The sequence below is a fragment of the Pleurodeles waltl genome, chromosome 10 (assembly GCF_031143425.1).
Source record: "Pleurodeles waltl isolate 20211129_DDA chromosome 10, aPleWal1.hap1.20221129, whole genome shotgun sequence".
In the NCBI taxonomy this organism is placed as follows: domain Eukaryota; kingdom Metazoa; phylum Chordata; class Amphibia; order Caudata; family Salamandridae; genus Pleurodeles; species Pleurodeles waltl.
The window spans coordinates 465553146-465841503 of record NC_090449.1 but is presented as its reverse complement, the minus strand read 5'-3'; the positions used below and the strand labels follow the sequence as shown (position 1 = coordinate 465841503).

At 46.8% G+C, this 288358-nt stretch overlaps 1 long non-coding RNA gene across 1 annotated transcript; it reads left to right on the top strand.

Moving 5' to 3' along the window:
- Nucleotides 1–60162: 60162 nt before the first annotated feature.
- Nucleotides 60163–256266, top strand: LOC138260772 (uncharacterized). The gene is made up of 4 exons (XR_011198979.1): nucleotides 60163–60253; nucleotides 61101–61153; nucleotides 201748–201840; nucleotides 255277–256266. It is a non-coding gene; the product is annotated as an uncharacterized lncRNA (long non-coding RNA).
- Nucleotides 256267–288358: the final 32092 nt, after the last annotated feature.

Below are 288358 nucleotides of genomic sequence, written 5' to 3'. Positions count from 1 at the left end.
AAAAAAAATTCCCTGGAGTCTTGTGGTTTCTGCTCCCGGGGGGTCAGAAATGGCCTAATAATAATTGCCCCCCCCCCCCGGGGGAGCAACCCTTGCCTAAGGGGTCGCTCCCCAAACCTAAAAAAATAACAGTAAACAAAAAAAATTATCCCTGGTGTCTAGTGGTTTTCTGCCCCCCCTGGGGGGGGGCAGAAATGGCCTAGAAATAATTTGCCCCCCCCGAGGAGCGGCCCTTGCCCAAGGGGGCACTCCCCTTACTTGAAATAGCCAACAACAAAAAAATATTCCCTGGTGTCTAGTGGTTTCTGCCCCCCCGGGGGCAGATCGCAAGACCGACCTGCCCCCAGGGGGTGCAGAAATGGCCTAATAATGATTCCCCCCCCCTCAGGAGCGACCCTTGCCCAAGGGGTCGCTCCCCTAACATCAAAAAATTAAAAAAACAATAAAAATAAATATCCCTGGTGTCTAGTGGATTTCTGGCCCTGTGGGCAGATCGGCCTAATAATATTAGGCCGATCTGCCCCCGTGGGGCGGAAATGGCCTAGAAATAATTTCCCCCCCGAGGAACAGCCCTTGCCGAAGGGGCTACTCCCCTTACTTCAAATAGCCCACAGAAATATATATTCCCTGTTGTCTAGTGGTTTCTGCCCCCCCCCCCGGAGGCAGATCGCAAAGCCGATCTGCCCCCAGGGGTGGCAGAAATGGCCTAATAACCTGGAGCAAACCTTGCCCAAGGGGTCGCTCCCCAAACATAATAAAAACAAAAAAACAATAAAGAACATTTTCCATGGTGTCTAGTGGATTTCTGTCTAATAATTTTAGGCCGATCTGCCCCAAGGGGGGGCAGAAACAGCCGTAAAATTATTTCCCCCCCCTGGGGAGTGGCCCTTGCCCAAGGGGCCACTCCCCTTATGTGTACATTAAAAAAAAATCTCCTTGGGGGGAGATTGGCCTAATAAAAATAGGCTAATCTGCCCCCAAGGGTGCCAGAAATGGCCTCGGAAAAATGTTGCCCCCAGGGGAGCAACCCTTGCCTAAGGGATCGCTCCCCACAAATAAAACAAAAAAAACAAACAAAAAAAAACAATCCCTGGTGTCTAGGGGGGGTTTCACCTAACTGTATTAAGCCAAAAAATAAATTGCCCCCCTAGAGAGCGGCCCTTGCCCAAGGGGCCGCTCTCCTTATTTAGTAAATACATTTTTTAAAGAATCCCTGGTGTCTAGTGGCATTTCTGCTGCCCGATCGCAGAAAAATGCTCAGAGAAGCCTGAAAGGAGAGGAAAGGCCTTTCCTCTCCTTCCAGGCTTCTCTGACCCCCTCCACGTGATCGGAGGAGAAATGCAAAGCATTTCTCCTCCGATCCGGCGCTGGAAGCTGAGCTTCCAGCGCTGGAGGGAAGGCCTCCGTCATCAGACGCCACAGGGGGGTTATGGGGGGTCAGGAGTGGAAGGGGAAGCAATTCCCCTTCCATCCCTGCCTAGGGGAGGGGTGTGCCTGGACATCGGGGGGAGCGTTAGCGCTTCCCTGGGGGCCCCTAGCAGGACAAGGTGATCTCGTCCAAGGCGCCGGTTCCCCAGTGAGATTATCTCGTCTTGGGCACACTAGGGGTTAATTCTCTTTATTATAATCCAAGAGAATCAGTAATATATATATAATGATGATCACCACTGTGACCAAGGAGGAGGTTAAAAGCGGGAGCTGTTAATTCTAACCCCAGTCAAGTGTAGAAAATCGAAGTAGAGCGTGGAGGGAGCACTTGACCAGCTCTAGGCAAAGCCTTGTTAAGATTTTACAACCCTGGAAATCATATTGTCAGGGCTTTCAAGGTAGCACAGGGGTTATGAGGCCCCGTAATCACAATGCAGTTTCCAGGTGCTTAGAGGGCACAAGGGCACAACGTGGAAAAGACGCGCTAAACAGAGCCGGGACGCGCAAGCTGGGAAAATCCCTTAATGAAAGGGAACACGTTCGATGGCTCGCCTGCACCCGGGGCGCGTCATAAACATAAAAATAGGACTGTGCTGCGCGGTCCACGCTCCCAGTGACACCTTCCACTCCACAATGACGCGAGCGTCAGGCCGCCCGGTGTGTCTAAAGCCCGGAAAAGCCAAAAGTAAATACTTAAATAAAACAGCAATAGAAGAACAAAGAAATAAACGGCGCGCGAACAGCGCGCAAGGTAAAACAACACTTTAAGCAACAATGAAAATCGATGATCGCGCTAAAGAAGTATAATAAGACTTAACTGGCTGCGGAGCAGCAAAGAAAGAGGAAGAGACTTTGGCCCTCATTCTGACCTTGGCGGGCGGCGGAGGCCGCCCGCCAAAGTCCCGCCGTCAGGTTACCGTTCCGCGGTCGAAAGACCGCGGCGGTAATTCTGACTTTCCCCCTGGGCTGGCGGGCGGTCGCCTTCAGACCGCCAGCCAGCCCAGCGGGAAAGAGGCTTCCACGATGAAGCCGGCTCGGAATCGAGCCGGCGGAGTGGAAGCTGTGCGACAGGTGCAGTTGCACCCGTCGCGTATTTCACTGTCTGCGCAGCAGACAGTGAAATACATGTAGGGGCCCTATTACGGGGGCCCCTGCAATGCCCATGCCAGTGGCATGGGCACTGCAGGGGCCCCCAGGGGCCCCGCGACCCCCCCTACCGCCATCCGGATCTCGGCGGTCCGACCGCCGGGATCTGGATGGCGGTAGGGGGGGTCGGAATCCCCGCGGCGGTGCAGCAAGCTGCGCCGCCGCGGAGGATTCAATGGGGCCGCGGTACACTGGCGGGACCCCGCCAGTGGTGCCGGTCCGACCGCGGCTTTACCGCCGCGGTCGGAATCCCCATTGGAGCACCGCCGGCCTGTCGGCGGTGCTCCCGCGGTCCTCCGCCCTGGCGGTCAAAGACCGCCAGGGTCAGAATGACCACCTTTGTGTCAGGAAGGTTTTATAGGGTTGGACTCTATGGTTATTCAGGTGTTATGATGGGTTCATGGGATTTGTAGTTTTTTGTGAAAAGTCTTTGTTATTGGCTGCTGAAGTTATTAAAGCATAGAAAGAGAAGCATAATCAGAGCCTCCGGTCCTGACATAGATTTTTTTTTTTTAAACACACTTATTTATGGGAAACCACCAGATGGTGTGTGGTGTGTATTTTTAAGCAGCACTCATTCGTGAAGACTAGCTATTTGATATATGTTGAAAAAAAAAAACGTTAACTTGATCTTGCAGTTTAAAGTGACATAGGTTGTGCCAGCTGCAGTGACCACTAAGTAATAACTTGGGACTTGGCACTTGATACAAATTAGGCATGAAACGACTTAACAGCTCCCCTCCCGGTGTTGGAAATAGGGCTGGCTTCCCTGATTGCAGGCTCTTCCATGATGTTTTCTATCAGGAAGTGAATTATTTGACATTGGTAATTCCATTATCTCTGGTTCTCTGTGAGTTCCCCTATCCCCCAGAGTCTGGAAGCTGTCATCTGAATATCCTGCTGGCCCTCTAACAGCTATATGCAACCAGTCATTGGAGACAGCCATTGTCCTACCAGAATGGAAAGAGGCATTAGTACTTCCTCCGTTAAAGAAGCCTTCTGCAGATAGGTGAGAGCTTAGTAGACCCATCTTTCATTGCTTTATCCAAGCAAAATCTTGAGAATTCTCCTAATGAACAACTCACCAGATGCTTGGAGGAAAACACCTCATTAGTCAGGGTTTCACCCTTTGTACTACTCGACTTGTCCACAGCATTTGACACTGTCAACCATGAGATTTTGATCACCAGGTTGGCTACGTTAGGGGTGACGGGATCAGCTTTGCAACGGCTGGCCTTGTTTCTAGAAGGAAGATTGCAAGAGATTAATTTACCAACTTTTCAATCCTATTTTAGAGTAGTTAACTAGGGAGTTCTTCAGAGCTAAGCTTTTAGCCCAACGCGATTTAATGTGTATCTCAGACCGCTAGCAAATCTAAATAAAACACATAACATAAATTGTGTGAACTATGCCGACAATAGACATTTCACGCTGGATTGTGCTTCAAACTCTCCACTGGTCTCTTTTCATGACTGCATGAGAGACATCTCGAAGTGGCTCCAAGCTAACTCCCTCAAATTCAACAGAGATAAGACTGAGGTAATGAGCTTCTTTTCAGGCTCCTCTTTGCAGCATCTACCTGTGGATTTCTGGTCTCCAGTAGACAACTCAACCCTGATAACTGCGACATCTATTAGAAATCTCAGAGTCTACTTGGACTACGATAAATCTTTTTTTACCCATGTCAATAAATTGTCTTCTACTTGCTTTGGACTAATGAGGGCACTTCTGAAAATACTACCTATTAGTGTTTGCGCGTCTGACCATAATAAGTGAACTTACAAGGGGACTCAAGTGGGTCGATTAACCTTTTGACTCGCAATTAAGATGTTCTTACCATAGCTCCAGAACGTGCACATCAATGCCCAATACACAATATCAATAATCAACAACAATCAAAAACAATAATAATCGATAGTCAGTAATTGTCACGCACCATGACCTTTCAGCCATGAATAACTACACCTTTTAGTAAATGTTAGAATATTTATTTCCCTATATTAACAATGCTAAGGTCATGTAGATTAATCTCAAAATCAAATGGAACACATACAGAAACAATACTGGCTGTCCAAAGCGGCTGAAGAAACTTAATCTAATCAAAGCTTGAACTATGACACATTCCAAGGTTATGGTGCAAATTAATAACAAAATCAACTGCGTCAAAGTGATTACATACATTCGAGTTCAGCAGAGAAATTCATCAAGCATTATTCCCTATTAGGATAATTTCATTAGTGAAGATCCTTAACTAACCTCAGATTAGCATCAGCATGTTGGGCTTCATGCAAAACAATGTAGTAACACAAATTTGGAAAAACATCTAACTATGGTTCTATCAAAGAAGTGCAGTTGGTACCTAGAAAGGAAAAACAAATATGCATGATAATCAATATTCTAATTCATATTAGAACATTGGAATGCTGGGGGCTCCATTGAAAACAATGGAGTGCTGCAGGCTTTTACTGGCTGGTAAAAGCCCGCAGCGCCAACATTCCAATGTTCGCTTTGTTCACAGCAACAGCTGTGAACAAAGCCTCACGGAGCCCGAGGGGATTTTAATCCGCTCGGGCTCTGTGAATTTTTTTTTTTTTGATAGAACATTCTGCCCTGAGTGGCAGAATGTTCTAATAGCCTTAGAACCCGCCGTAGCGGGCTCTACCGGCTATTAAAGTCCCTCTTCCTTGTTAAATGCCCTCGCCTTCGGCTCGGGCATTTAACGCGGGGAGCGGGCCTTTAATAGCCGGTAGAGCCTGCTACGGCGGGTCCTAAGGCTATAATACCTACCCTCAGTGTGGATCAGCAAGCAGAGTCAGTCTTCATCCTCAGGTCATCAGTCAATCAGCAAGGTATCAGGATTCAGCATCAAAGTTCAGAAAACGTTAAGTTTTTAAACATTAAAGATGAACACTTCTCTTGTCAGGACGCACAAGAAAATATTGACCTTTCGGCCAGCAAGAAAATGGGCAATGAATCTGTCTTTTCTCAGTGCAGTGTTGTTAAATCAAAACCAGTAAAACTATTTCCCAAATCCCTATTGGTCAATTAATTGCATGTTCACACTTTGTCCAATAAAACTAAAACTCCAAATCTATGACTTCTACTATTACTCCATTTGTATGTCGTTGATTGGTTGTCCTGCAATATCCTCGTCATCCGGCTTGTCAGGTACCAGTATTGTTGCAGCTTCTACTCCAATCAGTATCTCCATTGTACTCCTCCTGAGAAAGTCAGTCTCACACACATTACCCACAAAATGTTACATTAGCAAGAACAGCATCTTCTAGCAGTCGGTTCTCATGAGACACTTTCAGTTTTGAGCACATTTAAACAATGCAAATGGAAAATTACAGTTTAACTCTCCAGGACAGCCATTTATTAAACGTTAAGAAATACTGCTTTGACATGAGGCCTGGCAAGTAGGCCAAGACCTTTGCTGAGTTAAGGCCTACAATTAATAAAAGTAGGACATAATGCATAACCCTTAATACGACACATTACTACATTAATCAAAACATACATTCAACATTTCACAGTATTAGACTATTTATAAGTACTCTTGGTGAACTTTGGCAGCCACTCACGGTAATCACATTTTCAAATGTGTGCATTATTTTTCTACATTATTATAATTTCTACACAAACCCATTATTCAGAATACACGAACAATCATTAATATTTTTTATTAATACACCTGCTCTAGCATTACCAAAGCATCTTCGCCCACTTGTAATGCAGAGTACCATTCTGAATAGACTCCATTATGGCAATGCTCAGGTTTAGGGTCACCATGATATCTTCTCCAGTGCTTGCGGCTTATACAGAAAGCAGCTAGCACTTTTACTTGCCTTGTTACTCTTTGATATAAAGGGCTAAGGACTGTCTTGACTGGCACCTGGTAGCCAAGCAAATCAAGTGCAAATCGCTTTGCGTAGTGTACAGAGCTTTCCATTTCAATGGACCGCATCTGCTGCATCATAAACTGCAATGTTATACACCTCTAAGATTGCTACGCTCTGTCAATACCAATTTATTGAAGGTTCCTAAATTCAGAAAAGCTAAAACTGGCAGTAGAGCGGTTTATGTGCAGGGGTCCAGTCTTATTAATAACAATAATATTAATAAAAATAATAATGGCAGTGAGGTGGAACTGAAACTGTAACGTCGCAAGCAGTGAGTTGTCAGTCAGAAAAAAATTGTAACAAAGTTTTGCAAGCTGGAAGACATCATGGCCATGGGTCAGGGCCTTGAACAGAGCCAAGGTTCAGGTGGACATCAGTGGTGCGAGTACTGCTCTCCTCCTTGTCGAGGACACACTAGAATCTGACTATCTAGATCGGAGACAGTGGCATTATGGTGGTGACAGTCTCCACTGTGAATGCTGGCATGGCAAATGACAAGTGCCTTGCTGTGTAAAATCACATTTTCAGAAGGCAAGCAAGTGTTCGAGTGTATGCAAATCTTGCAATTCATACTAACCACCACAGCTGTCTCCATCGTTAGCTGCCTCATCTTCTCTCTTACCTGCTGCTTGGAGGTGATGTCAATTGGGTGAAAGTACAGTTGCTGCTAGACTCAGTCGCCAACATCAGAGCTGTGACCTGTGAAGAGTTTGTTTGCATGCCTGACGACATTCAGCTACTACCAGGAAACGTACAAATCTATGCCAGTGATCCCAAACCGACCTTACTCTGCACAGGTTATATTTTACCCATACTCTTTGTTACGGATACTCTCCTGGTGAGTCTGTTGTTTGCCATTGAAGCTGCTGCAGACATAGGCAACTTGTTGAGTTTCAGATTTGTTTTTAAGATGGGTCTCCTTCAAACATTCTGAATTGCAAGAGCTAAATTTGTTAGAAAAACAGACACAGGGGAGCTGCTCTCACAACTATTTCAGGGCGTGAGGAAGCTGAAAGAATAACAAATCAGAGTACAGATTGATGACTCCCTTGGCCCCATAGTCCAGCATTTCTGTGCCATTCCCTTCAATATTCAGGTCACAGACTTAACATTTCATGCAGTGCACCCTAGGGCTCCTACTTATTCCCTTTCTGTTTAACATACACTTCAGTTCATTAAAGGGTATGGCTATTCCACTCAAATGCATGCCAGTGATACCCAATTCATAGTTCGACTTGATGACAAAGCGCAGTCTTCCCTTGTCCATGTCAACAACTGGCTGGTTGACATTCAAAAGTGGCTGAGTAGCAAGTTTCTTCAGCTGAATGGGGGAAACTGGGTTTCTAGGCAGAATAAATCCTATTGGCCAGACTGCATGTGGCCGTCATCACTAGGCACACCTCCCAAACCTGCGCTAAACTTAAATTCCTCGAGGTATGGACTGATGAATACCTCACCGGAAGTCCCAGTCAATCCTTCTTGCTCATCTTGCTTCTATACCTTGGGGACGCTGGGGAATGCCCTCCAATTCATCTCGAAAGAAACACGGTAAATCCCCTGTACATATGTAATTTCGTGAATTGATTAACGTAACAATGGTATTTAGGTGTTCCAGAGAATGCTGATACCAAACCCCAATGTCTGCAAAACTTTGCAGTTCGGAAGGTCGCGAGGCTTAGAAAGTTTCACCATATTACATAAGCCAGACGAAAACTTCATTGACTCCCCTTCAAGCAGATTTCTGATTAAGGCCCTATAATACACAAGCTATATTATAGCCTGGAAAAATCCTTTGTCAAGGAAAGATTTATGAGATACGAGACAGCCCGTCCCTTATGTTTCAACTCCTTCATACTCTTTCAGGCTTGTGTGAGCAGAGGGGGCGATCTCTCTTTGATTCTAAGCTCTGGAACAGTCTCTTATTAGCACCCCCAGCTTGAAGAACCACCTAGCATTTAGAAGGAATCTCAAAATGTCCCTGTTCTGTTGTTTGTCTGTATATTATTTTGCTTTGTATTGTCATGATTGGATTCCTGTAGTGCTGCAATGCTCTTGAATTGGCGAGTGCTTTATATATAAATAAATTACATGGAAACATCAAGAAACAAGTTGAGAATGTAGTCGACAGTTTCTTAGAACAAGATATACTTTTGTGGAAAGCCCACCCCACTGTTGCCCAGGGTTGTTCCCATTCCCAAAGGACAACTGTGTGGGACAGGTCTGTGTCAGCCAAATCATGCCATACAAAGAGAGAGGCAGCTTGCTCACTGCATACAAGACACGATTCACCATTGATGCAATTCTTTAACCAGATTGACCTCAGCATGGGCTATCATCAGCTGCAGCTGGAAGAATGAATTCACTACATTACCATTTTTGCAACTCACACAGGCCTATTTAGGTGCAGACACCATAGCTCTGGTGTGCCTTCTGCCACAGAAGTCTTAAAAGAATACATAAGAAAAGTAATCTGATGTCTCCCTGGCTGTCTATTGATCAGTTCATGGATACATTTCCGCTCATTCCTCTATATCAGTGGTTCTCAACTTGTGGTCAGGGGAACCCTGGGGGTCTCCGAAGCCTCCTCAGGGGGTCCGTGACTGCTTAGAAAATTAAATAATATTAACATATTAGGTCCCCAGCTTTCAGTAATGGCTCAGTGGGGTGGTTCCCGGATTCCAATAGTGATTCAGTGGGGGTCCCCAAGTTCCAGTAATGATAAAGTGGCGGTCCACAGAAGTCAAAAGGTTGGGAACCACTGCCCTATATAAAGAAATGCAGTTGTCACTGACCTTCCAGTACACGTATCAGTATTTGGAAATCCCTTAAGGCAGAATGCCACATGCACCAATAGATGGAGGGGCTGAGCTGGGGTCTATCATTATGCCTCAGAAGGACCCCAACGCTACTGAAATTTTCACACACTTGCCACTGTCAAACAGTACCTCGACAAAATCAGTTAAAGGGAAATACGTATACTGCGTCATAAGACAAGCCTCCAAGAGCTCTGTAAAAGGCTGACAACATCAGGACTTATCAAGAACAATGCATCAAGCAGGATCAGGGATGATTGAAAATCTGTGATGGCATGATCTGAGCAGTACCAAGAGGGTGCATCATCATAGCAGTCAAAAAACTTCAGATGTTCCAAGATGTCTACACTGCGCTTGCTTGTAACCTCAAAGGTCACATTCTCAAATGTAGTTGCTGAGTCATTCCCAAGCCACTGCAAGGTCAAGGCATTTGCCTTGCTCATGATGGTTATAATAACATTCTAGCACTAAAGGATTGTAAAGACAGAATCTATGGTTCCCTTTTCTGTTTGACTGAGTAAAGAAAACACTGGGCTTATGCAACATTTGCCAAAGTCTCAAAAAGAACTGTTTGAGGTTCATCAGTACAGTACCGTGATCCAACATCAGTCCTTCATGAAATTGTTGATGTTCCACAACACACAGATCCACAAGGCAGAGCATAAAAATGGAGCAGAGCACATCCCATCTGTTTATAGTGCCATATGAGTGGTGTTCCCTCCATGCATTTTCAATCCTCCATTGTTTACCCATGGTCCACTGGCACATGGTCCTAGTTGGATCCCCCTGTATTCCTCCCAATCCTTCCAGAACCAGGGAAAGGATGTGGTATAATGGCCTGAGTTGCTTACTTCGGAGCTGGGGGACCCAAGTTCTAATATCCACATTGGCTCAACAGCCTGTGTTTCTAAGCAACTCACTTGTCTCCCTGATCCTACAATTCGGGGCCTTAAGACCCTCACGGGTGATTTGCTGCACTTTAAAAAATCCTGGATTTTTTTTATTTATCTTGAAATGTTTCTGTGGGCCCCCCCATCGGACAAGTATTTCAGATGTTCCAGACCCATGCAGTGGTCCATGCATTTGACTCAAGCCTCCACCAGGGGATCCTCAGATGCCTTCCAGCCCCTAACAATATCCCTCTTAGCTACCACCAGTCCCAACCAGAGAAGCACCTTCTGGTAGCTTGTTCCCCCCCAGATTGCCCGTGATATAGAGAAGTACGAACTTGAGGTCTCAGGCAATGGCCCAACCTAGCACCCTCTTGAGTTGACCCAACACTCCCTTCCAAAAGCGGCTCAATCTTCGGCAGTGCCAAAATGTATGTAGTAAGTCACCCTGTGGATTGTCACACTGCAAGCAGTTCCCCCCAGGGATCAGCCCCATGTGATACAGCCAGGCTCTAGTGAGGTACGTTCTGTGGAGTATCTTCAGTTGTATTAAACAAAATTGGGAGGCTATGACCGCCTCCCTTGGGGCCTCCATTGCCTCCCTCCAGACCTCATCCTCAAGGGGGCCCAGTTTCCCTTCCTATGCCCTTCTAACCCCCCTCCATTGGGTCAGGAAGGTTCCGTAGTAGCATTCTGTATATGTCAGATAGTTTGTGTTGTTTTAGATTCGTAAGGAGGATCTTAGCCTCCATCAAGGAAAATTCAGGAATGTCAACCATTGCCTGCAAGTGAGAAGAAGAGCATGACGAAGCTGCACGTACTGGGAGAATTGAGTACGATGTAGGCTTGACCTCCTCTTGCATGTTTTGAAAGGACTTAAGCATCCCCGTGAGGAGCACATTCCCCAACTTAGAGATGCCTATGACGTACCAGGGCAGAGAAGCCCCGGAGGGCAGTACCCTGTGGAAGGTGAGCACCCTGCCACAATGGGGTCTCCGAGGTGAGGCAATCCATCCATCCTATTCTTTTCATGGCTATACTCCAGATCTCGAAACCACCTGTGTGGTCTGCAGTAGCATCATAGGGATCTTCCCTCCATACAGCAAATGAGGAAGGTACCAGTCTCCCAGTATCCAACTCTCAGCCTTGTAACCTGCCAAACCACTACTCATTCTTGATGAGTCAGTGAGCTGTCCAGTAGTAGAGGAGTATGTCTGGGGTAGCAATCCCTCCTCAATTATTGGTTTACAACACTTCGCAAAGCAATGCAGGACGTGCCCCCTCCCTAAAGCAATGATCTGATCAGTGTGTTAATTTTAGTGAAGAAAGTTTTAGCAATCAGGTAGGGGTGATTCTGTACTTGGACCAGGAGGTGTGGTAGGGTGCCCCAACAGGTACAAAGAGCGTGCAGACCAGAACTTTATGTCCCATTCAAGACCCACCAGCTGAGGTGCCAACATTTCAGTTGAAGGAGAGAGTCACATTGTTCGTAAGGTAGACCCCCAAGCATTTTAAGCCAAGAGGGTGTAACGGAATCCCCGCTGCCTAAGTCAATTCCGTTCGGCAGGAAGCAATGGGACAAACTGTAGGTTTACAGTCATTCATCGGTAGACCAGAGTAGATTCCGAAGATGTCCAAGATCTGGAGAGCCCTGGGGCCCGAAGTCGCTGGGTCATCCTGAAACATTGCATTGTCTGCATAAAACGCAATTCTATCTCCAACCTCTGTCGACAACTGAAAGCCCTGATAAAGTGTGTCAACCCTCACCCAGACTGCCAACGATTCAATCACCAATGCAAAAATCAAGAGTGACAAAGGACAACCCTGGCTGGTACCTGCTCCACCAGAAATAACTCTGAAACTGCCCCTCCATCTAGCACCCTGGCCATCACACCTATATAGAGAAGGCAAACATAACTTAGAAATTTTGGGCCAAATCTAACCCAGGCTGAACGCCTAGTCTACAGAGTCAAAAGCCTCGATGGAAAGGAGGGCTGTGTGGCCTTGATAGATTTTGCTCAAGGCAATCGCTTAGTGAACTTTTCGGAGATTATGCTGGGTCGCCCGGTGTGGCATGAACCCAGACTGATCGGGGTGCACCAGATGGGTGATAACTCCCAGCAGACAGGTGACAAGCGTTTTAGCCCATATTTTCATCTCCACATTGAGGAGCGATATCATTCTGAAATCCTCCACATTGAGGAGCGATATCAGTCTGAAATCCTCACAATGTGTACTCTCTATGCCCGGCTTCAACAACACTACAATCTCAGGTGTCCGGAGATTGAGGGGTAGTACACCTTCCTCCACGACCTCACGGGAGTGGGCTGATCTGGCCACACTAAGCCCCAGAATTCGGCTGGAAAGCCATTAGGGCCTGGCACCTTACCCTCATGAAGCTGAGCCAGGGCCGCTCGCAGCTCCTCATCCATGACGTCAGCCTCCAGGGCCTCACTCTCCTCCAGAGACAGTCCTGGCATCGGTAAGTCTCATATGAACTGGAGTAGATCTACGCGGGGTCTCTTGGGGTCCGTGCTGTACAGCAAGTGGTAATATTTGGTGAATGCCTCCATGTTGGGTTGACTCCCGGTAACCTGGGATCTGTCATCCACCAACAAGTAGGCCACCGGGGGTCCCGCCTCTCTCAGAGTGCACAACCAGTGCAATGTTTTGCTGGCCTTGTTGGAGGCTGGCCTGGTTTGTACTGGGTACCTAAAGTACTTACACCTCATATCAGGGTCCATTTATCCCTTAATATGAGCAGCCATGGCCTAACTAGGAGACATGCAAAGCTCATGCAATACTACTGTAATCACACAGTACTCACACACATGAAAGAAAATACTAATTGTTACAAAAATAAAGGTAATTTATTTTGGTGACTGTAGGAAAGTACCATCTTGCCTGGCATGTTACCCCCATTTTTCACTGTATATATGTTGTTTTAGTTGTATGTGTCACTGGGACCCTGGTAACCCAGGGCCCCAGTGCTCATAAGTGTGCCTGAATGTGTTACCTGTGTAGTGACTAACTGTCTCACTGAGGCTCTGCTAATCAGAACCTCAGTGGTTATGCTCTCTCATTTCTTTCCAAATTGTCACTAACAGGCTAGTGACCATTTTTACCAATTTACATTGGCTTACTGGAACACCCTTATAATTCCCTAGTATATGGTACTGAGGTACCCAGGGTATTGGGGTTCCAGGAGATCCCTATGGGCTGCAGCATTGCTTTTGCCACCCATAGGGAGCTCTGACAATTCTTACACAGGCCTGCCACTGCAGCCTGAGTGAAATAACGTCCACGTTATTTCACAGCCATTTTACACTGCACTTAAGTAACTTATAAGTCACCTATATGTCTAACCTTTACCTGGTAAAGGTTAGGTGCAAAGTTACTTAGTGTGAGGGCACCCTGGCACTAGCCAAGGTGCCCCCACATTGTTCAGGGCCAATTTCCCTGACTTTGTGAGTGCGGGGACACCATTACACGCGTGCACTACATATAGGTCACTACCTATATGTAGCTTCACAATGGTAACTCCGAATATGGCCATGTAACATGTCTATGATCATGGAATTGCCCCCTCTATGCCATCCTGGCATAGTTGGCACAATCCCATGATCCCAGTGGTCTGTAGCACAGACCCTGGTACTGCCAAATTGCCCTTCCTGGGGTTTCACTGCAGCTGCTGCTGCTGCCAACCCCTCAGACAGGCATCTGCCCTCCTGGGGTCCAGCCAGGCCTGGCCCAGGATGGCAGAACAAAGAACTTCCTCTGAGAGAGGGTGTGACACCCTCTCCCTTTGGAAAATGGTGTGAAGGCAGGGGAGGAGTAGCCTCCCCCAGCCTCTGGAAATGCTTTCTTGGGCACAGATGTGCCCAATTCTGCATAAGCCAGTCTACACCGGTTCAGGGGACCCCTTAGCCCTGCTCTGGCGCGAAACTGGACAAAGGAAAGGGGAGTGACCACTCCCCTGACCTGCACCTTCCCTGGGAGGTGTCCAGAGCTCCTCCAGTGTGCTCCAGACCTCTGCCATCTTGGAAACAGAGGTGCTGCTGGCACACTGGACTGCTCTGAGTGGCCAGTGCCACCAGGTGACGTCAGAGACTCCTTGTGATAGGCTCCTTCAGGTGTTGCTAGCCTATCCTCTCTCCTAGGTAGCCAAACCCTCTTTTCTGGCTATTTAGGGTCTCTGTCTCTGGGGAAACTTTAGATAACGAATGCAAGAGCTCATCCGAGTTCCTCTGCATCTCTCTCTTCACCTTCTGCCAAGGAATCGACTGCTGACCGCGCTGGAAGCCTGCAACACTGCAACAAAGTAGCAAAGACGACTACTGCAACTCTGTAACGCTGATCCTGCCGCCTTCTCGACTGTTTTCCTGGTGGTGCATGCTGTGGGGGTAGCCTGCCTCCTCTCTGCACTAGAAGCTCCGAAGAAATCTCCCGTGGGTCGACGGAATCTTCCCCCTGCAACCGCAGGCACCAAAAAGCTGCATTACCGGTCCCTTGGGTCTCCTCTCAGCACGACGAGCGAGGTCCCTCGAATCCAGCAACTCTGTCCAAGTGACTCCCACAGTCCAGTGACTCTTCAGTCCAAGTTTGGTGGAGGTAAGTCCTTGTCTCACCTCGCTAGACTGCATTGCTGGGAACCGCGACTTTTGCAGCTACTCCGGCCTCCGTGCACTTCCGGCGGAAATCCTTTGTGCACAGTCCAGCCTGGGTCCACGGCACTCTAACCTGCATTGAACGACCTCCTAAGTTGTTCTCCGGCGACGTGGGACTTCTTTGTGCGACTTCGGGTGAGCACCGTTTCACGCATCCTCGTAGTGCCTGTTTCTGGCACTTCTCCGGGTGCTACCTGCTGCTAAGAGGGCTCCTTGTCTTGCTCGACGTCCCCTCTACCTCCTGGTCCAATTTGCGACCTCCTGGTCCCTCCTGGGCCACAGCAGCATCCAAAAACGCTAACTGCACGATTTGCAGCTAGCAAGGCTTGTTGGCATTCTTTCGGCGGGAAAACACTTCTGCACGACTCTACAAGGCGAGAGGGATCCGTCCTCCAAAGGGGAAGTCTCTAGCCCTTTGCGTTCCTGCAGAAACCACAGCTTCTTCTGTCCAGTAGAAGCTTCTTTGCACCCGCAGCTGGCATTTCCAGGGCATCTGCCAATCTCCGACTTGCTTGTGACTTTTGGACTTGGTCCCCTTGTTCCACAGGTACCCCAGATTGGAAATCCAGCGTTGTTGCATTGTTGGTTTGTGTCTTTCCTGCATTATTCCTCTAACACGACTTCTTTATCCTTAGGGGAACTTTAGTGCACTTTGCACTCACTTTTCAGGGTCTTGGGGAGGGTTATTTTTCTAACTCTCACTATTTTCTAATAGTCCCAGCGACCCTCTACAAGGTCACATAGGTTTGGGGTCCATTCGTGGTTCGCATTCCACTTTTGGAGTATATGGTTTGTGTTGCCCCTATCCCTATGTTTCCCCATTGCATCCTATTGTAACTATACATTGTTTGCACTGTTTTCTAAGACTATACTGCATATTTTTGCTCTTGTGTATATATATCTTGTGTATATTTCCTATCCTCTCACTGAGGGTACACTCTAAGATACTTTGGCATATTGTCATAAAAATAAAGTACCTTTATTTTTAGTATAACTGTGTATTGTGTTTTCTTATGATATTGTGCATATGACACTAAGTGGTACTGTAGTAGCTTTACACGTCTCCTAGTTCAGCCTAAGCTGCTCTGCTAAGCTACCATTATCTATCAGCCTAAGCTGCTAGACACCCTATACACTAATAAGGGATAACTGTGCCTGGTGGAAGGTGCAAGTACCCCTTGGTACTCACTACAAGCCAGTCCAGCCTCCTACATTGGTTGTGCAGTGGTGGGATAATTGCTTTGAGACTACTTACCACTCTTGTCATTGTACTTTTCATAAGAGAAAAATATACAAAACAAGGTCAGTGTATATACACATAGCCAAAAAGTTTTGCATTTCCTCTTTCCACTCTTTTCTAAGTGCTGAAAAGTACTTCTAAACTTTCTAAAAAGTTCTAAAAAGTTTTAAAAGTTTTTTTTCTCTGTCTTTCTAAAAGCTCTGACAAACTTTTTTCTCTTTTTCTTTTTCTATCACTTTAACTCTCTCTAAAAATGTCTGGCACAGGCCAAAATGTTGATCTGTCCAAACTTGCATATGATCACCTTAGCTGGAAAGGAGCAAGGAGTCTCTGCATAGAGAGAGGTTTGAGTGTAGGGAAGAATCCTTACTTGGAACTGTTACTTAATATGCTTAGAGAACAGGATAAGGCTAAAAGTGCCCCATCTGTTGAAAAAGTAGCTAATGGTTCTCAATCTGATCCAGGGACTCCCCCAGGTAAAGGTTCAGGAAAGAAACTTCTTAGCCTTCCCATTACAAGACAGTCTAGCATAGTTGGTAATGATGAAGAGCCACACCATACAAATAGTGTTGTCTCACATCATAGCAAAAGCATTTATTCACACCACAGTGGTACTGATGTTTCTGTTAGCCAAGCTGTTAGGGTGCCCTCTGTAAGGGACAGGTCTCCTTCTGTTCATTCCCATCATACCTCTGTATCTAGAAATGTCCCTCCCACCAACCCTGATGACAGATTGTTAGAAAGGGAACTCAATAAGTTGAGGGTGGAACAAACCAGACTGAAGCTTAAAAAGCAACAGCTGGATTTGGATAGACAGTCTTTAGAATTAGAGAAGGAAAGACAGAAGTTGGGTTTAGAAACCCATGGTGGCAGCAGCAGTATTCCCCATAGTCATCCTGCAAAAGAGCATGATTCCAGGAATCTGCACAAGATAGTTCCCCCTTATAAGGAGGGGGATGACATTAACAAGTGGTTTGCTGCACTTGAGAGGGCCTGTGTTGTACAGGATGTCCCTCAAAGGCAGTGGGCTGCTATCCTATGGCTATCATTTAGTGGAAAAGGTAGGGATAGGCTCCTTACTGTGAAAGAAAGTGATGGCAATAATTTTACAGTACTTAAGAATGCACTCCTGGATGGTTATGGCTTAACCACTGAACAATACAGGATAAAGTTCAGAGAGACCAAAAAGGAGTCTTCACAAGACTGGGTTGATTTCATTGACCATTCAGTGAAGGCCTTGGAGGGGTGGCTACATGGCAGTAAAGTTACTGATTATGACAGCCTGTATAACTTGATCCTGAGAGAGCATATTCTTAATAATTGTGTGTCTGATTTGTTGCACCAGTACTTGGTGGACTCTGATCTGACCTCTCCCCAAGAATTGGGAAAGAAGGCAGACAAATGGGTCAGAACAAGGGTGAACAGAAAAGTTCATACAGGGGGTGACAAAGATGGCAACAAAAAGAAGGATGGTAAGTCTTCTGACAAGGGTGGGGATAAATCTAAAAATGAGTCTTCATCAGGCCCACAAAAACACTCTGGTGGGGGTGGTGGGTCCAAATCCTCCTTTAATCAAAACAAAGAAAAGAAACCATGGTGCTATTTATGTAAAGTAAAAGGCCATTGGACAACAGATCCCTGTTGTCCAAAGAAAAGCACCAAGCCTCCTACCACTACAACCCCTACTGCTACCCCTAGTGTCCCTACTAATAGCAGTGGTGGTGGGAGCAAACCTACTAATAGCCAATCCAAGGGAGTAGCTGGGCTCACTATTGGTAACTTAGTTGGGGTTGGCCTTGTTAGGGAGGCCACAGAGGCTGTGTTAGTCTCTGAGGGGGCTATTGATTTAGCCACCTTAGTTGCTTGTCCCCTTAATATGGATAAGTACAAGCAGCTACCCCTAATAAATGGTGTTGAGGTTCAGGCCTACAGGGACACTGGAGCCAGTGTGACTATGGTCATAGAGAAACTGGTCCACCCTGAACAACACCTACTTGGTCACCAGTACCAAGTAACCGATGCTCACAACAACACACTTAGCCACCCCATGGCTGTTGTTAATCTCAACTTGGGGGGGGGTTACTGGTCCAAAGAAAGTTGTGGTAGCCACAGATTTACCTGTAGACTGTCTACTAGGAAATGATTTGGAGACATCAGCTTGGTCAGATGTGGAGTTGGAAGCCCATGCAACAATGCTGGGCATCCCAGGGCATATTTTTGCTTTGACAAGGGCTCAGGCCAAAAAGCAAAAAGGACAGGGAAGCTTGGATCCTGGAACAATGGACCAAGTGCTCCCTAAAGCTAGGGCTAGTAGAAGCAAACCATTTCCTATCCCTCCCTCTACAGTGGATTCAACTTCTGAGGAAGAAGAATTCCCTCCCTGTGCAGAACCTACACCAGAGGAGCTGGAAGCAGACACTGCTGAGCTTTTGGGTGAAGGGGGGCCTGCCAGGGAAGTGCTGAGTGTGGCACAGCAAACCTGTCCCACATTAGAGGGTCTAAGACAGCAAGCTGTCAAACAGGCTAATGGGGATGTCAGTGACTCTCACAGAGTTTACTGGGAGGACAACCTCTTGTACACTGAGCATAGGGATCCTAAACCTGGAGCTGCCAGGAGATTAGTGATTCCTCAGGAGTACAGAAAGTTCCTCCTAACTCTTGCCCACGACATTCCCCTAGCTGGGCACCTGGGTCAAATGAAAACTTGGGACAGACTTGTTCCCTTGTTTCATTGGCCTAGGATGTCTGAGGACACAAAAGATTTTTGTAAGTTCTGTGAAACCTGTCAAGCCAGTGGCAAGACAGGTGGCACCCCAAAGGCACCCCTTATTCCACTGCCTGTGGTTGGGGTTCCCTTTGAAAGGGTAGGGGTTGACATAGTTGGCCCCCTTGACCCTCCTACTGCTTCAGGCAATAGGTTTATCTTGGTGGTAGTGGACCATGCCACAAGATACCCTGAAGCAATTCCTTTAAGGACCACTACAGCACCTGCAGTGGCAAAGGCCCTCCTGGGAATATTTTCCAGAGTGGGCTACCCAAAGGAAGTAGTATCAGACAGGGGAAGCAATTTCATGTCTGCATACTTAAAGGCCATGTGGAAGGAGTGTGGTGTAACTTACAAGTTCACTACACCCTATCATCCACAAACAAATGGACTGGTGGAGAGATTTAATAAAACTCTCAAAGGCATGATTATGGGTCTCCCTGAAAAACTCCGCAGGAGATGGGATATCCTTCTACCATGCCTCCTTTTTGCCTACAGGGAGGTACCCCAGAAAGGAGTGGGCTTCAGCCCCTTTGAACTTCTTTTTGGACACCCTGTTAGGGGTCCACTCACACTTGTAAAGGAGGGTTGGGAACAACCTTTAAAAGCTCCTAAGCAGGATATTGTGGATTATGTACTTGGCCTCAGATCAAGGATGGCTGAGTACATGAAAAAGGCCAGCAAAAACCTTCAGGCCAGCCAAGAGCTCCAGAAGCAATGGCATGATCAGAAGGCTGTTTTGGTTCAGTACCAACCAGGGCAGAAAGTGTGGGTCTTGGAGCCTGTGGCCCCAAGAGCACTCCAAGATAAATGGAGTGGACCCCACACAATTGTTGAAAAGAAGGGAGAAGTCACCTATTTAGTTGACTTAGGCACTGCCAGGAGTCCATTTCGGGTGCTCCATGTCAACCGCCTGAAACCCTACTATGACAGGGCTGATCTCACCCTGCTCATGGCAACTGATGAGGGACAGGAAGAAGACAGTGATCCTCTACCTGATCTCTTCTCTTCCACAGAACAAGATGCTCTTGTGGAAGGTGTAGTTTTGGCGGATTGTCTTACTGCTGAGCAGAAAGACCATTGCATAAATCTCCTAGATCAATTCTCTGAACTCTTCTCTACTGTGCCAGGTACCACTTCTTGGTGTGAGCACACTATAGATACTGGAGACAGTTTACCTGTCAAAAGTAAGATCTATAGGCAGCCTGACCATGTCAGGGACTGCATAAAGCAAGAGGTCCAGAAAATGTTAGAACTAGGAGTGGTTGAGCACTCTGAAAGTCCATGGGCTTCTCCTGTGGTACTTGTACCAAAACCTCATTCCAAAGATGGAAAGAAGGAAATGCGGTTTTGTGTAGACTATAAAGGTCTCAACTTGGTAACCAAAACTGATGCTCACCCTATACCCAGGGCAGATGAGCTCATAGATACACTGGCATCTGCCAAGTATCTAAGCACTTTTGATTTGACTGCATGGTATTGGCAGATCAAATTGTCAGAAGATGCTAAACCTAAAACTGCATTTTCAACCATTGGAGGACATTACCAGTTTACTGTAATGCCTTTTGGTTTGAAAAATGCACCTGCCACTTTTCAAAGGTTGGTGAACACAGTCCTGCAAGGGCTGGAAGCTTTCAGTGCAGCATATTTGGACGATATAGCTGTCTTTAGCTCCAGCTGGGATGATCACCTGGTCCACCTATGGAAAGTTTTGGAGGCCCTGCAGAAGGCAGGCCTCACTATCAAGGCTTCAAAGTGCCAGATAGGGCAGGGGAAGGTGGTTTATCTGGGACACCTTGTTGGTGGGGAACAGATTGCACCACTTCAGGGGAAAATCCAAACAATTATTGATTGGCTTCCCCCTACCACTCAGACTCAGGTGAGAGCCTTCCTAGGCCTCACTGGGTATTACAGGAGGTTCATTAAGAACTATGGCTCCATTGCAGCCCCTCTTAATGACCTCACATCCAAGAAAATGCCTAAAAAGGTATTATGGACAGCAAACTGTCAGAAAGCTTTTGAGGAGCTGAAGCAGGCCATGTGCTCTGCACCTGTCCTGAAAAGCCCTTGTTACTCTAAAAAATTCTATGTCCAAACTGATGCATCTGAATTAGGAGTAGGGGCAGTCCTATCACAACTTAATTCTGAGGGCCAGGATCAACCTGTTGCTTTTATTAGTAGGAGGTTGACCCATAGAGAAAAGCGTTGGTCTGCCATAGAGAGGGAGGCCTTTGCTGTGGTCTGGGCTCTGAAGAAGTTGAGGCCATACCTGTTTGGCACTCACTTCATTGTTCAGACAGACCACAAACCTCTACTTTGGCTAAAACAAATGAAAGGTGAAAATCCTAAATTGTTGAGGTGGTCCATATCCCTACAGGGAATGGACTATACAGTGGAACATAGACCTGGGAGTAGCCACTCCAATGCAGATGCACTCTCCAGATATTTCCACTTAGACAATGAAGACTCATCAGGTCATGGCTAGTCTTATTGTCCTTCGTTTGGGGGTGGGGTGTAGGAAAGTACCATCTTGCCTGGCATGTTACCCCCATTTTTCACTGTATATATGTTGTTTTAGTTGTATGTGTCACTGGGACCCTGGTAACCCAGGGCCCCAGTGCTCATAAGTGTGCCTGAATGTGTTACCTGTGTAGTGACTAACTGTCTCACTGAGGCTCTGCTAATCAGAACCTCAGTGGTTATGCTCTCTCATTTCTTTCCAAATTGTCACTAACAGGCTAGTGACCATTTTTACCAATTTACATTGGCTTACTGGAACACCCTTATAATTCCCTAGTATATGGTACTGAGGTACCCAGGGTATTGGGGTTCCAGGAGATCCCTATGGGCTGCAGCATTGCTTTTGCCACCCATAGGGAGCTCTGACAATTCTTACTCAGGCCTGCCACTGCAGCCTGAGTGAAATAACGTCCACGTTATTTCACAGCCATTTTATACTGCACTTAAGTAACTTATAAGTCACCTATATGTCTAACCTTTATCTGGTAAAGGTTAGGTGCAAAGTTACTTAGTGTGAGGGCACCCTGGCACTAGCCAAGGTGCCCCCACATTGTTCAGGGCCAATTTCCCTGACTTTGTGAGTGCGGGGACACCATTACACGCGTGCACTACATATAGGTCACTACCTATATGTAGCTTCACAATGGTAACTCCGAATATGGCCATGTAACATGTCTATGATCATGGAATTGCCCCCTCTATGCCATCCTGGCATAGTTGGCACAATCCCATGATCCCAGTGGTCTGTAGCACAGACCCTGGTACTGCCAAACTGCCCTTCCTGGGGTTTCACTGCAGCTGCTGCCAACCCCTCAGACAGGCATCTGCCCTCCTGGGGTCCAGCCAGGCCTGGCCCAGGATGGCAGAACAAAGAACTTCCTCTGAGAGAGGGTGTGACACCCTCTCCCTTTGGAAAATGGTGTGAAGGCAGGGGAGGAGTAGCCTCCCCCAGCCTCTGGAAATGCTTTCTTGGGCACAGATGTGCCCAATTCTGCATAAGCCAGTCTACACCGGTTCAGGGGACCCCTTAGCCCTGCTCTGGCACGAAACTGGACAAAGGAAAGGGGAGTGACCACTCCCCTGACCTGCACCTCCCCTGGGAGGTGTCCAGAGCTCCTCCAGTGTGCTCCAGACCTCTGCCATCTTGGAAACAGAGGTGCTGCTGGCACACTGGACTGCTCTGAGTGGCCAGTGCCACCAGGTGACGTCAGAGACTCCTTGTGATAGGCTCCTTCAGGTGTTGCTAGCCTATCCTCTCTCCTAGGTAGCCAAACCCTCTTTTCTGGCTATTTAGGGTCTCTGTCTCTGGGGAAACTTTAGATAACGAATGCAAGAGCTCATCCGAGTTCCTCTGCATCTCTCTCTTCACCTTCTGCCAAGGAATCGACTGCTGACCGCGCTGGAAGCCTGCAACACTGCAACAAAGTAGCAAAGACGACTACTGCAACTCTGTAACGCTGATCCTGCCGCCTTCTCGACTGTTTTCCTGGTGGTGCATGCTGTGGGGGTAGCCTGCCTCCTCTCTGCACTAGAAGCTCCGAAGAAATCTCCCGTGGGTCGACGGAATCTTCCCCCTGCAACCGCAGGCACCAAAAAGCTGCATTACCGGTCCATTGGGTCTCCTCTCAGCACGACGAGCGAGGTCCCTCGAATCCAGCAACTCTGTCCAAGAGACTCCCACAGTCCAGTGACTCTTCAGTCCAAGTTTGGTGGAGGTAAGTCCTTGCCTCACCTCGCTAGACTGCATTGCTGGGAACCGCGACTTTTGCAGCTACTCCGGCCTCCGTGCACTTCCGGCGGAAATCCTTTGTGCACAGTCCAGCCTGGGTCCACGGCACTCTAACCTGCATTGCACGACCTCCTAAGTTGTTCTCCGGCGACGTGGGACTTCTTTGTGCGACTTCGGGTGAGCACCGTTTCACGCATCCTCGTAGTGCCTGTTTCTGGCACTTCTCCGGGTGCTACCTGCTGCTAAGAGGGCTCCTTGTCTTGCTCGACGTCCCCTCTACCTCCTGGTCCAATTTGCGACCTCCTGGTCCCTCCTGGGCCACAGCAGCATCCAAAAACGCTAACCGCACGATTTGCAGCTAGCAAGGCTTGTTGGCGTTCTTTCGGCGGGAAAACACTTCTGCACGACTCTACAAGGCGAGAGGGATCCGTCCTCCAAAGGGGAAGTCTCTAGCCCTTTGTGTTCCTGCAGAAACCACAGCTTCTTCTGTCCAGTAGAAGCTTCTTTGCACCCGCAGCTGGCATTTCCTGGGCATCTGCCCATCTCCGACTTGCTTGTGACTTTTGGACTTGGTCCCCTTGTTCCACAGGTACCCCAGATTGGAAATCCAGCGTTGTTGCATTGTTGGTTTGTGTCTTTCCTGCATTATTCCTCTAACACGACTTCTTTATCCTTAGGGGAACTTTAGTGCACTTTGCACTCACTTTTCAGGGTCTTGGGGAGGGTTATTTTTCTAACTCTCACTATTTTCTAATAGTCCCAGCGACCTTCTACAAGGTCACATAGGTTTGGGGTCCATTCGTGGTTCGCATTCCACTTTTGGAGTATATGGTTTGTGTTGCCCCTATCCCTATGTTTCCCCATTGCATCCTATTGTAACTATACATTGTTTGCACTGTTTTCTAAGACTATACTGCATATTTTTGCTATTGTGTATATATATCTTGTGTATATTTCCTATCCTCTCACTGAGGGTACACTCTAAGATACTTTGGCATATTGTCTTAAAAAATAAAGTACCTTTATTTTTAGTATAACTGTGTATTGTGTTTTCTTATGATATTGAGCATATGACACTAAGTGGTACTGTAGTAGCTTCACACGTCTCCTAGTTCAGCCTAAGCTGCTCTGCTAAGCTACCATTATCTATCAGCCTAAGCTGCTAGACACCCTATACACTAATAAGGGATAACTGGGCCTGGTGCAAGGTGCAAGTACTCCTTGGTACTCACTATAAGCCAGTCCAGCCTCCTACAGTGACACAAATGACAAAAATACCTTAGAGACTATACTCCCTTAGGAGGTAAGCAATACACAAATTATATAAACTAGTATGCAAAAATAGCTGTAATAACAGTTAGAAAACAGTGTAAATAGTGAAGATCACAATAGTTAGGAATTGACTTAGGGGGAACACAAACCATATACTAAGAAAGTGGAATGCGAAAGTCGGTTTTCCACCTAGGCAAATGTATTGTGTGGAGGGCCACTGAGAGTAGTAGAAAACACCAAAGATAATTAAGAGAACGCACCCCAGAGCCCAGGAAAGCAGGAGTAAATCACTGTAACTTTCCTAGAACACACCAGAACACAAGAAAGAAGATTATGCGAGAACCACAAGAGACTGCAAGACACCAACAATGGATTCCTGGACTTGAAGACCTGTGGAAGAAGCGGACCAAGTCCAAGAAGCACTTAAGAGTCCAGGGAGAACAGGAGCCACTGCTAACCTGGATGAAGGTGCAAAAGAGGAACCACCTGTGAGGAACACCAGTCAGTATTGCACCCAAGAAGACAGATACGAGTTTCTGGTTGGTGCAGAAGATGTCCCATGCCGGATGGATGAATGCGGTCTGGTTTGCGATGCTGGATTCTGCCACAAAGCCTTGGCACATGCAAAGCATGCAGTAAGCGGGAAATGGCACTGCCCGGACTGGGAGGGTCCTGGTGGACTCTACCCAGGAGAGGAAGTCAGAGGGGGTTCTTAGCAACTCAGAGAGCTCTCAGAAGATCAGGCTGCTTGTACAGGAGTCCCACAGCACAGGGACAACGAAGGTGCAAAAGGAGGCCCATGCAGCACTATACAAAGGGATTCCATGCTGCTGGAAAACCACACAGGAGGGTGTGCATCACAGGAAGGAGTGCTGGGGAGGCAGAGCTGCATGGTGCATGAAGACCTTTGTGGAGGAATGCCATCAAGCCTTGGGAACTGTGAAACACATGTGATGCACAGGAGTACTGTCTTGTATGGGGAGGCAAGCTCTTACCTCCACCAAAGTTGGACAGTTGGACGTCAGGACCGTCTGGACCACTTTAGTCCACCCCTCATGTTGCTGGATCCACTCACCTCTTCAGGAGAGGGGACCAAGTTTGCAGTCATCGCTGCAGAGGGGTGCCTGCTGAGGCAGGGAAGTGGTTCTTTCACTTCAAGGGAGATTTCTTCATTCTTCTGGAGTAGACTGAAGACAGGCAGTCCTCAGAGGATGCACAAACTGGAAACAGTTGCAGTTGCTGGCAGGAGCTGAAGATGCAATGTTGCAGAAGTCGTCTTTGCTTCTTTGTTGCAGTTTGTAGAGTTCCTGGAGGGTCCAAATGCAGTTTCTTTGGTAAGAAGGTGAAGTAAAGGATGCAGAGGATTACTCCTGGAGACTTGCAATCCGAATCTGAAGAACCACCCAAGAGAGAGACCCTAAATAGCCCTGAAAGGGGGATTGGTCAGCTAAACAGGTAAGCACTTATCAGGGGAGGGCTCTAACATCACCTGCTGGCACTGGCCACTCAGATGCTCCCAGAGTGCTCTGCCAACTTGGAATCCAAGATGGCAAAACCCAGAGACACTCTGGAGGAGCTCCGAGCACCACCCCTGGGGTGGTGGTGGACAGGGGAGTGATGACTCCCCTTTCCTTTGTCCAGTTTCATGCCAGAGCAGTGACTGGGGGTCCCAGAACTGGTGTAGACCGGATTATGCAAGGAAGGCTCCATCTGTGCCCTTCAAAGCATTTCCAGAGGCTCTCAGAGGCTACCCCTCCCATGCCTGTAACACCTATTTCCAAAGGGAGAGGGTGTAACACCTCTCTCCCAAAGGAAATTCTTTGTTCTGCCTTCCTGGGCTTGAGCTGCTTGAACAACAGGAGATCAGAAACCTGTCTGTGAGGTGGCAGCAGCTAGGGCTTCCTGGAAAACCTCAAAAGGCTGTAATGGACTACTGCGGGTCCTCCAAGGAGCCCCCAGAGTGCATGAAATCATACAACCAATGCTTGCAAAAGCCTTGCAGGTATGATTCTAACATGTTTGATATCAAACATGGCCATATTCGGAGTTACCATTGTGAAGCTGGACATAGGTGGTGACCTATGTCCAGTGTATGTGTAAAATGGCGTCCCCACACTCACGAAGTCCGGCTAATTGGTCCTGGAGGTCATGGGGACACCTCTGCTACTGCAGGGGTGTCCTCACACACAGGTACTCTCTGCACACAGCCTTCAGGGCTAGAAGGCCTACAATATGAGTGACTTATAAGTGACCCATTGCAGTGTAAATGGCAGTGAAAGGGTGCAGGCACCATTTCACACAGGCTGCAATGGCAGTCCTGTGGAAGCCTTTGCATGGGCTCCCTATGGGTGACAAAAGAAATGCTGCAGCCCATAGGGATCCCCTGGAGCCATGATGCCCTGGGTACCTAGGTACCATATACTAGGTACTTATAAGGGGTGACCAGTATGCCAATTTTGGATGAAATACTTGGTTACCAGTATGCAGTGACAACATTTAGGGGAGAGAGAGAGCATAATCACTGGGGTCCTGGTTAGCAGGATCCCAGAGAACACAGTCAAACACACTGACATCAGGCAGAAATTGGGGGTAAAATGCCAAAAAGAGGGTACTTTCATACAGGCCTTGTCGCCCGTTGGTAGATTCTAATGCGGATGGTTAGCCACGCTGCCATTGCCTCCTGTGTGAGTTCCTGGCTCAGCACCGTTTCAGTATGCAGTGAGTCTCATAAAAGAGATTCCTGCTGTGTGCGCAAGTGCTGACTCTCCAAGGTCATTGTATGGTCTTCAAGGTCCGCACCCCTCTGTCTGGCCCTGTCTCTCTGGCCTTTAAAGTAGCTAATAAGGCACCTCTGCACCATGGCCTTCTGAGCTTCTCACAGGGTACTCCTAGAGGTCACTGAACCCCTGTTATCCTCCTGGAATTGCTGGCAAGCCTGCTAGCACAACTCCCTAAAGTCTTCCTCACATGAACACCAGCTGTCTAAGCACCATCCCAGTCCCTTTCTCTCCGCGTCCCATGCCAGCTCCACCACCACCGGCAAGTGATCCGAGAGGTCCCGGGCCATCAATCATACCTCACAGACACGGCAGCTCACCATGGCAGACATGAAGAAGTAGTCCAAGCGGAAAAAGGAGCGATATGCTCCTGAGTAAAAGGTGCATCTCCTCTCCCCTGAGTGGTGTGCCCTCCACATATCTGTCGCGTTCAATTTTGGGGCAAAAGCCATCAACAGCATACATCCTCCATCAATCATCCCGCAGTCGAGGACCGATCCAGGCCCATATCCCGCACCCCATTAAAGTCTCCTCCCATTACCCATGGCGCCTTGGGGATGTCCCTGATAAGATCCCTAAGCTTGACTACGAAGTTGGAGGTGGGGGGGGCATAATGCTAGGCAGAGGAAGGGGGCTTCCATCGAAAGTGCGAGACACCACCACGTATGCGGCCCGTTCATCGTGCCACCCCTAGAGACCATGAAGGTAACCCGGCTCCGAATAAGAATCGCCATGCCCCAAGAGCCTCTATGTAAGCCAGAGTGGTATACCTGGCTGTATCCCCTGCTGGCCAGGAATGGACATCTGTTGCCAAGAAGGTGGGTCTCCTGGAGCAGCACTATGCCTTCATTGTTCCACCGGACTGCCATGTTCACCACACCTCTTTCAAATTTGTCTAGCATCCCATTAACATTCCAGGATAGGAAATGTAGTGTATTCACTGGTATGTGTCCCTCCCCTGTGTTCAATGGAATAGTGGTGTACATCATGACCCCGGTGTGTCTGTGTTTCGTGTCTGAGGGCTATTTGTTGCCTGTGTGTGAATGTGCTCCTCTTCTACACCTGAAAAGGAAATACAACCAACAAAAAATCCACAACTCCCCCCACCCATAACTCCCTCCCCATACTTTCCAAACTAGAAGTACCTGTTGTGGTTCATGTATGTGTATGTGTCTCCTATTCCAACCATGTCCCCCATCCCAATCATAACCAACCCCAACCAAAATAAAGTCTGAGGGTACTGACTAATGGACAGTGAAGGCCCAGGCAGTGTAGCCCAAATAAGCATCACCCATTAACAGGACCAACCCTGCAAGTTACAGAACAGTCACTTAGCCCTGTGGAAGATCTACCAGGCCGGATACTGCTGAGTGTTCCTTCGTCAGCACAGGCAAGCCCCAGCCAGAGGCCACCCAGTCAGTGTCCAAAGTTCGGGCCCTCCTTCCCCTGCATCCTGGATGCTCCTGAGAGCTGTACTCCTTTCTCAAGGGTCTCTGAGAGTTCCCTTTATTGTTCTCCCTCGTCTCCCCAGGAACCAAAGGATTCACCAGCACCGCAGTGGCCTCTCCTTAACCCACTCCCAGACTCTCTCCGGCGGATCCAAAAATATGGAATTACCCTGAAACATGACCTTCAGGTGACCCGAGACTGGAAGCATATAGTTGATCCCCATAGCCCTCAGTGTTTGTTTAGCTTCCTGGAAGGAACAGCACTGTTGATGCACTTTCAAATTGTAGTCCCCGAATATCATCACTGGGTAAGAGTGATAGGTCAATTGGCCAGTTTTGCATGCAGCCATAAGAACTGCATCCCTGTCGGCATAATCTAGGACTTGAGCAATGAATGGTTGGGGTGGAGCACCTACTGGGACTCGAGCTAGTAAGGCTCTGTGGGCCTGTTCCACTGTGAAGCATATAAAACATCCTCCTTTGAGACTCAGCTGGATAGTCAGTCTCATACGAATGTTGTTGGCTTGGAGCCCTCGCCCCCTCCGGTATGCCCACCATGCAAAGGTTATTCCTCTGGGATCTCCCCTCCGCATCTTTGGCCTGGGCCTCCATCTGCCCCACCAGGCATTGCAAGGTGGCCAGGCGGTCACTATGGGGCATATTTATTTTAAAAGGCGCTGCACCTAGTGCAGCTCCACTTTTCTTTCGCCCCTTAGCACCCCCCTAACGCCACCATGTGTGTGTCATATTTAAAATACAGCGCACCATGGCGGTAGTTGGGGAACTAGCATCAGAATATTTTATGCTAGTTCGACGCTTTGCAAGATTAGCGTAAAAAATGTTGACGCTAATCCTGCAAAACACCCATATGCCCATTGTAACCAACAGGAGCCACCTTTTAACGTCTGCTCATAGCAGGCGTTAAAAGTGCCGAACAAAATGACGCATTTTTTCGCCCCTCCTCTCCAAGGGGGGAATGCCCCCTTTGCATACATCATGCCTGGTGCAGACATATTGTAGCGCAGTGGGTTACAAAGTGGTGCAGTGCATGCATTGCTCCTCTTTGTAAATGTGCAGCGCTTTTGGCCCTCTAACTCCACATTAGCGTTAACAATATGATGCTAACGTGTCGTTAGAATGGCGCTAGGCCCTCTTAAACCTGGGCCTATGTGACTTGACCATGTCCTCAGCCTCTGACACCCTGGCCTCCACCTCCATGACTCGATGAGTTGTGTTGCAGAGGTCCTGGCGGATGAGTGCAAGGTCCACCTTTAGTTCTCCCATCTTGAGCTCCAAAATAGACTCAAGTCCTGGATCATTAGTAGAACCGATGAGGGCTGTGGGTCTGTATCCATTGGGGGACTTCCCACGTCACACCCTTCTCTGTAGTGTGGGTCATCTGCTTGGTATATTTGTTGATTTTCAGTTGGGAGGCCGGGGCCGTTTGTTTATCCCTAGCCATGTCGAAGTCTCCGTGAGGGCAGGGGCGCTGGGGATCAAGGCCAGTCCGTGTTTCAACCCGTGTTCCCGGTCAGGTTGCAGAGACAGGCGGGTCCCTCGCAGGCCCCCAACACACCCACAGGCCGACCCAGTAGGCCCCACCTTCTCAGGAGCACACAGTCCAGTCAGGGGGCCCTGCCGCAACCAGCCCCAGCAAAGCTCAGGTGGATCCAGTATATGGATGGCCCACCTCTTGCTGTTAGTCATCACTTCAGTGTGAGGGTGGGAGGAATCCCCAGCCCACATCCGGCCACAAGCTAGGCTCTCAGGAGGCCACCAGGCCCATTGGTAATTAGGAGGCTGGAGGGTGGTGATCGCCTGATTCATCCCTCGCTCTCTTATCCAGCTATGAGGCCGTTATTAGTAGGGTAGCCCCCAACCAGCCATAGAGCACAGTACTTCTGGGGAACCCCCCCATCACTCACTGGGTTCCAGCACAGGGTGAGAAGCTCCAGAAGCCCCTCGAACTTCCACCGCCATTGGTAATAGGAGGCCGGGGTTGATAATCCCAAATACATCCCCACTCTACTATGCGACCGTTATTTGTAGAGTAGCTCCCCCAACCAACCACGGAGCACAGTACTTCCAGAGGGGGGCCCCGTCACTCACCAGGTTCCAGCGCGGGGGGAAGCTAAAGCTGCCCCCAAACAGCCATTAGCTAGTGCCTTGGCCACACCGGTCATCTCCTCTTGCAGGGTCATGGAGCCACCCCAGCAGATCCCAGGGGGCTTCTCACAGGTGTGCAGGCTCAGCTTATCACTATGCTGCTGTGCCCGCCTTTCCTTCTGCTGCACCAGCTCCTCTCCGTCACCTCCCGACTAGTTAGGGTCACCCATGCTGTTTACACCCCCAGAGGGGCCCCTGGCCCCCTCGCTCCTTCTACTTGTTCTGGGGCATCTCCACCGCAAAGGCTGCCACTGTGGCCTACTCCTTCTCACACCTTCCAAGACACACAGTCCGCGCCAGAGTCTTCCCTCAGGCTGCCCATGCCAAAAATTACCCCTGGCAATGTCGCTGCGGATCAGAGCCGCCCTGAGGCTCAATCTGGGATGAATGACCCCAGGGAGCAGCAGCAAAAGGCGGATTCACTGCTGGATGAGCGGAACTCCTGTTCGCCATTTTCACCATACACCTCCAATTATGCTGATTTTGAAAGTCATTGCAGTTCCCAACATTGTGGCTAATCTTGTAATTCTTCCTGGAACTAAATACTTATGGCATAGCAGCATTTGTGGAGTATAACAATAATTGTACTGCTCCGACTGCAACCCAAAGGTATTGTGGAAAGCTCCATGGTCAGTTTAAAGAAAGCGATGCAAGCAACTAAACTCACAGAGTCATCTAACTCCAGTTTACTGTGTTATTTTCAGAGGGATTAGAATGGCATGCCCACAGTATCACCCACAGTATCACCAGTATCACCAGTAGCAACTAAATTCACAGAGTCATCTAACTCCAGTTTACTGTGTTATTTTGAGAGGGATTAGAATGGCATGCTCACAGTATCACCAAAAGGTTATTTGGGGTGTTGTTTGACAGAAGGCTGAAGACCACATGCTCCATGATGACCCCCAACAGTCAAAAAGGAAGGGCTAGAGAACTCCCATAAGAACATGAGGATTAGGAGTAATGCAGATAGTACTAGAATTGCACAATTGTCTGGATTCAGTCTGGCAAGTAGATCTAATGTTGACACAACCCAAAGGTACAGACGAGGAGGATTTGTAACTGAATCACCAGCTGTGCCTGCTCACAGATCTAAATGGCTCTATCCTCACATTGTGGCAGTATGGACACACTGTGGTAATGGGCTCATACTTCTGCATTTTAAACAGTTGATGGGCACACCAACAATTAAGAAATACATGAGGACATTCCCCTCCAGGCAACATTAAAGTCAGTTCTCCTAGTACATCTTCTTCGCCATGAAATTATCAAAGTAATGGACTAAAAGCCGTAAGCTGTTATATAGTTGGGAAAAATGTGACGTCACCAACCCACTGCACATCTTCCAAAGCTTCTGAGCAGACATTTATCGTACACACATTATGGGGCATGTGGAAAGGGAACATGGGCTGGGGAGAGCTGGTCACTGCACCAGTAAGCTGGCAGCTGGACGTCTTGGATGACAGGCTTCTAACGCTCGTAGATGTTCCAGAATGCTGCCATTACACTGCATTTACTAGTAATCAGTGCCTAATTTGAGCTGGTGATTGCAGGTGGGTCCAACGGGCAGCACCCACCAGCACTCACTTCTGGAAAACTGCACTTTTTTTCCTCATCGGTCTTTCATTTGCAGAAAGAGAGAGAATAAAACAAAGAGGTAAAAAAGAGATAGACAAAGATAGAAACATAGTTAACATAGAGGAAGGCAAAGATGAAAAATAACCTGCAAGCATGAAAGCACAGGGAGTGTCTGGTGATGGAAGAAAGAGGCATGAGAGGGAAAGTCAAAACTATGCAGCCTTGACATTCAGCAACCTGATATTCATAGCCCGCCACGGGCGTTAGAGCAAAACTTTGAGCCCCAGCACTTATGGTTTTGCAAATGAAGCCCAGGTCCTAATGCTAAAGTATGCTGCTGGTGTGACATGCAAGTGTCAGTGATACACTGATTATTCTCAACACAAACCTAGCAATGTTTGGTTGGTTTTAGAAGTTGCTTACTGTGAGGTTGTGTGGCAAAACTTTTAGACATAACTTGAAGCGACAAGTTATTAGGTCATCTATGTATTGTGAGTAGGTCTTGAGGCCATAGGTGAAGCAGTGATAAAGAATGTCTTACTCTATAAGAAAGTTTCAGTCAGTAGAAAGCAAAACCAGGGGAATAGCCTCCAAAATGTCCCAGTAGCTGCCTCCACACATATCTATTTTTTAAATTTATTTTTAGTTTTGATGATCCAGTAGTACAAATAAAAACTATGCTTTTAAAGAAAACTTGCAGGTCATCACCCATATGTAGAACAGGAGGCAGTAACAGCAACAACCAGTCTCATTTGAACAGTTCCTTATCCCCCCACCACACCCCATTCCCAACACCTAGACTATGACCAGACAGTTTTCACAGGTGTTCACAAGCGAGTTTAGAGTCCATCACAGTCCCACACATTGCCACATATCAGCAGTAATTAGCCCAATACCACCTATTTTGGACTCCACAACACATCTGGGATATCCAGGAAATAGTATTGTAGTCAACTACCCTATATTTGCTTAAACTTCTGGGAGCAACCCCCTACTCACATGTGTAACTTTTTCTGCTACCATGTAGATTTGTCAGGTTGTCACCACATTAATAAAAAAGGAAAATCAAAGATTTATATCATAATAAACCAATATAAAATAAATGAATTCACTGGGGAATGGTAGAATCTTTCAATGACATTCATTAAAACATATAACCTTGTCAATAGTATTGTCAATAAAGTATTATACATTCAATAAAGTGTGTGCAAAGTCTCTCTTTTACTTTTACTATCCCACCGCACTTTTAGGACAAACCAACAAGGATTCCCACACTCTAACATCCATGTGTACCAACTCCAGGAGTGCTTGAATCAATACAAAAAGCCACCCGTTAGCATCAATGTAACTCCCTGGGAGACTAAGGTCAGTCTTCCTGGTAAAACTATGGGGGATCTGCTGTGGGCTGCTGCACTCCTGGCAGCTCCCAGAACACATTTGAGTTTCTTGGTTTGGTGTATCTGCCCTTCCTATAGCTCTTGCATTTGATTGGGACTTGGGATAATGAGTGGCTTCGATCTGTGCCTTTTCCCACTGCCGCTGACTCCCCCGGGGAAATTTCCACTGGGGGCTAAGGTGACACCACAAAGTACCCTGCAGCCCCTTCCAGCTCTTTGCATGTGCACAACATTCCTCCATTCTGCTACATGGCAGCTGGCTCACCGTCAGTGCTCTTATTGGAGCAGGATCCTTTGTGCCTCCCAGCTGTACTAGCTGTGGGCAATAACCCTAGTGTGGGCTGCGGCCACCCCCCTTAGACACAGGCAAGGGGACATTTGGAGAAACCCATAGATTTTGCAACCCTCATTTTTTTGTGGCAGTGGGGCCCCCTGAGACAGTTTTCAAGCTCCCATTTTTGTAATACATATTGTCCGTGTCTTTTGTTGTGATCTCACCTTCACAAGCACTGCACAGTTTTCATCTTGTGGAACACCTTTGTGATGCATTCTTTATCTTGCATTTCATATTTCATGCATTTCATGTTTTGGTTTAGTGGTGTGTTGTTTTAAGTCAATATATATCTTGTTGTAGGGATTCTTTGGACCCCTAACCAAGCACAAAAATGTTCCTGTTTAAACTCATCCCTAGCAGAATCACTTGTTATTTCTATATGCAATGTGGCAGTTCAGAGTACAGCTCCAGCCCTCCAAGAGCTGATGGAGCCTTTGAGTGTGGATGCAGTTTAGCCCCGTAAGAAACAGGGCAAGGCTTGGGGAGGATGATGCAGGGTCGGCCTTAGCCCTGGCAGCGCCCGGTGTGACAATGTTTGTTGACATCCCCAATGACCACCTCTGCCACGGATTTCCCTCACTCCCACCATTTAACAATGCCCCTCAAGCCTCCATAACCACTCTCTCACAGATGCATTTAATTCGTTATGAGGCAGCACTCATTTCAGTGTAGGGTGTCAGAGAACTTTATATCGCACACACATTACAAAGAGACAATCAATCATAAGTTTGTAAACTAGTGTATAAGAAATGTTACATAAGACAGAGTACTAAAAGATGTAGAAGACACATGTCATCCATACTGGTAGGCTGTATAATTTGAGTGCTTAGTCTGGAGAAGAACAAACTCAGAACTTAAAATGTAACGCTGTGGTTGGGGTTTCTTTTTAATAATATGATTTATTTATACCCAAACGAACTCTTTTTCCAACATCAGGATAAAGAAACCCTGGGGAAATAATAATAACCCTCTGATCTATGCCTTGACGAATGCATGCAGTTCTTTGATGACAGTCAATTGCTTACTGATCTATATCAGGATTTTAACTTAGAAACTGTAAGTAGCAAAACAACCTGTCTGACAAAAACACTAACCCACTGACCTATTTGCGTTATATGCACTTTGTGATCTGCATTTTACATGTTCTTTGCAGGAGGCATATTAACCCCCCTGTGCTACCTTAAGACTTCCACTACAGAGCACTCCAATCTCTCTCCTGGAAGAACATTAATCACTGGAGTTATCCTGACATTTTAATTGTTGCCTGAAAATTGCTGGAGGCAAGAAACGCCGCTGCAGGGGCTTTTAAAACAATATACTTGAAAACACAGTGTTACCTACCTAAGTCATCAACCGGTGTAGGGGCACTGGTCGCAGAACAGGCCCTGGGCAGATGGGCCAATACGGCCAGCAGCAGAACGTAAAATAGAAGCCGTGGAAAGCGAGCAGAGGTAGCTTTCCACAGCCCAAGCTGAACACAGGAGGGGCGACAGATAAACTGTAATCCAATGCCACCGCTAAATGCTTGCGCAAGTATCCCTACTGAACCAGATATTATGCCAAAATATTACCAATTCAGAAACATGAAGCAGATGGTACTTTCGTCATGCTGCCATGCAGCAAATAAGAGGACATCAGCTTGGCTATAATGACATTGTGTGTTATAGGTACTAATTGGTTATAAGGCTGCATGGGTTTTGTAGCTCTTTGCTGGTAGTTTTAGCACTTGTGATTTTTTTTATAACTTGTTTTCTTTAGTGTCATTTGCTGCTGTTTTATAATAAAGAAAGAAAGGAATCCTCAGGTCATAGAATGTATTTCTCCATAAGAAAGTAACATCCATGTCCAGGCAGTCGTCTGTTTTTGAACACACACTTTCCACGCGCACCTCTCATTTATCTTGCCCACGTCACACACTACGTATTCCACTCGCCTGCACTGTCTGTGCTCTCCCAATACATTATCTCACTATAGGCCAAATTTACTATTTTTTCACAGAGTGCAGCAACCAGAGTTGCTACCAGTGCAGCAACCAAAGTGGTTGTGTTGCATTGATTGAATAGGAGGGAGCAGGGCAGCTGTGTATTTACTAAGGTATGGTGCTGAGCTGCTACTGTCATCCCTGTATTGGCGCACTTTCTTGCTGCCTAGTGCCATGCACATACCTTTCCAGGATTGAGTCTAGCATAGGTTTTGTACTGGACAGACATCCTTCTAGTACAAAATACTATGTCCAACATAGTTTAAAACATATCCCTCTTTATGCAAATGCAAAATTAGAAAGGCTTGCCAAAAAAAAAAAGGTTTTCTTGTTTTCATCCTTGTGCCTGTCTAGAGGAGGCATACATTTTTGGTGCCAAACCATATCTACAAATATTAGTAGATAGGGCTTTGCATTAAAAACCATGGGTGGTTGCATGGGAACACCAAGGTTGCACCCATGTGAGGTCCCCTTTATCACATAGTAATTTGTGTTTGTTCACTGTTTATCAGTTGAAAACACATTTTGTGCTAGAAAGTAAATCTCAAACCATAACTTTGTGATGTGAGTGTCACTCTTGGTGCCATATTTACTAAGATCTCATGCAACTAAGCGTTGCAAGGGAAAGTGCTGTGCTGCATTGTGTAAAAGGAAGAGAGCAGAAATGAACCATATCTTCTAAGATATCACACACTTCTGCTCTCGCGTAGTGCTGGTACACTGTGTGCTGCCTAGCACCAATGTAGGCACCCTCCCACTATGGTGCGAGGGTGACTATGTTAATGGGAAGGTTTGTTTTGTATAGTAATGGATACCTTCCTACACAAAAACAATCCTTAGGGGAATATTCCTCTTTTTAAAAGTATTGCAGAATGCAACACACATGAAAAGAGGAAGTAAAAGGGGAAATAAAGGTATTTCTCCTTGTTACGCTTCTGCTGTGTAGAAACGCCATTTTGGTGCAAACCCAAGTCTTTGTAAACCCATGTTTGCGTCAGAAAACATGGTTGGAGGCATAGGAACATCTATGCTCCACCCATGTAACACCTGCTTATTTCAAAGTAATGCAAGGCAGGACTATGCGCACCATTGCTTACTCTGTTTTTAGTAAAGTACACAAAGTCATGCAAATCAACTTGGCGTGGCTTAGTAAGTGGCAAGAAGGATTAGCGTTGGGGATGCGCTACAAAAGTGATGCAACCCTAGTGAAAAATCTTTTTAAGCCTGGGCAACTTAGGACCTGCACGTTTTTTTATAAATTTGGTCTTATGTATGTTTACTACTACACAGCAACTCTCCCAAATTATGCCAGCAACTCCTGATTTTTAAGTCAAAAGTTACTATAGTTAGCAGCCTTCTGCTTAAAAATTAATGTACATCAATGCAAGTTCCTAGGTGATGGCATGGATGCAAAAGTGATCGATGATGCTGCTAATTCCTAAAGTCAGCATTCGTTTTTCTCCCCTTCCACGACGCAATAAAGGTTTATGTGCTTCAATTTATACTGAAAACGTACAGCCAGATCCGCAGGTGTGTGTCAGTGCATGCGAGTGAGAGGTACAAAAGCGTGTGGGTTCAATTGATCGTTGTGCATCCATGCCTGTGGTACTGCATTCAACAGTGGAGTGCTGGAACAACATCATTTACTAAGCTGCATTAAGGGTGCTTTACCTCAAGTGGCCAATAGAGGTCCCTTTAAAACTCCAGAGGGACACCTAGTAACAACCTGTGGTACTGCACCCTTCCCTTGGATTTTGTGTTATTGCTTATGGTCTGCTGCCATCGCCTTCTTGAAATACTTTTTTAAGGTTTTCGTCTTCGGGTTTCTGTGGTCTTGCTGAATCGGCCACCGTAACATTCTAAAAATAAAAACATTTCGTTTAGCGTCGCTGCTGCGGGGAGGGCAGACACCGCGATACTTTGTTACTGTCACATAGTTGAAAGGACGCAGACGCAAATGATAAGGTGTTCTCTCTAACTGCCTTCACCGTTGTTAGCCTGTGCAATAGGAGGCCCAGCAGCTTCCACTGTGCGTTTTACTCTTGCCACAATGCTCCCAGGTCCCTCCCCTTGCCTAGTGTTTCCCCCTTGCTAAGAGAAAAATATCAGCTGTTTTAAGAGTCTGCAAAGGCCGGGCATGATACAAAATAGGATCTCAAACAAAATCCAATGTATTCGTTTGTAACATGACTTTTCCGGCTTTGTTTACTTTAATTATTAGTCAGGGTTCGACGGCTCCTCTAAAGAACACATTTAAAAGTGTTTTCCGTTTATATTTGCTGTTTGAAGTATGTACAGAAAAGGGGTAAAAATAACGGTTTTAAGACATTTTGCTCATTTTATGTGTGCTGACTGGGACATTAACATACTGGTGGTGCTGGTAGAAAACCAGTAAGGTGGTTGTTTTACGCCTTGCCAGCCAAAGGGACATGAGCAAAAGAATATTTCGAAATATTGCAAGGCTAGGGTGCTGGCATCCTGGCCTTTCTGTGTTCCTGGGGTGCTTTCGCTATGGATGGCTGCCCGCTGAATACTTTAGTGGCTGGTGCTTCCTGTCAAGTATTCAGTGTTCCCCCTTGCAGCATGACCACTACAAGTGCTAGCTTGTTGGGAGCGAGTTAGGGTTCGGTTACGAGTATAGGTGATATTTATCACCGATGATCGATAGGATACCACAGGGTATGTCATTCATCGAGTTTAATAAATACCACCTATTACGAGTTGTTGAGGAGTAACATGCAGATTTTGGTGTTTAACGCACCAAAATCTTCATGCTATGGTAAATATTGTTTGTTTTTTCCCATTACAGGCATGGTTACGAGTTCCTCATTATGTTCCAACCAATTCATAAACTTGTGTTTACGCATGGGTTGGAATTATGACATTGAAGGTATTTATCCCATCCGATAATTATCAGATACATTAAAGAACTCAATCTTCGTTACATTTTGACTAGTTTAGAGTTTGTTAAACACCAAGATCCAGATGTTATTCCCCACGAACTCGTAATAGATGTTATTTATCTCACCCAATAAATAATGTACCCAGTGGTATCATTATTTATCAGGCTGATAAATAACACCCTAGCTCCTAATCAGGCTCTAAATTTCGGCAGGTTTGACCTGACAACATTTAATGAAGATTGAGTTATTTAACACATCCAATGATTATTGGATGCACTAAATACCTAACAATTTGTGATTTCAACTTGTGCATAAGCAACAAGAACCTCATAGAGTGTTGGCGTAGGGAGGATAGGGAACAATGACACAATACACAGGGCATGTATTCATGTGAGATTTTGAAAGAATCAGGAGATCGTACTTGATTACAAATTTGTCCACAAACATCTATATTCGTTTGAATCTTTTCTGTTTTTTCTCTTTTTGCGTTAATAATCATTCAGGAATCGTTTCAAAGTACTATTAAATTGATTTCTTAAATTTGCTGTTACATGTTTACATTTCATGGGAGAAAAATACCGGGTTATGCTGACTTTCATGGGCCAGGACATAAGACTACTGGCCTTACCAGTATCATACTGGTAAAGTGGAAATCCTAGAAGCGAAGAACGGTCTGTTTTATACATAGCTCGACAGATTAGAATTCCATTCCTTGAAACGAGTCCGGGGTATAAGCCCCGTTTTCGGTCAGGGGTATAACCTCATTAGTTCGGTCCCTGTTGCCTTCTAAGGGCCTTTGACTCCTGAATGACTAGTTATTTCCTTCACACAATTAAATGTATATCTGAAAATGTGACTTTTTATGAGGACAATCATGTATTTTTTAAAATATGTATTATTATATTTTGTTTTCAAGACATAGGGTTTTTTATTATTCTAACAATTAACCCAATCTTTATGGGAGTGGGTGTGCCTAATCCTTCAAACCACCCTGGCCTTAGAATTTTTATTTTCAAGGAAGGTCAGAACCATTCCCCGAGTCTGTAATGGTTTACAGGACCAACTCTAACAGCCCAGTATTGCTCTTCGGAACTCAAATACCTATCAAACAAAAATTGTTCTAAAAGTATCAATACATTTTAGGAAATTTGCTTTTTGATTATCGCCTAGTTTCTCATCCATTCGGAAAGCATATAAATATAGTGCTAGCCTACATTATGTCAGTGAAAGAGCAGTTCTTTTGGTTAAGATGTCATGCCCCTCTCAACCTTACCAACAACATCCAAGATTAAATCTCTTCCAGTTGATCACTCTTTGAGCATAATTCATAACACAACTACCGCAACTCCACGACTTGATAAAAAACATATTCACTGAAGGCTCTGCACATCTTTACTAGCTTCTTATGGCACAACAAACACATTAAGGGACTTATTTACAAGGCCTTTGTGCTAATGTTGAGTCACTTTTTATTTTTTTACACAACGGTGGCGCAAGCAGCGCTGTACACTGCTCCACATTTACAAACTGATGCATTGGGCCCAATGCATCAGTTAGTAAAGCCTTGCGTCACATTATACCTGTGCCATGAATAATGTGTGCAAGGTGGGCATTTGCACGGGAAAAGCCACGCAGAACTGATGCCGTGAAATTTATATTTCACTGCGTCATTCTGTGACTTCACTGTGTCAGAATTTTACCGACTGCTCAGAGCAGGCGTAAAACTGAAGCAGGACTTTTCTCAATGGGAGCTTCCTAGCATTGCTGGAGTGGCATCATTTTTTAGACGCTAGTTCAACAATGCATGCGTTTAGCAAAACAGATGTGTCGGAATGTCTGGCGCCTCTGTGAAAACGTGACCCATGGAGTTCTGTATTGTAAAAACAGTGCATCCATGGCGTCGATAGGGGGTGGTAAGGCAGCGATATGCCAGTTTCTTGTAAGTGAGGTTGTAAATGTGAAGCCCATACAATCTACTGGGAAGACTGGTTAAACAATGGTATTAATTAAGGATGTAGACTCTACAGACAACCCTAAAACTTTCTCTGAGCTTCAGACTACATGTAGGAGGCTGGACTGGCTTGTAGTGAGTACCAAGGGGTACTTGCACCTTGCACCAGGCCCAGTTATCCCTTATTAGTGTATAGGGTGTCTAGCAGCATAGGCTGATAGATAATGGTAGCTTAGCAGAGCAGCTTAGGCTGAACTAGGAGACGAGTGAAGCTCCTACAGTACCACTTAGTGTCATATGCACAATATCATAAGAAAACACAATACACAGATATACTAAAAATAAAGGTACTTTATTTTTATGACAATATGCCAAAGTATCTCAGAGTGTACCCTCAGTAGGAGGATAGCAAATATACACAAGATATATATACACAATACCAAAATATGCAGTAATAGTCTTAGAAAACAGTGCAAACAATGTATAGTTACAATAGGATGCAATGGGGACAGATAGGGATAGGGGCAACACAAACCATATACTCCAAAAGTGGAATGCGAACCACAAATGGACCCCAAACCTATGTGACCTTGTAGAGGGTCGCTGGGACTATTAGAAAATATTAAGGGTTAGAAAAATAGCCCACCCCAAGACCCTGAAAAGTGAGTGCAAAGTGCACTAAAGTTCCCCAAAGGACATAGAAGTCGTGATAGGGGAATTCTGCAGGAAAGACACAAACCAGCAATGCAACAACGATGGATTTCCAGTCGAGGGTACCTGTGGAACAAGGGGACCAAGTCCAAAAGTCACAAGCAAGTCGGAGATGGGCAGATGCCCAGGAAATGCTAGCTGTGGGTGCAAAGAAGCTTCTACTGGACAGAAGAAGCTAAGGTTTCTGCAGGAATGACAAGGGCTAGAGACTTGCCCTTTGGAGGACAGATCCCTCACGCCGTGGAGAGTCGTACAGAAGTATTTTCCCGCCGAAAGACCGCCAACAAGCCTTGCTAGCTGCAAATCGTGCGGTTAGTGTTTTTGGATGCTGCTGTGGTCCAGGAGGGACCAGGATGTCGCAAATTGCGTCAGGAGGAAGAGGGGACGTCGAGCAAGACAAGGAGCCCTCTCAGCAGCAGGTAGCACCCGGAGAAGTGCCAGAAACAGGCACTACGAGGATGCGTGAAACGGTGCTCACCCGAAGTTGCACAAAGGAGTCCCACGTCGCCGGAGACCAACTTAGAAAGTCGTGCAATGCAGGTTAGAGTGCCGTGGACCCAGGCTTGGCTATGCACAAAGGATTTCCGCCGAAAGTGCACAGAGGCCGGAGTAGCTGCAAAAGTCGCGGTTCCCAGCAATGCAGTCTGGCGTGGGGAGGCAAGGACTTACGTCCACCAAACTTGGACTGAAGAGTCACTGGACTGTGGGGGTCACTTGGACACAGTTGCTGGATTCGAGAGACCTCGCTCGTCGTGCTGAGAGGAGACCCAAGGGACTGGTAATGCAGTTCTTTGGTGCCTGCGGTTGCAGGGGGAAGATTCCGTCGACCCACGGGAGATTTCTTCGGAGCTTCTAGTGCAGAGAGGAGGCAGACTACCCCCACAGCATGCACCACCAGGAAAACAGTCGAGAAGGCGGCAGGATCAGCGTTACAGAGTTGCAGTAGTCGTCTTTGCTACTATGTTGCAGTTTTGCAGGCTTCCAGCGCGGTCAGCAGTCGATTCCTTGGCAGAAGGTGAAGAGAGAGATGCAGAGGAACTCGGATGAGCTCTTGCATTCGTTATCTAAAGTTTCCCCAGAGACAGAGACCCTAAATAGCCAGAAAAGAGGGTTTGGCTACCTAGGAGAGAGGATAGGCTAGCAACACCTGAAGGAGCCTATCAGAAGGAGTCTCTGACGTCACCTGGTGGCACTGGCCACTCAGAGCAGTCCAGTGTGCCAGCAGCACCTCTGTTTCCAAGATGGCAGAGGTCTGGAGCACACTGGAGGAGCTCTGGACACCTCCCAGGGGAGGTGCAGGTCAGGGGAGTGGTCACTCCCCTTTCCTTTGTCCAGTTTCGCGCCAGAGCAGGGCTAAGGGGTCCCCTGAACCGGTGTAGACTGGCTTATGCAGAATTGGGCACATCTGTGCCCAAGAAAGCATTTCCAGAGGCTGGGGGAGGCTACTCCTCCCCTGCCTTCACACCATTTTCCAAAGGGAGAGGGTGTAACACCCTCTCTCAGAGGAAGTCCTTTGTTCTGCCATCCTGGGCCAGGCCTGGCTGGACCCCAGGAGGGCAGAAGCCTGTCTGAGGGGTTGGCAGCAGCAGCAGCTGCAGTGAAACCCCAGAAAAGGCAGTTTGGCAGTACCACAGTCTGTGCTACAGACCACTGGGATCATGGGATTGTGCCAACTATGCCAGGATGGCATAGAGGGGGCAATTCCATGATCATAGACATGTTACATGGCCATATTCGGAGTTACCATTGTGAAGCTACATATAGGTAGTGACCTATATGTAGTGCACGCGTGTAATGGGGTCCCCGCACTCACAAAGCCCGGGGAATTGGCCCTGAACAATGTGGGGGCACCTTAGCTAGTGCCAGGGTGCCCTCACACTAAGTAACTTTGCACCTAACCTTTACCAGGTAAAGGTTAGACATATAGGTGACTTATAAGTTACTTAAGTGCAGTGTAAAATGGCTGTGAAATAACGTGTGCGTTATTTCACTCAGGCTGCAGTGGCAGGCCTGTGTAAGAATTGTCAGAGCTCCCTATGGGTGGCAAAAGAAATGCTGCAGCCCACAGGGATCTCCTGGAACCCCAATACCCTGGGTACCTCAGTACCATATACTAGGGAATTATAAGGGTGTTCCAGTAAGCCAATGTAAATTGGTAAAATTGGTCACTAGCCTGTTAGTGACAATTTGGAAAGAAATGAGAGAGCATAACCACTGAGGTTCTGGTTAGCAGAGCCTCAGTGAGGCAGTTAGTCACTACACAGGTAACACATTCAGGCACACTTATGAGCACTGGGGCCCTGGATGACAGGGTCCCAGTGACACATACAACTAAAACAACATATATACAGTGAAAAATGGCTGTAACATGCCAGGCAAGATGGTACTTTCCTACACAACCCCCCCCCCCCAAATGAAGGACAATAAGGCTAGCCATGACCTGATGAGTCTTCATTGTCTAAGTGGAAATATCTGGAGAGACCATCTGCATTGGAGTGGCTACTCCCAGGTCTATGTTCCACTGTATAGTCCATTCCCTGTAGGGATATGGACCACCTCAACAATTTAGGATTTTCACCTTTCATTTGTTTTAGCCAAAGTAGAGGTTTGTGGTCTGTCTGAACAATGAAGTGAGTGCCAAACAGGTATGAGCCCAGACCACAGCAAAGGCCTCCCTCTCTATGGCAGACCAACGCTTTTCTCTAGGGGTCAACCTCCTACTAATAAAAGCAACAGGTTGATCCTGGCCCTCAGAATTAAGTTGTGATAGGACTGCCCCTACTCCTAATTCAGATGCATCAGTTTGGACATAGAATTTCTTAGAGTAACAAGGGCTTTTCAGGACAGGTGCAGAGCACATGGCCTGCTTCAGCTCCTCAAAAGCTTTCTGACAGTTTGCTGTCCATAATACCTTTTTAGGCATTTTCTTGGATGTGAGGTCATTAAGAGGGGCTGCAATGGAGCCATAGTTCTTAATGAACCTCCTGTAATACCCAGTGAGGCCTAGGAAGGCTCTCACCTGAGTCTGAGTGGTAGGGGGAACCCAATCAATAATTGTTTGGATTTTCCCCTGAAGTGGTGCAATCTGTTCCCCACCAACAAGGTGTCCCAGATAAACCACCTTACCCTGCCCTATCTGGCACTTTGAAGCCTTGATAGTGAGGCCTGCCTTTTGCAGGGCCTCCAAAACTTTCCATAGGTGGACCAGGTGATCATCCCAGCTGGAGCTAAAGACAGCTATATCGTCCAAATATGCTGCACTGAAAGCCTCCAGCCCTTGCAGGACTGTGTTCACCAACCTCTGAAAAGTGGCAGGTGCATTTTTCCAACCAAAAGGCATTACAGTAAATTGGTAATGGCCTCCAATGGTTGAAAATGCAGTTTTAGGTTTATCATCTTCTGACAATTTGATCTGCCAATACCCTGCAGTCAAATCAAAAGTGCTTAGATACTTGGCAGATGCCAGTGTATCTATGAGCTCATCTGCCCTGGGTATAGGGTGAGCATCAGTTTTGGTTACCAGGTTGAGACCTCTGTAGTCTACACAAAACCGCATTTCCTTCTTTCCATCTTTGGAATGGGGTTTTGGTACAAGTACCACAGGAGAAGCCCATGGACTTTCAGAGTGCTCAACCACTCCTAGTTCTAGCATTTTCTGCACCTCTTGCTTTATGCAGTCCCTGACATGGTCAGGCTGCCTATAGATCTTACTTTTGACAGGTAAACTGTCTCCAGTATCTATAGTGTGCTCACACCAAGAAGTGGTACCTGGCACAGTAGAGAAGAGTTCAAAAAACTGACCCAGGAGATTTATGCAATGGTCTTTCTGCTCAGCAGTAAGACAATCAGCCAAAACTACACCTTCCACTAGAGCATCTTGTTCTGTGGAAGAGAAGAGATCAGGTAGAGGATCACTGTCTTCTTCCTGTCCCTCATCAGTTGCCATGAGCAGGGTGAGATCAGCCCTGTCATAGTAGGGTTTCAGGCGGTTGACATGGAGCACCCTAAGGGGACTCCTGGCAGTGCCTAAGTCAACTAAGTAGGTGACTTCACCCTTTTTCTCAACAATTGTGTGGGGTCCACTCCATTTATCTTGGAGTGCTCTTGGGGCCACAGGCTCCAAGACCCACACTTTCTGCCCTGGTTTGTACTGAACCAAAACAGCCTTCTGATCATGCCATTGCTTCTGGAGCTCTTGGCTGGCCTGAAGGTTTTTACTGGCCTTTTTCATATACTTAGCCATCCTTGATCTGAGGCCAAGTACATAATCCACAATATCTTGTTTTGGAGCTTTTAAAGGTTGTTCCCAACCCTCCTTGACAAGTGTTAGTGGACCCCTAACAGGGTGACCAAAGAGGAGTTCAAATGGGCTGAAGCCCACTCCTTTCTGGGGTACCTCCCTGTAGGCAAAAAGGAGGCATGGTAACAGGATATCCCATCTCCTGCGGAGTTTTTCAGGGAGACCCATAATCATGCCTTTGAGAGTTTTGTTAAATCTCTCCACCAGTCCATTTGTTTGTGGATGATAGGGTGTAGTGAACTTGTAAGTCACACCACACTCCTTCCACATGGCCTTTAAGTATGCAGACATGAAATTGCTTCCCCTGTCTGATACTACTTCCTTTGGGAAGCCCACCCTAGAAAATATTCCTAGGAGGGCCTTTGCCACTGCAAGTGCTGTAGTGGTCCTTAAAGGAATAGCTTCAGGATATCTTGTGGCATGGTCCACTACCACCAAGATAAACCTATTGCCTGAAGCAGTAGGAGGGTCAAGGGGGCCAACTATGTCAACCCCTACCCTTTCAAAGGGAACCCCAACCACAGGCAGTGGAATAAGGGGTGCCTTTGGGGTGCCACCTGTCTTGCCACTGGCTTGACAGGTTTCACAGGACTTACAAAATTCCTTTGTGTCCTCAGACATCCTAGGCCAATGAAACAAGGGAACCAGTCTGTCCCAAGTTTTCATTTGTCCTAGATGTCCAGCTAGGGGAATGTCTTGGGCTAGAGTTAGGAGGAACTTTCTGTACTCCTGTGGAATCACTAACCTCCTGGCAGTTCCAGGTTTAGGATCCCTTGCTTCAGTGTACAAGAGGTTGTCCTCCCGTAAACTCTGTGAGAGTCACTGACATCCCCATTAGCCTGTTTGACAGCTTGCTGTCTTAGACCCTCTAGTGTGGGACAGGTTTGCTGTGCCACACTCAGCTCCTCCCTGGCAGGCCCCCCTTCACCCAAAAGCTCAGCAGTGTCTGCTTCCAGCTCCTCTGGTGTAGGTTCTGCACAGGGTGGAAATTCTTCTTCCTCAGAAGTTGAATCCACTGTAGAGGGAGGGATAGTAGGAAGTGGTTTGCTTCTACTAGCCCTAGCTTTAGGGAGCACTCGGTCCATTGTTCCAGGATCCAAGCTTCCCTGTCCTTTTTGCTTTTTGGCCTGAGCCCTGGTTAAAGCAAAAATATGCCCTGGGATGCCCAGCATTGCTGCATGGGCCTCCAACTCCACATCTGACCAAGCTGATGTCTCCAAATCATTTCCTAGTAGACAGTCTACAGGTAAATCTGTGGCTACCACAACTTTCTTTGGACCAGTAACCCCCCCCCAGTTGAGATTTACAACAGCCATGGGGTGGCTAAGTGTGTTGTTGTGAGCATCGGTTACTTGGTACTGGTGACCAAGTAGGTGTTGTTCAGGGTGGACCAGTTTCTCTATGACCATAGTCACACTGGCCCCAGTGTCCCTGTAGGCCTGAACCTCAACACCATTTATTAGGGGTAGCTGCTTGTACTTATCCATATTAAGGGGACAAGCAACTAAGGTGGCTAAATCAATAGCCCCCTCAGAGACTAATATAGCCTCTGTGGTCTCCCTAACAAGACCAACCCCAACTAAGTTACCAATAGTGAGCCCAGCTACTCCCTTGGATTGGCTATTAGTAGGTTTGCTCCCACCACCACTGCTATTAGTAGGGACACTAGGTGTAGCAGTAGGGGTTGTAGTGGTAAGAGGCTTGGTGCTTTTCTTTGGACAACTGGGATCTGTTGTCCAATGGCCTTTTACTTTACATAAATAGCACCATGGTTTCTTTTCTTTGTTTTGATTAAAAGAGGATTTGGGCCCACCACCCCCACCAGAGTGTTTTTGTGGGCCTGATGAAGACTCATTTTTAGATTTGTCCTCACCCTTGTCAGAAGACTTACCATCCTTCTTTTTGTTGCCATCTTTGTCACCCCCTGTATGAACTTTTCTGTTCACCCTTGTTCTGACCCATTTGTCTGCCTTCTTTCCCAATTCTTGGGGAGAGGTCAGATCAGAGTCCACCAAGTACTGGTGCAACAAATCAGACACACAATTATTAAGAATATGCTCTCTCAGGATCAAGTTATACAGGCTGTCATAATCAGTAACTTTACTGCCATGTAACCACCCCTCCAAGGCCTTCACTGAATGGTCAATGAAATCAACCCAGTCTTGTGAAGACTCCTTTTTGGTCTCTCTGAACTTTATTCTGTATTGTTCAGTGGTTAAGCCATAACCATCCAGGAGTGCATTCTAAAGAACTGTAAAATTATTGGCATCACTTTCTTTCACAGTAAGGAGCCTATCCCTACCTTTTCCACTAAATGATAGCCATAGGATAGCAGCCCACTGCCTTTGAGGGACATCCTGTACAACACAGGCCCTCTCAAGTGCAGCAAACCACTTGTTAATGTCATCCCCCTCCTTATAAGGGGGAACTATCTTGTGCAGATTCCTGGAATCATGCTCTTTTGCAGGATGACTATGGGGAATACTGCTGCTGCCACCATGGGTTTCTAAACCCAGTTTCTGTCTCTCCTTCTCTACTTCTAAAGTCTGTCTATCCAAATCCAGCTGTTGCTTCTTGAGCTTCAGTCTGGTTTCTTCCACTCTCAATCTATTGAGCTCCCTTTCTAACAATCTGTCATCAGGGTGGGTGGGAGGGACATGTCTTGAAACAGAAGTATTATGAGAATGGACAGAAGGAGACCTGTCCCTTACAGAGGGCACCCTAACAGCTTGGCTAACAGAAACATCATTTCTACTGTGATGAGAATGAATGTTCTTACTATGATGTGAGACAACACTATCTGTATGGTGTGACTCAACATCAGTACCAACTATGCTAGACTGTCTAGTAATGGGCAGGCTTGGAAGTTTCTTTCCTGAATCTTTTCCTGGGGGAGTCCCTGGATCAGATTGGGAACCATTAGCTACTTTTTCAACAGATGGGGCACTTTTAGCCTTATCTTGTTCTCTAAGCATGTTAAGTAACAATTCCAAGGAAGGATTCTTCCCTACACTCAAACCTCTCTCTATGCAGAGACTCCTTGCTCTTTTCCAGCTAAGGTGATCATATGCAAGTTTGGACAGATCAACATTTTGGCCTGTGCCAGACATTTTTAGAGAGAGTTAAAGTGATAGAAAAAGAGAAAAAAGTTTTCAGAACTTTAAGAAAGACAGAAAAAAACTTTAAAAACTTTTTTAGAACTTTTTAGAAAGTTTGAAGTACTTTTCAGCACTTAGAAAAGAGTGAAAAGAGGAAATGCAAAACTTTTTGGTTATGTGTATATACACTGAACTTGTTTTGTATATTTTTGTCTTATGAAAAGTACAATGACAAGAGTGGTAAGTAGTCTCAAAGCACTTATCCCACCGCTGCACAACCAATGTAGGAAGCTGGACTGGCTTGTAGTGAGTACCAAGGGGTACTTGCACCTTGCACCAGGCCCAGTTATCCCTTATTAGTGTATAGGGTGTCTAGCAGCATAGGCTGATAGATAATGGTAGCTTAGCAGAGCAGCTTAGGCTGAACTAGGAGACGAGTGAAGCTCCTACAGTACCACTTAGTGTCATATGCTCAATATCATAAGAAAACACAATACACAGATATACTAAAAATAAAGGTACTTTATTTTTATGACAATATGCCAAAGTATCTCAGAGTGTACCCTCAGTAGGAGGATAGGAAATATACACAAGATATATATACACAATACCAAAATATGCAGTAATAGTCTTAGAAAACAGTGCAAACAATGTATAGTTACAATAGGATGCAATGGGGACAGATAGGGATAGGTGCAACACAAACCATATACTCCAAAAGTGGAATGCGAACCACGAATGGACCCCAAACCTATGTGACCTTGTAGAGGGTCGCTGGGACTATTAGAAAATAGTAAGGGTTAGAAAAATAGCCCACCCCAAGACCCTGAAAAGTGAGTGCAAAGTGCACTAAAGTTCCCCAAAGGACATAGAAGTCGTGATAGGGGAATTCTGCAGGAAAGACACAAACCAGCAATGCAACAATGATGGATTTCCAGTCGAGGGTACCTGTGGAACAAGGGGACCAAGTCCAAAAGTCACAAGCAAGTCGGAGATGGGCAGATGCCCAGGAAATGCCAGCTGTGGGTGCAAAGAAGCTTCTACTGGACAGAAGAAGCTAAGGTTTCTGCAGGGACGACAAGGGCTAGAGACTTCTCCTTTGGAGGACGGATCCCTCACGCCGTGGAGAGTCGTGCAGAAGTGTTTTCCCGCCATAAAACCGCCAACAAGCCTTGCTAGCTTCAAATCGTGCGGTTAGTGTTTTTGGATGCTGCTGTGGCCCAGGAGGGACCAGGATGTCGCAAATTGCGTCAGGAGGAAGAGGGGACGTCGAGCAAGACAAGGAGCCCTCTCAGCAGCAGGTAGCACCCAGAGAAGTGCCAGAAACAGGTACTACGAGGATGCGTGAAACGGTGCTCACCCGAAGTTGCACAAAGGAGTCCCACGTCGCCGGAGACCAACTTAGAAAGTTGTGCAATGCAGGTTAGAGTGCTGTGGACCCAGGCTTGGCTGTGCACAAAGGATTTCCGGCGAAAGTGCACAGAGGCCGGAGTAGCTGCAAAAGTCGCGGTTCCCAGCAATGCAGTCTGGCGTGGGGAGGCAAGGACTTACCTCCACCAAACTTGGACTGAAGAGTCACTGGACTGTGTGGGTCACTTGGACACAGTTGCAGGATCAGCGTTACAGAGTTGCAGTAGTCGTCTTTGCTACTATGTTGCAGTTTTGCAGGCTTCTAGCGCGGTCAGCAGTCGATTCCTTGGTAGAAGGTGAAGAGAGAGATGCAGAGGAACTCGGATGAGCTCTTGCATTCGTTATCTAAAGTTTCCCCAGAGACAGAGACCCTAAATAGCCAGAAAAGAGGGTTTGGGTACCTAGGAGAGAGGATAGGCTAGCAACACCTGAAGGAGCCTATCAGAAGGAGTCTCTGACGTCACCTGGTGGCACTGGCCACTCAGAGCAGTCCAGTGTGCCAGCAGCACCTTTGTTTCCAAGATGGCAGAGGTCTGGAGCACACTGGAGGAGCTCTGGACACCTCCCAGGGGAGGTGCAGGTCAGGGGAGTGGTCACTCCCCTTTCCTTTGTCCAGTTTCGCGCCAGAGCAGGGCTAAGGGGTCCCCTGAACCGGTGTAGACTGGCTTATGCAGAATTGGGCACATCTGTGCCCAAGAAAGCATTTCCAGAGGCTGGGGGAGGCTACTCCTCCGCTGCCTTCACACCATTTTCCAAAGGGAGAGGGTGTAACACCCTCTCTCAGAGGAAGTCCTTTGTTCTGCCATCCTGGGCCAGGCCTGGCTGGACCCCAGGAGGGCAGAAGCCTGTCTGAGGGGTTGGCAGCAGCAGCAGCTGCAGTGAAACCCCAGAAAAGACAGTTTGGCAGTACCAGGGTCTGTGCTACAGACCACTGGGATCATGGGATTGTGCCAACTATGCCAGGATGGCATAGATGGGGCAATTCCATGATCATAGACATGTTACATGGCCATATTCGGAGTTACCATTGTGAAGCTACATATAGATAGTGACCTATATGTAGTGCACGCGTGTAATGGTGTCCCCGCACTCACAAAGTCCGGGGAATTGGCCCTGAACAATGTGGGGGCACCTTGGCTAGTGCCAGGGCGCCCTCACACTAAGTAACTTTGCACCTAACCTTTACCAGGTAAAGGTTAGACATATAGGTGACTTATAAGTTACTTAAGTGCAGTGTAAAATGGCTGTGAAATAACGTGTGTGTTATTTCACTCAGGCTGCAGTGGCAGGCCTGTGTAAGAATTGTCAGAGCTCCCTATGGGTGGCAAAAGAAATGCTGCAGCCCACAGGGATCTCCTGGAACCCCAATACCCTGGGTACCTCAGTACCATATACTAGGGAATTATAAGGGTGTTCCAGTAAGCCAATGTAAATTGGTAAAATTGGTCACTAGCCTGTTAGTGACAATTTGGAAAGAAATGAGAGAGCATAACCACTGAGGTTCTGGTTAGCAGAGCCTCAGTGAGACAGTTAGTCACTACACAGGTAACACATTCAGGCACACTTATGAGCACTGGGGCCCTGGATGACAGGGTCCCAGTGACACATACAACTAAAACAACATATATACAGTGAAAAATGGGGGTAACATGTCAGGCAAGATGGTACTTTCCTACACTACACACAACCTTACAAATATGGATATCTACAAGACTTTAAGACTGGAGTCTGAAACTCACAAACTAGGCAGCCCACACAACCCTAACCTCTAGATGTTGCTAGAGAAGCAAAGTCACATTGCATCTAAAACATATAACCTACTATCTTCCCCCACACAACATCTGACAAAACACATGGTCAAAAATTGAACTATTTTGTCATGGACTGAACTGTTCCAGTCCCATGCAGTGGTCAATGCATTTGGTCCACCAGTGGAGCCTCAGACACTTTCCAGGCCCTAGCAATTTCCCTCTTAGCTACCACCAGTCCCAACCAGATAAGCACCTACCGGCTTGTGGCCCCCAGATTGTCCATGATATGGAGAAGTATCAACTTGAGGTCTTGGGGAATGGCCCAATCCAGAACCCTCTCGAGGTGACCCAACACTCCCTCCCAAAAGCGGCTCAATCTTGGGCAGTACCAAAATGTGTGTGGTAAGTCACTGTGCGGATCATCACACCGCAAGCAGTTCCCCGCAGGGATCAGCCCTATGCGATGTAGCCGGGCCCTCGTGAGGTAAGTTCTGTGGAGTATCTTCAGATGTATTTAAAAAAAATTGTTAGGTATGACCACCTCCTTCCAGTCCTCATCCTCAAGGGGGCCTAACTCCCCTTCCCATGCCCTTCCAACCCCCTCCATCATCTCAGGGAGGTTCCCTAGCAGCATTTTGTATATGTCAGATACTTTGTGTTCTTTGAGATTTATAAGAAGGATCTTAGCCTCCATCAAGGAGAACTCAGGGAAGTCCACTGTTGCCTGCAAGGTGGGAAGAAGAGCATGACGAAGCTGCAGGTACTAGAAGAATTGAGTACGATGTAGGTTGTACTCCTCCGGCATGACTTAAGCGTCCCTGTATGGAGCACATCCAACAACTTAGAGATGCCTATGATATCCCAAGCAGAGAAGCTCTTCAGGGACGTAACCTGTGGGGGTCTGTGGGAGTCAAGCACCCTTCCACAACAGGGTCTCCAGTTTAAGGCAATCCATCCATCCATCCTATTCTTTTCATGGCCATACTCCAGACCTCGAGAACCACCAACATGGCTGGCGGACGTGTCCTAGGGATCTTCCCTCCATACAGCAAGAGAGGAAGGTCCCGGTCTCCCAGTATCCCTCAGCCACATACGCCAGGTCCTGGAAGCTGTTAAACCCCCACTCATTCATGATGATTCAGTGGGCTTCCCAGTAGTAGAGGACTATATCATTCAAAGAAGCGAGTTGCTTTGTCTGTAAGGTGTACCTCCAAGCATTTCAAGCCTACAGGGAGCAAAGGATTCCCCGTTTCCCAAGGCAATTCCATCGGGCAGGGATGTAGGAGGCTGGCCTGGTTTGCAGTGGGTACCAAAGGTACTTACACCTTATACCAGGTCCAGTTATCTCTTATTAGTGAAATGTAGTCAGTGTTTAGAAGCCAGGCTGTCTAGAGGTAGCTGTAGGCAGAGCAGCCAAGGCTGAACTAGGAGACATGCAAAGCTCTTGCAATACCACTGTAGTCACACAGTACTCACACACAAGTAAGACAGTACTCAGTGTTACAAAAATAAAGGTACTTTATTTTGGTGACACAAATGCCAAAAGTACCTTAGAGACTATACTCCCTTAGGAGGTAACTAATATACACAAGATATACACTAATAACCCAAAACAGGTAAGTACACAGTCAGAAAACAGTGCAAATAGTGAAAATCAAAATAGGTTGCAATGGGCCTAGGGGGAACAAACCATATACTAAAATAGTGGAATGCAAAAGTCGGGTTCCCACCTAGGCAAGTGTAGTTTGTAGAGGGGCGCTGGGAGTGTAAGAAAATACCAAAGGTAAGTAATAGACCCCACCCCAGAGCCCAGGAAAACAGGAGTAAATCACAGTAAGTTTCCTGAAACACACAAGAAGTTGTGATAGAAGATTATGCAAGATCCAGAAGAGACTAAAAGACACTAATGATGGATTCCTGGACCTGAAGACCTGTGGAAGAAGGGGACCAAGTCCAAGAAGCACTGAAGAGTCCAGGGAAAACAGGAGCCCCTGATGAAGGTGCAAAAGAAGAACCACCATTGAGAAGACAAAGTCAGTTATGCACCAAAGAAGAGAGATGCGGGCTCCTGGTTGGTGCAGAAGATGTCCCATGCTGGATAGATGATTGCAGTCTGGTTTGCATTGCTGTATTCTGCCAACATGCCTTGGCACACGCAGAGTTCGCGGTTAGCGGAAAATGGCGCTGCCTGGGACCAAGAGGGACCTGGTGGCCTCTACCCAGGAGGGGGAGGCAGAGGGGGCTCTCACCAACTCAGAGAGCCCCCAGAAGACCAGGCAGCGCGCACAGGAATCCCACAGCCTGGGGACAAAGGAGCTGCAAGTGGAGGCCCATGCAGCATGACACAAAGGATTCCCACGCAGCCGGAGAAACACTCAGGAAGCTCTGCATCACAGGATTGGGTGCTGAGGGCCTACGCTATGCTGTGCATGAAGAACTTCTTGGAAGGTTGCACACAAGCCTTGGCAACTGCAAGTCACGCGGTGCAAGGGGGCACTGTCTTGCATGGGGAGGCAAGCTCTTACCTCCACCAAAGTTGGACAGCTGGACGTTGGGACTGGCAGGGTCACTTTAGTCCACCACTCGTGATGCTGGATCCAGCCTGTTGTCTGGAGAGGGGACCAAAGCCACTGGTCGTCGCTGCAGAGAGGTGCCGGCTGAAGCAGGGAAGTGACTCCGTCACTCCACAGGAGATTCCTTTGGTTCTTCTGGTGCAGGCAGAAGACAGGCAGTACCCTAAGGAGGCACCACCTGGAAACTGTTGCTGTTGCTGGCAGGAGCTGAAGTTATAATGTTGCAGAAGTTGACTTTGCTTCTTTGTTGCAGTTTGTAGAGTTCCTGGAGGGTTCAGATGTGGTTCCATCAGTAGAAGATGAATTAAAGGATTCAGAGGAGTCCTGCTGGATTCTTGCAATCCAAGTCTGAAGAAACACCCAGAGAGGAGACCCTAAATAGCCCTGAAATGGGAATTGGTCACCTAACCAGGTAAGCACCTATCAGGGAGGTCTCTGACATCACCTGCTGGCACTGGCCACTCAGGTGCTCCCAGAGTGCCCCATCACATTGGAATCCAAGATGGCAAAACCCAGGGACACTCTGGAAGAGCTCTGGACACCACCCCTGGGGGACATACTGACACGTAGGCCACAAACCATAAGCACTGGGGTCCTGGCTGGTAGGATCCCAGTGACACAGTCAAACACACTGACAAACAGGCCAAAAATGGTGGTTACCATGCTAGAAAGAGGCTACTTTCTCACAGGGGGAGCAATTGTTGATTTGCAGGCATGTATCTGTAGGCCAAAGCAGGTTCCGAAAATGTCCAAGATCTGGAAAGCCCTGGGTCCAAAAGTCGCTGGGTCATCCAGAAACAGGAGGATATTGTCAGCATAAAGCTCAATTATATCCCCAACATCTGTCGATCACTCAAAGCCCCGCTAAAGTGTGTCAACCCTTACCCAGGCTGCCACCAATTCAATTACCAATGCAAAAATCCAGTGTGTCAAAGGACAACCCTAGCGGGTGCCTCGCTCTGCCGGAAACCACTCCAACACCATGCCTCAATCTTGTACTGAGGCCATCAGACCAGTATAGAGATGGCGCACTTAACTCAGAAATTTTCGGCCAAATCCAACCAATCAGTGGAAAGGAAGGCTGTATGGCATTAATAGGTTTTGCTCAAGGCGATAGCGTTGTGAGCTCTTTGGAGGTTATGCTGGGTCACCCAGTGGGGCATGAACCCGGGTTGATCAGGGTGCACCAGATGGAGGATAACTCCAAGTAGAGAAGTGGCAAGCATTTTAGCCTTTATATTCGCCTCCACATTGAGGAGCGATATTGGTCTGAAATCCTCAAAATGTGTACCCTCCGTGCCACTCTTTGGCAACACTACAGTTTCAGTGGTATGGAGATTGAGGGATAGTACACCTTCCTCCATGGCCTCATAGAAAGTCTCCAGCAGGAGTAGGCCGGTCTTGCCACACTAGGCACCAGAGTTCAGCTGGCAAAGCCATTAGGGCCCAGTACCTTACCTCCATTAAGATGAGCCATGGCTGCCTGCAGCTCCTCATCTCTGACATCAGCCTCCAGTGGCTCACTCTCCTCCAGAGTCAGTCGTGGCATTGATAAGTCCGATCCGAATTGGAGTAGATCTTCACAGGGGCTCTCGGGTCCGTGCTGTCCAAAAAGTGGTAATATTTGCCGAATGCCTCCACAATGGGTTTGCCCCCGATCACCTGGGATTTGTGATCCACCAATACGTAGGCCACTGGGCCCCCGCCTCTCTCAGAGTACACAACCAGTGCAATGTTTTGCTGGCCATGTCGTCCCATTGGTAGATTCTACTATGGGTGGCTAGCCACACTGCTATCGCCTCCTGTGTGAGTTCCTGGCAGAGCACTATTTGCGTGAGTTTCGTAAAACAGATTCTTGCTGTGTGAGCAAGTGCTGACTCTCCAAGGGCAGTATACGGTCTTCAAGGTCCGCGACGCTCTGTCTGGCCCTGTCTCTCTGGCCTTTAGAGTTGCTAATAAGGCACCCCTCCACCGTGGCCTTCTGAGCTTCCCACAGGGTACCCCTGGAGGTCATTGAACCCCTGTTATCCTCCTGGAATTGCTGGCAGGCCTGCTGGCACAACTCCCTAACGTCTTCCTCCCATAAATACCAGCTGTCTTTACGCATCTCATTCCCTTTCTCTCTGTGTTCCATGCCAGCTCCATCACCTCCGGTGGGTGATCTGAGAGGCCCCGGGCCATCAATTGTACCTCACGGAGTCGGTGGCTTACCCGGGCAGGCACAAAGAAGTAGTGCAAACTGGAAAAGGAGCGATGTGCTCCTGTTTAAAAGGTGTATCTCCTCTCCCTGGATGGTGTGCCCTCCACATATCTGTCAGGTTCAATTTTTATAGAAGGCTATAAATATTGGTTGAAGTCTATTCACTTGAAAAGTGTGTGGAAAAAAAATGGACAAATATGGGGGAAGGAAGCTTTATTTTGAGCATGCCTGATTCCTGTTCAAATTATTTTTTTTAATGAAACTGTACAACAGACAAGTTGTTTAGGCTTAGCAAAGATTAAGGAATTGAATGCGCCCAGTATTCCTGCCCCTGCAAAATGTTTTAAATGGTAAAAGTTTAAAAATGCAATGGAAGATCAGCTCGATGAATGGGTCCAAAATGGCACGTTTAATGCTTCACTGTCACGGCCTGGTGGGTGGCTGTTGTGGCCAATAGATACCAACGGGTGTCATAAATGTTTTATAAACTCCACAGGGGTTTTAGAACAAGTAGGCAAGACCCTTGCTATGTGTCATCTGAACATGGGAAACTATGCCAGCAATGGTTGAAAAGTTCCTCACCAGATGCTGTTAGAAAACACCTCAGTCTCCTGTCCAATAACGCTGACTTACAGGATTTCCTGTTAGGCCCCAGAAAACAATGCAGAAAGCGCTTCTTATATGAGTCTATAATGAAATTTGGAAGCTTTCTCAACAAGAAGCTGCTGCACGGTTACAAAAAATTGATCAGGAAAATTTACAGAAGGCATTAGCTGTTGTAGATAGCAGGATTAAAACCCTCTCTGACCGGAAATACACCTTAAACAACATAGTCCCATATTTATACTTTTTTAGTGCCATATTTGTGCTGCTTTTTGATGCAAAAGCGGCACAAACGTACAAAATACAATGATATTTTGTAAGTTTGCACCACTTTTGTGTCAAAAAATGACACAAATGCTGTGCTAAAAAAGTAATAATATGGGCCGTAGTTTCTTCTGCAATAGACATATTACAAAGTAATATGTTGTCTTTACACCATGGACAGAGTCAACTAAGATCCATTATGCAGTTGGGATGGACACTACAAACACTAAAGGCAGGTCGCCTTCCCTGGCAACACGTTAGCACAAGGGATATATTTTCCACATTTAATTTAACGCAATAACAACAACTAATGGCTAAGAAGGAAGCGACTTATGTCATGTTAAAGAATGAAAGGTTAGAAAGTTGACTTTTACTATGGCTGAAATACCATCTGCTGAGTGGTTAATACACAGGTTCATTAATCTGCCTATTTCAGCACTTCAATTCAAGTGCTTCTTAAAACACATTCCAGTAGGCAGATATGAAAGGCTAGGAGATAGTTACATCCATGAGGTGTGGGAGCTAACCTTCTCGTACAAATGTCTCAGTGGCATGAAGGAGGTCTTTCTTAGCGGTAGTGAATGCAAGACTTCTGAAAGCCCTTCAGTTGTTTGTAAACAGCTGTCCTTGCACGGGACGTGTAACGCTTTGGCAGCGAACTTGGCTTGTTATCTGAAGGGAGTTCCAGTCCCCTTGATGAGACCTGCGTTCCAGGTGCTCTCAAATGACAGCTATGTCCTCCTCAATAGTGAAAACTGTTGTGGGATGCGAGCTGGAATAGTCTATATTGTTTCGTCTCTAAGATTGTTACATGCTGCGGGAACGTACTTTTTCCTCCCACAAGACTGAGATTTGGCCCCATATCGCTACTTCAAGTGTTAATTTTGACAAGCTGAGCAGACTGAAGGCTTTATTGTTTTGAAAATCATTTGGCGCTGACATCTGCACGCGAGACCTATGCGCTTCGGGTGACAAGGTCATCAGCAGAGATGCAGTCCCTTTTAAGTACTAACTTTCCGGTACACTTTGGTGAGCTCATGGGATGAATATTTAAAGCGTCCAGTACTACTGGAATTGCAAATTTCTTTAAGGCTGTTGGTTCATCGTTTTCATTCACACGTTCTCCTCTATATTCTGTTTAATACCATCAGCCATCCACTCAATATTCTCCAGTATTTCAGGGGATTTCTGATATCTTTGGCTATAATAGGTGGCATCTTGCTATTGCTACTTTTTCTGCGCAATGCCTGTCCCGCCGCAACAAGGAGGACTGAAAGTGCTCCCACTAGCGCAGCTGTGTCGTGAACGCATGATGCAGTACTTTGGAGCAACACTCCTGGAGCAATTGGAGTGTGACTGGTCTCTGTCATTCAGACCAGTTTTGCATTGTGTGCAGCCCGTGTTTCAGTGCCTCTGGTGCTTGTTCGAACATGCACTGAAAGTTTGTCTTTCAAAGCAGCGCTTGCTTTCATTGGATGCTGATCTGTTGATGTTCTCGCTGAGGGCTCATTACCAGACATGCGTGTTGAGGGTGCGTTTGCTACGGGAAGCTGCTTATGAGTTGCTCTTTGTGGATGATGCAGCTCTAAACATATTGTTGGGCACATCACGGAATGCCACTGCCTTGGCTGGAGCTCAGGCTTTGGAACACAAATGCTCCTTGGTTTTCCTTGGCGATGAACTTCCTACTTTACCACCTGCCGAAGTGGAACATTTCCTGTCCTCAATTATCCTGTATTCGATTGGCAACTTCCAAAATCACTTTGCCTCTTGAAATTTGGCCCTTTGTTACGCCACAGTTGCCATTTCAAATGATCCTTTTTACACATGCTCAAGTGTCTTTTTAGCTTGTCATTATTGACATTCTTATATATGTTCACACACAAGCTTTATTCGGTCTAGTTTAACCATCAAAGCACTAATTTACAACAATAAAACCACAATCTGTGCATAATAAATATAATATCAAGGATTAAAAAGTTAAAAAAACAGCGATTATACAATAAAATAATAATGTAAATCTCACATGTATCTCCCCTCCTATATGTGAGGAAGAATCATCAATCTTTAGCTTCCTCATTGTTGATTTGATAAAAGTCACATTGAACTTAAAACTATTATATAAAATAATAGTTAAATTAAATAAGTTAAGATCGATGTTCAATTAAGAGCAAGTCACTGTGATTAGGGTCGAGCCTGCGTCGCATGCGCTTGCGCATGCATATCGCTAACAAGACGCTTTAGGCATTAGAAAAGGGCTCGGAGCCCCGTCTACGTCACGTCAGTGTGTTTCATTGGTTTGTGGGCTTGCAGGTTAGAATCTGCTTGCTTTCATTGGAGGAAGGCAGGCATAAGTCATGCCTTTTCCGGTGGTTATCCCTCCTCGAGCGCAGCAACCAAGTACAGAAAACATGCGAGGCTTGCTGTTTCCCGTCAGGTTTGTGGACTCCTTTTATTCTATTTTCGAGGCCGATCTCGCTTGGCAGAAGTCGAGCGCTTTGCATAATATCGACCCTATTACACAGTTAATTGCACTTTTGCCAGTTACGTACATAATTTCCACTTTTGCCAATAGCTTTCATTATGAGTGAACTGTAGCAGCGCTATCACGCTATTTTTTTCTTTTAAGGTGGCAAGAAAAATCCGGTTGGGATTTTACAACTGGTAATAGCTGTAACTCGTTTTTCTTGGAAACTATGCTTAAATATTATCCCATTCATTTTTTTTCCCCTTCATGTTTTTTCGCTGCCTTCACTGGAACTGTTTGGTACATACCGGATTTGTTCCTGTATCCGTGTGTGCAGGCATGCATTCAGTAACGCAATCCTTCAACATTCAACAGGAGTGCATCATAAACGGAAAGTGCGGAGCTGGGAGGATTGAGTTAGAGACGCATAAATATTTAGATTTTTTTTTTCTGTTTCCATCCCGGATCAGAGCAGGAGGGGAGAACAGGCTATTTTGCCAAGATTTGGCCGTAGCTAATCTGCATATGAATTGAACAGGGGGCACAGAGGGATGAAAGAGGGTGTAAACAACCATCGAGACCTCACAGTCTCCAGGGGGCCTTTCGCCTCAGTCTCTCCGTTTGGCTGTTTTTCCGGGCACCAACGCTTGCTCCTCACCGCTGTCTACATTCTGTTCCTTTTTCGTTGCTGTGCAACATTTTTTAGGGAAAATGACTTCGTCCGTAGATCCGTCTCTATTTTTTTTTATTTACCTACCAAGATCCTCCCCCGCTTCTACGTCCCTGCACATTTATATTTATTCAATTTTCCTTGCAGATTACAACCACAGCAATTTTGCATGAAAAAGGCAACTCACAGCACAATTTAAGGTGAGTCAGCTTTGGCGTAGTTCGAGCAGGACGACTAGTATATGCTAATACACGCCTTTCTATCTGCAAACCTTACACATGGTTGGCGACAGGTTAAGGGGCGGGGTGAGTATGGATGTGGGGAAAGGAGCTTGATATTTTTCTACAAGTAGGTTCCATTGTTTCCTAGCAGGGGGGCTGAAATCGACGTAATTCACAGTTGCTGACACACTGTGATAGTTATTGCGAGGCAATTAGGTTAAATTAAGGTATGTTACCGGGTATTTGCACGGCCACTGGAATTATGCGGTAGTGCAGAACCAAATTATGCGGTAGGATTGCCTTAATTATGTGGCAAGAAAAAACAAATTTTGCAGCATCGTGTACTACATTTTGTGATAGTATTGCTTCATTATTTTGTTATTTTTATATGTTAGCACCAGCTGGGCAAGGGTTTACATTTTTTGGTATCAGTTTGGTGCCGAAATACGCCATTAAGCAATAGAAAGTTGACCAGTCAAGTGTTCCACTGTGTTGCTGTGTTTTTAGTAACTTTTGAGCCATATGGTCTGGAAATCTGTTTTGTTAACATCTGTAGATTTTGCACTAAATTATGGATTATGTGACAAATGAGGCAAATCCATAATTATGTGGATATCACAGCAGCGCAAAATCGCATATTTCCAGTGCCCTGGATATTTTTTACAATGCAAAATTAACCAAATAATAGCCTTTTGGGCATTTCCTTTGTGAGCAGTTCATTCCTGAACCACCTTTCGGCCCCTAGCTACAAGTAGCCTGGGAAATGGGCCAGAGTTTCCCCACAATGGTGTTACAAAAATGGGAAACTCAGGGTGAAAGTAATTCTGAAGGGGCTACCAACCCAGTCAAAATTAAAAAGGCACTTAAAAAAAAAATAGCTCTAACTCGAACAAATGCAAGACCCGTTGCATTGAAAATGCTTGTTTTTCAAAAGGCGTATGTGCCATGCGGACGCAAGGAACTTGCTGACCGCACAAATTAAAAAGGAGGAACAATCTCTCAGCATCAACCTTAGGGCATCTTTACACGTTCTCAACCCCATATTCCTGCAGGCGGGGCAGAGCCATTTCCGCTGAGCAAGCCCATAAGCAGGACAAATAAACATAAAGTGCACTACACTTGGGTATTGGTCGGTTAGCAAAGTGGAACTCCATGGGCTAGGAAAAGACTTCAAGGGTAGACATCCATACCTGAACCGGACATACAAACTTTTGCTTAGTTGATCGGAAATTAAATCTAGAGAGGGTTCGAAGTGAGGATACCACTTGAAATCGAGAAATTGGGATGTCAACCTACCATATGAAGTGCATAACAGATAGAAAATCGCCGTTTGCGAGTCGCAAACGTGTGTTTGCTATGCAGAAATGCATTTTGCAAGTCGGAACCGACTCGCAAAATGCATTTCCGACTCGCAAATAGGAAGGGGTGTTCCCTTCCTATTTGCGAGTCGCAGTGGTATGCAATTCCATTTGCGACCGCGTACGCGGTCACAAATGGAGTCGCAGTTACCATCCACTTGAAGTGGATGGTAACCCACTCGCAAACTGGAAGGGGTCCCCATGGGACCCCTTCCCCTTTGTGAGTGGACCCACAAATATTTTTTCAGAGCAGGCAGTGGTCCAAGGGACCACTACCTGCCCTGAAAAAATCCGAAACTAAAGGTTTAGTTTTTTTTTTCTAAGTGCAGCTCGTTTTCCTTTAAGGAAAACGGGCTACACTTGCAAAAAAAAAAACTGCTTTATTTAAAAGCAGTCACGGACATGGAGGTCTGCTGTTCCCAGCAGGCCTCCATCCCCGTGAGTGCCCAGAGTCGCTATGGGGGCGCAAATTACGACCCACCTCATTAATATTAATGAGGTGGGTCTTTGCGACACCATAGCGACTCACAGAAGGTGTCTGAGACACCTTTCTGCATAGCAAATTGCGACTTGCAATTTGCGAGTCGCAGGGACTCGCAAATTGCAAGTTGCAATTTGCTTTGTTCCTACATCTGGTCCTCAGTCCCAAAGTATGGAACCAATCCGAAATATATTTGAGCCAAGGGATAGAGAGTACATTCGGTCTATCCAGTAAATCTTGTAGAGACTCCTTGTTTTCAACTAATTTGGGGGTGGTCCAGATACGAACTCAAAAAATATAAGGCCTTAGAGCTAATACATCAGAAATGTGGGAGAACCCTAAGTGCAGAAACACTGGAACCAAGGGAGTACTGCGAGGACATGCCAAAAGAGATCTTACAAAGTTATTTTCCCCCACAGATAATTTCCTAGTTTTAATACAGCCCCAAACCTCTGCGCCGTGGGCCTTCGTTAGGTAAATTTTAATGGCTGAGGAAACATTCTTATATATATGTCTTAGGTTGAGTTTTGGTAGCTTTTATTTGTAATTAGGCTTTGAACCACCTTTGAACCTGCAAAGGGAGGTTGTTGTGTAGCCAGTTTAGTTATAACTTCATACACGTTATTTTAGCGAACTAGACCTGCGGCTGTGCACTTTGGGCTCATCATACGTCTGCATGTTAAAGAGTTTTGCATAAAATTGTAATGCCTGGATCTGACCAGGCGTTAAAATGAGGCACATACAGCACTATATAAGGAAAATTCGCAGAAGGAACATTTGCTACCTCCAGGACAACATGGAAGTTGTACTGCTCCAACTAGGCATATGCCACAGATGTCCGCAACAACAGCTGCTCCCTCAACCTCCACAACAGTTACCCCAAACACCACAACGGCACCCACAAAGGCAACGCAGGAGGCAGGAGAGGATATTTCGACAGAGGGCAACCCTCCATGGCCTCAGGGAGCAAGACATTATCAGGACTTACCGTCTCAACCGGGAGTCCATTCTACGCCTGCTGAACCAGATTGCTCCAGACAACACAGCATGGCTGCAAACTCCCTACAACATACCACCTATCATAAAGCTCCTCACTGTTTTGCATATGCTGGCTTCTGGATCATTTCAGACAATAGGGGCACTAGTGGCTGGTGTCTCCCAGCCATCAATATCTGTTTACCTGCCTAATGCCCCTAGATGCCATCATCTGCCTTACACGCCACCACATCTGCTTCCCAAACACCCAGCAACTACAGCAGGAGACCAAGCAAGGACTCTATCTGATTGCTGGGTTTCCGCTTGCGCTAGGTGCAATGGACTGCACCTATGTGTTACTGGTGCCACCTGCAGCTACGGAACACCTATACAGGAACCACAAACACACACATTCAATAAATGTGCAGGCCATTGTGAACCACCATGGGCTCTTCACCATCAACTCAGCCAAGTACCCCGGCAGCGTCCATGATGCTTACATATTCCGGCACTCCACCATAAATGGGCGGTTCCAGACGGAGAATATGGCATTGGCCTACATGTCGGTAAGTCAACCAACCAAGCAATACATACAGAACACACCAACCCTGTAGGACAAACAACATATACACCACAACAAAGATGCATGGGCATGGGACCACAGACTTACTGGCAACAACACATATGCAACATGCCGCACTACATCACAATGATTGGACATCACAAACGCAGGCACCCGCATGTACTTAACACAGCCACAAACTAACAGCCACACCACGTGAGGGACAGGAAGAGCTATGTACACTTTGCATACAGAATAAGACCACAAACCACTACAAGTGTCCACTGGTTGACTACTAAATATACTTCACACACATTAGACCAAACCATCAATAGCTCCGTCATGTCAGTGGCCTATTGCATGAGCATGTAAAGAAAGTCACACCTAGGCACATCCCCACCTCATTCATGGTGTGCAAGACTCAGGCAAAATCCACATCAAATGACACCCAAGTGGTGCCAACCACAACTACATCTCATTTACATATGCCTGACATACCTGTAGGCTGCACATACATCTGTCCAATGTATCAAATTGCACACATCAGAAGACTTTTGTACCTGTCATTATAGAAAATGAGGCAGAATCATGAGAAATGGTGACATAACTACTCAACTGACACTTCACATGCCCCACTTAGCGCCCCATAACACCATCATGCCTACACTGTAGGCTAATAATAGTACACCAGGGCGCAGATTCACTGCTAAATTGGAATGTAAATGAATGCCATAGTAGACCCCTGTAGGTGTATGGGGGACATGACTGGCCATACATGCACTGTACTACGTAACCATACAGAAATATAGCAGGGCCCCCTCCTAAAGTCTGCACTGTGCATGTGTAGTAAGTCTGGCAGAAAATCCAATTACTAAGAAGATAGGACATACACTGGTACCAAATGTGATCATCATGCTAAAATTTGATACACACCCTTGGACACCTGGGCACTCATCATGAGTTTGTTGTCCGGCAGAGGCCGCTTGTTAAACTTCCACCACAGTTAGACCCACAGTTAGACCGCCATTGTGGTCTAAACCCTGCTGGCCCAATCAGGAGTTCACTGCTGGGCCTGTCAGTGGAAACATAATTTTCTGTAAGCCAACCCAGCTCGGAAGCAGCCCAAAACATTGCAGCCAATTTGTAAGTGATCGGGCTGCAATGTGGTGCTGTGGTGGGTGCAGCAGCACTGGTAGCGGTTATTACTCCATCTAATTTGTGCATTGGAAAGAGCTATGTGGGACTTGGCACTGCTCATGTCAAGGGACTTGGCACTGCTCATGTCAAGGGCATGGCCAGTGCAGGAACCTCCGTGGGGCACCTGACACCCCCATTCCGCCAGGCCTTGCATGGCAGTGGAACCGCCATGCAAAGGCTGGCAGATTTGGGAGTCCAAATCCCGAGGCCTACACTGCTTGCAGTGCTGCCCTGGCAGATTAAGACTGCTGGGACTGCCAGGCAGCAGGATATTGGCAACCTGGCAATGTTGGTGGTCCAAACGTGGTGGGCCCACTATGTTCATTATGCGGGGGTTATACTGCCTCGACTGCAGCAGTCCAGCTGCCACTGTGAGTCTGGCATACTTGAGAACACCAGATATGTAATGAGGGCCATGATAGTTGACTAAACCACCATCTGCCACTAAGGCCCGCTATGAGTTCCACTGCATGAGTAATGCCATATGCCTACATCAATGGAATAGGCTGGCTTTGTAGGGCAACTATGCTGACCACACATCTGACACATCATTGTGCTGCAAGGAGGTGGTAGCCTTCATCTAATATGTGGACCCTGCTACTAAAATGGACTACACATAACATGTTATATAAGTGATGAGCACACGTATTGGAATCCTGATGGTCACATACAGGTCCTTGAGTCAGTACCCAAGAATGACATGTACATCAACACAGTCAAATTGAACCATATTACAAGCCCTGGAACATACACAACACCATAAACACCTCTGAGTCACCACTCAAACTGCAACCAACTACTGCCATGGAATGTTCATGGTCCCTCTCAACTCTTCGCTAAATTTCTCCCTCTTATCTTAGCAGCTGACCAAGGTTATGGCATACAGCCGTGGGTCGTGACCCCATTTGCAAATCCAGATATCAATGAACAGCGTGCCTACCATGAAACCCAACGAAAGATACACAATGTGGTGGAGAGGAGCTTTGCCTTTCTCAAATCCCGGTTCAGGTGCTTAGACATGACAGGAGGAAGCCTCATGTATGCACCCTGCTGGTATGCAAGATCATACTGATAGGTGCTATCCTGCACAACATGTGTGTCAGAAACAATATCCCCTGGGATGGACAAGTAAATATCCACAATGAGGAGGAGGATGATGGGGATGAGGACCTTGAGGTGGACCTACCAAATACAGCGGCAGGAGTCCACAGGAGACAGACAATTGTTGAAAATTTTTATACATAGTCAACCAAAAAAGTACTCTGTAAACATCTCAAATAAATTTTGTTCAGCAACACTATTCTTGGTCTCCTCATTGTCAAATACATATATTTTTGGAATGTGAATCTAACCTCGGAGAGTGTGTCAGAAACACAGAAACAACAAGTATGGTACACACATCTTTGGTGATGTAGGGGGTTCTACAGACTCCATCTTACATATCAGTGACGCCCAAATCCCTGGCATGTGACTTCTGAAGGCCAAGATCCATGCACCACTACATATATTGTTACATCATGTGGGCAAAGTGCAATTTTATGAGCCATTCACCAACACAATACCATCTCTAACAGGTAGCATGCAAGGGGGCCACACATAAGGTTGGGGCTGTCAAGAAATAGAGGTAAAGTAATGTCACAACTGAACACTGTCACAGCACTGTGTGAGAGTAGCTTGGCCTCCACCATACATGTGTGTCGGGGGGACACATCATAGGTAACGGTGCTTGTACAGTAATTGCCCTTGGTAATTTGTCAATGTTGGAAGCTGAGCATGCACAATGTGCCCATCGGAACATGAAGGACTGTAAATTATGTATGGCACATACACATTGGCTGGGGAACGGTCAACGGCTTGGCAGTGACAGGAAGCAGCTAGGGGTGTTGAATCCATATACAAACACATCACCGAATGTATGATCTATGATTTACAATGGGAGAATGCATCTGCCAAATAATAGTCTGGCTAGAATGTAGCCAGAGTGTGTGACACCCATCTACATAGGATGCACATCGGTCACACAAATAGGCTTGATTCATACATGCCCACTGCTAATAATGAGAAATACATGTCCACTAATGTATGGGTGTCCATCCTAGCTAGCAACGGATATGCCATTGTCCACAATGATTGACCTGTGTCTGAATGCCTACACAGTATGCCCTATATAACAACATAACACAGCACATAGCAATACAAACCACTCATTGTCACTTATATGACAGATCCATTGCATGGTACCAAACATAACTAACTTGCTTATAAATGTAATGGCCTCCAATATCACAATCATGTGTGTCATGTGTGAACGTGCAGCATTCTCCTATACAGTCAGGGACCACATCACACTGAGTGGGAGTAGACATAGCCATATCATCAGCACCTGGCAAAGGGTGAATACACCACTAAGGAGATTATACACCTCAATATCAGTCAGTCATGGTAAGAGTCAGCTAGGCTGTGGCGTGCTGGGAGAGTTGCTTTGGCATGTTCAATGGTGGATGTGGATGTACAGCTCTGTGATACCCACAAATGAGTGTTGATACTACATGCCATGTCACATGAAGACTACTCAAGTGCTGTGGCATGTGCAATGTCATGTCTGTCTGACACTTATTCCATCTCACTAATATTGCCAAAGGGACATTGACAACTGAGTTGATTGTTGTAGGAGAATAGAATACATCCATATTACACAAGTCACATGTAGTATACTATCCCAGTATCACCTTGCAGTGTTGCTGTAGAAGATGGGTACAAGGTGCTAGCAGACAAAAGACCTAAAGCAATAAAGGACACAAACATACCTCACCAGTCATGGCAGAAGAAAAGGGATAATGACACCAATGTCTACATGTCAAACTGTAACTGATGCAGAGAGGGTGGGCATGTTAGTACATGACCCAGACATTTTTGCCACCACCATACAATGGTAATTGCTCTTTGCATGGTACCAGAACAGAAGACAGTCACATACAATTCAATTTTAACCATATTATTTGTCCAACCTTACGTCACAGCAGCCAGGCAACCCCTAAGCAGGGTGAATATGGACACAACTTTGGACTTCTAAACATCCATACATGTCTGACATGTGTAAGCACACGATCTCTGTACCTGAGAGGGGAAGACTGACATCTCGTACTGCACTGGAATTAATCACAACCAGGTCTGTATGTCCACATTTGTGCCTATCTCCATCCACTTGGGAGTGTGCACAGGCTGGAAATTAGCTATTGTAAATGGTAGAGATACCAGCTCAATAAACCCACGCACCACTGCTCTGACAACATCAACGTATGAGAGTGTCAGATGCTTGATGCACGTGCAGAGGGGGCAGAGTGAAGTGGACCACCATCAACCTCCACTTCCACATGCAACCATGGGTTTGTGTTGCCGCACACAGCAACCATGGGTTTGTGTTGCCTCACACACTCACATAGTGATGTAGATGGGTAGGCCTGCTATCTGTGCTACACTGCAACACAGTAGTACGGCATTGTATGTGACAGTCATGACTGACATGATCGTGACAGATCTGAAAACACAAATGGAGGCAGCCACACATATCCCAAAGATCTCAGCACACACGTACCACCATAATGGGCCAGCCATGGTAATGTAAATGGGTTCACTACAAAAACTGGCCTAGCAGCAACATAATGGCATAGGTGTCACAAAACCTGTGAGAGTATGAATGTACCCATTAAATGTGTGATGTGACTACACAGGCAATAGTTAAAAGGACAACTTCTGTCTATGCGGGGAGATGTTAATGTGAGCTTGCACATCCCCCTGACACAGCAATGTTGTGACATATGACACAAACCACACAATACATGTACATACAAACACATGGCATATAGCATTCTTCACTAACACACATGACCATTGACTTATCCAGGTGACTGGTTGACACCTGTTCGGTATAAGTCAATAAGGACGCTCAATGAAGGACCACACGCCAATTATAAATTCAATGTAGCTTTACTAGAATTGCAGATAAATGTAGGCATTTAGCACATTAACAATAGTAGAATAAGAATAGCAATGAAAAGCATCTATTTATATATAAGTACACTACAAAGAGCATCTATGCATATATATATATATATAATATATATATATATATATATATATATATATATATATATATATATATATATATATAAGCAGAGAGTTCATTGACAGATATAAGTTTTGATTAACTGTATACCAAAATGCATCACACTACGATATTCAGGAAGCAGAATATAAATGAGTTGAATACTTCAGATAAGCTTTGATTTACTGCACACCAAAATGCATGTTTCAATTACTGCAGCAGGCTCTCACTACGATGTTCAGGAGGCAAAATATAAAGGAACTGAATACTTCAGATAAGCTTTGATTTACTGCACACCAAAATGCATGTTTCAGTTACAGTAGCAGGTTCATACTACGAGGTTTAGAAAGCAAAATATGAACGAGCTGAATACTTCAGGTTATAAACACAGTGCAAGCATAAATAATCAGTCATAATAATAGAGCAGAGAAATAAAGGCCTTTCATCCCTGTGTGGAACTTAACTTAGTCCACGAAAATGCTGGGAAGCCCTCTACCACCTGCTTGGACCTCTCTCCCCCTCAAGCATCACGGTCAGCAAACAGGGAGGCAGCGCTGGGCCATGGCAGCTTCCACAATTCCATCTGCGAGCTTCCAATCCCTCACCCACACTTCAGTGCTTAAATAACTCGAAGCTTGGATTCTATCTCATTTCTGGCATTTTCTAGCTATGTTATCAGTACTTGGCTGCTCTGCCCTTCTCCAGCCTTTGTTTTCATTCCATCTTCTCCCTGTACTCTCGTTCTCAAGGTTGAGACGGAGTCTTCTACACAAACAAGCTGGAAAATAATATCATGAACTTTTCCACGTTGTTTGGTGGGGGTTTCAACAGGCATCACACCCATCTACACTGCTCAAGCTAATTAACCCTTCGCGTCACAATGTCTTCCGCACCTTTCCCTATACTGATCAACCATAATGTATGCTTCAACTAAGATGCATAGGAAAATGCATGGCACCATGTGTAGCTGTCCTATAACTAGGTAATTCCGATAAGTAACCAGTGAGTAGACACACACTCAACTTGACAGGGGATACGTGATGTCAATGCAGTCTCAGTCCACTGCATACGCTGAGTACATAATGTAATAGTTGACACATGCCTTAGCATGTGTATGGCACAGGGCCAATATAAAAATATGTTTGCAGGTATGTAGACATATATTGCCCACAGACATAACTATGTACTCTACCTGCTACTCACTAGTCATACACATATGTGAACACATAACACAAATGTGCCAACATACATGTGGACACAATGTAGGACACATGAACATATGTACAAATTATGAGTGAGTGCCTACAGCTGCATCATGAAAACACGTATTGGTTACACATACCAATGACAGCTCAATGACATTCATGCATAGGCTTACACATGTAGCCAAAAAACATATACCACATAATATTACAGCCTATGTAACATGTGAAATTAGTCAGGGTGCGTTCAAGGGCTACAATGGAAAAAATGACGCTCTTCCGATATACGTTAAAAAAACTATTGCGCTAATGCATCAATACCACACCGCAACATTGCAAAAATTATGCCTGGGCCCTGCTTGGCAATTCAACATTACCACTACTCTCAGTGCACCATGAAGAAAAATTCACGCATGACTCCTGTGTGTCAAAAAATATAGGCGTAATGCAAAAAATGTGGTGCACATGTCTAGGAAGTGATGTCCAAGGATATCCTCTCTGCAGGCATGGTACAGTAAGTGTAGTTTCACTTTCACTTCACAGTCCGTTTCCCTATGACTGTGTGTGGTTGTGTTTTGGAGGTGCTGGTAGATTTGTGGTGTGGTTGGAGGTCTTGTTGTTTCCCTTCTACTGTGTCCTGTGTTTTTGTTGTATACATTGTCTATTTACTTGTCATTTGTAATAGTGATGTACTGTTTTTTGTCATTGTATTGTGGGGAAGTTCATCTGGTTGGTGGCCCATTACCTGCCCTTCATGCTGCAATTGGGTGGCTGGGTGATCCCGGCCAACCCCACAGAGACAAGGTGTGTGCGGTGGGGCAAGGTCTTGTACCATCTGTGGAGGATCCTCAAGACCGGACGCAATGAGTACCAGCTCAAGCATTGGTGGGCAGATCTGGTGGCAAGGGAGCAGGATCTGCTGGATCATTTGGGAATTGAAATCGGCGGAACTGTTGGTAAGTCCCCCATTGCATACAATCGGCTGCATGTAGCATTTGACTGACAGTTGCAGATAAGTCTGAGTGCTGCTTGTAATGGTTGTGAACATGTCGTATGCAACCTGTATGAGGAGTCTCTGCCTCACTTGAGGCATCCAGACCGCAGTGTCACAACAAATGTTCCAAAGTATGAATTCTAAACACTCTGTATGGCTGCTGAGTGAAGGTGTGAAATCTGTGCATAGAAATGCTTGAGAAGGGCCCCTATGTACTCAGCAGGAGGTTCTCTGATCTCTAGCATCTCCTGCTGAGCGCATCATTGGCCTTCACATGTAAACATGATGTTGGCCCACACTGCCAGCATGCTGCGACTTAATAATGACTACGCACATACATGGATGTGGGTAAGGGGTGGACAAAGACAGTATAGATGCAATAGGTGCTGCAATACTGTAGTCCTATCTGCCTCTTGGTGTAATTTTTCAAGGCCATGTTATGGAGCCTGACCATGCACTGGGTCCAGACTACTGGCAGTTCCATTTGACCTGTGCATTGTGTATCAGAGTCAGCATAATACACTGAACTATGTTGTCCATATACATTAAGTAGGATTTACACTAAGCAGTGTTCTACATTCATGTCTTACAGGTGGGCATGCCCCTTACACCAATGGAGAGGTGGTGAGATTTGAAGACCCCGGTGCATCCAGTAAGTGCCATTTTGTGGCTCCTGTTAGCTACTCAAGGGTTTGGTGCGAGTCAGTCAGAAGAGTGGAATGCAATGAGCGATGTAGTTTTCTGGACCAATGATAAGAAATCATAGGAGGATGGATGGTGACATCATGGGGCATGTGTAAGAGGCCCAATCACCACTGGAGCCTCTATAGTTGAACGGCTGCGGTGACGCTATGCCCTGCAACGTGTATACATGGTGGGCTTAGTACACATTTAGTGGCTTCACATCAACTTCTCAATACGGCACTGCCACATGCAGTACTTTGCGTGGAAGGAGTGTGCAATGGGTGTTGCAGTGGCTGTGCCATAGCAACACCCATACCAATTAGACGGTGTCCCATACCTACACTTTTCCTTACACTAGAGGCTGTAGCACATCCTGCAAACACACCAAGGGGTAGCTTTAGCAAGACACAACAGGCTAACATATATGTTAGTGTGCCTTCCATACTTTGCTCTTTCAATGGGTGCTGCATTTGAATGCACACGGCAAAAGTGCAGAGTCCTTTTGTAGAATTTGTTTGTGTTGGAAGGTGTCCCTCCATGCACAAAGACAATCTCCCCCTCAATGCAAACAGCTAAGCACCATGGGGAAAGGGTGGCTGGGTCGAATACTGGAAGCAAGATTATCGCCGGCGTAGGTGACAACACAGTGATGTGCCCTCTCCTATTCAATACTGCACATCCCTGCATTGTGAATTTGTGTGCTGCGCTGCCAATTGTCCGTCAGCATGGTGCTCCGTCACAGTCCCATCATATATGTTGTGGGGTTGTGCAATGAGACTGGCAACCATGGAGTTCTAGGGGCAACATGTGCTGGCATGGAATTGTGTGTAAAAGGATTAGTTATGGCTGACCACATATTTATGGATGTCTGCAATCATAGGTCACAGGCATGATGTATATGTACATAGCATGCCTGTTGTTAACTTTGTCAAAGTACCATAATCTGTATTGTGTGCCACACATAGCTCACACTTGATGACAAGATGGTTCAGATTGTGGGTTCCAACTGCACTACTCTCCAGGGGGATTCTGTGGGAGACATACACACACCACAGGTGCTCAGTACCCTCCAGGGATGATGAGGTAGTGGTACAGCAAGGAGCCATAATGTCCTGAACTGCAATAATCTGTGTACACAATGTGTGGTGGACAACTCCATTCAAGATATCTAAGGTCAAAGTCTATTAATCTTCTACCACCAGATGTCAGCAGTGTAACCAATATGGTGCAGCCACAATGTAAATTGTGCGTGATATAGGTCACATCACAGGTGCATTAGAAGGCAATGCTGTGTGTGCAGCTGGTGCTGTGTAGATATCTGACATGCATCTGCTGATGATGTGAGACGCTCCCGGATACAGTTGCAGCTCACAAAGCTGTGACACGAATAATGTGGTCTTCAGGGCATCCATACAGCAACCACGTGCTTGCAGTTGAACACATGTAGCACTACATGGCACAGGTAGGGGCTCCAGTACTGTAATGTCTTGACAACAGTGAATGTGCAGGTCAGGGTTTGCCTTTCTCATATCAAGGTGACATCAGTTGTACATGTGGCCACAGCATGGGAAATGCTGCTGAGCCCCAATTATGTAGGCTTAGACCAGGTTTTACATCTGGGCACAGGAATGTAACTGTACTACAACCTAGAATACCAGCTTTGTAGTTGGCAGCCCCCCTAACAGTTGGCCCACTCCTACACTCCATGATAGGTGCTCAGTCCTTGGGGTATCACTCAGGCCTTGGGGTATCACCAGGGGTGTTGAGCTAATGGATTGAATACCCAACCCCCCTTCAGCTCAGGGAGACAGGAAATCCATACTTGTTGAGACATCTGCTCAAAGTGTAGATGAGAGTGATGTTTAGCGGTCCATTGTTAGTTCCTATCAGCTGTGGACCATCATTATTTCCAATGGATTGACGTCATCCCACTGACGTGTACAAGATACTGGTGTTGTATGTTAGATATAGAGGCAGATAAGGTGCAATACACATTTTATGCAGCATGTGTGTAGAACTGTATGTGTAATCAGATGTAGCAGTGCAAGTTACAAAGCTGTACATCCTCCACCCAATGCTGATATTGATGCAGCTGCCATCATGACTAATGAGGAACGGCGTCAGTTCGACCGCAGGTCAGAAGGGTACCGCCACATCCTGGAGGTGTACACAGGTTACCACCGCATGGCACACCGTTTTCGTCAGGAGAAAGCATTTGGGGAATGGCGGGCATTCCCACGCGGGGGACCTAGCCATCCAAAACAAAGGATGGAGCAAGGACATCTTCAATGCAGGGGCTCCCAGCTGCACCCACCCCATCCACCTCCACAGCACCAGTCGTCACCCCGCACCAGTGTTGCTACCACCAGCTGCTGGTCCATCAAAATTGGAAATGGACTTACGTCGGGACGTGACCCTGGTACTCCAGCATTTGGACAGGTTGGAAGAGGCACTGGCAGAGAACCGCAAAGTCCTCAAATACATTAAGAATCAATCAATGACACTTATAAAGCGCGCTACATACCCGTAGGGTCTCAAGGCGCTGGGGGGGGGGGGGTGCCGCTACTGCTCGAATAGCCAGGTCTTCAGCTTCTTCCTGAAGGAGAGGTGGTCTTGGGTCAGGCGCAGGTCGGTCGGGAGGGAGTTCCAGTTCTTGGCGGCCAGGTAGGAGAAGGACCTTCCTCCTGTAGTCGCTCTTCGGATGCGGGGGACGGCGGCGAGGGCGTGGTTGGCTGATCGGAGGTGGCGCGTGGGAGCGTAGAAGTTGACTCGGCTGTTGAGGTAGCTCGGGCCTTGGTCGTGTAGGGCTTTGTGTGCGTGGGTGAGGAGGCGGAAGGTGATTCTCTTGTTGACAGGGAGCCAGTGCAGGTCTCTCAGATGTCCGGAGATGTGGCTGGATCGTGGGATGTCGAGGATGAGTCTGGCTGAGGCGTTCTGGATCCGCTGGAGTCTCTTCTGGAGCTTGGCGGTGGTACCGGCGTAGAGGGCGTTACCGTAGTCCAGTCGGCTGGTGACGAGGGCCTGGGTGACGGTCCTCCTGGTCTCGGTGGGGATCCACCAGAAGATCTTCCGAAGTGTGCGTAGGATGTTGAAGCACGCCGAGGAGACGTTGTTGACCTGCCTGGTCATGGAGAGGGAGGAGTCCAGGATGAAGCCCAGGTTGCGTGCATGGTCTGTCGGTTTGGGTGCGGTGCCCAGGGCGGGAGGCCACCAGGAGTCGTCCCAGGCGGAGGGTGAAGAGCCCAGGATGAGAACCTCCGTCTTGTCCGAGTTCAGTTTCAGGCAGCTGGTCGTCATCCACTCGGCTACCTCTTTCATCCCTTCGTGCAGGTTGGCTCTGGCGGCGGCGGGGTCGTTGGTCAGGGAGAGGATCAGCTGGGTGTCGTCGGCGTAGGAGATTATGCTGAGGTTGTGTTTGCGTACGATGGCCGCGAGGGGGCTCATGTAGACGTTGAAGAGGGTGGGGCTCAGAGATGATCCTTGTGGGACGCCGCAGATGACTTCGGAGGCCTCTGACTTGTACGGTGGTAGGCGGACTCTCTGTGTTCTTCCGTCGAGGAAGGAGATGATCCATTCCAGCGCCTTGTCCTTGATTCCGATGTTGCTGAGGCGCCGTACTAGGGTGCGGTGGCAGACCGTGTCGAATGCCGCGGAGAGGTCTAGGAGGATGAGGGCCGCTGTTTCTCCATTGTCCATCAGGGCTCGGATGTCATCGGTGGCGGCGATGAGGGCGGTCTCGGTGCTGTGGTTGGCTCGGAAGCCGGACTGTGAGGGGTCGAGGGATCCGTTCGTCTCGAGGAAGGCGGCCATCTGCTTGTTGACGGTCTTCTCGATGACTTTGGCTGGAAACGGGAGAAGCGAGATGGGGCGGTGATTCTTGAGGTCGGTGGGGTCCGCTGTTGGTTTCTTGAGTAGAGCGCTGAGTTCGGCGTGTTTCCAGCTCTCGGGGAAGATGGTGGTGTCGAAGGATGTGTTGATGATGTCTCGCAGGTGGGGTGCGATGACAGCGTCGGCCTTGTTGAAGACGTGGTGAGGGCAGGGGTCGGTCGGTGATCCGGAGTGGATGGAGTTCATCGTGCGGATGGTGTCTTCGGTGCTGATCGGGGTCCAGGCGTGGAGGGTGGTGGTGGGGGGTGGTTGTTCGGTCATGGTGTGCGTTGGTTGGTTGTTGAAGCTGTTGTGTATGTCCGCGATCTTGTTGTGGAAGTATGAAGCGAGGGAGTTGCAGAGGTCTTGTGATGGGGTGATTTCGTTGTTTCCTGCGCTGGGGTTGGAGAGCTCATTCACGATGTTGAAGAGTTCCTTGCTGTTGTGTGCGTTGTTGTCCAACCGGTCCTTGAATGCTGTTTTCTTGGCGGCGCGGATCAGCTGGTGGTGTTTCCGGGTGGCAAGTTTGTAGGAGGTCCTGTTGTCCGGTGTTGGTTCCCTTTTCCAGACTTTCTCGAGGGCTCGGAGGTTCTTCTTGGAGCACTTGAGTTCGTCGGTGAACCATGGGGCCTTCTTGCTGCCGGGTCTGCTAGGCGGGGTCCTCAGCGGGGCGAGCTCGTCCGCGCAGTTGCTGATCCACTTCGTGAGGTTGTCGGCGGCCTGGCTGGGGTTCGCTGAGCTGGCAGGAGGGTGCTGGCTCAGGGAGGTGGCGAGCTGGTCTGCTGTGATCTTGTTCCAGCTTCTGTGGGCGGCTTGTTGCTGGTGTTGGTGGGTCGTCGTTCTCTTGAAGGTGAAGTGGACGCAGCTGTGGTCCGTCCATTGAAGCTCTGTGGCGTGGCTGAAGAGGATGTCTGTGCTGGATGAGAAGACGGCGTCGAGTGTGTGTCCGGCGAGGTGGGTGGGGGTGGACACCAGTTGCTTGAGTCCCAGGTTGGCGAGGTTGTCGAGCAGGGTGCTGGTGTTGTGGTCGTTGTTGTTCTCCAGATGGTAGTTGAGGTCTCCCAGGAGGATGTAGTCAGCGGAGGGGAGGGCATGCGGGCTGACGAAGTCGGCGATGTCCTCGCTGAATTGCGTGCGTGGACCAGGGGGTCGGTAGATCAGGGTACCTCTGAGGGTGGTGTTCGGGTTGGTGTGGATCTGGAAGTGCAGGTGTTCGGCGCTGGTCAGGGTGATGTCGGTGCTGGTCGTGATCCGGATGGTGTTTCTGTGGATGATGGCGATGCCTCCTCCCATCTGGTTGGCGTTTCGGTCCCTCCGGACGATCTTGTAGCCCTCTGGGATAGCGATGGCGATGTCGGGAGCTGAAGAGGCTTAAGAAGAAGCTCAAGAAGTCACACAAATGATCTAAGACTGTGATGGATCATTTTCCAGCTCCTTACCCTCCCTTTTAGAGTTGTACCATATTTTATTTTAAGTTTTATGTAGTTACTGGTAGGTTAGTGTAGAGAAGCCATTAGTTAGGATAAGTGTTTATATTCTTAGGTTTTTATTGGTGGGTGTTGAGTGGGGGGAGGGTCATGTTGGGGTTTATATGTGTTTTTATGAAAAATAAAAAAATAACATGAACAATATATATATATATTTGTTTAGGTCATAGGATTAGTTAGTAGATGTGTAGTAATAATAATTGTTGTCCTAGTGGTTTCTTGTTTGTTTCTTAATGGGGATGGGGGACCAAGGTTTAGAGTGTGGTGTTTTATGTGTAAGTTAAGTTTAGCATAGGTTAGATAGTTTAGTTGTATGATAAGTATAGTTAGTATAGGTTAGTTTAGGATAGGGCATTTTTTTCAGTAGATCCTTTTTATAATAAATGTACTGTTATCATTGTAAACAGTTTGTGTAATTAGTGTGTGTCTCAGGGTTCTCCCCATGTGTGTACTGGCTACCTTGGGGACATGGCCTTTGGAATCCGTCCTTCCTACAAAAGCCTCATTTACCATGTGTAATCCCTATTGACAACGGAGTTGTCACGTTGACTGTAATATCACATCTACTAGTCCATGCATCTACCATCCATTGTACCTACCACTCATAATGACTATGTATACTTTGTATTGGACAGGTAGGTCTGGTACTTCAGCTTCACTGTTGGAGTCCTGTAGTAGGACTGTTAGGAACTGTGGGACATCTGACAACAGCCACAAATGGAACTCTATCCTGCAAAACTGACCGGTGGCCATCACTAATGAGGTTAGTTACCTCTGTACCTCTGTACCACGCCAATGAGTTCTTCTGGTACTCGCAGCTGACGATATTGGCCTAGACTTACTTTTCAGCCAAACCTGCCATATATGTGTCCTTCATTTGTGACATACTTAGTAAATTGCTTGTAGGTGATGAGACCAGCATACACAATTTTCATGTTAGGAGCCTTGTGTGTAGCTTTGTGTACAAACAATCCTGCAATCTTGCAATCTTGTACTGAAATTCTGGGACCAATGACATGGATTCACACATTAGAATCATTTAGCTGAATTGATGGATCACAATAGACGTAGACATGCTAATTGTGTACAAGGTGTTTATTTACAAGTAGAAGTGTTGTAGTGTACAATGACCAGGTTAGTGACCCCATTTGTGAAATTCGTACATTTGTGACACAGTACAAGTCCAGGGTTGAGGGACATGTCATGGAACATGCTTCGGAGTAGTGTCCATAAGTGCGGAGGAACAATAATTGCCAATTGGTAAGTGAGAGACAACGACAGTTGATAGCAGACAGGTCAGCAGTCAGTAGGTGAAGAGTGCACATATCCTACTGTGATAACACTGGCATGATTGTTAGCACAGAACTAAGGAGAACACTGCCCACGTGGCATGGGCTGGTGCTACCGGGTACTCTTCTGAGTGAAGGGTATCTGTTCCACATCTTCCTCCTCCAATGTGTGTGGTGTTTCCTGTGCAATTGGTGGTGGTGGTGGGGAGGTAGAGGGGGCCACATACACTTCAGTGGTTGAAGATGTGGAGTCCCAATTCCGGGCAGCTGTCATTTGTGGAATAACATATGGCATCACTGCAGCAAGGAGGAACTGCTGATTTTTCAGGATAGGAGCAAACTCCCAGTGGTAGGCAGCTGTGTCTGCCCTGAGGGAGGCCACCTCATGCTGAATGTAGTCCAGCTTGTTATCAATCATGCTACTGCCAATTTGGGAAGGCAGTTGTCGTGGCCTCTCCTTCTTGGCTGCAGCTATGTCCATCAGGCACTGCTGGACTCCACACAGTGGGGAATGTGGGTCTCAGTTGGCAGGTGTGTGTTCATTATCTGTCACGAGGCAAGTGCGCATTCCTTCTAGGCTGGCTACCACGGTCTCCATCCCCACCCGCACCTGCTTGGCCAGCTCACACAGCTCACACTGTCCTCTGGAAGCTTGTCCCTGGGTCCTCGGAGTCCTGAGCTGTGTTGGTGCTGGCAGGTTATAATATTTGGGTGTTGGGTGAGTCATCTGGGATGGCTGCTGCATTAGTTGTTCTCCTTACAACTGGAAGTGGTGTTTGGAGGGATAACAGGACAACCTGGAGAGTCTGTTGGCTGAGGATTGTCATCTGGTCATCCAGGTCATCGGAGAACTCCAGGACAGGCAGATCAGCAGGAGAGCCATCATCCTCTGCAATGAGATGGTGTAAAATCAATCTTTCTATGTTGTGGCAGTTGACATGTCACATCACTGAATTGCTATTGGAGGCTCAGTGACAACTTACAGCCCAAACATTGTTCTTGTACATTATAGGTGCAATTTATCAGCCCTTTGACCCATCTGAGTCTCATGTAAAGGGAGGCTCAGGTGGCACAATAGGCTGTGTCATATTTACAAGGTGTGATGCATTTCCATTTGGTGGCTTGACAGCATCTTGTTATTGTGGCCCCTTCCTATGCATCCATTTGCATGGTAGGGCCTTGCAATGGCTGTTGCAGTGGTCAAGCCACACCAACACACATTGCAATTTGCCCCTGTCACAGTTTTATGTATTTTTCATACACCAGGGTGGCACCAAAAGCTTACACCATCCCAGGGATGGCATTACCAAGGCGCTATATTGTTGTTTACTTTGATTGCCCCTCATGCTGGTGTATGTGTATGTGTGCTACATTGCACAGCACACATGGACCTAGCAGACTGCCATTTCAGTTTCAGGTTGTGCTGGAAGGTGCTCCTTCCTACACAACTATGATCTCCCCCTCAATGCAGCCATCCTTGCACTATGGTGCAAGAGATGTAGCTTTGTGGCAGTGCAGCTAATTTGAAACTGGCACAGGGATGGACCCAGGGATGGCCAGCATGGATACTATTTGTTGATGTGAACATCATTTTCTACATGACAACGCCTGATGCCACAATATCATGGACACAGTCAGTTGACTGATGTTGAACTTAGATCAGGGCCTCAAGCTAGTTTGATGGAGATTTTGCAGATAGCTGTACTGGTGCATACCATGGACCCACAATACAGGTCTGGCAGTCCTATGACCACCAGACTGCCATTGGCAATACGACCACTGCCAAAAGCACAGGTGGAAGTGGCACATGTTGTCCATGGGGAATGCCCCAGGGGCCAATGGCCTAGCACTGCCAGGTTGCCAGTAGTTTACAGACTGGCAATGACACCTGTCTTGTGACACCAGACCAGTATTACGATCAGCTCTACCCTCCAGGTATGTTTCTGCTTTTCCGCCAGCTTTTGCATGGCGGTCAAACCTCCATGCAAAGATTGGTGGTAATGTGGTGTGGTGTGCCCCTGGGTGCCCCAGCACAGCCCATGCACCTGGCATGGGCAGTGCAGGGGGCCCCATGCCCAGGCCCTTTGCACTTTCCACTGCCAGATTTGCAGTGATAAGAGCAGCGTGTGCTGTCACACCCAATGCACCCCAAGACTGGCACTGCCCCAATTTGATCCAGCAACAATGTAGTGGTAACTGCCCCACAGAGCTGACATGAGGAGACATATTTCCACCTCCCATTCTAGCTAGTTACTCATACTGCCAACTGCGGAGGGTGTACTGCACTATCAGTCTTACCAACACCAGTCTTGCCCATGCACCATCCCCCGCCCGTCAATGTGATATAGTACACCATGATGTTCACAAACATACACCATATGTTGTGTTTGTGTGATTGTTTCCCCATTCCTATGTGGCTCACATGGTTGTGTTAGAGTAGTTGTGACCTACAGATTGCAATCTGTAGTGCATTTTTCCTCTAGTGGCACAGTTCTGATCAGCGTCAATATGTGTGGCTCCACACTGCATCAGGTTAGTTACACTGGATAGTGCCATGTTTCCTGTGATACTGGACCACCCTGCAATTCCCCCAGATTACTTTTCCCTGCACCCAGACAGGCATCCTTCCTGCATGATGGAGAAGTGGCTGCCTTATGCGGATGTGTTGTTTATGTGCGGGGTGGTGGTGCTTCCTGCATATGTCTAACTAATGTTAGCTAAGGTACCATTTTAGTGTGTGCTGTAATGTGCAGCACACATATGTTTCGGTAATGGGTCAAGGCAGTTGCAAAGTGTTTCTGCAAAAAACACCACCATGACGTCACCCCAGGAATGGTATTGATTGACTTCCTTGTCTCTGATGTCTTAGTTGTGTTGGTAGGGTTTGTTTCACTATATGCAAGGTATGTTGTGATGACACAACCACAGGCACAGTAATTAGACATGGCTTCCATGCTATGTGCTACATATGTACATGATGGTGTGTAGCCCTGCTGATTAACATATGTCCAGGTTGTGTGTGTGTTGTGGTGTGTGGCACAACCAAAACGTGTGTACGTGTTGCTTCTGTTTGAATGGTGCAACTTGATTCATGACCAATGTGTCCCTCTGCACTCCTTTCACATGCATTGAGTGTGTCCTGTGTGCCTCCCCCTTCTTGCATTTGTTAATTATGCGTTTATTTAGCCCATGCAACTTAACCTACATTTGTGGTGGTTCCTGGTAGTCTGCGCTGTCCTGAGATTCCAGTGACCAGTTCCTCCAGGATGACACCTGAAACCATCTCCTCCATCTTATCCAGGTCCTCCCGTGGTGCTGGTCTTCCACCTCCAGTCTGCAGTGCTGCCTTTCTGATCCGTGCCATTTTCTCCTGAGATCTTTGCTTACAATCATGTCAGCGTTTCTTGCACTCAGTTACAGTTCTCCTCACTTCTGCCACACTGTTAATTTTGTCCATTATCTGCTGCCATATTGCCTCTATCTTGCCAGTTTGCAAATTGGAGCTGATAAATAGTTGATGTTGGTGCTCTGTCACCTTTCTCCCAAGGATTTCATGCTCCTCCACACTAGACCAACATTTCTGTTTTTATTCTTCTTCCCGTGGGACTTCTGTGTGTCCTCCTGGCTGGTTCCTGGTTGTATGGGGTCACCCTGGGATCTCTCCTGGCCTGCTGGTTCCATTTTCCCTCTGCTTTGCAAACTTTCATGCATTAGCATCTAAAGTTGACACAAATGCAGGGTTAAAATGGTGCATATCCGTTTGCGCCATATTTACGTGCCGTAAAATGGGTTAGAGTAAATTTTTGCAGCATTAACATCATTTTGCCTTAGGACAGGGGCAAGGGTTAACGTCAAAATATTTGACTCTAACCAGTTTTTAGCACCATCCTGCGTCATAGTATAAATTTGACGCCCGGGGGCGCTAAAAAATGGTGCAAGCCAGTGCTAAAGTTTTTGATGCAAAACTGTGTTTGCGCAGTTTTGCGTCAAAAAGTATAAATATGCCCCTAAATGCCATAAGCTGATATATAGTTGGGGGAAATGTGATGTCACCAATCCACTGCACGTCTTCCAAAGCTTGTGAGCAGACATTTATCATACACGCATTTTGAGGCATGTGAAAAGAAGGAAACAAGGGCTGGGGAGAGCTAGTCACTGCACCAGTAAGCTGGCAGCGGAATGTGTTGAATGATAGCCTCTAACGCTCGTAGAAGTTCAGAATGCTGCCATTACACTGCTTTTACTAGTAATCAGTGCTTAATTTGAGCTGGTGATTACAAATTGGGCCACTGGGCAGTACCCACCAGCACTCACTTCTGGGATACTGCACCTTTTTTTCCTCATCGGACTTTCACTTACAGCAAGAAAGAGAAGTATACAAAGGGGGAAAAAAGAGATAGACAAAGACAAAAATATAGTGAACATCGAGGAAGGGAAGGATGAAAAAGAACTTTCAAACATGACAGCACAGGGAGTGTCTGGTGATGGTAGAAAGAGCCATGAGCAGCAGCGGCCGCCACAAATCTCAAGGGGAGGGATGGGCAGGGGGAGGACAGGGGAGGGGGTAATAAATAATAGTACAAAAATAACATACCTGTTCCCGTCGCCGCCTGCTGTGTTGCTCATCTGCTCTTCTTCTGGTGTCCCATCATTCACTGGGACACCAACACAGGCTCCCCAGCATTTCTGGTGCTGCTCTCATGCTAAACCTACCATGAAAGCAGTGCCAGTATTGGTCTGAGCGGCTTGTTCTGCCGCTCAGACACTACGTGGGAGTCTGTGGAGTTTCTCCAGTGTTAACGCAGTTTTGCAGCAAAAAGCATAAATATGGGCCTCAGTGCACAGATTCCACACCTCTCTTCCCCCTTCCATAGACCACCCCCCCACTCCCTCCCCGCACCTGCTGTTGTCTGAGCCAGCAGCTGAAAGATAAAATGATACTGAAATATTGTTTTATCTTTCAGCTCCATTGCGAAGGAGCCACCCCTGGGCAAGGGGTGGAAAATCAAAACCATGCATCCTTGCTATTCAGCCACCTGATACTCATAGCCCCTTTGCGGGCTTTAGAGCAAAACTTTGAGCCACAGCACTTATTGTAGGAGAAGTAGTGATGAAGAATTTATTACTCTATAAGAAATTTCAGTCAGTAGAAAACAAAACCACTGGAACAGCCTCCAAAATGTCCCGATAACTGCCTCCACACATATATATTTTTAAAATTTATTTTGATCTTTGATGAACCAGTATTACAAATAAAAACGATGCATTTGAAGAAAACTTGCAGGGCATCACTCATATGTAGAACAGGAGACAGTAACATCAACAACCAGTCTTGTTCCTTATATCCCCACCCCGCCCCATTCCCAGCATCCAGACCATGACCAGGCAGTTTTCACAGGTGTTCACAAGTGTGCATAGAGTCCATGACTGTCCCACACATCACCCCATATCAGCAGCAATTATCCCCGTACCACCTATTATGATCTCCCCAACACATCCGTGATATCTAGGGAATAGTATTGTAGTCAACTGCCCTATATTTCCTTAAAAGTTCCAGGGACACCCCCTACTCACGTATGTGACTTTTTTTTGCTACGATATACTTTTGTCAGGTTGTCACCACATCAATAAAAAAGCAAAGATATAGCATAATAAACCAACATAACAACATTTAAATCACTGGGGAGGTACCATCTTTCAATGATATTAATTAAAACATATAACCTTTCATTTGTCAATAATACTGTCAATAAAGTATTATACATTCAATAAAGCATGTGCAAAAGTCTCTCTTTTACTTTTAAGATCCAACTGTACTTTCAGGACCAACCACCAACAATGATTCATACACAATAACACCCATGTGCACCAACTCCAGGAGTGCTTCAAGCAATAAAAAAATCACTTGTTAGCATCAATGTAACTCCCTTCAAGACTAAGCTCAGTCTTCCAGGTAAAACTATGGGGGGGTCTGCTGTGGGCTGCTGTGCTCCTGGTAGCCCCCAGAACACATTTTAGCTTCTTTGTGTGGTGCCCTTGCCCTTCCTGGGGCTTTTGCATTTATTTGGGCCCTGGAATAGTGAGTGGCTTCAAGCTGTGCCTGTTCGTACTGCCTCTGATTCCCCAGGGAAAAATTCAATTGGGGGCTATAGTGACAGCACAAAATATTCTGCAGCCCTCTTTGCATGTGCGCAACATTTTTCCACTGTGCCGCGTCACAGCCGGCTCATCTTCTCTGCTTCTATTGGAGCAGGATCCATTGTGCCTCCCACCGGTGCTAGCCGTGGGCAATAACCCTAGTGTGGGGTGTGCCCGCCCCTTTAGACACAGGCAAGGGGATATTTGGAAAACCCCACAGATTCTGCAGCACTCATCTTTTTTGTCTCAGTGGGATCCCCTGGAACAGTGTTTTTGGTGCTTGGCCCGGTGGATGGGGTCCCTAGTGCCTTGGATGATTCTGGGAAGTGGGCTCCTCACATTCACCCTTCCCATTAAAACTATTAGTTAAGGTTGCACTGAACCCCCTCCCTCAAACTGGGGGGACTTGGCTGTCATCAGGGGATATGACCAATTTGTAGGAGGCCTCCTGGCATCTACATTTAATGCTTGGTCTGCAGCTTGATTTTTAAGGATCCTGTTGCTGAACCTGCCCTTTTGTCTAGACTCTTGGTATCTTCCTTAGCCCAGGGCAGTCCTGCCACAGCCATCCAGCAGGGTACCCCATACCACACTCTGCAGGCTTTGGCCATCTTCCAGGGTACCTACGTGAGCAGCGGAGTCAGTGAACACCGTCCTGACATATTAGCTGCAGAAAACAGTCCACAATGTTCAGCATTCCGTTCATCACTTGTTGTTTTTGCTTTGTCGCCCTAAGTGGGAAGGGTATGCCCAGACGTGGGTCCCATGCTTCCCATGCCACTGGATTCAAGCTAGCCTGGCTGAAGAAGGGTGATACCCTGAAACTGGTCCCAGGATGCTTGTTTCCGGTCCAGGGAGGACCTGGCCTGGCAGTTCGGGCTGGACTGTTCTCATGAGGAACAGGGTCAAGACTGATTTGCATATGGCTAGGTCCGAACTGGGGTGGCATGGTGAGCAAAGGTGAGCAAAAGAACGATGGATTAAACCCAGATCTGTGACTGGGGGTGAGTGTTTGCATTGTCAGCACTCCGTCCACCATCCTTTTGTGTTACTAATGTTGCCCTATGTGGGAAGGGTATGCCCAGACGTGGGTCCCTTGCTCACTGTTCCACTGGAATCAAGCTAGCCTGGCTGAAGAAGGGTGACACCCTGAAACCGGTCCCAGGATGCTTGTTTCCGGTCCTGGGAGGACCTGGCCTGGCAGTTCGGGCTGGACTGTTCCCATGAGGAACAGGGTCAAGACTGATTTGCATATGGCTAGGTCCGAACTGGGGTGGCACTCCGTCCATCATCCTTTTGTGCGTGGGTCCCTTGCTCACTGTGCCACTGGAATCAAGCTAGCATGGCTGAAGAAGGGTGATACCCTGAAACCAGTCCCAGGATGCTTGTTTCCGGTCCAGGGAGGACCTGGCCTGGCAGTTCGGGCTGGACTGTTCCCATGGGGAACAGGGTCAAGACTGATTTGCATATGGCTAGGTTCGAAATGGGGTGGCATGGTGAGCAAAAGAACAATGGATTAAACCCAGATCTGTGACAGGGGGTGAGTGTTTGCATTGTCAGCACTCCGCTTGTAAACTATTATATCAAGTACCTCAGCGGTACCAGTCCAATGACCCATGACCCAGATACCATTATCAGAAGATGGTAAGTAGCTACCACCGCTCTCTCTCATTAATACATTGGAGACAATTAAAAATAACACTTGAAGCTTTTCCTGAACATTACATTTCTGTTTCTTCACCCAATAATAATTAATCTTGCGGTAAGAAGTACACTTGACAAGGTACTTTCTTTAGAATAGCACACCGTTACTTACATACACTTACCAACATATTTTTTTTTTCTGATGAATACCTAGCTCCAAAGTGTACTGACACAGGTCGATTGTCAATTTATAAATGAATCATGAGCTTGATGTAGATTGACCGCTATGGGGCAGAATAAGGAGTTGACTGTTTGCCCTATTAATTGTCTATATAGTAATTTACAAGCTCCCATTTTTGTAATACATATTGTCCATGTCTTTTGTTGTGATCTCACCTTCACAAGCACTGCACAGTTTTCATCGTGTGGAATACTTTTGTGATGCATTCTTTGTCTTCCATGTCATAAAACAGTTTGTTTTGGTTTAGTGGTGTGTTGTTTTAAGTCAATACATATCTTGTTGAGGGGATTCTTTTGTCCCCTAACCAGCACAAAAATGTTCCTGTTTAAACTCATCCCTAGCAGAATCACTTGTTATTTCTATATGCAATGTGGCAGTTCAGATCACAGCTCCAGCTCTCCAACAGCTGATGGAGCCTTTGAGTGTGGATGCAGTTTAGCCCCGTAAGAAACAGGGCAAGGCTTGGGGAGGATGATGCAGGGTCGGCCTTAGCCCTGGCAGCGCCCGGTGTGACAATGTTTGTTGACATCCCCAATGACCACCTCCGCCATGGATTTCCCTCACTCCCACCATTTAACAATGCCCCTCAAGCCTCCATAACCACTCTCTCTCAGATGTGTTTGATTAGTTTTGTAGCACCACTCATTTCAATATTGGGCATCAGAGAGCTTTACATCGCACACACATTACACAGAGACAATCAATTATAAGTGTGTAAACCAGTGTATAAGAAAGGTTACATAAGACAGAGGACTACAAGGTATAGGAGTCGCATGTCATCCATACTGGTAGGCTGTATAGTTTGAGTGCTTAGTCTGGAGAAGCACAAACTCAGAATTTGAAATGTAACACCATGGTTGGGGGTTCTTTTCATTAATAAGAATTGATTTATACCCAAATGAATCATTTTTACAACATAATTAAAGACCGTGGAAAAAATAATAACCCTCTAATCTACAACTTGACAAATGCATGAAGTTCTTTGATGAGAGTTAATTGCTTACTGTTCTATTTCAGGATTTTTACTTATAAACTATAAGTAGCAAAAGAACCTGTCTGACAAAAGCAGTAACCCGCTGACCTATTTGCATTATACGCACTTTGTGATCTGCATTTTACATGTTCTTTGCAGGAGGCATATTAACCCCTAGTGCTACCCTAAAACTTCCACTAGAGAAAACTCCGAACTCTCTCTAGGAAGAACGTTATTCACTGGAGTTATCTTGACATTTTTATTGTTGCCTTAAAATTGTGTGAAGCAAGGAATGCTGCAGCAGGGGCTTCTAAAACTATAATATACTTGAAAACATGGCGTCCCCTCACAAAGTCAGCACCCAGTGCAGTGGAACCGGTCACAGCATCCTAGAGCAGGCCCTGGGCAGCTAGACCAATATGGCCAGCACCAGAACATAAAATGGAACCTGTGCAATGCGAGCATACAGCCCAAGCTGACCACCGGAGGAGGACAAATACATTGTAATCCAATGTTGCCGCTAAATGCTTGCGCCAGCGTTACTCGTGAACCAGATATAATACCAAAATGTTTACAATTCAGAAACATGAAACAGAGGGTACTTTTCATCATTTTGCCAAGCAGCAAAAAAGAGGACATCAGCAGGACTATAATGATATTGCATATTACAGGTGCTAACTAGTTACAAGGCTGCATGGGTTTTGTAGTTTTTGCTGCTAGTTTTTGCACTTGCACTTTTTTAATAACTTTTTAATAACTTGTTTCCTTTAGTGTTATTTGCTGCTGTTATAAAATAAAGAAAGAAAGAAAGGAAACCCCAGGTCGTAGAATGTATTCCTCCATAGGAAAGTTACACCCATGTCCAGGCAATCATCTGTTTTTGAACGCACACGTTCCACGCACACCTCTCATTTATCTTGCCCACGTCACACACTCCATATTCCACTCGCCTGCACTTACATTCAACACAACCCACTACATCCTGTTACCACAGTCTGCACTCTCCCGATTGTCCAACTATAGGCCACATTTAGGGCCATATTTATACTTTTTGACGCAAAACTGCGCTAACGCAGTTTTGTGCCAAAAAAATTAGCGCCGGCTAACGCCATTCTGAAGCGCCATGCGGGCGCCGTACTTATTGAATGGCGTTAGCCGGCGTTAGCCGGCGTTAGCCGACCGGCGCTGCCAGGTGTGCGTGAAAAAAAACGACGTACACCAGGCAGCGCCGGCGTAGGGAAAAATGGCGTTTGGGCGTCCCAAAATGGGGCAAGTCAGGCTGAGGCAAAAAAATCATCTTAACCCGATTTGCGCCATTTTTTTTGGGCGCCCAGACACCATTAACATGACTCCTGTCTTAGCAAAGACAGGAGTCATGCCCCCTTGCCCAATGGCCATGCCCAAGTGACTTCTGTCCCCTGGGCATGGTCATTGGGCATAGTGGCATGTAGCGGGGCACAAATCAGGCCCCCCTGTGCCACAATTTTTTTTTACAAAAATACTTACCACAACTTACCTTTTCTTCCCTGGGATGGGTCCCTCCATCCTTGGGTGTCCTCCTGGGGTGGGCAAGGGTGGCAGGGGGTGTCCCTGGGGGCAGGGGAGGGCACCTCTGGGCTCATTCTGAGCCCACAGGTCCCTTAACGCCTGCCCTGACCCAGGCGTTAAAAAGAGGCGCAAATGCGGGGTTTTTTGCCCCGCCCACTCCCGGGCGTCATTTTTGCCCAGGAGTATAAATACCACGCACATGCCTGGGAGTCATTTTTTAAGACGGGAACGCCTACCTTGCATCTCATTAACGCAAGGAAGGTGTTCACGCCAAAAAATGACGCTGACTCCATGAACTTTGGCGCTAGACGCGTCTAACGCCAAAGTATAAATATGGAGTTAGTTTTGCGTCGAATTTGCGTCGAAAAAAACGACGCAAATTCAGCGCAAACGGAGTATAAATATGCCCCTTACTATTTTTTCACGCAGTGCAGCAACCAGAGTTGCTACCAGTGCAGCAACCAAAGTGGTTGTGTTGCATTGATTGAATAGGAGGGAGCAGGGCAGCTGTGTATTTACTAAGGTATGGTGCTGAGCTGCTACTGTCATCCCTGCACTGGCACACTTTCTTGCTGCCTAGTGCCATGCACAAACCTTTCCAGGATGAGTCTAGCATAGGTTTTGTACTGGAGAGACATCCTTCCTGTACAAAATACTATGCTCAACATAGACTTGCAGAAAATAAAACTTTTCTTTTCTCCATCTGTGTGCCTGTCTAGAGGAGGCATACATTTCTGGTTCCAAAACCATATCCACAAATATTAGTAGATAGGGCTTTGGGTTGAAAACCATGGGTTGTTGCATGGGAATTCCCATGTATCACCCATGTGGGGTCACCTTTATCACAAATTAATTTGTGTTAGTTTACTGTTAACCAGTGCAAAAACACATTTTATGCTAGAAATTCAATCCCAAACCATCACTTTCTGACATGTGTGTCACTCTTGGGGGCATATTTACTAAGATCTCATGCAATTCAGCATTGCAAGGGAAGATGCTGTGCTGCATTGCCTGAAAGGGAGAGAGCGGAAATTAGCAAAATCTCCTAAGGTATCACACACACCTGCTCTTGCTTAGCGCTGGTGCACTGTGTGCTGCCTAGCACCAATGTAGGCACCCTTCCACTATGGTGCTAGGGTGACTATGTCAATGGGCAGGTTTGTTTTTGTATTATGGGAAGGGATACCTCCCAACACAAAAACAAGCCTTAGTGGAATATTCCTCTTTTTAAAAGTATTGCAGAATGCAACACACATGAAAAGGGGAAGTAACAAGGGGAAATAAAGGTATCCTTGTCACGCATCTGCTGCCTAGGCACACCGTTTTGGTGAAAACCCAAGTTTATAAGTCCTTGTAAATCTGTGTTTACATCAGAAAACATGGGTGGATGCACAGGAACACCCATGCTCCACTTATGTAATGCCTACTTAATGCAAAGTAATGAAAGGCAGCGCTAAGTACACCGTTGGTTTCTCTGTATTCAGTAAACTCCTCAAAGTCATGCATGGCTTAGTAAATGGCAAGAAGAATTAGCTTTGGGGCTGCGCCACAAAAGAGATGCAACCCTAGTGCGAAATCATAGTAAATCTGGGCCTGGACAACTTAGGACCTGCTGGTTGTTGATAAATTTGGTCTTACGTCTGTTTAATGCTGCACAGCAACACTCCCAAATTATGCCAGCAACCCCTGATTTTTAAGTGAAAAGTTACTTTATTTAGCGCCTCCTGCTTAAAAATTCCTATACATCAAGTTCCCAAGTGTTGGCGTGTATGCAAAAATGATTGATGATGCTGCTAATTCCTAGTCAAGACTCGTTTTTTCCTCTTCCAGTATGCAATACAGGTTTATATGCTTTCAAAATATTGAAAACATACAGCCTGATTCGCAGATGTGTGTCAGTCCATGCGAGTGAGAGGTACAAAAGCGTGTGAAGTCAATTGTCCTTTGTGCAGCCATGCCTGTGGTACTGCATTCAACAAAAGTGCGGTAAGAACATCCTTTACTAAGCTGCATTAAGGGTGCAGTTGCTTATGTAGCCAATAGAGGTCCCTTTAAAACTCCAGAGGGACACCTAGTAACAACCTGTGGTACTGCACCCTTTTCTTCTTTGGATTTTGCGTTACTGCTTCTGGTCTGCTGCGATCGCCTTCTTGAAATACTTTTTTAAGGTTTCCTTCTTCGGGTTTCCGTGGTCTTGCTGAATAAGCCACCGCACCATTCTAAAAATAAAAACATTTCGTTCAGTGCCCGCTGCTGGGTAGAGGGCAGACACTGCGAGACTTTGTTACTGTCACATAGTTGAAAGGACACAGACTAAAATGACACCGTGTTTCTCTCACTGACTTTACCATTGTTAGCCTGTACAACAGGAGACACAGCAGCTTCCACTGTGCGTTTTTTTGGGCGAGCGGAAAGCGCCCTGTCCATTCTGTAATCTCTCTTTGGCTTCAAAGCGCCCAAGTCAGTCAGTCACTTACATTGGTTCGTGGGCTTGCTTTTTAAAATTCGCTTGCTTTCATTTGTGAAAGGTATGCATAAGTCATGCTTTTTCCGGTGTTTAGCCCGCCTTCACAGCACAGGTAAACTACTAAAAACATACGAGGCTCGATGTGTTCAGCCTGGGGTCCGGACTACTTTATCTGTTTATTTTTTGGGCTACATTTTACATAGTGCGATTGCGCTGCATTTTTTTTCTTTACAAGGATAATCATGGGCGTAGGAAGTGTGGGGGACCAAGGGGATGTATCCCCCCCAGATTTTGGAGGGTGGGGGACACGGGGGACAAAGGTGGGGGGGACAAGGGGACAAAATAATTTCCCCTTTTACATCTATTATTCAGCGGACCATTAGCGCACAAAAGCGCTACTTATAATAGCCCTGTACCGACCATCCTCCAATCTGATGGGAACAGAATGAAGGTGAGTCAGGAGGCCCCCTGCGCCCTCTGCCCTTTTCTTTGCCCTTTTCACAGTTGTGGGCATTAAGGGTGCTCATAAGAACAAAGGGCAAGAGGAGGAGAAAAGAGTTTTGGATGATTACTGTCTGCATCACCTGCCACCGCCTTGAAGAGGAGCACTGTAGGATGCCTTCAAGAGGAGCTGCAGGACAATGAGGAAGATCTATAGAGGAAACAGAGTCCCACTCAGCCTGATACCTGCAGGCTAGAAAGGAGACTCTGCGAAACACAATATTTGTATTTGCCTAAGATCACACCAGTTGGTGGAACAGTGAAGTCGAGATTGAGCCCCGATTTTACCTTTTCACACAACAATTTAGGTATTAGAAGGGTATATTTTTCTAACATTTATGTTTAATGTTTTGTTATCTAGGTAATGAAGGGCTTAATTACAGCTTGGCTAACAGGGAGAAGCCATATTTCATTTTGGGCTGTTATGCCTAGCATTATAATTTATGTTGTTATCGTTACATACTTAAGCATATTGAAGTATATTATCTTTTCTCCACTCTACTCTGAAACAATTTACCCTATGCCACTGCACCCTACACCACTTTTCTCCACTCTGTGCTACTCTACGCCACTGCAATCTATTCTGTACTGCTCCACTCTACACCACGCCACTGCAATCTATGCTATTCTACTCTAACCATTGTACACTACACCCCTGCACTCTGCCAGTGCACTCTTCACCACTTTACTCAAAACCAATGCACTCTATCCCACTGCACTCTATGCCAATCTACTCTGCACCACAGCACTCTATTCCACTGCTTTCAATGCCACTGTACTCTGTACCACAGCACTCTATGCCACTCTACAATACACCACTGTACTCTGCGACCCTCCAATCTGCAACATTGCACTCTCTGCCACTGAACTCCACGCCACTCTACTCTGCACACTGCACTCAATGCCACTGTACTCTGTCCCACTGCACTCTTTTCTGCACCACTGCACTCTAATCTACTCTACATCACTCCACTGTAGGGCACTTCATTCTACTTTCAAATCATCTCCTCCATGCCACTGCAATCTACGCAACTCAACTCTATGCTATGCCAGTCTAACCTATCCTGCACCACTCCAATGTACCCTGCGGCACTCCAATCTGCTCTGCACCGCTCTATGCTACTGCACTCTACATCATTATGCTCCACTCTGCAAAAATCCACCCTTCACCACTATACTGTACTCTGCAGCAATCTACTCTATGCCACGGCACTCTATGCAACTCTATTCTACTCTGCACCACTGTACTCTACGCCACTCTTCTCTACTCTGCATCACTCTATATCACTGCACTCTACACCAATGCATTCTATGCCACTCTACTCAACAGCACTGCCCTTTATGACGCTCTACTCTGCAACACTGCACTCTGCCACTGAACTATACTCCTCTCTACTCTGCACCACAGCACTCTACTCTGCACCGCTCAACTATATGCCACTCTACACCAATGTACTATATGCCACTACACTCTATGTCACTCTACTCTGCATCACTGCACTCCACCACTCTACTCCACCAGTCTACTCTACCTTGCACCACTCCACTCTACCATGCAACGCATCACTCTATGACACAGCACTCTGAACCACTGCAATCTATGCTGTGCCACTCTGCTCCCCTCTACTCTTCACCACTCTACACTACTGCACTGTACGCTAAACCAGTGCAGTATTCGCCAATGCACTCTACACCACTTTACTCAAAACCAATGCACTCTATACCACTACACTCTACACCAATCTACTTTGCACCACTGTACTCTATGCCATTTCACTCTAGATCACCCAACTCCACTCTATGACACTTCAGTTTGACATTATACTCCATGATACTAGACTCTGACACTCAATTCCATTAAACTCTAACACTTTCTCCAATCTGTAACTCCCTACACAACTCCCTATACGCCACTCCATTCCACTTTACTCCACTCTATGCCACTCCACACCACTCTATGCCACTTCAATCTACAATACTCTACTCAACGCCACTGCACAATCCTCTATGCCATTCCACTATACAACAATGTACTATGCTCAACAACACTCTACCTAACTTTCTCTGTGCCAGTTCACGTTACTTTACTTCACTCTACTCCAGTTCACTCTTATTTATGCCTTTCCACTCTACGACACTCTGCCACTTCACTCTATGACACTCTATTACACTGTGACACTACTCCACTCTACTACTACTTTATGGCATTGGCGTTTGATTAGAGATTCAGATCTCCATTGATTGCCTTCTTGCTCATATGACACGTGGGTCAGATTTATCTTCGCCATTTTGGTTACAAGCACTCTGTAACCCTTTTAACTCAAGCTTAACGGAGGCTTAGGATGATACTGATACTTGTCTAGGGGATTGAAATATCATCGGCCAAAGTACCTTGACTTGAATTTGTGATATTGTACATAAGTTGGCATAAGCATAGGTACTATGAGCTAATGACTTTTTGATTCACTATTTGAGTCATTCACGTAAAAGTCGGTGTATAAAAGCTTGTAAAACATTATTGTGGATGCTAACCTTGTAGGAAAGTAGCCTCTTTCTAGCTTGGTTACCCTCCACATTTGGCCTGTTTGCCAGTGTGTTTGAGTGTGTCTACTGGGATCCTGCTAATCAGGACCCCAGTAGTTATGCTCTCTCCCTTAAAGTATGGTTGTTGCATACTGGTAATCCAGTATTTCACCCAAAATTGGCATACTGATGCCCCCTTAAAAGACCCTAGTATATGGTACTTAGGTACCCAGGGCATTGGGGTTCCAGGAGATCCCTATGGGCTGCAGCATTTCTTTTGCAACCCATAGGGAGCCCATGTAAAGGCTTCTGCAGGACTGCCATTGCAGCCTGTGTGAAAAGGTGTATGCACCCTTTCACTGCCAGTTACACTGCACCTGGTCACTTAGAAGTCACCCCTATAGCAGTCCCTCCAGCCCTAAGTGCAGGGTGCAAAGTACCTGTGTGTGAGTGCACCCCTGCCCCAGCAGAGGTGCCCACGACTTCCAGGGCCATTTCCCCCCACTTCATGAGTGCGGGGATGCCATTTTACATGTGTACTGGAAATAGGTCACTACCTATTCCCAGCTACATAATGGTACCTCCGAACATAGGTATGTTTGGTATCAAACATGTTGGAATCATACCCAAGGCTTTTGCAAGCATTGGTTGTATGATTTCATGCGCTCTGGGGGCTCCTTAGAGGACCCCCAGTATTGCCATTCCAGCCTTCTGCGGTTTTCCAGGCAGCCCCAGCTGCTGCCACCTCTTAGACAGGTTTCTGCCCTCCTGTTGCTTGAGAAGCTCAAGTCCAGGAAGGCAGAACAAATGATTTCCTTTGGGAGAGAAGAGTTGCACTCTCTCCCTTTGGAAATAGGTGTTACAGGCTTGGGAGGGGTAGCGTCCTTCCCCAGGCCACTGGAAAGGCTTTGAAGGGCACATTTGGTGCCCTCCTTGCATAATCCAGTCTACACCGGTTCAGGTACCCCCAGTCCCTGCTCTAGCACGAAACTGGACAAAGGAAAGAGGAGTGACCACTCCCCTGTCCATCACCACCCCAGTTGTGGTGCTCAGAGCTCCCCCAGAGGGTTGGTGGGTTTTCACATCTTGGATTCCAAGTTGGCAGCGAACTCTGGGAGCATCTGAGTGGCCAGTGCCAGCAGGTGGTGTCAGAGCTGTCCCCTGATAGGTGCTTACATGTTTAGCTGACCAATCCCCCTTTTGGGGATATTTAGGGTCTCTCCTTTGGGAGGTTCTTCAGATTCAGATTGCAAGACTCCAGCAGGAATCCTTTGCATCCTTTACTTCACCTTCTCACCGAAGAAACTGCATCTGGACCGTCCAGGAACTCCACAAACTGCAACAACGAAGCAAAGACAACTTCTACAACATTGTATCTTCAGCTCTTGCCAGCAAATGCTGTTTCCCGGTCTTGCATCCTCAGAAGACAGCATGTCTTCAGCCTGCACCAGAAGAATGAACGAATCTCCCTTGGATTGAAGGAGTCACTCCCCTGCTTCAGCAGGCACCTCTCTGCAACAACGACCATCTGCGTGGGTCCCCTCTTCTGAAGAGTTGCATGGATCCTGCATCACAGGTGGTGGACTGAAGTGGTCCTGATGGTCCTGATGTCCTACTGTTGAACTTTGGTGGAGGTAAGAGCTTGCCTTCCCACACAAGACAGTACCCCTGTGCACCACATGTTTTTCAGCTGCAAAGGCTTGTTGGCATCCTTCTATGAAATTCTTTGTCCACAATGTAGCTCTGGCCCCCAGCACTCCTTCCTGCGATGCACAGCATCCTGAGTGGTTCTCTGGCGGCATGGGATCCTTTGTTTTTGTGCTGCATGGGCCTGCTTTTGCAACTCCTTTGCCCCGTGCTGGGGGACTCCTGTGTGCACTGGCTGGTCTTCTGTGGGCTCTCTGAACTGCTGAGAGCCCCCTCTGACTCCTCCTCCTGGGTAGAGTCCACCAGGCCCCTCCTGGTCCCGGGCAGTGCCATTTTCCGCTAACCGTGAGCTTTGCGTGTGCCAAGGCTTGTTGGCGGAATCCAGCAATGCAAAGCAGACTGCAATCATCCATCCGGTGTGGGATATCATCTGCACCAACCAGGAACCCGCATTCATCTTCTTGGGTGCAGTACTGACTGTTGTTCTTCACCAGTGGTTCTTCTTTTGCACCTTGATTCGGGTTTGCAGGGGCTACTGTCCTCCCTGGACTCTTTTGTTCTTCTTGGACTTAGTCCCATTCTTCCACAGGTCTTTAGGTCCAGGAATCCACCCTTTGTGTCTTGAAGTATCTTCTGGTTCTTGCATTATCTTCTTTCTCGTGTTCTTGTGTGTTCTAGGAAAGTTATTGTGATTTACTCCTGCTTTCCTGGGCTCTGAGGTGGGTTCTGTTACTTAACTTTGGTGTTTTCTAATACTCCCAGTGCCCCTCTATACTCCACACTTGCCTAGGTGGGAAACCGACATTCGCATTCCACTTTCCAAACAGCTGCATTAATTATGCTCTGTGACCCGATCTGCCTTTTACCTTGGCTGCTAGCTGTGGCAGAAGGCATTGTAATGTCAGAACTCGACTGTAATAACCCTATCCTAGTCATTTTCTGATGTATTTTCTTTAAAATCAGTGAATGTCTTTTCTTTATACGCAGGGACTTGGTGCATCACAAACAGCCATTTCTAAATAAATTAGTGACTGCAATTTATACAGAGATTAGAGAATCCATGTTTATATAGCCTGTAACTCCAAGAGCTTCTTCAGTTGAAATGTTTCTAGTTATAACTGATGTGGAGCTGAGCATCCCAAGATCACACACAGGAGTAGAAGTGTTATTAGAACTATGGTTTCTGAGCACAGTTTACAACTGTTGTACCTAATCGCTTTTGATATCTCCAGTGTGGTTCCAACTGGCATGAGGCGAAGGGCATGATGGGTATGGGGCACAAAGGGTATGTTCTTACTTTTTACCCTCCTACCTTTATTTGCTTGGTGCATGAAGATACAAGGTTAATCAACATGTTATTTTCACATTTGAGCTAATTACTTTGTGAATGTAAATAACAATAAAAGATACTTTCAGACTGTGAAAACATGCCTTCCTTTCTCCCTATTACACTTCCAATATATATGATTGTGTATATTTATCGGAGCCTGCAGTTCGTAAACAACAAGCTATTTCTATAGGGTTGATTGAAAGTCCCCAAGGCTGTCCCTGTCCCCCCAGAAATGTATTGGCTCCTACGCCCCTGAGGATAATAGCTCTAACGTGAGCAAATTCAAGACCCGTTGCATTGAAAATGCTTGTTACTCTTGCTTTTTTTATTTTGATGTTACACATGTCTAACGTCAAAATATAAATACGGAGTTAAGCTTGTGCCGCATTTGGGTAAAAAAATGACGCAAATGTGGCACAAAAAAGTATAAATATGGGCCTTTGTTTTCAAGGCATAGGATGTTTTTATTATTCTAACAATTAACCCAATCATTATGGGAGCGGGGTGTGCCTAATCCTCCCCACCAGCCTGGCCATAGAATTTTTATTTTCAAGGAAGCTCAAAACCATTTCTCAAGTCTGTAATGGTTTACAGGACAAACTCTGAGTAGCCCAGTTTTGCTGAAATACGTATAAAATAAAAACTGTTCTAAAAGTATCAACACATTTTGGGAAATGCGTTTTTTGATTATCTCCTGGTTTCTAATACATCAGGAAAGCATACAAAAATAGTGCTAGTCTACACTATGTCAGTGAAAGAGGAGTTTTGTTTTGGTTAAGATGTCATGCCCCTCTCAACCTTACCAACAACATCCAATATTAAATCTGTTCCAGTTGATCGCTCTTTCAGCATAATCCAGAACACGACTACGGCAATTCACAGACTTGATAAAAAACATACTCACTGATGACTCTGCAAATCCTTACTAGCTTCTTATGGCACAAGAAACACATTAAGCGCCTTATTTACAAGGCGTATGTGCAAACGTTATGTCTTTTTTTTTGTTGACACAACAGTGGCGCAAGCAGTGCTCTACACTGCTCCACATTTACAAACTGATGCATTAGGCCCAATACATCAGTTTGTAAAGCCTTGCATCACATTATACCTTCGCCATGAATAATGTTTGCAAGGTAGGCGTTCCCATGGGAAAAGCCACGCAGAACTGATGCAGTGAAATTTATATTTTACTGCATCATTCTGCGACTTCACTGTGTCAGAATTTTACTGACTGCTCAGATCAAGCGTAAAACTGATGCAGAGCTTTTCTCAATGGGGGCTTCCTCGCATTGCTAGAGTGTCATCATGTTTTTGATGCTAGTTCATCCATGCTTGAGTTTAGCACCACAGAAGCGCCAGAATGTCCGATGCCTCTGTGAAAACCACGGAGCTCTGTATTGTAAATACAGTGCATCCATGTCGTCATTAGGGGTTAGTAGGGCAGCTCAAGAAATCCGACACATCGGAGCCGATACGATTCTTGTAAGTGAGGTCGTAAATGTGAAGCCCATACAATCTACTGGAAGACTGGTGTAGGAAGGTGGCTGTCTTCTAGCATGGTTACCCCCATTTTGGGCTTGTTTGTCAGTGTTTGTCAGTGTGTTTTTACTGTCTCACTGGGATCCTGCTAGTCAGGACCCCAGTGCTCATAGTTTGTGGCCTATATGTGAGTGTGCTTTACTGTGTTGCCAGTATGCTTGACTGTGTCACTGGAGTTCTGCTAACCGGAACTCCAATACTTATGCTCTCTCTGTTTACCAAATTTGTCACTATAGTCTAGTGACTCAATATTCCAATTCAGATTGGTATACTGGAACCCCCTTATAAGTCCCTAGTATATCATACCTAGGTACCCAGGGCATTGGGGTTCCAGGAGATCCTTATGGGCTGCAGCATTTGTTTTGGGGGTAGGTCGCTTCCCCCGCCCCTGCAGCTCCACCTGCCCAGGCCCTTGCCACCTCCAGCAGACCGTAAGTGCTCCATTGCGCTCCCCCCTGTCCAGCCTCTCGTTTCTCTCTTCTGTCTTCTGTGCTCTGCTCTCTGTGTCCAAACTCCTTTGTTTTTCTTCTGCTCTGCTCTCTGTGTCAAAACTCCTTCGTTTTTCTTCTGCTCTGCTCTCTGTTTCCAAACTCCTTTGTTTTTCTTCTGCTCTCTCTCTCTCTCTCTGTCCAAACTCCTTCGTTTTTCTTCTGCTCTGCTCTGCTCTCTGTGTCCAAACTCCTTCGTTTTTCTTCTGCTCTGCTCTTTCTCTGTGTCCAAACTCCTTCGTTTTTCCTCTACCCTCTCTCTTTGTCCTAGCTGCGTGTTTTTTCTTCTATCTTCTGTGAATTTCCCCTTTTTCTCCAACTACTCTTCTTTTTCGGCCTCCCGCCCCGCCGTCTGCTTTACCCACGGCTGCCACCCGTGCGGCCCCGCCCCCCCTGCTCCCATTCGTCGCCCTCCCTCCGGCCTCCCGCCCCCAGCTGACCCCTCCTCCCCCCCACCTCCCTCTTATGGCGCCCGCTGCGCCAAAGCCAAGCCCTTCTGCGCCCGTCCGCACCTGGACCGCGCCCAGAGCCAGAACCCCTGGCCCCCAGCGCTCCCAAAACCCACAGCACTGCTACGACGCCGCCTCCCTCCAAGCACTCAACCCGGGACGTACCACAACCTGCTACCAAGCCAGCCCGAAACGCACTCATGGACCCTTTGCATGTCAAACCTGCAAGCATACCTTCCACCGCGACTGCACCCCGTCCACCAGCCCACGCGCCAACAACCACCTCAAGTGCATCCTCATCAATGCACGCTCCGTCCACAAACACGCCATTGAACTATGGGACCTCCTGGACTCCACCGCACCGGACGTCGCCTTCATCACTGAGACCTGGATGAACGCCTCATCGGCCCCCCGACATCGCCATAGCCATCCCTGACGGCTACAAGATCGCCAGGAAAGACCGCACCAACCAAGTCGGAGGAGGAATTGCCATCATATACAAGAGCTCCATCAACGTCACTACCTCCACTGAAGACACTCCCCTCGCCGATGAACACATGCACTTCCAGATCCACACCGACCCCAGGACCACCCTCAGAGGAACTCTCGTCTACAGGCCCCCTGGACCACGCGCCCTTTTCAGCGAATCCATCACAGACTTCATCTCCCCGCACGCCCTAGCCTCGCCAGACTACATCCTCCTCAGAGACCTGAACTTCCACCTGGAGCAGAACAACGACACCAACACCACCACCCTGCTCGACAACCTCGCCAACCTCGGCCTCAAGCAACTGGTGAACACCCCCACCCACATCGCTGGACACACGCCCGACCCCATCTTCTCTGCCAGCAACCACGTATCCTTCAGCCACTCCTCCAAAATACACTGGACCGACCACAGATGTGTCCACTTCACCTTCAGACGCAAGACTCTCCACCTTCGCACACAACCTATCTCACGCAGACCTTGGAGCAAAATCTCCACAGAACAGCTACTCTCCACCCTCAACCACAACCAACCTACCCCCACCTCTGACGTCAACAACACAGCCCTCAGATTCACACAGTGGATCACCAACTGCGCTGACAACCTCGCCACCCTCAGAAGCCTCCCAAGACAGACCAACAGCAGGAAACCTCAATGGTTCACAGTCGCCCTCAAAGAATCCAAGAAAACCTGCCGTACCCTCGAGAAAACCTGGCGCAAAGATCACACTGCAGAAAACATGTCAGCCCTCAAAACCGCCACCCGCGAACACCACCATCTGATCCGCGCCACCAAAAGAGCATCCTTCAAAGAGAGACTGGATAAGAACACCCACAACAGCAAAGAACTCTTCAACATCGTCAAAGAGCTCTCCAATCCCAACGCCAGCTCCAACTCCATCATGCACTCACAAGAACTCTGCAACTCCCTGGCTACCTTCTTCCATTGAAAGATCACCGACCTACACGACAGCTTCGGACCACAGATCCCACCGACCACCACAGAACCCACAGCCCCAGCCGTCACCCTCAACACCTGGACACCCATCAGCGCCCAAGAGACCAAAACTACCATGAACACCATCCACTCCGGTGCCCCCTCGGACCCTTGCCCACATTACATCTTCAACAAAGCCGACTCCAGCATCGCCCCCTATCTCCAGACCATCATCAACAGCTCGTTTGCATCTGCCACCTTCCCCGAGAGCTGGAAACACGCGAAAGTCAACGCTCTCCTGAAGAAACCCACGGCGGACCCCAGCGACCTGAAGAACTTCCGCCCCATCTCGCTCCTCCCCTTCCCGGCCAAAGTCATCGAGAAGGCCGTCAACAAACAACTGACTAACTTCCTCGAAGACAACAACCTGCTCGACTCCTCCCAATCCGGATTTCGGGCCAACCACAGCACGGAAACCGCCCTCATTGCAGTCACCGACGACATCCGAACCCTGCTGGACAACGGAGAAACAGCCGCCCTCATCCTCCTCGACCTCTCGGATGCCTTCGACACCGTCTGCCACCGCACCCTAATAACCCACCTCCGCTCCACCGGTATCCAAGGACAGGCCCAGGACTGGATCGCCTCTTTTCTCTCTGACCGCTCCCAAAGAGTCTACCTCCTGCCTTTCCGCTCGGATCCCACCGAGATCATCTGCGGCGTCCCTCAAGGCTCCTCGCTCAGCCCTACTCCCTTCAATGTCTACATGAGCCCCCTCGCCGACATTGCACGCAAACACAACATCAACATCATCTCCTACGCCGACGACACCCAGCTGATACTCTCCCTCACCAAAGACCCAGCCACCGCCAAAACCAACCTGCAGGATGGAATGAAAGACGTCACAGAATGGATGAAACTCAGCCGCCTGAAGCTGAACTCAGACAAGACGGAAGTCCTCATCCTCGGAAACTCCACGTCCGCCTTGGACGACTCCTGGTGGCCCACGGCCCTGGGCACCGCACCTACCCCCTCAGACCACGCACGCAACCTCGGATTCATCCTGGACCCCCTTCTCACCATGACCAAGCAAGTCAACGCCGTCTCGTCCTCTTGTTTCCTCACACTCCGCATGCTCCGAAAGATCTTCCGCTGGATCCCCACAGACACCAGAAAAACTGTGACCCACGCCCTCGTCACAAGCCGCCTGGACTACGGAAACACCCTATACGCAGGAATCACCGCAAAACTTCAGCAACGTCTCCAGCGAATACAAAACGCCTCTGCACGCCTCATCCTCGACGTACCCCGCCACAGCCACATCTCCGCCCACCCGAGACACCTACACTGTCTACCCGTCAACAAAAGGATCACCTTCAGGCTCCTCACCCACGCACACAAAGCCCTCCACAACAAGGGCCCTGAATACCTCAACCGTCACCTCACCTTCTACACGCCCACCCGTCAACTTCGATCCACCAGCCTCGCTCTCGCCGCCGTCCCTCGCATCCGCCGAACCACTGCAGGTGGAAAATCCTTCTCCTACCTGGCAGCCAAGACGTGGAATTCCCTCCCTGCCCACCTCAAGACCACCCAGGACCACCTCGCCTTCCGGAGGCAGCTCAAGACCTGGCTCTTTGAGCAGCAGTGACCCCCCCCGCGCCTTGAGACCCTCACAGGTGAGTAGCGCGCTGTATAAATATGATTGATTGATTGATTTTGCCACCCATAAAGAGCTCATACAAACACTCCTTCAGGACTGCCACTGCAGCCTGAGTGAAATAGTGCACACTCTATTTCACAGCCATTTACACTGCACCAGGTCACTTATGAGTCACCTATATGTCTAACCTTCAGTTACTGAAGGCTAGGTGCAAAGTTACTGTGTATGAGGGCACCCTTGCACTAGCAAAGGTGCCCCCACATTGTCCAGGTCCCCAGCACTCTATCCTGTGACGCACAGCTCCCCGAGTTGTTCTCCAGTGGCGTGGGATCCCCTTGTGTAGTGCTGCGATGACCACACTTTGCAACTCCTTTGTCCCCATGTCCTGGGACTCCTGTGGGTGCTGCCTGGTTTTCTGTGGGCTCTCTGAGTTGCTGAGAGCCACCTCTGTCTACTCAGTATGAGTTGAGACCCCCTGGTCCCTCCTGGGCCTGGCAGCGCCTCTTTGATGCAAAATGCGTTCTTGTTTGAACCAAAGCTTGTTTGTAGAATCCAGTGACGAAAACAGCCTGCATCCAACGACTCGACGTGGGACATCTCTTGCACCAAGCAGGAACTTGCAGCTGTCTTCTTTGGTGCATTTCTGTACTTTTCTTCTAACCGGAGAATCCACTTTTGCACCTTCATCCAGGTTGGCAAGGGCTCCTGTTCTTCTTGGCCTCTTCATCGACTTCTGGACTTGGTCTCCTCTCTCCTCGGGTCTTCAGGTCCAGGAATCCATCATTGATTTCTTTCAGTCTTGCTTGGTTTTTGCATAATCCTTTACCACAACTTCTAGTGTGTTCTGAGGAAATGTGCTGTATTTTCTCCTGTTTTCCTGGGCTCTGAGGTGGGGTATTTTACTTACCTTTGGTGTTCTCTTACACTCCCAGCACCCCTCTACATACTACACTTGTCTTGGGGGGAAACCGACATTCACATTCCACTATTTTATTATATGGTTTGTGTTGCCCCTAGGTCCATTGCAATCTATTGTGTTTTTCACTGTTTGCACTATTCTACGTCTATTTACTTACCTGGTTTTGGTTACTAGTGTATATATTGTTTATAATACTTACCTCCAGGAGGAGTATTGCCTCTAAGATATTTGTGGCCTTGTGTCACTGAATTAAAGTACCTTTATTTTTGTTGACACTGAGTATTGTCTTTCATGTGTGTGTGTGTGTACTGTGTGACTAGAGTGGTACTGCAAGAGCTTTGCATGTCTCCTAGTGCAGCCTTGGCTACTCTGCCTAGAGCTACCTCTAAACAGCCTGGCTTCTAGACACTGACTGCATTTTACTAATAAGGGATAACTGGACCTGGTGTAAGGTGTAAGTACCTCTGGTACCCACTACAAACCAGGCCAGCCTCCTACAGAGAGCAAATACATTACATGCAGTGAAGTTATTCCCAGCAATCATGCAGGAAAGTGATGGAAGTATTAAGCCTAAAGCCAAAAAGAAATGTGAAGAACATTCAGAACAGAAATCAGATAAGAATAAAAGGATAGCAGATGATGAGAGTGATTCAGATGATGAATTTACAACTCATTTGTTGCAGAATCGTTCCTCACCATATAATGCAGTTGAATCAATGAATCAGAATGTGGTCTCGAGTGTTGCCACAGCTCCAGTTGTTCAAAGCCAGACTCAGATAGTTCCAAATGTGGCACAGGTTAACGCAGTTCAGAATGTACCAGTTCCAGTTCTGCCACAGCCAATTCGGAATGCAGGAAGGACTCCGTTTGAGTCCACACCTAGGGGCATATTTATACTTGTTTTGCACCGAATTTGCGTCATTTTTTTAAACTCAAAATCAGTACAAAACTAACTGCATGTTTATACTTTGGTGCTAGACACGTCTAACACCAGATTTATGGAGTTAAAGTCCTTTTTTGGATGTGGAAACTTACCTTGCGTTAATGAGGCGCAAGGTAGACATTCCCGTGCAAAAAATTACTCTATGGCCTTAGTGCCGTATTTATCCCCCTGGTGCTAAAATCAGGCACGGGGGAGGAGGGGTCAAATAATGGTGCAAAGCTTGCTTTGCACCATTATTTAACGCCTGGGTGAGGACTTGTGTTAGGGGACCTGTGGGCCTATTTTCATGGTGGAACCCAATGAAAATAGCCCACAGGTGCCCTCCCCAGGGACACCCTCCCCCACACCAGAGAGACATTGGAGGATGGGGGATCCCATCCCAGGTAAGTATAGGTAAGTAAAGGTAAGTAATTTCGGTCCAAATGTATCAAAGCTTTTTGCATTCACAAACGGTGCGAATGCCCATTTGCGAATGCAGAAAGCCCTTTCAGAATGTATCTGTAAGAAGTTGGCTCAGTATATACTATTTCAAAGTAAGAAATAGTGTGCACAGAGTCCAATGGTTCCCCTTAGAGGTAAGATAGTGGCAAAAAGAGATAATTCCAGTGCTCTGTTTTGTGGTAGTGTGGTCGAGCAGTAGGCTTATCAGAGGGTAGTGTTAAGCATTTTTTGTACACACACAGGCAATAAATGAGGAACACACACTCAAAGACTTTCTCCAGGCCAATAGGTTTTTATATAGAAAAATATAATTTCTTAGTTTATTTTAAGAACCACAGGTTCACGATTTACAAGGAATACTTCAAATGAAAGGTATTTCACTCAGGTATTCTAGGAACTTTGAATAATCACAATATCATGTACAGTTTTGATAAAAATGGCAATAAGCTATTTTAAAAGTGGACACTGCAAAAATCAGTTCCTGGGGGAGGTAAGTAAATGTTAAGTTCACAGGTAAGTAAAACACTTACAGGGTTCAAAGTTGGGTCCAAGGTAGACCATTGTTGGGGGTTCAAGGCAACCCCAAAGTTACCACACCAGCAGCTCAGGGCAGGTCAGGTGCAGAGGTCAAAGAGGTGCTCAAAACACAAAGGCTTCAATGGAGAACAGGGGTGCCCCCGATCCAGTCTGCCACCAGGTAAGTACCTGCGTCTTCGGGGGCAGACCAGGGGGGCAGGGGAGTTTTGTAGGGCACCGGGGGACACAAAAGCAGGCACAGAAAGTACACCCTCAGCGGCACAGGGGCGGCCGGGTGTAGAATGCAAACAGGCGTCGGGTTTTGTATAGAAAGCAATGAGGAGACCCGGGGGTCTTCTTCAACGATGCAGGCAGGCATGGGGGGCTCCTCGGGGTAGCCACCACCTGGGCTAGGCAGAGGGTCGCCTGGGGGTCGCTCCTGCACTGGAGTTCGGTTCCTTCAGGTCCTGGGGGCTGCGGGTGCAGTGTTGGTTCCAGGCGTCGGGTCCCTTGTTACAGGCAGTCGAGGTCAGGGGGAGCCTCTAGATTTCCTCTGCAGGCGTCACTGTGGGGGCTCAGGGGGGTAATCTCTGGCTACTCACTGGCTCACAGTCGCCGGGGAGTCCTCCCTCTGGTGTTGTTTTTCCGCAGGTCAAGCCGGGGGCATTGGGTGCAGAGTGGAAAGTCTCACGCTTCCGGCAGGAAACGTGAATGCTTTAAAGTTGTTTCCTTGTTGCAAGAAAGTTTCAGATTGTTGAACAGGGCCACTGTTCATGGGAGTTTCTTGGTCCTTGGTTGCCGTGCAGTCCTCTGAGGCTTCAGAGGTCGCTGGTCCCTGTTGGATGCGTCGCTGTTGCAGTTTTCTTCGAAGTTGGGAGACAGGCCGGTAGGGCTGGGGCCAAAGCAGTTGTCGTCTCCGTCTTCACTGCAGGGCTTCAGGTCAGCAGTCCTTCTTCTTGTTAAGGTTGCAGGAATCTAGTTTCCTAGGTTCTGGGGGCCCCTAAATACTGAATTTAGGGGTGTGTTTAGGTCTGGGAGGGCAGTAGCCAATGGCTACTGTCCTTGAGGGTGGCTACACCCTCTTTGTGCCTCCTCCCTGTGGGGAGGGGGGCACATCCCTAATCCTATTGGGGGAATCCTCCATCCACAAGTTGAGGATTTCTAAAAGTAAGGGTCACATCAGCTAAGGACACCTTAGGGGCTGTCCTGACTGGTGGGTGACTCCTCTTTGTTTTCCTAATTATCTCCTCCAGCCTTGCTGCCAAAAGTGGGGGCAGTGGCGGAGGGGCGGGCATCTCCACTAGCTGGGATCCTCTGTGGCACTGTAACAAAGGGGGTCAGCCTTTGAGGCTCACCGCTAGGTGTTACAGTGCCTGCAAAGGGAGGTGAGAAGCACCTCCACCCAGTACATGCTTTGTTCCTTGCCACAGAGTGACAAAGGCACTCTCCCCTTGTGGCCAGCAACATGTCTGGTGTGTGGCAGGCTGGCAAAAACTAGTCAGCCTACACTGGAAGTCGGGTATGTTTTCAGGAGGCATCTCTAAGATGCCCTCTGGGTGTATTTTACAATAAATTGCACACTGGCATCAGTGTGCATTTATTGTGCTGAGTAGTTTGATACCAAACTTCTCAGTTTTCAGTGTAGCCGTTATGGTGCTGTGGAGTTCGTGTTTGACAGACTCCCAGACCATATACTCTTATGGCTACCCTGTACTTACAATGTCTAAGGTTTTGCTTAGACACTGTAGGGGCACAGTGCTCATGCACATATGCCCTCACCTGTGGTATAGTGCACCCTGCCTTAGGGCTGTAAGGCCTGCTAGAGGGGTGACTTACCTATGCCACAGGCAGTATGACGTTGGCATGGCACTCTGAGAGGAGTGCCATGTCGACTTAGTAATTTTCTCCCCACCAGCACACACAAGCTGTGAAGCAGTGTGCATGTGCCGAATGAGGGGTCTCCAGGGTGGCATAAGACATGCTGCAGCCCTTAGAGACCTTCCCTGGCATCAGGGCCCTTGGTACCGGGGTACCAGTTACAAGAGACTTACCTGGGTGCCAGGGTTGTGCCAATTGAGGAGACAAAGGTACAGTTTAGGGAAAGAACACTGGTGCTGGGGCCTGGTTAGCAGGGTCCCAGCAAACTTTCAAGTCATAACTTAGCATCAGCAAAGGCAAAAAGTCAGGGGGTAACCATGCTAAGGAGGCATTTCCTTACAGTATCAAAGGCATTCTGAATGTAATTTTAAGGAATCGTTAAAATAGCGATTCTTTAAAATTGCGACCCTGTTTAGAGAGTCGCAAATTGCGACTCTCTAAATAAGAAATCGCAAATAAGGAATCCTTCTTTGCGATTTCTAAAGCACATGTATGAAGCAATTCTTTAATGCGAATTGGGCATTAAGGAATCCCTATTACCACCAAGTTGAACTTGGGGCCAGATGTATGAAAAAAGCCTTTTGCAAATCGGAAATAGCGATTTTTAAGAAATCGCTATTTCTGATTCGCAAAATGCAATGTATCATATTTGCGGTTCAGTAATAGCGATTTCTTACAAATCGCAAATGCTATTACCGAATCGCAAATTGTGATACCGGCCCCCATTCGCATCTATGGGCCTGTCGGCCCTTATTTGCGAATATTTTGCATGTCCCAAATTGCGAATTCCTAACTTGAATTCACAATTTTGGGAAATGCAAAGTCCAGGGTGCTGGGGGCAAATGCATTTTTAAAATTTGCACATGGTTGCCACCAAGTTCAACTTGGTGGTAATAGCGATTCCTTAATGCCCAATTCGCATTAAGGAATTGCTTCATACATGTGGTTTAGAAATCGAAAATAAGGATTCCTTATTTGCAATTTCTTATTTAGAGAGTCGCAATTTGCGACTCTCTAAACAGGTTCACAATTTTAAGGAATCGCTATTTTAGCGATTCCTTAAAATTGCATTCAGAATGCCTTTGATACATACTGAAAGGGCTTTTTGCATTCGCAAATGGGCATTCGCACTGTTTGAGAATGCAAAAAGCTTTGATACATCTGGCCCTTGGTGGTAACCATGTGAAAATTTAAAAAATGCAATTGAAATGCATTTATAAAATGTACATGTAAAGCACACATGCCCTTTTGGCATGTGTGCACCTTACATGTTGTTAAAAAATGTTTTGCAATGCAATGTTCTGCAGTTTGTGCCCCGAAACAATGGTAATGATAGGAGCTGACAAGGTTTGACAGCTCAACAATTGACTGAAATGTTAGACAATTTGAACAGAACTTCAGTTACAAGAAACACATTTCAGAGAGAAAGGACATTAAACATGGCTAGATTAAAATTGGATTTAAATGAAACGATTGAGCGAGCCCTTGAATTAGACAGATTCCATTCTTACAATGAGAATGAATTGTGCTTCATGTGCAAGGATGTTACTATTAGAGCAAAATTGGATGTGAAATATGAAATTGAGCTGGACAAATCCAAACGGTTAAATAGGAGATACAGATTAGAATTTGTGTCGAGAGATATTGCAAACATGAGAAAATCTGGAGTGAATGAGAAGCCAGTGGTGTGATACCAGCAGGTCAGTCAGGTGCGTGTGGGAAGATTTGAACACTTTATTTGAGAATGTGGTTCCAGCAGATTTGTGTGTTGAATGTAAAAGGAGTGTAGATTGGCCCACGTGTAAACCACAGAGAGATCCGGTAACAGGTGCGCCGTCTGAAGAGGCGATGAAAAACTGTTACAAAGTGATTGAGTTTCTGAAAAACAAGCGTTTCCATAAAGATATTGATTGCCAAAGAATTGACAGAACATTTCAGGAAGTGAAGGAGTCTGTTCATCCTTACTATGAGAGGGTGCTGAAAGCATTCAGACAATACAGTGGCACAGAAATTATTGAACCGAGAGACATGATTAATTTTCTGTTCAGATTTGTTCAAGGGCTGAAGCCTGAAATTAGCAATATTATTAAGAGTCATTTGATTTGCTAGCAAGGGAAGCTGATTGATGAAGTGCTGCAATACGCTAAATATTGTAGTGGTGAGATTGATATGAACAAGAAAAGATTGAAGGAAAAGGTAACGGTGATGCAGATTAAGTCAGCCCAAGCAGCAGGAATGCAGAAATCAAAGGGTATGGTGACTGCAGGAGGAATGCAAGGGATGCAACAGCAGGGCAATATGGTGCCTCAGTTCAGAGGAAGAGGTCGTGGAGTTTGAACAGATCCAAATGCGAATGTGGCTGATGTTCAGAACATGAAGAAAATGCTGCCTTGCCATGCGTGCGGCTGCGTCAGACATTGGAAATGGGAGTATCCCTATAGTAATGTAAATATCTTGGTGCAAGGTGGTGGTGTTGTGCAAAGAGTTGACAACGGTAAATTTCAAAATCATAGAGTCCAAAGGCCCTGAATTCCAAATATGAATGTCCCTAATGGAGTAGTCCAAGTACAAGTTCCCAAGCAGCAAGTAAAATTTCCCAAACGGCAAATTCATGTCCCCCAGCAGATGCAGATACCATTCCATAGTTTCCTGCCATGACAGTTGAAGATTTGCCTGAAGAATTACAAGAGACTCTAGGAGTTTGGGATCTTTGTGGAAAAGATATTGGACTTATTCGCAGTCTTGATCCTGTCAAAGTAACACAAAAGCCAAATGCAGTTTTCCCCAGAACATCACAGTATCACATGACTCCAGAAGTGATTGAAGGAATTACCCGAGTAATTGCAGCTTTTGTTGAGCAGGGACTTTTAAAGGAAGTGAGGAGCAGCCTGTGTCATCCTCCGATTATGGGTTTGCGAAAGCCAAATGGGAAATATCGCATAGTTCAGGATTTGAGAAAAGTAAACAAAATTGTAGTATCCTGTTGTCTCATAGCACCAAATCCAGCAGTGATTTTATTTCAGATTCCATGTGAAGCAGAGTGGTTTTCAGTAATTGATTTGTCACAAGCATGTTTCTCAATCCCATTGCATGAGGATAGCCAGTTCCCCTTTTGTTTCCAATTCAGCAACTGTGTGTAATTATGGCGTCATTATCCACAGGGTTTTCAGAATCACCGTCCATTTCAATCAGATCCTGAAGAAGAATTTAGGCCTGTAGTTATACTTTTTTAGCGCTGCATTTGCGCCTATTTTTGACGCAAAAACAGCGCAGACTTACAAAATACAGTGTATTTTGCAAGTTTGCGCCGCTTTTGCGTCAAAAAATGATGCAAGTGCAGTGCTAAAAAAATATAAATATGGGCTTTAGAGTCTTTGAACATGCCATTTCAGTCAGCTTTAGTGCAGTACATTGATGACCTGATGGTGGCGTCCAATGCACGAGAAGGTTGCAGACAAGATACCATAGCGTTATTGAATCATTTGGGTGAGTACAGACACAAGGTTTCCCCTGTGAGATTACAGCATTGCCAAAAAGGAGTGAAGTATTTGGGTCACTAAATTGAGAAAGGTGCGAGAAAATTGACACAAGAAAGAGTTGCAGCAATAATGCAAATTAATCCCCCAGTTACATAGAGAGATGTGAGAATGTTTTTGGGAATGGTGAGCTACTGTCGCCAATGGATCCCAAATGTTTCAGTAATTTCCAAACTGTTGCAGAGGTTGACACGCAAATAAGTCACAGATCCAGTCCCCTTCAATGATGAGTGCATGGAAGCTTTTTCTGAGTTAAGAGAGAGTTTGTGCAGAGCTCTAGCTTTGGGAATGCCTGATTACACAAAAGGTTTTGCACTATTTTGCCATGAACATGATCGTTGTGCTCTTTCTGTTTTAACACAGTCTCGTGGAAGAACAAACATGCCAGTTGTTAGAAATGGGGTCTCTAGTTGGCAAAGGTATACACCCTAGTCCAAGTGGGGACCACCATCCTAGTCAGTGTAAGTCATACACAATCTAAATTACCCTGTGCCCACCCTCTGGTAGCTTGCTACTGAGTAGTCAGGCTTAACTTAGAAGGCAATGTGTAAAGTATTTGTGAAATAAATCATGCAATAACACAGTGAAAACACCACAAAAATACACCAGGCAGGTTTAGAAAAATATAAGATTTTTATCTGAGTAGACTAAGGTCAAAATGGTCAAGATTTGATAATCACACGTTGAAATATCACTTTTGCAATGATAAGAAGAGTCTTAAATCTTTAAGAATCAACAATTGTCTCTTGTGTGCACAAAGTACCTGGTATGCGTCACAATTACACGCACGAAGATTGCAGAGGACGAGATGCGTGGAAAAAGGAAGGTGTGCGTTGGATTTCCAGATGCACACAGATGATGCGTCAATTCTTCCCACGCTGTAAGGGCTTTACGTCGATTTCCCTCATGCAGTCTTGGATCCCCACTGTGAAGCGTGGTCTTTTGACCTACAGGCAGGATGCATGGAAATCCTGGGTGTGCTGGAGGAAATCACAGGTGCTGCATTGACCTGGTGTGGGGATTGTAGGAAAGTAACATCTTGCCTGGCATGTTACCCCCATATTTCACTGTATATATGTTGTTTTAGTTGTATGTGTCACTGGGACCCTGCCAGCCAGGGCCCCAGTGCTCATAAGTGTGCCCTGTATGCGTTAACTGTGTTATGACTAACTGTCTCACTGAGGCTCTGCTATCCAGAACCTCAGTGGTTATGCTCTCTCATTTCTTTCCAAATTGTCACTAACAGGCTAGTGACCAATTTCACCAATTTGCATTGGCATACTGGAACACCCTTATAATCCCCTAGTATATGGTACTGAGGTACCCAGGGTATTGGGGTTCCAGGAGATCCCTATGGGGTGCAGCATTTCTTTTACCACCCATAGGGAGCGCTGATAATTCTTACACAGGCCTGCCACTGCAGCCTGAGTGAAATAACGTCCACGTTATTTCACAGCCATTTACCACTGCACTTAAGTAACTTATAAGTCACCTATATGTCTAACCTTTACCTGGTAAAGGTTGGGTGCTAAGTTACTTAGTGTGTGGGCACCCTGGCACTAGCCAAGGTGCCCCCACATTGTTCAGGGCAAATTGCCCGGACTTTGTGAGTGCGGGGACACCATTACACGCGTGCACTATACATAGGTCACTACCTATGTATAGCTTCACAATGGTAACTCCGAATATGGCCATGTAACATGTCTATGATCATGGAATTGACCCCTCAATGCCATCCTGGCATTGTTGGCACAATCCCATGATCCCACAGGTCTCTAGCACAGACCCGGGTACTGCCAAACTGCCTTTTCAGGGGTTTCACTGCAGGTGCTGCTACTGCCAACCCCTCAGACAGGTTTCTGCCCTCCTGGGGTCCAGCCAGGCTTGGCCCAGGAAGGCAGAACAAAGGACTTCCTCAGAGAGAGGGTGTTACACCCTCTCCCTTTGGAAAAAGGTGTTAAGGCAGGGGAGGAGTAGCCTCCCCCAGCCTCGGGAAATGCTTTCAGGGGCCCAGATGGTGCCCATTTCTGCATAAGCCAGTCTACACCGGTTCAGGAACCCCTCAGCCCTGCTCTGGCGCGAAACTGGACAAAGAAAAGGGGAGTGACCACTCCCCTGACCTGCACCTCCCCTGGGAGGTGCCCAGAGCTCCTCCAGTGTGCTCCAGACCTCTGCCATCTTGGAAACAGAGGTGCTGCTGGCACACTGGACTGCTCTGAGTGGCCAGGGCCAACAGGTGACGTCAGAGACTCCTTCTGATAGGCTCCTTCAGGTGTTGCTAGCCTATCCTCTCTCCTAAGTAGCCAAACCCTCTTTTCTGGCTATTTAGGGTCTCTGCTTTGGGGAATTCCTTAGATAACGAATGCAAGAGCTCATCAGAGTTCCTCTGCATCTCTCTCTTCACCTTCTGCCAAGGAATTGACTGCTGACCGCGCTGGAAGCCTGCAAAACTGCAACAAAGTAGCAAAGACGACTACTGCGACCTTGTAACGCTGATCCTGCCGCCTTCTCGACTGTTTTCCTGGTGGTGCATGCTGTGGGGGTAGTTTGCCTCCTCTCTGCAGTAGAAGCTCCGAAGAAATCTCCTGTGGGTCGACGGAATCTTCCCCCTGCAACCGCAGGCACCAAAGAACTGCATCACCGGTCCTCTGGGTCTCCTCTCAGTACGACGAGCGAGGTCCCTTGAACTCAGCAACTCTGTCCAAGTGACTCCCACAGTCCAGTGACTCTTCAGTCCAAGTTTGGTGGAGGTAAGTCCTTGCCTCCCCACGCTAGACTGCATTGCTGGGAACCGCGTGTTTTGCAGCTACTCCGGCTCCTGTGCACTTTTCCAGGATTTGCTTTGTGCACAGCCAAGCCTGGGTCCACAGCACTCTAACCTGCATTGCACGACCTCCTGAGTTGTCCTCTGGCGGCGTGGGACTCTCTTGTGCAACTTCGGGTGAGCACCGTTTCACTCCACTTCGTAGTGTCTGTTCTGGCACTTCTGCAGGTGCTGCTTGCTTCTGATAGGGCTCCTTGTCTTGCTGGACGCCCCCTCTGTCCCCTCACGCAATTGGTGACATCCTGGTCCCTCCTGGGCCACAGCAGCATCCAAAAACCCCAATCGCGAGCTTTGCAGCTAGCAAGGCTTGTTTGCGGTCTTTCTGCGGGAAAACACTTCTGCACGACTCTTCACGACGTGGGACATCCATCCTCCAAAGGGGAATTTTCTAGCCCTTGTCGTTCCTCCAGAATCCTCAGCTTCTACCATCCGGTGGCAGCTTCTTTGCACCCACAGCTGGCATTTCCTGGGCATCTGCCCACTCCCGACTTGATCGTGACTTTTGGACTTGGTCCCCTTGTTCCACAGGTACTCTCGTCTGGAAATCCATTGTTGTTGCATTGCTGGTGTTGGTCTTTCCTGCAGAATTCCCCTATCACAATTTCTGTGCTCTTTGGGGAACTTCAGTGCACTTTGCACTCACTTTTCAGGGTCTTGGGGTGGGCTATTTTTCTAACCCTCACTGTTTTCTTACAGTCCCAGCGACCCTCTACAAGGTCACATAGGTTTGGGGTCCATTCGTGGTTCGCATTCCACTTCTAGAGTACATGGTTTGTGTTGCCCCTATCCCTATGTGCCCCCATTGCATTCTATTGTGACTATACATTGTTTGCACTGTTTTCTATTGCTATTACTGCATATTTTGGTATTGTGTACATATATCTTGTGTATATTTGCTATCCTCATACTGAGGGTACTCACTGAGATACTTTAGCATATTGTCATAAAAATAAAGCACCTTTATTTTTAGTATATCTGTGTATTGTGTTTTCTTATGATATTGTGCAAGTGTCACTAGTGGTTCACTCGTCTCCTAGTTCAGCCTAAGCTGCTCTGCTAAGCTACCATTATCTATCAGCCTAAGCTGCTAGACACCCCAATACACTAATAAGGGATACCTGGGCCTGGTGCAAGGTGTAAGTACCCCTTGGTACTCACTACAAGCCAGTCCAGCCTCCTACATTGGTTGTGCAGCGGTGGGATAAGTACTTTGCAACTGCTTACCACTTTTGTCATTGTACTTTTCATAAGAGAAAAATATACAAAACAAGTTCAGTGTATGTACACCTAACCAAAAAGTTTTGCTTTTCTTCTCTCACTTCTTTGCTAAGTGATGAAAAGTACCTCTAAACTTTCTAAAAAGTTCTTAAAAAGTTTTAAAAGTTTTTTTTTCTGTCTTTTAAAAAAAGTTCTGAAAACTTTTTTCTCACTTTTTCTATCCCTTAAACACTTACTAAAATGTCTGGTACAGGCCAAACTGTTGATCTGTCCAAACTTGCTTATGATCACCTTAGCTGGAAAGGAGGAAGGAGTCTCTGCAGTGAAAGAGGTTTAGGGGTAGGGAAGAATCCCTCTAGAGAACTGTTGGTTAATATGCTCATTGAACAAGATAAGACCAGAGTTGGCACTTCTGTTGAGAAATTAGCTGATGGTTCCCAATCTGACCCTGGGGCACCCCTAGCAAAAGATTTAGAAGGGAAACTTCCCAGCCTGCCCATTAGCAGACCACCTAGCATAGCTGGTACTGATGTAGAGTCACACCACAGTAATAGTGTTGCCTCACATCACAGTAAGAGTGTTCCTTCTCATCATAGTAGAAGTGCTATTTCTGTTAGCCAGATTGTTAGAGTGCCATCTGATAGGGCCAGGTCTCCTTCTGTTCATTCTCACCATACTTCTGTTTCAAGGCATGCCCCACCCACCCACCCTGATGACAGAGTGTTAGAAAGGGAGCTCAATAGATTGAGAGTGGAAGAATCCAGGCTGAAGCTCAAGAAGCAACAGCTGGATTTAGATAGGCAGTCCTTAGAGATAGAAAGAGAAAGACAGAAAATTGGGTTAGAAACCCATGGTGGCAGCAGCAGTATTCCCAATAGTCATCCTGCAAGAGAGCATGATTCTAGGAATCTGCACACAATAGTTCCCCCTTACAAGGAGGGGGATGACATTAACAAGTGGTTTGCTGCACTTGAGAGGGTCTGTGTTGTACAGGAGGTCCCTCAAAGGCAGTGGGCTGCTATCCTATGGCTATCTTTCAGTGGAAAGGGTAGGGATAGGCTCCTTACTGTGAAGGAAAGTGATGCCAATAATTTTACAGTTCTTAAGAATGCACTCCTAGATGGTTATGGCTTAACCACTGAACAGTACAGGATGAAGTTCAGAGAAACCAAAAAGGAGTCTTCGCAAGACTGGGTAGACTTTGTTGACCATTCAGTGAAGGCCTTGGAGGGGTGGTTACATGGCAGTAAAGTTTCTGACTATGAAAGCCTGTATTACTTAATCCTGAGAGAGCATATTCTTAATAATTGTGTGTCTGATTTATTACACCAGTACCTGGTAGACTCTGATCTGACATCTCCCCAAGAATTGGGAAAGAAGGTAGACAAATGGGTCAGAACAAAGGTGAACAGAAATGTTCATACAGGGGGTGACAAAGATGGCAAGAAGAAGGATGGTAAGTCTTCTGACAAGGGTGGGGACAAATCTAAAAATGAGTCTTCGTCAGGCCCACAAACTCTGGTGGGGGTGGTGGGCCCAAATCCTCTTCAAATCAAAACAAAGAAAAGAAACCATGGTGCTATTTATGTAAAATAAAAGGCCATTGGACAACAGATCCCAGTTGCCCAAAGAAAAGCACCAAGCCTCCTACCACTACAACCCCTGCTGCTACACCTAGTGCCCCTAGTAATAGCAGTGGTGGTGGGAGCAAACATACTAATAGCCAATCCAAGGGAGTAGCTGGACTCACTTTTGGTAACTTAGTTGGGGTTGGTCTGATTAGGGAGACCACAGAGGCTGTGTTAGTCTCTGAGGGGGCTATTGATTTAGCCACCTCGGTTGCTTGTCTCCTTAAAATGGATAAGTACAATCAACTACCCCTAATAAATGGTGTTGAGGTTCAGGCCTACAGGGACACAGGTGCCAGTGTTACAATGGTAATAGAGAAACTGGTCCACCCTGAACAACACTTACTTGGTCACCAGTACCAAGTAACCGATGCTCATAACAACACCCTTAGCCACCCCATGGCTGTTGTGAATCTCAACTGGGGGGGGGGTTACTGGCCCAAAGAAAGTTGTGGTTGCCTCAGATTTACCTGTAGACTGTCTATTAGGGAATGATTTAGAGACATCAGCTTGGGCAGAAGTGGAGTTGGAGGCTCATGCAGCAATGCTGGGCATTCCAGGGCATATTTTAGCTTTGACCAGGGCTCAGGCCAAAAATAAAAAAGGACAGGGTGACTTGGATCCTGGAAGAATGGACCAAGTGCTCCCTAAAGCTAGGGTTAGTAAAGGTAAAACACTACCTACTATCCCTCCCTCTACAGTGGATTCTACTTCTGAGGAAGCAGAATTTCCACCCTGTGCAGAACCTACACCAGAGGAGCTGGAAGCAGACACTGCTGAGCTTTTGGGTGAAGGGGGGCCTCCCAGGGAGGAGCTGTGTGTGGCACAGCATACCTGTCCCACACTAGAGGGTCTAACGCAGCAAGCTGTCAAACAAGCAAATGGGGATGTCAGTGACTCTCACAGAGTTTACTGGGAGGACAACCTCTTGTACACTGAAGCAAGGGATCCAAAACCTGGAGCTGCCAGGAGATTGGTGATTCCTCAGGAGTACAGAAAGTTCCTCCTAACTCTAGCCCACGACATTCCCCTAGCTGGACATTTGGGGCAAATGAAAACTTGGGACAGGCTTTTTCCCTTGTTTCATTGGCCTAGAATATCAGAGGACACAAAGGAATTTTGTAAGTCCTGTGAAACCTGTCAAGCCAGTGGCAAGGCAGGTGGCACTCCAAAGGCACCCCTTATTCCACTGCCTGTGGTTGGGGTTCCCTTTGAAAGGGTAGGGGTTGACATAGTTGGCCCCCTTGACCCTCCTACTGCTTCAGGCAATAGGTTTATCTTGGTGGTAGTGGACCATGCCACCAGATATCCTGAAGCAATTCCTCTAAGGACCACTACAGCTCCTGCAGTGGCAAAGGCACTCCTGGGAATATTTTCCAGGGTGGGCTTCCCAAAAGAGGTGGTATCAGACAGGGGAAGCAATTTTATGTCTGCTTACTTAAAGGCCATGTGGAAGGAATGTGGTGTGACATACAAGTTCACCACACCCTACCATCCACAAACAAATGGACTGGTGGAGAGATTTAACAAAACTCTCAAAGGTATGATAATGGGACTCCCTGAAAAACTCAGCAGGAGATGGGATATCCTGTTACCTTGCCTCCTTTTTGCTTACAGGGAGGTACCCCAAAAAGGAGTGGGCTTCAGCCCCTTTGAACCCCTATTTGGACACCCTGTAAGAGGTCCTCTAACACTTGTTAAGGAGGGTTGGGAACAACCTTTAAAAGCTCCAAAGCTCGACATAGTGGACTATGTACTTGGCCTAAGATCTAGGATGGCTGAGTACATGAAAAAGGCCAGTAAAAACCTTCAGGCCAGCCAAGAGCTCCAAAAGCAATGGCATGACCAGAAGGCTGTTTTGGTTCAGTACCAACCAGGGCAGAAAGTGTGGGTCTTGGAGCCTGTGGCCCCACGAGCACTCCAAGACAAATGGAGTGGTCCGTACATAATTGTTGAGAAAAAGGGTGAAGTCACCTACTTAGTTGACTTGAGCACTGCCAGGAGTCCCCTTAGGGTGCTCCATGTCAATCGCCTGAAACCCTACTATGACAGGGCTGATCTCACCCTGCTCATGGCAACTGATGAGGGACAGGAAGAAGAGAGTGACCCTCTCCCTGATCTCTTCTCTTCCACAGAACAAGATGCTCTAGTTGAAGGGATAGTACTGGCAGATTGTCTTACTGCTGAGCAGAAAGACCACTGCATAAATCTCCTGGGTCAGTTTTCTGAACTCTTCTCTACTGTGCCAGGTACCACTTCTTGGTGTGAGCACACTATAGATACTGGAGACAGCTTGCCTGTCAAAAGTAAGATCTATAGGCAGCCTGACCATGTCAGAGACTGCATAAAGCAAGAGGTGCAGAAAATGCTTGAACTAGGAGTGGTTGAGCACTCTGAAAGTCCATGGGCCTCTCCTGTGGTACTTGTACCAAAACCTCATTCCAAGGATGGAAAGAAAGAAATGCGGTTTTGTGTAGACTACAGAGGTCTCAACCAGGTAACCAAAACTGATGCTCACCCTATACCCAGGGCAGATGAGCTAATAGATACACTGGCATCTGCCAAGTATCTAAGCACTTTTGATTTGACTGCAGGGTATTGGCAGATCAAATGATCAGAAGATGCAAAAGCAAAAACTGCATTTTCAACCATTGGAGGCCATTACCAATTCACAGTAATGCCTTTTGGATTGAAAAATGCACCTGCCACTTTTCAAAGGTTGGTGAATACAGTCCTGCAAGGGCTGGAAGCTTTTGGTGCAGCATATCTAGATGATATAGCTGTCTTTATCTCCAGCTGGGATGATCACCTGGTCCACCTATGGAAAGTTTTGGAGGCCCTGCAAAAGGCAGGCCTCACTATCAAGGCTTCAAAGTGCCAGATAGGGCAGGGGAAGGTGGTTTATCTGGGACACCTGGTAGGTGGAGAACAGATTGCACCACTTCAGGGGAAAATCCAAACTATTATAGATTGGGTTCCCCCTACTACTCAGGCTCAGGTGAGAGCCTTTTTAGGCCTCACTGGGTACTATAGGAGGTTCATAAAGAACTATGGCTCCATTGCAGCCCCTCTTAATGACTTCACATCTAAGAAAATGCCTAAGAAGGTATTATGGACAGCAAGCTGCCAGTTAGCTTTTGAGTAGCTGAAGCAGGCCATGTGCTCTGCACCTGTCCTGAAAAGCCCCTGTTACTCCAAAAAATTCATTGTCCAAACTGATGCATCTGAATTAGGGGTTGGTGGCAGTCTTATCACAACTTAATTCTGAGGGCCAGGTTCAACCTGTTGCTTTTATCAGCAGGAGGTTGACCCCTAGAGAAAAGCGTTGGTCTGCCATAGAGAGGGAGGCCTTTGCTGTGGACTGGGCACTGAAGAAGTTGAGGCCATACCTGTTTGGCACTCACTTCATTGTTTAGACAGACCACAAACCTCTACTTTGGCTAAAACAAATGAAAGGTGAAAACCCTAAATTATTGAGGTGGTCCATATCTCTACAGGGGATGGACTATACAGTGGAACATAGACCTGGGAGTACCCACTCCAATGCAGATGGACTCTCCAGATATTTCCACTTAGACAATGAAGACTCATCAGGTCATGGCTAGTCTTATTGTCCTTCGTTTGGGGGGGGGGGTTGTGTAGGAAAGTACCACCTTGCCTGGCATGTTACCCCCATATTTCACTGTATATATGTTGTTTTAGTTGTATGTGTCACTGGGACCCTGCCAGCCAGGGCCCCAGTGCTCATAAGTGTGCCCTGTATGTGTTACCTGTGTCATGACTAACTGTCTCACTGAGGCTCTGCTATCCAGAACCTCAGGGGTTATGCTCTCTCATTTCTTTCCAAATTGTCACTAACAGGCTAGTGACCAATTTCACCAATTTACATTGGCATACTGGAACACCCTTATAATCCCATAGTATATGGTACTGAGGTACCCAGGGTATTGGGGTTCCAGGAGATCCCTATGGGCTGCAGCATTTCTTTTACCACCCATAGGGAGCTCTAACAATTCTTACACAGGCCTGCCACTGCAGCCTGAGTGAAATAACGTCCACGTTATTTCACAGCCATTTACCACTGCACTAAAGTAACTTATAAGTCACCTATATGTCTAACCTTTACCTGGTAAAGGTTGGGTGCTAAGTTACTTAGTGTGTGGGCACCCTGGCACTAGCCAAGGTGCCCCCACATTGTTCAGGGCAAATTCCCCGGACTTTGTGAGTGCGGGGACACAATTACACGCGTGCACTATACATAGGTCACTACCTATGTATAGCTTCACAATGGTAACTCTGAATATGGCCATGTAACATGTCTATGATCATGGAATTGCCCCCTCAATGCCATCCTGGCATTGTTGGCACAATCCCATGATCCCACGGGTCTCTAGCATAGACCCGGGTACTGCCAAACTGCCTTTTCAGGGGTTTCACTGCAGCTGCTGCTGCTGCCAACCCCTCAGACAGGTTTCTGCCCTCTGGGGTCCAGCCAGGCTGTTACACCCTCTCCCTTTGGAAAAAGGTGTTAAGGCAGGGGAGGAGTAGCCTCCCCCAGCCTCTGGAAATGCTTTCATGGGCACAGATGGTGCCCATTTCTGCATAAGCGAGTCTACACCGGTTCAGGGACCCCTCAGGCCTGCTCTGGCGCGAAACTGGACAAAGGAAAGGGGAGTGACCACTCCCCTGACCTGCACCTCCCCTGGGGGGTACCCAAAGCTCCTCCAGTGTGCTCCAGACCTCTGCCATCTTGGAAACAGAGGTGCTGCTGGCACACTGGACTGCTCTGAGTGGCCAGGGTCAGCAGGTGACGTCAGAGACTCCTTCTGATAGGCTCCTTCAGGTGTTGCTAGCCTATCCTCTCTCCTAAGTAGCCAAACCCTCTTTTCTGGCTATTTAGGGTCTCTGCTTTGGGGAATTCCTTAGATAACGAATGCAAGAGCTCATCAGAGTTCCTCTGCATCTCTCTCTTCACCTTCTGCCAAGGAATCGACTGCTGACCGCGCTGGAAGCCTGCAAAACTGCAACAAATTAGCAAAGACGACTACTGCGACCTTGTAACGCTGATCCTGCCGCCTTCTCAACTGTTTTCCTGGTGGTGCATGCTGTGGGGATAGTCTGCCTCCTCTCTGCACTAGAAGCTCCGAAGAAATCTCCCGTGGGTCGACGGAATCTTCCCCCTGCAACCGCAGGCACCAAAGAACTGCATCACCGGTCCTCTGGGTCTCCTCTCAGCACGACGAGCGAGGTCCCTTGAACTCAGCAACTCTGTCCAAGTGACTCCCACAGTCCAGTGACTCTTCAGTCCAAGTTTGGTGGAGGTAAGTCCTTGCCTCCCCACACTAGACTGCATTGCTGGGAACCGCGTGTTTTGCAGCTACTCCGGCTCCTGTGCACTTTTCCAGGATTTACTTTGTGCACAGCCAAGCCTGGGTCCACGGCACTCTAACCTGTATTGCACGACCTCCTGAGTTGTCCTATGGCGGCGTGGGACTCTCTTGTGCAACTTCGGGTGAGCACCGTTTCACTCCACTTTGTAGTGCCTGTTCCGGCACTTCTGCGGGTGCTGCTTGCTTCTGAGAGGGCTCCTTGTCTTGCTGGACGCCCCCTCTGTCCCCTCACGCAATTGGTGACATCCTGGTCCCTCCTGGGCCACAGCAGCATCCAAAAACCCCAACTGCAAGCTTTGCAGCTAGCAAGGCTTGTTTGCGGTCTTTCTGTGGGAAAACACTTCTGCACGACTCTTCATGACGTGGGACATCCATCCTCCAAAGGGGAAGTTTCTATCCCTTGTCGTTCTTGCATAATCCTCAGCTTCTACCATCCGGTGGCAGCTTCTTTGCACCCACAGCTGGAATTTCCTGGGCATCTGCCCACTCCCGACTTGATCGTGACTTTTGGACTTGGTCCCCTTGTTCCACAGGTACTCTCGTCTGGAAATCCAACATTGTTGCATTGCTGTTGTTGGTCTTTCCTGCAGAATTTCCCTATCACGACTTCTGTGCTCTTTGGGGAACTTCAGTGCACTTTGCACTCACTTTTCAGGGTCTTGGGGTGGGCTATTTTTCTAACCCTCGCTGTTTTCTTACAGTCCCAGCGACCCTCTACAAGGTCACATAGGTTTGGGGTCCATTCGTGGTTCGCATTCCACTTCTAGAGTATATTGTTTGTGTTGCCCCTATCCCTATGTGCCCCCATTGCATTCTATTGTGACTATACATTGTTTGCACTGTTTTCTATTGCTATTACTGCATATTTTGGTATTGTGTACATATATCTTGTGTATATTTGCTATCCTCATACTGAGGGTACTCACTGAGATACTTTAGCATATTGTCATAAAAATAAAGTACCTTTATTTTTAGTATATCTGTGTATTGTGTTTTCTTATGATATTGTGCAAGTGACACTAGTGGTACTGTAGGAGCTTCACTCGTCTCCTAGTTCAGCCTAAGCTGCTCTGCTAAGCTACCATTATCTATCAGCCTAAGCTGCTAGACACCCCTATACACTAATAAGGGATACCTGGGCCTGGTGCAAGGTGTAAGTACCCCTTGGTACTCACTACAAGCCAGTCCAGCCTCCTACAGCGATGCGTTGGAGTTTCTGTCGCACGGCAGGTGCTGCGTCGATTCCTCACACAGGAAGTCAAGCTGCGTTGTTCTGGCTCTGCGATGTATCGATCTGGTATGGCTGTGCATCAAAGTTCCGGTCGCAACGCAGGCGCTATGTTGATCTTCGCTCAGGGAGCCGGGCTGCATTGTTCCAGTTCAACAATGCAGATTCTTTCACTGCTGGGTATGCTGTCCTTTGATTCCGGCAGGTTGTGCATCGGTTTTTGCCACACAAGGAGTTTCCTTGAAGAGTAGAAGTCTTTTTGGCCCTGAAACTTCAGGAACAGGAGGCAAGGTCAAACCAAGCCCTTGGAGAGCACTTCTAGCAGAGTCAGATGCCAGCAAGGCAGCAGGACAAAAGCAAGGCAGCAGTCCTTCACAGCAAAGCAGTCCAAGTGAGTTCTTTGGGCAGCCAGACAACTCCTCTTGGCAGCTTGCAGGATCTGGTTCAGAGTGTCTGTCCCAGAAAGAGTCTGAGTTGGTGGGGTCAGGGACCCATCTTATATACCCAAAAGTGCCTTTGAAATGGGGGAGACTTCAAAGAGTGGTTTGAAGTGCACAAGGTCCCCTTTCAGTACAGGTCTGTCTGCCAGGGTCCCACTAGGGGGTTTGGCAGTCCATTGTGTGAGGGCAGGCCACTAGCCTTTGAAATGTAAGTGTCAGGCCCCTCCACCCTTCCAGCCCAGGAAGACCCATTCAGTATGCAGATGAGTGCAGGTGTGACCGAGCGCCCTGTGTTTGTGGGTGTCTGGGTGAAATGCACAAGGGAGCTGTCAACCAGCTCAGCTCAGACATGAATCGGAACAGGCTGTAAGGCACAGATGGATTTTAAGTGCAGGGAAATGCTCACTTTCTAAAAGTGGCATTTCTAAAATAGTAATATAAAATCCAACCTCACCAATAAGCAAGATTTATGTGTTACCATTCTGCCCGTACTAAATATGACCTGTTCTCCCTTTCTGATCAGAATCTACCACTCAAATAGTAAATGAGGGTAGCCCTAATGTAAGCCTATGAAAGGAGCAGGCCTCACAGCAGTGGAAAACAAATTTATGAGTTTTCCACTACCAGAACATTTATAACACACAGGTATATGTCCTGCCTTTTACCTACACCACACCCTGCCCTATGGGTTACCTAGGGCATACCTTAGGGGTGACCTATATGTAGAAAAAGGGGAGTTTATGGCTTGGCAACTACTTTTAAATGCCAAGTCGAAGTGGCAGTGAAACTGCACACACAGGCCTTGCAGTGGCAGGCCTGAGACATGGTTAAGGGGCTACTTATGTGGGTGGCACAACCAGTGCTGAAGGCCCACCAGTAGCATTCAATCTAAAGGCCCTGGGCACATGTAGTGCACTTTGCTGGGGACTTAGAAGTAGATCAAATATGCCAATTGGGTATGAACCAATGTTACCATGTTTTAATGGAGAGATCATGTGCACGTTAGCACTGGTTAACAGTGGACAATGTTAGGTTCCCCTAACATTGTCATTAGGAGGTGTTTAAGTTTGAACCCGGCCACATTGATGCCGGTAAATGCTGATGACACAGTTGATATTAATGAAATAGAACATGACTGTTTTGATGTTACTGAACTGTGAACCAAACCCAGACCTGATATTTAGGACACTCCTTTAGAGGAGAATTACCAAGTTGTCTTTGTTGATGGCTCCTATTTAAGAGACAGTGAAGGTGTTCTGAGAGCTGCCTATGCAGTTTGCACACTCTCAGGAGTTGTTGAAGCTTCATGGCTTCAAGGAGTCGTTTCAGCCCAAGTAGCCGAATTGGTTGCTCTTACCAGAGCATGCTGAGTGTCTGAGTAGCTCAAAGTGACAATATTTACAGATAGCCAATATGGACTGGGTGTTGTGCACGACTTCAGGCAGTTATGGCACCAGCGAGGTTTCATGACCTCGCCTGGATACCTATTCGAAATGGCAAGAAAATTCATGAGTTTGTAAATGTGTTACAGTTACCTGAGAAGATTGCTGTTTTTAAAAGTGTGGCCCAACAGAGGTCAACATTGGTTAATGCCTATTCTGACCAAATTGCCAGATATTGTGCACTCCGTTGCATTACCTTCTATGAAGAGTAGAGTAATGAATGTGACACCAATGAGACAAATAAAAATTTCTTACTGTCAGTGGTTGATACCTGGGGTGAAATTAAGAGGTTGCGTGAATAGGTAACAAAGGAAGAACACAGAGGTTGGACAAAAGCAGGATGTGCTCAGAGAGAGAGAGATGATGTCTGGATTTCAAAGGGAAAATCATATTGCCAGACTGCTTGCTGAACTTGATGGCGAGGTATTATCATAGTCAGGTTCACCTCGGCAGAGATGCAATTATTCTCACTTTCACACAGACATGGTTTAATCCGAACTTTAGATTGGTTGCCGAAGCGGTTTGTCACAGATGTGATGCATGCCAACAAATGAATGTAGGGAAATGCACAGTGGTTAATAGGAGCCACATAGATCAATGTTAGACCTGACATCCTTGGTGTGGTCTCCCCTGTCTTTTTTGTCTCTGCTTCCCATGTTTTGACTGTGTGCTGGACTCTGTTTTTGCTGTTTTTGGTACTCTGGGCACTTTGCCACTGCTGACCAGTGCTAAAGTGCAAGTGTTCCCTGTGTAAATTGTATGTTTAATTGGCTTTTTCATGATTGGCATATTCGATTGACTAGTAAGTACCTAGCTGTAAGGAAATGCCTCCTTGGCATGGTTACCCCCTGACTTTTTGCCTTTGCTGATGCTAAGTTTTGATTTGAAAGTGTGCTGAGGCCTGCTAACCAGGCCCCAGCACCAGTGTTCTTTCCCTAACCTGTACTTTTGTTTCCACATTTGGCACACCCTGGCATCCAGGTAAGTCCCTTGTAACTGGTACCCCTGGTACCAAGGGCCCTGATGTCAGGGAAGGTCTCTAAGGGATGCAGCATGTTTTATGCCACCCTGGGGACCCCTCACTTAGCTCAGACACACTGCTTGGCAGCTTGTGGGTGCTAGTGGGGACAAAACGAGTAAGTCGACATGGCACTCCCCTCAGGGTGCCATGCCAACCTCACACTGCCTATGCAGTATAGATAAGTCACCCCTCTAGCAGGCCTTACAGCCCTAAGGCAGGGTGCACTATACCATAGGTGAAGGCACAAGTGCATGAGCACTGTGCCCCTACAGTGTCTAAGCAAAACCTTGGACATTGTAAGTGCAGGATAGCCATAAGAGTATATGGTCTGGGAGTCTGTCATGCACGAACTCCACAGCACCATAATGGCTACACTGAAAACTGCGAAGTTTGGTATCAAACTTCTCAGCACAATAAATGCACACTGATGCCAGTGTACATTTTATTGTAACATACACCCCAGAGGGCACCTTAGAGGTGCCCCCTGAAACCTAAACTGACTATCTGTGTAGGCTGACTAGTTCTAGCAGCCTGCCACACACCAGGCATGTTGCTGGCCACATGGGGCGAGTGCCTTTGTCACTCTGTGGCTAGTAACAAAAGCCTGTACTGGGTGGAGGTGCTTCACACCTCCCCCTGCAGGAGCTGTAACACTTGGCGGTGAGCCTCAAAGGCTGACCCCCTTTGTTACAGCACCACAGGGCACTCCAGCTAGTGGAGTTGCCCGCTCTCCTCCGGCCACGGCCCCACTTTTGGTGGCAAGGCCGGGGGAGATAATGAGAAAAACAAGGAGGAGTCACTGGCCAGTCAGGACAGCCCCTAAGGTGTCCTGAGCTGAGGTCACTCTGACTTTTAGAAATCCTCTATCTTGCAGATGGAGGATTCCCCCAATAGGGATAGGAATGTGACCCCTTCCCCTTGGGAGGAGGCACAAAGAGGGTGTACCCACCCTCAGGGCTAGTAGCCATTGACTACTAACCCCCCAGACCTAAACACGCCCTTAAATTTAGTATTTAAGGGCTCCCCAGAACCTAGGAACTCAGATTCCTACAACCTAAGAAGAAGAGGACTGCTAAGCCGAAAAACCCTGCAGAGAAGACGGAGACACCAACTGCTTTGGCCCCAGCTCTACCGGCCTGTCTCCCCCCTTCTAAAGACACTGCTCCAGCGACGCTCTCCCCAGGGACCAGCAACCTCTGAATCCCCAGAGGACTGCCCTGCATCTAGAAGGACCAAGAACTCCCGAGGACAGCGGCTCTGTTCACCCAAGACTGCAACTTTGTAACAAAGGAGCAACTTTAAAACAACCTGCGTTTCCCGCTGGAAGCGTGAGACTTGCTACTCTGCACCCGACGCCTCCGGCTCGACTTGTGGAGAACAAACACTTCAGGGAGGACTCCCCGGCGACTGTGAGACCGTGAGTAGCCACAGTTGCCCCCCCTGAGCCCCCGCAGCGACGCCTGCAGAGGGAATCCCGAGGCTCCCCCTGACCGCGACTGCCTGCTTCTAAGAACCCGATGCCTGGAAGGGACACTGCACCAGCAGCCCCCAGGACCTGAAGGATCCGAACTCCAGTGCAGGAGTGGCCCCCAGGAGGCCCTCTCCCTTGCCCAGGTGGTGGCTACCCCTAGGAGCCCCCCCCTTGCCTGCCTGCATCGCTGAAGAGACCCCTTGGTCTCCCATTGATTTCTATTACAAACCCAACGCTTGTTTGCACACTGCACCCGGCCGCCCCGTGCTGCTGAGGGTGTACTTTCTGTGTGGACTGGTGTCCCCCCCAGTGCCCTACAAAACCCCCCTGGTCTGCCCTCCGAAGACGCGGGTACTTACCTGCTGGAAGACTGGAACCGGGGCACCCCCTTCTCCATTGAAGCCTATGCGTTTTGGGCACCACTTTGACCTCTGCACTTGACCGGCCCTGAGCTGCTGGTGTGGTAACTTTGGGGTTGCTCTGAACCCCCAACGGTGGGCTACCTTGGACCCAAACTTGAACCCCGTAGGTGGTTTACTTACCTGCAAAAACTAACAAACTCTTACTCCCCCCAGGAACTGTTGAAAATTGCACTGTGTCTAGTTTAAAAAAAGCTATATGTGATTTATGTGAAAACTGTATATGCTATTTTGCTAATTCAAAGTTCCTAAAGTACCTACCTGCAATACCTTTCATTTGAAGTATTACATGTAAATCTTGAACCTGTGGTTCTTAAAATAAACTAAGAAAATATATTTTTCTATACAAAAACCTATTGGCCTGGAATTGTCTTTGAGTGTGTGTTCCTCATTTATTGCTTGTGTATGTCCAACAAATGCTTAACACTACTCCTTTGATAAGCCTACTGCTCGACCACACTACCACAAAATAGAGCATTAGTATTATCTCTTTTTGCCACTATCTTACCTCTAAGGGGAAGCCTTGGACTCTGTGCATACTATTCCTTACTTTGAAACAGTGCATACAGAGCCAACTTCCTACACTAGCAAAGTGCACTAGATGTGCCCAGGGCCTGTAAATCAAATGCTACTAGTGGGCCTGCAGCATTGATTGTGCCACCCACATTGGTAGCCTTGTAAACATGGCTTACACCTGCCACTGCAGTGTCCTTGTGTGCAGTTTTAGACTGCCAATTCGACTTGGCAAGTGTACCCACTTGCCAAGCCCAAACCATCCCTATTTATACATGTAAGGTACCCCTAAAGTAGGTCCTCGGTAGCCCCATTGGCAGGGTGCAGTGTATGTTAAAGGTGGGACATGTACTGATGTGTTTTACATGTCCGAACAGTGAAATACTGCCAAATGCGGTTTTCACTGTTGCAAGACCTATCTCTCTCATAGGTTAACATGGGGGCTGCCTTTAAATATCTTTTAAGTGCAGTTTCCCTTTGGGAGCAGATGGAAATTTGGAGTTTGGTGTCTCTGAACTCACAATTTAAAAATACATATTTTAGTAAAGTTGGTTTTTAAATTGTCAGTTTGAAAATGCCACTTTTTAGAAAGTGGGCATTTTCTTGTTTAAACCATTCTGTGATTCTGCCTGCTTGTGTATTACCTGTCTGGGTCAGACTGAAAGTTGGGCTATTTGTGAATCCCCTCTAGACAGTGATACAAAGGGAGCTGGGGTGTAGCCTGCATATCCTGATGGGTCATTTGGGCTGGAGTGGGGGAGGAGGGGTCACTTACACCTGAATGGGCTGTGTCTGCCTCAGACAATGCAGTCTCCAACCCCCTGGTGTGAGTCTGAAGCCAGGCCTCGGCAAGGCAGGATCTTGTGAACAGCAGAGACTTTCCTTTGAAATTTACCTACTTCAAAGGCAGAAAGGTGTATAAGTAGTGGACCCAAAACCGCAGATTGTCAGATTACTTCTGGATTCAAAAGGAACCTCTGGCAGGGAGAAGAGCTGAAGAGCTGGAAGAGAAGTACTGCCCCTTTGCCTGTGACTGTGCTTTGCTGGGTTGGTCTGCAGTTGCTGCTTTTGCCTGAAAGAGGACAAAGACTGGACTTTGTGGTATATTCCTGTCTGTGAAGAATCTCCAAAGGCTTGGACTGAGCTTGCCTACTGTTTTGAAGTCTCAGGGCCATCAAAGACTTCCTCTACCAGCACCTGGACTCTCTGCTGAGACTCCTACCCTGCCAAGTGGTACTCTATCCAGTCCCTGGGCCCTTGAAAGGTGAAGCTGGTAGAACAAGGACTGAAATTAAAAGCACAGGAAGCTGTGGGGGGAGAATTTTGATGCACCACCTGCAACGCGGCTGTAAAATCAATGCGCGGCTGAGTTCGACGAACCACCTGCATCGCAGCTTGGAAATTGACACATCACCTGCATCGTGGCTGGAGAAGCGACGCAACGCCCGCTTGCAGCTGCTGAAAATGATGCAAACCCCACGCAGCACAGTTTTCCAACCCTTTGTGACCGGATTTCTCATGCATCGTTGCTGGGCGTCAAAATTATTTTAATGGTGCGCGGATCCGAGGTGCCCTGTCCGGAAGTTGACGCATCGTTCTCTTGCTGGAGAGAAAAATGACGCATCACCTACCTGACCGAAGAAGAAACAACACATGGCCTCACTTGCGAATAAGGAATTGATGCATCTCAGACTTTTCCAATGCATGCTCACCCGTGCAGCTTTATTTTTGATGCAAACCAGGTACTTTGTATAACAACAACGTTTCCATTGTTTTCTATGGAGTAAGATGCTTATTATTTTGAAAATTCATATCTTGACTTGTGTATGTTGGATTTTTGTCATTTTGGTCTTGTTTGATTTAGATAAATGCTGCCTTCTTTTCTAAACTGTGTCCATTTTGTAGTATTTTCACTGTATTACTGCGTGTGTTGGTACAAATACTTTACACATTGCCTTTGAAATAAGCCTGACTGCTTGTGCCAAGCTACCAAGGGGGTGAGCAGGGGTTATCTAAGTGTGTATCTCCATTGCCCTGAATAAAGTGAGGGTCCCTGCATGGACAGAGTGGAAACTGACTGCCATCCAGAGACCCTATTTCTAACAATCAGGAGGTCAATTTAACAGAATGCAACTTGATTTCATTGAGATGCATGCTTGAGCGGATTGAAGTATGTGTTAATAATTGTGTGTGTATTTTCTAAGTGGATCGAAGCATATCCAACACGTGGAAATGATAGTCTCATTGTAGACAAGCTGCTGCTCAGGGAACTTATTCCATGTTTTGGATTCCTGACATCTTTGGAATCAGATAGAAAAACACACTTTCATAATGAGATCATAAATTTGTTGTGTGCAGCATTGAATGTTGAGCAAAAATTGCACTGCAGTTATAGACCAGAGGCATCTGGATTGGTGGAGCAAATGAATGGACCACTGAAAGCTCAATTGGCAACGTTTTGTGCCTCAACAGCATTGAAATGGCCTGATGCATTTCCACTTGTTCTAATGAGCATGCGTAGTACCCCTGACAGGAAGACAGGACTGTCCCCACATGAAGTCCTCCTGGGTCGTGCGATGAGACTGCCAGCAGTACCTGAAAATACACTTGTGAACATAATAGATGACTTAGTGCAGGATTATTGCAAACGTATAGCTGATGTGGTTTGCTCTTTGTCTCATCAGGCTGAAGCAGCAACAGTTCAACAGACCCAGGAACTATGTCACAGCCTGAAGGCTGGAGAGTGGGTGTTGATTAAGAAGCATGTGAGAAATTTGTGCCTGGAACCAAAGTGGAAAGGTCCGTATCAAATCATTTTGTTGACGACGACAGCTGTGAAGTGCGCTGGTTTTCCGAACTGGATCTACGCAAGCCACACGTGCAAAGTTCTGTATACTTTTGAAAACACAGAGTTTGATCCTGGAAGAGCGAATGCTGATGCAGAAGGTGTTCCACTTGAGGAAGCAGTGAGTACGGAACCAGTGGTTGAAGCAGAATACGTGCAAAGCGGTGAAGGTGCAAGTGGTTTGCATGCAAATAAAGGCACAAACAAAGACACTGATAAAGGCGCAGACAAAAGTGCAAGCAGTTTGCAAACAGACAAAAGTGCAGGAGAATCAAGTCAAAGTCAAAATCAACTGATTCCTGCCAGTACAGCAAACATTGTGAAAATAGTCGAATCTGGATAAAGAACTGTGAAAGGAGACAAATGGCCTGCAGTTGCACGTGAACAGGTTGCTGTTAAACTCTAATCAGTAACAGAAGCAGTCGAAGAGTCAAATCAGAGTGAAGATGAAGATGGTGCTGTAAGAAGAACGAAAAGGAAAAACATGCCAAGTCACAGTTACTATTCATGTGAAAGGATCTATCTTGTCACAAATGAATGGGAGAATGCGTTTATGGCCTTTTGTTTTGACCAACTGACAATACCAATTGACCAACAAAGGTATTACACTCTGGAAATAACAATAAGTGATAATCAAACTGTGTTCTATTGGAAAAAGAACATCTGAACTGATTTTGACGATTTTTTGCTGAAATGAAGAACTTTCTTGAAGATCGAGAACTGCTGTAAATAGAGCAAAGAGACTTTGAAAGAAATTTTGTTTTTGATTTTTACTCACTTTAAAAAAATATATATATATTTTTCTATCCTTCTCTTATTCTACAGATGCCATGAATCCTAGACAGAGCAAACACAGAAGGTTTAAATATGTGTTTATAAGTTTGATTGTAGTACATGTGATTTCATGCATTATTTTGATTGCAGGAATGAATGTTTCAGTGAAAGGAGAGGTGCAAAGCACAACAACTCCAGAGCTGAGAATTACAACATCTGAGCAGGATAAGTTTTATAAAGATGAGGGATTACTTCACGTAGATGACACAAAGGGAGATTTATTTTCCAATGTGTATTATAGCTTGCTTTATGAGTATGTGGACACGATGAATGTGAGTGATTGTTATGTGTGTATACAAATTATTTTATCAGTGCATATCATAGCTTACCACTAACCTATGGGATTAGGTGCAGTCTATTATTAACACATTTTTACAACCAGGAGTACATTCAGTATGTTTATTCAAATTTTCATCTTGTTTTCTCTTTTGTTCCCATTAATCAGCATTTAAGCAGCATTGCAAAGGTTTTCATTGAACTGTAGATGAACTATATAACATTTATCCAAGAGCTGATTTATGGCCCAAGATATGGGCTGCTTGTATTTCCCAAACCAGTAGAGCTTCCTGCAGAGGCCTGTGTCAAAAGAAAAACACTTAGTTAAAGAAAATGAAATGTACAGCCTTGAATTCACTGGAAACAAAAACACAGTTGCATTTCCTCTCCTCAGTCTTTAACCAGCACATGCAATGAGAAGGCTGTTTTTCAGTGAAAAAGAATGCAGGCTACTCTCATAACTCTGATTGGCTGTTGCCAACTAATTGGTTTGAAGGTGTGTTTCACAAAACTGAAAATGTATTGGTATGACTGAGTGATTAGGAATGAGGAGTAGTGATGATGGATGAGGAGTAGGGATGATGGATGAAGTATGAGTAGTCGGAATGATGGAAGATGGATGAGAAGAGAAGTAGGGATGAGAAGCATGGATGATGGAAGAGAAGTAGGGATGAGAAGCAGGGATGAGGCATGAAAAGTAGGGATGATTGAAGAGAAGCAGGGATGATGGATGAGAAGTAAGATAATGTATGATGGATGAGAAGTAGGGATGATGGATGATGTGATGGAAGAGAAGTAGGGATGAGAAGCAGGGATAATGGATAAGAAGTAGGGATGATGGATGAGAAGTAGAGATAACGGATGAGAAGCAGGGATGAGAAGTAGGGATGAGTAGTGAGTAGTGAGGAAGGAGGATGTCCTAAAATGGATGTGCTGCCAATTTGACTTTGCCATCCCTATCCCTTAACGATATGTCTCCCCTAAAGAAGGCTTTTTGAGACCTCTGGCAGGGATCAATACTTTGTTAAGTAAGACATACGTTTTACAATATGTCTTGGCAGCAACACTTCCAAATTGTCGTTTTTGGATGCCTTTAGGATACCTTTTGTTCCTGTAGACAGCACTGAGACAGAGAAAGAGAGGGGAAACTCAACCCCAAACAGGTTTTACTGTGGGCATGTTGCCCTCAGCTAGCCACACCTCTAGGGTGGGTTACCATGCTTCTCACAACAGAGGAAGAGTTGTGCCATCTTGAAAGGGGCAAGAATATAGACTCTGGAATAGTCAGATGCCACACATGGCAGGAACATCATCACTATGTAGGAGGGGACCCAGTAGCCCGTTGACTAATGACTGTGGGGTCCCTTCGGGGCACTTTCCTGGAATAAATATGACACCCCTGGCCTCTTGACCCTCAGCACTTGCTGGACTTGGAAGGAGGACGAGAGGAAGACCACTTTGCACCCATTGGAAGCGCACAAAGAGAGGCTGTGAGCTGGAGTGACTGCACCTGCTGCACTATGAGCTAGTGGAGTTTGGACCCTAATCAATTTGCCTGGCTTGGGGGAAACTTGATTCCCAGTCTGAAGCAGAGACTCCAAAGGTCAGTTGGCTGGCCCCCAGAACAACACTGGGGACATTGATGTAGAAGAGCCCAAGTTACACCTCTGGTAGCCACCAAAAAGGTTTTGTGCCACCAGATGCCGGGCACCCCAAACGACAATTCGGCGATAGCCAAAAGGTGCACCTGTGTCTGCTGGACTTGTGAGTTTTGGTTTACTGGATTTGTCACCCAAAGTGGAAACCAGCCTCCACTAAAGATTTGCACCATGGCTGCTGTGTTGCTAAAGAGCGAGGCCTGCAAAGAGGACTTTGTGGGACCCCAAAATACATGGACAGAGTCACTCCAATTCCTTGTGGACTGTGGACGCGAACGCACTTCACCCCCACGGAACGCACAGCATCTTTAAGCCTGCATCCCTCGGCATCAGGACCACTCCTTTGTCGTCTATGTCAGTCATCCTGTAAAGTTTAGATCTGGTGGCCAGGTAAGTGTCCAAAGTGTGCCTATTGGCATTCTAGACTTCTGTTCTGCTGCACTTGGTCACATAACCCTGGGCCAGAGTTGTTGAACTAACTCAAACTTTTCAAACGTTTCCAAACTTTTAGTTGCCCATTGCTTGTTTGTAGTTGATTTAAAAGTTATTAATGGCTTATAAAATTTGGATCTCTGGAACCCTCCAGTGGATTGTAGTGATTAAGGTCTCTAAAAATTCATAAAAAATAAGCTCTATGTTTATGAATAGGTGTCTTATTTCTTTCATGTCATGTGGCTTTCTTATTTTGTTGTTTGTACTGTAAATTGTTTGCACATTGTTCCTTTGCTAAGCCTCACTGCTCTCAGCTACAGCTACCCAGGGTTGAGTTTAAGGTTAAATAAACGTATATCACTGGACCCAAGATGGTATTTGAGTGTGTACTGTATGATAGGGCTACCCAGCCATGTTATATTGTACACCAAAATCCTTACATCCATTGGCTACCAGCAAAGGCAATGCCTGTGTGCCATGGGGCAGTAGTCACCACTTATAGTGGAACATGTTGCCCTGAGTCAGCAGTAACCAGTCATACTGGTGTGTGCTGCAGAGAGGCTATCTACCGCAATCAACAGCTGTGCTTACTGCCTAGGATGCAGCAGGCAAGAGCCATAAAAGTAGATGCTGTACTGAGACCAACAGTAAACATGGAATAGGGGTGTGTTGTCCTAGAGGTGAAAGCAACCAGCCATTTGACTATTGCTACTTCCAATACCAGTGTTTTCCGTCATCATGGAAATCAATAGATCCAGCAGTGTGTACTGCCCACACCTGCAACAGGACTTCAAGTCCCACTAATTACACCTAGAGGCCAGCCAACTGAATCTCAAAACTGTTGAGGAGGATCCAAATAAGGACAGTCAGCTGGACCAGATGTTCTACATGATTGACCTCTAAGCCCAGCAACCTGCTTTCAAGTTCCATTCACTATCCCTCATAGCCCATCAGCTAGGTCTCAAGGCCTGTCTGCTCATCAGCAGGACTCATCACCTGAACGTTGTAACTAGGAAACTGTACATCAAGGCACACAAGCCACATAAGTGAACCATGGGCAGATCACCAAGAGCATAGAAAATGGACCTCAGACATCCATCATGTGTAATTCAAACAATTTATAAACTGAAAATTGGTGAAAGTCCTCATCATGCATCTAGCAGGCATCTCTGTTCTGACCAGTGTGACATGTGGCCTGTGTTAGTTCTCTTGAGCTCCAATGGCTGTTCATACCCTTCATCTGGTCACCCCCCTCCCACCCACCTGGTCTCTCTAACTTTCTCTGTAGAACATCAATTCTTGTTGCATGTTTGTCTTCCACCACTCTTTTGAGTGCAGTGGTACCAAATCATCCACCACACCAGGGACTCTTTCAGTCTGTACTGTTGTGTTTAACAACTTAGGCCCTGATTTATACTTTTTGTGGTGTCGCATTACCATCATTTTTTGACGCAAAAGCAGTGCAAGCTCACAAGATACAATTGTATTTTGTGAGTTTGCGCCGCTTTTGCTTCAAAAAGTGACGCAAATGCGGCACAAAAAAAGTATAAATCAGGGCCTTAGTGCATTGAAAAAGTTAATAGTTATGGTTCACTTCAAATGAACCAGTAGTCTAAGGAATCTAAGAACAAGAAATGGTTCAACAAAAGTCAAGGGTTGGAATTTATCATGCTTGAAAATATTGAGCATTTGGTAATACTCATTGGAGACCTCCACTTCCCTTTGGTTCTCTTAAGGACAGTAACACCTTTGAGAATATAAGTTTAAGAGAAATATTAATCTCTTTTTGTGCAAGGCTTGTAATAGTATATTCTCACATTAATTCCTAACTGAGAAAATCGACTATGAACTTGATAACATTTGGCAGATTAAGGATTCTGGTCCCCTGAAAAAAGCCCAGATTTGAAAGAAACTCAGCTAATACACCTTTTGTCTAGACATACTATCCAGCAGTTGAATGGATGGAACAGGGGAAGATAACCTTTGCCAGTCAACCTTCAGGAGATACGGCTCTCCTTTGTAACTGATGTTGCTTGAGTAGACATTTACACTTTGTTCCAGCCATCTTTAAGTAAACCTTTTTTGAGAACGATCATAACTTGCTCACCTTTTGAATCAGCAGGTTTTCAATCATGTTCCAGTATATCAGCCTTCTCTGAACATGGTTAGGGCTATTCATTGCGATAGGGTTAAATAGGCTAAGATTACTAGTACAAAGACTTTATCAAAAAGGCTTAGGTTTATTATGTTAGCAGTAGTGTTGGGTGGAACTCGCAGAGTTTTACTCCGTGGAACTCCGCAGAGATACATAAAAAATCGGCGATATTGTGCCCCCCACAAATAATCACTTTCACTTTATTTTTCTGCCAACAATCGTGCCAATCTGGGTTGCCTTGCTATAAAAAAGATGACCTTCAGTGAGAAGTAGACTCACAGTATGTTTGCTGTTCCCACAGACAGGTCAAATTGTCTAGGTGCCCGGATGGACTAGCATCTGCTGTTGGTCTCTCATACCTACCGGGTCAGGAGCTTACTCGGAACATGAAATAACACTCTGTTGAGTCTAGAGTTCAATGATACTCGGAACATGAAATAACACTCTGTTGAGTCTAGAGTTCAGTGACACGCTATTGTTGCCACTGTACATCAGTCGAAGGCCCATGCAAACTAAAAGATGGAAGTAGTATGATCAGTATGAACCACATGAATGATCCCTAGTCTATTTTCCATCGTAAAATGTACCAGTCTTGGTAAATCAAAAATAAATTTTGATTGGTTATTCTAGAGATGGGACCATCCTCAAAAAGGGTGTCAGTGAGGAACATTTGAACAAGATTGTCACCTCTTCTACTATTTTTTATCATTGTTTTCTGTTACAGGCTATCTGCTGTTTGAAAGGCTAACTTAATAGTTGGAGCCTACGGTATTTTGTATTATCAACTGTTAATGGAACTGCCCTGATGAAGGTGGTCTCCTTATCCTGAGGACTACCGCCGAAACGTGTGTAGGCTTTGTTCCTACTATTACATATGTGAAGATGGATTGTCTCTATCTTGTTAGAATTATTTTATAGTATGGTAGATCTATTTCAGGCTACTACGAGATAAGACTAAGCGACAATTGTTATTTATATATCAGGTTGTGTTACATTGAATTGTGTTATAGCTATAGTCGAAAGATGAAATGTTTATATTAAACTGTTTTGGGGTATATTTGCAAGACTTAGGCGGTCATTCTGACCGCGGCGGGCGGCGGTCGCCGCCCGCCATGCGGTCACCGCCAAATGGCCGCTCATCGCTCAGGAGACCGCGGATGCCATTCTGGCTTTCCCGCTGGGCCGGCGGGCAACCGCCAAAAGGCCGCCCGCCGGCCCAGCGGGAAAGACCCTGCAACAAGGAAGCCGGCTCCGAATGGAGCCGGTGGAGTTGCAGGGGTGCGACGGGTGCAGTGGCACCCGTCACGATTTTCACTGTCTGCAAAGCAGACAGTGAAAATCTTTATGGGGCCCTGTTAGGGGGCCCCTGCACTGCCCATGCCAGTGGCATGGGCAGTGCAGGGGCCCCCAGGGGCCCCACGACACCCGTTCCCGCCATCCTGGTTCTGGCGGGAAGGGGGTCGGAATCCCAATGGCGGCGCAGCAAGCAGCGCCGCCATGGAGGATTCCCTGGGCCAGGGGAAAACCGGCGGGAAACCGCCGGTTCCCCTTTTCTGACTGCGGCTTTACCGCCGCGGTCAGAATAGCCCTGGAAGCACCGCCAGCCTGTTGGCGGTGCTTCCGCTGCCCTCCGCCCTGGCGGTCAGAGACCGCCAGGGTTGGAATGAGGGCCTTAATGTTTTGTGTGTATATATGTTAATTATCGTGGTATTACTATTACATTGTCTTGTCTTGTGTGGCACATTGTCTTTGTGAGTAATCGTTGCATGTTAATATATTTGTGGCATTGTTTCTGTGTTTTGTGTATTGTATTTTTAAATATCTATGAATCTTTTGGATTTGGATATTGTTAATCTCTGCGCAGGATCTGCATATTTATAAATTTGTGATATATTGGTTTGTCTTTATGTACATACACATTTAATAAATATTTTGTTGGAATTTATTGCACTGTCTTTGTTTTATACATTATCTTGTTAGTGTGTAGTATTGATTAAGTAGCTCAAATTTTTGTTTTTGTACTTCCGGTCAGGAGCGTAACCAGACCCTCTCATTGTGCTCCCCTCCCTGCCATCATCTGTTGGCTGGACAGCAGCACCCTGCTGCAGCCAGCCTGTGCCTTGACCGCATATGACCACTCTGTCTCACAGACAGTTTGGCACCTCCCAGAGGCAAAACACAAGGCGCTATGAGCTGGAAGCACCAGGAGAATGGGCCTGACCATAGCGACGCTGGCCCTTTTTAACTGTCACTTGCAACCCCAGGTAAAAACTCTTAACACAGAAGCTTCCTCGCTGCATGGAACATGGCGATAACAGTGTAGATGTACCTCACTCACCGTGTATTTTGGTATTCAGTTATATAGTTCCAAACTGTCCATCCTTCGGTGCTTTCATTCGACAGCCATTCAGTGTGTTTCTCAATATAAATAGCCCCACTTCTCGCCCCTTTGGGAAAGAACCGCACCGTGGGCACCAGTTGACAGGAAGCTATCCAGGTTGATAAACGTGTGCAAGTTTGCACCAGAAACTAAAAGGGCATATTGCAAAAGATCTAATTTGCATAATATTGCAATTTGGCTCTTCTTCATGCTAGCCATTTCTGCGTTGCCAGTGACCGAATTTAGGCCGTCATCTCAAATACTCCATACAGTCAGTAAACGACTCCTAACAAATAATGCTCACAAGCCCGAACAGCATAATCGCTACAAAATTCCCCTTATGTTGTTAACACCCAAAGGGTGTAAAGTCAACACTGGAATAATCTTGACTTTACTACAATAAAAAACACAGGCACTTGTCTAAAACTAAAATTGTTTAGGATGAACCCTGAATGGGTCATGGGTCGATTTTCAAAACAGCTTTGAGTACGATAGTCTTACCTCCAGCAGTGGCTGTGCTTTCCGTATGGAAAGATTTACACTTCCGAGTGCTTAGAGGAGGAACTTGTGCCTGCAGTCCGTCTTCACTATTTTATGCCCGATCGTGAAGGCAATGCATGCTGTGCTCCCCATATGGAAAGATTTACAATGAACCCAAACAGAATGGAGTTTGACTCAGTTTAGCTCTGGCTACAGATAGTATTTGTTTTCTGAAACCTCACGTCATCAGTTCATCAAAAAAAGTACAGTAAGAAGCAAAACAGATGGAGAATGGACTTTGAGGCATGCCTTTTCTGCCACTGGGTATAATGTGTTTTCCATGGTTTGCCATTGCTTGAATGAGTTATCCGCCAAGGCCCTGTCATTATGTGGCTGGTTACATTGTCCCATTTGTGTTCTTATTAGGTTTTGGTGATGGAGTATCCAGTTGTCCTTTTGTTACACTGTAAATGCAACATGAAATTTGAGACTCAAGTGGTTATTCTTTAATGTAGTTACTTTGCTGGCAAGATATAAATTTAACTGTTGATATTTTGGTGTTTTGGTTAGGAAGTGAGTGCTGTTTTTATGCTATATTCTTTCATAAAGACTGTGTTATTGACTAATCACCCGTTGTGTGTTTGTTTATTTTACTTTGTCATAATGAGAACATGTTGCTTGAATTACATTTTTTTGTTCACAAACACGTGTTTGCACATAAACAAGTACTAATCTTTATTCTATGTTTTTCAGCTACTGGCATTTAACAAAGTTAAGATGTGCAAACTCATAGGGTTTCTTAAACATGCAACAAAATGCTTCTCTTCTACTTATGTTCTATTGTTATTGTAAAGTTCGTATTATGCAACTCAGCCCAAATTTACTAACAAATACTCAGACTTAAACAATTCTCTTTCACTAATATGTGTATAAACACTATTATGTGCCTTATTATTTAATACAACTATACCTGAACATAATATTTCACTCACTTTATTGGGCATCAAATGTTCAGCATGCAGTATTTAATCAACAATGCAAAATCCCTCCCATTGCTAGTACACAGTATATAGGACGAGGGTCCCACTGAGTGATAGTTCAAACACAATTATCTGCCGTCCTTTATTTAGCTGTGTGCAAGTTTTAAGTCCTCTACTTACAACACAAAAGTAATCTTTTGACTCCTTTGTATAACCTTCTTTTGTGAAGTTACATTTTACCTCTGTTCAGTAAGTAAGGCTTAACTGAGTTTCAGTATTGTTGTAACTCAAGATATTGCTCTACTGTGGGATTATTCTTCTGTGGCCGTAGGTGGCAACGTTAACACACCTCCCAGTCACCCAATTATTACCAAACACTTTACCCCTCATAAAATGTTTGTTTCATAAAGTTGGAAATCACCTAGGTGGAGCACTGGCTAAAGATTTTTTAACAAAATGTTTGATCCACTATTTTATGGGAGCAAACTTTAGACAACCTAAGAGTACCAGAGCTGATTCAGAATCACTTTTTAAGATCTATGTATAAAGTTCCCTTAAGTACTCCTGCTTATGCACAAAAGCTTAAGCAAATCATGGATAAATGAGACCTCTTCTATACGTACTTACATCTATCTGTGGCACCCAAACATGTAGCTAGTTTTCACAGACTTATGCGAGTCGAACCATAGCAAAAATGTTCTCTAGCTTCCACTTCCACACCAAGTTCTAAGACTGAGGAATCCAGCAATCAATCATTGCACTCCCACCAAAATAATGTGAAACTCTCGAAACAAGACTGATTCAGGATAATCGGATGTGATGCAAGTCCTAGTGCTACAAGCTGGCATCTGAGTGCTCATGGCTGAGGTCAAACATCTGTAGGAGGATAAGGATAATATCACACCCATTGTCTCCATTGTCTCAGAATAACAGGAATTGTATTGCCAGCTTGAAGTACCTGCTAGTGCGAGATTGCGGCGTGGTTGAGGATTGTCTACATTACATTGAACTGTCCTTTTGTGGATGAGGACAAGGGTGTGTTTTGTATAATATGATCACTGCAGGACATTGAGAGTAGGCTTGATTAGCCTTGATTTATTAAACATATCAGAAACAGACATGAATCATATATGTTCTCATACAAACTGCAAGAGCAGTCACGCATTCATTAACCGGGAATTTCATTCTGTTGGACCAGTGGAGGTTGCAGCATGTAGGGTTTTTTGTAAACTAATGGCCTGATTTAAGAAAAGTGGAGCTGCACCCAGTGCAGCGCCAATTTTCTAGTGCCCCTTAGTGCCCTCCTAACGCCACCCTGTGTTTGCCGTATCTAAGATGCGGCGCACCATGGTGGTAGTTGGGGGAACTAGTGTCAAAATGTTTGACACTAGTTTGGAGCTTTGCAGGATTAGCATAAAAAATGTTGATGTTAATCCTGCCAAGCCCAAAGGGGCCCATTATAAATAACGGTGTGCCTCCTTTTAACGCCTGCTCTAAGCAAGCATTACAAGTGCAGAAAAAAATGACGCAAAGAAATCTCTTAGATTTCTTTGTGCCATTTCTTCAAACCCCCCAACAGGGGAATGCCCCCTTTGCATACATTACGCCTGGCGCAGGCATAATGTAGGGCAGAGGGTTACAAAGTGGCTCAATGGATGCATTGTGCCATTTTGTAAGTCTGGTGCAGCGATTTTGGCCTCGTTGGGCCACATTAACGTAAAAAAAAAACAATTAAAGCAACAGTGGTGCAACGAGGTGCTAGGGGCTATGTGAATTTGATTACAAAGATGTATACAATTTGGAAAATGGTAGTAGTGGTCATAGAAAATGCACCTCCTAGTTGTGTCCACAGTAAGTACAAGAGTATGTCTACTCCAAAATTGTGCTCTATGGTCCAATGCCCTACTACCTAAGGCAAATAATTATCGTATATATGAGAATATATACAATGTATAACAGATATAGCTGGGACCACAGCACTCATAACACAAACATTTGTAAGTGTGGAAATAAACTACGATGTAAACAATACAAGGTATAGAGTACAGTAATCTTCTTAGTATTCACAAAGTGATTTATTCGGATTGGCAAATACTTGTCATAAAGATGTATTCATGTACAGCCAACACGTTTTTCGTCACACAGTAACTTTTTCAAGGCTGTAAGAAACATGGTATACATAAGTAAAAGTAAGCTAGTAAAAAGATACAATAATAATGAAAGCCGATTTGGTACAAAATGTTCTGCATCGGATAAGAAGCATACAGATACAAGAAAACTTGTCAATAGGGAGAAGGAAAAAACAGACATGACAATGGTGACTAGGCATAAATTGAAGACAAAATGTCCATTAAAGATTTCCTGAAGTTACTAGAAATGTATGCACCAGGACAACTTATTGTAGAGCCAGTGTGGAAATTTCCAACAAGTCTGAATAGAAAATGAAAATGAAAAAAACACCAAACCATGTGAGATAGACATGGCGAGAGTAGAGATGAGTAGTAGGGGGTGTGAGGTTAAAAAACCGTCAAACAAATAATTAGGAAACCACCCAAAGATAGTGAAAAAACTAAAAAGTAATGCAATGTTAAGAACCTACCCACACTGTAGATGAGAATAAATGTCCAACTACATTAAAAAGTGAGGACACTGTAAACAAGATCAAGAGGGAGAGAAAAAGAAAAAATAGTAATCAAAACTTGAAACATAAAAAATAGTGAGGATACTTAATAGTATAAAAAATTACAGTAGGGGAATAATGAAAGCTAAGTGATTGAAAATACCTTTTTCCAACTTGCCATGTAGAAAATGTATTTTTTTATTTGAACATTTTATGGAACTTTTTCGTGAGGAAGCATTACAGAAATGCAATAAAAATAGGTAGGAGAAGTAAAAAGCATAGTGCTATTTCCGATAGTATAGGCAAGGCCAATAAAAGTTGTAGATCAAATACATAACAACGAGGAGGCATTGGAGATCAAATCAGCAAAGATCTTACATGTTTTAGTTGTGATATACGTCCTGAGTGAAAGGAGAACAGAGTGGAGAGGAAAGTGTAAGTTAGAAAGAGGAATAGCAAAGGAGGGTAGGGGAGGGGTGGTGACGGAGGGGGTATCCCAAGATCTTTATTGTGGGGAGAAGGTAGTTAAATAGTATTCAGCTTGGGACCCGGATAAGAGTATGTGTTGGTTTGTATAACCAAAGTCGTCTGGATCTGGCATGATTATAGTTTCGGTTGAGGATAATGTTGTCCGAGCTCCTGGGAAAGCATACCCAGGCCCACCAAGTATGATACATGATTGATGCGAAGTCTTTTCAATCACAAAGCATTGTTTTGACCCTAATGTGAGTAATATGTCGACTAGTAGGAGTTCTGCTTAGTTAAGTGTGGCGGGCGAGGTAGGAATAATCCAAGGGCCTAAGCATGTGAGGGCTGGGAAACGTTCTTGGTGGTTATATTGCTATCTTTCCAGTATGAGTGGTGCATTTGACAAGAAAATAGCATGTGTTAGAGGTCTCCTACTCCAGCTAAATGGTTGCAACATTTGGTTGAATTTATTAGACCTTGTTTGAAAAGTCCCCCCAGGGTCCAGATGTATCTATGTAACAGCCAATATTTACATTGCAAGCTGATAGGGGAGCTTTTGAGTTTAGTTATATGTTTCCATATATGAAACCATGTTTTATCATCTAGATAGGTGTATCCTTTTTTGAAGCACGGGTGGACCATTTGTTTTGAGACTTTTGTATGATATTCAAGTGTGTTCCTGTAGGATTTTATAAAGTTTAGAAGCTTGGTGGTCTTGAGATGCTACTAAAGTTAGTTTTCTTGAAATGCTTGGGGTTTGCGGTTCAGGAAGACTTGGTTTCGGTTAATTGCAACTTTGAGTTTCAGGAGGTTGTAGAATTCCTTGTCAGGAATGTTAAAATATGTTCGTAGGTGTGAGAAGGGGATTGGGTTGGCCCTAAGAACCACATCCTTAATGTACAAAATGTTATGTGATGACCAAGTGTGTCAGTGGAGAGTTTTACGTAAATTTTTATTTGTGGGTTTTGCCATATTGAGGCATAAGAGGAGTATTTGAGTTTGACAATACATTTGTTGTCTAAGGGCCAGATGTACAAACCTTTTTGCACGTCGTAAACAGTGAATTTCGCTGTTTGTGACGTGCAAAAAGCACATCGCGATGCCCAATACCCGTTTTGCGAGTCGGTAACCTGGTTACTGACTCGCAAAATGGGACTGCGAGTCGCAATTAGGAAGGGGTGTTCCCCTTCCTAATTGTGAGTCGCAGCGCAATGCTGTATTGTTTCGTGACCGCAAACGTGGTCACAAGCAATCGCAGTTACCACCAGTGTCACACTGGTGGTAACCCATTCGCAAAAGGGAAGGGGTCCCCATGGGACCCCTTCCCGTTTGTGAATGGCATGAACATTTTTTTTTCAGAGCAGGCAGTGGTCCTATGGACCACTGCCTGCTTCTATGGACCACTGCCTGCTCTGAAAAAATGAAACGAAAACGTTTCATTTTTTAGTTTTGTAATGCATCTCATTTTCCTTTAAGGAAAATGGGCTGCATCACAAAACTAAACTGCTTTATTTAAAAGCAGTCACAGACATGGTGGTCTGCTGTCTCCAGCAGACCACCATCCCTGTGAGTGCCGCCACTCACAAGGGGGTCGCAAATTACGACCCACCTCATTATTATTAATGAGGTGGGCCTTTGCGACCCCCTTGCGAGTCGCAGATGGTGTCAGGGAAACCATCCTACATTATGGATTGCGACTTGCAATTTGCGAGTCGCAATCCAGTTTTTTGCTACATCTGGCCCTAAGTTTTTAACTACCATTATCATGTCTCTGATTACATTTGAGGAGTGTAGGGGTTTAAAGTGTTTCATGGGGATAGCGATTAAGGGGGTAAAAGGGAAAGGAGGAGGAGCCAAGATCCCACCTGAGCAGTCATACTGAACTGTTGCTCTGACCGATTGGGGCGCAGTTGACCTGGAAAGATGAGAAGGAGATGACGGGCCACAACAGTGAACGCCGCAGCTTTGGAGCACTGCTGGTGAGGTGGCTGGGGAAACTGCATGCTTTCTGGCAGAATGGAGGCGGTGACTGGGCCGGAAGTGGGCCTACGGAGACCAGCCCGAGCCCTAGGGATCTCCAGGTGAGGCACAATTTGGCTGGCTGACACTACATTAGGTGGCACATGGGTGGGGGTGCAGCTCAGCGACCCCTGATACGTGAGAAGTGACATTGCAAGAACCTAATGCCGCCCAAGGCGGGCACGGGTGCAGTCGCCAAGCCATGCTACACCATCGAGGACAGCCTGCCCAGGATGGCCCAAATTACAAACCCTGGTGAGGAGCAGAAAATGGGGTACATAAAAATGCCATCCATGCGTGAACTCAAAACTCTAATACTGAAAGGTAATAAAGCTATCACAGAGAAAATTGATGGGGTAGCCATAACAGTAGCATTGATTCAACAAGATCTGGACAAGATGCAGAAAAAGTTGAAAGACCTTGGCACCAGGATAAATGGATAGGAGGACAGTGAGACTGCGCATGCCACCCAGTTGACCGATCACGAACGACGACTGCAGATGCAAGAAGCTAAACTCACGGACTTGCAAGACAGATCACAAAGTCATAATATTTGCATCTTGGGACTGCTGGAATGGACAGAGGTGACACTGGTTGAACAAAACCTGGAATCCTGGCTACCAACTATATTACTGAGTCTTGGAGGGGAAGAAGGTCTACAGGTGGACAGGACCATTAGAACACTATGAGGCAAACCGAAACCGGGTGCCACACTATGCATGCTCATTGCCAGACTATTGAGATACAAGGACAAGATAAATATCTTAATGGTGGCGCGCGCACAGGAGGATGTGGAATTGGGAGCAGGATCTCCTTCTATCCCGACTATGGCATGGCAACACAGAAGAAACAGAGGTATTTTGTGGAGGTTAAAAAGAAGCTACCAGAACGCGGACTGGCATGTGGCCTGTTGCCGCCAGTGCGGCTCCAAGTGCCAACCAGATGAAGGTATACAATTCATTAAGAATAACTGAAATGCTCTTAGGAGACCAGCACAGACCAACAAGACTACATACATACTTTCGGGAGGGGGCATGACCATTGTTTTTTCTAAAGGAGTTGGGGTGTATACGAGCTGACAGCAGTTTGAGCATCGGACGTGCAGCATGTAATGCAGATTAGGAAGCTATTCTTGTGTGTAAGTATAACGGTAGGTAACGCTGCAAAGGATGTCATTCCGATCTCGGGCACACATGACCAGCGCACTCTGTTGGGGATGTTTGTTGTGCCTATTTTTCGTAAGTGGGGCGAACACTGCTTGTGTCAATTGTGGAGGCCAGGTTTGGGGGGGGCAGTACCGTTTTAGGGACATGGACTGAGGAGCATACTGATTGGATGGAGCAGTTACTACTCATTGAAGTGAGGGGGCTGATTACAATGCACTCTGTATACCTTACATGGGAGGGAAACTCATTTCATGGAATGTGAAAGGACTACATAACCCAATCAAAAGGCAAAAAATATGGTAACTTCTTTGTAAGCAGCAAGCAAAGATAATAATGCTACAGGAAACACACCTTGTGCCGCACAAGAACCAAAAGATCTGAACTAAATGGGGTGGGCAATTGTGGTATGCCAGTTTTACCTTCTCGGCGCAAAGGGTGTTGCTATGGGTGGACACTAGTATTCCTTTTAAGGCAGATGTGACCCTGAAGGCAGCAGACAGGCGCTATATTGTGCTGTTGGATGTATTAGGCGGCATACGCATGGTACCGTACGTATGCACCAAACATAGACACCCTAGATTTCCATGGAGAGGTGACACAAGTGTTAGCACCATATGTAAATTATGATATAATAAGGATGGGGGACTGCAATTGTGTGCTGAATAGAGAATTAGACAATTCAAGACCTATGGCACGACCAATGGGTATTTCAGCAGAAGCTCTGTTAGAGGGGCTTAACACACTAGACCTCGTGGAACTGTGGCGGGTACGCCATGGACAGGCACGGGGTTATTCCGTCTACTCCTCATCACATGCCACATTTTCCAGGATAGATTACATGATTATACATCCAGAGCAATTTGGAGAAATCCAATATCTGAATCGTACACTATCTAACCATGCCCCGTTGGTGGAGGAGTTGCAGAGCCAGGTATATGCAGTGCCACTGCCGCAATGGCGTTTGAATATCGTGTGCTATATGATGGAGCTTATAAGGAGGATATACAGGAAGCGAAAACAGAATACTTTCACATTAACACAGGCACAGTGCATTTCCCGGTAGACCTTTCAGATGACTTCAGAGGAAAATGTATGGCAGCGACGTATGGAGCACGAACATCACTAACAGCTACATGTACAATGATTTTTTTCGTGTTGCAAATGGCCTGATTCAAAGAATTGGGCCATATGCGACAAGAACAAAGCATTTTGCAATGCACAGACCCAGTTTAGCGATTCAGTAATCTCTTTACCGAATCGCAAAAAGGGTTTGCGAGTCGCAATTAGGAGGGAGCATAACCTTCCTAAATGCGAGTCATTGTGTGCTATATGATTGTTTTGTGACCGTGAATGCGGTCGCAAAACAATCGCAGTTAGCACCAATTTCAAATTGGTGCTAACCCATTCACAAACGGGAAAGGGTTCCCACGGGATCCCTTCCCCTTTGTGAATGGATGCGGAAATATTTTTTCAGAGCAGGCAGTGGTCCAGTAGAAAAAATTAAAAGAAAACTTTATTTTTTTAAATTAAATATGCAGCCCATATTTAAAAGCAGTCACAGACATGGTGGTCTGCTGTCCTCAGCAGGCCACTGTCCCTGTGAGTGCGGCCATTCCCAATAGGGTCGCATATTGCGACCTACCTCATGAACATTCATGAGGTAGGTCATTTGCAACCCCAATGGGAATCACAAACAGTGTCATGGATACTGTTGTACATTAGGTTTTGCGAATCGCAAATTGTGAGTCGCTAAGACTCACAATTTGCGTGTCACAAAACCAGATTTTTTTACATGTGGCCCTAAGTGGCACAGTTTCTCAACTGAAGAAGCAAATAGTAAATATAGATAGGCAGGCTCTGCACACAGATGAGACATGGGAGGTATGGCAAACAGAGTGTTGAACTGGATGAGGCCTGTGAAACACTAGGGAAACATGACTATCATACATACCTAGAAACACACCATGAACAGGGTGACACTGCAGGATGGTTGCTGGCATGGCTGGTCAATAGAGAGGGGGGAATGCAGTGGTAGCCCTCAAGGCTGCCAAAGGAGACATCCCAAGATGCAATTCTACTCCGATTTGCTGAGTTTTACATGGCATTGCATGCAAGGCAGGGCAGGAGATCGGGAACAGATATACAATCCTTACTAGATGAAGTGCAGCTGCCCCTGTGGATGAGGATTCTGGAGAAAATCCAAGCCCAAGGGCAGGCAAAGGTAGCTGAAGAGATGGTACACACAGATCAGGCAGGATTTGTAGGAGAGTGAAACACCACCACGAACATTCGGAGAGCATTCCTCATTACAGAGCAAGCATCACATTCAAGGGAGTCTTGCGCTCCAGCTAGTTTGGACATCCATAAAGCATTTGACGTGGTTGATTGGTTGTTAATGGACAGAACTTTATATAGATGTGGCCTGGGATGGCCATTTCATGGATAAACTCCTTCAGTTGCTTTACTGGAGGAAAGGGCACACAAGGATAAGCTTAGATGTCTTTTGGCTGCCATGGGGAAGTGGGGGATGCGGGCTCCAGATTTTAGAGCCTATTACTGGGCTTCCAACCTTAAGTATGTTGTGCCTTGGTTTTGTGATGATGAGACTGACCCGGTGGGGGACATCTTGAAGCACTTAGTTCGTCCGAGGGGGCTGCTGCCGCTGCCCCTGGTTCCTTGGAAAAAGAGAACCGCACTCCTGTTGCCGGTCAGGATTCTGCTGGAAATATGGGAAGGGTGACCAAGAGGAAGGATTATTTATATATTTATATGGAGGATCTGATACCGTGGTGCATGGGTGTTAGCCCACAGATACTGTCATTTTGAAACATCAGAACAGGAGCGGGGATACCATTAGCCATAAGCGACTTTTATGAAGATGGCCGACTGATCAGCTACAGAGCCTTTTGTACTAAATGGGGAATGGAAGGAGGTGGCTTCCTGGCGTATGCATAGCCACAGCGGTACGTAAGGCATAGGAAGGGTTCCTTCAAGAGCCAGAGACCCATGTACTAAACCAAACACTCCCAGATCTAGGGGATAGCAACAGACTTGTCTCACAAATATATGGTTTACTTCTGCCCACCACGGTCACCCCCATGAGGAAGCTACAAACCCAGTGGGAGGATGACCTGAGGACAGAGATAAGGGAGAGAGAGTGGCTAATGATGCAGGGCAACTGCCAGAAAGTTACAAGAAATGCTTGTTTGAGGCTGATACACTACAAATGTGTTCACAGGGACTATGTCACGCTGCAGTGGCTACACAAACTTGACCCTGCAAAACCAGACCAATGCCCTAAATGCAATACAGCACAAAGGACATACCTACATATGTAGTGGACATGTCCAGGGGGGGGGGTGGGCAACTTCTGGAAAGAAATGATCCATACACTGAGGGACCTGACGGAGCTGGCAATCCAACTGACTGCTCAACTATGTTTACTGGGGCTGGTACAGTGATCTAAATGCACTAAATGTATGCTGAAAGTGATTGAGTTGGGACTGGAGGTAGCTAAGAAATTAATTGCATTGAAATGGATGTCACATAACATACCCACCAAGAAATACTGGATGTTGGAATTAGCAAAATGGATGCAGGCAGAGTGTGGGATTCGACACAACCTGGTATATAGCTGGATAAATCTGGGAGGTCGTGTTGAATGGGATATGGTAGAGGTGTGCCTGCAGGGCAAACTGAAGGACACTGCAAGAACAGGGACACAACACCTGATAGTCAATTGATGGCTTGATTGGGATGAGGAACTGAAAGAGTACACAATGGGTATGTTTTGAGATGATAAGATATATGTAATATCCAAGCACCATTATGCAAATTAATATGTGATCTGTGACTGCTATAATATGCTCCTGAATGGGGTGGGGGAGGGGTGTGACTTACTGTAATTGCGTATTACGTATGTTTGAAATCAATAAAACAAAATAAAAAAAGGGGGGTGAAAGGGAAAAGGAGGTCTCTCTCCATCTCTGCCCAGATTGGGGGGAGGGTGGCAACGGATTCAACTGTAGCCAATGTATAGATTGCTTGGTTGTTGTAGGAGGCTGGCCTGGCTTATAGTGGGTACCTGATGGTACTTACACCTTGTGCCAGGTCCAGTTATCCCTTATTAGTAGATTAGTAGTGTTCTAGCAGCTTAGGCTGATAGAGGTAGCTATAGCAGAGCAGCTTAGGCTGAACTAGGAGACATGCAAAGCTCCTACTATACCACTTATATCATATAGCACTATATCATAAGAAACACAATGCTCAGTTACTAAAAATAAAGGTACTTTATTTTCGTGACAATATGCCAAAAGTATCTCAGAGGATATACTCCCTTAGGAGGTAGGTAAAATACACAAAATATACACACAAACCAAAATCAGGTAGGTAAAACACTTAGAAAAGTAGTGCAAACACTGTAGAACACAATCGAATGCAATAGGAGACAATAGGCCTAGGGGCAACACAAACCATACACTCCAGAAGTGGAATGCAAACCACTAATGGACCCCAGGCCTAGTGTAGTGTGTATCGGGTCACTGTGAGTGTGTCCAAGATAGCCCACCCCAAGACCCTGAAAAGTAGGATTAAAGTTACCCTACTACCCCAGAAAGACAGTAAAGTCGAGATAGGGGATTCTGCAAAGACAACAACTGACTGCAAAGCACTGAAGATGGATTCCTGGACCTGAGGACCTGCAAAGGAAGGAGACCAAGTCCAAGAGTCACACAAGTGTCCAGGGGGGGCAGGAGCCCACTAAACCCCGGATGAAGGTGCAAAAGGGCTGCCTCTGGGAGGAAGAAGCCAAAGATTCTGCAACAACTGAAGGTGCCAGGAACTTCTTCTTTGGTCAGTAGATGTCCCACAGCGTGTTGTGGGGTGCAGAGTTGTTTCCACGCAGAAAGACCACAAACAAGCCTTGCTAGCTGCAAGAGTCACGGTTAAAGGGTTTGTGTGCTGCCAGGGCCCAGGAAGGACCAGGTGGTCGCTCCTTGGAGGAGGAGGCAGAGGGGGCGCTCAGCAACACAGAGAGCCCACGCAGAAGCAGGCAGCACCCACAGAAACACCTGAACAGGCATTCAGAAGATCTGAGCACAACTGTCGACTCAGCACAACAAAAGAGGGTCCCACGAAGTCGGAGTACAGCTCAGCGAGTTGGGCAATGCAGGACAGAGTGCTGGGGACCTGGGCTGTGCTGTGCACGAAGGAAGTATTGCAAAAGTGCACAGAAGCCCTAGCAGCTGCAGTTCATGCAGTACACAAGATTACTGTCTGGCGTTCGGAGGCAAGGACTTACCTCCACCAAATTTGGACAGAAGGGCCACTGGGCTGTCGGGGACACATGGATCCAGCTCCTGTGTTCCAGGGACCAGGCTCGTCAAGATGAGAGGGGACCCAGAGGACCGGTGATGCAGAAGTGTGGTGCCTGCATTAGCAGGGGGAAGATTCCCTCGACCCACAGGAGATTTCTTCTTGGCTTCCAGTGCATGGTGAAGGCAGACAGCCCTCAGAGCATGCACCACCAGGAAACAGTCGAGAAAGCCAGCAGGATTAGGTGCTACAATGTTGCTGGTAGTCTTCTTGCTACTTTGTTGCGGTTTTGCAGGCGTCCAGGAGCAGTCAGCGGTCCATCCTTGGCAGAAGTCGAAGAGAGAAGTGCAGAGGAACTCTGGTGAGCTCTTGCATTCGTTATCTGGTGAGAAACCTACGGGAGAGACCCAAAATAGCCCTCAGAGGAGGATTGGCTACCTAGCCAGGTAAGAGCCTATCAGGAGGGGGCTCTGACGTCACCTGCTGGCACTGGTCACTCAGAGGTCTCCATTGTGCCCTCACACCTCTGCATTCAAGATGGCAGAGGCCTAGGACACACTGAAGGAGCTCTGGGCACCACCCCTGGGGTGGTGATGGACAGGGGAGTGGTCACTCCTTTTTCCTTTGTCCAGTTTCATGCAAGAGCAGGGGCTGGGGGCTCCCTGAACCGGTGTAGGCTGGCTTATGCAAGGAGGGCACCATCTGTGCCCTTCAAAGCATTTCCAGAGGCTGGGGGAGGCTACTCCTCCCCAGCCCTTAACACCTATTTCCAAAGGGAGAGGGTGGAACACCCTCTCTCAGAGGAAATCCTTTGTTCTGCCATCCTGGGACTGGGCTGCCCAGACCCCGGGAGGGCAGAAACCTGTCTGAGGGTTGGCAGCAGCGGTAGCTGCAGAGAAAACCCCAGAGAGCTAGTTGGCAGTACCCAGGGTCCATGCTGGAGCCCTGGGGATGCACGGAATTGTCCCCCCAATACCAGAATGGTATTGGGATGACAATTCCATGATCCCAGACATGTTACATGGCCATGTTCGGAGTTACCATTGTGAAGCTACACATAGGTATTGACCTATATGTAGTTCACGTGCTCTGTTCTTCTGTTCTTCTGCTTTCTCCGTCTTCTGTCTCTTCCCGCCCCTGCCCTCCTGCCTCACCCCCCTCCCTCACTCGCCTCCCCCTCTCTATCACCCCTATCTACCCCATTCGCTACCTGCCTCCCTCACTCCTCCTATCTACCAATCTACCTATCTCTCTATCTAACTCCCTCACTCACCCCCTCCTCCTATCTACCTATTTTTCTATCACTCCACCTATTTCTCCATCTATCTATTTCTCTATCTCTCCCCCCCTTCCCGACACCCCCTCAGTTACCTATCTTCCTATCCTCTCACTCTACCTCTCACCCTCACCCACCTCTATAACCCCCCCTCCCCTATCTTCTCAACCCTACTCCTATCTCTCTCCTTAATCTCCTAAAACTCCTAACACTCACCCCCCTCCACCCTTAAACCCCCCTCCCCCAGCTCTTCTCACTCTACCTGTCCCCCCTCTCCCTCGCACTTTCCCGCCGCGACCTCCTGCACGCCCCCAGCTCCCATTCGCCCCCAGCTGACCCCTCCCCCCCTCCCTTTTATGGCAGCCATTGCGCGACAGTGGTAGCGACCCTTGACCCAAGGGTAGGTCGCTCCCCCTGCCGCTGCAGCTCCTCCAGGTTCCCGAGACCCACCTCGCAGTAAGTACCCCCCCACCTCTCAGCCCCTGGCCCTGCCCCGCGCTACTCACCCTCTCTCCTGCTCCTGCTTCTTTTCCTCCTCTCTGTCTCTTCCTCCTCGCTCCTCTTCTGTAATCTTCTTCTGTACTCTTCTTTTCCCCGTCTTCTCTCTTCTTCTGTGTGCTTCTCAGCCTCTCCTGTCGACTCTCTTCTTCCTCATCTTGTTCTGTGGTCTTCTGCCTTCTGCTCTTTGTCTTCTGTATCTTCTTCTGTGATCTTCTGTCTTCTGCTTCTTCGTTTTCTGTATCTTCTTCTGTGATCTTCTGTCTTCTGCTTCTTCGGCTTCTGTATCTTCTTCTGTGATCTTCTGTTCTTCTGTTCTTCTGTATCTTCTTCTGTGATCTTCTGTTCTTCTGTTCTTCTGCTTTCTCCGTCTTCTGTCTCTTCCCGCCCATGCCCTCCTGCTCCTGCCTCACCCCCCTCCCTCACTCGCCTCCCCCTCTCTATCACCCCTATCTACCCCGTTCGCTACCTGCCTCCCTCACTCCTCCTATCTACCAATCTACCTATCTCTCTATCTAACTCCCTCACTCACCCCCTCCTCCTATCTACCTATTTTTCTATCTCTCCACCTATTTCTCTATCTCTCCCCCCTTCCCAACACCCCCTCAGTTACCTATCTTCCTATCCTCTCACTCTACCTCTCACCCACCTCTACAACCCCCCTCCCCTATCTTCTCAACCCTACTCCTATCTCTCTCCCTAATCTCCTAAAACTCCTAACACTCACCCCCCTCCACCCTTAAACCCACCTCCCCCAGCTCTTCTCACTCTACCTGTCCCCCCCTCCCTCGCGCTTTCCCGCCGCGACCTCCTGCACACCCCGCCCCCCAGCTCCCATTCGCCCCCAGCTGACCCCTCCCCCCCTCCTCCCTCTTATGGCGGCCGCTGCGCGACAGTGGTAGCGACCCTTGACTCAAGGGTAGGTCGCTCCCCCTGCCGCTGCAGGTCCTCCAGCTCCTCCAGGTTCCAGAGACCCACCTCGCAGTAAGTACCCCCCACCTCCCAGCCCCTCGCCCTGCCCCGCGCTACTCACCCTCTCTCCTGCTTCTTTTCCTCCTCTCTGTCTCTTCCTCCTCGCTCCTCTTCTGTAATCTTCTTCTGTACTCTTCTTTTCCCCGTCTTCTCTCTTCTGGGTGCTTCTCAGCCTCTCCTGTCGCCTTCCTTCTTCCTCATCTTGTTCTGTGGTCTTCTGCCTTCTGCTCTTCGTCTTCTGTATCTTCTTCTGTGATCTTCTGTCTTCTGCTTCTTCGTCTTCTGTATCTTCTTCTGTGACCTTCTGTCTTCTGCTTCTTCGTCTTCTGTATCTTCTTCTGTGATCTTCTGTTCTTCTGTATCTTCTTCTGTGATCTTCTGTTCTTCTGTTCTTCTGCTTTCTCCGTCTTCTGTCTCTTCCCGCCCCTGCCCTCCTGCTCCTGCCTTACCCCCCTCCCTCACTCGCCTCCCCCTCTCTATCACCCCTATCTACCCCGTTCACTACCTGCCTCCCTCAATCCTCCTAACTACCAATCTTCCTATCTCTCTATCTAACTCCCTCACTCACCCCCTCCTCCTATCTACCTATTTTTCTATCTCTCCACCTATTTCTCTATCTCTCCCCCCTTCCTGACACCCCCTCAGTTACCTATCTTCCTATCCTCTCACTCTACCTCACACCCTCACCCACCTCTACAACCCCCCTCCCCTAGCTTCTCAACCCTACTCCTATCTCTCTCCCTAATCTCCTAAAACTCCTAACACTCACCCCCCTCCACCCTTAAACCCCCCTCCCCCAGCTCTTCTCACTCTACCTGTCCCCCCCTCCCTCGCGCTTTCCCGCCGCGACCTCCTGCACGCCCCGCCCCCCAGCTCCCATTCGCCCCCAGCTGACCCCTCCCCCACCCCCCCCTCTTATGGCGGCCGCTGCGCGACAGTGGTAGTGATGCTTGACCCAAAGGTAGGTCGCTCCCCCTGCCGCTGCAGCTCCTCCAGGTTCCTGAGACCCACCTCGCAGTAAGTACCCCCCCCACCTCCCAGCTCCTCGCCCTGCCCCACGCTACTCACCCTCTCTCCTGCTCCTGCTTCTTTTCCTCCTCTCTGTCTCTTCCTCCTCGCTCCTCTTCTGTAATCTTCTTCTGTAGTCTTCTTTTCCCCGTCTTCTCTCTTCTTCTGTGTGCTTCTCAGCCTCTCCTGTCACCTCTCTTCTTCCTCATCTTGTTCTGTGGTCTTCTGCCTTCTGCTCTTCGTCTTCTGTATCTTCTTCTGTGATCTTCTGTCTTCTGCTTCTTCGTTTTCTGTATCTTCTTCTGTGATCTTCTGTCTTCTGCTTCTTCGTCTTCTGTATCTTCTTCTGTGATCTTCTGTTCTTCTGTATCTTCTTCTGTGATCTTCTGTTCTTCTGTTCTTCTGCTTTCTCCATCTTCTGTCTCTTCCCGCCCCTGCCCTCCTGCTCCTGCCTCACCCCCCTCCCTCACTCGCCTCCCCCTCTCTATCACCCCTATCTACCCCGTTCGCTACCTGCCTCCCTCACTCCTCCTATCTACCAATCTACCTATCTCTCTATCTAACTCCCTCACTCACCCCCTCCTCCTATCTACCTATTTTTCTATCTCTCCACCTATTTCTCCATCTATCTATTTCTCTATCTCTCCCCCCCTTCCCGACACCCCCTCTGTTACCTATCTTCCTATCCTCTCACTCTACCTCTCACCCTCACCCACCTCTACAACCCCCCTCCCCTATCTTCTCAACCCTACTCCTATCTCTCTCCCTAATCTCCTAAAACTCCTAACACTCACCCCCCTCCACCCTTAAACCCCCAGCTCTTCTCACTCTACCTGTCCCCCCTCCCTCGCGCTTTCCCGCCGCGACCTCCTGCACGCCCCGCCCCCCAGCTCCCAATCGCCCCCAGCTGACCCCTCCCCCCCTCCTCCCTCTTATGGCGGCCGCTGCGCGACAGTGGTAGCGGCCCTTGACCCAAGGGTAGGTCGCTCCCCCTGCCGCTGCATCTCCTCCAGGTTCCTGAGACCCACCTCGCAGTAAGTACCCCCCACCTCCCAGCCCCTCGCCCTGCCCCGCGCTACTCACCCTCTCTCCTGCTCCTGCTTCTTTTCCTCCTCTCTGTCTCTTCCTCCTCGCTTCTCTTCTGTAATCTTCTTCTGTACTCTTCTTTTCCCCGTCTTCTCTCTTCTTCTGTGTGCTTCTCAGCCTCTCCTGTCGCCTTCCTTCTTCCTCATCTTGTTCTGTGGTCTTCTGCCTTCTGCTCTTCGTCTTCTGTATCTTCTTCTGTGACCTTCTGTCTTCTGCTTCTTCGTCTTCTGTATCTTCTTCTATGACCTTCTGTCTTCTGCTTCTTCGTCTTCTGTATCTTGTTCTGTGATCTTCTGTTCTTCTGTATCTTCTTCTGTGATCTTCTGCTCTTCTGTTCTTCTGTTCTTCTGTTCTTCTGCTTTCTCCGTCTTCTGTCTCTTCCCGCCCATGCCCTCCTGCTCCTGCCTCACCCCCCTCCCTCACTCGCCTCCCCCTCTCTATCACCCCTATCTACCCCGTTCACTACCTGCCTCCCTCACTCCTCCTATCTACCAATCTACCTATCTCTCTATCTAACTCCCTCACTCACCCCCTCCTCCTATCTACCTATTTTTCTATCTCTCCACCTATTTCTCTATCTCTCCCCCCCTTCCCGACACCCCCTCAGTTACCTATCTTCCTATCCTCTCACTCTACCTCTCACCCACCTCTACAACCCCCCTCCCCTATCTTCTCAACCCTACTCCTATCTCTCTCCCTAATCTCCTAAAACTCCTAACACTCACCCCCCCCACCCTTAAACCCACCTCCCCCAGGTCTTCTCACTCTACCTGTCCCCCCCTCCCTCGCGCTTTCCCGCCGCGACCTCCTGCACACCCCGCCCCCCAGCTCCCATTCGCCCCCAGCTGACCCCTCCCCCCCCTCTTCCCTCTTATGGCGGCCGCTGCGCGACATTGGTAGCGACCCTTGACCCAAGGGTAGGTCGCTCCCCCTGCCGCTGCAGGTCCTCCAGCTCCTCCAGGTTCCAGAGACCCACCTCGCAGTAAGTACCCCCCACCTCCCAGCCCCTCGCCCTGCCCCGCGCTACTCACCCTCTCTCCTGCTTCTTTTCCTCCTCTCTGTCTCTTCCTCCTCGCTCCTCTTCTGTAATCTTCTTCTGTACTCTTCTTTTCCCCGTCTTCTCTCTTATTCTGTGTGCTTCTCAGCCTCTCCTGTCACCTCTCTTCTTCCTCATCTTGTTCTGTGGTCTTCTGCCTTCTGCTCTTCGTCTTCTGTATCTTCTTCTGTGATCTTCTGTCTTCTGCTTCTTCGTCTTCTGTATCTTCTTCTGTGATCTTCTGTTCTTCTGTTCTTCTGTATCTTCTTCTGTGATCTTCTGTTCTTCTGTTCTTCTGTTCTTCTGCTTTCTCCGTCTTCTGTCTCTTCCCGCCCCTGCCCTCCTGCTCCTGCCTCACCCCCCTCCCTCACTCGCCTCCCCCTCTCTATCACCCCTATCTACCCCGTTCGCTACCTGCCTCCCTCACTCCTCCTATCTACCAATCTACCTATCTCTCTATCTAACTCCCTCACTCACCCCCTCCTCCTATCTAACTATTTTTCTATCTCTTCACCTATTTCTCCATCTATCTATTTCTCTATCTCTCCCCCCCTCTTCCCGACACCCCCTCTGTTACCTACCTTCCTATCCTCTCACTCTACCTCTCACCCTCACCCACCTCTACAACCCCCGGTCCCCTATCTTCTCAACCCTACTCCTATCTCTCTCCCTAATCCCCTAAAACTCCTAATACTCACCCCCCTCCACCCTTAAGCCCCCCTCCCCCAGCTCTTCTCACTCTACCTGTCCCCCCTCCCTCACGCTTTCCCGCCGCGAACTCCTGCACGCCCCCGCCCCCCAGCTCCCATTCTCCCCCAGCTGACCCCTCCTCCCCCCCCCTCCCTCTTATGGCGGCCGCTGTACGACAGTGGTAGCGACCCTTGACCCAAGGGTAGGTCGTTCCCCCTGCCGCTGCAGCTCCTCCAGCTCCTCCAGGTTCCTGAGACCCACCTCGCAGTAAGTACCCCCCACCTCCCAGCCCCTCGCCCTGCCCCGCGCTACTCACCCTCTCTCCTGCTCCTGCTTCTTTTCCTCCTCTCTGTCTCTTCCTCCTCGCTCCTCTTCTGTAATCTTCTTCTGTACTCTTCTTTTCCCCGTCTTCTCTCTTCTTCTGTGTGCTTCTCAGCCTCTCCTGTCGCCTCTCTTCTTCCTCATCTTGTTCTGTGGTCTTCTGCCTTCTGCTCTTCGTCTTCTGTATCTTCTTCTGTGATCTTCTGTCTTCTGCTTCTTCGTCTTCTGTATCTTATTCTGTGATCTTCTGACTTCTGCTTGTTTGTCTTCTGTATCTTCTTCTGTGATCTTCTGTTCTTCTGTTCTTCTGTATCTTCTTCTGTGATCTTCTGTTCTTCTGTTCTTCTGTTCTTCTGTTCTTCTGTTCTTCTGTTCGTTCTTCTGTTCTTCTGCTTTCTCCGTCTTCTGTCTCTTCCCGCCACTGCCCTCCTGCTCCTGCCTCACACCCCTCCCTCACTCGCCTCCCCCTCTCTATCACCCCTATCTACCCCGTTCGCTACCTGCCTCCCTCACTCCTCCTATCTACCAATCTACCTATCTCTCTATCTAACTCCCTCACTCACCTCCTCCTCCTATCTACCTATTTTTCTATCTCTCCACCGATTTCTCCATCTATCTATTTCTCTATCTCTCCCCCCCTTCCCGACACCCCCTCTGTTACCTATCTTCCTATCCTCTCACTCTCACTCTACCTCTCACCCTCACCCACCTCTACAACCCCCCTCCCCTATCTTCTCAACCCTACTCCTATCTCTCTCCCTAATCTCCTAAAACTCCTAACACTCACCCCCCTCCACCCTTAAACCCCCAGCTCTTCTCACTCTACCTGTCCCCCCCTCCCTCGCGCTTTCCCGCCGCGACCTCCTGCACGCCCCCGCCCCCCAGCTCCCATTCGCCCCCAGCTGACCCCTCCCCCCCTCCTCCCTCTTATGGCGGCCGCTGCGCGACAGTGGTAGCGGCCCTTGACCCAAGGGTAGGTCGCTTCCCCTGCCGCTGCAGCTCCTCCAGGTTCCTGAGACCCACCTCGCAGTAAGTACCCCCCACCTCCCAGCCCCTCGCCCTGCCCCGCGCTACTCACCCTCTCTCCTGCTCCTGCTTCTTTTCCTCCTCTCTGTCTCTTCCTCCTTGCTCCTCTTCTGTAATCTTCTTCTGTACTCTTCTTTTCCCCGTCTTCTCTCTTCTTCTGTGTGCTTCTCAGCCTCTCCTGCCGGCCTTCCTTCTTCCCCATCTTGTTCTGTGGTCTTCTGCCTTCTGCTCTTCGTCTTCTGTATCTTCTTCTGTGATCTTCTGTCTTCTGCTTCTTCATCTTCTGTATCTTCTTCTGTGACCTTCTGTCTTCTGCTTCTTCGTCTTCTGTATCTTCTTCTGTGATCTTCTGTTCTTCTGTATCTTCTTCTGTGATCTTCTGCTCTTCTGTTCTTCTGTTCTTCTGCTTTCTCCGTCTTCTGTCTCTTCCCGCCCATGCCCTCCTGCTCCTGCCTCACCCCCTCCCTCACTCGCCTCCCCCTCTCTATCACCCCTATCTACCCCGTTCACTACCTGCCTCCCTCACTCCTCCTATCTACCAATCTACCTATCTCTCTATCTAACTCCCTCACTCACCCCCTCCTCCTATCTACCTATTTTTCTATCTCTCCACCTATTTCTCTATCTCTCCCCCTTCCCGACACCCCCTCAGTTACCTATCTTCCTATCCTCTCACTCTACCCCTCACCCTCACCCACCTCTACAACCACCCCTCCCCTATCTTCTCCACCCTACTCCTATCTCTCTCCATAATCTCCTAAAACTCCTAACACTCACCCCCCTCCACCCTTAAACCCCCCTCCCTCAGCTCTTCTCACTCTACCTGTCCCCCCTCCCTTGCGCTTTCCCGCCGCGACCTCCTGCACACCCCCGCCCCCAGCTCCCATTCGCCCCCAGCTGACCCCTCCCCCCCTCCTCCCTCTTATGGCGGCCGCTGCGCGACAGAGGTAGCGAGCCTTGACCCAAGGGTAGGTCGCTCCCCCTGCCGCTGCAGCTCCTCCAGGTTCCTGAGACCCACCTCGCAGTAAGTACCCCCCACCTCCCAGCCCCTCGCACTGCCCCGCGCTACTCACCCTCTCTCCTGCTTCTGCTTCTTTTCCTCCTCTCTGTCTCTTCCTCCTCGCTCCTCTTCTGTAATCTTCTTCTGTACTCTTCTTTTCCCCGTCTTCTCTCTTCTTCTGTGTGCTTCTCAGCCTCTCCTGTCGCCTCTCTTCTTCCTCATCTTGTTCTGTGGTCTTCTGCCTTTTGCTCTTCGTCTTCTGTATCTTCTTCTGTGATCTTCTGTCTTCTGCTTCTTCGTCTTCTGTATCTTCTTCTGTGATCTTCTGTCTTCTGCTTCTTTGTCTTCTGTATCTTCTTCTGTGATCTTCTGTTCTTCTGTTCTTCTGTATCTTCTTCTGTGATCTTCTGTTCTTCTGTTCTTCTGCTTTCTCCGTCTTCTGTCTCTTCCCGCCCCTGCCCTCCTGCTCCTGCCTCACCTCCCTCCCTCACTCGCCTACCCCTCTCTATCACCCCTATCTACCCCGTTCGCTACCTGCCTCCCTCACTCCTCCTATCTACCAATCTACCTATCTCTCTATCTAACTCCCTCACTCACCCCCTCCTCCTATCTACCTATTTTTCTATCTCTCCACCTATTTCTCTATCTCTCCCCCCTTCCTGACACCCCCTCAGTTACCTATCTTCCTATCCTCTCACTCTACCTCTCACCCTCACCCACCTCTACAACCCCCCCTCCCCTAGCTTCTCAACCCTACTCCTATCTCTCTCCCTAATCTCCTAAAACTCCTAACACTCACCCCCCTCCACCCTTAAACCCCCCTCCCCCAGCTCCTCCCACTCTACCTGTCCCCCCCTCCCTCGTGCTTTCCCGCCACGACCTCCTGCACGCCCCGCCCCCCAGCTCCCATTCGCCCCCAGCTGACCCCTCCCCCCCTCCTCCCTCTTATGGCGCCCGTTGCGCGACAGTGGTAGCGACCCTTGACCCAAGGGTAGGTCGCTCCCCCTGCCACTGCAGCTCCTCCAGCTCCTCCAGGTTCCTGAGACCCACCTCGCAGTAAGTACCCCCCACCTCCCAGCCCCTCGCCCTGCCCCGCGCTACTCACCCTCTCTCCTGCTCCTGCTTCTTTTCCTCCTCTCTGTCTCTTCCTCCTCGCTCCTCTTCTGTAATCTTCTTCTGTACTCTTCTTTTCCCCGTCTTCTCTCTTCTTCTGTGTGCTTCTCAGCCTCTCCTGTCGCCTCTCTTCTTCCTCATCTTGTTCTGTGGTCTTCTGCCTTCTGCTCTTCGTCTTCTGTATCTTCTTCTGTGATCTTCTGTCTTCTGCTTCTTCGTCTTCTGTATCTTCTTCTGTGATCTTCTGTCTTCTGCTTCTTCGTCTTCTGTATCTTCTTCTGTGATCTTCTGTTCTTCTGTATCTTCTTCTGTGATCTTCTGTTCTTCTGTTCTTCTGTTCTTTTGTTCTTCTGTATCTTCTTCTGTGATCTTCTGTTCTTCTGTTCTTCTGTTCTTTTGTTCTTCTGTTCTTCTGCTTTCTCCGTCTTCTGTCTCTTCCCTCCCCTGCCCTCCTGCTCCTGCCTCACCCCCCTCCCTCACTCGCCTCCCCCTCTCTATCACCCCATCTACCCCATTCGCTACCTGCCTCCCTCACTCCTCCTATCTACCAATCTACCTATCTCTCTATCTAACTCCCTCACTCTCCCCCTCCTCCTATCTACCTATTTTTCTATCTCTCCACCTATTTCTCCATCTATCTATTGCTCTATCTCTCCCTCCCTTCCCGACACCCCCTCTGTTACCTATATTCCTATCCTCTCATTCTACCTCTCACCCTCACCCACCTCTACAACCCCCCCTCCCCTATCTTCTCAACCCTACTCCTATCTCTCTCCCTAATCTCCTGAAACTCCTAACACTCACCCCCCTCCACCCTTAAATCCCCCTCCCCCAGCTCTTCTCACTCTACCTGTCCCCACCCTCCCTCGCGCTTTTCCGCCGCGACCTCCTGCACGCCCCCGCCCCCCAGCTCCCATTCGCCCCCCAGCTGACCCCTCCCCCTCCGTCTTATGGCGGCCGCTGCGCGACAGTGGTAGCGACCCTTGACCCAAGAGTAGGTCGCTCCCCCTGCCGCTGCAGCTCCTCCAGCTCCTCCAGGTTCCTGAGACCCACCTCGCAGTGAGTACCTCCCAGCCCCTCGCCCTGCCCCGCGCTACTCACCCTCTCTCCTGCTCCTGCTTCTTTTCCTCCTCTCTGTCTCTTTCTCCTCGCTCCTCTTCTGTAATCTTCTTCTGTACTCTTCTTTTCCCCGTCTTCTCTCTTCTTCTGTGTGCTTCTCAGCCTCTCCTGTCGCCTTCCTTCTTCCTCATCTTGTTCTGTGGTCTTCTGCCTTCTGCTCTTCGTCTTCTGTATCTTCTTCTGTGATCTTCTTCTGTGATCTTCTGTCTTCTGCTTCTTCGTCTTCTGTATCTTCTTCTGTGATCTTCTGTTCTTCTGTATCTTCTTCTGTGATCTTCTGTTCTTCTGTTCTTCAGTTCTTCTGTTCTTCTGCTTTCTCCGTCTTCTGTCTCTTCCCGCCCCTGCCCTCCTGCTCCTGCCTCACCCCCCTCCCTCACTCACCTCCCCCTCTCCATCACCCCTATCTACCCCGTTCGCTACCTGCCTCCCTCACTCCTCCTATCTACCAATCTACCTATCTCTCTATCTAACTCCCTCACTCACCTCCTCCTCCTATCTACCTATTTTTCTATCTCTCCACCTATTTCTCCATCTATCTATTTCTCTATCTCTCCCCCCCTTCCCGACACCCCCTCTGTTACCTATCTTCCTATCCTCTCACTCTCACTCTACCTCTCACCCTCACCCACCTCTACAACCCCCCCTCCCCTATCTTCTCAACCCTACTCCTATCTCTCTCCCTAATTTCCTAAAACTCCTAACACTCACCCCCTCCACCCTTAAACCCCCTCCCCCAGCTCTTCTCACTCTACCTGTCCCCCCCCTCCCTCGCGCTTTCCCGCCGCGACCTCCTGCATGCCCCCAGCTCCCATTCGCCCCCAGCTGACCCCTCCCCCCCTCTTCCCTCTTATGGTGGCCTCTGCGCGACAGTGGTAGCGACCCTTGACCCAAGGGTAGGTCGCTCCCCCTGCCGCTGCAGCTCCTCCAGCTCCTCCAGGTTCCTGAGACCCACCTCGCAGTAAGTACCCCCCACCTCCCAGCCCCTCGCCCTGCCCCGCGCTACTCACCCTCTCTCCTGCTCCTGCTTCTTTTCCTCCTCTCTGTCTCTTCCTCCTCGCTCCTCTTCTGTAATCTTCTTCTGTACTCTTCTTTACCCCGTCTTCTCTCTTCTTCTGTGTGCTTCTCAGCCTCTCCTGTCGCCTCTCTTCTTCCTCATCTTGTTCTGTGGTCTTCTGCCTTCTGCTCTTCGTCTTCTGTATCTTCTTCTGTGATCTTCTGTCTTCTGCTTCTTCGTCTTCTGTATCTTCTTCTGTGATCTTCTGTCTTCTGCTTCTTCGTCTTCTGTATCTTCTTCTGTGATCTTCTGTTCTTCTGTTCTTCTGTATCTTCTTCTGTGATCTTCTGTTCTTCTGTTCTTCTGTTCTTTTGTTCTTCTGTATCTTCTTCTGTGATCTTCTGTTCTTCTGTTCTTCTGTTCTTTTGTTCTTCTGTTCTTTTGTTCTTCTGTTCTTCTGCTTTCTCCGTCTTCTGTCTCTTCCCTCCCCTGCCCTCCTGCTCCTGCCTCACCCCCCTACCTCACTCGCCTCCCCCTCTCTATCACCCCATCTACCCCATTCGCTACCTGCCTCCCTCACTCCTCCTATCTACCAATCTACCTATCTCTCTATCTAACTCCCTCACTCACCCCCTCCTCCTATCTACCTATTTTTCTATCTCTCCACCTATTTCTCCATCTATCTATTGCTCTATCTCTCCCCCCCTTCCCGACACCCCCTCTCTTACCTATCTTCCTATCCTCTCATTCTACCTCTCACCCTCACCCACCTCTCCAACCCCCCCTCCCCTATCTTCTCAACCCTACTCCTATCTCTCTCCCTAATCTCCTGAAACTCCTAACACTCACCCCCCTCCACCCTTAAACCGCCCTCCCCCAGCTCTTCTCACTCTACCTGTCCCCACCCTCCCTCGCGCTTTCCCGCCGCGACCTCCTGCACGCCCCCGCCCCCCAGCTCCCATTCGCCCCCAGCTGACCCCTCCCCCCCTCCTCCGTCTTATGGCACCCGCTGCGCGACAGTGGTAGCGACCCTTGACCCAAGAGTAGGTCGCTCCCCCTGCCGCTGCAGCTCCTCCAGCTCCTCCAGGTTCCTGGGACCCACCTCGCAGTAAGTACCCCCCACCTCCCAGCCCCTCGCCCTGCCCCGCGCTACTCACCCTCTCTCCTGCTCCTGCTTCTTTTCCTCCTCTCTGTCTCTTTCTCCTCGCTCCTCTTCTGTAATCTTCTTCTGTACTCTTCTTTTCCCCGTCTTCTCTCTTCTTCTGTGTGCTTCTCAGCCTCTCCTGTCGCCTTCCTTCTTCCTCATCTTGTTCTGTGGTCTTCTGCCTTCTGCTCTTCGTCTTCTGTATCTTCTTCTGTGATCTTCTGTCTTCTGCTTCTTCGTCTTCTGTATCTTCTTCTGTGATCTTCTGCTTCTTCGTCTTCTGTATCTTCTTCTGTGATCTTCTGTTCTTCTGTATCTTCTTCTGTGATCTTCTGTTCTTCTGTTCTTCTGTTCTTCAGTTCTTCTGTTCTTCTGCTTTCTCCGTCTTCTGTCTCTTCCCGCCCCTGCCCTCCTGCTCCTGCCTCACCCCCCTCCCTCACTCGCCTCCCCCTCTCTATCACCCCTATCTACCCCGTTCGCTACCTGCCTCCCTCACTCCTCCTATCTACCAATCTACCTATCTCTCTATCTAACTCCCTCACTCACCTCCTCCTCCTATCTACCTATTTTTCTATCTCTCCACCTATTTCTCCATCTATCTATTTCTCTATCTCTCCCCCCCTTCCCGACACCCCCTCTGTTACCTATCTTCCTATCCTCTCACTCTCACTCTCACTCTACCTCTCACCCTCACCCACCTCTACAACCCCCTCCCCTATCTTCTCAACCCTACTCCTATCTCTCTCCCTAATCTCCTAAAACTCCTAACACTCACCCCCTCCACCCTTAAACCCCCTCCCCCAGCTCTTCTCACTCTACCTGTCCCCCCCTCCCTCGCGCTTTCCCCCCGCGACCTCCTGCACGCCCCCGCCCCCCAGCTCCCATTCGCCCCCAGCTGACCCCTCCCCCCCTCCCTCTTATGGCGGCCGCTGCGCGACAATGGTAGCGACCCTTGACCCAAGGGTAGGTCGCTCCCCCTGCCGCTGCAGCTCCTCCAGCTCCTCCAGGTTCCTGAGACCCACCTCGCAGTAAGTACCCCCCACCTCCCAGCCCTTCGCCCTGCCCCACGCTACTCACCCTCTCTCCTGCTCCTGCTTCTTTTCCTCTTCTCTGTCTCTTCCTCCTCACTCCTCTTCTGTAATCTTCTTCTGTACTCTTCTTTTCCCCGTCTTCTCTCTTCTTCTGTGTGCTTCTCAGCCTCTCCTGTCGCCTCCCTTCTTCCTCATCTTGTTCTGTGGTCTTCTGCCTTCTGCTCTTCGTCTTCTGTATCTTCTTCTGTGATCTTCTGCCTTCTGCTTCTTCGTCTTCTGTATCTTCTTCTGTGATCTTCTGTCTTCTGCTTCTTCGTCTTCTGTATCTTCTTCTGTGATCTTCTGTTCTTCTGTTCTTCTGTATCTTCTTCTGTGATCTTCTGTTCTTCTGTTCTTCTGCTTGCTCCGTCTTCTGTCTCTTCCTGCCCCTGCCCTCCTGCTCCTGCCTCACCCCCCTCCCTCACTCGCCTCCCCCTCTCTATCACCCCTATCTACCCCGTTCGCTACCTGCCTCGCTCACTCCTCCTATCTACCAATCTACCTATCTCTCTATCTAACTCCCTCACTCACCCCCTCCTCCTATCTACCTATTTTTCTATCTCTCCACCTATTTCTCCATCTATCTATTTCTCTATCTCTCCCCCCTTCCCGACACCCCCTCTGTTACCTATCTTCCTATCCTCTCACTCTACCTCTCACCCTCACCCACCTCTACAACCCCCCCTCCCCTATCTTCTCAACCCTACTCCTATCTCTCTCCCTAAACTCCTAAAACTCCTAACACTCACCCCCCTCCACCCTTAAACCCCCCTCCCCCAGCTCTTCTCACTCTACCTGTCCCCCCCTCCCTCGCGCTTTCCCGCCGTGACCTCCTGCACGCCCCCAGCTCCCATTCGCCCCCAGCTGACCCCTCCCCCCCTCCTCCCTCTTAAGGCGGCCGCTGCGCGACAGTGGTAGCGACCCTTGACCCAAGGGTAGGTCGCTCCCCCTGCCGCTGCAGGTCCTCCAGCTCCTCCAGGTTCCTGAGACCCACCTCGCAGTAAGTACCCCCCACCTCCCAGACCCTCGCCCTGCCCCGCGCTACTCACCCTCTCTCCTGCTTCTTTTCCTCCTCTCTGTCTCTTCCTCCTCGCTCCTCTTCTGTAATCTTCTTCTGTACCTATTTTTTTATCTCTCCACCTATTTCTCCATCTATCTATTTCTCTATCTCTCCCCCCCTTCCCGACACCCCCTGTGTTACCTATCTTCCTATCCTCTCACTCTACCTCTCACCCTCACCCACCTCTACAACCCCCCCCCTATCTTCTCAACCCTACTCCTATCTCTCTCCCTAATCTCCTAAAACTCCTAACACTCACCCCCCTCCACCCTTAAACCCCCCTCCCCAGCTCTTCTCACTCTACCTGTCCCCCCCTCCCTCGCACTTTCCCGCCGCGACCTCTTGCACGCCCCCGCCCCCCAGCTCCCATTCGCCGCCAGCTGACCCCTCCCCCTTCCCTCTTATGGTGGCCGCTGCGCGACTGCGCAGCGGGCGCGCCGCTGGCGCGCCGGAGGCACGCCAGAGGCAAGCCTGTCTGCGCCCGTCCGCGCCTGGCCCGTGCCCAGCGCCACGACCCCTGGCCCCCAGCTCTCCTGAACCCCGCTGACCCGCTACGACCCCACCACGCTCCACACCCTCAACCCAGGGCGCTCCAACACCTGCTTCCAAGCTCACCCCAAACGCACCCATGGACCCTTCACCTGCAACTCCTGCAAAAGCATCTTCCACCACGCAACTACCACGACCACCAGCCCACGCGCCATCAACCACCTCAAGTGCATCCTGGTCAATGCTCGCTCTGTCCACAAGCACGCCGTTGAACTCTGGGACCTCCTGGACTCCACAGCTCCGGACGTCGCCTTCATCACGGAGACCTGGATGAACGCCTCTTCGGCCCCAGACATCGCCAGTGCCATCCCCGAAGGCTACAAGATCTCCAGAAAAGACCGCACCAACCAAGTAGGGTGAGGTATCGCCATCGTCTTCAAAGACTCCATCAGCGTCACCACCTCCACCGAAGACACCCCTCTCGCCGCTGAACATCTGCATTTTCAGATTCGCACCGACCCCAGGACCACCCTCAGAGGATCCCTCGTCTACCGTCCCCCCAGACCGCGCGCCCCTTTCAGCGATGCCATCGCCGACTTCATCTCCCCGCACGCCCTCGCCTCGCTGGACTACATTCTCCTAGGCGACCTCAACTTCCATCTGGAACAAAACAACGACCCCAACACCACCGTCCTGCTCGACAACCTCGACAACCTCTGCCTCAAGCAACTGGTGAACACCGCCACCCACATCGCCGGACACACGCTTGACCCTATCTTCTCCGCCAGCAAACACATCTTCTTCAGCCACACCTCCGCTCTACACTGGACCGACCACAGCTGTGTCCACTTCACATTCCGACGCGAGACCCGCCACCTCCGCACTCAACCCATCCCTCGTCGACAGTGGAAGAAAATCCCTGAAGAGCAACTCTTCTCCGCACTCGCCGCCAACCAACCCACCCTCACCACCGACCCTAACGACGCAGCCCTCAGCCTCACGAACTGGATCTCCAACTGCGCAGACAACCTTGCTCCCCTCAAACGCACGCATCGACAGGCCAACACCAAAAAACCTCTCTGGTTCTCTGACACCCTCAAAGAATCGAAGAAAACTTGTCACGCCCTCGAGAAGGCCTGGCGCAAGGACCACACCGCTGACAACATGACCGCCCTCAAGAACGCTACCCGCGAACACCACCACCTGATCCGCGCTGCCAAAAGGAACTTTTTCACCGACAGACTGGACAAAAACAGCCACAACAGCAGAGAAATTTTTAGCATCGTCAAGGAGTTCTCCAACCCCAACGCCAATGCCGTCACGCCCTCACAAGATTTGTGCAACTCCCTCGCCACCTTCTTCCATCGCAAGATCAGCAACCTCCACGACAGCTCCACGACAGCTTCGGACACCGAACCCACACCCCTGACCATCACCCTCAACGACTGCACCCACATCAACACTGAAGAAACCAAAACCATCATGAACTCTATCCACTCCGGCGCCCCATCGGACCCCTGCCCTCACTTCATCTTCAATAAAGCTGACGACATCATCGCCCCGCACCTCCAGGCCGTCATCAACTCTTCATTTTCTTCTGCTACCTTCCCCGAATGCTGGAAACACGCCGAAGTCAACGCCCTACTAAAGAAACCTATGGCTGACCCGAGCGACCTGAAAAACTTCCGCCCCATCTCACTCCTGCCCTTCCCCGCCAAGGTAATAGAGAAGACCGTCAACAAACAGCTGACCACCTTCCTGGAAAACAACAACCTGCTCGACCCTTCACAAACCGGATTCCGAACCAACCACAGCACTGAAACTGCCCTCATCTCAGTCACAGACGACATCAGAACCCTGATGGACAACGGTGAAACAGTCGCCCTCATCCTCCTCGACCTCTCGGCTGCCTTCGACACCGTCTGTCACCGCACCCTAATCACCCGCCTCCGCTCCACCAGGATCCAAGGCCAGGCCCTGGACTGGATCGCCTCCTTCCTCTCAAACCATTCCCAAAGAGTTTACCTCCCACCGTTTTGCTCAGACCCCACCGAGATCATCGGCGGCGTACCTCAAGGCTCATCGCTCAGCCCGACACTCTTCAATGTCTACATGAGCCCCCTCGCCGACATCATACGCAAGCACGACATCATCATCACCTCCTACGCCGACGACACCCAACTTATACTCTCCCTCACCAAGGACCCCGCCAGCGCCAAGACCAACCTACAAGAAGGCATGAAGGACGTCGCAGATTGGATGAGGCTCAGTTGCCTAAAGCTGAACTCTGACAAAACGGAAGTGCTCATCCTCGGCAACACCCCATCCGCTTGGGACGACTCCTGGTGGCCCACGGCCCTCGGCACCGCACCGACCCCCGCAGACCACGCCCGCAACCTCGGCTTCATCCTGGACCCTCTTCTCACCATGACCATGCAAGTCAACGCCGTGTCCTCCGCCTGCTTCCTCACCCTCTGCATACTCTGCAAGATCTTCCGCTGGATCCCCGCCGACACTAGAAAAACCGTGACCCACGCCCTCGTCACGAGCCGCCTGGACTACGGCAACACCCTCTACGCTGGGACCACCGCCAAACTCAAAAAACGCCTGCAACGTATTCAAAACGCCTCGGCCCGCCTCATCCTCGACGTACCCCGCAACAGCCACATCTCCGCACACCTGAAACACCTGCATTGGCTCCCAGTCAGCAAAAGGATCACCTTCCGACTTCTCACCCACGCACACAAAGCCCTCCACAACAAGGGACCGGAATACCTCAACCGTCGCCTCAGCTTCTACGCCCCCACCCGTCTCCTCCATTCCTCTGGCCTCGCGCTCGCTGCCGTCCCTCGCATCCGCCGCTCCACGGCGGGTGGGAGGTCCTTCTCCTTCCTGGCAGCCAAGACCTGGAACTCCCTCCCCACCAGCCTCAGGACCACCCAGGACCACTCCGCATTCCGGAGACTCCTAAAAACCTGGCTTTTCGAGCAGCAGTAACCCCCCCTTTCCCCTAGCGCCTTGAGACCCGCACGGGTGAGTAGCGCGCCTTATAAATGTTAATGATTTGATTTGATTTGATTTAATGGTGTCCCCGCACTCAAAAAGTCTGGGGAAAGTGCCCTGAACAATGTGGGGACACTTTGGCTAGTGCCAGGGTGCCCTCACACTTAGTAACTTTGCACCTAACCTTCACTAAGTGAGGTTTAGACATATAGGTGACTTATAAGTTACTTAAGTGCAGTGTAAAATGGCTGTGAAATAACGTGGACGTTATTTCACTTAGTCTGCAGTGGCAGTCCTGTGTAAGAATTGTCTCACAAACAGGCCAAAAGGGGGGTTAACAAAACTAGAAAGAGGCTACCTTCCTACACTTGTTAACGCCAGTTGAAGTTTGCTAAAGCTGGAAAGATCAACTCCATCTTTCTTTTTGGCCAGTAGGAGAACTTTGGCCTTTTACTGCACCAAGTAAATTGAACGATAGTCTTGTTGAGGAGTCTAAAAAAGTTAGTAGAGAACTGCAATGGGAACGTACTTATCATGAAGTTTCCCTGAGGTGCTAATAGCATTTTGGTGCAGCCCAATCTTCCCCACCAAGACATGTCTCTGGGTGACCGTGCCTCAATGAGGTCTTGTATGTTTTATTAAGTAGGGTGTTTTCAATATGAGTGCAGGAGTCTGTCAGCAATTTACAGAGTTGTAGGCCTAGGTATTTAATGTGATAGTTTTGCCATTGAGGATACTGTAACATAGAACTGTTGGTGTGCAGAGTGTGTTTAGGGCGAAGGCCTTTGTTTTTTCTCTAAGTGTGTACCCCAAGGCTATAGCATGGGCACTGATCATGTTTAGGATTTCGGGTATTGTCTGTGTCTACATCTTCGGAGAAGATGAGGACATCTTCGGCATAGGCTGACTGCCTGGTACCTTGGAGTAGTTTAAATCTATCAGATAAGGATCCATTTATCTTGGCTCTGGCCAAAGGTTTGTCATACAATATGAATACTATCCACTCGAAGGTCGGTTCAAGGTTAAATTTGCAGATCACCGATCTTAGGAAAGTCCAAGACACATTATCCAAATCCTTTTTGGCGTCTAAGGTAATAGCCATCGTCCAGGGAATGGAGCAAGGGATCTTTTCTATAACATGAGCAAAGAGTCTGATATTGTCGGAAGCTGTCCTTCCCTTTATGAAGCCAGTTTGGGAGGGGTGTATTACCGAGGGGAGTCATTTTTTCCAATTTTATAGCTAGAATTTTTGCATAGATTTTATAATCTACATTATGTAAGGATATGGGCCTATAATATCTGCTATCAAATGGGTCTTTGTTTCCCTTGTGGATGACTGTTATTATGTCCTCTGAGAAGTTCATACCTGTTTTGCATTTCGGGGAATAGTAGTCAAAGAGGGTTTTTAAATGTGGTGTAAGTTGTGGCTGGAAGGTTTTGTAAAGCCTACCTATGAAGCCATCAGGCTCCAGTGCTTTCCTTATTTTAAGTGTTTTGATCAAGTTTTCTTCTTTTTGAGTTTGGTATTTTAAGGTTTACACTGTGTTAATCGTTTCAGTGAAGTGTTTTGAGAGTAGAAGACGTTCAAGTTGCTTCACTCTGGGTTCTAGCTCTTCAAGTTTTGTTATTGGCTGTCTTGAGTTTGTTGTTCATGATACTAATCATTCTACCCCTGATTGTTGCTTTCTTGGATTACTAGAGTGTTTCTGGGGATATCTCTGGAGAGGCCTTTTCAATGAAGTAGTTTATGATTGCAGAGCACATTTCTTTTCTACTGGTTGGTCACTATGTATCGTATAGTTGACACCCTATAGTGTAACTGGGTTTTGGGCGTTAGACATTGTAAAATCTAGAGAAATGTAGGCATGGTCTGAAATACTGATTGGTTCAATCACAGCAGGAAGGAGTGAACCTCTGGTTTGTTAGGCTGTAATAAATCCTTGAGTGGGAGCTATGTGGGTGGGAATAAAAATGTAACTTGCTACATGTGGGGTTGAATAGCCTCCATAGGTCTGTTATTTTATGTGCAGAGCATAATTTTTTCATTTCTTTGTGGGATTTGTTTGTGGGATTTCCCTGGTCCGAGGGGGATAGTCTGTCTAACAGTAGGTCCATATAAAGGTTAAAATCTCCTAATAATATATTTGAGTCATTTGAAATTTATTTAGTCTTTTATTAGGTTGATCCGGTATGAGCCTGGCCTGGTTTGTAGTGGGTACCAAAGGTACTTACATCTTATACCAGGTCCAGTTATCGCTTATTAGTGAAATGTAGTCAGTTTCTAGAAGCCAGGCTGTCTAGAGGTAGCTGTAGGCGCAGCAGTCAAGGCTGAACTAGGTGACATGCAGAGCTCTTGCAATACCATTGTAGTCACACAGTACTCACACACATGAAAGACAATACTCAGTGTGCAAAAATAATGGTACTTTATTTTAGTGACACAATGCCAAAAGTACCTTAGAGACTATATTGCCTTAGGAGGTAAGTAATATACACAATATATATACACTAGCAACCAAAAACAGGTAAGTACACAGTCAGAAAACAGTGCAAATAGTGATAATCACAATAGGTTGCAATAGGCCTAGAGGGGACCACAAACCATATACTGAAATAGTGGAATGCGAAAGTCTGTCTCCCATTTAAGCAAGTGTAGTGTGTAGAGGGGCCCTGGGAGTGTATGAAAACACCAATGGTAAGTAATATACCCCACCCCAGAGCCCAGGAAAACAGGAGAAAATCACAGAAAGTTTCCTGAAACACACAAGAAGTCGTGATAGAAGATTATGCAAGAACCAGAAGAGACTGCAAGACACCAATGATGGATTCCTGGACCTAAAGACCTGTGGAAGAAGGGGACCAAGTCCAAGAAGCACTGAAGAGACCAGGGAAAACAAGAGCCCTTGCTAACCCGGATGAAGGTGGAAAAGAGAAACCACAGGTGAGAATACAAAGTCAGTATTGCACCAAAGAAGACAGATGCAGGTTCCTGGTTGGTGCAGAAGATGTCCCACGCTGGATGGATGCACCCAGTCTGCTTTGTGTCACTGGATTCCACCAACAAAGCCTTGGCACACGCAAAGCTTGCGGTTAGCGGAAAATGGAGCTGCCCGGGACAAGGAGGGACCTGGTGGCCCATACCCAGGAGGGGGAGACAGAGGGGGCTCTCAGAAACTCAGAGAGTCCTCAGAAGACCAGGTAGCGTGCACAGGAGTCCCACAGCATGGGGACAAAAAAGGTGGAAATGGAGGCCCACGCAGCCCGACACAAAGTGATCCCACACCGCTGCAGAACAACTCAGGAAGCTGTGCATTGCAGGATGGAGTGCTGGGGGCCTAAACTGTGCTGTGCATGAATAACTTCTTGGAAGGTCACACACAAGCCTTGGCAACTGCAAGTCACATGGTGCACAGGGCTACTGTTTTGGGCGGGGAGGCAAGCTCTTACATCCACCAAAGTTGGACAGCTGGACGTAGGGACTGTCGGAGTCACTTTAGTCTACCACCTATGTTGCTGGATCCATGCCTGTTGTCTGGAGAGGGGACCCAAGCCACTGGTCATTGCTGCAGAGAGATGCCTGCTGATGCAGGGAAGTGACTCCTTCACTCAATGGGAGATTCATTCAGTTCTTCTGGTGCAGGGTGAAGACAGGCAGTCCTCGGAGGATGCACGACCTGGAAACTGTTGCAGATGCTGGCAGGAGCTGATGTTGCAGAATACATCTTTGCTTCTTTGTTGCAGTTTTGTAGAGGTCCTGCAGCGGCCAGTGGCTGATCCTTTGTTCTGCCTTCTTGGGCTTGAGCTGCTCAAGCAACAGTTGGGCAGAAACCTGTTTGTGAGGTGGCAGCAGCTGGGACTGCCTGGAAAACCTCAGAAGGCTGGTATGGCAGTACTGGGGGTCCACTGTAGAGCCCCCAGAGTGCATGGGATTGTGCAACCAATAATGGAATCAGTATTGGGGTACAATTCCCAGTTGTTAAACATCTTACATGGCCATATTCCGGGTTGCCATTGTGAAGCTGGACATAGGTAGTGACCTATGTCCAGTGCACGCGTAAAATGGCGTTCCCCGTACTCATGAAGTCCGGGAAAATGGGCCTGGACGATGTGGGGGCACTTCTGCTAGTGCAGGGGTGCCCTCACACACAGGTATTTTGCACCCAACATTCAGGGTTGGAAGACCTGATATATGGGTGACTTAAAAGTGACCTGGTGCATTGGAAATGGATGTGAAGTAATGTATGCACTATTTCACACAAGCTGCAATGGCAGTCCTGTAGAAGCCTTTGCATGGGTTCTCTATGGGTGGCAAAAGAAATGCTGCAGCCCATAGGGATTCCCTGGAACTCCAATGCCCTGGGTACCTATGTACCATATACCAGGGCTTATAAGGGGGGGGGGCAGTATGCCAATTTGGAGAGAAATACTGAGTTACCAGTATGTAAGGACACATTTGGAAACAGATAGAGCATGATCACTGGGTTCCTGATTAGCAGGACTTCAGTGGCAATTTAGAAAACAGTGAAACATACTGACAAGAAGGCCATAAACGATAAGCACTGGGGTCCTGGCTATCAGGATCCCATTGACACAGTAATAAACACATTGACGTCAGGCAGAAATTGGGGGTAACATGCCAAAAAGAGGGTACTTTCCTACAGATCTAAAATGAGGGGGAATCAGAGGTGGGCGCACAGATGTTCACAATGAATAATTTGTGATAGTGTTAGGATATTTGTAAGATGACCCATCCGCTTTCTGTGTCGTGCATGTTTTTAATGCATGCCGATCTGGCAAACAGTGACATGTCAGTTTTTCTTGTTGGAGTCAGAGGAGTAGCCCAGTTCCGAATACCCATTATTTATGAGTTGGGGGCAATATCGCTATCTATCCTGGTCTCTTGTAGTAAGAGGCAATATTATGTTTATGGCAATATTTTGTGATTTTCCTTCTTTTGACAGGGTGATTTAGCCCTTTCATTTTTAATGAGCGAACCTTAAGAGTGTTGTTAAGCTTGGTATATGCTGTGAGGGTCTCAGTGGAGTTTGGGATGTTCTGAGACATGAATGGTGTAATTTAGTTTGCGGTATGTAATGCAGGGTGTGGGGAAAATTGAATTTGGATGGTTAGGCTTGGGATACTCCAGAGAGGGAGAGGGGAGGGTAGGGTGGCGAGGAAACCAAGAATACAAAGCAATGAAAGAGGAGAATAAATAGAGAACCCGATTTCCCACCCAAGACGGAATGCAGGGCATTTAAAGCCACGGATCTACCTTCTGAGAGTTCGAACTGGGACTGGGGGTATAGGGCGTCTGGGGAGAGGGTTTGGTAGTTGGGTGGATGGTAAGCAGGGACCAGCAGGGATTCGGAGTCAGGAAGCTAACTTTTAGTGTCAATATTTGACAACTGTTAGAAGACTGGGAGCGACATTTGGGCTGTTGGTTTGAATAGGTTACTTGTGAACAAACAGATGTTATACAAACATTTCAAACTCTTAAGACATGTACCAGAGGAGAGAACATCATAGCTCAGTTAGCTAGTTCAAAGTTATAATTCTAATATCCTACATGCATTAACTGGAAAGTAACATGTAAGATAGGCAGTTAAAAAAATCCTCACAGGAGGCTTGCCGTGCTTACGAGATGAGAAACCTGCTGTCGTGAACAAATACAGCAACTGTGACAAGTTCAGCATGGTTGAGATGAGGCAATAAGCAAGGTAAATACATTTCAATATTCGCATAGGATGCAATTGTGTTAGACTGAGGTTTGATGTAAACATTCGCTATGGCTTAATCTAACTGGGATGTTGCAATTTACCTATGCGTGACATATAACCGCATAAGTGTAGGTGGGAAAACATGGGTGAACGTATGCGTGTATGTATGAGTGTATGCATGTATGGGTGTGTATGTGTGAGTATATGTGTGCATGAATGTTGGTAGATGTGACGTGTGTGTGTGATGTTAGTGTAGGTGGGAATGTGAGGGTGAGTATATGTAAGAAGGTAGGTGAAGCACCTGGGGTACAAGAGTGCACATTATGGTGGTGTGAAAACATGTAGTTATGTCGTTAGCTGAGAGTAAGTGCGTGCAGGAATGTCTGTGAGACATTGGTCGAGAACATCAAAGAATGTCAAGCTGTAGAGAATGTCCAACATAAGCTTAGGATGGTGAGCATATGCATTAGATAAGACATGCTAGCGTGTATAAGCACCATACATAAATCAGGATGAAACTGAAAAGTATTGAGGCTTTTCTGTTGAGATGTAAAGTAGACAGGTAAATTCACCAGGATTGTGTGGGCAATGAAGTCAGGTTATCATTTCTTGTTGCTGTTGATCTTCGATGTAAGTTTTGAGGTCTACAGGGTCATCAAAGATCAGAGTTTTCCTTTCTGTGGGTGATTTTGAATCTGTCCGGGCTGATGAAGAAGGTGATGTTCAGCACTGTTATGGACTTCCTTAAAGCTAGGAAGCCTTTTCTGCGAAACATAGTTTCTTTTGCATGGGATATTCTTGGGATATTCTGATCTTGATTTCATTCCAGGTTAGCTCTTTAGATTTCCTCATGTGTGTTATAATAGTTCTGGAGTGCTGGAATCTAGATGGTCTAAAGATTAGAGGGAGTGGGGTTTTGGCACCTGAAGATGGTCTGGTTGGCAATCTATGTGTTCTTTCGATTTCCAGTGGTCTCTCCAATTTGATTCCTCAGGTTTGTGGTATTCATTATTCAAGGAAGGACGCACTTGAGGCTTGGTTTTCTTGTTTTTTGGTTCCTTCAGGTAGACCAAAGATTCTGAGGTTTCCCCTTCTGTTTCTGTTTTCTAACCCTGGCATGCTTCTGGTGAGGATGCTTATTTGTTTAGTGGTTGCCAGGGACTTCTTTTTGTCCTTGAGGCTCTCATCATCAAGGTTGCTGATTCTGCTTCCCCTATTCTTGTGGAGAGGGATTTAAAGTCATTTGGCAAGGTGGAGATCTCCATTTGTAGTAGGTCGGTAATCATTTTGATGCTTTCCACCAATTTTTTTAAATGAAGGGAGGTTGAGTAGGATAAAGTCTATTTTGTTATTAGTGTCCAGGGCTTGTTTATGTTTGACAGGTGACTGAATAGTAGGTGGGTCTTGTTTAACCCTCTTATGAGATGCCTTCTGCTCCTTACTGTCTTTGTGGTCCTAGGAGTCCTTGTCCTTGGGGTCTTTTTTGTCCACCGTTATATATTTCAGCACCAGTGTTAGGTTCTGCCTAGTTGCTGGAGGATGTGAACTACTTGCGTTGGTTAAATCAGGCAGTGGTGTAATAGGCTCTGCTGGTTGAAACCTCAGTACTCAGCTCTTGAGCAGGGTACACTGATTCTCAATGAGGGAGCATCAAAGTTGTAGCGTGCTCAGCTCTCCTACACTTCAGTACTATAGTATATCAGGTTGCTGCTGATGAAGAGGACACACACCACAAAGTGAGATTAGCACAGGAGTTGCAAAAGGGAGTACAATGTAGAGTTTGTGTTGTTATCCCCTTCAGGATACGAGGATATTTGCTTGGTTGTAAGATTCATTTTGGTCACTAAGATGATAGTCCCTGGGTTTCCCTAGTTACATGTTTCGTTTAATGGTGCTATGCAGTAAAACATATGGGTGCGCAGGATGGCGAATCACCATACCAACACCTTGCCAATTAAAATCCTGGTAAGCCTCACGCCCAGTGTCAGGATTGCGTGCTCTCTCTGGGAAACACACCTTCTATGAATCAGGGGGGAGACGGTTGTTGCTTTAATTTTTTCATTAGCCACTGAGCTGCATGGTTGCGTGGGTTGTTGCTATAGGCACTATAAGTCATGTGTATGTGAGTTGGTGAGATTGCTGATGTTTGCGGGTCAAATCATGGTGAGTCTCATGGTAGGCCTCATTGTAGGCATCATGATAGGGGTTAGGCCTGGTGTTAGCATTGGGGCTGTGAGTTCACTATGGGTACAAACTTCTGAGATGCAGGAAGGAGAAGTATACCACATAACCCAGGTAAGTCACATCTTTTTGGCAGCACTGTAATTTTGACAATGAGTCTTTTGTGTCCCCTCTCCTGGAGGTTGTTCAGCAGAGCTACAGTGGATTTTTTCTAGGCCTCAAGTAATGGAGTTACCACCAGGAGGTAGTCAGCGTACTGTAAGACGACACTACCACCTTCCAGGTTTAGGGTGTTGGAGTCTCTATTTATTGCCTGTGCATAGACCGTGGGACTCTCAGTGAAGGAAGTGTACTGTTATCTTTTAGGGTACTTTTAGGGTAAAGGCAAAAAGGACCTCACTCTGTGGATGGACTTCCAATGCTGAAATACGCTGAGGAGAGAAGAATATCTGCCTGTACAGATATAGAAGATATTAGTGTCAGGCACAACAGGGGCTAACGGATCCATGTATTTGTTTATATGATTTAAATCGTTAGCCCTGCATTGCCGTTTGGGCAGTGGAATATACCCTGGTGTAAGAGACTCAGGGGGTTATTACAACTCTGGAGGAGGTGTTAATCCGTCCCAAAAGTGATGGTAAAGTGACGGATATACCACCAGCCGTATTACGAGTTCCATAGGGTATAATGGACTCATAATACGGCTGGTGGTATATCCGTCACTTTACCGTCACTTTTGGGACGGATTAACACCTCCTCCAAAGTTGTAATAACCCCCTAAATCAACTGTTTTGTTCCCTCCTCTGCCTGAGGTGACAGTTTCTGACGCACATAAGGCAACTCCTTCAATCCTCTCTTTTTTGGGGGAGAGAATTGTTTTTTAACAATCCTGCCTCATTTTTGTCCCCAAACCTTTCAGTTGACTAGGAATAGAACCTTGTTTTTAGTCATCTGTGAACCCATATTCCCTTCAAATTTATAAAACTGCAGTCCAACATCATCATTCATGATCTCTCAAAACACACACAAGTCCCAATGGAAATGCAATATCTTTAGGGCCAGATTTAATAGAAAATGACAGTGCTCAGCACTGTGCCACATTTGGCAGCATCACGCACCTTCATTTTCAAAATGCAGGGATGCACTGTATTTACTAGAATAGGGCACCCCCCTTTGTTTCCCCCTGTGTGGCACTAAATTTGCTGCTGAGCACCAAAGCAGCAACCCTTGCACCATAATGCAAGGGTGGCTGCATTGAGGGGGAAATTGTTTTTTGTGGAGGAAGGAATGCCTTCTTTCACAAAAATAATCTTAATTGGTGATTTGCTTCATAGAAAGACCAAGAAACGAGGAGAAATGAAAGCATTTCTTCTCGTTGCACAATGCTAACGACAACCCTGGGGTGGCATTAGATTTTCACGCCCGCTCAGGTTTACGATAACTCGTAAATCTGACTCGGCGTCAAAATGAAATGGGTGTTGCTGTGGCATGCCCACAGCAACACCCACTGCATGCCCCATCCACACAAAGTGCTGCGAGTGATGGGTCATATTTACAAAGCGATGTTAATCCACAAAAAATGGCTTAACGCCACCTTGTAATTAGGGCGCATGGCACTGCGCCACCGGAGTGTCATGAAAAGTGAACTCCGGTGGCACTAGGGGCTCTTAAATATGCCCCTTAGTTCTTTGTTAGTCCTGAAGGTGTTTGACTATGGGACCCAAATCTTTCAGGTAAAAACTTTGGCCCTATTTATACTTTTTTAGCGCTGCATTTACGCCATTTTTTGATGCAAAAACGGCGCAAACGTACAAAATACAAATGTATTTTGCAAGTTTGCGCCGTTTTTGCGTCAAAAAATGACGCAAATGCGGCGCTAAGAAAGTATAAACATGGGCCTTTGTGCTTAAGCTATAGAGACTTGCTGTTCTGAAGCTGGCCCTAAAATAATCTCTTCCTGAGGTCCTAGTTCAAAGCTCACTGCTGCAGTTTGCACTCTGTTAGCCAATTCTAATCTGTGCTCTGGTACTTGTACGTAAATCCCATTTATTGAAGCATATGCTGATGCAAAACGTTTACTTAGGAGGTATCGCCCCTGCAAATTGGTGGGGTATATCCATATTAAAATTAAGAAATCAATTGTTTTATTACCAACCTTACTTGTAAACATGGTATTCTCCTCTGGCATGTGTGATAATTTCATCTTAAACACTGGCTTGGGTGTCTCGTAAATATGTTGATCATATCTGTCTCTCCACGTTGTCCTATACTCAGGTTTGTTTTCTCTGGAAAGCATTCCTCATGTAGCACTGTTTCGCCTGTAAGTCTCTTGACATGGTCACGGAATAACATTGATCCCTATCTTGTCTCTTCACTGATATCCTTGTCCTCCATCTTCTCTACGTTGCGCCCCTTGGCAAGGTAATCAGTAATGTCAGCCCTACCTTGCATATCTCCTACGAAGGTACTATTCCTCAAGAAAACAGCAAAGTCTGCACTGCCCCTAAGAGAAGTTGCAATTCAACCTTTATCCTGTTTTGTTAGTTGCATAGTGACAGTCCCTGAAAGAAGTTACATTCCAGTGAGACACTGGCTCCTTCTTTTAGTTGTGTTTTTATTGACACTGCAAGATGGCCCATAAAAGGGTCAATCATTTTTGTTCTCGGACCTAGAACTGACCTATTTTGTCCAATTTAGTTCCAAGAAGGCTGAATCAAAGCCAGAATGTCATTGCAACCACTATGTAAATTCTTCCATTTATTAAATGTATTTAAATTACTAATGACAATCTGCTAAAATGTTTACATGTATTCAGCATCAATTTGACCCTCTTTTTACTAAGCACATGAAAGCCCCAAGACATTATCAGAGCCAAGTTTTATTTAACATTTTCCTATATTAGCACTTTTTAACTACTACGTTCTTGTTTGTACATTACTCGTAGTGTGTTTTCCCACCATGAAATATTTAGGAAATCTAACACAAAGGATTATGTTATTGTTAAACTACTCTTCAAAATTACAAGTATACATTATAATATTTTTCTTCGGTCCGTACTGCCTGTTTAGAAGAAGCTGCACTCCAGTGTGCGTTTTCTTAACTTTTAGGAAATTGTCCTCATTTAGTGTGGTGAGGGCTAACACAACACTATACTGTTTGCGCATGTGTGGCAGAGAGAGCTGTCTCAACTGAGGACATGGCTGCAAGCTTCCCTACACTGAGCATCTGTTGCAAACCATAAAAATAGAAGCTAAACTGCTGCAATGAAATAGCCTCCCCTCCAAACCAGTTCACCCCTTTTATTTTCTTTATTATTATTACAAATGGTATACACTAAATGTACAAATTGCATAAACACAAAAATGTACGTGAATAAATACATATGTATCTCATATTTAAAAATATGGTGATGACCTGCTGTTATGCTTTCACAGCCTAATGTAGACTCTTTAGCACTGTAGTAACTAAGCTTTAAAGCCATTCCAACAGCATTCACAATAAATGGGTACCGTAATAAAAGTTGAAATCACACAGATATTTGTTTAAAAGAGGCTCTGACAAGTTCTGACCTATTTTTTTTCCAAATACTGCATTTACCTTGCAGTAGTGAGCTTGTGCGTGTGACATTCTTAAATCATTTAGGTGAAATCAATTTAATCAGTGAACTGCTCACAAACTGGTGTAAAATAAGGACTGTCACAGTTGTCATTACTTCTTTGCATAATTTTAGGTGAGAAAATGTTTAAAGCTACCTGTGACAGCATTTGTTGTAATAGCAATGCTAATGAGTGCTAAATACAGAAACTCGGCATCTGACACTTAAACCTGTTGTCATAAATTCACGTCCCCTGTCTTAGCACAGTTGTCAGATGCTGTTTAGTGTTTCACATTTTACAAAGTCCCTTTAGAGCTCTGCATGGCCAGAAGCATGACTGAGGACTGAATATAAATTTGCTAACTAAATTTTCAGTCTGTGGAAAGGTACGATCTCAACTTTGCTGTTTTGGTTTTCTGTGCAGTGTACTCTCCAGCACCCATTAACACCAGTAGGGAAAGGGTGCCTGCTAAAGAACTGGTTCAAGAAAATTTAGAATGCCAGTATGCGCATAGAAATCCTGTGCAAAAATGGCAGGCAGTGAGCCTGGGTACTTGAGACACACTGCAGCCATTAGACCTCACTGTAACTAAAATTCATATTTTAATTTTGTCACTAAGATACAGGAATATTGGCATTGCTAGAGCTCAAATCATCATATTTTGTACACAAGATATTTACCTATTTCGTCACAGAAACCTTAACGTGTACTTTGCACAAGTTGAGAAAAACAACACAGAAAAAGTGACAGCACCTTAGTGTGCTTGAAACTGCAGCAAAAGAGAAAAATAAATGCACAAATATTAACTGCTTATAAATAAGATGTTATAACAGAATACTTATGGAAAGGATAATTTAAAATGTTTTTGTTGACAGAATAATGCAATTCTAATCACGTGACCTACCATTTCTATTGCCTTACCTTGTATTGCATCATGAAAAGAAAGTGGTACAACATTTTATGGGAAATAGTTACAAAGCTGATATTTACAATAGTGATATTAGACATTATAGACATCATGAAATTGCAAAAATGATTTTAGTAAAATTTATTTTAAGAATAATTGACATGTATGTATGCTAAGAACAATTTGTGGGAGTGGGCCCTCTTTAGCTTTGGTCATTACTGAATAATGTTTTAGAGTCTTCAAGCTGTAGCTTTACACTTTAATATGTCTTTATTCAGACATATTACATACATATTACAGTTTATGTTGATGTCTTTATTGCTGTGCATATAAATGTTTATTCTACCCTTTACAAATAAGTAATTATTTTCCATCAGACCACAAATATACTTGAAATGTATTTTTCTAAAGTAAGGTGTCATGTGCCCAGAGCATGTAAATTAAATGCTACTACTGGGCTGTAGTACTGGTTGTGCCTCCCGCAGATGTAGCCTTTCAAACCTGTCTCAAGCATGCCATTGCAGCCTGTGTGTGCAGTTTACTGCTACTTTGACTTGGCGTTCAAAACTACTTGCCAATCCTTAAAACTCCCTTTTTACTACTTATATGTCACCACTAAAGTAGGTGCTAGATAGCTAATAGGGCAGGGTGCCCTAGAAGTAAAAGATGGGGCATGTGCTTTTAAGTTTACCTGGCCTGTTGGTGTCACACACAAATTCGGTTTTTTTCAATACTGTGAGGCCTGCTCCTGTTATAATGAAGCCGTAGTAAAGTTCGTTTTATCATTACGGTTTTATAAATGTCACTTCTAGAACATAGGTATTTCTCTGCTCTTACAGTTCTGTGTGCATGCAGCCTGTCTTTAATACACATTTAGGCTTTGTTACAGCTACACTTTGTGCCTTTCCTCTCTCTGCCCATACTAGTGTGCAAACTACTTTACATATTTTAGACAATCTGTGCCCTCCTTACCTTGATCTAAAGGGCTATCTGGTGAAAACCTTTCTCCCCTGCCAGCTGTTAAAACAACTTTTTAGTGGGCTGGCCATTGTTTCCTCAGAGATACCCGCCTGTGAAATGTGCTTTTTTTTCCCCACAGAGTGCACTCACACCCTGAGAGATATACACAACAAAATTGTGTCCTGCGAGAATAAGATGTGAGAGAGAGAAAGAGAGAGAGAGAGAGAGAAAACTCAACAGTTGTTGACAACTCAGAAATAACACATAAAAACAGTTTACGTAGCCATTCAGTAAAACACTACTTCCCAAAAATTCAAAATACACTGCAAAGAAAACACAACTGCACATTACCATCAGTCAACATGTAACTCAAATACAGTTATTGATCTAGAACTTATTTCCTTTTTGCATATTTCAAAATCACTTCACTGTGCTCCAGTGCAACCTGCCAATCAAGTGTTCCCCCTGCTGTACTCTGGGAGGGTTTTTTTTTCTCTTGTGGTCCCCTAAAAAAAATCCCCTTCTGGCACAGGCTCTTCTACGTGGGTTATGACCCCGAAGGTATCAGCCACTGCTAAACAATTATTGGCACAGAGTAAACTCAAAAATCCTCTCTGGCAGAGGCTCTCATGCGTGGTTTATGATTCCTCGAAGGGATCAGCCACTGTCAATCAATTATTGGCACGGAGTAAACTCGCAATTTACCCCTCAGTCGCCTGGTTTACTGCCAGAGAGAAGGAGTTTACCCAACCCGCTCCCTGTTTTACTGCCAGCTGTAGTCTAAGCATTGAAGGGACACAGTAGCAAGGCACTTTCACTCACCTGTGTGACATTTCATGTCATCCAAGTCACGGATCACCATCTGTTAGGTAAATACTTTTTACACCCTTCCAGGAGCAATGAAAGAAACATACAATACACAGCAGTTGCCCAGGAACAAAATGAAACATATATGTAAGTACCAAAGCATGCTTGCTAGCCAGCAAGGAAGAAAAGCAAACATGAAAACCATGTGTGTAGTACAAATAGGCTTCTTCTTCTGAGTGACTGTTTTTTAGGCCATATATTTAGTACAGAAATGCAACATTAGCAGACCCAAAAGGTCACAGTGCCAAACATGGGCAAGCATTGTAATGCAACATAGGCACAGTGCCAAATATACAAAAACGCAGTGTAGGCATAAATGAACAAGCTGATGAACATAACTAATGTGGAAGTCAGGAAAAGTAAAGTGACCACTAAGTGGGCTCAGAACAGCTGTTGAAGCTCGTCCAGGCAAGGTCAGATTTGGAAGTCTCTGGAGCTCCGGGCAGTTTGTAACAGTGAGAAGTGAGATAGTTTATGGGAGAACTATGTCTAAGTATGATGTCTATATAGTGCATGCATATGGATATATATGGATATATTTATTTTACCCAACACTGGGACAGCACTATATACTACAAATAAGAGTAGAGTGAAAGTCAAAGCACTGCAGATGGCTTAATACTATTATGAGTATACATACGGTAATTGGGTCAGACTAGAGGTGGAAAATGAGAGCTCATACTTGTGCATACTTGACGTCAGAATAGAGGTGTACGTCGCTGCCAAGTTTTCAGATTGCGTATGTGTGACATTATGGATGTTTAAGTGTGCTTATGATTGACATTCCATACTTTTTGTGTGGCACTTAGCACGAAACGTAATTGTGAAGAATAACAAACAGAAAAAAAGCCTGTAATATGATACATACCATCAAGAATCCCCATCGGCTCAACATGAAGGCCTAGAAGTAAGCACCACTTTCTTTTTGTTCAAATGTACTTGCTTGCACTGATGCAGTACTGCTCACTGGCAGCCAAATGTCACCGAATTTAAAGTTACCTGTGTCTGTAGAGAGCAGGGACGCCCATCAATACCTTTATAAAATAGTGAACACTGTTTGGGGGGTGTAACCACCACAACATTTAACATTTCCTCCAGTGGCGGCTGGTGAAATTTTAAATTGGTAGGGTATAAAAATTGCCTGAATTTCCACAGATCGAACAAGTGAAGCAACAGAGCTGTACGAAGGAATCAGAGGTGTTCTCCCCCTGAAAAAGTCTATGTTAAAACAGAGGATATTTACATTTTATACCACATTATACCAAATAAACTGTCACATGCTCCCAGATATCCTGCAGCTTTCTCCTCTCCTCCCTCCTCACCATCTTCACAGCCCATTTGATATTGTTTGTTCTGTTGTGTTCTTTCTTTTCTCAATCTCCACTTCACTCATGTTAATTTTTTTCTCCACTTCAGTCTTGCTTTCTTTTTGTCTATTTCCATTCAACATCTTACTTCCTCTTCACTCTTTCCATCATTTTTCCCTTTCTTGCTCTGCCTTTGGACTAAACTCATAACTCTTCCTTTTATTGTTTTCCTTTTTAACTTTTGATCTAACTTTTCTCAACAAGAACTCTAATTTAATTTCTGCTCCTTATCTCACTAGCTTTTTACTCCCCCCTATTTTTCACAATCACCTTCCTCATTTACTCTCCTGGCTGTCACCAGCAGTCCCATGACACCTCTTGTATGGCCCCAGAAATATTTGCATGTATTTCTTGCACCTCATCTAGGAACACATAACTATCCTAGAAATAGACAGCATTCCTTGACTGGATAGGCAGGATTTTCCCTGGGTTCAATAAGCTCACCCAATAATGCCCAAATCAAAGGTAACTCTATTACTATAATAGACGTATGCAACCATTCATAACTATCTTTGATGCAGGGCCATAGAACTATAAGAGAATGAATGGTCACTACACAGCAGCAAATACTGCACAGAAACACTAGGCCTGGGACATAGTTACATGGTGCCAATGTACACTAGGGTGCTTTTAGAGCCACATTACTGTAAGCGTGGGAGCTGGTTTTTTGTAAGACTGTACTTTTTTCCACAGTTTATTTAGATGTCAGACAATGCTGGTGTGCAAACAATACTGACAATTTTTCCACACCTCTGGTTCAAAACAAACTATAGCAAAATAGCACACCCTCGTGGTGGTAAGGCTCAGTAAGGTAATACTAGATGGTGTGTTCTCCTGTGACCAGACATTCACAAGTTAGGTTCCCAACAAAATTAGAAAAAGGTGTAATTAAATGGGGTAGTAACATTTGTTATTTATAGAGCTTAAAAGCAGCATCTGTTGGTGTTAAGAGCATTTGAAATGATGTGTAGTACAGCACTTGTCTGAATAAAGAGGAACAGTGGCATGGGTTAAACTAAAGATTAGATGAACATAAAATGAGAGTACTTTTAGTGTCAGACATTAATGAAAAGCCTAGATAGCCAGGGGAAAAAGCGCAACATAACTTGCCTCAAATGCAACTTCCACCAGAGTGGCAAACTAGTAATTATAATATAAACGTCTTTATTTGGGAAAAAAGCCTAGCGTACTTTATACCCATCTTCCTTCCCTTCAGGTGAGGGGTGGTGACACAAGGCTGACCGGAGCGGACCAGGGTCAGGAGAAACAGACAGTATGAAAATGCTGTAAGACTGTCACATGCCTGGACACGGAGACAAAAGCTAAGTACAAAGTGCACTCTCCAGTGTCGCGGGGTCTGAGCATTTTCCGCTATCCTCGTCCTAGACTCAGAGAAACTCGTCTCTCTCGGGAGTTGAGAGTGAGTCCCTGGGTTGGAGTAATCTAAGGGCTCAGTCCGAGGCATATTTTGAAAATGTGCTTTCGAAAAATTCTCTAATATGGCCTGCAGTAAACAGAACATTACAAAGTGTAGGAGCAGGCATCGCGTTCAATATCACTTCAAAAGGGCAATTTAAACTTGCTAGTAAAAGCAAAGAGATTGTCAGGAATTAGGAGGCCTGATATCGACCAGTGCTTGAGAATAGGGCAGGTGACATGTTCTGCAGTAGACGTGGGCTAATGCTAACCTCATCCTTAATAGCCTAGAGCTGTCGTAGGAAGTGCGTTAGACTGATTTCCGCAGCCTGTAAACCTCCTCCCACCCAAAGCCATAAGCAAAACAAAGCAGGAGCAGGCACACGGAAGAACTCACTGCACAATGCAATTAAAAGAACATTACACTCCATGAAGTCAGTAAATAAAGATTTGTGTGTTTGCCCCATGCCGGATTTGTTAATGGTCTGTCCTTACTTAGAGTGATTCCACCATGTCTTTAATTCAATGGAAATACACCATCATAACCAATAAACATCATCAATGTCATCTCTGAACTCAATAATCTCCAGGCACCCTGACCCATTTGGCCATGAATAACAACACCTTTAAGTAAAAGTTAGAAAGTTTATTTCCCTAGATTAACAATGCTAATATGACATACATTAATCTCAAAACCAAATGATATACATACATAAACAACACTGGTTGACCGAATCTTCTAAAGAATCTCAATTTACCTAGAGCATTTATAACTAAGCATTCAAAAGTCACAATACAAATTAATAACAAGAATAACTGCAATAGAAATGACGTATGTTAGACTTGGCATCCTTGGCGTGGTCTCCCCTAACTTTTTGCCTCTGTTTCCCAGCTTGTTGCTGTGTGCTGGACTCTGTATTTGCTGTTTTTGTTACTCTGGCCACTTTACCACTGCTATCCAGTGCTAAAGTGCAAGTGCTCCCATGTAAAATATATATGTAATTGGCTTTCCATGATTGCCATATTTGACTTACTAGTAAGTCCCTAGTACAGTGCACTAAACGTTCCCAGGGCCTGTAAACCAAATGCTGCTAGTGGGCCTGCAGCACTGATTGTGTCATCCACATAAGTAGCCCTGTAAACACGTCTCAGACCTGCCACTACAGAGTCTGTGTGTGCAGTCTTGCACTACCAATTCGACTTGGCAAGTGTACCCACTTGCCAGGCCTAAACCTTCCCTTTTCATACATGTAAGGCACCCCTAAGGTAGGTTCTAGGTAGCCCCAGGGTTCAATGTATGTTAAATGTGGGACATGTACTTATGTGTTTTACATGTCCTGACAGTGAAATACTTCTAAATTCCATTTTCACTGTTGCAAGGCCTATCTCTCTCATAGGTTAACATGGGGGCTGCCTTTAAATGTGATTAACACGCAGATTCCCTTTAGGAGCAGATAGAAATATGGAGATTAGGGTCTCTGTGCTCACAATTTGAAAATACATCTTTTAGTGAAGTTGGTTTTTAGAATGTGTGTTTGAAAATGCCACTTTGAAAAAGTAGGCATTTTCTTGCTTAAACCATTCTGTGACTCTGCCTGTTTGTGGATTCCGTGTCTGGGTCAGTTTGACAGCTGAGCTGTTTGCACCTCTCTCTAAACAGTGACACAAAGGGGTCTGGGGTGTAGCCCCCATATCCTGAAAAGCCATCTGGGATGGAGGGGAGGGGAGGAGTGGTCCCTCACACCTGAATGGGCTGTGCCTGCCCTCACACAATGTGGTCTCCAACCTCCTGGTGTGTGGCTGGGACCTGGCCTGGACACGAAAGGATCTTACAGACCCTTGAGACTTTGCTTTGAAGTAGGCCTACTTCAAAGGCAGAAAGGTGTATGAGAAGAGGACCCAAAACCCGAGACTTCAGATTACTTTAAGTATTCAAGAGGAACCTCTGTCTGGAGAAGAGCTGAGGAGAAGTGCTGCCCTGGCATGTGACTGTGCAGGGTTTAGGTATCCTGCAGTTGCTGCTTCTTTCTGTGCTAGGGGACAGAGGCTGGACTTTGTTGCATTCCTGCTTGAGAAGTGACTCCAAGAGCTTGGAGTATAGCTTGCCTCCTGTTTTGAAGCCTCAGGGACAGCAAATGCTTCACCAATGAGATCTGAATCTACTTGCTGTGGACTCTAGCTTGCCAGAGGATGCCGTTCCAATTCCTGGACCCCTAGATGTGAATTCTTGGAGGAAACCAGTCTAACGACCCCGGACAACACCGTGTGACTCCGCAAAGGACGCCGCTGCCCGAACCACAACACTGATTACCCAGAGGCCATGGACCTAGCTCAGTGCGACGAATCTGATGACCCTGTGAGCTGATGCCTCTACCCCGGAACTGCGACGCCGCCTGTCCCGAGGCTGTGGACCTCGTAGAAGTCAAACGACCATGTAGGTCTCACTCCGCTGCTGATCCCACCCAACTTCGCTGACACCGGTGTGTCGTAAGCCCAATGTCCGTGATAATCCGACGCCATCGCAGTGCCTGCGGCCCTGTGACATTATCATGACCCTGTGAGGTTGCCCGGCAGTATCGTCACCCCGCCGGACTACGCATCTGCCGGATCCAAGGGACCGACTTCACATCTTATGCCGCTTCATCTCCATTGCCATGTAGTGAGGACCCGATGCCACTGCGCAACGCTGCAGTCCTTCTGCCCCGTGGCACCGGAACCAACGCTGCATCGGACCCAGCGAAGCCGTTCTCCCGGACTCCGTGTACCGGCCTGTTTTCTACTTGTTTCTTAAGGTACTGTACGTGGGGGTCGAACGACTCCGTAAACGCCGCCATTGGTGTTGCATTGTAAGAAACAACTCTGACACAACGCTGCATAATACCAACTTGTAGTATTTGTGTCTCAAGGCACTGTTTTCTTGCTTCTAAGTGCTAAATTTGTATTTTTAACTATATAGTGTGTATTTTTATCGTATTTGGTCATGTTTATTTAGATAAAATATTTACTATCTTTCTAAATCTGTGCTGTGCCATTTTGTAGTGGTTCACTGTATTACTGTGTGTGTTTGTACAAATACTTAACACATCGTCTCTGAGTTAAGTCTGCCTGCTTGTGCCAAGCCACTGAGGGGGTAAGCAGGGGTTAACTGAGTGTGATTCTCCTTTACCCTGACTAGAGTGAGGGTCGTTCCTTGGACACTGGGTAACCTGACTGCCAATTAAAGACCCCATTTCTAAGAACATACATCTAGATTCAGAAACTCTGAGCAGTTCTCATGAGAAAATTAAAGACATCTGCTAAACATTTGGTCAACACAGTGTGAACAATAAATCAGTATTTCTCTGGACATACATTCCTACGATTTTTATTCAGGCATTGCAGTTTAATATGAGATTGTGCAGAGTAGGCCCAAACCTCGCTAACTTAAGGCCTATGGTTAATAAACAAATACATAGCATGATATCATTAACTATAATTTCTGTACACTTACGCTTTGAATAATGATTAATATGGATTCACTAAAAGCATTACGTATTTCATGGCAGCCACTCAAGTGGGCACATTTTCCAAGTTGCACATTATTTTCTCTATTAGCCTAATTCTTTGCAAATTCTTAACTCACAGTAATGAAATTCCTTATTATTAAATTCAGCGTTCACAGATTCCTTTTCTTCCCCTTGCAACATTAACCTGTGACTTCGCAATGTGAAGGTGGAGCCCAGTGTTCACATCAAGCCCAATACCACCCCAACTCCTACCTCAACATCATAGGCATGCCCTAACCCCCTACTATTGTAATCTATGGGACTGTACTTATTCTGGCCTTGGCCACACCAAAACAGCAGCAGCTCCACTAAATCCAGCCTCACCTACCACCCTGACGTCTCTATGCTAGTCTGTGCCTCAAGAGCAAGTGAAATCCTCTCCCAGCACATGCACAGCTTCTCACCCCTCCACACACACAAAAACAAGCTTGGTTTATACAGAGCAGTGGGAGCTGCTTCTGTGGTCCTACTCTCCTTCAATACTGAGATGAGGGTGCTCTGTCCTCACTCTCATGCTTACCAGCAGTGGCTGCATTCTTCACCACTTATTATATATCCTGGCCACGGATGTTTATAGCAGCTGCACTGACAAAGAAGCAACTTTTTCCACTGGGTGGCAAACAAAAAACAAGTATTGGCATAGCCAATAGGTCTCACCTTTGGGACCTTATAAGTATTTAGGCATGCAGAACATTAAACCTTTATCAGAAATAAACTGTGCTTGTGCATTCCTTCATACACTTGGCATTAGATTGTAATGGTCAGAACATCCCCTAGAGGCCACTACAAAAAAAAAGCATTTGGAAGAAACATGGTCATGTAACCATAAAGTCAGCCCCTAGAGAGCATAACCAAATGAAAAGAGAAGAGAAGAGAAGAGCAGAGAGCATTGCAGTGTAAACATATATTCAGCCCCTAGAGGGCATAGTGCTGAACAGGCCTGCTAGAACATTATTGCAAACAAGGCCCCTAGAAGACAAGCTACTCCCAGCTGTAAACTAAAAGCTCTAGCCATGAGAGAACTTAAAACGACATTGAATGGTGGGAGAGGTTGTGATTTTGCCCCCCCCACCCTAATGTGGGGACTCAGAAGATGAGCTGGACATTGTCCTGAACATTTTGGTGGTGGTCCCATTGCCCTATGACCACCACAGGATGAGTTATGGGCAAACGTGTTGTAAAGGGAATGCCCTGCAAAGCATTATGGGGTGAGTTTCCTGAGTGCAGTGAATATTGTAGTATCAACTCTCCCGCTGTGCTTTGCGAGAGCCACGTTGATGGTTTTCCTTGTGTTTTTTCTATTTAAAAGGCACCAGTGTGTATATTTTTCAACTGCTAAACTTAGAGTTTAGGAATGGGAGAATTTAAGAATGGGGCTTCAAATTTAACCAGTGCTCTCGTAAAGTGATCAAATTTTGCGGTCAAGTTTGCGCTATATAAATAAATAAAAAGGAATCCCCCTCCAGCTTGCAAGCCTTGTTGGGCACAGACATGCAAAGAAACAGCGAGATGCCAAAGGAAAAAACAACATGCCACATGCACAAAGTGGAGAGGCAAAAAAATAAAATGAGTGTGCCGACACTAAGATATATGGCCGATCGTGCAATAATCTATGTAACAGAGTCGGTCTCAAGGGCGGGAACAAAAGAGCCTCAAGGTGGGACAAACCTAAAGCATTTACCTAACAAAGCAAAAGGAATTTTGAAAAGCAGACCAAGGAATGAATAAAAGTGATGGGAGTGTGATGGGCTTGGTGAAAGGCCACAGAATAGATGACAACATGTTGAGTGACAGCGCATGCGCGCTGCCTAGGCTAGACCTTAAAACGACTCCTGCTGAGCTCAAAGGACTCCTCAAAATTGTGTGACAAAATGTGCCAGTGTTGGAATCCGATACTGATTATCGATTTACATTAGTGCAACCCGAGATGCGTGGCATTTTGGCTGGGTTGGGTGTATTGTGAGACCTTTTTGAATGTGTCACTGCTGAAATGCAAGCCCATACGTTAGGCGCAATATACTCACTGAAACATTGTTGTAGATGCCCTAGTACTGGAATGCTACACATGAAGTAAGTCAGGTTAGTTGTGAATTATGGGAGATTGGTGATGCAAGATGCCAGTCAGGAAAAAAGTGCTTTAAGAAAGAAGTGTTGCAAGATCTCTAAAAAAGGGTTATTATGTGATACATAGATCACTGGCAGTGCTCATTATAGATCTTGCTACTGGACCAGCCACAACACAGAATGTTTACCATTATAGTGTAACTATTTTGTGCATGGAAATTATAGTATATTGATTAAAATGTTATCTTTTCCACATGTACTAATTGTAAAAATCGATCGCCCACATTTATATGTTTTGAAACTCAACAATGTCTTGACCTGCCATGTATGACATCTATATACTGTATCTATAGAGCCTCATGAAGGGCATGATACCCTTTATCAGTGCAACCACTATACAACACAATGTCCACAGCCACCACTCAGGCTTGGTGCACATCACTGCCTTTCTGGGGAAGCTAAGCTTGTGGAAGCATAGAAATGGTACCTTTGTGCAGTGCCCCCTTTGTAGGCACATATAGAAACAATAATAGTAATTTAGGCCAATGCGGGTGTCCCATTGGCTCACCAATTCAGCAGAGTCCGTGTCCTCTGCTTGTCGAGCAAATGGACTGTCCAGTAAATTTATAGATCTCCTCCAGGAAAGCAAGGATCACTGTGCCTTCAGTGCAGCGGCTCCACCGAAAGCACTGACCTTTGTAGAGTGAGTGCAATGTCTGTGGAGCTTGCTTAGGAAAGGATTTTTGTTTTCAAGAAACAAACTCCCAAGCACCACTCCACTTGTTCCTTCTGCAGCCCTTTTCCTGGAGAGGCCCTCATGATTGAGTAGCACACACAGGACCTAATTAGGACTTTGGTGGTGGAGAGGTGGCCGCCAAGCCGGCTGCCTCCCCACTGACATACTATGACTTCCCTGCCTGGCACCAACATTGTGGCGGAATTGGCCTTGGCTCTTCGTGACAGCCGAGGCCAATCCCGCTGCACTATCGGTGCAGGCAGCACACCCGGAATGCACACTGTCTGCCATGACAGAAAGTGTGCATTTCGAGTGTTCTGACAGGGGGCCCCTGTGCTGCCCATGACATGGTCATGGGCAGTGCAGAGGCCCTCCGGTGGCCCTGTTCCTGCTTTTCTGACAGCCTTTTCATAGCGGTGACCATGCCATGAAAAGCCTGGCTGAAAGGCAATTAGTGATCAACATGGCAGTGCCCACATCGGCACCGCCATGCTTGACCACAACTTGCACCACCAACAACCCATCAGGATCCATGATCCTGGTGGTGGTGGCAGTCTCCTTGCGGTCTGACTGACAGGATCGTAATCTGGTGATCAAACCGCCAAGATTACAGTGGCGGTCCAACAGCCACCACAAGTGTGGCTGTCTACCAGACTCATAATTAGGCCCATAGTCCTTTTATGTGTTTGGGTTCTGGAATATGTAGTTCAATATAATTAGAAAAACCTATGAGTACCAGGCAGCAAAAAATATAATCAGGGCTGTACATGACATTCAACAGCTTGAGATCTATTGGCCTTATGTTCTTCCATGTAATTTGTTATTTGGCAAAAATAACAAATCACAATTATCAAATTGGTAAATCATATGTTTGAAAAGCTTGTTTTCACTATTAGCAGGTTCGCCAGTCTTGCAATCCCAAATAATGATTCTAAATCAGTGAATCAGAAAAAAATCGCTAATAGAGGATCAGAAATTCTGAATGTCACACAGACTGTATTTTATAAACTCATAACCAGGAACCAAGAAGTGAGTTGACTGTCTGAAATTGCTTGGCTAGCACTTTGAAGACACACATCTCTGTGGACCAGGAGAGTATTGGAGAGTCCTTCCAATGCCCAGCCAGGATAAAGGCGAAGATGATGGAGGGTGCAAACGAAAGCAAACGTTTGTCGATGTTGAATTGGATATTTTGGTTGAAGAATGTGTCTTCAATAATGACAAACATTTTAGGAAAACATCATTGGCTGTGATGGAGTCGATTGAAAAGAAAATCTGGGTGTCAATCGAAGAATGAATAGGTGCTGTTGGTGTCACCAAGCATACCATTTATGAAATCCATAAGCAATGGTAGTATTTATGGCCCACACAAAAGAGAATCTTGTGGAAAGAGTGTCTGATGCTTGGCATATTGGAGGTGGTTCTTCTTCTTTTTTCCTTGCAAATCAGATGAAGGAAATGATAGGAAGCACCTTTGTGCCAGAAACACTGTCAGAAGTTACAGATACCAACACATCAAATCTTCCCTCATCAAACACAGGTTAGAAAGTCACCTTTTAAAAAAATTAAAAATAAACAATTAATTGTGTGGTTGTTACATTTAATAATGTTTATTCACTTTGTGAGACATATAATTCCAACCTAAATGTAAATTTACATTTTAGTTTAGACTTACCATTAACAACATTAATAAAATGAGAACTACAAATCCCATAAGGGAAGGTTAAGGCAATAATGTTTAAGAATGTGTTTGTTAAAGTCTAATACATAACATAATTGTGAGCAATAGATTACTCTAAATGTATGTCAATCTGTGTATTCCTGTCTGCACACAAACACATTATGGGCCATGTAGTTTTACTATAAAGAAGTCAAACCATAAAATAATATGTTACTGGAAAATGTAGAGGTCTCTTCTCTCTCACCAGAAAACACTCCGGAACCAGTGACTACTGAAAATAAAGATGACAAAGGGGATACTATTGATGATGTTGAAAAGGGTGTGACATCTGCTGTCCAACATCTCAACAGCAATATACAATCAGAAGAACCATCTGATTTGTGAGAGGAATGCCATGGGCATTTAGGATCTCAAATATTCATGACTATCAAGATAATTAGAAACATTACTCCTTCAACAAGATGCATTATGCGAAACAGATTGTTGTGAAATCGTAGAGTTATATTAAGGCCAGGAACAGAAAAGTCTCTTAATTTAGAAGCTTAATGACAATCTGCTCAAGCTTTCCAAGTACTGAGAAATCTATGCTGCTGGCACGGAAAACTAAAGTGTACAAAAAGTGATAGCTGTAATGTTTTAAATGATCTCAGCCACTGGTAATTACTCTGGGCTTCATCCCAGTCCATTGTTATTTAGTACACCATACTAACTCAGTTTGGACCAAGCCGTATAAGCAAATAAGTCATGGCCCTGCTCCAATGGGACATGCCAGCTGAACTGCCAGGCCAGGTCTTCCATGAACTAGAACACAAGCAATCTAGGACTGGTTGTGCCATAGGTAGGGCTCAACAGCCAGGTATAACTTGGTTCCAGTGACACAGTGTGCATGTGGCCTACATGTGCTGCTCCAAGTAAGTACCAGTGGCTGAGAATAATTCAAGCATTCCATTAATCATTTTTTCTATACGTTAGTGTGTCACCAGAAGTGGGATTGGTATGCTCAGACTTGGGTTCTGTGCATACTGTGTCACTGAAATCAAACTACACTTGGCTGATGAGCCCTAACTACAGCAAAACTGGTTCTAGGTTGCTTGTATTCAGGTTTGGAGAGGACTTGTCTTGGCAGTTTGGGCTTGACTGATCCAAATGGAGTAGGGACAAGACTGATCTGTATATTACTGGGTCCAAACTGAAGTGACATGGAGTGCAAAATAAAGCTGTACTGTGATGTGGCCCCAAAAAATTACCAGTGGCTTAGATTAAGTCAAGCATTCCATCCATCACTTTTTGTATACTTTAGCAAGTTCAAGAAAGGCAACAATTGGAATGCATTCGTTTGGAAAGAAATTAAGGCCCTCATTTTGAACATGGTGGGCCGAACCACCATATTATGGACATGGTGATGGCCGCCAGTGGCAGCCGTCACCCACCGCCAGGTTCCCGCCTCCGTTACCCTGCGGATAATGTTTCATTTCCCACCAGCCTTTTCCTGGCGGGATATCCTGCCAGGAAAAGGTTGTCGAAGGGGGCGCAGAGCCCCGTCGCGCAGGTCTCTGCCCGATTTTCGGGCAGAGATCTCCGCGGTGGGTGCAACTGCACCTGCCGCACAGAAGCATTGACGGCGGTTCCATGTGGAGCCGCCGTCAATGTCCTGGCTGAGCCTTTCTGTGAGCCAGCGGGCGGAAACAATGTTTCCGCCCGCGGGCTCTCAGAAAGATTCATTATCTTGCCGGCGGGGTTCTGGGGTTGCTGGCGGTCAGTGTTTTGACCGCCAACATGAACACAGCTGTTGTTTCCGCCGTGTTCATAATGACCCCCTAAGTGCCGTTGAATAAACCATGACATCTTGTTTCATATACATTTGTGAATCACATGAGGCTATATGTACAGAAGTAACTACATTAATACAAACTGTATCGACATGTGGACTAACAAATGCTGACAGATGTGATGGCCAAAGTCTGCATAAATATTTAACTAATAGATTGTAAGGGTCAGTAGATCACCTTGCTACCGTAATGAGTCCTCTATCTTGAAGCTCCCTGAATTGACAAGTAGAGCTAGGAAATTTTAGAGTAGATTTTGCTAAAGCCGTACTAGACAAACTGCAAATGTGCATGCAACTAATATACCAACATGTAGTGACAGCATAACAGGAATGAAAGGAAAAAAGAGCAATGCAGTAAAGCTCCAAACATTGTTGTGTCACATCTTTGTTTTAGTTACATACAACTTAAATTAAAAAAAAACAAGATATGTTTATAATTACATTTCTTTTGAACAAAATTAGTTGAAATCAAAAAATGGCTTTGTTCTTCAATGGCTTGTGAAAAAAACATCAATAAGTACTGTTTTAAAAATGAAAATAATACTTTGCGCAAGTACAAAATAATAAAAATACTTAAAGTATTACTACTAAAGTAGTTGGCGGTGATTTGTGTTCTAACATTCCTTCCTTCAATAGCTTTGTTGGCATCCTCATCTTAATGTTGTTCACAAGTTTGAGGTATGCCTTCATCATCACTATTGTCCACTATTATCTCTAAAGGAAGGCCTCTTTGTGTTGCTGCATTATGCATCACAGCACAACATGCCTCGATTTTGCAAGCTACCTCCAGTGCATACTGCAGTGCTCACTGCTAGAAATTGTGGGGCATATTTACAAGCCCCATGCACTGCAGGTGCGTCACATTTTGTGATGCACCAGCAGCGCGTAGTGCAATCCAGACACCCTTGCACCATGCCTGCGTTGGCGCTAAGCAGCAATTTGTGCTCCAGCACTGGAGGAAAGCACAGAAATGTACTGCATCTTGTAAATGCAGTGCATTTCTGCCCTTTTGAATTGGCATAGGCAGTGCAGCAGAAAGGCTTGCTAGGTTGCCCTATGCCAATTCCTAGTACATGTACCATTGGGTTACTTAGTGGTTGAGTGGGGTGTGAGCCCTGGTCAAGTAGCAACCACAACTCTTGTCAGGATAACTGTCAGGCACACCCTAAATTAACCTGTGCTCACCCTCTGGAAGCTTGGCACAGAGTAGTCAGGCTTAACTTGGATGTAGTGTAAAGTATCTGCGCAACACTTCAAACAGTAAAACAGTAAAAACACCACACACAAAAAATGCCACACCAGGTTAGACAAATAAAACAAAATGTAATAGATAAAACAAGACCAAAGATACAAAAATACAATCAGTAGAACCGGAGTTGCAAATTTTTAAATAATAAACTGGAATAAAGCTCCCAAAAGCATAAAGCACCCACTGCAGGTATCTTTATCGCGCTGGACCGGGTCAAAGTCAAAAGTTCAAGTTAACCGCAATGGAACATGGGTTGGATACAGTCCCAGAATAGTCCTGCTGAAGTTTTGCCTTCCCAAGAATTGTGCCAAGAGTCCAGTTCACGGGAAATAAGTTCACCAGGAGCTAGGAAAACATCGCTGCCAAAGGTCAGCAGGGTGCGAGGAGCAGGCTGAGTGTTCTGTATGGACAGGCTAGAGCTTTGTGGAGGTGGCGATCCACATGGGTGCGAAGAGACGAACGTGCAGCTGCTCGCACTGCATTTCCAGGCGAACGACAAGGTTCTTGAGCAAATGGGCCAATTTATCAAGAACCCAAAAGCTTGACTTTAAGATCTTAAACCACTTCCACAGGCCCAGGACCTGAGAGGAGCCTCTTGGGGGTCAAAATCTCTTTGAAGACGGGTCCAGGAGCTGTGGGGAGCCTGCTATGTCCCTGAGGCTCAGATTAGAAGGTCAGCAGACTAGCCCTTTGAGTCACTCTGGGGTCAGGGGTTCAAGGTTGGTTCCAGTTCTTCCTCTACAGGCAAGGGGGCAGCAGGTCAGCATAGCAAGACATCAGCTTCTTCAGAGTGGCAGTCCTGCAGAGTGGCAGTCCTTTCAGCAGCACAGCAGTCCTTCTTCCTGGTGGGGTATCTACAGATCAGTAGTGTACTGAAGTGGTGGTGTCTGAGGTCCTCTACTCATAGCCAGTGGTGCCTTTGAAGTGTGGAAGACTTCAAAGACAGGGCTTTGAAGTGCACAGAGGCCCTCTCCTTCATGCCTTGGCTGCAGACTCACTACAGGGGATATGCAGCCCTTAGTGAGGGGACAGGACACAGCCTATTCAGGTGTAAGGGAGGCTAGATCCAGTTCCTCCCTTCCCTCTTGCCAGGATGGCCCATTAAGTCAGCCCTAAGCTCCCATAGTGTGTGGCTGTCTTGGGGATATATACAAAGCCCAGCTGTCAACCACACTAGGCATGTGATCAGAGACAGGCAGTAGGCACCAAATAGCTAAAGTAAGAAAATAATCAAACTCATTGTGCAATGCGCTCACTTGAGATTGTAAATTAAAACAAACTATGACACTTTATTTTACATATTAACACACATTCAAACTGTTGCAGCGTTCTGCACTGGAATGTGCTCTGCCAGTGGCACGTATAAATATTGATGAGTAACCCGACCCCTTCGGTGGGCCAGATCCAGAGCCAACAGCGGTAAGAACCAAATGTTTGCAATGTTATTCTTAGATTATGAATCAATGACAAAACAATTTCTTTGTCAAGACTTATATTCTCATGTCCAGCAAAAGTCTTTAACAATGGATTAAGGCAAACAGTGCAGAAGTCCAATGAATGTATGTACAAATGTTACTGAACTTTTGCAACATTTATAGTGGATGAGGCTAGTCATCATACAAACTGTAGACTGTGTACAAGACCCAATGCATTTCGCGACCATGTGTTCCTTTTTCAGGGATAACTGCAAATGTAAACAGAAAACAAGGAGGGATTTAATAACTCAAAACACACCTTAGATAGAGAGAAAAACACTCATAAGTGAACCAGAGCTCTACCTCATGCAGGCTTAACTTACAACGTGCCCAGTGGAACTGCCCCTGCAGTTTCAAACAACCTCAAAAGAAACATTCCAACGCCCGCTCAAACAGAAAAGATACCGGCATGAATAGGCAATCAAAAAATAAAACAAAATAGGTGAAAGGAACAAACATGCACAAGCCAATCCACCCAATGTGAAAGCCAAAACAGACTTCACAGCATGGGCCTCAATTATGAGGCCCTAGCGGCACGCTGAGCCTCCGGAGGGCATTCCTGCCCTTTCCCTGTGATGCAGGGTGGCACAGCAAGGCACTTGCTGTGCCTCCATACGCCACCAGCCTCGTAAATGACGCCCCATGTGTCTACAACTGCCCGGGTGTGTCAGGAGACAAACAATCAACCCGTAGTGCTCTCCTTGACAGCATGACAGTTATAAGAGTCAAATACCACATCTGATACTAACTCAAATTTGCCATGCCTACAAATCCCAACATGCAATATAAAACTTACTCACTGCGGCGAGATGCCGAAGTGCTAAAACACTAAGGCCCAGATTTAAGAGGGTCTAGCGCCTCCTTGTGCCACATTACTGTTATTTTTTTTTTATCTAATGTGTCCCAACAAGGCCAAAATTGCTGTGCCAGATTTACAAAGTGGCACAATGCATGCACTACGCCACTTTGCAACCCCTTGAACCACATAATGCCTGCGTTAGAGATATAGTATGCCAGGGGGCGTTCCCCCATTAGGGGGGCCGGAAAAATGGCGCAAAGAGATCTAGAATATTTGTTTGCATCATTTTTTTCTGCATTTCTAACGCCTGCTCAGCGCAGGAGTTAAAAGGGGGCCCACCATTGGTTACAATGGGCCCCTATGTACTGTTCAGAGTTAGTGCCAAATTTTTGAACTAACTGTACATCAATAGAGTAAAAAAATCTAATGCTATTGCCCCCTACCCTGATGCATGGTGTGTTGTATTTAAATACGTCGCACACATGGTGGCAGTAGGAGGGTGATAAGGGGTGCAAGGAATGTGGCGCTGCACTGTGTGCAGCTCCACTTTTCTTAAATCTGCCCCTACGGTGAATGTATACCACACTGTAAGTCCACTTTGAACTGCACCTCACATCAGAAGCAAATGCACTTACAAAAATCATACACTGTATAACCTCACAGAAATACCCAATTGTTCCAAACACTAAAAACAAAGGGACGGATTGCTGTCATTGCATCAGGATCAAACTGTCCAACCAACAAAACAGTGCTTGCAGTAACACTCCTCACTCTGGGACAACCCAGTCAAAAACAACTAGAAAGAGTTGTCTGTAAATATAATATAAGCACCACCAGTGTCATACACCCACCATCAAACGTGTCCCTGCCCAATAAAGCTAAAACCACTACCTTAGCACCTTACTGCTACTATCCTCCTGTATGGCCATGAACATTCGCCGGCATCAACTACGTCCCAATGCTCCAACAGTGATGCCTGAAATAGACCCCAACCTCTGCATGCTTTTAACGCCATACCGTGCGATGTGGTTAGTACTCAGTGAACAAGATGATGGAAAAAAAGACTGCAATGCAAACAGGTTGGTTCTCACAGGAACAGGTGACAGCAGGAAGTGTAAAGAAAGATGCTGAAAAAATGCTGAAACATAAAAATACATGAAGATGTGTAACACGTGGGAAAAAAAACAGTAAAAAAATAAGTTGTCCCCCAGGTTTCTGAAAACAGTGACAAACCACAAATCCAAAACATCAAAGAGAAATGCAGTTCTCTACCCCATGTACAAGATAACATCAAAGTAATTATTTGAAACTGCAACTCATACAATTCATGCCACCCAATGCGGGATGTGAAACACAACTGATGATGCTCGTACTTTGTAATGAGAAAACTATTGATGAAACATAAATTCGACGTATCGTACCTATTATGCATATTAATTGATGTAATGCACCTCATACAGTGAATATGTAATTTTCTAATGTGAATACTTGAACATAGCAATAAATAAGTGTAAACCAAGTGGCTGCTGTTGTTTACAGAAAGCATGCTAACTCCAGTTTATCATTGACACCCCTAGGTGTTAGTGTATCAAAATGTCTGATCCCGTTGGTTTCTCTCATGGATAACAATTTGGATGTGTTAATTTCAGGGCTAGCTCTGATGACCTCTAAAATATGAATCCACAATTGTGCCACATTATGTTGAAATGCCAACCAGTGTACTACTAAACTGGAATTTTGATTCTGATTGAGTATCATACTCTTATGCTCTGTAATTCGAACTTTAATCTTTCTTAGATTTTTCCCAATGTACAGGAGACCACATGGGGATTTAATGCTGTAAATCACATTTTGTGGAAGAGGGAAAACTGCACCACTACTCCATTTTTGTGTGTAAAAGGCTGCTTTATTGGAAACAGGTGCACTCAAAAAACGAATACCCTCGCTATCCAACCTCACAAAACTAAATACTTCACTATACATAGGTTTACCTAACTTAAACGCTCCCACCCTCCCCTACCTTACCCTCCCCCTCCCTTCCCTTTAACTTGCAGTTCGTTAATCCAGTCATCCTTTTGTAACACTTTCCTCTTTGAATCCATCTATTACCTTAATAGTCAGTTGTTGCCGTCTAACTATTGAACCTGCAAGTCTCCAACCCCTAGTGCCCAATTTGTAATCTGTGTTGCCCTGCTGCTGTTCACCCCCTTTCAATCTGAAAATGTCTTGTCAGATTTTCTGTCCATCTGTTATCGTTGTCACGTGAACAGTCTCTGTCTCTGCCACCAGAAAAAGGAGGGGAACCCCCCCTCCTTTTTGTGCCACCCGCCTCTGCCCTCGGTCGCTCTCCGTCGGCCCCACAATGAAAAACCCCTCAGCATCCTAAGATTCCTTAAACAAACCTTTTAACCCTTCCTTTACCTAGAGCAGGTACAACTCCATGCCCATAAAGGACAGGTGTACACCATCGCCCTGGAAAAATTCCTTGTCCTCAAAACATATATCCCTGTGCTCCAAATAAGTCAGTCCCTTCTCCTTGCAAAATACTTGCATCTCCTTATTGATTTTTCGCCACGCCTTTTGTATTGCCTCCGGTTTCCTCGCCCCTCTCCATACCCTGCGAGGAATGAAAGCTGTCCACATAATATGGCAACCCTGCCATTGTCGTTGGATCTCATACAGGTCCTTTTTCATGTGCCTCATAATATCCAAACCCATCCTTTTAACCAAATAATTTTCTCCTAAGTGTATAAGCAATGCATCAGGACAAACCCCCATCCCTGAACCTGCTGCAATGTTCCTAATAATTCTTGCCATACCATCCCCCTTTACCTTCCCAACAAACTTGGTGTCTGTCCCTATCTAAACACAAGTTATCCCCTATGGCTTTCTTCCGCGCTTGCCTCCAGGCCCACTTGACAAATAAATGGCCCACGACCCAGATCCAGATGAAATGCACTGCGGGCACAGAACCTGTAGCAGGAGAAAAACATATTACCATCCCGTAGCAATAAATCCTTCTCTCACATATTTTTTATAAGCATTTGACATCCATCGTCTCAATGCTAACAAATCCTCAGTTTTCCATCCACAATCCCCTTTAAACATGCATAACCCCTTTAAACAAGCTCAACCTTATAGGCTGTCTCACCCTCTGCACTATGCTCCTCTACCTGGCCCAACCTTCCATTATTCTCTGCCCAGTTCACCTGCCAACGGTGCATAACCCCACAGAAGATTCCCCATGAATACAATACCAGCCAACTTCCCTACAATGGAAACCCTCGACAAACGCCTTCCCACCATATCCATAATAAAGTTTACCATGTGGTCCACTCTGTCTCTGTCAACATGTCGCTTCCAGGCCCCAGACTGCAAAAAGTCACGCCACCCCCTGACATACGCTCGACGTGTGGAGGGGGCCAACAAATTCACCACTAACCGCAGCATCCTCCGTCTCCTATGGTCCACAAAGTCGTCAGCATAGCTGTCCTGCACAGAGCCTCGTCCGCAACCAACCATGGAACCTCTCCCACTGCGAACGAGATAACGCATCTGCAATGTTATTATCGACTCCCGGCACATGCCGCGACCTGAAAAATATTTTGCGGCGCAATCAATCCAAAACAAAAACTCGCAGCAGCTGCAAAACTTGCACATCCCTGGTGGACTGATGATTCACCACTTGAACAACCGCAAGGTTATCCACTCGAAACAGCACTCTTTTGTGCATCAGCAAATGACCCCAAACACGTACTGCTACCACCAACGAAAACAACTCCAGGAAGGCAATACTATGGCCTCCAGCCCACCACACCACCGGCCATTCCTCTGCACAAAACCACTCCTGCCAGTAGATGCCAAATCCCGACGCCCCCGACGCATCTGAAAAGATTTGTACGTCCCATTCACACAGTGGCCATGTCTGGATTGGAATCCCATTAAAAGACTGCAAGAAGACACACCACATCCTCAAGTCCTCCCTTACTCCTGCACTGAGCCGCACATGGTGATGCGGCAAGCTGTATCCTGAGAGAGCCATACCTCCTGCAAAACGTCCGTGCTGCCTGCAGGCGAAGTTAAAGTGGCCCAAAAGCACCTGAATGTCTCTGACCGTCACCTTCTTCTTCTGAACCATAATCCACACTGTCTCAATCATAGCTGTTTGTTTGTCTGCAGGCAACCGAGCCACCATGGCTACCGTATCCAACTCAATACTTAAAAAGGCCAAGGCTGTACTGGGCCTGACTGTTTTTTCAGGGGCTAGGGGTACTCCCAAGTCCCCCATGATCTCCTGAAATTGGTCCAATACCCGCTTACAGCAATCAGAACCCCTCGGCCCCCAAAGAAGAAATCATTCAAATAATGGGTCACTTCCCTGTGCCCAGTCACTGTTTCAAAAATCCACTCTAAGAATGTGCTAAAGCACTCAAAAAGAGAACAAGAGATGGAGCAACCCATGGGAGCACCTTATCCACATACCACCTGCCCTGGAATTGAATTCCCAGCAATTCAAAATCTCGGGGATTCACTGGTAGTAACCTGAAAGCTGATTTGATATCTGTTTTTGCCATTAATGCGCCGGCGCCAAAGGACTCCACCATTGCCATGGCCACATCCACCGACGCATAGGAGACTTTTGTAATTTTCTCTGGAATGAAATCATTAATTGAGGCACCCTCCGGCCAGGATAAGTGGTGTATCAGATGATATTGTCCCAGCTCTAGAGGCCAATCCAGAAAAGCCACCTCTTTTTCCAATTTGAGCCGCACTAGCTCCTCCTTTCTCTGAACCCATCTCAGATCCTCAGCCCATCGCTGCTGCCGAGGTCCCGTATACCCCAAATGAAAACCATGAAGAAAGCCCTGAAGTAACAACTGTCCTGACTGTTGATTACCATAGTGCTCCACCCAAAAACACAACTTATCCTACTTAACTGGAGTAATAGCTTTTTCCCAAGGTACCTGTCCCCTGGACTGGGCCTGACCCTGACCCTGACCCCCTTGGCCGCTTCCTCCCTGTCCCGAAGCCTGAGTCCTGGCCCTGCCCACCCCAGAGCAGTTGATAAGGGCATGTCTACCGGCACATTTTGAACACTCGTGCTTAAACTTACAGTATTCATAGGCGCACAGTCCTTTGTTGAAGTCCTAAAACGCTCCTGTCTTTGGTGTGCCACTTCCTGATGTTCCTGATCCCCCCTTAGCCCCCGTATTGGCCCCACCCTGGGTGGGGCACTCACAAAAGGACCGCTATGTAATGGGTAGACCGCTCCCTTTAAAAATGGTCTTCCCAAACTTTGTGGGGCCCATTATATGTTGCCACAAATCTGCATCAATTTCCCCCATTGCACGTCAGAATCTGCCGCCATGCGTGCACGAAATTCCTCATCGTATTGTACCCATGCATATCCTCTATAATTGAGGTACGCCTTCCAAATAACATCCATATACCTAAAAAACGATACCGACCTCTCAGGAAAACGTTCACAATAAACACTGGCAAAAATAAAAAATGCGGCGGTCCAGTTTTCAATAGTCACTCGGACTTTGGGACGTTTCGCCAATTCAAATTCTTCTTCCTTCGAGCCCTCTTTTGACCTGACTTCCCTATGCAGCAACTTTAGCATTTCGACATACTCCCCTTTCCAAATTTTCTCCTTCGTGGCTACCATAAGATGAGCTCCAAGGGTCTTCGCCGTGCCCATATATGGGAGGCGTTTGGATTTCCCTGTCACCTTCAACTCGCTTTGGCCGTCGCTGGACTTACCTGACTTCTTCTCTGCCTCCGCACTCACTTCACTTTTCTGATCGGGCCCCAACCCAACATCTAGAATATAGACCCCTTTATGCAGGGGCTCCCCCGAGCCGTCTACCTTTGCTTCAATCGCAACCGACACCCCGCTTGGGTGCGCAGCCTTACCTTTTTGCAATGACAGGGGCCGCTCCGGAGCCGTTCGTCTTGCCGCCCTTTTCCGCTACCGATGCCTCATCCGATACCTGCAACGACTTATGGACAGCAACTTGGGAGTTCTCTTCACAAAGTGGAAGAACCTGGAGAGACCATTAGCAATGGCACTGTCTTACCCCGGACAGCACTCCACCATAAAGTCCATTCCCTGTAGGGAGATGGACCACACCCACAGTTTGAGATTCTCACTCCTCATTTGTATGAGCCAACTGAGGGGCATGTGGTCTGTATGAACCCGGAAGTGAGTCCCAGACATGTATGGTCTCAACTTCTTCAGTACCCAGACCGCAGAAAAAGCTTCTCTCTCAATCGCATTCCACCTCTGAACCCATGCCAGTAACCTCCTGCTAATGAAGGCTACTGGTTGGTCCAGGCCATCTTCGTTCAACTGTGCTCACTGCCCCTACGCCATGCTTTGAAGCGTTCGTGTACACAATTAATTCCTTGGAGTAGTCAGGAGCCTTGTGTAGAGGTGGCCTCTTTGAGGGTGTCAAAGGCTTTCTGGCAAGCCTCTGTCCAAATCACCAATCTGTGCTGCATCTTCGAAGTCAGCTCGCTTAAGGGGACAACAATGGTGCCATATCCCTTAACAAATCTTCAATAGTATCCTGTGAGGCCCAGGAAAGCTCTCAAACTTGTTTCGGTTATAGGTGGTTGCCAGACCGTGATAGTCTCAGTCTTGGCCTGGAGGGACTGCACCTTGCCCCCACCCACCAGGTGACCCAGGTACACCAGAGAACTCTGCTCTGCCATTCAGTGGCCTTGGTAGTCAGGCCTGTCTGTTTCAGGGCTGCAGGTGTTCCTCCCAGCTAGAACTGTAGACAGCGATGTCGTCCAGGTGGGTGGAACAAAAGGCCTTCTTATTAGCTATAATCCTGGTACCTACCCTGTGGAAGATGGCAGAAACATTCTTCAAGCCAAAAGGCATTACCTGAAGTTGAAAGTGGTCCTCTGGGGTTAAACTGTAAACTTTGCACTTGTATAGCGCACTACTCACCCGTTAGGGTCTCAAGGCGCTGTACTCATACCGCTATGGAACCCCTCCTGGCTTTTTTCCCTGTGAGGTGCCCACTCCTGGGCACCCCCAGGGTGAAGCCAGGCATCCAAGCGCTGCTGGGGCCGTTGTGGAGATTAAGCAAGCTATTGCCCAGAGTTGCAGAGCAGGACCCATTAATTAGATTAGGCACCGAAGCGAGAATTATCTGGTCCAAGGGAACTGAGCCCAAGACCTGCTGAAGCGGGACTTGAACCCTGGTCTTGAGCCAGATCTTTGCTTCAGGGTCTGCCACTCTAACCATTGTGCCACACTTCTCCACTGAAGAATGCTGAACTCATTGGCCCCCTCTGAAAGAGAAATCTAACAATAACCTTATGTCAAGTCAAGAGTACAGAAGAATTTGGCAGTGCCCAGGTTGTCAATTAGCTCATCTGAATGGGGGATGGGGTGTGTTTCAGCCCAGGTGACGGAACTGAGTCCCCAGTAGTCCACCCAGAACTGAAGCTCTGGAGTGGTGCCCAATGGAAAAGCTTTTGGTACCAGCGCCACAAGACTGGATCAGTGAATACTGGAGGGTCAATCACCCCTAACGCTAGCTTCTCAGACACCTCCTTTTTGACACTGGCACCCACCTTACCTGACAACCTGTTCATTTTGTTCATCACAGGTAAGCTGTGTCCATTACCGATAACATGGATGCATAGGTGTGGAAGTCCAGGAGTGAGGATGAACAGAGTGGCAAGATGTTCCAGTAAATGGTGACAGTCGCTCTGCTGCTCTGGGGTCAGGGAAGAAGAGAGATTACACCTTCCACTGACCCATTGGGGCACATTTATAAGCCTCTAGCGCCACCTTGCACTACATTAGCGTATTTTTTTTCTGCTAATGTGGCCCGACGGCCCAAAATCCTCACGCCATGTTTACTGAGTGGCGCAATGCATGCATTGCGCCACTCTGTAACACTTTGCACTACATTATGCCTGTGCCAGACATAGGCCCTCATTACAACCCTGGCGGTCAATGACCTGGGGATTTTGACTCCCCTTCCCGGACACCGCCATGGAAAGGCTGGTGGTAAGGGGAGTCGCAGGGCCCCTGCACTGCCCATGCACTTAGCATGGGCAGTGCAGTGGCCCCCAGGCACAGCCCGTCTCGATTTTCATTGTCTGCCAAAAGTGCGACGGGTGCTGCTGCACCCGTCGCACCGCCACATTGCCGCCAGCTCCATTAGGAGCCAGCAGCAATGTTACGGCCGACATCCCCGCCGGCCCAGCGGGGATTGTCAAATGCAGCCGGTGGGTTTCCGGCTGCAAGGGGGGGCGACTGGCGGTACAGCCTTGGCTGTCGGCCTCGTCCAACCGTAAAGGTTGTAATGAGGGCCATAATGTATGCAAAGGGGGTGCTCTCCCATTGGGGGGGCTGAAAAAATGGCACAAGGAAATCTAACAGATTTGATTGCATCATTTTTTATGGCACTTTTAACGCCTGCTCAGAGAAGGTGTTAAAAGGGGGCTTCTATTATTTATAATGGGCCCCTATGTACTCTGCAGGAGTAACACCAATATTTTGACCCTACTCCTGCAGAGTACATCAATAATGTCAATAAAAATGACCCTACTGCCCCCTACACAGCGCTATGGTGGATCCACATGGTGGTGGTAGGGAGACCATAAGGGGTGCAAAGAAACTGGTGCTGCACTAGGTGTAGTACCACTTTACTTAAATATGCCCCATTGTGTTCATGGGCAGAGAGGACATCAGTGATAGGATCACTCTCCTCCTCCACCCCCTCATCTGCCACGAGAAGCATTCTCAGTTTGGACCTTTTGAAGTGAGACAATGCGATTGACATGGAGCACCCGTAAGGGGTTCCTGGAGGTCTACCAGATAGGTGGACTCCCCCTTTCGCTCCTTTATTTCATATGGGCCAATCCAGTGATCCTGGAGAGCTCTGGGCTTTCCTGGTTCCCTGACCTATACTTTCTGGCCACTAGGCTGAAACTCTACCGAGTGGCCTTCTAGTCATATCAGAGCTTCACACTCATCCTACATAGATTTCATGTACACTGCCATGACGTTAATGCCTCTGTCAGACCCTTAGAGAACCCCACATGGATAAAGATCCCCATCAGAGCTCTAGCTGCCACAGGTGCAGTCACTGACCTCAGAGGGATGGCCTCTGGGTAGGAGGTGGCATGGTCCGCCAACACCAGAATGAACCTGTTGCTTAATGCTATCTTAATTTCTAATGGTCCAGTGATGTCAATGCCCACCCTTTGAAAGGGAGGTGTCAATGACTGGTAATGGGGTTCGGAGGGCTTTTTGTTTTTTCTCTGATTTCACACTTCCTGGCAGGTGGGACAGAAACTACAGAAGGCATCTGAGGTCGTCTTCATTTGAGGCCAATAAAAGTAGACAAAAAGCCCAGACAAAGTTTGCCCTAGATGTTCTGCCAGGAGTACTTCATGAGCCAAATCCAGTAAGAAGGCCCTGTAACACCTGGGGACCACCAGCACGCAGACTGGCCCAGGTCCAGAGCCTTAGGCTCACTATATAGGAGATTGTTCTCCCAATAGATCAGGTGATGCTCAGAGACTTCACCTGCTGCTTGGCTCTTAGCTTGCTACCCCAAGCCCTCTAGACTGGGGCACTCTTTCTGCACATGGCAGAATTCCTTCCGGGTCAGTGCCAGCCAGCAAGCTCAGGCAGGTCATCCAGACTACCTTATTCTCAAGCACCATACTCACCAACCCAGGTGTCTGGCCACAAATGAGGGGATGTGCCCTCTTCAAACAGTAGGAGTCGCCCTTGGAATGTCCACAGTTAAAGTACTCCATACATTGGGGTACAAACTTCCCTGTTTGCTTATATAAAAACCCTTCTTTTGAGGTTCAGACTGGGATTAACTACCACGACCCCCTGAGAATTAGTTGGGGACCGATAGAGAACTGCTTATTTTTATGCTTTTCTCTACCCTTTTCTGGTTGGAACCCTGACCACTTTCTTTATGTGTGAGTGGAGATGGCACTGTTGCTTCTGTGTGCTGTATCTATTATGGCAAAGCAAACACAAATGATGGCCGGAATGCAGAACCAATCAAACATTCACCCCCAGTCACAGATCTGGGTTTAATCCATCAATTCTTTTGCTCACCATGCCACCCCAGTTTGAACCCAGCCATATGCAAATCAGTCTTGACCCTATTCCCCATGGGACCAGTCCAGCCCGGACTGCCAGGCAAGGTTTTCCCTCGACCAGAAACAAGCATCCTGGGACCGGTTTCAGGGTATCACCCTTCATCAGCCAGGCTAGCTTGAATTCAGTGGCACAGTGAGCCCAGGACCCACGTCTGGGATACCATGCGCACTTATGGCGACAAAAGCAAAGCAAACACAAATGATGGATGGAATGCAGAACCAATAAAAAATTCGCCCCCACTCACAGATCTGGGTTTAATCCATCAATTCTTTTGCCCACCATGCCACCCCAGTTTGAACCCAGCCATATGCAAATCAGTCTTGAACCTGTTCCCCATGGGAACAGTCCAGCCCGAACTGCCAGGCCAGGTTCTCCCTGGACCGGAAACAAGTATCCTGGGACCGGTTTCAGGGTATCACCCTTCATCAGCCAGGCTAGCTTGAATCCAGTGGCACAGTGGGCCCGCGACCCATGTCTGGGCATACCCGGTGCACTTATGGCAACAAAAGCAAAGCAAACACAAATAATGGATGGAATGCAGAACCAATCAAACATTCACCCCCAGTCACAGATCTGGTTTTAATCCATCAATTCTTTTGCTCACCATGCCATTCCAGTATCTATTATTGTTCATAAGCAGTAGTAGAGTGCCAAACCTGCCACTATTATATATAGCAGTACCTTTTAGTAGGCACAATGATGTGTTTTTCCATGTGTTTGCATCAAAGACTGGAGCCTATTCTGTGTGCTGGGGCATCTTGCAGTTTTACACTATTGCTGCACAGCTATACCAGCTATTTGTTTTTAATAATCTTCTCACTATTGAGAAAGCTGAATTAATTACTAATGATTTTCATTTATTATGGGTTAAGAATTTGCGTGGAATTAGGTTAACATAGAAAATAATGTGCGACTTGGAAAATGTGCCCAATTGAGTGGCCGCCACTAAATACGTAATGCTTTTATTAAATGCATAATATTAATTAATTGATGTGCACGTGTAGAGAAAAATGTATTAGTATGTCATATTAATGATGTCATGCCATGTATTTGTTTTATTAACTTTTGGCCTTAAGTTGGCAAGGTTTGGGCCTAGTCTGCAAAACCTCATGTCAAGCTGCCATGTTTAATAAATAGTAGAAAATGTATTGTACGAATAGAGAATAAATGCTTTCATTATTCACACTGTGCTGACCAAACGATTTGCAGATGTCTTTAGCTTTCTCATGTTAACTGCCTGCTAGAATGTCTTGTAGTAGGAAATGCTACTTTGTAAAATTAGATGTGTGAGACCACAGTGTTCCCAGGAGCCAACAACAGATGTACTGACTGGAGTATGGATTGCAACAAAAGAGCTACCCGACGAGCCCAACAATGGGAACGGGAGAAGAGGAACGATTACTGACATGTGAAAGACAGTCTAGTTGTACTTTAGATTTGGGTTTTATTTTCTATTGGGCCAACTGTAAACGTGTGATTTTCTGACCAATGACAATGTAGGAAGATTCTTCAGGAAATTCTAACTTAGCCTGATGGCACTATGGAGAGAGAGCTCTTTTTCTATTCTGATTTACCCCGAAGTGGTTCTGTTTGAGGAGATGAACAGTTCCTGATGACTTAATTTTCTAACTTTGACTTTATTGCTTAAATTGCTAATGATGGATGCTGATCCCTTAGAGATTGTTTCTTAAAATGGTTCAGATAGCTTAGAGTCCCCCATGTCTAAGCCATTCCCTTTCACTGCACCGTTGCTGAAGCTTGCCCAGACAGATGTCCAACTGACAAAGAGAATCGCAGCTTGCCAATCCATTGAGGAGAGTAATAACAAAATGTTATTGTCCTTGTTGTAGATGTTGTTCTTTAGCTTTGAGGTACCAACCACTATTTTGATAGAGCCATAGTTTAGATGTTTCTAAATTAGATTTTTTTTCAAATTGTTTTGCATGAAGCCCAAACATGCTATTCTAATTCGAAGGTTAGTTAGGGAGCCCTGGAAATGTTAATGTTGTTAATGTTAATTGCAATTAACAAAGAGTTCACATTGTTCACTTGTTAAATCTAGATGTATGTCATTTTTATTGCACAGTTATTTTTGCTGTTAACTTGCACTGTGACTCTTGAATGCTTAATGATAAATGCTTTGGTTAAATTAAGATTCTTTAGATGATTTGTTCAGCCAGTGTTATTCATGTATGTTTATCATTTGGTTTTGAGACTAATTTATGTGACTTTAGCATTGTTAATATAGGGAAATGAACTTTCTAACTTTTACTAAAAGGTGTGGTTATTCGTTGCCAAATGGTTCATGGTACGTGAAGGTTAATGACTCCAGATGAAATGTTTGTTTATTGATTATGTTGAAAGGATTGTCGTTTAAAGGTACTACTCATAGTGGAATCACTCCAAGCGTAGTCAAAACGTCCATCGAACCTCTAACGCGTCCCCTTATAAATTAAACTATAAAAGATCAAATAAGGTCAGACACGGTCACACTTTCCAAAAACTCAAAATATATGCTTTGCCAAAGATTGTTAGCCATCGCCAAGGAGTGCAAACAGGTTCCTAGTATAGAAGCAGCGCAGCAGGACTCATGATTGAATATGCCGATTACTCGTGGCCTTATGCCGAAGTATCGACTACAGAAAAACATTATGCTACTAAAATATGGTGGCTACACTTGACCCTCCCTACTTACAGTCATACATGCACGTTTGTTCCTGTCCTGAAGACGGATTGAGATAAAAAAGGGTAACCTCTTGTTCAGTATGGATTTTTGACACTGCCATAGGACTGAAATGAGGCCTTAACCGTAAAACCACCCTTTAAAGAAAAATCCATAGAAAGAAGCAATTAGTGACAAAGATCCCAGTTATCCACGCTAAAGGGCAGACGCATTGTATACCAAACAGAACATCCTAAGTGTCAGAAATATAAGGTGTTCTTTCTCTAAAGCTTAACTTGGTGGAAACTGCAGGGCTTTAGGTACCAAGGGCACATCCCAAGCAGTACTTGAAGACGTAGCAAAAGGCCTTTTCAGAGAATACCCCTTCAGAAGTAGAGATCACAACTCATCCATGTTAGAAAGACCTCCTGGGGACTCAGAACTGCTTTCACCTCAGTTTACTGAAACGCTAAGGGGAGATGCTGTCTACTCTAATCCAAAGCCACCCTTAAGCAACAGTAGCATGGAACGGCATTCAAAGGTACAGGAATCTAAAGAATAAGCCTCATACCAAGAACAGTAGATGGCCAGTAAGAACCTGAATAGAGGCTGCTAGTGGAGAGAAAAGTCCTGTGTGTTAAGGAGCCTTTTTTCAGCCACCAAGCAGACAACCAAAACCTCTGGTATGTCAGATGAGACAGGGGCAAACGCAACAATCGACAAGGGATCAAGGGAAAAATGCATTCTGGACACAAAGGTAGATGCCTCACAAGGTGAAAAGGAGGAAATGCATAAAGAAAAAGAGAAGGCCAAAGAGAGGTTAAAACACCCTTCGACCATGCCTCCTTCTCTGTAAACCTGGAGAGAAAACAGAGGAGCAGAGCGTTGCTGCATTTTATATACAAAACCACTTGTAAAGTGCTGAGTCTGGCACACATCTGTCCGAACATCCTGGTGGCCAAAAGGAAGTCATGAAAGGGAGAAAAACACTATGCTGAAGTAGTCTGCAGACACATTGTTTACTACCAGTTGTGAGTGGTTCGGAGAGGGAGCAGGTTCGAATCTGTCAAGCAGCCTGCTGGTAAAGCCAGAGAAGTTAGTGCTGCACAACCTTTGCATATTGCTGGTCCACATACTTTTTCAATACCGTTTAGTCGATCCATAGTAGCAGGTCCTGCCCCTGTAATTGAGGAGCAAACAAAAGGGGGCTTTCAGTACTGGCACCAGTTCCCCCCACTTGAGTAAACCAGGAGCTGTTTCCCACCACCAACTTCTGCCATCCATGGGCAACAATAGTGGTGGTGGAAAGGCCCCTGCATGACTGTGGAGAGTGTGTGCCATGTCTCATGTCCCGCTTAGCATGCTGTAGTGTTTTGATGCCCCACCTCAGCACACATGACAATTTTGCATGTGTGTGAGGCACGTCCATGAGATTTATTGAGAGCCAGAGAGCTTTGAAGTCACGGGGGCACACTACATGCACCTCCTTTTCCAGTGAAGAGGGCTGGCCGCGGTGACAGCAAAGTTATTGTAGATGCAGGACAGACCTTTTACCTGATGCTTGCTAGGGAGTGTGGCTTACTGACCTCTCCTGCGTTTTTCAATTTGTCTGCCAGTCCCTACAACCAGGTCCTTTGCCCATCTTTGTGGAGCGTGAATATCACGTGTGAATCTACATGAGTGGCAGACCACCTGAAATGTATGTGGAGAATTTGGCCATGACCACACTGGCTTCTATTTAGTATGTTACACAATACAACTAGTACATACAATGGAGACTCATAGAGATACCAGATAGTTAATTGGATGACTCTTTAAAACATACCAGGGCTCATTTTGGTACACAGACTAGATGATGTTTAAAAGAAGTGCAAGAAGATTTCTTTGAAGCTAGGGAATTCCCCCTGCCCTTTCTTGGCCCTCGGTTCTCAGGAAGGGCTATCCACACAGTTTTACAGGTAGCTAAATGGTACAGCCTGCACAACATTTGTGTCCTTGCTTTAGGATTCTCTTACCAGGAGACTTCATGCTCAAAGGATGGACAAAAACATGGCTGGACCAGACTGTGTAGAAATAGCAAAAGTGCATAACTGCCTGGAACCTGTCACAGAACAGAACTGCTGGAATACACAAAGGTGGTCATTCCAACCCTGGCGGTCGGTGTTAAACCTGCGGCTAAACCGCCAACAGGCTGGCGGTAAAAAAAATTGAATTTACTTACCTGTTGGTCTGGAGGACCGTAGAGTAGCGCATACTGGGGGAGGACCCCATCCACGAGTTTCTCCAATTCCTGAGCAGGGAAGGCAGGGGCCCTTTCCCCAGTTGCATGAGCCATTGTCTCTTCCAGACCGAGGTCACAGCAGCACTTGCAGTGTAGGTCCTCTCCTGTCGAAGATCAGGTATCGAGTGATTAAGCAGATAGAAAATGGCGGTCACGCCCGCGGCGGTGTGTACCGCGACCGCCGGCGCACATCGTCATTGGCCCATAGGGTTCAATGTTAACCAATGCTGCTTTGCTCCGCGGTCTTCGACCGCCTACCGCCACGGTGTGCCACACCAGCCCATTTACCTCACATCCCATTGTCACGCTTCACAGGTCAGGCAGCCGCCATTTCAAGGGCCCACATGGCTTACTTTTAACTGCGTCACACATACCTAGGCCTTGCATCAACACTCATACAAACCATTCAATGCATTGGGAATCGTGTTTTGTGCAAACTGTGGTTACGTACCTGTGGGTTGATTGACTCTGTGCTCGCTGTTGTCCTTCATAGGCACCGTCCGCTGGGACATGCGAGGAGATGGAGGAATCTTCCCGTGTACAGACCGCTGGTAGACCTGTCGACAATGGAGGAAAGACATGTCATTCTGACATACAGGCTTGACCGAGCCACTATTCATGAACTGTGTGCCCAGCTGGAGCCAGACCTGATGTCACCCATCCGCCAACCCACAGGGATCCCACCTCTAGTGCAGGTGCTGTCAGTACTCCATTTCTTTGCAAGTGGGTCATTTCAAACAACAGTGGCCATATCATCAGGGATGTCCCAGCCTATGTTTTCCAAGGTGTTGTCCAGAGTGTTGTCTGCCCTTCTGAAACACATGCAGAGCTACATTGTTTTCCCTGAGGTGGGGGATTTGCCTACAGTGAAAGGTGATTTCTATGCCCTTGAACATATCCCCAACATCATAGGTGCCATTGATGGGACCCATGTGGCTTTAGTACCCCCCAGCAGGAGTGAACAAGTGTACAGAAACAGCAAGAGTTATCATCCGATGAATGTACAGATGGTGTGTTTGGCAGACCAGTACATCTCCCATGTTAATGCCAAGTTCCCTGGCTCAGTGCATGACGCGTACATCATGCGGAATAGCAGCATCCCTTACGTGATGGGTCAACTCCAGAGGCACCGTGTGTGGCTAATTGGTGACTCTGGTTACCCCAACCTGTCATGGCTACTGACCCCAGTGAGGAATCCCCGGACAAGGGCAGAGGAACGGTACAATGAGGCCCATGGGAGAACTAGGAGGGTGATCGAGCGGACCTTCGGCCTCCTGAAGGCCAGGTTCAGGTGCCTCCATATGACAGGTGGATCCCTATTGTACTCACCAAAGAAGGTGTGCCAGATCATCGTGGCCTGCTGTATGCTTCACAACCTGGCTTTGCGACACCAGGTGCCTTTTCTGCAGGAGGATGGTCCAGATGGTGGTATTGTAGCAGCTGTGGAGCCTGTGGAGAGTGAAGACGAGGAAGCCGAAGAGGACGACATAGACAACAGGAAGACAGTAATACAGCAGTATTTTCAATGACACATAGGTAAGATTCCAATCCGGCATATTACATATACTTAACCCCTACTACCTCTCTTCTGTCTGACCTTTTCCCCCAGTGTATGGTAACTGAGTTGTGACTTTCCCTTCCAATTTCAGAGATGTGGGCCATACTGCGTGACATCTGCTTTGTTTCCCCATGGACTACAGCTGTGTGACAGTGGTATGTTGGCATCACAATGTAAATATGCATTTTGGGACGGTAATGTCTAATACATTAGTACAAAATCACATCCAGACTCCTGATTGTTTTGTGCAATAACTGTGTTTATTTCAGTGCTCTATATTGGTGGGTGATTGCAAATCGGTGAGGGGTGATGGTGGAGGATTGTCCATGGCAGAGTCCAGACTATTAGTATCATAGGTGCATTGTCCAAATGCCTGTGGAAAGGGGAGCATGGGCAGTATAAGAATGGACAGGGTGTCAATGTGGGACAGTGGGATGACAATCAGGGAGGTATCCTTTCCTGGCGGGGGTCTTGGCATCTTACTCTGTCTTCTTACTGGATCTCAGGGCCCGCTTGCGGGGTGGTTCTCCTTCTGCAGGGGGTGGGGTGCTGGTAGCCTGTTGGTCCTGTGGCGGGGCCTCCTGTCCACTTGCGCCGGCAGAGGTGGTAGGCAGTTCTTGGTCCATGCTAGTGTCAGGGGCCCTTTGTCCTGCCACAGTGTCCCGCAATGTGGTGACTACCTGATTCAGAGCCCCTACAATGGTGGCCAGGGCAGAACTGATGTTTCGTAGTTCCTCCCTGAACCCCAAATACTGTTCCTCCTGCAGAAGCTGGATCTCCTGAAACCTGGCCAGGACCGTCGCCATCGTCTCCTGGGAGTGGTGGTAGGCTCCCATGATGGCGGAGAGGGCCTCGTGGAGAGTGGGTTCCCTGGGCCTGTCCCCCCCCTGTCGCACAGCAGCCCTCCCAGTTCCCCTGTTTCCCTGGGCCTCTGTCCCCTGGACCGTGTGCCCACTACCACTGCCCCCAGGTCCCTGTTGTTCTTGGGGTGGTGGGTTAACCTGGGTGCCCTGTAGTGGTGGACACACCGCTGATTGACGTGTCCTGAGGACAGAGGGATGGGCCCGCTGGGTGGGTGCTGTGCTGGTGTTCCCAGAGGGGGGAAGGTCTGTGGCTGTCTGAGGGGAACCGACTGTCCCGAGGTCCCCGATGGGCCAGGCTGGTCATCTAGATCCAGGTCGACAGAGGTGCTGTCCTCACTGTGGGCCTCTTCTGGGGGTGGAGTGGACATTTGTGGACCCTGCTACGTGGTGACGTGGCGTTCGGGTCCTGCAGGGGTATAAAAGTATGGTTATTGCATTTGTGTGTGCCATAGCGTGTAATGGGTGGGTGCCCTTGTACCCCAGTGCTGGCATTCCCGTGTGGGGGCTTTTGTGACAGTGATTTGGTGGGGGATGGGTATGTGCAGTGGGCATGCTTTGGTGATGGGTGTCCATGCTTTGTGGTCGCATGCAGGGATTGGTGTTGGGATGGGTGGGCTGTGATGGTGAGACATTTGCAAGGAGCAGGATGTGATGGGGGTGAGGGTAGGGGTATGAGTTGGTATGCTGGTGGGGTGGGGGGGATGAAGTAGTGATGATTTGACTTACCAGAGTCCATTCCTTCAGATACTCCTGCGAGGCCCTCAGGATGCAGGATCGCCAAGACTTGTTCCTCCCATGTTGTTAATTCTGGGGGAGGAGGTGGGGGTCCGCCGCCAGTCCACTGCACAGCGATGTTGTGCCTGGATACCATTGAACGCACCTTCCCCCGTAGGTCGTTCCACCGCTTCCTGATGTCGTCCCTATTTCTTGGGTGCTGTCCCACAGCGTTGACCCTATCGACTATTCTGCTCCATAGCTCCATCTTCCTGGCAATGGGGGTGTGCTGCACCTGTGTCCCGAAGAGCTGTGGCTCTACCCGTACAATTTCCTCCACCATGACCCTGAGTTCATCCTCGGAGAACTTGGGGTGTCTTTGCGGTGCCATGGGGTGGTGTGGATGATGTGTGGGGTGGATTGTGTGGTGATATGTATTGGTGTGTTGTGTGAAGTGCGTGGAAATATTGCTGGGTGAAAGTAAAATGCGCGCCTGGGTGCTCAGTTCTCTTTTTCTCAGTGTGTGGTCCCGATTCTGTAGGAGTGGGGGTTTGTGGGTGATGTGGGTGTGTGTTTTATATTGTGTTGGGTGTGTGGGAGTGGTGTTTGTATGTGTATCAGGTGCGTGGATTTTGAATTGTCCAATGTGGTTGTGTTTTGTAAGTGTGTGTGTATTTTGAGCGCAGCGGTGTGTACCGCCAATGGATTACCGCGGTTGAGAGACCGCCGCGTGGATTCGTGTGTCGTGATAGTGTGGGCGTATTTCTGTTGGCGTGACGGTGGAGGTTTGGTCATCGCCAGTTTCTCGCTGGCCTTTGGTGTGGCGGACTTTTGTGGATGTCTGTAGTTTGGCGGTTTGCCTGTTGTGGGTCAGAATGACCGTGGCGGTTTACCGCGGCCGCGGCGGTATGTTGGCGGTCTTCTGATAGCGGTAAGCGGCTTTTACCGCCAAGGTTGGAATGACCCCCAAAGTATTTTTGCAACTTTAGTATAAAGAAGGGACAGAAACTTCCCGTCAGAATGCCAAGATTTTCTGATCAGCAGCCTGGGGTCTCACACCTGTGGAGAAAGAGAGAATCCTTATAGCACTGTGCCTCTCTATCCAACTCCCGTTTCTATGTTTGGAAACAGTAACGTGGAGAAAAGTAACAAGTCTGTCAGGAGGAGCTGTCTGGATCCTACTTTAAAGACAGAGCTGAACAGCTACTTAGGAGGGGCCCTGGAGGTGCCCTTGCACAAAGATGATGATGCTGTGAAGGGGCTGTGATGTAGCCTAGGCAGGACTTGGTACTCCCATTGTGACATCAGAAGAGACCTGCACTACTCTACCATGGGTGAATCTCAAGGAACTGGAAGTGTACCAGCACGAGCATTTGCATCGACACCTGAACCAGAATGTGCTGGGGAGGAACTCGGCAGAGTGGGTCCTGAAACCAAGTGACTAGTGTTGCGAAGCATCAAAGAGCTAGAGGAATCCGAATGCCTGTGCAATTGAAGTATATGAGGAAACATACAAGTGCTGTGAAGAGACTGTATAAGCACATAGAGCTCATCACTGCAACCTGGGATTTGAACCTAGAATGTTTGGGTAAAGGTTTGTTTGTAACTAGGTCCAAGGAAGAGCTCAAGCTTTAAAACTGCAAGGACTTCTAATACTGAGACTCTGATGCATTCTTCTCTTCTTTGGTGCTGCTGCTAATTGACCTGATTGATTGGCGCCAGTGCTCTAAGCCCGAGAGCTCAATCTGATCATTTAGGCTGGGACATCAATAGCATCACCTCTACTTGTAGGGCATTTCTGGATCACACCACTGGGCCAGCATGGCTGCACTGGCAGCAACACTGCCAGGTATGGTTGGAGAAACAAGTGCAGTGACAGTAAACCCAGAACTGATAAGGACCATCAAGGAGCTGTGGGTGAATTGAGCTACAGGAGTTCCCTCTAGGCCATAACAATTCCCCTTCATAAGACATTCAGTCAGTGCTCCTTACCACCATATGTCCATTGGGACACCTTTTTTAATGGAAAGTACTGGCTGTACAGTGATTTATTGACTGCTGTTTGGTGTTGGTTGAGTGCTGACTTTTTAACCCCACAGCCCTTCCCTGAGAAAGTCCTCTTGACTTTGCTACCCTGAGAGTCAAGTGCTACAGGGGTGTTTTTGATGATCACTGTTGGAGCCACTAGAAATGATAGTGACTGGGACTATGGTTATTGGGAAGAATGGCTAGGGTGATGTTTGGCATCATACTAACATTTTGCGTGAGAAGATGATAAATGAGGTGCTATTTCAATGGTAGCTGTGTACAAAGACACACAGAACTCAGAAACTTAGATCCTTGGGTCTTGCTGTCGGTGACTGCTGCAGTTGGTTTTCCTTGCTCACTGGTAATATTGGACATTCATATGTTAGGTCGTGAATGCAAGCTCAAAACACAAGAATTGGCAAAGCCAATAGTTCAGCTGTTAGGTACTATTCTTTTGATTTTGTTATTTGTTGTTTTATCATGTTTTTTGCAAAACGTTACTGCTGTGGAAATTGCTGTTCTCTCATTGATCTAAAAAAATTGACTAAATGCTAAAAGCAAAATCTTTTGTTTCTCAAAAACATATATTGTCACAGTAGTTAGTGCTACTGTCTGGCACTGCTTTGTGTGTGGATGCTTTCCTTGTGAAAGGGAAGAATGCCATGCCTTACAGTGAAGTTACCTAATGGCTGAAGTGAGCAGTCCTATGCTGTTTGCTGTGAGTGGAATACAAATGTGAATGATAAAATAACAGAACACAGGATAAAGAGGGCTGGCTTAAAGTCCCCTAAAATTAAGCATATGATATGTATAATTTTAGTAAAATAAGAGGCTAATGTCAGACCTTAAAATGGTTATGTTTTTGACCACTTCAGGAATTCATATGTCATCAATAGACTAAGATCACCCGAGAAAATTAACTGTGAATGCTTGGGCCTGCGTGGTGGACATAAACTATTGGTATATTTCATGGGAGTCTCCTTATTATTCCAAGTAAAACGTATGGCTTTTATTCTGCCTTCTAAATTTGGGTTTAAAATAGACTATTTGGCCTAATTTACCCCTTGTCCCTGCACCCCCATTGGAAGTTTAGGCATGCTTGTTTTACTTGCCCAATCAGTCCACCTACACACAGGATTTAAAGTCTCATTGTTCCAAAGTTACTAGCAAACACTGAGTTGAGTACTGCAGCTTGTGTCATATGCAGCAGTATGGTTGTTACTTTCTGTCAGTGGCAACCCTCTGAGCAAAGTAAAGCAAAGTCTGTGATTTCCTTAATGCATAACACATGTATAGTCTACATGTCCACAATCCCTATAAAATAAGGTTGTTCATTTTCTATTTCTCTTCTTTCTATTTAAGATTTTTTAACATCACCTACCAAACAACGCAAGCTGTCTGTGTTCGATAAGACCTATAGTCAACATACAGTGATCTTACAGCCTGCCCATTACTTATCACTTATTCGCTTTCATGTAACTCACATTTACTTGATTTTTATTTGTTAGCTTCTGTGGACTTTCCTTCCTCTTCTTATCTTTGTCTATCCCCTGGAGCATGGCCTCATTATATGTGTGTTTTTCCACTGCATACTTTTCAAGAATTAACATAGGGCCTCAGTTCTAGGACCGCCAGCCTCGCAGTGGCAGTCACATTGCTGCAGCTGTGCTGGTCTGACTGCCACAATATAACCCTGGTGGGCAGACCCACCAGGAAACTGCCATCTCTGTTGGGAACATGGTTCCAGATGGGGTGAGGGTGGTCTGAGATGTACTCAGCCATGGCAGTGCGGAACTCAGTGCCACCTGGCTGATTACAACTCACCTTACTGCCAGCTTCTCCAATTCAGTCTGAGTGCCATGGAAAGGCTGGTGGTAAGGGTGTGCTGGGGACCACAGGGAGGACTCTGCAGTGCCCATGGCATGGGCAGTGGGGGTCCCCGTGCCCAGCACCATCGGAATGCGCACTGCCTGCTTTGTAGACAGTGCGCATTTCGATTGTGCTGTGTGGTACGGTATTGGCCTCGGCGGAGCAGAGGCCATATCATAGCACTGTTCTCACCAGTCAGCTCAGCGGGAACGTGTATTACAATGTTCACGCCCGTCAGCCAGGTAGGAACATTGTAATACGTTCGGGAGGGACACCACCATTATGATGGTGACATCTTCCCCACAGCCTTGGCGGTCTGCTTTTAGGACTGCCAAAGTCGTAATGAGGCCCTTATTCTTTTTAGTAAAGCAGTCCATGAGAGTCCATGTGTTTTCAAGCTTCTGCCTTCGTATATTTCTTTTACCCCATCTACCTGCCACACTTGATGTTGCTCTATTTTGTGCGTGTGCTTCTCCCCTGCCCTCCTCCATGATGCACCTACCCATGTGTGATTCTCCCCCTCCCTTCATTGTTTTCTCCTCCATGTGCTCTTCACCTCTAGCTCAATATTCCTCTTTGTCACCCATGTGCTTCTCTTCCTTCCCCCCTACTCCACTTTACTCTCTCTGTGTCATGTACTTCTCTTCCCATCCTCCAAGTTGCTTCCCCACGCCAGCGCCCTCTGTGTTACTTGCGCCTCCCATACCGTCTGTGTTGCTTCCACCCCCATATCCTCCTTGTTGCTTCACCTATCCCTGTAAAAAAAAGCTTTTGTACAAAAAATTTTCTTTCTATTAACCGATCCAGCATGGATCAGTAAATACATGAATTAAAAAGCAACTGCATCAATTTGTAGGCTTGTGCAGCCATGGTTTTTGCTGCATGGCTTAGCTAAAACCCCAAAGACAAGACCTGTTTGGTTTTGCCAATGCTTGTTATATAGTGCTACACTACTCTGAGGGGTGTCAGAGCAATTTATTAAAATGTAAGCAAACATTCAGGGTGACTACTGAAGATACTTAGGAGCAGATTTATCATTATTTCATGCGTCATGGTTTGCGGATGCAGGAGACAAAGTGTGGTTCTATGAGACAGCTTTGTTGTGGTGGTTATTTAGGGGTGGGGTTAATGAGTTTAGTGATATGCAATGCTCAATGAGGCCTGTCTTAGTCTGTAAGGCTAAGCAAAGGGTAATGTGAAATGCACCTGATTCATTAAAGCGTCCTTTTCCACACACTTAGAAGTCAAAAGTTTTTGTCACTGCACCATTTCACTTAAATGAGAAGATTCCCACACATGCCCCACCAGACGTACAGGCAAGAAGAGGACAGTGGCAGGGCAAAAGAATACAAACATTTGCGATTCAATAGGTCTCGCATTTGTGAGAGTTAGAGCTATTGGCATTGTAAATGCATAATTAGACTTTTCTTGCCACATAAATTGGTCAACACTGCCTCATAATTTGGACTTTTTCTGCCACTTAATTTCAGTGGCCCTGCATATAACAAAAGCACTACCACTAGCCTTCTTCCTCTATCTGCAGCAAAAGTGAAAATATTGCCACTTAGCATCCTAATTTAAAACTGCCATGCTAATTTCAATAGAATACCACTTTCTCTACCCCACCATCAGAGTTGCTGGCAGGCTAACACAATTCCCCAAAAAAGACACAAGACAACCACAGAGGAGTAACAAGATAAATAAACTAGAAGGGTCACCCAAACATATCAAGAGTCATAGTGTAATAAGGATGTTACGCTGGCCTGAATCATGGTCATGATTGCAATAAGGAGAGAGTAATAAACATATACAATTATCATGTAAACTCAATAAGAACCTTTATCAGGGATAAAAGGGATAAAAACAGCTACGGTAGTCTGCAGTGCAAGTCCCGGCATAAAGCAATATTTAATGCAAAGCTCCATTGAATCTTAGAACATGAAGCCCCTCCTCACCCAGCAGAACACCACCCACTGAAGACAGGGTGCAAGAAGACGTGAAAAGGGACAAAGGAGACAGGAAGAAAGGGGAAATGGCAGGAAACGTCTGAGGTGGAGCCAAAACACAAAAGAACAGAATCATCAATGTATTAAAACAGACTCTCCGCTCTTTCAACATGGTGCCTTTGGACAACTAGAAGGTTCCAGAAATGTTCTGACCCCGTATTTTATTCCCACCCACCTTCTGCCCCTCTGGAGTCTTTGCAGCTCTAAATGTCTTGTTGCCTTTCAAGAAACGCCTGAGCCTCCTCTGTCTTGCGCAAGTTTCCCAGGTGTACACATGAGTAGTCAGCTAGTGCAGTTGTTTTATTTTTGCATAATGGAGCGAAGAGCACTACAAGTCGTCGAATGCCACGGAAAAGCCTGGACTGGATGAGCTGCTTAAACATGGAGCTGGGTGGACTAAGAGACGGGGGTTTGACTACTATACCGTCTAGAAGCCCCCCTGCCATGTGAGACTCCGTCGACCAGTGCTGAGTTTTAAGTTCATGTGGTGGTGATTTCTGGGCTTCTCGTTTTTGTGTTGTTTAGGATGAAAAGTGCCCACAATCCTGAAAATGTTAATATAGCCTTGGAACCCACCTTAGCGGGCTCTACCGGCTATTAAAGGCCCGGGGGGGCCTTTAACAAGTCAGAGAGGGCCTTTAATAGCCGGTAGAGCCCGCTACGGCGGGTTCTAAGGCTATTAGAACATTCTGCCACTGAGGGCAGAATGTTCTATTAAATAAAACAAATTCCTCACAGAGCCCGAGGGGATTAAAATCCCCTTGGGCTCCGTGAGGCTTTGTTCACAGCTGTTGCTGTGAACAAAGCGAACACTGGAATGTTGGCGCTGCGGGCTTTTACCGGCCAGTAAAAGCCTGCAGCACTCCATTGTTTTCAATGGAGCTGCCAACGTTCCAATGTTCTAATTGCTGTTAGAAAACAGGCCAGGGTCACAGATGGCATCATGGGTGAAAAATCAGCACCTTACAGCTACTACCAGATAACTCAATGCCAGCTGAAGGTCCATCTTCCAGGCCTGTGCTTTCTTTTTTCAAATCACTGATTTGAAGATGAACCAGGAATACAATTTCCAGATTGCAATTACTGTTAAAGGGCAGCCAAGATATTTGGTCATTCCAAGGCATGTATAATAAATTACACTTCAGCAAATAACTATATGAGAAAATAAAAAAACTGAAGAGTGCTTTTATTTCATTCCGTAGGCAAGAACGGCCAGAAAACATAAAGTATGCGACATAGCCTTTTTTACAGACTGCACCAGTGAAGATTCTATGGTGTTGTGTGTGTTTTTCTAAAGTAATTGTATGTACATTTATATTCAGGGTTTTGCCTGTAAAACAGGACTATTAACATTAGTAGATACCTATCTATAAAGACTTGCTTTGCGACTATATAAAAGTATATCGAAGCGGCAATAAAATAGCTACTAGGTGGCGGTGTTGCCATGGAAAGAGCTAAAATGGAAAATACCAAAATACCAGTGCACGCAGGAGCTGTTGCTAAAAGGAGGAAACTAGGGAGTGCTTCCAGCAAAGGCCATAATTCTTAGCCCGACTTGTATATGAGTGAAAACAGCTGTACATGAAAGACCCTAGCAAACACGGAAGACCCTAGCAAAAGAAATCAAACAAAAGCTGAGATATTAGTCGCTCTCCTTGACTTCAGTGAAATGACCAAGTTAAAGTAAATGAAGATGCATGGGAAACGTGGAACCTGGTTGCGCAGTCTGGAAATGAATTGTGTGCAAAGCAAAACTGTAAACAAGGAAAAGGAAAAAACAACATACGCCGATGCAGCACGAAACACGGAGTCATAAGATAACAAGCATTTTCAATGCAATAGGTCTCGCACTTACTTGAGTTAAAGCTATTGGCATTGTAAATTAAAAACTTGACATTTCTTGCCACATAAATTGGCCAACCCTGCCTCATAATTTGGCCTTTTCCTGCCACATAATTCCAGTGGCCCTGCATATAACTAAAGTTCTTCCATTTACCTTCTTCCTCTATCTGCAGCAAAAAATGAAAATGTTGCCATTTTGCATCTTAATTTAAATCTGCCATGCTTATTCAAATTGAATACCACTTTCACCATCCCACAATCAGAGTTGCTGGCTGGCTAAAACAATTCCTCACAAAAAAAGATACAACACACCCACTGAAGAGTAACAAGAGAAATAAACTAAAAGGGTCGCCCAAACATATTAAGAGTGTTCAAACAGTCAGAGTGTAATAAGGATGTTAAGTTGGCCTTAATCATGGTCAGAATTGCAATAAGGAGAGATTATTAAAAAAATACAATTATCATTTAAACCGAATAAAAAACTTTTTCAGAAATAAACCTTTGGCATTAGACTGCAATAATAAATTTAGCACTGCAATCTAAAGGGGTTAAAAGTGATTGTACATATGTTAAAAATGCCTGAGATGGCTTTTGAATAATGGTGCCTAAGTATTCACATTGAACTGGAACAGCCACATATTAAAAAGGAAAGCTTTAGGCACCTGCATGTGATTATTTACAAATTAAGCTCTCATTGAGCTAAAGGTGTTAAAAGTGGCTGTGAATATATATAAAAATGCCCGAGATGGCTTTAGAATAATGGTGCTTTAGTAGCCACATTGAACTGCTACATACGTGCATTGCAAAGAAAAGCTTTAGCCACAGGCATGTGATTATTTACAAATTAAACACTGCAAGAGTGAGCTAAGGGGGTTAAAAGTGGCTGTACATGTATTAAAAATGGCTGAGATGGTTTTAGAATCATGGTGCCTCACAATATACATTGAACTGCAACAGCATTGGAAAGGAAAACTTTAGGCACCGCCACTTGATTATTTACAAATTAAGCACTGCTTTAAAGCGCTTAAAAGTGGTTGTACATATATTAAAAATGCCCGAGATGGCTTTAGAATAATGCTGCCTCAGTATTCACATTGAACTGCAACAGCCACGCATTGCAAAGGACGTCTTTAGGCACCAGCATGTGATTATTTACAAATCAAGGTCTACTGTCACAAATTATGGACACAGAGTAAGATTATTATTTTTTTTAAAGCAAATCCTACAATTAATGGGAATAATTTGAATTATAATAAAAGTAGCAATTAACACAGGTCAAAACCTTTAAACTCAGTATTCATATTGGACTGCAACAGCCACGCATTGCAAAGGAAATCTTTAGGCACCAGCATGTTATTATTTACAAATCAAGGCCTACTGTCACATATTATGGACACGGAGTAAGATTTAAAAAAAAAAAGCAAATCCTACAATTAATGGGAATAATTTGAATTATAATAAAAGTAGCAATTAACACAGGTCAAATCCTTTAAACTAGAACTGAATTAATTAGATTTATTTTGCATAAATGTGTAAATTCAAAGATCGCTGTTAAAACAAATTATACCATACCACTATGACAAAATTACTCACCAACTGGAAAACTAACTATGCTGCCACAAAATGCCAGCCCAACTGACCATAAAGCACTATACTGTAGTAGCACTTTCTTGCGCATACAAAACCAATCTCAAAAGAAAGCACTGCTATATTATAGCAATTTATTACGGTTGCTACAATATAACATTATATATGTTGATTGATGTCACATTCCACGCATATATGTTTTTAAAAGCAACCTTTTAAGTGTTTATCTGTTTATTTTGTCACTGCACAGCTCCAATTACCGTATAAACACACAAAAATTTGTTGTTTAAAATGTATTTAAACACCACCACAACATGTAATGCTTTATTACTTGTGCTACCACCTGGAGAAAAACAGTGTTTATATTCAGCAACGTGAGTGCAAAACATGGACAAGTACATGTTCCACAGTAACCTCAAAAGAAAGGGCTGCTACATTATAGCGCTTTATTATAGTTGCTAAATGTATATTATAATTTTATTGTGTGCAGCTGTAATAAAGCACTTTCTTTTGAGATTGTCTTTGGAACATGTACTCGTCTATGGTGTGCACTTATGTTGTTGGATACAAACAGTGGTTTTATTCCAGGTGGTCGCACAAGTAAAAAGTGCATATAGAACTATAAGGTAGCAGAGCTTTCTTTAGTGTACAAAGGAAATCACAAAAGAAAGTGCTGCTACATTATAGTGCTTTATTACAGTTGCTACGTTATAACATTATATTTTGTTTGATTTCTAGTTCCACGTAAATGTATTTTTAAAAGCAACCTTTTGTGTGTTTATCTGCTTATATTGTCACTACGCAGCTCCGTTTACCATATAAACACACAAAAGTTTGTTCTTAAAATACATTTACACACAACTGCGACATAAGCAAACAACAGTGACATAAACAAAAAAAAAAACACTACCTGAGAACAATGTAAAAACAACAACAAACATGAGCGAAAACACGCGCAATCATATGCTTTTAAAACTGCATTTACGTTCATCTGTGACAGAAACAACAAAATAAAAGACTTGTCTAGTTGGGAAAAAAGGAGAGGAGGAGGGAATAGTACGTAATAGTATTTAGCTCTATGCAGTGACCTTGCACTGTATTCAACACCCAGGCATCTGAGGACATTTTTTCCCAATCGTGAACAAAATGTCTTATTCTGCAGGGTAGAAGCCAGCTTGGTTTGGATCTTGGGTAAAACCTCTGCGTCTGATGCCAGCTCCTCTTGAAGGACCATGCTGGTATCCCCGGCCAGTCAGTCGTCCTCGAAAACGACCAGCCTGTCCAAAAAGTGGATTGAACATCCGCATAAGTGAAGTTTGGGATTTTTCCAATGATGTGAATGTATTCACGAATTATGCAATGTCTTTCACAAAGCGATCTCCAAACAATTGCCCTTCAGCAAGAGGACCTGCTTCAGTGGATGCTAGATCCACTAGTTGCGAATCAATACATAACAACACAGATTTACGATGTTCCGAAGCTAAAGCACAGTTTGCGTTGCCCAAAAAACAAACAACTCTTTTGAGTCCAACCCGCCAAAACATCCGGATGAATGTTTGCCCCTGAGTCTTTAGCTTGGAGAGCTAATTCCAAAATCTTTGCCAAAGGGCCTGACACGAACGGAAGTTTATCCTGACACGCTTTCAGGGCTGTATCTATACCCCTCTTTTGATCCTTTATCATATTTCTTTAAAAAGGTCACCATAGTGGCATCGATTTCAGGAGTGACAGCAGTTTTATGTGGGAGATCTGGACGAGGGCATTCAGATTTCAATAAAAAACCGTACTTCCTTTTCAAATCCCTTTCTGAGGTGTGCCTGCATATATTCAGCAACTGCTGGGGCCGGGGCCCAATCAGGGGATCTGGGATGCACAGTATCAGAAGGTTCAAAAGTGAAAGGGGAGGGAGAGTTAGAATGTTTGCATTTTTTTGGCACGTTTACGGGCCGTGTGTGATTCTTTGGAGGACAAGTAGGAATCGGAATCCGAATCTGACAGGGGAGGGGGGAGGAGAGAACTAAATGGTGTGGGAACCGCAGCAGCTGCGTACGTTTGCTCAGGAATAGAAGACAGCTTGGCCAAAATACTGGCATGGGACCACGGTTGATCAGGAGGTGGAAACTTTCACAGACCCCCTCAAATTATTACATGCACCTGAAAGCGCGCTCAAAGCCGACCGAAAGGTCATAACAAGGAGAGGTGATCTACTGATTAAATCACCTGAAAGGTAAAATAGACACAGATAACTATCTCTAAAGTGTGTAGAACAAAAAAGAGAGGCTTTTATCTTGACTGCGAAGCAGCAAAGAAAGAGAAAGTCAAGATGGTGCCTGTCTATTTTGTAGGCTTTTCTGGACTATCATTGGTGGATTGGGATAGAGGCATGGTTCAAACACTCTGGCCCTCATTACAACCCTGGTGGTCGGGGTTAAAGCATCAGTAATACCGCCAACAGGCCGGCGGTTAAAAAAATTGAATCACGACAACAGCGGAAAACGCCAACATAGACAGCCACTTTAACACTCTGACCGCCAGGGCGGTAGCAACAAACAGCCGGAAGTCAATGTACCGCCCACTGTATTATGAGAGGCCAATCCGCCAGCTTTTCTGGGGTGGTACCAACGACATCAAAAGCATGACAGAAACTGAGCAATGAAGGAGAACAACTCACCTCTCGACACTCGAGAACCAGGACGCCATGGAGCCCGAAATGCATATCCTACCCATGTTGGTGTATCTACTAATACACCATGAAGTAGAAAGAAGGCGGCGGCGGGGGTGACGACGGTGAGTCCTGCACACAGCACACAGGGGAGGGGAGGAGGGAAAAGAGAGTGACACACACACGCAACACCCCCAACTCCCACCCTCACCAATAACAACATACATACAAATACATCCAACACGCTTTCAGGGCTGTATCTATACCCCTCTTTTGATCCTTTATCATATTTCTTTAAAAAGGTCACCATAGTGGCATCGATTTCAGGAGTGACAGCAGTTTTATGTGGGAGATCTGGACGAGGGCATTCAGATTTCAATAAAAAACCGTACTTCCTTTTCAAATCCCTTTCTGAGGTGTGCCTGCATATATTCAGCAACTGCTGGGGCCGGGGCCCAATCAGAGGATCTGGGATGCACAGTATCAGAAGGTTCAAAAGTGAAAGGGGAGGGAGAGTTAGAATGTTTGCATTTTTTTGGCACGTTTACGGGCCGTGTGTGATTCTTTGGAGGACAAGTAGGAATCGGAATCCGAATCTGACAGGGGAGGGGGGAGGAGAGAACTAAATGGTGTGGGAACCGCAGCAGCTGCGTACGTTTGCTCAGGAATAGAAGACAGCTTGGCCAAAGTACTGGCATGGGGCCACGGTTAATCAGGAGGTGGAGGAGGAGGAGGGGGGTATGATATCTCCAGGAACTGGTGTTGGGACCATGGGGTGGACAGTTCATCCAAACCCTTGGAAATAGGATGAAGGTCTGATGCAATGGCTTTGATTACAGATTTTTAGACCGAGGAGTCCAGAACTTGTTCCATATCTGGGTCGAAATAAAAATCTTCATCTTCATCTTCACAAGGGCCATAATATTCCAGGCCCTGCTTATATTCCTCATAATCGGACATGTTAATGGCAAATTACCACAAAGTAAAACAAAGGAAACAAGGAATCAAGGGTCTGTGACTTTGAATATGAGATCAGAAGGGAAAGGGTTAACTTTCACAGACCCCCTCAAATTATTACAGCCCCAGCCTTCTTTAGGCCTGGGGCGTCAGGCACTTGTAGAACAAGTTCCCCAAAATTGTTCGATCTTGAATGAACTATCAAAACGTTCAACAGAGAAAAAACATTGCCCCAGAAACTTGCGGCATCGTAATCCAGACAATCTGCCAATTGTGTTCTTGAAACCCCCGTTATTGCAGCCTGCTGTAAAATGTTGCTGCATGTACACAGGAGAGCAGCCGAGTGAACAAGACTACACGCGTGGCTACATGCTACTAGGGGCTCTACAGAGCCTGACAAGCCTCTCTGAAGGCTGCAATAGCACCGGAGGGAGGCACCCAGCAAAACAAAGTGGCACACCGAAAGAACCTAAATAAAGAAATAGAAAAAAGAAGCGAGGAAGGGGCAACATGCACCTGAAAGCGCGCTCAAAGCCGACCGAAAGGTCATAACAAGGAGAGGTGATCTACTGATTAAATCACCTGAAAGGTAAAATAGACACAGATAACTATCTCTAAAGTGTGTAGAACAAAAAAGAGAGGCTTTTATCTTGACTGCGAAGCAGCAAAGAAAGAGAAAGTCAAGATGGTGCCTGTCTATTTTGTAGGCTTTTCTGGACTATCATTGGTGTATTGGGATAGAGGCATGGTTCAAACACTCTGGCCCTCATTACAACCCTGGTGGTCGGGGTTAAAGCGTCAGTAATACCGCCAACAGGCCGGTGGTTAAAAAAATTGAATCACGACAACAGCGGAAAACGCCAACATAGACAGCCACTTTAACACTCTGACCGCCAGGGCGGTAGCAACAAACAGCCGGAAGTCAATGTACCGCCCACTGTATTATGAGAGGCCAATCCGCCAGCTTTTCCGGGGTGGTACCAACGACATCAAAAGCATGACAGAAACTGAGCAATGAAGGAGAACAACTCACCTCTCGACACTCGAGAACCAGGACGCCATGGAGCCCGAAATGCATATCCTACCCATGTTGGTGTATCTACTAATACACCATGAAGTAGAAAGAAGGCGGCGGCGGGGTGACGACGGTGAGTCCTGCACACAGCACACAGGGGAGGAGAGGAGGGAAAAGAGAGTGACACACACACGCAACACCCCCAACTCCCACCCTCACCAATAACAACATACATACAAATACATCCAACAACAATACTGATACACCCCGTCATCCCCTGGAAGAACGCAAGGACAAAAGGAAATGAGTCTAACCAGTGTTATATTGGAACATTCAGATATATCAAGAGAAAAGCAAATAATCAGTATATACAAATATTTACATTAAGTACACAAGGCCGTACACTGTCCCTTGATAATGTCCGTGGACCAGTGGTCCCAAAAAGCATGGGCGAAGCCCACACATGACACCTGCCTCAAAACAGAGAGAACACTGCAGGGGCATCAGTTTGAAAAAACACAGGCACCTCAAGGGGAAGGGGAGGGGGTAACCTCAGCCGGATGATGGTACAACACCACTGCTCCTCAAGGGGGCTCCATGCCCACAGCGATGTCCTGGGGAGTGCAAAGCCACAGTCTCACAAGTCTCTCAAGTGGGTGGTTTGCCCACTGCTTGGTCCTGGGGAGTGCAAAGCCACAGTCTCTCAAGTGGGTGGTTTGCCCACTGCTTGGTCCTGGGGAGTGCAAAGCCACAGTCTCTCAAGTGATTGACATGTTCTGCTGGTTCTGGAGGGGGCATTGTGCCCAGAGTGCTTCATCCTGCCAAGGATTGGGTGAGTGGATGAATCTCTCCACTGGTTCTGGAGGGGGCTTTGTTCCCAGACTGCTTCCTCCTGCAAAGGATTGGGTGAGTGGATGTATCTCTCCACTGGTTCTGGAGGGGGCATTGTGCCCAGAGTGCTTCATCCTGACAAGGATTGGGTGAGTGGATGTATCTCTCTACTGGTTCTGGAGTTGGATTTGTGCCCAGTGATGCTGCACCTGGGGTGTGGCAGTTAACATCACTCACCTGGTTGTCTGAGCCACGCGATGTACCTGAAACAGGTAGCATGATACTCCACGAAGGCAGAGCCACAGTCCTTCCTGTGGCGACTGAGGCTGCCAACTGCTGGTCGTGCCAGTGCTGGAAGTGGTGCCTCAAGTGGCGTGCCAGGGTCCAGGACATCACTTGCAGCCTTGGACGGCTGCCCACTGGTGATGCTGCTGACGTCCGACAGAGTGGTACCTGCAGGGCACGTGGCAGTGCAGATGGGGGTGCAGGTGGCGGTGGCTGCGGCAGAGATGCTGCCGGTGCTGGCTGTGGTGCAAGTGTCTGTTGTGGTTGAGGGAGAGACCATACCACCTCCGGCAGCCTCGGATGGCTGATCCTTGTGAAGGATGCTGCAGACTGATGATGTGGCAGCGGCGGTGCATGTGGCGGTGCATGTGGCGGTGCATGTGGCGGTGCAGGTGGTGGTGCAGGTGGCGGTCGTTGCGGCGGTGGTGACTGTTGTACAGGTCAGTGCCATCCCTGATGAAATGGTTGTCACCAGCCCATCACCAGGAGGCATTGTGCCCTGAGGTGATTTGCCCTTTGTCTTGTGGCCCTTCCCCACCTTGGCAGTCGCTGCAGGGACCTTGGCACTGTCCTCTCTGTGTTTGGGCGCAGCCTTGCTGGGTGGGTGGTGTGACTTTTCCCTGCTGGAAGCCGGGCCCTTTTTTACCTTTGCAGGTGGCGGAATAGGGTGGCCCTTCATATCTGTAGGTGGCACACTGGCAGCTCTGACGAGTGCCCCTTTCGATCCACCCCGACTTGCACGGATCACAGCAGACGCAGATGTGGTGGCTGAGGTGCTGGGCTGGGATCTAGACATCCATCCGGGCCCTAGGGGACGGACAGGGGGGAGGTGTAGGGAAGAGGTCAATGTTAGCTAGGAAAAGTTTTTTTGACACACTTGGAGGGGGTGTGGGAGTGGAGGAAGAGGTAGTGGTTGTAGGAGGTGTACGTCTGCTTAGTTTGGGTGAAGGTGCATGGGCTGGAGGCTGCTGTGAGGTGTATGGCTGTTGAGTGGGTGTGTGCCTGCGCTCGTGTACTTTGGGAGGAGGGCTCACAGACACACTGGGAGAGGACACAGGGGACGTGTGAATGGTAGTGGGGGTGGTGTTTTCCCTTGAGCGGTGTGCTGTGATGGGCGTGCTGGTGATGGAGGCAGTGGTTGATGATGTAGTGCATGCAGGTGTGAGTGGAGACAACATTGTGAGGGAGGTGGAGGGCGTGGAGGAGGGGGACACAGTGGAGGAAGTGGATGTTGGTATGTGTGCATGGGTATGGTGCTTGTGTGAGTGCCTGTGGGATGTGTGGTGCTTATTTTTTCCTGAGCCACTTTTGTCTGTTGATGTGTGTGCATGCTGGTCTGATGGTGTGCTTGGGATCAGCTGAGGTAGAGGGGATTGAGTCTGGGTAGTGGAAGTTGGAGGGGGGAGGCTGGACACAGGGACAATGGCTGCCATCAGTGCTGAGTCTAGAGCCTGAAATGCTCTCTGTTGGGCTGCCACACCAAAATGAATGCCCTCCAGGTATGCATTTGTTTGCTGCAGATGCCTCTCTACACCCTGGATGGCATTCAGAATGGTTGACTGCCCAACAGTGATGGATCTCAGGAGGTCAATAGCCTCCTCACTGAGGGCAGCAGAGCTGACAGGGGCAGGGCCTGAGGTGCCTGGGATGAAGGAGATGCCCACCCTCCTGGGTGAGTGGGCACGGGAAACACGCTGAGGGGCTGCTGGGAGGGCGGTGCTGGTAGGGGGGTGGCGGCTGTACCTGTTGTTGGGGTGGGCACAGAGGTGTCTGCCACTGCCAGGGAGCTTCCATCAGAGGAGTCTCTGTCGCTGGTATCCCCTCCTGTCCCCGTCATGGAGCTCCCCTTGCCCTCTGTCCCACTGGCGCCTTCACCCTCCGTGGAGTCACCATCCTGGGCCATGAGGGATGCAACTCCCTTCGTCGCCGGTGCCTCTGCTCCTCCGCCAGATGATGCTAATGGACACAAGGACAGGGAGACAAAACAAGAAGGGGGGAGACAAAGGATACACATGGTCAATGCCAGCAATACCACTACCATTGGGAGATACAACACACACAGAGGTGCTCTGTGCACTAGGCCTTGCCCAACCAGTCACTATGGTAGTCACCACCCCATGGGTTACAATGCCTAATGCCAACATATGCACACCTGACACCCACAGAACCCTGCACACTAGTAGCTGTCCAACTGTACCATTGGGGTAGGGGTGCCTCTGAGCCTGCAAACAAGGGAGCCACCCAGGAATGACCACCCTGGCCTAGGGGCACCCACAGCGCAAACCCCCCCACCCAGATTCCTCCTAAACCGCACAGAGTCCGCTTTATGACACTGTACTCACCCTCTTGTGGCTGCTGTGATGCCCTCAAGCGCCCATCCAACTCTGGATAGGCCGCCACCAGGATGTGGAACATCAGGGGGGTCATGGTGCGATGGGCACCCCTTCCACGTTGGGAGGCCAGTGGATGCTCCCTCTGAGATAGACCCCCAGGGTCCGCACTTCTTTGGCGATGGCACGCCAAATACCCTTCTTCTGGTGGGCGCTGACCTAGAGGAAAAGTACAGGAGGAAAGGGAATTACTCACCCGTCCGGATCGTCATACTCATTAGCCACCAGTTCCCACCCATGCCCTGATGCACATACACTGACCATCCTCACATGCAGCCCTCAGCCCCCCCAACATGTGGCTTCCATCCCCACCACTCCAAACAGACATTGCCCATGCATCATGCTCACAGTGTACTCACCTGTTTGTCTGGAGGACCGTAGAGTAGCGTGTACTGGGGGAGGACCCCATCCACCAGTCTCTCCAACTCCTCCGAAGTGAAGGCAGGGGGCCCTTTCCCCAGACACTTGAGCCATTGTCGCTTCCAGACACAGGTCACAGCAGCACTTGCAGTGTAGCTCCTCTCCTGTTGAAGGTCAGGTATCAAGTGAATTTACAGATAGAAAATGGCGGTCACGTCTGCGGCAGTGCATACCGTCGCCGCCGGCGTACATTGCCATTGGCTCCTTGAAACCATAGGGCCCAATGATAACCAATGCGGAGTTGCGTGTCTGTCTTCGACCGCCTACCGCGACGCTGCACAGTGCCAGAGCAGTTACCTCATTTCCCCTTGTCCCTCCTCACAAGTCAGGCAGCTGCCATTTCAGGGGTGCACTTGGCATGGCACCTAACTGCGTTACAGCACAATTTGGCACAAATACGGACTAACTATTTCACACAAGGATTTACTAACATTACTGCAGACATAGTTGTGCAACCTATGTGGTAAATTACCGTCTGCTCAGCGTTCTCCTCCATAGGCTACAACCGCTGGGGCAGATGATGAGATGGCGGCATCCTCCGGTATACAGACCCCTGGTGGACCTGTCGACAATGGAAGACAGACACATCATAATCACATACAGACTTGATCGTGCCACAATCCAAGACCTGTGTGCCCAATTGGAGCCAGACCTGATGTCATCTATCCACCAACCCAAAGGAATAGCCCCTCTAGTGCAGGTCTTGTCAGTGCTCCATTCCCTGGTAAGTGGCTCCTTTCAAACTACAGTGGCCATGGCATCTGGGATGTCTCAGCCAATGTTTTCTAATGTGTTGACCAGAGTTTTGTCTGCCCTGCTGAAACACCTGCACAGCTACATCGTGTTCCCCCAGGAGGAGGATTTTCCTACAGTGAAAGCTGACTTCTATGCCCTGGAACATATCCCCAACATCATTGGTTCCATTGATGGGACACATGTGGCATTGGTCCCCTCCCACAGAAATGAAGAAGTGTACAGAAATAGAAAAAGCTACCATTCGATGAATGTGCAAATGGTGTGTTTGGCAGACCAGTACATCTCCCATGTGAATGCCAATTATCCTGGCTTTGTGCATGATGCCTATATTTTGTGGAATAGCAGTATCCCTTATGTGATGGGCCCACTCCAGAGGCACTGGGTGTGGCTAATAGTTGAGCCCAAGGTCCCCAATTAATATGAGTAGGTGTATGGGTATGGGGTAGTCCCTAAAGGTTAACGTGTGTCCCTCAATGTTTTCAGGTGACTCTTGTTACCCCAAACTCTCATGGCTACTGACCCCAGTGAGGAATGCCAGGACAAGGACAGAGGACCGCTACAATGAGGCACATGGGCAAACTAGGCGTATTATTGAGAGGACTTTCGGCCTCCTGAAGGCCAGATTCCGGTGCCTCCATCTCACAGGTGGCTCCCTATACTACTCACCGAAGAAGGTGTGCCAGATAATCGTGGCATGTTGAATGTTGCACAACCTGGCCTTGAGACGCCAGGTGCCTTTTCTGCTGGAGGATGAGCCTGGTGATGGTCTTGTGGCAGCGGTGGAGCCTGTGGACAGTGAGGAAGAGGAGGCAGAGGAAGAAGATATTGACAACAGAACAAACATCATCATGCAGTACTTCCAGTGACACACAGGTAAGAGACTGTAACTCCTCCTCACATTTCTGAATATTGTAGGACATTGCACATGTCAGCCTCTTCACCTCTGTCTATGGACACTGACTGTTCCCTTTGAATTTACTTTTTGCAGATCTGCGTACCACAATCTGCCTTCTGCTAAATGTACTGCTGGCCAACAACTGTCATGCATTAGTATGAGTAAATTAACATTTACATTGCTATTTGTTGCTAATGTTGTAATAATACATTTGTGAAAGATCATACTGACTCCAGATTGGTTTGTGATTAAAAGGTGTTTATTTAGGGGCTAATGAGTATAGGAGTATGTGCAAGGGACTGGGGTGATGGTGGAGGAAGGTCCATAGTAGAGTCCAGTCTCTGGGTATCACAGGTGCATTGTCCAATGGGGCATAGGAAGGGCAGTAATGGCAGTTCAAGTTGGACAGGGTGACATAGTGGGACAAAAGGGTAACAATCAGGAGAGTCTAAGGGGCATATTTATACTCCGTCTGCGCCGAATGTGCGTCAAAAATTTTGACGCACATTCAGCGCAAACCTTGCCCCATATTTAAACTTTGACGCCCGAGCCCACGGACATCAAAATCCTGCCGTGTGCATCATTTTTTGGATGCGGCAACCCGCCTTGCGTTAATCATATGCAAGGTAGGCGTTCCCGTCCAAAAAATGACTTAAACGCCCGTGCGTCGTATTTATGCTTTCGGGCAAAAATTACGCACGGCCGGGAGGCGGAGCCGGAAAATGAGACACAGCCCGATTTGTGTAAAAAATTAATGCCTGGGTCAGGGCAGGCGTTAAAATGGGGCAAACACACCTGTATTTAACCAGAACACACAGAAGCAACAGCAGAGCAGCAGAGCAGCAAAAGGTAGACATGGAGGTACTTCTCATCCAGAGTGCAAGCAGACGCAGAGCCCAGCAGCAACAACAGCAGCTACCACAACACCAACAGGGACCCCAAAGGCAGCGCAGAAGGCAGGTGAGGATATTCCGCACCAGAACAACCATTCATGGCCTCAGGGAACATGATATCATCCAGAGGTACAGGTTGAACTTGCAGGCCATTCAGCAGCCGCTGTGAAACATTGAGCCACAGTTGGCACCCACCTTGATGACACCATGTACCATCCCAACAGAAACCAAGCTGCTTGCCGTACTTCACATGCTGGCAAGTGTCTCTTTTCAAACAACTGGTGCCCTGGTTGCTGGAATATCACAGCCATCATTCTCTGCCTTTTTGCCCAAAGTACTGGATGCCATCAGTGGACTCACACCCTGCCACATCTGCTTCCCTAACACACCGCAGAAGCAGCAGGAAACAAAAGAGGGGTTCTACCTCATTAGTGGCTTCCCACATGTCCTTGGTGCAATCGACTGCACACATGTACGCCTTGTGCCACCTGCTGCAACTGAACACCTCTACCGCAACAGGAAGCACACACATTCCATCAATGTGCAGGCCATTGTCGATCACCAAGGATTGATCACCAACATCATGGCAAAATATCCTGGCAGTGTCCATGACTCATTCATCTTCCATCACAGCACCATCAATCAACACTTCCAGGATATACGGTATGGCAATAGACTACTTGTTGGTAAGTACAAAAACCTACTTATATACACACCTCACAGCAACCCTCTAGGACACACAACACATACACCACAACAGCAACATGTCGACAGGAACACACTGAGGTCGTGACATCGTTAGCCATGTTTCATAGGTCACCATTGAACCTGTCACACATCTGAAATTAGTGTACAGTCTAATGTTAAGACGTCAATGATCACAGCATTTGGAGTGGGTTGCCTAATTGTCACCTTGCAAAATGTAAGCGTCTCAATTATGTTTACATTAATCCATTGCATATGTCTAAAGGTATGGGATGTCCAGGGTACATTGATATGAAAATGTTAACAACACTGTCAAATTGAACCTGTGTATGGAACTATCGTCTCACCCCCAGTGAAGACACAGGGACACCTGTATCACAAGTTACAATGCTAGGGAGGGCACACTGTACTGCAAATCCCAAAACATACTGCTGACAACCGGTCAGCAGCCAAACACTCGTTCAGCCAAGGAAACAACACAATGCAGATGGTACATCCTACAAGCCTAGGATACAACACAATAACACAAAAGAGTGACAGACAACACAAGACAACTACTGCCATGCAAGGTGATTTCAATGGGGCAAGCTAGATCAACATGATCCCATTCATTTTCTCTTTCAGCTGATCAGGGGTATGGTATCCAGCCATGGATTATGACACCATTTGGCAGCCCAAGCACTGCAGCAGAGTGTGCCTACAATGACGCACATAGGAGGACACGCAGAATAGTTGAGAGGACCTTCGGCATCCTCAAGTTGAGATTCAGGTGCCTCGACATCAATGGTGGTAGCCTCCTATATTCCCCTGAAATGGTCTGTAAGATCATTCTAACATGTGCCATCCTGCACAACATTTGCATAATAAGGAACATTCCCCTCTTGGAACCAGAGCCACACATGCCTGAAGAGGAGGAAGAGGAGGGTGGTGGCCTGCAACATTAGGGGGAACAACAAAACATGGCTGCTGGATTGTGTAGGCACCAAATAATCACCATCGCCACTGTAATAACTAATATAAATAAACACCGATAATAATCACCATAGCATGGTCTGGCTAATCATTTGTGCTCACCTTTATCTCTAACTATCAGAATAAGAGTGTAGCCTCATGGAGCATTGCTGATATACCGATCAGGACACAGAAAATCCCAGAGCAATTGTGATGCGTATCATACAACGGTCACATACACACACACTGTAAATGACATATATCCTGTACATTTCACCTTTGAAGGGCAATAGCAGAGGACCACACCTATTTCATACATACATGTTGGCAACATGGTTCATCGCAGCATATGGCACACAACTAAGACACCATCACTCAATAAGGGGAAAACAAGCCTCATACATGAGGCAGTTGATGTGCTATTGCATTGGTAACAGGAATGTATGACCAGACCCTTGACAGCAGTAAGTCCAACTGCATCCAATCTTTGCAAGGACTATCTGTGACTAGAATTCCATATAAGCAGAACATAGACAGCACAAGTGCCACACATATGATAAGCATTGCGCACATGACATACCATGTACTTGTCAGCCCATTTCCTAACTCCTGACACACCCATGCTCCTGGTCACAACCCACCTGTCTGAAGAGGTCCCTGGAAAAGTAATATGTGTACCCCGATATTCCCGCCTCTACACACACAGACTAACAATAGTAATCCGGTGTGCTACACCCTTTCCTATGGTATACCATTGTCATAGTACATCTGACTGCATGGACGTCAGGTCAATTAATACACTGGCTTGTAGTTTCTAAGCCCTGTTATCACCTGTAGATTGCTTCCGGTGTGAAAGGTACTGTTGGCCATTTGAATGCAAATCTCACCTACAGGACTTAAGATAAACTGATGCAGCACACACCTGTGATCACCTCCATGCACATCACCCATCTGAACATGCACTGCCCCTGCTGATGCCTGGAACAGCATATAAGTTGGCATTTTGTCAAATACACCGTTATGCATTGCTAGTAATTAAGCCATGTAACACAGCCCTTGGGTTCATGTGTTACCTTCAAAAACACAGGACATACACAGTTTTACATGTCAACTGTCTTGTTCCTCCTCCAACCAGTCTTAGTCAGACCACTGATTATGTAACTTGTGAAATTGCTGGATCCTGATTGACCCTGCATCCTGTCAGCCTTACTGGCACCTGTCTGTGCGTTACCCTAAAGATTCCTCGTGGCTACATATGTACCACACTTGCTTTACCAAACCTCTCACTCCTCAGAGGGTATTTTGTCATGTGCTTCATCAGTGCATACCCAAATACATTGTATAGCATCATCTGCCTTTTAATTTTACCATAATTGTTAAATTGTCTTTAAATACCAAAATCATGGCCCATCCCTTGTCTGGGTCTCATGTATGCATGAACGACAAAGTGTAACAGTGTCCCAGGGCCATATGCAGGGATTGGGTACGGTGCCTCCAGCAGAACCAACAACCTCTGATAATGTCCATGAAGAGTCCACACATGTTAGGACCCTGACAGTTCACACGCTGAATCACATTGCTCACAACATATTGATGGGCCATGCGTGGTGAACAGCTGCGAGAATAATCAGCACAGAGGCTATGATGTTCCCAGATGCAGTGGGAATTTTAGAGGCCAGCCTGTGTACAAATGTTATAATGACACCTGCTGGAACATGACACCTGAGACATTATCTCACTCAGCACACCAAGGCTGCCCTGTTGACAGTCTCATTGCACGTCTTCAGTGACAGGGTGGGACCATCCACATGTAGGTTCTCATGTCCTCATTGACTTTACTCACATTGATCTCCGAAGGATACTCAGTAGATACAGGAATAGCTGCCACTGACTCATGATGAGACCTGGACGTAACTGTGACAACATACACCCCTAAAAATATACAGGATCAACATTGGACCACACACATGAACAAGACACCTCTGTGCAATTGATCACTGGAAAAATGTGGACACGTGCTGCCTCGTCTGCTGGTCCACCACAGCCACTGGAGAGTTGTGGCTCAGTTATATGACCTCAACTGTGGCGTCATAATACATTTGTGGTTCCCCTTTGGCTGTCTGGGCCAATTACATGGTACCCACTTTGTCTATGCATGTGCCTTCCTCACTGTGGGATTCACCAACAAGTGCCTAGGAATCAGTTACCAAAAATCTAGGACATGGCATGGCCAAAATGTGGACCATTGACATGAACAAGCGTCTGCCATCTATCTGGTCCATGCTTTTCCATTAGTGGTGTCTACGTTACCCAAAATCTTGGAAGTGCACACAACGGATGTTGCTACATGTATGAATAACACATGTCCTCTCTCATTTCCACAATGACTTGTATCTAAGGTTTGGACACATTGATTTCACATTCATACAAGCATATTTGCAATAAAACATCTTGTGATGCACACACACTGGGTCAACAACTACATTAGTAGCCACTGCGCACACATTGAGCCATAGGCATTGACGTATTGTACTCATGTGCGTCACCGTGCTATCCTCTCCTGATGCGAAACATGCCCAAATTGTGCAATACATATATGTAGGCCACACATATGGCCATCTAGTGCGTCAGCCAAGCGTCAAAATCCTGTTAAGGAAGTAGCGGGTCATGGTCCGCTGCAGTATGATGTCTCACATGTGAACATACACCATCAACACCAAAGTGGGTGCAATCAGCCTATCTCAGTTGTGTCCCAAATGTAACATAACATTAAAATGGAAAAAATCCCCAAAACCAGCTCATGCCGTGAAATGTTGAAGTTTTTAGCGTTATGCGTCATATTTTTTTCACCCATACAGATTGTGCGTCATATTTTTTGACGCACAGGAGTGAAAATTAGGCCGCATCCAAATAATTGAAAAGACTATTTACTATTACTTGGATGCGGCCTAATTTTCACTCCTGTGCAAAAAAAATATGACGCACAATCTGTATGCGGGAAAAAATATGACGCATAACAATAAAAAACGGTGGCCATTTTGTGCAGGAAGTGATGTAATAGGATATCCTGTTTACAGAATATGTACAGTGGGTGTACTTTCACTTTCACTTTGCAGTCTGTGAATCTTCTAGACTGTGTGGCTGTGTTTAGAGTGTTGTCCAGTGATTTTGTGCTTTGGTGTCCTGTGTGCTATCTTACTTGTTACTTTGTGTAATAAATATTGTTGTATACTGTCTGAGTGTGTTTTGTTCACAGTTGTCCGGTATTGTATTGTATTTGTTGTTTTTGGGAGTCTGTGGTGGGTAGTGCTGGGGATAGTTGGGCTCTTTTAGTTATTAAGTTTACTTCTTTTTTTGCACTTCTACTTTCCCCCTCTTCTCCTTTCTTCTTCTTTATCCCCTATTCCCCTGTCAGTGCTGAGATGTTGGGTAGGCCACGTCTTGGCAGGATGGGTGAGGAGGAGCTTGGGGGGTATATATGGCTGGTGTGCCATTTCCTCCCACTCATAATCGAGGCAGAGGGCATGTTGATACAGGGGTATCACACTGAGGCGCGAAGAATCCGGTGGGGAAAGGTGCTGCATCACTTGCAGCGTGTGTATGGGAGCCAGAGGAATGACTACCAGCTGAAGCACTGCTGGGTTGACCTCATCACCAGGGAACAAGATCTGCTGGACCACCTGGGAATAGTGATTGGTGGCCCTGTTGGTGAGTACAAATCATGTAAATGTGCACAATTAAAAGCTCTGTAGTGACATCAGATGATTTGTACAATATCTGTCGGCTAGGTTGCTGACTGTGTGGAATGCTGCGGAAACATACAGGGTCATTGATGGACTATGTGAAGGACCACAATTGCTAGCTGTCAGGAAGCACGTGCTCTGCAAACTTACAGAATACTTTTGCTTAATGTAATTTGGTGTCGCCTTTGTGTCAGACAGCAACACAAAATAGGAGCCAATCATGTCTATATAGGTTACATTTGCCAGTGAAGTACAGATTTACTAAAATATTGGCAACCTTTGTTGACGCAATAGCTAGACTGACTTTAGAAACACTACATGATGCAGAAAATGAGTGCTGGCTTCACGTCAATTGATGATAGCAATGTGGCCCAGACATATATCTCATGTGTGTCTGGTGAGTGTGTAAGGAAAGTGTTTTTGGAAGTTCTATGAATGTTAGGGATTATTGTGGTCCTTCATCTTTTTGGATACATATCAGATCTGGATTTGAAAAACATCTGGGAAAGATGTAAGGTGCCCTCAGCTAACATCTTAGACTGGAATTTGGAGTTTGTTGTGCCACATTCCAATTAGGGATGGCAGTCCAAAGGTATGCACATGGGTTCATATCTCTATGTTTGGTATAGATCACCATTGCTGGGCCACATCAAATGAAGAAACTGTAACAACACGACGGCTTACAAAAGTCCCTGTCCCTTAGTACATTGTACCTATGTGTCATAAATGTGTCATGGCCACATAGGCTGTTTGACTGGTAATGCATTCCTCAAGTAACCAGACTTTGGATGTCACTCTTGGATGCACATGATGAGACGATTACACCCCATTATTATTTCTGCTCACTAATGACGGAGCATGTTTGCCACCACATGATAGTTAGGGCCACTGCATGTGTGAGATATGTGTGTAATTGCCACAGGAGACCCATGCTATGTACATGTTAGGCTTGATATATCAGATGCAGTATCATCATGTCTGAATGGCTTTCATTACATATGTCATCTTGCACATTGTTTTTGTCTTTGGAATTGTTGGTCAGTTCCCAGATTCTGAGCACATTTCTTCCTTCCATGCCTTACAGGTGGACCGGCACCCTACACTGTGGGAGAGGTGGCTACATTTGAGGACCCCAACCTCTCCAATAAGTGTTGATATGTCTGTTATGTGTTGTGTTTTCTGGTGATGTGTGATGGACTCCTGTGTGTTGAACACATAGCAAGGTGTGATGCGCTGGCCAATCATTTGTCTTATTCCATGAGTGGGATTTCAGTTTCTCACCATTTTTGAGTTGGCCAATGCTTATCCTATTGTATTATCTAGGGATTGTAGGTCATTCCTGTAGGCCCGCAATGAGAACTGGGGTGAGTCATGTGGATAACACTTGTATCAACAAGAGTCGCACTGGAACTCATCTCAGATTTAGTCTGCCTGTCAGACCCACATTCTCCCAGATTGGGACTGCAAATCGCTTTCCAACAGACCTCTGCTTCCCTATTCACCAAAGTACTCATTAAAATGTAGGTAGAACTTCCTAGCAGCATGTAGTTCCAAATATAGTGCTACAAGTATGTGGCACTTGGGTGCAATGGCCTAGGTGTGCATGCAAATCATGATCATGGGTGTTCTTGCAGCTCTGTGTCTGTTGTAAGTCATGCCTTACTGGAAGTATATGATGTGGACAAAGGTCTGCATTTCCTGACATGTGTGGCGCTAGGATTGGTCAAGGGTTTGCTGTCTCCTATTTGTTGATAGACCTTACCTGTGGTGTGTGTGTAGAGCCAAACACATGTCGAGCTTTCTATAGACTCCTGGGTGTCCATGTTGTTTGGAATTGTTCGTTGTTTCTCCACCCCCCACCCTCAAACACAGGCATGGGTTTTTGAATAGGGTACCTAGAACTGATGCTACCAGTATGTTACACAGACATGTGAATAAGTGAATGTTTGTTACCCTACCCCCACTGATAGGAGCGCAGCCCTCAATGTGCTCGGAGGGGCTTAATAGGTCGGATCCAGCACAACGTAATTTTTTGGGGTTAGGTACTATGATTCATGTGCCTGTTCTAGGCTGATGGGTGAGGGTGTCTGAATCTGCTGCCTCATCTTGAGGGGTAATTTGAGATATACTGTTGACAGGCAAAGCGCCCAGAGCCACCCCCTCACCTCCGTGCACGAGGGATGGAAAGCAGGCCTGCCACGGCTACATCGAGTGTGCCTCCACACCCTGAGGCTGAAGGAAAGAAAAAAACAGCACTTACCTGAGGCGTCGGAGCCCCCACCAGCCGCAGGGACCCCCTGGACCGCAGGACTCCTCACTGTCGTCTCTGCACAAACCACCAGGCCGAGAGGAGGAAAGAACATTTCTCAAATAAAAAAAGCAGCGCCACAGTGACACCCAATGGCCAAAGACGGGCACTGCACCCTTCTGTCCATAGTAAAAGGAAAACAAGCATTGGTAAAAGCAGACTGACAGCAGCACCCTCAGATACTGACTACACCATAAGCCTGGTGGGACTCCAAGTCCCAGGCACCTCTCCTGCTGCCCCTCACTTGGGGCAACTTGAAGGACAATGCGGGAGCTATTAAGCGCACCGCGCATCACCGCTCCTGTTTCTTGCCACAAGCCTGGTGGGACCCCAAGTCCCAGGCTCCTCTCCTGCAGCCCCTCACCTGGGGCAACTTGAAGGACAACGCGGGCGTGCCCGTCAGAGACCGAAGGAGGCCGGGCTGGGCCCCCCCTCTGGGCCCTAAGGTACGGCGCCAGGCTACTCAGTGCCGGAAATTATTTCAAATACCTTTTTTATATTGCACTGTAGCTCTATTCTTTAATGGGGAAGCACAAGGCAAAAGGCAGCCCTGTATTGGGCTCTGTCAAATCTAAAATACCTAAAACTAACAAGGCCATGCTACCCCACACCAATTGTGTTGCTAAGGAAATTGACGATCTGATTGAAGAGGTGGAACAGATCTTAAACAATAAGGAGAGAGCTCGACGAAAGGAGCCTAAAACCGGTACTCTTATTCCGTTCCTAACTTCAAGACCGCATACTGTTTCCAATTCGCAAACCGCTACTTCTCCTTATCAGGTGTTAGCCTCTCAAGGCTCTACCAAAATCGCTAGTTTTCCCACTCCCCTTGCATCTCATCTCGAACCTGAAGCATTAAAAGCCAATGCAATGAATTTCACAATTCCCTGCTCTAATCGTTTTTCTCCCTTGGTCTCTCAAGATCTGGAAAATCCTCAAATAACTTCCCAGACTTTGTCGCATACGGAGAGCGCTCCTCTGCAAGATGACTTGCTAGCACTGGTGTCTAGCCTCAAGAGCGAAGTAGGTGAGCTGAAATCTTTACTGCTTGAAATCACCACGCTTCTCAAAAGCAAACATCTCCTCCTTACTTGCGAGCCTAAGCCAAATCCCGTGATAATCAAACATCCGCTTGTAAAAGGCGTTTTGTCAATCGGGCCCCTGCCAGCGCCAGCAAGTGCAGCAGGACCTATGAAAAGGCATTGTCTCCACAGCCGGCATGTGTTCCCATCGGAAAGTAACACTTCCCTTTCTTCTAATGTTCATTTTAAATGGGACACTACAAAAGCATCTTGTCGGAATCTATATTTAACCAATAATACCTATATATATATGTGTAATGTTCCATCCTTGTCTCCAAACACACGGGAGGATAAAGCCTCACTCGTTAACAAGGCCTCGCACTGGTTGAGATACGTTAGAGGCTGTGGCTCAGTTATCCACGATGATATTCAATCTGCTGAATGAGTAAATGGCGTGCCCGGTTGCTGGGATTTCATAAAACTCAATCTTAAAAATGCCGATTTGGTAACAGGTCTCCTAGATATGGAAGCACGTAACTCAAATAGGAAGACTTCTGCTATCTTTCTCAGCGATAGCCGCCCTTCTGCTGGTCACATGCAGCTGAATCCTTCCTCCAGAAGAGTCAATTTGGCCCTGAGTCACTCCGCAGACTATCAAGATTTTAGGCCATTAGGCCACCAGGTCTTTAAAGGTACATTATTTGATCCAGCTCCTACGATTAGCACCGGTCCTGCTCTCAGTGGCCAAACAGCATGCGAACTTGACTCCGAGGGGGCTAGTTCTGACATTGACTGACTATGTCTTACTAACTCTTGTATTTCCATCTTTAGCCCAGATCCACTGGTTACAGGTCCTTTTGCTAATGTACCCAGTCCAGGTGTCGTATTACCACTGAAATTACAATCTGATATTACTAATAATTTTATAAATTTACCTTCTGCGGAGCCCATTGACAGCCATGCCCTAGACAATATTGTTAGCAATTCAACCTGTTCCACTGCTCAAGCGACAGCAAAACTACTGTCCTGGAACGTGGCTGGCATTAATGGCAAACTTGCCGACACTGAATGGGGGGCATATGTTGAAAACTTTAATATCTGTATGTTTCAGGAAACTTGGGCAACACACTGCACGTATAGACCAGGGTTTAGCTCTTTTTTAAAATCAGCTAAGCCATCTTTAGCAGGTAGGGCAGCAGGGGGCTTATGTACCTGGGTAAAATCGACAGACAGAGGTGGGAGGATTTAAGGAGGTACATGTAGATTCCCCTGATATCTTGGCCATTGCTATCCAACCAATCTCAGGCTCCCCTGTTCTATGCATAAATATCTACAGTAGGCCAGGTCCTTCTAACCATCGTTCAACTACTATTGAGTTATTGAACACTTTAATCCCGGACCTCCGTTTAAAATATTATATCATAATAGCAGGGGATTTTAATGTTCAACTCGAACTCAATACAGACCTCATAGAGGTTATGCAGCCTGAAGACAGCATATGGAATATCCCCCCCCTATCCTATACAACAAACTTCATATAAACCCTGTATTAGGGCTACGCAGATAATAGATTTTATGATGCTACATGGTCTCCATCTTGGTAATGGCCGCTTTCCAGCTGATACTCCTGCCAGACCAACTTTTTTTAGGGGCTTATATAGTAACACACTGGATTACATTTTCTTTGATTTAAGAGTTTGGCACCACATATCAGATGTGGAAGTGGGCAATCCATATACCAGTGACCACGCCCCTCTTCAGATCACATACAAGAGATCTCTTTTAGCAGGAGCTGTATTCTCTTCTGCTCCTTCTGGTGACGTGGAGTTGTCTATCTATAGGTGTACTGTAAGATGGGACTCTTTTCAGAGGTCGAATAAGCTACGAGATAAACTGTGTGTTTTAATTTCTACTCATCAGTTATTTGACAATAGCCTTATATTTGCCCCATCTGAAGTTACGTCTCTACATTTGGACCTCTTTGCAATCTTGAAAGAGCTGTTTTCCAAATGCGTTAGGCCATCGACTAACTTTAGTGCCCAACCCTGCAGCAAATGGTTTAATAAAAGGCGTAGAGAGGCTAAAAATACCTTGGTAAAGGTGTTAAGGACAAACGATAGACTATGAATTATCAACGCTAGGCGCCATTATGTATCAACATGTAATAAGAGCAAACATGAGTATGAAGAGGGGCTTTGGAGCGAATTATCTGAGGCAGCTAGGGTCCACGACTCCAAACGGTTCTGGCTTCTGGTCTCTCGTAGTGACCAGAATCGAGCACCCAATCCGGAGTCACATATCACCTCCGATGCCTGGCTTTCTCATTTAAAGGGACTGTATGGCTCCCCACTGGCCTGTGATGTACCAAGTTTGGGAGAGTTGACAGCATCTTACTCGCCTATGCCCTCTCTGCCTCCCTTCACATTGAATGAAACTGTGCTGGCCATCACTGCCCAAAAAGCAGCGAAGGCCCCAGGGTCGGATGGGATCCCCTCAGATATGTTCAAAGCGGACCATAACAACTGGAGTCCGTATATTAATAGGCTTTCCAACGCTATTCTGATTACTAGATCCTACCCTGACTCATGGAAAGAGGCAATCATCGAGCCCATTTACAAGAAAGGAGAGAGGAATTCCCCGGGAAACTATAGACCTATCAGCCTTCTTGACAACCTTCAAAAAATATTTTGCCACCAATTGTTGAGCAGGCTGAGAGAATGGATAGTGGAAAACCAAATCCTAAGCCACCTCCAAGCGGGCTTCAGGGAAAAAGTCAGTACAATAGACCAGATTTTCTGCTTTATTTCCATTAAATGGAAAATTGTTGACGTGGACTCAGGCCACCTATTCATAGCATTTGTTGATTTAAAATCAGCTTTCGATTTAGTACCCCGCTACAAACTGTGGGAAGTCTTGATCAAACTGGGAGTCCCCTGCTCTATATTAAATATCATTAGAGATCTCTATACTGGCAATTATGCCAGAATTAGAGGGGGTCCGCAAGGTGAACTAACTGAAGAATTTCCCACTGCCCGCTGCGTTAGACAAGGCTCTGTACTCGCCCCTACTTTATTCCTCCTATTTATAAATGCATGCATTCCCTATCTCACGGAGTGTTCCAATGATGCCCCCAAAATAGGAGGGCAGAAGATTCCTTGCCTCCTATTTGCCAATGACACCTTGCTGATATCCCAAACAGCTACAGGTCTTTCAACACTGAGCTCGAGGTTTATGGATTTCTGTAATGACCATGGCCTGGAAATTAATCGATCAAAAACTAAATGTATGGTGTTTGGGGACAAAAAAGGCAGGATGTGGCGACCTATTTATCTAGAGGGTGCCACGCTGGAAAGAGTTGGCGGTTTTGACTATTTAGGTCTGAAACTAGAAGATTCACCTAAGTGGCACTCTCATCTCCAGAAAGCAAACCTCCGCTTGAAACAACAGGCGAGTGGTATCGTAAGATTTGCAGCTAGATCCCCTAGCTTCGCCATGACGCCCGCTATTGAAATATATAAACCGCAAGCGGGGGGCCCTTTATGGAGCTGAATTGTGGGGCCATTGCAACCTAGACGATCTGACAAGGGTGGAAAACTCTTTTTTTAAAGATGTTGCTAAGAGTCCCCTCCAGTACCCAAATGCTTCCTATTCGAATGGATCTAAATTTGCCCCCAATTAGCCATATCCCTGCTATCAGGCCTTGGTTGTTTTGGATTCACCTAAGGTCACTAGATTCTCTTATTCCCTATAGATGCGGGCTAGTTAACCTGATGGACAATAACATTAGTTCAAAAATCAAGTGGTGTGCGTATGTAGAACGTACCTTCATTCTACTTGGTTTGGGGTCATACTGGAAGGATCCTTTATCCATTCCAAAAAATGCAACACAGACTCTGAAGGATGCATTTTGGCCTAATGCCTAACTTACACAACTGTCTGCAGTCGCATCATCATCTATGACTGGCAGTTTTATAAAAATCAAATGCCAATGTGAATCTGAGCAATACATGGACACAGTACTTTCTCCACGTGCACGTGCATTGTATACTAGATTTAGGATAGGCTCTCTTCCTCTGCACATCCTAACGTACAAATGGACTAATACTAGTTGTACCTCTAAGATGTGCCCGATGGGTTGTGCTAGGGAAGAATCCATAACCCATGTCCTCTTTCAATGTTCTGCATACCAGAAACAGAGGGCTTTTTGGATCATTTCATTATGTAGAAAAATGGGTTTTGGGAATTTCCTATTGGCTTTGAGAGTTTTTAAATCTGATTCATCTGTTTTAGTGGCTTGCTGCTTGGCAAAATATTTAGAATCTATTTGGCATTGTAGATTGAACATGTTAAAAAAAACAGGGGAAAATCAAACAATAGACGTTGGGAGTGGTCATTGATGAACTTATTCGTGAATTTCAATGTATGCATTTATCAACTTCTTACTGTTTAATTAATCTTTTATGTTTTTATAGTCTTACACTTTTTTAAATAGAAATGCCTTATTCCTACCTTATTTATTGCTTCCAGTTAGGTATGCATTTGACTTCTGATACCTATCATGAAAAATATTGCATTTTCGCACGATTCTATAATATGGTATGAATTTTTATAGGGAAAATGTTTATGTTTAAAGTCTTTTATGTAGTTCAACATTTTACCTTTGAGAATTTTTATACATAGTTTGTCCTTTTGTAAAATTATGAATTTGTGAATTGTGGTGTGCTTTTATGGTATCTATTTTTACCGAAATAAAGCTAACGAACGAACGAATGTTTGTTCGGAACCTAGTATACACACTCGGGTATGGCACATGAGTACTATACTAGCAAGTCCAATTACAACTTGCAGACCATGTGGCTTTAGATTTTCATCCCGTACATTGACATCTGTAGCCCAGGCATTGACGGAGGATGAGCAGCATGATTATTAGCTGACAACTGGCAGAACTCAGATGCCAAGTTAATGCCAGTGGTTACCCATCTTGTAGGGTTTGGATGTGCTATGTGTGATATGACCTTTGTAGGCTGGCCTGCCATGAACTTCCTCAGGGACATTCAATGATCTGTATGGTGACATGAGCTGTTACAGGTACAGTAGATGTACTGTCTTATTTACTTCTTGTGCCATTTTACACAATGCAGTTCCTAGTGTAAATTGTTTGCCTTTGTCTTCACAGCTGCAAACATGACACCCATCCAGGTCCATGAGTTCCAGAGGCGGGCTATGCGGTACCAACATATCCTGCTAGTAGAGTCGGGGTTCAGACGGATGGCCCGAAGATACCGGAATGAACGGGCCTCCGGAGCATGGAGGGCTTTCCCACAGGGTGGCCCTACTTTGCCCACCACAGCCACCATCCGCATAACCACCACTTCCACCCAGGTGGCACCACCCTTAGCTGGGACTGTTGTCCCAACGTCTGCAGTTGCTCCAGGCCCCAGCAGTGGAACACCTTCAGGGCAGCCCACAGGCATTGGCTCTACACGCCCACACACATCCTCCGCCGGTACCCAGACTGCCCCAGCTGCTACAGTTGACCCTGCAGCTTTTCAGGCAATGGAACGTAAAATAGACTGTGTGCTACGGAAAATCAGTCACCTGCAGCGGGATGTTCGACATATGAACAGGCGTGTGCAGTCCATAAAGCGGACCCTCCGGAGGGCCAACCTCTAGACTTTTTGATATGGATATGATTCCCTCTCCTCCCTCCTCTTTCCTTGTTCTCATACTTAGTGGGATTAGGGGGCTAAGTGTTAGGATAGTATAGGCTGTTAGTTTAGTTAGTTTTAGTGGGTGGGAGGTCCTGATTCTTTCTATTTTTACTGTTTAAGTGTGTGGGTGGGTGGGGGGCTATGTTGGGGTCTTGTGTGTTTACAAAGAAAAAAAAATCATTTTTTTTAAATATCAAAAAAATACAAAAAATATATATTTGTTTATGATAGTATAGTATGTGTTTAGGTTAGTATCTGTTGTCCTCCATGTGTCCCGTCTCATTAGAGGGGTGGGGGGGTTGATGTTTAGAACATTTCATTACATGTGATAAGTAAGTTTAGGTTAGGTTAGTTAGGGACAGTTGTGGGTAATGAGTAGTTAGGGTAGATTAGGGTAGGTAAGACTTTTCCCTGAATTTCCTCTTCTGTGATTACCGTTTAATAAATACATAGTGAACCCTTTACAGTATGTGTTAAATGCTTGTTGATCAGGGCCTTGGCATTAGTGTACATTAATTTTGATCTATTACATTTGTGTCCTATGCTACGAACAAATCCCAACTGGGCTGTAAGCTTGGCAGCTACCCCAGAGCTACCTTGCAAAGATTCCACCATTCGTTGCAACCACCAATCACAGTTATTATGGATCCCAATGTGTTTTTTTCAATACGTATGTTTTCAAAGTCACAAACAGTGCTTCCAGATTTGGTATTGGGGGAACTGTTTTAGACCTGACTGCAGTGTGATGTTCAAGGACACCCTTATAAGGTGAGTGGTCATAAGCACTCTTGCAGTATCGTCTTCATGACTCACATAGATCATTTGTGACACTGTTCAGCATGATTACCTATTTGGATGTAAACTCAGACACCTTCATTCATGCAGTTTTTGGAGTGTTTGCTTAGATTTGTGTGCACTGTTATATGTGTTAGTATTGCATGGTAACAACATTTTGCTGCCACTAGTTGATGACTTAGATATCCCTTGAGGGAGCATTATTCAGTCCAACACAGCATGATGGTGTATGGTTTCTCACTTCATCAGATATTCCCTCAGGGAGGGCAGAGTATGATGCAATCCTGGTCAGTGTGCAAATTTATCTGACTACATAATTTCAGGACAGTTGTATTGACAAGTTACGTAATTTGACAGGAGGCACATTTCAGTTATCTACTGCACAGTTGATGTGTCACATTACACAGAGACAAAGTTGTTGTGTAAGTGCTATTTATTGAAAAGTGCTGTAGTGCTATATGTACATTGTCCATGATTGTGAGTCCATTATAGTGACATCTTCCATTGTGATCCTACACAAGTGGTAAAGGAAAATGCATTTGACATGCTGGGGTGATGTGTCAGACAGTGCAGAGGGACAGGATTTGCCAAAGAGTAAGAGAGAGACAAGCACTGGGCAGGCTGACAAGATATACAGTGGTTTGCAGAACAGTCATTGAGTACAGTTGTTGTAATACTGGCATGTTACAAAGCGCTGGACCTTGGTAATAGTTGGCCATGTGGCAGGGACTAGTGCTTCCGGGTGCTTTTCCGTGTGAAGGTGATCTGTTCCATGTCTTCTTCTTCTGATGTGTGTGTTGCCTCCTCTGTCCTTGGTGGTGGTGGTTGTGGAGGGGCAACACACACCTCAGTGTTAGAAGACGTGGAGTCAGACATCCCGGTCACTGCTACCTGTGAAGGTCTTAAGGGCAGTACTGCAGCAAGGAGGATCTGCTGATTCTTAAGAATAGCAGCCACATCACAATGGTAGGCAGCCAGGTCGGCCCTGAGGGGGTCATGATTCCATTTGTGCATGCAGTGAAAGGTTTGGGGTGCGAGGTGTTGTGGCAACTCCCTTACTACAGTGGTGACTTCCTTGACAGTTTCTTATAGTCCTTGCAGGATGGATGTTAGGGCTTGCATAGCTGCTGCCTGATCTGCAGATGACATCATGCACGAAAGCACCCCCTCTAGGCCGGCTGCCATAGTTTGCATCCCCACCCGCACCTCATTGGCCAGCTCCCGCTGTACCCCAATTACAGTTCTCTCAAAGCTGGTGCCTGTGTCGTCTGAGTCCTCAGCTGTATTGGAGCTGGCAGGTCTTACAATTGGGGTGGTGGGTGGATCCTCTGTGATGGCTGCTTGTTTTGGCCTCCTCCTTGTGACTGAAGGTGGGGTCTGGAGGGTTCCAAGGACATCTTGGATGGTCTGCTGGGGAATGATTGTCATTCATCCATGTCATCAGGGTATTCCGGGACAGGCATATCCACAGGAGATCCACCGTCTTCTGAAATGAAATGCGGTACAATTAGTGTGTGTGTGTTGTGCCATTTGTGATGTGACATGCCTGTCTTGTGATGATTTCACATTGTGATCTTGTTTCCTGTTCATTGCTCCAGTCTTTCAGATGGGCATTTTCCCAGGCCTATGGCCCACCTGCATGTCACATGTACATTATTAAGTTATTGGACTTCTCTGCCTTACGCGCTCTGGATTGTAGTACTGAATATAGACCCCCTGAATATCTTCAGATAAGAATATCAAAGACAGACTATCAAGGGACAACTATTGAAAAGTAAGTGAATATTGGGAAGTACAGATTTACTATTCTTAATTCCATGTCTGTGTACCTTGAAGACACGTGTACAACATAGGTACATATATGCCAAGTTAAGTATTGAAAATCTAGACTTTCCTGTCAACATTTATTTCGATAATTTGTCTATGATATTCTGTTGCATCAATATTCAAGTTTCAATATTTAGGGTCCACGCTTTCATCCTGAGTGTTTCACTGTTATTCTGCCTTGCTGACACCAATAATCTGGGCCCAGGATGGTGTTGATGGATAACAGAGTTTGAGATTTATACAGGTGTTCTTGGTATTGCAAGTGAAAGACCCCTGATGTGACTGCTGTGTTCTTAATAGAGCCGATTCAGCGACAAGATGCTTATATTCGAACTTGAGGATGGTGAAGACGACAAAAATAACAAACTTGAGAAATGTTTGATGACTTACTTTCTGCTATAAAAGAATGTAAACTGTACATGATAGAATGGAACACACACTGTACAGATGAGACAAGGCAACTGACACGTTTGTCATCGGGCTGAAACAATGCTTCAACGTTGAGAGTTTGATAAGAATACCTTCCTTATTGCAGGTTGTAACTCAGCGGCTTAACACCATAAACAGAAGCCATGAAACCTTGAGGATATCCTCTTCATGGCTTGGGCATCTCGTACTGCTGAGTTCCAAGCCAAAGTTACACACAAACACAACTTTGCACTACAATAGACGTGTTTGCATGTTGTATCCAAGGAATCACCCCAGGAAAATCAGTATACAAAGCAAAAATGTTCCTGAAGGTGATATCGGTTTCCTCTCTCGGGAGCTTGTCAAGTGGCTGAGAGCAGGGGTCAGGGATATGGCAGACATGGACATTTTCAGAGTATTACGAAGTCTAAATATTAGAATATTAGAAAATCTGTGAAACAGCCCATCTTGCCACCCAAATCGTCAGTGCATCATTTACAAAAGAAATGAACATGCACCAAGATTAAGCCAACATGCTAGAGAAATTACTTCTAAATCTAATTCATCGTTCTCAGGTTAATGTGTTCTCCAATTATAGAAGTGATCTCACCGTTGATGATGATGAACCTAAAGAACACACTGTATCTGTGTGAACTGAAAATTATTCCTTTTTTTGTAGACACAAGTGGCACTATTAATGTGATGACTGACGTAGAATTCGCAAAACTGCAAGGATGCATCGTTGTTCTGCAGACACAATTTGCATCAATGGAACGGCTCTGCAAAACTTCCCAAGTGCATTGGTTATTTCCACTTACACTTCATCATGACTTTTATGCTGTGGAACTTGATGTTAACATTGTTGAGGAAGCTGCAGGTACTGGATGTCTCCTGAACTTCCAGAGGGCAGTCAAAATGGGTCGTCTTTAAGTCCCTTTTCAACTAATAACACTGTTCCCTAGTTCATTCAAGGGCATAGGAAAACTCAGAAAAAACAGACCCAGTTACACATTAATGACTCACTCATGTCTCAGGGGCGCATAATTCAGCATTCAATGACGAGTTGAACAAATCGTCAGCCTGCTAAAACAAAATATCACTGATTCTCAAAGGACTCACGGCAGTGGTTTCATCCTTTGTTCCCATACGTCAAGCAGATGGAAAGATTTGAGGACAACATAGTGCCGCACTAAGGCGGACTCTAAGCCCCAGAGACTTTCGCGCCAGGAGGCGCCGACGTCTGCATTGAAGGGGGCAGAGCTACCTTCAATACACTACTAAGAGCTCCAGCCCGACCCACTGTGTGGGCTGCGTGTGGGCCACGCCCAGGCAAAACCTGGGACAAGGACTGTCCTGCGCCCATCAGCGAAAGGAAGAGACAGGGCAGGGGCACCCCCTTTGTCCTTAGTCCAAATTAAGCAGTTTTTACTGGGCACAGTAAGTATCCCTGTTGGGGTGACACAATATGGGTAAAAGGAAGGCTGCTGACTCCGTACCTGGTGCTGGTAAGGAGCCATAGCTGCCAAAGAACCATGCTGCAGAAAGCTGCTCCTTAAAGGACATTGATCATTTGAGCGAGGATTATGAAGATATATTAACCAAAGGGTTAAAGCAGCCTGGTCTACAAAGCGCTAAACCAAAGGGAACTCACTTTTTTAGGGGGAAGGCTCTCAAGCCAAGTCACACTGCGTCAATCACTCATTATTCAATTGCTCTAGACTCCTCGGATAAAACACCCAGTCAAGAAGTTTCAAGTCATCCAAATCCCCCTAATGTCCACTCATCACCGGTTCAAAGCCAGCAGGTCGAACCAGTCTGTTTTTCAAGTTTATTACGCTCCAACCAATTTGCCCCGCTGGCCAGTCCCAATCATGAGAACTTTCCAGCGTCTTACTTTCCTGAAGCCCCTGATACCATGAGCACAGAGGATCTTATAGCACTGGTTATCAATCTGAGGAACGAACATGTGGGGCAGGTTTAAGAACAGTGGCGCTGCATCCAATTCAGCACCACTTTTCTTGAGCCCCTTAGTGCCTAAGCCTACCATGTGTGCGCTGTAATTAAGATACGGCGCACCATGGAAGTAGTTAGGGAACTTGCGTCAAAATGTTTGACACAAGTTTGGCACTTTGCATGATTAGCGCAAAAATGTTTAACGCTAATCCTGCAATGCACGTAGAGGCCCATTATAAATAATGGTGTACCTCCTTTTATTTAACGCCTGCTCTGTGCAGGTGTTAAAAATGCCACAAAAATGGCGCATTTCTGTGCTCCATTTTTTTCGGCCCCCATAATGGGGGAACGCCCCGCTTGCAGACATTGGGGGTCATTCCATTTCGACTTTCCCGCTGGGCCGGCAGGCGCCCGCCAAGGGAGGGCCCGCCGGCCCAGCGGGAAAGGCCCTGCAACACAGGAGCCGGCTCCGAATGGAGCCGGCGGTGTTGCAGGGGTGCGACGGGTGCAGTTGCACCCGTCGCGATTTTCACTGTCTGCTAAGCAGACAGTGAAAATCATGCTGGGGCCATGTTAGGGGGCCCCTGCACTGCCCATGCCAGTGGCATGGGCAGTGCTGGGGCCCCCAGGGGCCCCACGACACCCATTCCCGCCATCCTGTTCCTGGCGGTAAAAACCGCCAGAAACAGGATGGCGGGAAGGGGGTCGGAATCTCCATGGCGGCGCTGCTTGAGATTCAGCCCAGCCAGGGGTAATCTGGCGGGAAACCGCCGGATCCCCTTTTCTGACGGGTCAGAATGGGCAGGAAAGCACCGCCAGCCTGTTGGCGGTGCTTTCTGTCAGTCACGGCCCTGGCGGTTTTTACCGACAGGGTCGGAATGACCCCCATTATGCCTGGGGCAGGCATAATGTGGCTCAAGTGGGTTACAAAGTGGTGCAATGCATGAATTGTGGCATTTTGTAAATATGGCACTGCGATTTTGGCCTCATTGGGCCACATTAGTGTCAACAAAATTACGTTAATGTGGGGCAAGGAGGTTCTAGGCCCTCTTAAATCTGGGCTTGATGTCTTAGAATCCTCAGTTTGGTAACCGAGTCACAAAGTAATGGAACTTTCAAAAGCATACAAGTCTGTCCCTAAATATATAGACTCTCAGCCCAGCAACATGGACATTTATTGAGTTGTCGGAAAAGATTATTGAACCCGGCTGAGGGGGCACCAGGTAGACGGCCAAATGCCAGTAGTCTCATTCCTAATACCATGCAGACTTGCCCGCTTACAAATGGAGTTGATTGTGGTGGAATAGTTCTAGACATCGATCTGTGGCATGCAGTGTCAGACTTCGAAATTCTCGCCAGATCAATACCGACCACAACGCATTAAAGCAGTAGTTCCCGACCTGTGGTCCGGGGACCCCTGGGGGTCCATGAAGCCTCCTCAGGGGGTCCGCGACTGCTTAGAAAACGAAATAATATTTACAGATTAGCCCCTCAGCTTTCAGTGATGATTCAGTGGGGGTCCGCAGAAGTCAAAAGATTGGGAACCAGTGCACTAAAGCTATCACCAAAAGGCAATCTGTTGAGGAATACTACTCAGTGCTTAATTTGTGCCTGTTGTTTCTGGTGCAGAGCACCGGCACTTACTATTGAGGCGCTGCACTTAGTTTTCTACCTCAGGCATTTACTGTGAGGAAAAGACACATATGGCAAAGACGGAGGAAGAGAAAAACGAAAGAGCGTCATAAAGGGATAAAGTAGAAAGCTGCAAGAATGAGCCGAAGGGGCAGGGAGTGGCTGTAATGGGTTAAAGAGGCCCGAGATGGCTTCGGGATTACGCTGCCTTAGTATTCCTTATTCACACATTTAATTGCATCAATAATCGTTACTTCTTGCCTCTGATACCAAGTCCAGGGGTCCACCATTTAAACCAAGCTAGACTTGTGTGGCGCATATCACCTGATCCATGTCAATGGAGGAAATGAATGGAAGACTACCTTTCGGACAAAGTTTGGTTTGTTCGAATACACTGTGATGCTCTTTGGGCTTTGCAACATTCTAACAGCATTCCAATACTTTATCAATGATGTATCACATTAGTTCCTAGATGTCTGTGCTATTGTCTACATAGATGACATCTTAATATTCTCTAAAAATAAGCAGGAACACTCTCAGCTTGTTAGGGCCATTCTGCAACATCTACATGAACACACCCTGTATGCCAAATTGGAAACATTTACATTTAACACTGACTCAGTAGAGTTCCTTGGATATCACGTATCACCCAGCAGCATTATCATGGACCCCTAAAAAGTAGACACTATTCTTTCATGGCCAACCCCTACATCTGTTAAGGATGTCCCAAAGATTCTTGGTTTTGTCAATTTTTATAGGCACTTCATCCCACAATTCTCACACATAGTGGTCCCTAAAAAACAAAAAAGTGGCTTAACCGCCCCTTTGTAAATACGGTGCAGGGGCTCTTAAATATTCCTCATGGAGTGTCAAGAGATAGCAGCAAATCATCAATTCTAAACTGTGTTTGACATGGAGTTCTGGCTCCCCAAAAATTATTAGTAATTCCTTTGATGCCTCGCCCCCTCCACTGTGGTACTGATTTGGGTGGTCATTACAACCCTGGCGGTCGGTGTAAAACATCCAACAGGCCGGCACAAAAAAATTTGGAATCACGACCGTGGACCAAACCGCCAACATAGGCAGCCACTTTAACACTCCGACCGCCAAGGCGGTATAAACAAACACTGCGGTGGTAACCGCCAACAGACAGGCGGAGGACAATGTACCGCCCACAGAATTACAACAGTCCAATCCGCCACCTTTTCCAGGGCGGATTCACTGCGAACAAAAACACGGCGGAAACAGGACTTGGAAGGGAAAACGCTCACCTCTACACACCCCACGAGGAACCAGGACGCCATGGAACTGGAACTTCAGATTCTACCTGCCTTTGTCTTCCTGCTCCTCTACCAGGAGCACGAACGCCGGCTGCGAAGACCACGGTGAGTACTGCATCTACGACACAGGGGAGGGGGGAGGGAAAAGAGAGTGACACTCACACGCAACATGCAACAACCCCACTCCCACCCTCACCCACTACAACACACACACTAATACATCATGATACATTACAGTTACACCCCCCCAACTCCCTGGAAGAATGCAAGGACAAAAGGAAATGAGTCAAATGATTGTAATATATTCAAAGAAATGAATCAAAAATATATACATATATAAAGATATTCACACTATAAACAAATATATACAACAAGAATACAAGTCCAAGGGATTCCACCATCATAGTCCGTGGACCACTGGGCCCAAAATGCATGGGCGAGGCCCACACAAGATACCCGAACAAGATGGAGAGAACACTGCTGGGGCATCAGTTAGAAATAAAATAGGCACCTCAGGGGGAAGGGAAGGGGGGGGCACCTCAGCCGGATGAGTGCACAACGCCAGATCCACGAGGGGGCTCCATGCCCATTGATGTATCATGGGGAGTGCAAAGCCACAGTCTCTCAAGTCTCTACAGTGGGTGGGTTGCTGTACTGCTATTTGATGGAGTTTGTTTTGACCAATGACTTTGTGTTTCACCACTGCGCATATTAGTTGCTCAATGTTCACCAGTAGCACATGGTATGTTTTGTTCAGTTGAGCCGCCTATGGGCTTTGACATGGCATTAGCCATTACTTTCTGTATTCAGTTTAGCCGCCTATGGGCTTTGACATTGCATTAGTCATTACATTCTGTATTCTGCCTATTGGCTTTGACATGATATCATATATTACATTTTGTATTCAGCTCCGCTGCCTATTGACTTTGACATGCTATTAGATATTCTGCCTATTGGCTTTGACATGATATTATACATTGCATTTTATATTCAGCTCAGCTGCCTATTGGCTTTGACATGATATTATACATTACACTTTGTATTCAGCTCCGCTGCCTATTGGCTTTGACATGATATTATACATTGCATTTTATATTCAGCTCCGCTGCCTATTGGCTTTGACATGATATTATACATTGCATTTTGTATTCAGCTCAGCTGCTTATGGGCTTTGACATGATATAAGACATTGCATTTTGTATTCAGCTTAGATGCCTATTGGCTTTGACATGACACTAGACATTGCATTTGATATTTAGGTTAGCTGCCTATTGCCTTTAACATGACATTGCATTTGATATCTAGGTTAGCTGCCTATTGCCTTTAACGTGGAGTTAGACATTGCAGTTGAGAATCCAAGCTGTATTTTTCCAAGCTGTGTTTTTGCACCAGAGAACCAAGATGTTTTTTCTCACAGTAGACTAGACATGATAAGAGAGAGTACATGGGTGTTGTTTTCTCTTCGCTTGAGCTTGGGAACAGGAGTAGTCTTGGAGACCTGGCCAGTCTCCAAAAGGCTTGCTCAGTTTCCCAGGTCTGAGAGGAGGGGGCACACCTTTGTAACGAATGTAACAGGCTGCAGAGAGTGAGATTCGAATCTGCCGGACCTCGTGCTGGAGCTTGGCGCCAGCTGCCAGCATCCCGTGTGGGTAGATGAAACTCTTTCTCGCGGCTGACAGGGGTCATCAGCTTGCAGACCTTAGAAAGATGTAGCTGTAAATAGTTCCCACACGGTGAAGTATTTGTTTTGCTTTGCATTCAATATCTTATAAATATAACCTGCTGTATATATTGCAAACTGATATATTTTGTTTGATTAACGCGGACTTGAAAGCTACTAATTCGTCATTCATTCATAAATATTGTGGTTGGGGAAGAATTAACAACAATAAAAGACTTCTTTGACCTCACAAGTGCCTTTCTGTTGTGTTATGTTAGTGCTTAGAAACTAAATAAGAGGAAAGCACTACAATTGGTACCAGAGGTCGTGGGGTGTCGGTCATTAAGAGGTGATTAAGAAGGGGTTTGACAAGTTAGTAGATTTCTAAGTGCACACTTTAAAAGTGTAATTGTTTTTGTTGTTTGGAGAATTACAGAAATTGTTTTTTGTTGTTTGGAGAATCACAGTAGCACGGCAGACCATGTCATGTGTTGTTAAACTGCCTGATGGTGCTACGAAAAACTGTGAATTGTTTGTTGTTTGGAGAATCACAGTAGCACGGCAGACCATGTCATGTGTTGTTAAACTGCCTGATGGTGCTAAGAAAAACTGTGAATTGTTTTCTGTTTGGGGAATTACAGAAGAAAATGCATGTGTAGCTAGAATGCCTGATGTAGAAAACGTGTCTTTTGGAAGTAATGATGACAGAAAGGTCTGGATACCTTTATCTGCTTACAGAGAAATGCAGGAGAAATGTAGGAAGTTGGAACATGAAAATAGGAATTTACGTGAGCAAATTAGCCCGACTGAAAGTTATAAAAAGGCTGTTTTTGAAGAATCTTTCTTGTCCCATTCCAGTAATGAGGGGGTTAAGACAGCTCCGAGCTGCACTGAGCTTTCATGTGAGCCAGGGTTTTTGGCAGACAAAATGCATTCCTTAACTGATAACATGGAGGAGAGAGACCAGAATGTGATTTACGAGTTACCGTTGCAAAATGCACAAGTAAAACGAAGGATTTTAGAGCAAGACACCCCGAGTTTCATTAGCTTGTTTGATTTTTGGAAAAAGAATAGCTCTCATTTGAGTGAAATCCTAACACTTTTGTATATGGTCACTGTGAAAAATAATATGCAGTTGCGCGCGTGTGATTTGGCAAATGAAATAATGCAGACTTTAGGTTTCTGCGCAGTGCAAGAAGGAAATACTTATGTACATTTAAATCATGAACAAGGAAAGAAAATAGTGCCCCTAGCTAGAATCATACAATGGATCTGGTACTTGCAAGACAGGGCTAGAGTACCACAGGTAAAAGAATTACCGGTGAAATTGTGTGCACCATTTGAATTCGTGTCTACTGAAGATAAAAAGCATGTTTGTTTTACTAATGATTTATTGACTGAAATGTTGTTTTCTGGCACAGTAGAAGGAACAGCGTTGTATAATGTGTGTCAGATTTTAAAGCAAGAGCTACGTGAGATATGTCATTTTTACGCTGATTTTTGGTTCTTTGATAATGTTTTAGCCACATGGCTTGTACCTAACTGGTTCAATTACCTTGCAGATGTTAATGAGAAAAATTCAGAGAGAGAAGTGTACACCCAGAATTCTGCCTTAGTGGGGATGGCTAAGTGGGTGCCCCAGAAATGTGAACAGCTGAGAGAAAAAGCCACTTACAGGTGGGCAGAGATGAGAGAGATGCACATTCCCCTAGATTTGATAAAAACTGTGCAGCACGCACAAAAGCAATTTGTCATGCAAGCAGTCACAGAGCAGTTGGGGAGAGGAAAGTTACCAGGACAGAAATGGCAAATTGATCAGGTTTTAGGGAGAGTGATTGCTGCAAATTACCAAGGAAAAATCGAAATTATGCTGATACCTAGAAAATAATCTGATTCATTCATACAAATTGGAGACAGAATGGCCCAAATTGGCAAAAGTGCAGTGAATGGAGGTTTGGTAAAGAATGAGTCTGCCCCAGCCCTTCTGACAGTGCAAGAAAAGGGAAGCTGTGGTGCAGCAGATAAAAACCTCAGTGTTGATGTGTGGGTTGAAGCCCTAAGTGACCCTCCAGAACCTGCAGAAAATATAACAAAGGGCCCCAAAAACGTCCTGCTGATTATAAAACAGGGAAAGAAAGAGGAAGGGTGCAGTTTAAATGAAAAATGTTATTTGCAAGAAAAGTCATACTTGTTTCTTTTGCAGATCCTACCACGTTTCGCCACTGTCCCTGAGTGTGCTGTGTGGTCCCCCTTCCGGTGTGTGCGTGTGGGGTCGGGGAAGGGACCGAATCCCCAACCTGAACCTGGCTGAGTAAAGTGCCAGCACCATGGATCCATTTTGCGCAAACTGCGCCTTCAGTTCAAGTTCAACTTGTTTGATTGCATTCTTCCAATGGAACTAAGCTGTGTTTTTTTTTTTTTCCCTCTCGTATGGAACTCTGACTTTTGCTTATCTTCCAGCAAACCTTTCAGGTGGACCGTGCACCTTTACATGAGCAGAACTCATGCCACATCAAATTGCTAACACTGTTGAATTAGAGACTCATTCAGAGTATAAAAATTGCCCAGTCTTTTCTATGTAGATGTATCTGATGTGAAAAGTTATGAGATCAATGTGTTAATTCACTTCTATTGCTTTACAGGGATTGCTTTGATCATTCAAATATATATTTTTTTTTTTTTGTGCTGATGTTTTTGTTTTTGTTTGAAACAGGAGATATGTGAAACAAAAATTCATTGGTCAAAGGGCGGAATGTACTGCTATTTGATGGAGTTTGTTTTGACCAATGACTTTGTGTTTCACCACTGCGCATATTAGTTGCTCAATGTTCACCAGTAGCACATGGTATGTTTTGTTCAGTTGAGCCGCCTATGGGCTTTGACATGGCATTAGCCATTACTTTCTGTATTCAGTTTAGCCGCCTATGGGCTTTGACATTGCATTAGTCATTACATTCTGTATTCTGCCTATTGGCTTTGACATGATATCATATATTACATTTTGTATTCAGCTCCGCTGCCTATTGACTTTGACATGCTATTAGATATTCTGCCTATTGGCTTTGACATGATATTATACATTGCATTTTATATTCAGCTCAGCTGCCTATTGGCTTTGACATGATATTATACATTACACTTTGTATTCAGCTCCGCTGCCCATTGGCTTTGACATGATATTATACATTGCATTTTATATTCAGCTCCGCTGCCTATTGGCTTTGACATGATATTATACATTGCATTTTGTATTCAGCTCAGCTGCTTATGGGCTTTGACATGATATAAGACATTGCATTTTGTATTCAGCTTAGATGCCTATTGGCTTTGACATGACACTAGACATTGCATTTGATATTTAGGTTAGCTGCCTATTGCCTTTAACATGACATTGCATTTGATATCTAGGTTAGCTGCCTATTGCCTTTAACGTGGAGTTAGACATTGCAGTTGAGAATCCAAGCTGTATTTTTCCAAGCTGTGTTTTTGCACCAGAGAACCAAGATGTTTTTTCTCACAGTAGACTAGACATGATAAGAGAGAGTACATGGGTGTTGTTTTCTCTTCGCTTGAGCTTGGGAACAGGAGTAGTCTTGGAGACCTGGCCAGTCTCCAAAAGGCTTGCTCAGTTTCCCAGGTCTGAGAGGAGGGGGCACACCTTTGTAACGAATGTAACAGGCTGCAGAGAGTGAGATTCGAATCTGCCGGACCTCGTGCTGGAGCTTGGCGCCAGCTGCCAGCATCCCGTGTGGGTAGATGAAACTCTTTCTCGCGGCTGACAGGGGTCATCAGCTTGCAGACCTTAGAAAGATGTAGCTGTAAATAGTTCCCACACGGTGAAGTATTTGTTTTGCTTTGCATTCAATATCTTATAAATATAACCTGCTGTATATATTGCAAACTGATATATTTTGTTTGATTAACGCGGACTTGAAAGCTACTAATTCGTCATTCATTCATAAATATTGTGGTTGGGGAAGAATTAACAACAATAAAAGTCTTCTTTGACCTCACAAGTGCCTTTCTGTTGTGTTATGTTAGTGCTTAGAAACTAAATAAGAGGAAAGCACTACAGTTGCCCACTGCTTTATCCTGGTGTGTGCAAAGCCACAGTCTCCCAAGTCTCTACAGTGGTTGGTTTGCCCACTGCTGCATCCCGGGGAGTGGAAAGCCACAGTCTCTCAAGTCTCTACAGTGGGTGGTTTGCCCACTGCTGCATCCTGGGGAGTGCAAAGCCACAGTCTCTCAAGTCTCTACAGTGGGTGGGTTGCCCACTGCTGCATCCTCTGGAGTGCAAAGCCACAGTCTCTCAAGTCTCTACAGTGGGTGGTTTGCCCACTGCTGCATCCTGGGGAGTGGTGGCAGTGTCCTTGGCAGCGGTGCTGGTGGCGGCGGTGTCCTTGGCAGCGGTGCTTGTGACAGTCTTGTCCGCCGTGCAGGTTTTCCCAGACTTGCCAGTTTTAGTGTGCCCCTTTCCCCACATTCGATGGTGGTGCAGCTGGATCCACACTCCCACCTGTACCCCTAGGAGCGGCTTTGTTTGAAGATTTTGTTCCTCTCTCCTGCCGGGCACTGGCCAACTTTTGGTGTTCTTGAGGTGGGGGACTGTCCGTGCTCTGGCTCCTTGGCACACTGGCTGCCCTGCTGCCTGGCGCACTCCAGAAACCGGTCGCTACGGGCACCACTGCTCCCGCTGATGTTGTGGCTGAGGCGCTGGTTTGGAACCTGGAGAGGCGGGCCCTAGGAGACTGAAGGGGTGGGGGAGGTGAGGGGAAGAGGTCAAAGTTGGACAGGTAAAGTTTTTTGGACACACTGGGAAGGGTAGATGAAGGGGGTTTGGGAGTGGAGGAAGAGGTAGTGGTTGTAGGAGGTGTACGTTTGGTGACTTTGGGTGAAGGTGCATGGGCTGCAGGCTGTCGTGAGGTGGATGGCTGTTGGGTGGGTGTGTGGCTGTGTTTGTGTACCTTGGGAGGTGGGTCACAGACACACTGGGAGAGGACACAGGGGATGTGTGAATGGTAGTGGGGGTGGTGACTGCACGTGAGTGGGGTGTGGTGGTGGGTGTGCTGGTGATGGAGGTAGTGGCTGACGATGTAGTGCATGCAGGTGTGAGTGGAGAGGAGACTGAGAGGGAGGAGGGAGACGAGGAGGAGGGGGGCACAATGGAGGCAGTAGCTGATGGTATGTCTGCATGTGTATGATGCTTGCGTGAGTGCCTGTGGGATATGTGGTGCTTATGTTTGCCTGAGCTTCCCTTGTGTGTTGAGGTGTGTGCATGCTTGTCTGAGGGTGTGCTTGGGATAGGCTGAGGTACAGGGGTTTGGGTCTGGGTGGAGGAAGTTGGAGGGGGGAGGCTAGAGACGGGGACAGTGGCTGCCATCAGTGCAGAGGCCAGAGTCTGAAAAGCTCGCTGATGGGCTGCCTGACCAGAATGAATGCCCTCCAGGTATGCATTGGTTTGTTGCAACTGCTCTCTACACCCTGGATGGCATTCAAAATGGTAGACTGCCCAACAGTGAGGGACCTGAGGAGGTCAATGGCCTCCTCACTGAGGGCAGCAGGGCTGACTGGGGCACGGCCTGAAGTGCCTGGGGCGAAAGAGATGCCCACCCTCCTGTGTGAGCGGCCACGTGGCAAACGCTGAGGGGCTGCTGGGAGGGCGGTGCTGGTAGAAGGGGTGGCAGCTGTACCTGTAGATGTGGGGGGCACAGAGGGGCCCACCAACGCAAGGGAGCTCCCATCAGAGGAGGAGTCCACATCTCTGGTCTCAGCTCCTGTCCCCGCCGTGGAGCTCCCCTCGCCCTCCGTCCCGCTGGTGGCTTCTAACTCCGTTGTTTCGCCCTCCAGGGCCATGTGGGATGCAGCTCCCTCCTGCTCCGGTGCCACTTCTCCTCCGCCTGATAATGCTAATGCACACAAGCACAGGGAGACCACAAAAAGGGGGGGGAACAGAAGAAAGACATGTTGAGTGCATGCAATATCGCTACCGTTGGCGGACACTACAGACACAGAAGCCCCCTGCACTACACTGTGCACTTGGATATCCCTAATCAATCCCAGTGACATAGTTTACAAGGCTATGCCTGATTGCTGCACACATGGATGTCATAGGAGCCGACTAGGTGTAGTTGGCTCTGTACACAGGTGGGGTGTGGTGCCACAGGACCTGCCTTAAGAAGGGACCCTGCCTACTAAACACACCCTGGCCTAGGGGAAGCCACAGCCCACCTCCCCCGCCCAGACACCTTGTAAGGCGTGCAAAGTCAGCTGAATGAGAGTGTACTCACCCCCTTCTGCCTGCTGTGATGCCCTCAAGCGCCCATCCAACTCCGGGTACGCCACCGCCAGGATCCGGAACATCAGGGGCGGGGGTCATGGTGCGCAGACACCCCTCGCACATTGGGAGGCCATCCCCAGCTGGGCCTCCGCCGTCTTCTTGCTCCAGCTGCGAATATCCTCCCATCTTTTCCGGCAGTGGGTGCTCCGTCTGTGGTAGACCCCCAGGGTCCGGACTTCCTTGGTGATGGCACGCCAAATATCTTTCTTCTGGTGGGTGCTGACCTACACGAATAGTACAGGTGAAAAGGAGAAGATATAAGCGCCCGCACCATCACAGTCATTGGCCTGCATCCCTACCCTTGCCATGTCGCACATGCACTCACCGTCGTTGCAAGCACGCCTCATTCTCCCCCCCCATTTTTCATCCACACCACTCCAAACAGCCATTGCCCAAACAGCATGCTCAGAGTGTACTCACCTGGTTGTCTGGAGGACCATAGAGTACCGTGTACTGAGGGAGGACCCCATCCACTAGTTTCTCCAACTCCTCCGTGCTGAAGGCAGGGCCCTTTCCCCAGACACACGAGCCATTGTCTCTTCCAGACTGAGGTCACAGCAGCTCTTGCAGTGTAGGTCCTCTCCTGTCGAAGAACAAGTATCAAGTGATTAAACAGAGAGAAAATGGCGGTCATGTCCGTGGCGGTGCGTACCGTCACCGCCGGCGTACTTCGTCATTGGCTCCTGGGTCCCATAGGGTCCAATGTTAACCAATGCAGGTTTGCGCCGCGGACTTCGACCGCCTACCGCAACGGTGTACAACGCCAGCACAATGACCTCATATCCCCTTGTCCCACATTACAGGTCAGGCAGCCGCCATTTCAGGGGGCCACATGGCATTAATTTTAAATGCGTCACACATATATAGGCTTTGATTATACACTAAGACAGCCATATGTCGATTTTGAAAAATGTTCATATAAAGTGTTTATGTACCTCAGTGTTGGTTGACTCTCTGCCCGCTGTTCTCCTCTGGGGCAGGTGAGGAGATGGGGGCATCCTCCTGTGTACAGACCGCTGGTGGACCTGTCGACAATGGAGGAGCGACATGTGATCATCACCTACAGACTTGATCATGCCACAATCCAGGAAATGTGTGCCCAGTTGGGGCCAGACCTGATGTCAGCTATCTGCCATCCCACAGGAATACCCCCTATAGTGCAGGTGCTGTCAGTACTCCATTTCCTGGCAAGTGGGTATTTTCAAACAACAGTGGCCATAGCATCAGGGATGTCCCAGCCTATGTTTTCCAACGTGTTTTCCAGAGTGTTGTCTGCCCTGCTGAAACACATGCGGTGCTACATTGTTTTCAATCAGGTGGAGGATTTGCCCACAGTGAAAGGTGACTTCTATGCCTGGGATATATCCCCAATATCATAGGTGCCATTGATGAGACACATGTGGCCTTGGGCCCCCCACGCAGGAGTGAACAGGTGTACTGAAACCGGAAGAGTTACCATTTGATGAATGTGCCGATGGTGCATTTGGCAGACCAGTACATCTCCCATGTGAATGCCAAATTTCCTGGCTCAGTGCATGACGCTTACATTCTGAGGAATAGCAGCATCCCTTATGTGATGGGGCAACTCCAGAGGAACTGTGTGTGGCTATTAGGTGAGGACATGGACCCAATACAGTGTGACTAGGTGTCTGGGTCTGGGGATGTCCCTAAGAGTTAGTGTGTGTCTAACAGTTGTCCCTCGATGTTTGCAGGTGACTCTGGTTACCCCAACCTGTCATGGTTACTGAGGTCAGTGAGGAATCCCAGGACAAGGGCAGAGGAACACTACAATGAGGCACATGGTCGAACTAGGAGGATTATAGAGAGGATCTTCGGCCTCCTGAAGGCCAGGTTCAGGTGCCTTCCTATGACAGGTGGTTCCCTATTCTACTCACCAAAGAAGATGTGCCAGATCATCGTGGCCTGCTGTATGCTTCTCAACTTGGCTTTGCGACGACAGGTGCCTTTTCTGCAGGAGGATGGTCCAGATGGAGGTGTTGTGGCAGCTGGGGAGCCTGTGGACAGTGAAGACGAGGAAGCAGAAGAAGAGGACATAGATAACAGGAACACGGTGATCCAACAATACTTCCAGTGAGACACAGGTAAGAAGACAACACTGCCTGCTACATCTGTTTGATCCTTATACCTCTCATCTGTCTGTCATTTTCACACAGTGTATGGACCCTGAGTTGTCACTTTCCCTTTCGATTTCACAGATGTGGGTCCCACTGTGTGACATATGCTTTGTTTCCTCATGGACTAGAGCTGTGTGACATAGGTTTGTTGACAATACAATGGATATAGCATTTTCCCACAGTTATTGCAAATACACAGTTTTGAAAGCACGGACTGACTCCAGATAGTTTTGTGATTTAAGGGTGTTTATTTAAGTGCTAAATAGTGGAGGGGGTTGTGAAATGGTCAGGGGTGATGGTGGAGGAATGTCCATGGCAGAGTCCAGTCTATTAGTCTCACAGGTGCATTGTCCAAAGGGGCATAGGAAGTGGAGCTGGGTCATTTTAAGAATGGACAGGGTGACAAAGTGGGACAGAAGGATGACAATCAGGGTGGTCTCATTTCTTGGCGGGGGTCTTGGCATTGTTCTCTGTCTTTGTCCTGGATCTCAGGGACCACTTGCTGGGTGGTTCTCCATCTGCAGGGGGTGGGATCCTGTGGCGGTGCCTCCTGTCCACTAGCGCCGGCAGAGGTCGTGGGCAGTTAATCGTCCAGGCTAGTGTCAGGGGCCCCTTGTTGTGCCACAGTGTCCCTCCTGGTGTTGACGAGTTCCTTCAGCACCCCTACAATGGTGTCCAGGGTGGAATTGATGGATTTGAGTTCCTCCCTGACCCCAAATACTGTTCCACCTGCAGCCGCTGGGTCTCCTGAAACTTGGCCAGTACCGTTGCCATTGTCTCCTGGGAATGGTGGTAGGCTCCCATGATGTTGGAGAGGGCCTTGTGGAGAGTGGGTTCCCTGGGCCTGTCCTCCCCCGTCGCACAGCAGCCCTTCCAGTTACCCTGTTTCCCTGGGCCTCTGTCCCCTGAACCGTGTGGCCACTGCCCCCAGGTCCCTGGTGTTGTTGGGGTGGTGGGTTAGCCTGAGTTCCCTGTAGTGGTGGACACACTGCTGATTGATGTGTCCTGGTGAAAGAGGTATGGGCCCACTGGGTGGTTGCTCTGCTGGTGTTTCCAGAGCTTCCCCCCTCTGTGCCAGAGTGAGGGGAACCGACTGTCTCGAGGTCCCAGATGGGCCGGGCTGGTCATCTGGATCCAGTTGGACAGAGCTGCTTTTATCACTGTGGGCCTCTTCTGTGGGTGGAGTGGACATGTCTGGACCCTCCTGTCCGGTGACGTTGGGTAGAGGTCCTGCAGGGGTGTAAATGCATAATTATTACATTGGTGTGTGCCATGGTGTGCAATGGGTGGGTGACCCTGTACCCCAGTGCTTGCATTCCTGTGTAGGACCTTGTGTGATAATGGTTTAGGGGGGTGTTTGGGTATGTGCAGTGGTCATGTTTTGGTGATGGGTGTCCATGCTTTGGTGTTACATGCAGGGCTTGGGTTTTGGATGTGTGGTTTGTGATATTGGGACATACGTGAGGAGTTGTAGTGATGGGGGTGAGGGTGAGGGTGGGGGTATGTGATATCATGCAGGTGGGTGGGGGATTAAGTAATAAAAGATTTGACTTACCAGAATCCATTCCTCCAGCTACTCCTGTGAGGCCCTCAGGATGCATTATAGCCAAGACCTGCTCCTCCCATGGTGTTAGTTGTGGGGGAGAACGTGGGGGTCCGCCGCCAGTCCTCTGTACCGCGATGTGGTGTCTTGAGACCACGGAACGCACCTTCCCCCGTAGGTCGTTCCACCTCTTCTTGATGTCATCCCTAGTTCTCGGGTGCTGTCCCACTGCGTTGACCCTGTCCACGATTCTGCGCCATAGCTCCATCTTCCTAACTATGGTGGTGTGCTGCACCTGTGATCCGAATAGCTGTGGCTCTACCCGGATGATTTCCTCCACCATATCCCTGAGCTCCTCCTCAGAGAACCTTGGGTGTCTTTGCGGGGCCATGGGGTGGTGTGGGTGATATGTGGGGTGGTGTGTGTTGTGATGTGTGGGGTGATATTTAGAGGTGTGTTGTGTGAGGTGCATGGATGTTGTGTGAGTGATGGTGTAGGGTGCCTGTGGATGCTATTGTTCTTTCAGGTGGTGTCTCTCTCTGGCCTTCTGTCGCAATTGTGGTTGTAAGGGTTTGTGGGTGATGTGGGTGTGTGTTTTATATTCTATTGGGTGTGTGGGAGTGGTGTGTGTATGTGTATCAGGTGTGTGTATTTGCAATTGTCCAATGTGGTATTGTTTGAAATTGTGTGTGTATTTTGAGCCCGGCGGTGTGTACCGCCAATGGAATAACGCAGTTGAAAGACCGCTGCGTGGATTCGTGGGTCGTGATAGTGTGGGCGTATTCCTATTGGCGTGACGGTGGAGGTTTTGTTATCGCCAGTTTATCACTGACCTTTGGTGTGGCGGACTTGTGTGGGTGTTTGGATTTTGGCGGATTCCGAGCTGTGGGTCATAATGACCGTGGCGGAATTCCGCGGTCGCGGCGGTGTGTTGGGGGTCTTCTGCACGGCGGTAAGCGGCTTTTACCGCCAATGTTGTAATGACCCCCTTGGTGTTAGTCTGCACAGGGGCAGGAGCACTTCTGATCTGTGTTTCAGGTATATTCTAGGAAATAATCACCTCAAATATACACATTTCAAGGGCCTCTATTCCAGTGACAAGCTCATTAAGCCTCCAAAGTGTTTCTTTCCAATCACAGATGAATGAAATAAGATAACATTGCAATGTTAACTTCTTCCCAGACTAAGGCACTCCCAGCTATTAAGAATGCATCTCTGATATTGGGGCAAGTTTCAGGATACCAATTAAATATTGATAAGACCTGGGAAATATACTGCCTGAAAACCCAGAAGTTCGGTTTGTTACATTTGTCAGGCATCTGGTATCCATATTTCTTTTAATGTGCAAACCATTATAGCCCTAAAAATGATGATGCTCTGTGTTTGGAATCTCTCTTCGTATTTAAAAAATGGGAGAGACCACACATTTTTACCTAATAGCCAATATTATTAAAATGGTTTCTGCCACGGTATTTTCAACTATTCAGGACTATTCCCTTATATCTTTGTAGAAGCTTCTTTAAGAGGATATACACTAGTTGGCAAACATTCATATGCTAATATTAGATACCCCACTGTGCTATACGCTTTTTACAGCATCCTCGTTGCCAGGGCAATTTGGCACTTCCTTCACTTTGGATTTATTACATTTTTTCATTTATTTTTACACATGCTTGGGTTTTTTAAATGGGAACTTGCAGGCTTATTTCCATACTACCATACTACCCAATAAAGGGCTGATGACCCCGCTTACTTTAAACATTCTAGGTTTAAGACTCTTCTGGTTTATCATATGGTCTGGCTGGCTATTAGGTCTATCTGCTGCATACTGATATTCATCATCATGAGAACAACTCAAATCTGCATCTGTCCTTTCAGGATAGTTGTACAAGCCATTGACAAGGGTGCCAATGTTTTACTTTGGGTCACCTTTTCAACAATGGAATTCTCTCACCATTTCCGGAGCTAAGTAACGAGTATGGGATTCTCAAAACAAAATTTTTCCACCACTTACATCTAAGAGATTTTCTCTTGTATCTTTACCCACCAAGATTAATGTGGACCACAATGAACTTTTAGAGTTTAGTTAGGGTACCAAGATGTGATCATTTACATATTTTGTATCCACTTTTGGCGAGCCAGAGTGACATAATAAACAAATTTGATGATTTAGCAGGTAAATGCTCATATAATTATGTCATTTATATTCAAATAACGCAGACTACTCAGCTTGCCGAAAATACTCTTAGGGGAATATTTATGAGAGGCTTGTGCTGCAGTTGCATCAAACGTTTTGACGCAGCAGTGGCACAAGCACTATTCCATATCTATGAGACAACGCATTTGCCCATATGATTTATTCTTCAAGGCTTGCATTGGGCAAAAGCTGCATCTAAAACAGCCACAACACGCCCAAATTAAAATATGCAAGGTAGATGTTCCCCCACAAAATATTACACAAAACTAACACAGTGATATTTATGGGTTTGGCAGTGTGTGAAGCATCATTTGGATGAGGTGTGCAAAGCCTGCAATGCACCAAAAAAATCTGCGCATCAGTAACTCAGGCTTAGGAAATGACGCAGTGGTTCTGGTATAAAAAGCTGAACATCCAGAAACACTGTTGAGGGTGTGAGCCTCCAGCTCAGATTTGCAAGGAGACCATCACCACACAGGCAGCAGGGGAGGTGGTGGCATGTGTTCCGGCAGTGCATCTTCCTCATCAATCTCGGGGAGGATGAGGTTATCAAATCCTATAGGATCAAGAGGGAATCCATAATAGAACTGCTCCACAAGATTGGGCCAATTTTACTACCACCAACCGCCACGCCTACCAACATTCCTACCCAGGTGAAACTGATTGCTGTGCTCCACATGCCTGCCTCTGGTTCCTTCCATCTCACAACAGCAAAAGTGGCAGAAGTATCCCAGGCATAATTTTCTGCCTTCCTACCTACTGACCTTGATGCCATCATCAGCCTCACACCTCAGACCCTCCTCTTTCCCAAGACCCACCAACAAAAGGTAGAGACAAAGCAAGGCTTCTATGCCATTGAGGGAATTCCCCATGTCTGGGATACCACAGATTGCACACATGTGCAATTTGTTCCTCATGCAGAAACATCACACCAATACGGAAACCCCAAACATACCTACTCAATTAACATCCAGGCCATCGTGAACCATCTGAGGATGTTCACCAGTGTGCTGGCCAAACACCCTGGAAATGCCCATGATGCCTACATCTTCCAGCACAGTATTATTAACAAGCGATTCCAGATTGGCCGATGAGGGAATGGCCTACTTGTTGGTAAGAAAATTTGACGTATGCAACATACCAACAAACATGTACAAATTTATGACATAATAGCCATCTCTGTGTCTGTTGATGGAGCTAGGTGCATATGTAAGAGTGATGTGCCTCATACTTGCACCATGCATAATGGGACATGTGTGATACAAACTCCTTAGTCAGATATTTGAGGACATGCCAAGTCACTTTGTGTGGTTTGTGTGTGGACTATGTGTCCATCTATGTTCAGCATTACTTGTCTGACCACAAGCATTAGCAGAAGGCTGGCAACAAAATGTACAACTATCCATGTCACATGTTGCAAATGCAATACATGTAGTCATCAATTTTCAGCGTCAAGGTAAGTGAATACATCAAAGGCTTGATTAAAGTCATGTAGCCAAGCAACATTCAGAAAAGTTTCAAGAGGGCATATGTATGCGTGAATGGAATTGTCCAAGCCTACCTCGTACCGAACATCTGATCCAAAACTGGATCACTACTTTCTTTCTGTGCACATGTAGTGATTGCACAGAACATAGAGTTGTTGTAAGGAAATGCCTCCTTGGCATGGTTGCCCCGTGACTTTTTGCCTTTGCTGATGCTATGTTTTGATTTGAAAGTGTGCTGAGGCCTGCTAACCAGGCCCCAGCACCAGTGTTCTTTCCCTAACCTGTACTTTTGTTTACACAATTGGCACACCCTGGCATCCAGGTAAGCCCCTTGTAACTGGTACCCCTGGTACCAAGGGCCCTGATGCCAGGGAAGGTCTCTAAGGGCTGCAGCATGTCTTATGCCACCCTGGGGACCCCTCACTCAGCACAGACATACTGCTTGCCAGCTTGTGTGTGCTGGTGAGGACAAAACGAGTAAGTCGACATGGCACTCCCCTCAGGGTGCCATGCCAACCTCACACTGCCTATGCAGTATAGATAAGTCACCTCTCTAGCAGGCCTTACAGCCCTAAGGCAGGGTGCACTATACCATAGGTGAGGGCACCAGTGCATGAGCACTGTGCTCCTACAGTGTCTAAGCAAAACCTTAGACATTGTAAGTGCAGGGTAGCCATAAGAGTATATGGTCTGGGAGTCTGTTAAACACGAACTCCACAGCACCATAATGGCTATACTGAAAACTGGGAAGTTTGGTATCAAACTTCTCAGCACAATAAATGCACACTGATGCCAGTGTACATTTTATTGTAACATACACCCCAGAGGGCACCTTAGTGGTGCCCCCTGAAACCTTAACCAACTACCCGTGTAGGCTGACTGGTTTTAGCAGCCTGCCACACTCGAGACATGTTGCTGGCCACATGGGGAGAGTGCCTTTGTCACTCTGTGGCTAATAACAAAGCCTGTACTGGGTGGAGATGCTTATCACCTCCCCCTTGCAGGAACTGTAACACCTGGCGGTGAGCCTCAAAGGCTCACCCCATTTGTTACAGCACCACAGGGCACTCCAGCTAGTGGAGTTGCCCGCCCCCTCCGGCCACGGCCCCACTTTTGGCGGCAAGGCTGGAGGAGATAATGAGAAAAACAAGGAGGAGTCACTGGCCAGTCAGGACAGCCCCTAAGGTGTCCTGAGCTGAGGTGACTCTGACTTTTAGAAATCCTCCATCTTGCAGATGGAGGATTCCCCCAATAGGGATAGGAATGTGACCCCCTCCCCTTGGGAGGAGGCACAAAGAGGGTGTAACCACCCTCAGGGCTAGTAGCCATTGGCTACTAACCCCCCAGACCTAAACACGCCCTTAAATTTAGTATTTAAGGGCTCCCCTGAACCTAGGAACTCAGATTCCTGCAACCTAAGAAGAAGAGGACTGCTAAGCTGAAAAACCCTGCAGAGAAGACGGAGACACCAACTGCTTTGGCCCCAGCTCTACCGGCCTGTCTCCCCACTTCTAAAGACACTGCTCCAGCGACGCTCTCCCCAGGGACCAGCGATCTCTGAATCCTCAGAGGACTGCCCTGCTCTAGAAGGACCAAGAAACTCCTGAGAACAGCGGCCCTGTTCACCCAAGACTGCAACTTTATTTCAAAGGAGCAACTTTAAAACAACTGCGTTTCCTGCGGGAAGTGTGAGACTTGCTACTCTGCACCCGACGCCTCCGGCTCGACTTGTGGAGAAACAACACTTCAGGGAGGACTCCCCGGCGACTGCGAGACCGTGAGTAGCCAGAGTTGCCCCCCCTGAGCCCCCACAGTGACCCTGCAGAGGGAATCCTGAGGCTCCCCCTGACCGCGACTGCCTGACTCCTAGATCCCGACGCCTGGTAAAGACTCTGCACCCGCAGCCCCCAGGACCTGAAAGATCAGAACTCCAGTGCAGGAGTGACCCCCAGGAGGCCCTCTCCCTTGCCCAGGTGGTGGCTACCCCGAGGAGCCCCCCCTTGCCTGCCTGCATTGCTGAAGAGACCCCTTGGTCTCCCATTGATTTCAATTACAAACCCGACGCATGTTTGCACACTGCACCCGGCCGCCCCTGTGCTGCTGAGGGTGTACTTTCTGTGCTGACTTGTCCCCCCCCCCCCGGTGCCCTACAAAACCCCCCTGGTCTGCCCTCCGAAGACGTGGGTACTTACCTGCTGGCAGATTGGAACCTGGGCACCCCCTTCTCCATTGAAGCCTATATGTTTTGGGCACCACTTTGACCTCTGCACCTGACCGGCCCTGAGCTGCTGGTGTGGTAACTTTGGGTTTGCTCTGAACCCCCAACGGTGGGCTACTTTGGACCCAAACTTGAACCCCGTAGGTGGTTTACTTACCTGCAAGAACTAACAAACTCTTACTCCCCCTAGGAACTGTGAAAATTGCACTGTCTAGTTTTAAAATAGCTATGGGGGTTATTACATCTTTGGAGGAGGTGTTAATCCGTCCCAAAAGTGACGGTAAAGTGACGGATATACCACCAGCCGTATTACGAGTTCCATAGGATATAATGGACTCGTAATACGGCTGGTGGTATATCCGTCACTTTACCGTCACTTTTGGGACGGATTAACACCTCCTCCAAAGTTGTAATAACCCCCTATATGTGATTTATCTGAAAAGTATATATGCTATTGTGATTATTCAAAGTTCCAAAAGTACTTACCTGCAATACCTTTCATTTGAAGTATTACATGTAAAATTTGAACCTCTGGTTCTTAAAATAAACTAAGAAAATATATTTTTCTATACAAAAACCTATTTGCCTGGAATTGTCTCTGAGTGTGTGTTCCTACATTTATTGCTTGTGTGTGTACAACAAATGCTTAACACTACTCCTTTGATAAGCCTACTGCTCGACCACACTACCACAAAATAGAGCATTAGTATTATCTCTTTTTGCCACTATCTTACCTCTAAGGGGAACCCTTGGACTCTGTGCATCCTATTCCTTACTTTGAAATAGTGCATACAGAGCCAACTTCCTACAGTTGTCCATAACTTTCAGAAATACATATCACAGTATTCTACTGCCTGAACATGAAAGTCAGCATGTGGTAGTGTCCAAAGTATCAGGACATGGACAACATTAGCATTGACACAAATTGTTCCCATTCCCCATTCCCAGACGGAGGCCGAAAAACGGTACAACCAGGCACTGACTAGGGCTCAGAACGTGGTGGAATGGATGTTCAGGGTTCTCAAGTCCTGGTTTCAGTGCCTGGATATGTCTGGAGGAAGATTTCTCTACTGACCCCCTATGGTGTGCAAGGTCATTTTGGGTTGTGCCATTTTACACAACATTTGTGTCTGAGAAAATCTCTCATGGGGCTTGGAGCCAGAGGAGAGTGAGCCAATGGAAAAGGAGGACAGTGTTGGAGATTTACAACACTCAATGGCTGTTTGTCGGTGATGCAATACCATTGTGTCTAATTTCTTTACATAATTATTTTCCACAACAGATTGTGGCCCTCATTAAGACTTTGGCGGGCGGCGGAGACCTCCCGCCAAACTTGTATCACCATCCGACTGCCAGTGCAGCCAGAACACCTCCTGCCCTATTACAAGTTTCCCCCTGGGCTTGGTGGGTGGAAACAGTGTTTCCGCCCGCCATCCCAGAGGGAAACAGGAACTTAACCTTGACCCCGGCTCGTAATCGTGCCGGCGGCAATGTGGTAGTGCGGCGGGTGCAGCAGCACCCGCCGCGATTTCCGCTGCCTGTAATTCGGGCAGTGGAAAGTGCAACGGGCTGTCAATTGGGGCCCTAGCACTGCCTATGCCAAGTGAATGAGCAGTGCAGTGGTCCCAAGGGAGCTCCCAATACCCCCATTCCGCCAGGCTTTCCATGGCTGTTTAACCGCCAGGGCAGCACTGCATGCAGCACCACCGTGGTGGATTACCACCGCGAGGCCGCCAGGTTGTTGGCTGGCGGCAACCTGGCAGTATCGATGCTCCGACTATGGCAGCTTCACCACGGTCGTAATGTGGAAGCCAGACCGCTACTTTGGTGGTGGTCCGACCTACACCGCAGCCCTTGTGTTCGCATGACCACCAGAGTTGTAATGACCACCAAAATGTTTGAAAGATTCATCAAAATTCAACATAAAAATACATGTTTGAACTCATTCATTGTGTTGTCATTATGTCACAGTCAATATAAACATCATTCAATCACATCTTCTGAACTAGAAGTAGGCCTAAACATGCATCAATCATGTTGTCAGACCCGTGGAGCAACATGGGGCCATGGCTCCAAATATTCAGTCAACCAATGCAAAAATGCAATGTGATGCATTGTACTGCATGTAAGGCACAGGCCAGGCTTGCCACATATCCACATCTAAATAGTACAGTTCAGTGCTCATGCCCTTGAGCAGAGTATTGCTGCACAGCTAGCAGTCTTGCTGTGTTCTGCAGCTGCAAAGTACATTTTGTATGGTTCACAGTGAGTGTTGAAACACAAATCACCCACTATGTCCATACCTGAGACAAACCACTCAGTGTAGTTTGTCTCACCAATGAGGTGGCATGTGGAATGGCAGCACCTTCCAAGAGCAAATGTTGTAGCACATACGTTTTACAGATCATGATTGACAGTTGTCATGTACAATGGCCAAGGAGGATGTGTACAAGATCAAATTTTGCTTGCACAGAATACATACATGCATGTTGGGGAATCCTCAAAACACTACACAATAGAGTCAATTCCTGGCCACGTTGTGATATATACCACTTTGGGCCACAGTTGTCATAACACACATTTCACAGGCTTTGCAGAACAATGTGATTAGGCTCAAATTCCTGTAACACAACAATATGAGCAGATGACTTTGCACTATGAGTGATTACCCAGAGAAGTATGATAATGGATACAATATTTGCAAGAACCACAATACCTGAAGAATACAGAGATGTCAAGAGGGTGAATTGTCCATGTCAAAAGACAGGCACATCTGTATGTGTAAGCACACTAACTCATTACACATGGTGTGATGGAGGAATTTGGATATGATCTTACCTCTGCATGGCAAGAGTTTGTTTACCCTTGCCCTGGGTGTACAAGTACATAATTGAGGGGATCACAAATTGTGTATAATCCCAAAAGGAAAATGGCATTTGATTGTGTGCCATTACAAATTCCTGTGTCAGGGAATGCAGTCTTGTTTGACCAGGAGGGTCACACAAAGACCTGCCCTCAGGGTAAATGGGCTGCCTTAAACAGGAGTAAGACAGAGATTATGACCCTCATCATTGTAGGGAAGTAGCCTCTTTCTAGCATGGTTACCCCCACCTTTGGACTGTTTGTGAGTGTGTGTCAGTGTGTTTTTACTGTGTTACTGGGATCCTGCTAGCCAGGACCCCAGTGCTCATAGATAAAAACCTATATGTCAGTGTGTTTTGCCTATCTCACTGGGATCCTGCTAGCCAGGACCCCAGGGCTCATAGTTTGTGGCCTAATATGTATGCCTGTGTAGTGCCTAACTGTGTCACTGAGGCTCTGCTAACCAGAACCTCAGTGCATATGCTCTCTCTGCTTTTACATTTGTCACTATAGGCCAGTGACTTCATTTACCAATTTCAATTGTTATAAGTCCCTAGTATATGGTACCTAGGTACCCAGGGAATTGGGGTTCCAGGAGATCCATATGGGCTGCAGCATTTCTTTTACCACAAATAGGGAGCTCAGACAAACCCTTACACAGGACTGCCATTGCAGCCTGCGTTAAATTGTGCACACAATATTTCGCAGCCATTTTCACTGCACTTAAGTAACTCATAAGTCACCTATATGTTTAACCTTCACTTGCTGAAGGTTAGGTGGAAAGTTACTAAGTGTGAGGGCACCCTTGCACTAGCAAAGGTGCCCCCACATAGTTCAGGGCCATTTCCCCAGACTTTGTGAGTGAGTGAGTGAGGGCAGGGACACCATTACATGTGTGCAATACATATAGGTCAATACCTATATGTAACTTCACAATGGTAACTCTGAATATGGCCAAGTAACATATCTAAAATCATGGAATTGTCCCCCCATTCCAAATTCGGTATGGGGGAGCCAATTCCATGCATCCTGGGGGCTCCACCATGGACCCCCTGTGCTGCCAAAACAGCTCTCTGAGGCTTGCACTGCAGCTGCAGTTGCTGCCCCCTCACAGACAGGGTTCTGCCCTCCTGGGGTCTGTGCAGCCCAGTACCCAGAAAGGGAGAACAAAGCATTTCCTCTGAGAGCAGGGTGTTACACCCTCTCCCTCTGGAAATAGGTGTTACAGATTGGGGAGGGGTAGCCTCCCCCAGACTCTGGAAATGCTTTGAAGGGCACAGATGGTGCCCTCCTTGCATAAACCAGTCTACACCAGTCCAGGGACCCCTTCTCCCCTGCTCTGGCGCGAAACTGGACAAAGGAAATGGGAGTGACCACTCCCTTTCCATCACCACCCGATGGGTGGTGCTCAGAGGTCCTCCAGTGTGTCCCAGACTTCAGCCATCTTGCTTTGCAGGGTGTGGGGGCACTCTGGAGGGCTCTGAGTGGCCAGTGCCAGCAGGTGACATCAGAGACCCCTCCTGATAGGTCCATACCTGAGAAGGTAGCCAATCCCACTATCAGGGCTATTTGGGGTCTCCTGTGGGTTCTTTTCAGATTCTGCTTGCACGTTTCCTTCAGGAATCCTCTGCAACAACTCCAGCATCCTCTGACCTTGGATCAACTATAGCCTGCTCCAAGAAAGGCTGTAACTGCAACAAAGTTTCTACAAGAGACACTTTTTTTCAGAAACCTCACCTCCATGTCAGCAGCTGCAACAGTTTCCATGGTGTGCATGCTCTGGGGACTCCCTGTCTTCCTCCTGCACCAGAAGGATCAAAGAAATCTCCTGTGGAGTGACGGAGTCACTCTTCTGCTCCAAGCAGACATTTTCTAAGGTGATGACTGGTACCCTGGGACTCCTCTCACGGTGACGAGCCTGTTCCTAAGGACACAGAGGGTAGACATAATTGACATAGACTGTCCTGAATAACTGCTAACGCAATTTGGAGGAGGTAATACCTTGTCTTTCCCTAGAACGACAGTACCCCTGTGTTTTGTGTCTTCTTCGCTTCCTGGGGCCTCTGTGCACTCTTTCCAAAATTCCTTTGTGCACAGCCTGGCCCAGGTCCCCAGCACTCCACCCTGCTACGCTCAACTCGCTAAGTTGTTCTCCGGTGGCATAAGACCTTCTTTTGTTGTGCTGCATAAACTGATTTTGCACCTCCTTTGAACCCATATCCTGTGGCTTCTGGGGGGTGCTGGCTGGCATCCTGAGGGCTCTCTAAAGTGCTAAGAACCCCATCTTCCTCCTCACACAGAGTTGAAGCCCCCAAGTCCCTCCTGGGTCCATCCAGCAACATTTTGATGAAAAATGTACTATTGCCGTAGCCAAGGCTTGTTGGCGCCTTCCAACAAGAAATCTCATCTGCAACGAACTTCTCGCCGTGGGACATCTTTTGCATCATGCAGGAACCCTCTGGCATCTTCCTAGGGTGCATTTCTGCAGTCTTTAACTAACCAGGGACTCTTTTGCACCCTCCTCTGGGTTGGCAGGGGCTCCTGTCCTTCCTGGAACTTCTTTCGACTTCTGGACTTGGCCCCCTTCCTTTGAAGGTCTTCAGGTCCCATAATCCAGCAGTTGTTCTGTGCAGACTTGGTTGGCTGCTGCAAAATCCCCAAAATGAGGTGCAGTGTGTCCTAAGGAAACCTGCAGTACTTTACTCCTTCTTTTCTGGGCTCTGGGATGGGGTAATTTACTAACCTTTACTGTATTCTTACTCTCCCAGCAATTCTGCACACACTAAACATGTCATGGGGGGAATTTGTGATTCACATTCCACTTTTTTAGTATATAGTTTGTGTTGCCCCTAGACCTATTTTCTCCCATTGCATTCTATAGGATCTCCTACTGTTTGCATTGTTGTATGACTATTTGCTTGTCTAATTTTGGTGTCTAGTGTATACATTGTGTATAATACTTACCTTCAGAAGGAGTATTGTCTCTAAGATATTTTTGGTACTGTGTCACCCAAATATATACCTTTATTTTTGGTAACACTGAGTATTGTCTTTACTTGTGTATAAGTACTGTGTAACTATAAGTGGTATTGCATGAGCTTTGCATGTCTCCTAGTTCAGCCTAAGCTGCTCTGCTATAGCTACCTCTATCAGCCTAACCTACTAGAACACTACTACATTCACTAACAAGGGATAACTGGACCTGGTGGAAGGTGTAAGTACCCAAGGTACCTACTACAAACCAGGCCAGCCTCCTACAATCATGACATTGGCAGTAGTGATAAAGTGACGGAAATACCGCCAACAGACTGGCGGTAATTACCGCCAAATTATGACCATGGCGGTGAGAACTCCCATAGACAGCCAATGTACCACACCATCCGCCAGGGCATTAACACCATGCAAGCCGGCGGCAGCCATCAACAGCCAGGCCGAAGACAAAGTACCGCCCACCATATCATGACACAGTTCACCGCCAGGATTTCCGGTGCGTAACCAATGCCATCAAAAGCCTTGTGGAAACCGAACACAGAAGGCGAAAGACTCACCTTCAAAGACACAGAGAAGACCAATGCCGCCATGGAACCAGAACTGCAAGCATTCCCGATGCTCTTCTACTTCATGCTCCATCTGGAACACCAACGCCAACAAAGACAACAACAGTGAGTACAGCCACCTAGCACACAAGGGAGGGAGACTGGAAAAAGAGAGTGACACACACACGCACAACACACACCATCCACACATACACAATACACACAACCAGCTGCAGACGACAAATAATGGCACATGACACACGGCAGAATAACACAAGGTTAAGAAGGCAGTAATGAGAATGTATTGAATGTGAAGAGCCACCAAATGAACCAACTGGATAAAAAAGAGATATGTACAAATGTCCACAAAGGACCAATGCCCAGTCCAAAGTACAAAGGGCCCACATGGCCATAGGGCATAGTCCAAGGCCCAACTTGCCTCCTGAGATCATCTGCACAGAACTCTGCAGGGGAATCATTTTGGAAGTGGGCAGGCACCTCTGGGGGATGGGACTTGCCCACTGCTTCTGGAGGGGGTTCCATGCCCATTTCTCTGTGCTGGGGAGTGCAAGGTCACAGTCTCTTAGGTGGGTGACTTGCCCACTGCATCTGGAGGGGGCTCCTTGTACAGCAGTCCCTGGAGGGTGGCCTACATGCCCTCTGCTGGAGGTGGGGCT